Source organism: Pseudopodoces humilis, chromosome 17 (assembly GCF_049639895.1).
Source record: "Pseudopodoces humilis isolate 2021_Gansu_Grassland_sample_001 chromosome 17, ASM4963989v1, whole genome shotgun sequence".
NCBI classification, from domain to species: domain Eukaryota; kingdom Metazoa; phylum Chordata; class Aves; order Passeriformes; family Paridae; genus Pseudopodoces; species Pseudopodoces humilis.
This window is the reverse complement of record NC_142216.1, coordinates 10,824,665-11,109,588: the sequence shown is the minus strand read 5'-3', so window position 1 is coordinate 11,109,588 and position 284,924 is coordinate 10,824,665. Positions and strand designations below refer to the sequence as shown.

At 42.1% G+C, this 284,924-nt stretch overlaps 10 protein-coding genes and 3 long non-coding RNA genes across 21 annotated transcripts; 7 read left to right on the top strand and 6 right to left on the bottom strand.

Moving 5' to 3' along the window:
- The first annotated feature begins 14,094 nt into the window (after positions 1-14,094).
- On the top strand, positions 14,095-55,933 carry ATP10B (ATPase phospholipid transporting 10B (putative)). The gene is made up of 21 exons (XM_014253012.2): positions 14,095-14,941; positions 24,089-24,293; positions 26,960-27,045; positions 29,670-29,776; positions 32,294-32,425; positions 33,191-33,318; positions 34,431-34,683; positions 35,630-35,865; positions 39,187-39,366; positions 39,913-40,498; positions 40,993-41,099; positions 41,784-41,910; positions 43,416-43,600; positions 46,798-47,110; positions 48,219-48,295; positions 48,840-48,965; positions 50,041-50,241; positions 50,828-50,908; positions 51,016-51,120; positions 51,573-51,760; positions 54,773-55,933. The coding sequence occupies exons 1-21, from the start codon at positions 14,442-14,444 to the stop codon at positions 55,269-55,271; spliced, it is 4,422 nt and encodes a 1,473-aa protein (XP_014108487.2). The 5' UTR covers positions 14,095-14,441; the 3' UTR covers positions 55,272-55,933.
- A 31,835-nt stretch (positions 55,934-87,768) lies between these two features.
- LOC148182960 (uncharacterized) lies at positions 87,769-100,106 on the top strand. The gene is made up of 3 exons (XR_015774013.1): positions 87,769-87,850; positions 99,695-99,824; positions 99,937-100,106. It is a non-coding gene; the product is annotated as an uncharacterized LOC148182960 (long non-coding RNA).
- PTTG1 (PTTG1 regulator of sister chromatid separation, securin) lies at positions 95,790-100,127 on the bottom strand. Its single transcript, XM_014253064.2, has 6 exons — positions 99,989-100,127; positions 99,113-99,214; positions 98,648-98,826; positions 97,792-97,870; positions 96,897-97,046; positions 95,790-95,944 (listed from the first exon to the last, which is right to left on the bottom strand). Exons 2-6 carry the CDS (start codon positions 99,192-99,194, stop codon positions 95,865-95,867), a joined length of 570 nt encoding a protein of 189 aa, XP_014108539.1. The 5' UTR covers positions 99,195-99,214; positions 99,989-100,127; the 3' UTR covers positions 95,790-95,864.
- Positions 100,128-100,199: 72 nt separating this feature from the next.
- Positions 100,200-110,988, top strand: SLU7 (spliceosome associated SLU7). 3 transcript variants are annotated; one of them, XM_014253268.2, is made up of 16 exons: positions 100,200-100,315; positions 100,807-100,999; positions 101,628-101,781; positions 102,042-102,122; positions 102,678-102,842; positions 102,986-103,051; positions 104,413-104,460; positions 104,924-105,055; positions 105,329-105,426; positions 106,793-106,860; positions 107,050-107,189; positions 107,957-108,118; positions 108,545-108,649; positions 108,837-108,911; positions 109,143-109,247; positions 110,216-110,988. In XM_014253268.2, the coding sequence occupies exons 2-16, from the start codon at positions 100,836-100,838 to the stop codon at positions 110,393-110,395; spliced, it is 1,743 nt and encodes a 580-aa protein (XP_014108743.2). In that variant the 5' UTR covers positions 100,200-100,315; positions 100,807-100,835; the 3' UTR covers positions 110,396-110,988. The 3 variants fall into 3 exon arrangements, with proteins under 3 accessions (XP_014108743.2, XP_005523536.2, XP_014108744.2); XM_005523479.3 differs by lacking the exon at positions 100,200-100,315 and adding an exon at positions 100,322-100,599; XM_014253269.2 differs by lacking the exons at positions 100,200-100,315; positions 104,413-104,460 and adding an exon at positions 100,322-100,599.
- Positions 110,989-120,869: 9,881 nt separating this feature from the next.
- Positions 120,870-140,387, top strand: SHROOM1 (shroom family member 1). 2 transcript variants are annotated; one of them, XM_088063705.1, is made up of 7 exons: positions 120,870-121,000; positions 130,412-133,240; positions 133,970-134,040; positions 134,718-135,290; positions 135,643-135,793; positions 136,948-137,220; positions 139,489-140,387. In XM_088063705.1, exons 2-7 carry the CDS (start codon positions 130,514-130,516, stop codon positions 139,702-139,704), a joined length of 4,011 nt encoding a protein of 1,336 aa, XP_087919831.1. In that variant the 5' UTR covers positions 120,870-121,000; positions 130,412-130,513; the 3' UTR covers positions 139,705-140,387. The 2 variants fall into 2 exon arrangements, with proteins under 2 accessions (XP_087919831.1, XP_014108745.2); XM_014253270.2 differs by having other exon boundaries at positions 139,450-140,387.
- A 2,208-nt stretch (positions 140,388-142,595) lies between these two features.
- SOWAHA (sosondowah ankyrin repeat domain family member A) lies at positions 142,596-148,655 on the bottom strand. The gene has a single exon (XM_005523743.3). The coding sequence runs from the start codon at positions 148,531-148,533 to the stop codon at positions 147,160-147,162; it is 1,374 nt and encodes a 457-aa protein (XP_005523800.2). The 5' UTR covers positions 148,534-148,655; the 3' UTR covers positions 142,596-147,159.
- Positions 148,656-158,637: 9,982 nt separating this feature from the next.
- SEPTIN8 (septin 8) lies at positions 158,638-196,739 on the top strand. Of its 2 annotated transcripts, none has more exons than XM_088063445.1 (10): positions 158,638-158,748; positions 175,397-175,511; positions 178,302-178,497; positions 179,159-179,345; positions 184,401-184,562; positions 186,020-186,116; positions 186,449-186,617; positions 186,869-187,001; positions 189,253-189,443; positions 195,676-196,739. In XM_088063445.1, the coding sequence occupies exons 1-10, from the start codon at positions 158,719-158,721 to the stop codon at positions 195,728-195,730; spliced, it is 1,335 nt and encodes a 444-aa protein (XP_087919571.1). In that variant the 5' UTR covers positions 158,638-158,718; the 3' UTR covers positions 195,731-196,739. The 2 variants fall into 2 exon arrangements, with proteins under 2 accessions (XP_087919571.1, XP_014108696.2); XM_014253221.2 differs by lacking the exon at positions 195,676-196,739 and adding an exon at positions 191,273-194,089.
- Positions 196,740-200,453: 3,714 nt separating this feature from the next.
- CCNI2 (cyclin I family member 2) lies at positions 200,454-208,627 on the bottom strand. Its single transcript, XM_088063745.1, is given in 6 exon segments — positions 200,454-200,618; positions 202,039-202,139; positions 202,970-203,200; positions 204,226-204,366; positions 205,475-205,546; positions 208,622-208,627. Coding segments are annotated over 6 exon segments (663 nt in total). The 3' UTR covers positions 200,454-200,506.
- A 1,352-nt stretch (positions 208,628-209,979) lies between these two features.
- LOC148182959 (uncharacterized) lies at positions 209,980-212,786 on the bottom strand. Its single transcript, XR_015774045.1, has 4 exons — positions 212,309-212,786; positions 212,130-212,187; positions 211,799-211,893; positions 209,980-210,703 (listed from the first exon to the last, which is right to left on the bottom strand). It is a non-coding gene; the product is annotated as an uncharacterized LOC148182959 (long non-coding RNA).
- Positions 212,787-213,495: 709 nt separating this feature from the next.
- On the top strand, positions 213,496-232,712 carry KIF3A (kinesin family member 3A). 3 transcript variants are annotated; one of them, XM_014253168.2, is made up of 19 exons: positions 213,496-213,588; positions 214,878-215,160; positions 216,723-216,867; positions 217,117-217,201; positions 217,677-217,782; positions 218,518-218,657; positions 219,326-219,523; positions 219,909-220,083; positions 221,056-221,145; positions 222,729-222,800; positions 224,662-224,670; positions 225,404-225,560; positions 226,392-226,572; positions 226,853-226,963; positions 227,721-227,846; positions 228,478-228,531; positions 228,681-228,749; positions 228,942-229,066; positions 229,589-232,712. In XM_014253168.2, the coding sequence occupies exons 1-19, from the start codon at positions 213,583-213,585 to the stop codon at positions 229,635-229,637; spliced, it is 2,181 nt and encodes a 726-aa protein (XP_014108643.1). In that variant the 5' UTR covers positions 213,496-213,582; the 3' UTR covers positions 229,638-232,712. The 3 variants fall into 3 exon arrangements, with proteins under 3 accessions (XP_014108643.1, XP_014108644.1, XP_087919594.1); XM_014253169.2 differs by lacking the exons at positions 222,729-222,800; positions 224,662-224,670; XM_088063468.1 differs by lacking the exons at positions 213,496-213,588; positions 222,729-222,800; positions 224,662-224,670 and adding an exon at positions 213,855-213,981.
- Positions 232,713-233,846: 1,134 nt separating this feature from the next.
- On the bottom strand, positions 233,847-234,559 carry LOC148182958 (uncharacterized). The gene is made up of 3 exons (XR_015774000.1): positions 234,436-234,559; positions 234,136-234,267; positions 233,847-233,976 (listed from the first exon to the last, which is right to left on the bottom strand). It is a non-coding gene; the product is annotated as an uncharacterized LOC148182958 (long non-coding RNA).
- A 14,777-nt stretch (positions 234,560-249,336) lies between these two features.
- RAD50 (RAD50 double strand break repair protein) lies at positions 249,337-268,474 on the bottom strand. Of its 3 annotated transcripts, none has more exons than XM_005523482.3 (26): positions 268,410-268,474; positions 267,340-267,519; positions 266,949-267,032; positions 266,565-266,716; positions 265,578-265,763; positions 265,228-265,432; positions 264,644-264,772; positions 264,270-264,435; positions 263,560-263,753; positions 262,810-263,016; positions 261,772-261,954; positions 261,411-261,568; positions 260,580-260,755; positions 260,243-260,480; positions 259,568-259,757; positions 258,593-258,719; positions 258,172-258,365; positions 257,753-257,863; positions 257,122-257,214; positions 256,922-257,035; positions 256,012-256,139; positions 254,991-255,215; positions 252,429-252,514; positions 251,872-252,014; positions 250,429-250,562; positions 249,337-250,110 (listed from the first exon to the last, which is right to left on the bottom strand). In XM_005523482.3, exons 2-26 carry the CDS (start codon positions 267,466-267,468, stop codon positions 249,924-249,926), a joined length of 3,939 nt encoding a protein of 1,312 aa, XP_005523539.2. In that variant the 5' UTR covers positions 267,469-267,519; positions 268,410-268,474; the 3' UTR covers positions 249,337-249,923. The 3 variants fall into 3 exon arrangements, with proteins under 3 accessions (XP_005523539.2, XP_087919843.1, XP_087919842.1); XM_088063717.1 differs by having other exon boundaries at positions 268,416-268,436; XM_088063716.1 differs by lacking the exon at positions 268,410-268,474 and adding an exon at positions 268,123-268,264.
- A 13,077-nt stretch (positions 268,475-281,551) lies between these two features.
- LOC148182957 (interleukin-5-like) lies at positions 281,552-284,526 on the top strand. The gene is made up of 4 exons (XM_088063742.1): positions 281,552-281,677; positions 281,843-281,875; positions 283,960-284,094; positions 284,428-284,526. Exons 1-4 carry the CDS (start codon positions 281,552-281,554, stop codon positions 284,524-284,526), a joined length of 393 nt encoding a protein of 130 aa, XP_087919868.1.
- Positions 284,527-284,924: the final 398 nt, after the last annotated feature.

The following is a 284,924-nucleotide window of genomic DNA, read 5'->3' as shown; positions in this document are numbered from 1 at the left end:
GGTCTTCAAGTGTCCATCACTACCATAATGTGGTGCAATAGTGGAGGTCACTTGGTTGGTTTTTCACTTGCTGATATATATGTGGTGTTATCTGCCCAGGGCAGCAACCTGGAAGTCTCTCTGTGCTTTTCCAGAACGCTGTACTTTTTACAGAAACTTATCTGCAGTATTTGAGAAGCATGCATAATTTGCCCTTCTTTCCATCCCTGCCATTAGCAGAGAGACAAAAAAAATATAAATAAAAAATAAAAAAAATTAATTCAACCTTATTTTTTTCACATAAAGCTCCTGTCCTGCTCATGGATGGCTCAGCAGGGCTATTCACAACAGCTGAGTGGTTAAACTCAGCCTACCCCAGCTGAGTCCTTCCTATTGCAACTCGGGTCTCTTGGGGTCCAGAAAAGCAAATATGTTTCCACTCTGGAACCAGACACCTTTTTTCCTCACACACTTCCTGGGTGTGGTGCCTTATACCCACTGACTGCAGTCCAGCATTTGTAGGTTCCTATTCCTCAAAGTGTGGTTCAGATGGGGCTGTCTGGATCATTTCAATAGGTTAAGCTCTGAATCCCAGCTCCCAGTGTGGGGGTGATTATCCCTTCCCCAGTGCAATAATGACAGTTTTCTGAGCTTTTGCTGAAGATTTACAGTAGTCTGTTTGCAGACATGAAGTTCAACGAGCCCCTTCTACCACAGCTCTTCTTGCTTACCTGCCCTCCATGCACAGTAAATGTTTCCATCTGTCTTTGCTCTTTGACAAAACCCTCAGGTAAGTGAAATTCCAGGAGACAGAGTGCCCATGCTGAGGAAACACTGCCTGTCTAGTTTGCCAAATTAGTCTGTAATAATTGCATTCTTAAACTGGTCCATTTTCATAGTTAATTTGGCTGGCAGAAAATGAAGAAGTTATTTTTGCAGCATATATGCACCATATGAATATAATCACTTGGAAGCATTGCAGACTCCAGAACTGAATGCTTTTTAAAAACATTTTCTAATGAGCATGAGGCAGGCTCTGCTGTTTGCAGTTGCCTGGGTAACCGAGATGAGACCTTTACCTGGCTCTTTCTTTTACCAGTGGAAGAATATACACTAATTCTGATGTTTGGACTTCACCGTATATTTTATGGAGATAGGAAAAGTCAAATAAACATCTTTAAGCCTGCCCTTCTTGCATGCATCTGAGACAACAATCAAGCATTTGATCCCTTTCATAGGAGAGCTGTGTGTGACTGGAATAGAAAGGAAGTTGGTTCCCTTCACTTCTGCATCTAATTGCAAATTCTGTCCTGTGATGACAGGCATAAGGAGGCATCGTGGGTGTGTACTCTGAGTCTGATTGGACTTTGAGAAGCAGCTCTGAAGCCCAAAGATGGGGATTGCAAAGTGTTTTCAGTCCACACAGTCAGGAGGTCTGCAGGAACCTGCTCCTTTGGGATGCTGGTCAGTGAGGCCCCAGCCTGGACTGCTGGGCTGGCTCTGCAGAGCGCTCAGAAATGTGTCAGTGCAGACAATGTCTATCTGCATTCACAGTGTTGCTTCCTGCAGGGAGCACATCTTCTTTGTGCAATTCAATAAGCCGCTTGAAATTTCTGAATTACTTGTGCCCCAGTAAGCCTGGAGACTACATTCCTCCTACTGCTACAACTAAGTTGTTAGAACTGAGGTTTAGTGGCTTTGGAACATTTTGCAAGGCTGTTTTATCCGGATGCTTGGAAAAGGGGCATCTTTGAAGGTGAAAATGGCACGGTATTGGTGCATCCTAGGTGTGGTAAATAGGAAAGGCAACCCAATCCTTAATGCTGAGATGTATTATACTGCAGATGGCTTGTACAAGTACAGAGAAGAGATGATGCAGAGGAGAGATTATCAAAAAATCCCACTTCTACCAGGAGGTGCAAAAGATGGATAAGCATTTTAAGAAACATTAATTTCAAATTTTACTTTAGCTTGTTCCCAACTTGGCATTCGTGACTGAAATAAAGGCTAGAGTATTATTAGCTATAAACATGCTGCTTTTTTCCTGTGGAATAGTCAAAATCATTATGCAGTAATTTTTCCACAATAGGCTACACTGCTATAGCTTAATGGTAAATCTCCATGTGTTGACAAGTTCACTGGCTGACGAATAGATGCAGAGGTCTTGAAGTTATTGCTGCCTTTTTCTGCTGCAGTATGTCTCATCCCCAGCAGAGATTGACAACTGTGCTGCCAGTGACAACTACTGCCACTCTGAAAGACACTCCCATTCTGGGTATTTAAACACCAGCTCTTGTCCAGCCTCATTCATAAGCAAGTTTGAACTTCTATGGCTCTGGTTGGCAAATGTGAATAGAGTGCTTTGGGGGTTTTCTCTTGCAGTCCCACTATAAATTTTTTGTTCAAATATGTTGCTTGGCTACAAGTCTTTCTTTGCATTTGAAAGCTCACATAAAAACCTAAATCAACTTTCCTGGCAGTTTTGGCTGCTAAAAGAATATATTGCTTTACAACCAGGAGTATGAAAATGAAAACGTCTTCTAATGTTTTGCTTCCTTGACACTTAGCCTGCTCAGACATTTGTGCCATCCATTAAATGAAATGTATTCATAAATGGCAGCTGGAATAATTGATGCAGAAGATCACAGAGCACAGCATTCTGTATTTATTGTTTGTTTTTCAGTGACATGGACATTGTTAGTTTTAGTGGACTTAACAGCAGTTCTTCCAAGTGAACTATGTAACATTATGACTTCTTGCTCTCCTTAGTCTACCTTTGCCAACAGAGCCATCACATGCACTCTCTAAAAAAATTAGTTCATTTCCACCAGTGACATGGTGAGCAGTGAGCAGGCAAAGCACAGAACATACCAAGATGGCCATGTCTGGTTTTCTGCTTGACTAACTGGGATTGGTCAAGGAAGAGGGCAAAAGATTTCTGCCCGGAAATGATGAGAGTTGTATTGCTGTAGTTTGAATAATTTATCCAATATGCCTGAGTGTACCTGTAGCTTTTGTTTGCTGACAGTCAAATAACAACCTATAACCCCTGAACTATTTATTTGGCACTTATTGGGGTGTGGGAAGTTAGCTTCCCCTCTAATCCTTACCCTTATTACCAGTTCTGTGGGAACAGCTCACCTGCTCGATGCAGCTTAGAAATACTGTGGTCTAAGCTCCCTTTGGAGCTTCGTGTCTCTATTGCCACACACACTCTGCTCTCTGCCAGAGGTTGCAAGGGTTGGTCTGGATCTCTCACAGTCTTCTCTCATCAGGTTGGGGTCCTAGAATCTCCCTAGAACTATTATCATCACACAGCAGAATTGGTACCCTTATGAGACCTCTGGTCTGCGTGTACTACTATAATTCTAATTTGGATAGCATGAAACATGCTTCCAGTGTATCATGTATTTTTCCTTATGAATTTCTGGGGTTTACTACTGTTCTAGCTCTAACCATTCCTTGAAAGACGAAGTGCTCAGAAACCAGCAAAAATCATTTATGCTCTGTCTAGCAAGTCAGGAGGAAAAACAGTTCAGCATCTGGGGAGGGTTTTACTTGCTCTAAGTCTACTCTGTTGCTCTCTGAAATGGTGCTTGAATATTCTGGATGAAAAGAGTAGGTAAAGTGATCTGGATGGGCTCTGAGGGCTGCTTTCTAGCCCATGTGGCTAACATGCCTGTCTCTTCTGATTAATAGCACAGTGTGGAGAATCCAGTAGTTGCAGGAAAACAAACTGAGGGCATGCACCAAGAGGACTGTAAGATGGCCTGTTAAGTGCTGAGAACATAATTTAGAGTGTGTCTTGTCAAAAAGATCTCATTCAGTTGGCACTTGTTTCCAGCTTCAGCAGCATGCCTGAAAACAGGAAGCTACTGCGAGTCAAAGCAGGGATTTAGGCAGATAGGAAGAGGGAGGAGAAAGTACCCATCTGCTGGAGCTGTCAGCAGCGCGTGAGGTTCCCCAGGGGCTGTCCACGTAAAGGAGCTCTCTGGGTGGGAGGTTTGAAGGAAAGCCAGATGGCTGCAGTTCCTTGCAAGAAGGTTGATATGCCAAATAACTTTTTACATCTCTAATGTGTGAAAAGGGATCAGGCCTTAACTTCAAAGTAACAGAGTGTTTGTCACGCTGCCTGATACTTTCCTGGATTTTTTTCTGGCTTTTTCCTTCCCCGGCAGAGTTTACTATAGCCATCCTGGAAATAGGTACCTAGTGCTTTATCTGTGAGCTGCCTAGCTAGCAGTCTTACCACTGCAAATGGTGGGGATGTGGGGCTGTTTAGATTGGCAGCAAAAGCAGAGTTCAGAGTTATGTGTATCTGGCTGAGTTCAAAATGGATAATTACATTCTGCCTACCTTAAATTCCCCCTTACAGCTTTTTGAAATCCATTGCTCAAAGTTGTTTTTATAATGTTGCTATCTGCTCTTAATTGGTAACTACCTTCCACTCTACAGGCAGCTCCATTTCAGTGACAAGTGAGGTGACCTTGCATGCATTGTAGTGTCCTCATCATCAACTGCAAATCCATGTAAAAAAATATAACTTTTTCTTGCATGCTTCATCCCAGCTGCCATCTCTCCAGTGATGTTTCTTATACTGTGCACTTGTAAAGTCGTTGCTTCTAGTTTAACTAAAAATTAATTTTTCAAAGTTCTATTATACAGTAACTTTCTGCTACTTTCACAATGTCTTTTTTACCTTTTCTTGGTTTTTGTCATTTTTTCACCATGTGCAAAACATCACTGGCCTGTATCCCCTGTATTTAAAGGGACCTGAAATTCAGTGATGAGAAAGAGATTATTCCAGATGTGGACACCCCCTGCAGAAGCTTCCACGCATCTAGCCATGAATCTGGCCATAATCTTGAGTCATAACATTTAATCAAATATAATGAAGTAGTACAAAAGTAGGTAAATCAGTATCAGCATCATCAATCTTGTAGGAGATATTATCATCCCAGCAGGTGGTCCATCCACATGGTTCATGAATTCCATTTTCCCATTTTGGGGCCATCTGAAAGCTGATCTTGAAGTGCTTATCACACAAAGCTCTGAAGTGGGTTTTGCCAGGTGTGGGTATTGAAGGCTGAAATTATACAAGTTCTCCTATATTTAACTGTAATTAAGCAGATACTTGAGCATTTGTTCATCTGGTTTGTGCTTTTTTAGGCTTGCCACCATTCAGTAAACACATAATTTTAGCTGTATTTCTCACATAAGGTATATGCTTGGAAGTGATTGAAAATGTTAAGCTGTGCAGGGTAGACTTCACATAATTCTTGTAGAAAATGTGTTTTGATGCCATTTCCATTCTGTCTCCCGCAGCCTCCTCTAAAAGGCTTTTTTTAAAAAATAAAAATACTTGTTTTAGGAGAGTATGTTCCTCACTGGGAAGGAGAAGAAAGCAGAACAAAACATGTGCAGCACATTGGAGGGTTGCAAACTTGTTCTCAGATTTTGCAAAAAACCTCACAATGAACCTCCCACTCGGAGATCTGTAGTAAAAATATGAATCTGTGATCTTGCTAATAACACCATGTTCCATGTTTCAGTAACCTGTTTATACTCTGAGGCTTTGAAAAAACAACAAAACAAACAAATACTTGAGCAGTGCAAGTTCTGAAGTCTGCTTTAGGGCAAGAGTATCAGCCACTGCAGGATATCACAGCTGCGCTTGCATTGTAGCCCTTCTTTGAGGGAAGACTGCTGGTGCTCAAACTCCCACATTGCTTATTTGCTCTCCAAGAGTGTATTTCTGCCACATGCAGTCCTGTGAACCAGATTACATGATTTAATATTTTGCAGGAGTTGTAATAAGGAGGCAAGCAGGACTGTCCAGCATGGAACATTTTCCATTTCTACCAGTAGGTGAAGCTGAGATTTATTGGAAAGAAATACTGCCTTCCTGCCATTAATAAAACTAAAGGGCTTGAGTAGTGCTGCACAGTTATTTCTCCTTGTGAATTATGAGGGCATTTGGGGAGAGTTGTTTTTCTTCACCAAGTTCCCTTTCCCTTGCAGTGAGTGATGGTTGTGTCATGCTGTCTGCAAGGCGGGCAGAGAGCAAACAGTTCGTAAATGTAACTACCTTCAGGAGAGCTCCTGGAGCACAGCAAAATGCTCTAATGGAGGAAGCAGGCAGGGTGGGCAGGCTGTAAAATAAATGCATTGCTACTTAAAGAGTTGTCTTTGCTCTGTTTATACCTCACTTCCTGCCTGATACAGACTGAGTGGAAATATTTTCAGTAGAGTTGTATCTCTGAGTCTTAGGCAGTTCTGTTCATCTTCAGTGTTCCATATCAGTCACCTTCTGCCTCTGTGCCTATCCCGGTAATCTCTGCTGTGCTGCACAGGGAAAAAGACCCTGAATCTGGGAACAACTCATAAACTTATAAAAGTCACATATCTAATCCTATTCATACCTTGCACACTGTATGAAAGGAAAGATTATTACTATTTTTAGTTTGTTTCTTAACACCATGTAGCTCAGAGAGGAAGTTTCTTTAGTTTCTATGGTTCGAGAAAGGCACCTTCTATGTTCGTCAAGAAAAAAAAAAGGAAGTTTTTAATAAATTTATGTTTAAAATCTAATCTATATATAAAAGTTTAAAAAGTATAAAAGTATATATAAGTATATCTATAAAGTATATATAAAAATATAAAAAGTATAAAAGTGTCCTTTTTTCTATTAAAATCTGTAGATATCTGTAGATATTTTTCCTCTAAGTGCAACAAGTGCACTAAAACACTCATTTCTAATAAATGGCACTGACCTACTTTAGTGCTGTTACATGTGTAATTGGGGCAAAATAATGTGTTAATCTTTCTTTAAATATGGGAGTATCCTGCAAAGCTAAAGCATGTAAACATAGGAAAAACTTAAAGGAAATAGAGCCCTGAATCTGCATTGTCTGCCTGCTGTGTCCCTTTAAATACTGTTCTGTTAAAATTATAGCTGTGAATTTTCCAGGCTCAGAGACTTGTAAAATACTCAGCTGATGTGAGTTAACCCAACATATTCTTCACAGCTCTACATTTTTAAAGGCAATAGTTTTGTGTGAAATCTTGTTGGGATGAGTGGAAAACTGAGACAGTTGTTTCTGAGCTTTTGTCCTTGCCTGTGACACTAACAGTCATTTTTCTATTTGCAAAATGGGTGGTTCATTTACATCATCAACTCTTTACAATGACTACCTGGTTAATGATTGCAAAACAGAGCACTTCAGAAGAATTGAATTTTTTCTGAATTGAATTCAAAATAATTGAATTCTTTCTTATCTTGCTCATATATCTGTTAGAGCCAGAATCATTTGATATGGCATCATTTAATATTTCAGCCCTCTGCCTGTTTTCTCACTAGCTACCAGTTCAGTTATGTCCTGGGTGATTAGCTGGGGTAGTGCAACCTCCCTGGCTTGCCCCTGCACTGAAAAAATCTCTAAAAGGCATTTCTTTTTGTAACCTTAGTGTCTGTGTTGCTATTCTTTGGGTAACCACCTATTTGCAATATATTGTGTGACAGACCTCAAGGAGAGTTGCCTCATGTAGTACCACAAATTCCAAGAACCATCATCACCTCTTGAATATGTCAGCAAAAAGTGGAACTTTCTACATAATAGTCTTGAAATTGGTTTTGTTCCTTTCAAATTTCTGTAGGAAATCACCTTGCTGTGTCTATAGAAACCTGTATTTTATGTGATTAAGTAAAATTTATTTTAGGAGAGTATTCTGCTTTATTTCTTAGTGTTGTCAAATCAAGAATTCCATCAAGCACATAGCTAATATAGGAAAAAATTGATAAAAGTACTGGCAAGTTTGGCAATGGGAAAGTATTAATGAGTGTTAACAGGGAATCAGGCTATGCAATCTCATGCCTCAGACAGGTACAAAACTACAAACATTGACAGTCCATTTTTAGGAACAGCTCATTTTTCTCTTACCAGTGGAAGCACAGCTCCTTGGTAAGGAGGTCACAATTAGCCCTTGTGAAGAACAAGGTTCCTAAAGTGTATGTATTGCCTTTCGTGCCAGTATTCCATGAAAAAGTTGCTTACAGATGTGCTAGACTGTTACGTAATGGCAAGGCTGACCAATGTGACCTGTGAGTTTTGTCCAAGGGGAACTTACTTCTGAAAATAATTTCTTTTGTAGAATTCACATGGTACACTAACAAACCATATCTTGAGGCACTGCAGTACACTGATGAATGAAAAGATGGTGTACTGGGTACAGAAGTAGATGATTTTGCCAAAAGACTTTGTCTTCTAATTGCTAAGAAAAGCAATAAAACCACTGTGAAGTAACTTTTGGTTTAGACTGGTGTTAACAGTAACTACAGATTGCTCTGGTTATCTTATAATCCATCAGTGACAGCAGTTAATGTTATTAGAAGGCCCTTGAAAATGTCACGCCTCTTATTTCAGGCAATGTAATTCCCAGCACTCTATTGTATTTATAACTTTACTATATGCTCATGTAATGAGAAGGAACACAGAGCTCAACAGCCACATCACTCAAGTTAGAGAAAATAAAAAGGAATAGAGGAGAAGAAAGAGCACAATATAAGTTGTTGAATCTGTCTCTGAATTTAGAGGGGAAAAAGTTCCACTGTTTACAACGGGTTAGCTGGGCTTATGTAAGATAATTAAGGAATGAGTAAAATTCCAGGAAGTTAGACTGACAGCTTTCCAGGCTCATAGCACTCCCTGCTCAAAGCTAAGCTGTAAAAAAATGATGGTTTCCACCATCTACTTCAGGGTTATAGCTTCCTTAAGAGCTGGAGATGACTGAGTCAAGTGCCACATGTAACAGCTGGCTGTAATCAACTTCAGTGTGAAGATATAAATTACAATCCAGTGCTTTTAAAAGCAAGAAAAGTCAGCTTGAAATCACTGTGCTAACACACAGGTAGATTGCTCTGACAAAAACAACTTTTGGCAGTGGTACAGAAGCTCTTTCACACACTCTGGGACCAGTTGTAACACTTCAGAATTTGTGAGGAAGACTTGGCTGCAAGTCTCTTCTGTCAGCAGTATAAGCAAGGAAAGGATGATGAGAACTTTCTTCTTTTGACTCAAAAACAGACTCATGACCTAATGTAATTTCAGTGGAAATTACTGTATGTAAAAGTCAGCCTGGAAGTGAAGTCATTTATACATCAGACTCAAAGACCACTTATGTTACTAATGCTTTTTGTTGTGTTTGGCTTTGAATGCCATATGGTTACGATTATAATTGAATTAATTGAGTACTTTGAAAAAGCAGTCTTTTAGTTTGTAAAAGAAATTAGCCACCCTCATACTTTAAAGGTAAGCAAAAAGAGTTTGTTATTTTTGTTCAAACAAACCTTGGTTACAAATCATCAGAGTGCCTGTATACTTCATGTTCTGCTCTTTAAATACATACTAAACCACAACCAATCAGGTGTGTGAGAGCGGGAATTTTGAACCCCCTATAAAAGGGGTGGGCCATAATAAATCTTTGTTATCTGTCTCATGATCATTGGTGGCTTGAGCTGTGAATCTGTCTCCAGCCTATGACCTAATATAATAAGGACATATTTCAGACTTGAGCAATCTTAGGCAAAATTAAAATTTCTTCATTTCCATTAGTTAAGTTGTAATTAACAACACATATTGCGATAATATTGTCTCAGATGTTGCAACCAGATGTAAGTGAAGATCAGGTTTGGAATTAGATTTATTAAATTCATTTTGGGTTCTGCCTTAACAGTTGCTGTTCTGGTATCACTTGGATTCCATTCTGCCTCTCATTTCTGGGATCAATCAACTGTTTGCTCATTGTCATGATTATTTTGCATTCAGAAAAATGACTGCACAAGTAATTTGTTGCAAAGCAACAAAAAAGTAAGCCTAGGGATTTTTCTGAAGGACAGAGGCATGTATTTGCTTTTTACCTTAAGGTTTCATATGAGATTTTCAGAAATAAAACGCTGCCAATGTTTGCACTTCACTTCCTTATCAGAGATTTTGTGATAAACTTTACTCAAAACATAGAGCTTGAATATAAATTGGGAGAGGAAGTTTGAATTTGCCAGAGATTCTGACAAGGAAGTATCTGTACCCAGCCTGAGAAGATGCTCTGTTCGGATAACAGTCTCTTAGGCCTGAAATAGTTATGGCTTGGAGCATTTGCTTCCCATCAAACCATTTTTCTTGGCTTTGCCTAACTTTATAAAATAACTACACTGCTGGATAACAAAGTGCTGCATCAGGTCTGACCTAGTTCTGCTTCCTATTTCTGGTATTTACATATCATCACTATATTCTCTAAATGCAGCCTGAGCAAACAGACTAATTTTCTTTAAATTTTTCTAGATCTCAAATTTTTAATGTGCTTTTGGGTATCTGCTTATGCTGCCTCACTGCAGTACATCTGATATTCTGCAAAGACGTAGTTTCTGACATGACAGGGTTAATTTCTCTTGCTTGAGTTATGTATTTTTCTGTGGGGATAAAATGTGACGTTTTCTAAAGTTACTTAATAATCCCTGTTTCCTTGAAAAAGGTCTGGCTTGAGTCACCTTGCAGTACAAACATAAGCTCTTTTTGTCTCCATGGAACATTGCCTGTAGGCCACTTCTTGCTGATTTCTTGCTTTAGAAAGAGCCAGAATAGTTGGACTAGTTTTAGGCAGCTGCAGTAATTTGCAGTGTGAGTGCATCAGTGTTTACCTCCTACCCCTGTCCTCTCCCACTCCCCCTGTCACTGCTGCCTGAGCTGGCTGCCTGTCAAGTAACTCATTTTCTCTGGAATAAAGTGACATTTCCTAAGGTTAATGTTATAACTCTGTGACCTGACAGATGGAGGAGCAAAAAAGATCAGAGATATGGATAAGATAAGGGGGTTAGAAACCTTTCTAGGAAAACCAGCCTTGACTTGGCATACTGTAAATTTTGGCCTTTTAGATTTTATTAACAGGGGTCTGGGGAGAAATACTCTGCAAACAAGTGAATTTTTGTATTATACTCTTTTATCGTCTTACAAAATACTTTCTGTCATATTATCCTATTTTATATATCTAGTTTATTTAAATGCAAAAATGCACAACTAGGGTTAACTAATAATCCTAGTTAACCTAGACTGGGAGGGGATGGCAGTATAGAAGGAGAGATAGAATTGAAAGGAATTTTAGTAATGTTATTAAAAGGGAATTAATGCTTCCAAGGAGCATTTTACAAGTACATATTATTATGCATTCTATTCTCAGATTCTTATATAGAAATTTGTGGTAGTCTTCAAGGCCAAGGAAACCTGTGAACAGGAAGGGGAGATCAGTTCTGTGTCCAGTTTAACCTGTGTCCATCCTCCAATAGCTGACATGGTCCTCCCAAGTCTCCAGGTGTTCTCCATGTGGTGCATGACTGCTAGGAGTGTGTTCCTGAAGTGAAGTGACTTTCATGTCATTCTTTCCAAAATGCCTGAAGATAATTGCTTTGGAGAGAACCAGAACAAGTTTATGCTGTGTACACGTTGTTTATACCTGTGCCACCAGCCCAGGTGTCACTGGACATTCCTTCAACAATGCTGCGTTATTAGGTCCTGATTAAGCTTTCCCTTGATCTTTGATTGACATGCTGCTGTGCCCAAGTGAATTGGCAGTCTTTTTAGCCTCTGCTTTTTCTTTCTATTCCATATAAATAAGTAACTATTCTCTTTGAGGCACTTTAATATTCAGATTTGGAGAACTGAAATCAGAGTCAGCACATTCTGACAAAAACATAGATGCATAAAAGGTTTTTACATATAAAGGATCTTCTGGTCAGTTTCCAGTTTATTTTCATTTTTTGCTGCTTCCTTTTGGAATTTTTCAGCATTGCTGAGTTCCCACATGAACATCTGCAACATAATTTCAGACTAAGTGCTTTATAATCATACACACTGTAAATATTAGATTGTCTTTTAGAGGCCACTTCACTTTGATTTTGAATATTAAGTGGAACAAACAAAAAAAAATTATTATTCAGACAATTGCTCTAATTTTGGTGTCCTCATTTCTGGGCTAAAATGCAACTAAATTCTTCTATTGCTGGACTTTGAAAAACATGCTCTTCTAATTAAGTAGTGTGCAGGGTCACTCAGAGAACTGGAGACAGGCATACACTGGATAACAGGTATTGGTTTCTTTTCTAATGACAAACTCAAAGGACTTCTAAATAGGCAGATGAGAGCACAAGGGAACATTTCCCCATCCTGCTGCAGAAAATGCTGCTCATGTGATTTATTTAGAAAAACAAGAGACAGCTGTTCAAAAAACCCTACCCACACATAGATATTGGGCAGGAAGCGTGTATTTACAGTTTACTAAGTAAACCTTTTCCGATTAAATGGGCTTCCAGTACAGTGGGTCTACAAGTAACCTCACTTTGCCCTACCATAATCTTGACTTGCATCCCTGATCTGTCTCTCTGTGCTCCCTTTCCCCAGGATGTGAGATGGCTTCTTGCAGTGTTACTCTGGTGGCCAGGATTGTGTCTACCCTAGAGGTTACTTTGCTCAAGCTGAGTTACTGTACTCATGCTTAATTCATGTTTAGGATGGCTTATTGCAGTCTGTTGCTCCCAGAATGTATTGGGCCCAAAATTCTTTGATACTTTTTAAATCCTTAAAGATGGAAGACTTTTCTCAGCTGTAGAGAGATGGTAAGAATTGTAGAATCCTCACGGTGCTGGTTGCTGCTGTTGTCTCTGATTGTTGGTGTCTTAAGTGCTTTTTATAGATAAAGCAGGTTCCCCAGATACAGAACGCTATCAAGATATTTTCACTTCTTCATTACCTGTAAATCAAGAAGGTCTCAAATAACACAGGTCCCCTCTAAGGCTTAATTCCATTATTCCAAAATTTTTATTTTATTTCCTAATTGAAAGCAGCAGTTGTAGTTGTAGTGGAAACTGCTGATCTGATTTTACAGTAACTCCCTCACTGACATTTCAGAATACTGTAAGTTTGGGAGAACCATTTCAAAAATTTTTTTCTACCTTTAAAAATGCCTTATTTATCTCACTTAAATCATCTCAATATCACTGAGGTTTTGTTTCATATCACAACAGTGTGTGCTGATATATACAGGTTTTCATTCCAAATTTTCAGAGCAGCTTGCCAACACACACAGCATCCTCTCCTGATAGCAGAAGGATCTGGAGGATAAATGGAACTTACTTAAGTCTGGAACAGAAAACTGGGGCTGTACAGAAAATTGAAACAATGTCTTTCAGATGTATCACAGGAAAAGCACTAATGCAGAAATTAATGATCAACTGCATTCAAGGTGAATGATAATCAGGAGATGAAAAAATGTTCTAGGACTTCCAGTAAGCAGAGAGATCAGTACAACCCAGCCTGCCTTTGTAGCTGGTGCAACACCTGCAGGAAGCTGTTTCCTCAGTACTGACTCAGAAGGAAGAAGTATTTTCACTGCAATTCTTATTGCAACATTTCGATTTCATCAGAGTTTCTTGTCCAAGTACTAACTTGGACAAGTTAGTTAAGTTAGTTAAGTGTTTGTCACTACATCATGAAGCAAATACGAGTTTTCATTTAAAATAAGCTTAAATATTTGTGTGCTTTCCTTTTTTCACCTGCCCTTAATCTCAGTCAACAGGGAAAAAAATTGCTATGGTCTACATATATGTCATTGGCTCTTCTGGAAATTATCCCTTATCTGTGCTGACATACTTACGTGTCAGAGGAAGAAGGATCAAAGGGGAAGGGGTATCTGGGTGAGAGAGGAAGGGTTAGGGTCCATTGGGGAGAAGGATCAGGCTGAGGGGCAATCCAGGTACATTGCACTTCACTTGCTTATGTCTATGTATTCAGATTCCTCTGACTACAAAATCATAGGTTTACTTAGCTTGGGGGAATGGGGGCTGGTTGTTTGTTTAATAATAATCCATGTTATGGTCATGAAAACAAACAGTAGATAGAAGAAATAAAAGAGCAATACTGTCTGTACTGAGGCTTGTAGCAATCTTTTGTTGACATCTGGGACACGGAACTCTACCCATTACCTTTGAGCTTCCTGGCAACTCCCAGGGTTATAAAGTGATTATTAAACTCCTGGAGTGACCTGTGGAAATCGATTGTAGGTTCTCAGCTTTGCCACTGCTCTGTGTTAAAGCAGAGACACTTCATGAGAGCAGAGAGTTACTGCCAGGGAAATGGTCTAAACAGGGCCTCCAGGCATCTGCTGACAGGAAGAACGAAACATTCAGGATACTTTTGGCATACGTGAGGTGCAGCCGCCCCAGCAGGCTCTAGGACCTGGCGCAGCTGAGTCAGGATGATTCCTGTCCCTGGGTAGGTGCAGGTTGGAGTGGAAGAGACAGCCCTGGGCTTCGGACATCTTAACTCTTCTCTCCACCATTTGGGAGTTCATTTGGACTATTGAACTCTTCTAAATACATTGGTTTTCAACTTGAAGCTACTTTTTGAAAGAAAAACAAGATGTCAAGGAAAATTGTTTCAGGCAACTTCTCTACAATGATATGGAAAAAACATTTTTTCAAGGAAACCTGCTGCCAAGGTGGTGCTCCAGACATGGAAATCCAAAATGAGGAGCTGGAGAAGCAAGGAAAAGTAAGGAAAAGAAAGAAGAAAAATGAAAATAAACGTGTGATCGTCTCCAATTTGCCCTTTGGAAGCAAGTGGAAGGACAATCCGAACAGATACTATGACTCCAATGAAGTTAAGACCACAAAATATACCATCTTAACTTTCTTCCCGAAAAATATCTATGAGCAGTTTCACCGCTTTGCCAATATTTATTTTGTGTTCATTGCACTGCTGAATTTTGTGCCAGTGGTGAATGCTTTCCAACCAGAGGTGTCTGTGATTCCAATTTGTGTTATAATGGCCATTACAGCCATTAAAGATGCTTGGGAGGACTTCCGGTGGTATAAATTAGACAAAGAAGTCAATCATATGGGATGCTACATTTACAGCAGGTAAGCTTTGTATAGCTTTTATTACCAAAAACATTGGCTCAAGATCTTTTATCAATGGTGAGGCTTTGTGTTTAAAAAAATTAATAAATAATTGCTGAAAAATCACAGTCATTAGGTGAAATAGGGAAAAGTTATGGCAACTATATATCACCTGGTATTTGTTCTCATACAGGGAAAGATATAGATAAATAGATATACAGATGTATAGATATATAGATTTGGATTTTTTTAAGCATTTTTGCACTGGGAAGTTAAGTTTGAGTTTCATTATATTGGTGCATCCATCATCCTCTTAGACCTGCATTGCAGTGAAAATAGGTGTTTAAAAAGCTACGAGCAGCTGAATTTCTAAGACATTTTCAAAAGGGTTTAATTTTATTGATATAAGTTAGCACAGAACAAGATTTGTCATGGGACTTGTTTGTATTCTCAGATGCCAAGAAATCACTTAAAAACCCGCCCTTTGAACTACATTTTATTTTATGCTCTACATTGTTGTCTAGCTTTCAATTATTTTTTTTTTCTTAGGCAGTATGTAAAATGAACCTGTAAAAACACAGTCTAGAAATGAAAGATAGTAATATATGCCTCGGCTTAGTCACCTCTAAATGAATTAACTACATGTGCTTGGACTCACTTCTTCAAAGGGTTTCATGACTTCTTGCTTTTAGGACATTCAGAAGATTGAAAATTATGTTTTATTGTATCAAAACTGTTCTCTCAGCAAAGCAACAAATGACTTCTCCCTGATAAAATATCACATCTGGGAGTCAGAAGTGCAAAAGTTTCCATCTCCCTGAATGTTCCTGTCATCCCTCAAATTAATCCACGGTGCTTTATATAATATGTGCTTTAATGAGCAAGATCTTGCAGAACTCCAGCTTTTATCACATAGGCTGTCATTTCTGTTTGTTTCTCCTGCATGTGTTTTCAGATTTTTATTTTTATGTCCTGCTGGTTAAACAGGAAAGCAATAAGTTTGCTTGTTCAGGAGCTAAACCTAGGTCCACATATAGATAATGATTTTTCCTAAAAAAACCCTGCACTCCTCTCCTTGCCAACTTTTTTTAAAGAGCTGGCATTTTACAAGTTTCTAAATATGGTGGATTTAAGATCTCTTCTGTGGTGAAGAATGTCAGTAATTGTAGCTCTTTGGGTTGTGTGGCAAACTGCCTCTTCTGCCTATCTTTGAAATTTCAGTCTGGTTGAATGTTCTAGCTTTTCCAGTGTTGCATTAGCCTATGAGGCAATGGATTATTTGTTAATTTTTGTTTATTTCTTAATATTTTTTAAAACCAGGACAGAATAAGAGGGGCAGTAGATGCTAATGAATAAATCTACATAGGGATCTTATTTATTTCCTCTTTACACACAGAAGCCATGTCAGTTTAGGTCTGAAAGCATTTTACCATGGGAACATGAGAAGTAGGGAATACAGTAGAACTTGTTTTGTATATGGGAAAAATGTCCACCGTGGAATGGCAACATATATTCAGATCCAGATTCAAGATTGTTATGCAGAAACATGAGACAAGCCTGCCTTAAAATTTGTTATTCCATCCCATAAAAAAGATTTCAATCTTGTCTAGGATCTTGTCTTTCACCAAAGTTTTATGGCCCAAAAAGGTGGTTTCAGGGAAAGGAAAATGAGAAGGGCTTCAGATTACAGCATTCATCCTGTCTGGAAAAATTGTGGGTAATAACCATCAGATGTGGGTAATTGCCATCAGATCTGTCACTACAGCTTATTATATTATGAATAATTTTAATCAGTCTTCTCTGGTGCTTTGGGAAGCTGATATTTCTTGTTCTTCTTGCTAGCTGCAAAGTCATGAAAGGACATGATGTCTTCTAATTTTCTTCCATAGGAATCATGAAAATAGGTAATTGTTTTACTAAAGGTGAAAGTCTTTTTGGGACACTGCAAATTTTGTTAATCTTGTGGCAGCAAAAAGTTATTTCTAATAGAACAACTAATTTCCATCCTGGATGAAATATTACTTAGATTTTAAGAGCTAATCTTGGAGTGTATGTTGTCTTTATTTCAGATTTTAATAAGGACTCTGGCACCTGTTCCAAAAGAAATATAAAGGCAAACCAAACATTTCCAGGTGCTGAATGTTCCCCAAAACTTTCTTGAAGACCAGGGGAAATGCCTGGTAACTTTGCTTTCTTTCAGCACAGAGCAAGGGAAATGAAAATTAAATAGGCTGGCCTGTAAACATATTTATTCTAATTTTCTTTTCACAGAGATCAGCTGAAATGGGAAATATAGTCTGCTAGTCAAATGAAAGAAAAGACACTTCCAGTAGTGTATTTAAAGAATATTTAATTGAAAAAAATGAGAGACAATTAAAAGGCATTAAAATGTTTTGGGAAGATGCACTAGCCTAGATGTTTTATTGAGGAGTTTATAGTTTTGGAAACAAAACCTTTGGAGTCATACTCTGTAGACTTACTTTGGAGTCATACTTTGTAGAACAAACTTCTGTTCTGTTGGAATGAATCACACACACCCAAAGAAGAGAACAAAAATTTAATTGCAGATGGTACAGACCTATGTTTAAATGCCTAATTTCTCATGGTGTTCTTTAAAATATATTTTGTCTACTTTAAAATTTTCCAAGCAAGGTGAACTTCCATTACCACAAAATGCCAAAGCATTTGCTATGATACTATACTTCATTATCCCCCTTCAATTGCATTTAAATTTCTCAAGTGACCTGATTTCATGGAACCCTAATTGGTTAGACTCCATCCATAACAGTTAATTATAACCTTCAAATGGGTGTGATTTTTATCATGTTCATTTAGTTGTACCCAGCTGTGGGTGAGGGTCCGTAGTGACACAGAGTCCCCAGGCAGGTGCAAACGAGCACTTTTTTGGAAAAACCAGGCCTTTTTAGGAAGTTAGGCCTTTATCAGTTACATAGTTTTAAATCATAACAAACATAATTCAACCAACCACCATACACCACAATGTGAGTATGTGATGGTTATAGAACTTGTTTTTCTACCTCTAATTCAGATGAGTCATTTTTCCATAGTCCTCTTCTACTTAGCCATAGTAGCAGGCCTGAGCCATGATTTTACACATGTAACAAGGCCCTTATTTTATAAGGCTTTACCTATATGCAACACCCACTATTTAGTCAAGACTGGCACAGATTTTTCGTTTCATCTATCTTGTCACTCAGTCCCTCCAAACCTACCATGGTTACTTTTCTCTAAACTCTCTTCAGTTTGTCATTAATTTACTAACAGGGGCCAGCACTGAATGTGGTACACAAACCTGAAAGTGAATGTCAATGCAATAATTGCTAAAAGCTATTTTTCCTTGAAGTTCTATGAAGTTCAAGGAACTAATTGATATGTAATTGTTATATAGCTTGGCTGTGATATTATCCCAAAGGTTATATCAAGTTCTGTAAATACTCCATAGCATCCAGACAGGTTTTTGCATCAATTTCACATTTTTGGAAGATTAAACCTGTTTTTTCCTCAGTGTTTTAGTAGACACTAAATACAAATGTAAGAGCTATGCACAGCTCAGTATGGCACAGAAGCAGCCACAAAAACATTATTTAAGCTATTCATATTTCTTAATTTTAAGAACCTAAATTCATATATCGGAGACAGTGACTCAGAGAGACCTTCTTTTTATGCCTTGAATCATCTTGTAGGCCTTTTGGAGAAGTAGGTAAGCCAACAGGCATCCTAAATGAGGTAGCCTGATTACTCTGTCCACAGAAATGGTAATTTCTGTGGCCTCTGTAATGCTTTTAGGTTCAGTGGTTTTCAGGTAATTCCTACAAGAATCAATCTCCTCTTCCTCCTCTCTAAGTCCATTGATGTCTGTGGTACAAAAAAATTTAGGCTGGCCTTCTCTCTGACTCTGACTCCGTCTGCTCAGTGTAAGGTTTTAGAACATTTTAAATTTTTTGCATCAGCACTAACTGTGGGTTAGCCCTAGAGCAGAGGTATAGAAAGAAGGAAAAAGCAAAGTGCTCGTAACTGTGTTGCATGAAATCAGAACTGCTAGCAGCTGAAAAACTGAAAGTGGCTTAATCTAAACCCACTGTTTTGAAAAAGAATTTAAATTTTTCAGTCGATTGAAGTATTGTAATTCTATGCTGCAATTTTCTCTTTGACATCAATAGCAATTTGCTTTTCTACAGGAGAGGGTACTTTATGTTTTCTATGGGAAGCTGGGCAGCAAAGGCAAAGGCTGCCCTTCTGTTTGAACCCCCTTCAAATGCTCTGTTCAGCTGGATTACTGAACAGAGGAGAGATTGTACCTCCTGTGGATGCTCCCATGTCTGGGGTAGTGCCTAGGACTGGCCAGGGATGAAGTGACCAGCAGAGGTATGGGGCATCTGGAGGAAAACAAAGAAAAGGGTAGGGGACATGCTTGAAAACAGGAATTGACTTAGTATCAGATCTCAGAGTTTAAAGGAAAATAATTTTTCTCTGGACTTGGAAATATCATATGCAAGTCATTCAACAGAAGGTGAACCTGAGAGTTTGTAAAGTAGAAAGCAGGATGACATTGGTGCTGCTGGGCTGATGTGCTGACACAAAAATCCCCTCCCGCTGTGGGATGGGATCATGGCAGGAGCCAGTGACAAACCCACAAGCACACTATGGCACCTGCCCATGCTCAGGCAGTATCTGCAGCTCAGGAACATTATCAGCTAATGGTGCTGTACTCTGACCTATGAACAGTTTTCAGAATCAGTTCCTGTCTGATCTAGTGCCTTCCTTGAGTCCTAAATCTGCTCCTTTGTTGTCAGTTTTTTTTTGTTTTGTGGCAGTAGCTCCTAATGATGAGGTGATGGACATGAAGTGATCTTTGAAAATATTTTGTGAGGGGTTTGCATATAAAAGCTGATATAATCTTTGATAGCATAAAACTCTGCAAGATTTTTATTTGCAAAAATAGATTGTCAGGGGTAAGCAGCTGTGTGATTTAACCTGTTGCCCATGTAGAACCGGACCCCAGAATACTGTTGTTTTGTGTAAAATAGGTGGTGCTTGAAGGAGGTCATTTCCAAATATAGCATTCTAGCAAATTTACATACAACAAAATATAAATATGTATGTTTCTCTATTGATGACACTGATAACTTTTTCTAGGAGCCATGACGTGGTGAAAATTTGGGGGGGTATAGTGCAAAGCAAACAATATCTTTATTTTGAACTGCAAAGGATCCCGAGATGGAGCTAGCAGTAATTCTACAGAAGATTCACTGGACTAATTGTATGATAAAATGTTTCTAGATGACAAAGATTTCTGAAGATCTCTCTCTAAGAAAATCTAGGAGACACACATGCTGTGGAGTGCACATGATAAATTACTTTTATTTAATATTTTCTGTATCGTAGAGTAATAATTTTTATTTCCCCCCATTCACCATGCATTTTGATCCAGTTTTTGCTTGAAATTTATCATTATTGAATCCAACAAAGTGAAATCAAATTGTTGACACAAAATCAATAATTTATTCAAGTTCCCCCATGATCTCCAACTGCAGCAGGACTCTTATGGCCCTTTTTTTCCCCCTAGAAATGACTTCATAAAATCTGTTTAGTTCAGGCCTTCTGTTCAGATTTGATGAGTTCAATAACAGTTCTGGCAGACGTCATTTTGATGAAAAGGCCTCTTTTCATTGGTAGTATCCTCTGATCGGCATCATCATGATATCTATTAGCAAGGGAACACTTCTTGAATGTGCTTTTGATGAATTGTCTGGCAAAAGAGGAAATGGACTGAGGAACTTTTATCTTACATCTTGTCTTCAATGTGCCACAACCTTGATACCATATGCTATAAGAATCAAGTATCCAGATTCCTGCCAATTGAAAATCACCACATTGTCTATTTCTTCAAAACAGAATATTTAAGCCCCATTCGATATCTCCTCATTCTCCTTCCATCCAAGGCTTGACTCTTTCTTTACTGACCTTGGTGTTTTCATGTTGTCTTTCTAGGTGTCATCACTCTGTCCTTTAGTCTCTCTGGAGAGAGGAACAAGGTCTGCAGGTCTCACCTGTGTGGTGAAAGGGTAAAATCTTGCCAGGCCTGCAGAAGGTGGTAGGCAGTGTCATGATGATGGATTTCAGGCCGTGCTGGGCCCCTCCATCCCCTGCCCAGGAGCGGCTGGGCTCCGGCCTGGCCTCCCGCAGGCCGCACAGGCCGCGGGGAGCAGTGCCAGCCCCTCTGATACCTCTTGAGGCCAGAAGCAAAGAGGAGAGAGTTTCCAGCCTTGTGGTTTTTAAAATGTGGTACTCACAGAGGTGGATCTAATTTCTAAATGGTGCAAAATGTTGTCAGCTCTCAGAACTAGCCAGCTGTTGGCCTGTGCTAGGCACGGAGGAAGCTCCCAATAGCTCCTCTTAGAGAAATTACTTCTGTGGGTGGTTTCTTACTTGTTTCCCTAAATGCCAATCAATGTGAAACCACCACATTACGGTTTGTATGCTTCTCACATACAGTATGTGTGTATGTTTCTCATCAGATCATCTTGGGTTTATTAAACTCCTCTGTTTATTTAGCAACTAGAGCTTGTGCTATTAACTTTAATAATTGAACAGAAAATGGGCAGTGTTCCCAGTTACAGGGATTGCTGAAAATAAACTGTTTCATCTGAAAAATCTTGTTAGACAAGTAGGAGAGTGCTGCCATGGGGTGCACCAGTTTCATCCTGATGTACTTAAATTTCTTTCATTCACTGGCAATTTCCTACAAAGTTATAGAAAAGCTTTGTACTATAGCAAAGTTTTAATCTTACGGGTCCAGATGAAGAGTTTTCTTCAGGAGCAGAAAATGTGCATTCTTTGAAAACTCATTGGGATAGAGTGACAGTTCACCTGAATGCAGGTTTGGGATTCTAGCAATCCCTGAACTGTAGTCCTTGTGCTAAGTAAGGCTTTTCCTCTGATCTGAAAGAGGTCATTTGGCTTTTCTGACTCACTGTCTCCTCTGTAATTAGTGACTGGGTAGAGCCCTGAAGCTTTATGTGTGATGTAGGTTTCATAAGGAGTTACTGAAAAAAAATTACAAATCCATTATTTCTGTGGATTATTTGGGCTAATCTGGTTTCTTTCAGCTGATGTTGAACAGAGCCAGCTGGACAAGGTCCTTCTATAGCATTTTATGAGTGGACAAAATCAGAATTATGCTCTATAAACTTCTGAATTGTGCAAGAGTTGACGTACAGAGAGGTAGGATTGCCCTGCAGAAACCACAGTAAACATTAAATGCAAACTATAAATGGCATCCAAATGTCTAGGATGGCGTCTATTTCCTCTAAACTGATCTTGGACTCTTCTTTTCATGTTTTAAACAAACAAATTAAGAAGTCCTGTTCCAAGGGTGCTTGCCATGTAAAGGATTGGTAGTTACGTAATTCATTTGTTATATTAACTTAATATCTGCTTTGTAGAGGATTAAATACTCAGCATACACTTGCTAAAATACTTTTCAAATAGAAATTTAGCTAGATTTTTTTAAAAAAATTGCATAGCAACATCTAATTAACTTACAGCAAACCTCTGTTCTTCAGTGTGGTCTTTAATGTCTTTTGTTGTGCAAAAGAAAAAGGACATGCAGGTAAGTAGAGTCAGACAAAATACAAAGAATGAAAAATTCAGGAAAGAAAAATTAATGTAAGATGAAAAAATATTGCTACAACCCCATCATTTAGTAAGTGCTTCAAGAGCATCAATAAAGGGATTCAGATAATTAGGCTGGGGGGTTCTTTTTTTTTACTAAAAAGTGTGTACCACTGGGAAATGGGCAGAATTTAACTTCTTGCATAACCTGTACAGGTAACTGTTAGTAGATGTTTTGCAGATAAGGGCATAAGCCAAGTGTGATGGTTTGCCTGGCAGCACTGTGGCTGGCTCTGCTTTGCAGAAAGTAGGTTATCAGGAAGCAGCCCTGCTGTGTTTTTAAAGACATTTGGCCTGGCTGTGAAGCAGTGCTCGGATGTGTGCTTTGAACTGTAGCAAAACACTTTATCTCTTCTATCATTGTTCCCCTTCTCATGATACAAACGCTTCAATGAAAGATAGTATTCTCTGTGCAATAGATGAGGGTGATTAAAAACTTTACCAAAAATGAGACTCTGAGTCATTACAAAAGAACTTTTATTGTCTGTCTGGTAAAGTATCATAAGCATTTTCCCTCTCAAAGAGAAAGGCATAAGATGATTCAGTTATTCATACTGAAAAAATACTTTCCTCTCAAGGAGTTAGAGGAAACAAGCCATTGTTGCACTGCATTTTCCCCATTAACTAATTTTAAATCTTATTGTGTAGTTTCTGGTCTGCTTATATGGTTAAGAGCAGTTGAAGTGTTTGTTACTGAAAATGCAATGTCAAAAAAGTCTGCTACTTGCTGAACTTAGTTCGTTGATGGAATGGTAATTTCTTTTCCTTGAACCCCATGGGCTCTTTTCCTTTTCCTTTAACCTTTTCTTTTTTTTTTTAATTTTTTGTTAATTTAGAAGCTCTTTGTTTCTCACTTTGACTTTTCCATTAAACTTGGGCACTGGTTGTATTTTTTTTTCTGCTTAATACTAAGAGATCATTTGTTAGCTCTTCTACCTTTTGAAGTTGTTTCTTTTTTCTAAACTCAAGATTTGTAACTACCCCTTAAGAGTTACAAACTGAAAAGACCTAAAGCAAGTGTGGGTGAGGTATCAATTTGCTTCTTTCAGGATCTATATGCTGATGTTGGAAAGTATCTAGGAAACAGTCAAAAACAATAATCTAAACTTCTCCAATAAGATACTCGAAAATACCTGTTAGTCTGAACTGCCTTCTATATTTTGCTGTGTAGATTATAGGACTAGTGCTAGAATAAAAGCACTATTTTGTATATATATAATTGCTATATATTTGTATATATATAATTGCTGTAAATTTTTTATTCCATGTAAAAATTTAGTTTGTAAGTGACATATGGTGAAAAGAGGTGTTGTGGAAGTGTCTGAATCATTAATTTCCAGCTTCTGTGCTGTGTCCTTTAAAAAAAGGTCAGTGTGCCCCTATCCCCTATTTTCTGTTTTTGAAGCCCCAGAACCCAGACGTCCTGCCTTTGTAATGTCACTCATCACCCATTATACACTTCTAATGCAACAGGGAGGAACATGCTTACGTGGAGAAGTGCTGGAAAGATGTCAGAGTTGGGGACTTTGTGCAGCTGCAGTGTAACGAAATCATCCCAGCAGACATCCTGCTGCTCCACTCCTCTGATCAGAATGGGATCTGCCACCTGGAAACTGCTAACCTCGATGGGGAAACCAACCTCAAACAGCGTCAGGTTGTGAAGGGGCTCAGCAGCCAGGTGAGTCTGAAAAAGCAGCCCATGGGTACATTTGTCTCTAGCTATGGACATTGTGCCACAGCAAAGCCACTGTACCAAGGGATTTATTTCTGCATGGCAATTGGAAGAAAGCTTGTGGTCCCCTGCCAAAGCACCCGTGGGTTTCCTTATGGATTCTGTGTCTCTGTTGCAGCTGACACTCTGCACTCAGTTCGTAGGCAGGTGGAGGTGTGGTAGCTCAATGGGGAGCTGCTAAGGCACCCTGGTGTGGAGGCAGGTCAGCCTGCCAAAGCTTTCCCATGGAAAAGCGTGCCCTGAGGAAGCTGTGATAAGCTTATCTCAACCCTTTCCTGGAGAAATACCCCTTAGATGGGACCATCCTCTCTTGTCATGGTGAGCTATCCCACCATGCTTTGGTGACTGTGCTGATCCTCTGTAACCCATTGATTCTCCCCCCTGGTATGACCCTGGCCTTCCCAGGAAGGACAGGACAAAAAGTCCAGCTTCTGCCCAGTTCAGCAGGGAGCTGCCATCCCTGGCACCGCTTCACAGAGCTGCTGGACAGTAAAGGTTATATCTGTGGAATTGCCACATGACACTCCTGTCTCTCTGTCTCTGAGTCAGCTTGGGATAACCTCGCAAGCTGAGCTGAAAATTACTGGGTGGAAATCACTTGCAGCCACTGGGTGGAAATCACTTGCAGCCACAGGCTGCCCCTTGCTGAGATTCCCTGGTGGCCAGGGATTGCCAGAGACCCCCAAAGGCTGTCTTTTGTGGGACCGCTCTCTCTGGGAAGGTCGTGGCTCCCTGGACCAGGTCAATGGACCTGGCCTGGCTACCACACCCTGGGCTGTAAAAATTTAAAGAATGGAATCCTGTGTAGGAGTACATTGAGCAGTTTAATAGGAACTCAAGGAAAATTAAAATTTTAAAAAAAAAAGTTATATGTTTGACATCAGTTTGTGATTTGGTTTGAATTCTTAAAATCACTCTTTCTTTTTCATAGACAGTATAGCTTCCTTTTCACACTTTAGTGCTATATTTGCATGGCTCATGTTGTATAAACCTGAAGTAAACTAGAAAATATGTGTTAAAGAGAGTTGTTACATTTTCAAGTATATTTAAAAACACAGCAGGGCAGTTTTTCAAATAACCCAGAACAAGTTTAAGGAATGGTAGCCTGTGAGGAGGAAAACTTTGTTCCATTGGAATCACTCCAGCAGACAGGAAATAAAACCTCACAAATAATTCTAGGAATTACATTAATTTATTTAGCAATCAGTACCAGTGCCACTAGGAAGATCTTTTGGGGTTATTAGTGTGTGGGACACAGCTGCCAGGGAGCAACCCAACATTAAATAAAAGCACACCATTTCCATGGCCAGTTGAGATCAGGTGCTGTACTGCAGTGTTATTTGCTTCTTGTTCAAATGGAAATCACTTTGCAAAAACAATTAAGGGCTTTCTCATATTGTGGATGTCATAACACATTAGCACAGGCCTTTTCCAGTGTCCTCCAGTGACAATTAGGGAGAGGTTTTGTTCCTGAGAAACACTGGAAATTTTAATATGTAGAGATTTAGCAGAAAAACAGTAAACTGGCGACTTAGAATTTTTTTAAATGTTGCATTTTTGTCATGTAGTTCTAATTTACATTGGATTTTCTATCTGTTTTTCCTTTCAGAGGAGAACAGGGTGCTCTACCATAACACAAAAAGCAAACTTTTGCCTCAATTGCTTGTAATGTGAGGAAGTCTTCTATTATATCAGAAAATACCAATGAAATTATGCCCCAGACTGCCTATTCATGGTGATTTTCTTCAGGCTTTGAGCTGTTATTAAGACACACTGTATGCCTAGGAATGTCTATACTTAAGAACTCCTGTCACATTAACAAAATGGAATGAAATTCTAGCCATGGTGACATCCAGTGCTCAGGAAGGTCAGAGCTGACAAAACCACCTGTATTGTGGTGTATTTACATAAACAGTGCATTGGATAAAAAACCCCAGTGTCGTATCACATGTGCAGATTTTAGTGTGCCAACTTCTTCCTTGTTCTTTGAGCTTTGCTTAGTGCTGTGATTTATGAACTGCATAAAACCCTCAGATGTAATTCTGTCTATAAAGTGACTCTTTAAACAGGGAGGAAATATATATGAGTTGGGGTTAGTTCTTCAGTTTAGGATGCAAGAAAGGTGGAGAGAGACTATTTACAAGAATATGGGGGGACAGGACAAGGTGGAATGGCTTCAAACTGACAGTGAGTAGGTTTAGATGGGATATTAGAAATAAATTCTTCCCTTTGAGGGGGGTGAAGCTCTGGCATAGGTTGTCCAGCGCCCTGTGCCAGGGCTTCACCCCCCTAAAAGGGAAGAATTTCTTCCTAATACTTAATCTAAATCTACTATCTTTGTTATATTCACTTTAAATGAAAATAGATGTTTTCATTAATTGGCATCTGTGATATCTTGTCCAATACACAGCATTTTCTTCATTTAACCAGTTGTTATTCCAAGAGGAGGAAATACGAAGTTTTGCTTCAGAATGAATGAGCTAAAATGTCTTTGTCTCTCCTTCTAGGGCAAGTGCTCCAGCCCTGGTGGTCTAAATTAAGCTTTTCTAGTGTTCAGCATTTCAAATACTCATTTGATTTGACACTCATTCTTAGTGTGTTTTCTCTTGTAGGATACTGTGTTTGAACCAGAATTTTTCCAAAACACCATCATCTGTGAAATGCCAAACAATGATCTCAATAAATTCAATGGTTATATGTAAGTACTTGTTATCCATAAATACATTTTGGGTCTGTACTTTGATATTACTCTTGGAGGAATTGGATGGAAGGAACATATTTTGAGGAAATTTATGGTTGTCACTATTAGCTATTCCCAGATTCAGAGGTCAATATAAAATGTAGACTTGGACTCTGTTTTGTGGCAAGGTAGAACCAAGACTTGGCATTGCATTTGCAGTTGTTTCATACAAACTATTTTCAGAAAGCTTCAGCTCTCTTCAAAACTTAGACATAAGCACATTTACATTTGATCTGATGCTTAGACTAAGCTAGATCTTAGATAAATCCTTCCAATTGTTTAAAGGATTCCAGCTGCATGGCTCTAGTTACTTCACATTTACAGCCATGGGGAAAATGTGTCCAAGATCTAATAAACAATACAAATTTTTTTCTTATTAGAAAGGTAGGAAAATCAAACATGCATGCAAAATGCTATTGAACCAGTGCACAAGACTAGTATAAAAAAGTAAGGGTGGTTTCTTTTTTGTCTTCCTTCATTAAGTAATTCTGGTGCAGGCATAATAGCAAATTCAGCAGATTTAACCCCATTTATGAATTATAAGGCAAATTTCTATCATGGCTCATGACTTAAAATTCTCTTACCCTCCAACACAGAGCAGCCTTTCCCAAGGCCCTCTTCAGAGTGGTCATCAGTCCATACTTATTCCCACACCACAACAGAGAACTGTCCAAAATACCTACTGCCCCAGACCAAATGCATGGCCCATTATTATGCAAATAATTTAACTGCATGAATGTGCCAGCATCCATGCCCCAGCTTTGCTAAGTTTACCAGTAGCTAAACTAGCAGTTAATGGCTCTGCAAGAAGCAGCAAGTATTGTACTGGAGGAGCTGCAGCTGGATGGCTCTCTGACAGGGTAAGCAAGATGGCTCTCTCCCATTAGCACTGACTGCGTCTAATCTGGTTTTGAGGTTGTGCCCTGTAAGAATGGTGCTTCTAATAGCAATACCATTTCTCCTCTGCTGCAGTATCTTAGAAGGGAAAAAGAGGTCAAGATTGTATTGATTGCTGGCTGTTGCTGTTGGCTTCAGGGACCGCTGGATATAATCTAAATTGAAGCAATCTCTCCAATTGGGAAAGAGCACTGAGATTATAGAAACGTAGGAGATATGTCACAAGAAAACACACACAAATACACACCCTTAGGACCCAGGACTGGCATCAAAATATTCAATTCTCAACTGAAAGTCTGTAGCAGAAATCTCTTTTGTGAATGCCTATTATCTCACTTGATGGAACATGGAATTAGCTGCCTCTCTCTCCCTTCTTCAGGGACAGAAGAAAGAATTTGCTGGGGAAAATTACTTGCTAAGAGTTAGTGGAGTCCCTGTCTTTGGTCTGCTGAAATTTAAGTTATTTTGTAAACAAAAATTACTTGGAGCAGACTACTTTTTTCTCCAAGATCCCTTTATAAATTATTGAGGGTCTATTGCCTTGCTATAAAATAGCAGGAGTACTCTCTGTTAAAAATTATAAGTAACTTAGTGAAATCCATCTGAAATGCCCAATCACAGAAAATTTTGTTCAAGGGGATGCAAGAAGACCTCTGTTAAATATGTTCCCCAAGGCTGAATTTAGATTCCAAGAAAAATTTCTGGCCAGATTTCTAGCATTATGTTTTTACAATTCCATCAGCTTTAGGTTGCTGGCACTTACACCTTTTCCCTCGTCTAGTTTACATTATGTAATCAGGTGCAGCTGCACTTAGACACAGGACTGTACTTAGCTCTGATATAACAGCTAGCCTTGCCCTTCATTTGAGAGATAAGACTATTTACTGGTAAATGAAATGCAAAATACCAAATAGAAAGTAGAAAGGGATGATTATTCTAAGAAAAAAAGTCTTTTCCCACCCTGACTTTTACATAACAAAACAAGACAAAGTATCTGAAATAGTAGCTCTTTAGCAAAGGTCTCAGGAGGAACCTACCAGTGTAAAATAAAAGCTGTGGGTAGGGGTAGGTGTGGGCCATTAATTTTCAGAGGCAAGTAACAAATTGCCTGCCTGATGGAGCACCAACTTTATGGTTTTCACCAGTTTGTTCTGCAAGCAGAAGGATTTGGTATGTGATGGGGCATCTTTAGCCAGGATAAAAATTCTTCTATCCAGGATGAGAATGAGGAAGAGCTCCTCAGCATGAGGACTGCTTGAGTGAACTGAGATTTCAGTTCAGATTTCATGTCTGACCGAGTGACAGAGGCTTTTGCAGGGTGTAGATGTATTCAGCTGAACCTCTGCTCATCTTTCTAAAATAAATTTGTCTGTAAGAAGTCGCAAAATTATTCTTGTTTCTTTCATAAGATATTGAATATGCCAGATAAGGTTCCAAGTGAAAGCCAAACTTGCTTTGTATTGGCATCGTGACACACACTGTGCAAGCAGTCTTTAAAAGAAAGACCTGGACTTCCATTTAGCTTTTTGCTGGAGTCTTCCTTGAAACTAAGGGAAATAAAAGCAAAATATGGCCTACAAAATTACTTTATTTCAACTTGAAGCAGACATGCACACAAAAATTTTCTTTAACACTCCATTTAGAACAGAAAAATTAATTGCTGTATTTGATTATATTTCTTCTAGGGAGCAGCCAAACCATGAACAGATAGGTTTCAACATTGAAAACCTCTTGCTTCGTGGATGTACAATCAGAAATACTGAGGCCGCAATAGGGATTGTTATATATGCAGGTAAGACGTACTTTTTATTTAGGTAAACTGAGATTTTCCCTGTAAATATCCTTAAAAAAAATAAGTCCAGTCTAATACTGCAACATAATTTGGCATTTTTGCTTTAAAAACTGGTAGTGCACAGAAAAAGTATATAACTTTTTCTTTTAAGGGAAGGTATTACTCATCAATCTCCAAAGCCAGCAAGTCTTGCACTGGGTCTTCGGCAAGTGACAGGATCCTTGTGCATGTCAAATATCTTGTAAAAATATCCAGACAAGTAAAAAATTGCTCAGGTGTATTTAACCCTGAGCTCTGGCTCTACTACTAATTCCATCTGTCATAAAATCTACACAGCTGCCGTAAGGGAGGTGTCATTGGCTCCTCAGTGTAGAAAATGGAGCAGCTGAAGATCTAATTAGAAAAAAAAGTCACCTGTGAATTTCATTCATCCATTCAGTCTGTGCCTGTGCTAGCACGCAGGAGGCAGTAAGGCAGCAGCAGGAGGTGACAGAAAAGGCAGCAGCAGCACAGGTTTGTGCTGACATAGACACAGTGTGTCTGTGCAACCATGAACTTCATGCAGGAGACGCATGGACAAAGAAAGATGCTATTGGTGCCCAGATGAAATGTAGCAGTGGGTCAATTTATTTGTTTCTCGGCATCTTTCACCTTCGGAGTGTTACCACTGCTTTTACACAGTGAGCGTGATTTATCATTGTCTTTGACAGCTGTGCTCTCTTCTGCATCAGATAGAGTGTATCAGCTACCCTCTTCTTTGTAGATTAAATAAAAGTCAATTCAAACACAACAATTAATCCCATTAGCTATTATTATCTTTCCAGTAGAGTTACATTAACTGTTTTATGTCTAATCAGCAGCAAAGGGTTCAGCCACCTAAGAGAAAAGAGAAGTCAAACCTTTACAAGAGTCATTTGGCTTAGATTTATCTCCACAGCTCAGAACAATTTACCTGACAACAGACAGTCTATTTCACTACTACACAACTGGATTCTAAATGTCTGTAGCTCCCATGTTTCCAAGGTAGCTTTGCCTTTGTAGATCTTCCATCGTGTGTCTGTGAACACCACGTGCAAGGGTGGTGCCCACCAGGCAGAGGAGGAGAGCCAGAGCTGAGGGTTAAATACACCTGAGGATTTTTTTACTCAGCAACCTTTTTTTTTTCAGTAGCTACTGTATAAAAATCTCAGGATCATTCCTGATATAATTGGAGTAATTTATCTTCCCTTCTCCTGTTGCAGTTCCTAATTTTCTTCTGTTTAGTTCAGATTTCCCTTGACCACCAGCACAAATCCTAATATGGATCTCTATTTATGTTGCTTAAGCTGGTAATAGCAAAGGTTGGAGTTCTAAAGTTATTCCCAAGACATGGTGGTTTTCATATGAGTAGGTCTTCAAATCAATTTTCAACTGAGTTCCTACTGTTAATGTCAGCATAAAAGTTTGGGGTTTTTTCCTAAAATTATACTGGCTTCAGTCAGTATTAGCTTCATTTCTAGCATTCTTTGACATTGATTATACTCTGGCTTTTAATCATGGTCTGTGACCTTTTCTGAGCAATCAAGATCAGTCGCATAATAAGATGGCACACTTTCCATTTTTATGACTCTATTACTCCTCAAACTTTCTTTCTAATGGAAGACTCTGTGAAGAGTACAGCCACCACTTAGTGTGATTGCTTGGTCTGTGCGTTCTCATCTGACCTGATGATAGTTATACTTTTCATGGCTACCCAAATTGTTCTACACAAAGCAATAGCACTAAAACACAAAAACCTCATTACAGAGTGACAGCCAAAGTTGTTTTCTCATTGTGATTGGGATAGGAGTAAGAATTACATGCTTTTCATATACCAAAGTACCAGAAAGAAGTTTTAGATGAGCCCATCAGCATCTAGAAGTAGAGTGACAAGGTACCATTGGGGTGGTAGGTGAGGTGCTGTGTTTCACAGCATAGGAATGTGTGAGGATCAGAGAGAACAAGCAGTTTGTTCCTCATATTTCTGATTTTCTGTTCCTTACAAGGTGATAACTTGTTACAGAAGTGTCCTTTTCCTGATGATCACCTGAAGTAGAAAGGAATGGTAGAACTGATATTTGGAAAGAAGCTCATCACAATTTCATCCTGAAATAAATTCATCAACACTTCCTTGAGGATTTTCTGGGAGGAATTAGAGGGCTTTGGTTTGTTTTAATTTCAATATAAAGCATTCCATTATGCCTGACATAAAAGAAGAGTGAGGAATAAGATTCACACAACTGTTGGAGGAACAGAAATGCAAGCAGTAGTGCCCTCCCCTTCAGTGTAGCTTGGTGGTTAAGAGATTTTAAGGGGTTTTTGGTACACTCCAAGATTTAGACTCTGATGTATTCAGTCAAATAGGAAGATGGACAAGAAAAGTTCTGAATGTCAGCATTAGTCATCCTGCTCTCATTTGGAGAGAGAATACTTTCTAAAAAAACAAACTAAAATACAAACTATTACATAGACATGATAATATTAATTTGTGTTTTGAAGGTCATGAAACAAAGGCCATGCTAAATAACAGCGGTCCTCGTTACAAGCGCAGCAGGATAGAGCAGCGGATGAATATGGATATTTTCTTATGTGTGGGACTCCTGTTTGTGATGTGCCTTGTTGGAGCTGTAGGTATGAAGCACTGACAAAAATCTTTTTTTCTGAATGGTGAATAAAATTGATGTTACAGACACGAGTGAGATCTACAGCTGAATGCTGTTGGGGTCTTACGTTCCTTGGTGTTTCCAGTGGGTGAGTTAATGCCGCAGTGGCTGGGATGGCAGGAGTGCCGCGACCTTCCCGAAGAAGCGTCCTGAGACGGACGGCTTCCAGAGGCACAGGCACGTCCCTCTCCGGGCCTGGCGAGCGGTATCCAGCTCAGCAGCAGCTTCTCCCAGGCAAAGCAGGGAAGAAAGGACTGGAGCTCTGGCTGGAGCTCTTTCTCCACAGAGAAATCAGCCTTTATTAGAGCAGGGCGCTCCGTGAAGGGAGCCAGCACAGATGCTCTCTGAACTGGGGAAAAGCCAGGATAGATAAAGGTGAGGGGCGGGGAGAAACCAGTAACCAATGGAATGCAGGCACAGGGGTGGAGAGTAAAGGGAAGAACCGATGGTGAACCAGGGATTAACATTGGGTTGCAAAGGTCTCTGGGGGAGAAATTTTGCTCTCCATAACAACAGGGTCTGTGGATCATGGATAAGTTCTCCAAGGGAGCGCAGCAAGCTCATTGTTGGCCAGTTCTTTGGCCTCCACAAGTTAAAATGGCAAATCTGAACAATTCAGATGAAGAAAACATAGCTATAAATGTTTCAGATAAGATTCATCTCTACCATGGTATATGTAAAGTATATATAATACATGTAAAGCAAGAGACAATTTTGTGTCTCATTCCTACAGGGCATGGCATTTGGACAGGAAACTTTTGGGAGCATCCACCTTATGATGTTCCAGATAGGAATGGCAATTTTGTGTCTCCAGTTCTTGCCGGTTTCTACATGTTCTTGACAATGATAATCCTGTTGCAGGTAAATGACAAGAACCTCTCTGTTACCTCCAAGGAAGAACTACTCAAAATTGAGTATAATCACTAATGAATAATCATTATCAACTAATAGCTGTGCAGTACCTTCTTAATCCTATTTAAAAATATTGCTAGGAGTGTTTCAGATTATCCAAGTGAAATAATGTTTCTTTTCTCTTTTTTTTTCTTTTTAACTCCAGATTTTCTTCTTTCTATTGAAATCCCACAAGGATATAGATAGGAAACATATGTATAATATTTTAAACTCAGAATAACTAGCAGATACAATAAAGAAGATATTTACATCCGAATGTCAACTTTTTTTTTTCTGCCTATATCCAGAATTCCAAAATAAGAAGGCCACTTAATGTCTCAGAAAAACAGTGAAACAAAAATTTCCAATTTGCCAGTGGGGAATAATAACTAGGTATGGTTCATCTGGTTTAGGAAATAAGATAAATTAGAAGTAGAGTACTTGTATATCTGAGTGTGATATAGCCTAATTGGGAAAGAATATTTTATTGTGTGAGGAGAAAAATTACATTTACTTTTCAGATTTCTTGAGATCAGCCCTGAGATTTAAGTGGACAGAATAATATGAACAAAATCTGAATAAAACTTTCAGAACTGTTCAGAGATTCCTTGGGGGATTATTCATTACTGAAACAGAATAATTGTGCATCTTAAGAATTCAGTATTATTTCAGGGCAACGAAGCTTGTAGGTGGGAAATGTTGTGTGCAAAGTAATGGTTTGTGAAACTCTCCTGCACTAAGAGTTAGTCTGGGCTAGTCCATCCTTTCAGAGTTTCAGAAAGGTAAGAGCAAGCATGATCCTATGTCCAGAAAATGTGCTTTCTAAGGACATCCTCTGGAAGACCCACCTTTGAATTTAGTACTCTAGGAATTTAGTCTTAAGCTTGCCACTACTTATCCCAGTTTCTCCACTGCTATTGTGCACAGGATTTTTCCCTGAATTATTACTCATCAGTCCTACATTATGACTCTTGGAAGAACTATTTCTTTGGAAATCATTAGTATACCTGTGCCAGGACATTGCTGGTAGAAAGCAGTGAAATTTATCTCACCCCTCACTGAGAATTTAAATTTTCTTTCAGATTTTAATCCCCATATCTCTTTATGTGTCAATTGAGTTGGTCAAACTGGGCCAAGTGTTTTTAATTCACAATGACATGGACCTGTATGATGAAGAAGCAGATTTGCCCATCCAGTGCCGTGCCCTCACTATCACTGAAGACCTCGGACAAATCCAGTATATCTTCTCAGACAAAACTGGGACACTAACAGAAAACAAAATGGTATTTCGACGCTGTACTGTTGATGGAATTGAGTTTTCCCATCAGGAAAATGGTGAGAGACACATTTTTATACTTGTTTTTTTTTTGTCTGAGCAATTAAATGTTATTAATTTAAATATTAATACCCAAACATAAAATACCTAAACATGAGCCCTCTGATTGAAAGTAGAGGGTTTTTTTTGAATAGTCATTATTTTGTGAGGGACTGCTGTTACCAAGATTCACAAAAGTGAAGACATTCTAAATTATTGAGAAGTCAGATAGGAAAGCTTTTCCAGATCCCTCTGCAGGCACCTCCAGGGTTTGCCCTGCATTCAAAGAACACACAAAGACAACATTTTCTCTTTCATTTCTAAATGAACACCAGACAACCTATTATAAGCTCACAAACTGATATTAGTTAATATTTAAACTCAGTGCATCCAAAAGTAATTATTTCAGTGAATATGTAAATGTACACTTCTGTGTGGTATGAAAAATACAGGCACTCTCTTCCTGGAGTGGATCCTGGCTGTAGTCTGGGTCTGGAGGGTCTTGGCACTTGGTGCTCTGAATTCATGATGTTGACTCAGGCCCCTTCATCATTATTTCCCTGCTCTATGTAGAGGGAAGGATCCTGTTAAGCTGGAAAGCAGCTGCCAAAAACGTGTTTGTGTTCTGTGACTGAAAACATTAGGAAATTTGTGATTTACCGTATTTCACTCTCCTTTTCAAACTGCAAAATGCAACTGAAGAGAAAAAACATTAAGAGAAGCCAATAAAAGTGACTGATCATTTTGAAAGTACATTTTTATTTTCTTACAATAATAACAGTGGCAATTGCCAGAAAATGCTATGAACAGTGAATTTTTTTCTGGTGATGGCTTTTGAAATGTTTTGGCTTTGGTTTAGTTTGTTTTAGGTTTTTTAACTGATCAATGGATTTCTCACAAACAATGAAAAAAAAACCAAAAACAAAAAACCAGAATCAGAGGTAAGATTTCATTTTTCTTTTAAAGACAGGCGACTGAAAATACAGAAAGAGTTGGATTTAGACAATGACGATTTTGCAAAATTGCAGCGTTTCACTCTTCCCCCCATGAATCCTGAGAGACCAGCCACTTACAAGCACAATACCATGAGACCTTTGAGGAGGTGCCAGAGTGACCGGGCACGTTTCAAAGGGCACACAAGGAACAGGTCAGCCGGTCGACGCGACAGCATCCAGTCTCAAGTGGCGTTCAGCAGCCCTATTGTGAGTTTCAGCAAACTGAGCTAACACCTTCTAAGTTATCCCTGCTATTGCATGTTGTGATGGAAAGCCAGTAGGTAGAGAGGAGAAATCCAAGCCTTGTTGGAGGTAAACGAGGGAGGGGGGAGACAAAGAATTGGAGTCCTTGATTGGAACATGCAGGCTGCAGTCAGCGGGGAGCAGATTCTGTTGCAATTTAGGTCTGAAACTTCCCAAATTCACACACAGCCTAATTAATTCAGACAGTTCTGCTTTTCTTGTAAGTTTGTTAACAGACATTTCAGACAAGTCTTTTGTGAATGCTAAAAGAAGGTCATACACTTTCAAAATCAGAAAAAAAAAAAGCCAATAAATGCAGAATTCTCAGAACTTTGTTTGCTGCAGTTTTTATAAGATCCTACTCACCTCATTCAATTCTGCTGTCATGTAGTAAGTACCACTCAGAACTCCTACTGTTCTTGGAATATGGGAGTTCTGTAAGTTGTTATCCTAGCATTTTCCAGCCCAAACCTCATGAGTTGCTGAGAACATCTCTGTGGATTCTTGAGAACCCATGAGTCATGACTTCTGAGGAGTAGAAGTGTTCCTTATGTGTTGCTATAGGTCATGACTATTGAAGGATGATAAAGAAATTTCTTGCCAGTATATTTTCCAATACGTTTTTTTCTGCCAGGCCTTTTCTTTTTCATCTATAAATAAACATTTTTTTAATTCACTATAAAGTAATATCTGAGGAACAAATGAGTATCCAAGTATCAAATGCCTCTTTTGTAGAAGAATACAAAACTGCTGATATGGAAATAACCAGACTTAGCTGCTCATAGGTGTCACTCTATCTGGAGAAATTGCTTTAACGCCCTATGACAATTGTGAAGATGCTGTAAAAATAGAGACATTTAGATATTGCACAGAGCTTGCCCTGTATGACCTTTAAATGAGACATAGTAGTATCCTTCTTTGCCACCTGAGCCAATTCCCTATTAATAAAATGGGAATAGTTAATTTTTTGGTATCTCTATGGTTCCTCCCCTTTGGAACTAACATCACCTCATCTGATGCATTTTTACCCTACTACAAATCTGCAGTATCCTGAGTACTCCTGGTATACAGAGTGTGTTTGTAGACCTGTGTGTATGTCAGCAGACAGATGTTTGTAAGAAAAATCCATCTCTAGACAATGGAACACAATAGAAAATTAACATTTACTCTCTCTACCTTTAGGTGTTCTTATGAATTAAGAGAGTGACGTTACATTTCCTTCTAGATTTAATTGTTCCAATAAGTAGTGCCTTGCTATTAGAAACATTTAATGAAGGTTTTCATTGTCCCATGGTCATCAGATTTTCATGCCATCAAGTAGAAGAAATGATATGAAATTAATGAGGAAACCTTAAAACTGAATGGCACTATCCATTTTATATCAGCATTTTTACTAAAAAAATGATTAACATTGAACAGGTGCCAAATTTAAGTGATTATCATCATTAGTGCTGTTTCATTCAGTTTTCTTTTTTGCTTGGTTAGGGATTTTAATATATCTTCAGGCTGAAAATTCAGGTCAGTGCAGTTTTCACTTAATGCAAAAAAGAAAATGAGAAAAATTGTTCTGATAAGTATTGATTTTTTTCATTGTTTTGTTTTTAAAACCTGTCTCTGAGGCCACAATTAGCCTGACAATTTTCAATTTTTCCAGAGGAAACTTTTGAGTTCAGAAAGTTTCTGCTGAAGTGAAATGCCCATTAGTGCATTGTCCGTCTTGACAAGAACTTGCAGCAGACATTGGGGATACAGATAAGAAAGAAATTGAGTGGGATGATGACAGATAGGAGAGGCTGAGATACATGTGTAATAATTTGGTGTTTGTGGTTCATTCTAATTGACAATGCATGAAGAAATTGTGTGACAAACTGTGCAAGCTGTTGGTGAGATTCTGATCTTTCACGTTTCAAATTTAATAGAATTTCCAATATAACTGTTTGACATAACTGTTTGGACAGTTGTGTCTGCATATATGTGTTCTTCATTGGAATTGTCCTGTTAAGCTATTTGGGATTGTTCTATGTACAAAGCATATTATTGGCATTGTCCCATTACCCACAGAACCACTGTAGTATAATATTGTGAAATGCTTTCTTAAAATCAGCAGCTTTAACTTTTCAGCCTCTGATTATTTTTAGGAGACCTGAGAAGATAACTAAAAAAAACAGGTTTATCCTTAGCATGTTTTTGTTTGTTAGAGAAAGGACTGCATCAATACTGCAAACATGTATGTCCCTGTATGTGAAGTAAAAAAGCATTAAAATGAGCCAGAAGAATCCGAGCTTTCTGCAGCAGGGAAAGTGCAAAGCCTTGTTCCAGCTTTGTATTTCAGTTGAGCTGCAAAATGAGCAGAATTTATTTGTATAGAGTAGATTTATTTGCAATGATTAGGATTATTTAAGAACTGCTTGTCACTTTAGCAAGCAGGAGATGGAATGTAACATTCAGCTCAGCACAGTAGAGCCAAAAAGGCGCTTGGGTGACTTCTGTTGCCTGTTTACAGAACTTGGGAAAACTGCCAGATTGAATGAGGTGAGGGTAATAGATGAGATGGACTAGAAAGCAGCTAAATTACTTTGGCAGTTTCTTAAGGAATGTTGGCTCATGGGAAGACGTCTTTTAAATTTGGAATTCTTTGTTAAATATGGCCCTGAATTTAATCCAAACCAGATTCTGCTAACGTGGAATTTCTATTAATTATCCCATAGCTGTACATCAAATTAAATTGTAGGGAAGTGGCATTAAATAGTTTGGCTTGCAAATTTAGGTTTTATTAGAAACAGAGTAGTAGTAAAATTACAGAAACATTTCAGGAATAAGTAAATATGTATTTATTTATTTAAAGCAAAAACTGAAGAAGAAAATTTTGAGAGCACTTCTCTGGGTGCAAAATGAAACTGCTGTGGAAACAAAAAGTGATACTGCTGTAACTAAACCATAAGCACAAAATGTTCTCTGTTGAAATAACTATCAGCTTCTACATGGAACTGGGAGATCCCAAGTATATATTCTTCTGGAATGCTCTTTAATTCAGGAGTCAGCAGTTAAGGGATACAGTATAGAATTTTCTGATTTTTAGTAGATCTCAAAAGAAATAAAATTCTGAGATCATCTTCCTTTTGAAGATGCATTTCCTTCTAATTACATCGTTATGCAGCTTTTTGAAAGATATCTTTTTTTCCATGGATGTTAAGTACAAAAGGCATTTTCTAGGTCTAAATTCAAGTTATTCCTTGAGGACATGGGTAAGTGAAAATAATCCTCACTAAGTAATTTCTCTTCCAGGAAAAGGATGTGACTCCTGACAGCAGGCTGCTGAGGCGAGTGCGAGAAGCTGCCCTTCAGACTGAAAGTTTTTCTCCTTTTATACATATGAAGACTTCCACATCCTTTACTGACTTTTTTCTTGCTCTTGCCATTTGCAATACAGTTCTGGTCTCCACAGCTACTGAGCCAAGACAAAGGGTAATATAACTTTAAATACATGAGGAAAATGGATCATGCTTCCATTTAACAACATAGAGCAGTGTCCAGTGAAAACTGAAGTAGTGAAAAATAATTTGTTTGAGAGTTGTCCTCTAGTTCCTTTACATTTTCTGTAATATCTACGGCTTCCCTGCCTGTGTGTCCCTTCCTTGGTTGTCTTCTTATGTTTGATGAATAGAAAAGGCTACCACAGAATCTGCACTTTTTTCTTTTAGATTTTGTAATATATATGCTGTAAGAAGTTTGTTGAACACACTGGGTTTTCTCTAATCTTCCAGGCAATTAACAGAACTACAAGGGCTTCATTACATGTTTACTTCAGCAAATCACCATCAAATTTGGCTACCATCTCATATATGACTTCTCTACTGAATCCTTCCACCACAGTTAAATGGCAGGAGGGGGGAAAAGGGGAAGTTGCAGTTATTATTAATGTAATTTAGATGCAGAAAAGTAGAGGTTTTGAGAAGGCTCTTGATGTTCACATTTATTTATTTTTAACCTTTGCTCTTTTCATATTTCTAGATCACAATCCCACCACCACCAAAACCTTCAGGAATCAGCCTGGAAAAGATTCATCAGATATTTCAAAGGCTAAAATTAGCAAGCCTTAGTCAATCTTTTTCATCATCTCAGTCTAGTTCACAGCTTGGTGCCAGTTTCAGTGCAAAGAACAGCGAGGAGCCTCTTGCTGTGCTGGAGAGTTGTGACAATGAAAATGACTGCTCTGACAGCAGTAGAGGCCAGGAACTCCAGGACAAGGGCAGCACAGATATTGGTACTGCTTCCTTGGATGAAGTTTTTATGTCTGCGACTAACAGTTCTCTGCCAACAGACTTTTGTTATGAGGCTGAGAGCCCAGATGAGGCAGCTCTTGTCTATGCTGCCCAGGCCTACAGCTTCATTCTTGTGTCCCGGACACCCAAACAGGTCACCGTGCAGCTGCCACAGGGCACACTCCTGACCTTTGATATCCTCTACACTTTGGGATTTGACTCAGTCAGGAAAAGGATGTCTGTAGTGGTGAGACACCCTCTAACCAAGGAGATTGTTGTCTACACAAAAGGTGCTGACTCTGTAATAATGGACCTTCTGGACAACTCTGCCAAAGGTAATTAGCCAGGGAGCTATTTCTGTTGTGTCTCCTAACAAAGAAGTTTGCAGTAGTCTTTTTTGCATGATATATTATATCTAGGTATTAGAAGTATAAAAAAAGAATGAGCTTTGCCTAGTATTATCCTTGCAGATCAGAACTGAGGTATTTATTTAACCTCAGAAGTGCTTGGAATATGGAATGGGATAATTAAAATTCACTGGTAATACTAACCCATGTGGATTATGTACTCTGCAATAATACTGCCATAAGGGCCTGGCCATTGTTTTTCAGGTTGTCAGCAAGAGTGCTATAATATTAACAAACAAAAACACAAGTAATGTTATCTTAAAGGAAACATAAATTTTTAGCAAGATTTCAGCTTCTGCACAGCCAACACTTTTGAGCTTTTAAAGAACTTGTTATTATAATGGAATCCACTTTTCTCTAGTGCCTACTCTTTTTTAATCTTAGGCCATTATATCAAAAATTATCTGAGCTGTGTTTCACAGGTGACATTAGCACAGAGAAGAGACTGAAAAGAATAAAAGAAAGAACACAGAAGCATCTGGACCACTACGCCCATGATGGACTGCGAACTCTGTGCATAGCTAAGAAGGTGGGACAGCACCAGGTTCTGTACACGTCAGTAGAGTTACTACAAAAATATAGTGGATGTAATTCTGCTTCAGACAACCAGCCAGATATAGCCCATCCTTTTCTCCCTCTATTTGCCTTGTCTGAGTATTTTTTTCCTCTTTTTCCTCAATGTGAGTAAATTATGGATTTTTAGTCAGTCTCAAAACATTTCTGTTTCTCATATAGTAACTATAGCTGACCTACCCTACAGTGCTTCCAAGCACTTTTGTCCAAGACAAAGAGTCTACAGAGCAGCCAACCTTCTTCTCTTCTGCTTGGCATCCAGCTTTCAAAAATCTTACTCTCAGCCTGAGTTAGTGTATCTTAGTGTCCTAATTTAATACAGAAGTTGTCAGTGTGTGACAAATAGATCATATTCAGGCTGTGGAGAAATGTGGATCAGCCCTCAGAAACTGTGTGCTCTCATCTAAGCAAGAGCTGTGTGAGCAAGAGTTTCTCTATGTCATACTTTTGAGACTCAGCTGTAGGTCATTTACACAAACTACTTTTTCTTGCAGTTTTCTCTTGGAAAAGTCTGTGTTATTTTAAAGATGGCACAGTACTTTACCAGTTTGGATAGGAGTTAAGTCTCTGTGATCCAGAATGTTGGCATTCCTCTCTTATTTAAATTTCAAATAAGTGCTGTTTAAATTGTGTTATGCAGGTCTTGAATGAAGATGACTTTCAAAAATGGGCCAATTTTCGTCAGGAGGCAGAAGCTGCGATTGACAACAGAGAGGAGCTCTTAATAGAGACAGCACAGCATCTGGAGACCAAACTCACCCTGCTGGGTAGCCAAAAATAAGAACTGTCATTGTGTGAAGTATCACTTGCTCTCCTGTGATAGTCTTGGCAATAAGACAGACAACAGCTTATACTAATTTATATCTAAAAGACTTCCTCTGTGGTTTGGAAATTTCCAGGCTAGGGAGATAAAATCCAATGACAGTGTCTATACAAGTTCTCATGCATTTTGGGCAGCAGCAACTTTGAAAACGTGTACTGAAACTATTGTGTGCCCCGAGCAAAGAACATGCACATCAGCTGTTGCTGTGACAAAGTAGATGATGAAGTTCCCACAATTCGATTGTGAATCCATGTCCTTATTTAAACCTATAAAATACTATAAATTAATTTTAGTTTTGATAATGAATTCTGAGGGAATTTTGGTAATTGGTTTTGGTAATCCAGTAATTTAAATATGTGGGCGTTTTGCTACAAAGTTCCTGCTGTTGTTGCATTGTTGTGCTTGCTTTGTGCACTTTGTAAAAAGATGTTTAGCATTAAAACTTACATTGATTGACATTTCTGCATCATTCATCACCATCATATCTAACAACAACATTCTGTTAAATTATGGAGCACTTCAGTGCTTTCTGATCTATTTTATTTCCAAACATTTGGTTCTTTACGACTTTGATTTTTGGAGTTGTCTCAGTCTCATTTTTCTCTGACTACAATTTGTGCCATACTGAAGAATATGAAGAATTCCTACTTCACTGAATTTCTGATATTGCAAGCAATAGCTTGCATTATTGCTTCTCATAATCTCTGCAGTGATTAAAAAAATTAGAGTAATAATGATAAATGCCATAAGCAGACCACATAAGAGGTAATGTAGATCTTGTCAGAATCTGTTACCTTTGTCAATTACTAAGGCTTCTCTATGTGCTTTCACACTTTAATTTGCAAAAAGTGTTCCCTTAGCCTAAATCAATATCTGTCTTTAATGTACCACAGTTACAGCATCTTCAAACTGACCTCTAGTGGAAGGGATAGGGAGTATTTTTACATTCATATGGTGATTTCCCAACATCATCAGGTTGAGTGTTGGCATCAGCTTCTAAGTTCGTGCATGTTCAAAAAGAAAATGTACTGTACTGTTTCTTCTGGCTTTGATGGCTGAAGCATCTGACTTGACAATAGGGACAGCATTCATTTAGACAGTCAAAGTTCATCTTTTCTGATTGCTTTGATGGGACATAATGCAGTATTTTTAAAATGCATATGGTGTGATTGCTCTGTCAGCACATTGTCATTTTGTATTATTAGGAAGAAATTAAATGCTTTGTTCTTGCAGTGAACAAAATCAAGAGACAGAACTTGATTGTTGACACATTCAGACCTTAATCCAAATGCAGATCATGTGCCTGCATGTTTATTTGTTGGACAAAACCTTGGTTCAATTCTTAATAAGTTCAGGAGCAAGACTGGAAAGCAAAGAGCTTTCTTTAAACAAGAAAATAGCAACTGAAAGTAAAAGAAAATTATTTCTCTTCTTTTCCTGTTTGCCCAGGAGCAACAGGGATTGAAGATCGCCTGCAAGATGGAGTACCTGACACTATTGTGTCTCTCCGAGAAGCTGGGATAAAAATTTGGGTGTTGACAGGAGACAAACAGGAGACAGCAGTTAACATTGCATACTCCTGTAAACTTCTGAACCAAAGGGACACTGTTTTCACCCTTAACACTGAAAATAAGGTGAGTAAAGAAGGACAAAATGCACAGAATTTTCTATCTTACCCATTCTTGTGTCCTGCAGTTTGGCATTCCTTTGCTTATGACCTCACTCAACAAAGAACACTCAAGAAATCCCAGATGGCATTAGGTCAGAAACTCCGTAGACAGCATGTAACAGGATGAATTGAAATATAAGATACTAATGTAGAGTTTCATTCAATTAGAATGCACTGATTTTTCCAAATTAAAATATTGTTTCTAAAAATAACCTGAATGGCTAGGTATTACCTGAATTAGTATCTTTAGGAAGAAATTAATATGCAATTTAAGTGCCTAATTCCTTAATAACATGGGTATCTGGGTTTCCACCTTACAATAGAAATTTCAGTTTAACCCTAAGTGGTATCTGTTAGAAGACATTTGGAAAGTGCTGTATGAGCCAGCCAAGAAAAAGTTTGAAGGTGTAGATTTAAGTAAATTCAGAACTTTCTAATTGCTTCCTGATAGGATTAGCCTTAATCAGAAATTTATTATCAAAAAAAATTCATCCAGCATATCTTTGTTTAGGCAGGGGCCAGTTATAAACATATTCGCTTTCTTGAGATTCCATGGTGGCAAACAGTTGCTGATGTGTTAAAAAATTCTTTTCATTTCCATGGACAGCAAGAAGGGCAGGCTGTAGGCAAAAGGAACATAGTCCAAATTAAAGATCATCACTTCAGGTGTGTCAGTTCCCATGAGTCACCAAAACACAGTGAGAAATCTGTGATGAAAACTATGGCTATTCCTGACAAAACATCTGAACAGAAGAGAGAAAATAGAGTCCTAACTTCCAAAGAGGGTAAATGCCATTATGGATGGTGAAAGTAAAAGGCTTTAGGCAAGCCAACATTTGCTGGATGTGGAGCAATATAAGCAAGGTACTAGGAAAATTATGCCATGATGTCAGAAAGTGGATTGGCCATCATTATGCACAGCATCACACCTTCAGGCACCCAGGTGGGACAAGTTGCCTAGTGGATGGATTATGGGGACAACAGGTCCAGGCATTATGGTTAAACCAGACCCATTTACTAAGGAAGGTCAGGCCTGACCATTTCTAAACACAAAATGCACCAAAATGCACTTTTTGCATTTTCTTGCTGGTGACCTCTTACTTCACGTAGAGACCTGGAAGCCCCTGAGGTGCCTTTGGGGCAGCTGCTGCCTTTTCCCTGCTCCTCTTTTGCACCATCACTCATGGCCCTCACTCAGCAGGAACAAGAGGCACAGTGAGTTCAGCTCTTCCAAGGGCTGGCACAAGGGCAGGCAGGGCTTCTTTGTGTGACCAGACAAGTCACCCATCTGGGTTGTCTCAGCTTTTCTCCCCAGGGAACCAGGGTTACTAATACAAACTTGCTTTTCTCAATAAAGCTCTTGTGAGGATTAAATAAATATTGTTAAAATACTGTTTTCCTTATTGCAGTCAATTGCATGGAACAGTGAGATGGCCTACTTTCTAACTGCTTTTGTCTGCAGCTTGTAGCTCTCCAAACAAGAAAAATATCCTGTGCAAATATCTCTCTTTTAATGTCATGAAAGTAGAGAAACACACAAAGATGATATGGAATCTGGCACGGAAAACATCCCAATGTGCAATTTCATTTGAAACACATATCTGCTTTAATGGGAAGCAGAATTAATACATTTAGGATGGAAATTAGAAGCTGGTTTCTGCCAGAGCAGAGATGCTACAGGTGGGACCACCCTGGCTGATGGAATTGCTGGCATGGGTATTACCCATGGCAGCCTCTGTGGCCCTGGATCCAGGGCTCAGAAGCAACCTGCATACACATGGGGACTTGTGGGAATCCCCAAGGTTCAGGGAACACTGGAGTTTCTCCACAATAACATTTAGTTGCCTCACTTTCAAAATTAAATTAAAGACAGACTTCTGAAAGAGGCTCCCAGTATCAGCAGTGAGGAGCACAAGTAATATATACAAAGATTTTGACCTGTTAATTTTGTCAAAGATAGGTCTTAAAGTGGCATCAGTGTGAAGGGCCTCCCCTTACCCCTGAACCCAGCAGATTATTCAAACACTGAGCATGAAATTTCTTCCAAGTAGATGCAGCAGATTTAGGTAGCTTGCCAGATTTGTTTCAAAAGGCAAGTCAAGGCAAACCAGGAATTTCCATTTACTGTTTTTGGTTTGCTCACAGATGATGTTTCTTTAACATTTTTTAGGGGTTTTAAGTATGCAGGCTAGATGCAGGTTTTTATTAGATGTCAGACGTAGATTTGATTCCAGAACCTCCCACTTAAGTGTAATTTAAATCTTGCAAACATCCTACACATGTACCTTATGCTATATAAAATGAAAATAACATTATAGAACTGAATCATCCCTCAATAAAGCTGACAGAAAAGGCAGAAAAAGGAGTGATTAGCTCCTCAGATATTCAGGGCCATGTCACAGAAAGAGGACTTTGAGAACTAAGAAGGAGCAAAACAACTTAGATATAATTTTAGATTTTCTCTAATAGTGATGTGCAAATTTAGGAGATCTGGATGAGAGAGGTAAGAGTTTTCCCCTTAAATCTGTTTCAGTCTAGTACCAAGTCAATTCTGGTTGTTGGTATCTAAAAGGTGACTAGATCCAACATTAAGCAGAAGGACTACGAGGCACGGTGCTGGAAAGCATGAAGTTTTATTTCTGTTCCTAATTGTGGCACACACCTGATCTGTGACTTAGAAAAGGCCAATAACTCTGAAAGTTACTGGAATTTTTTTTAAATCTGGACCTCTTGTTTCTCTTACCACAGTTTATTTTTCGTGGAAGCTAATGCAGCAATATCTTACATCATTCATATCAGAACTAGATTTTTCAATCTCCTTAAAAGAAAATATTTTCTTTTTAATTTCTGAATTGTCAAAATAAATGATGTAAAAATTATTATATTTTATTATATTATTATATTTTCTTATAAAATAATTCCTTACCTCAGTTAACTGGCTGATAAAATGTGTAGTGTTTTCACTGAGGGATTGGATAGTGTCATATCAAAATAATCTCATATTGAGATGAATCAGTGCATTTCTCAGTATATTTCCTCTAATGTTTATCTGATAGGCTTAAACCCATTGGCATGATTATACAAATGTACATTTGGCAAGGTGCTGTGCTGTAAAGAGAGAGGGAGATAACTATTTCTAGAAGCATATCTGTTTTCTCACAGGAAACTTGTGAATCTCTCTTGAATTTAACCCTGGAAGAGGTGAAGAAGAATTATGAGTATGACAAACCTCAAAGGAAATTGTTTGGCATCATCCCAACATCTTTCTCAGTCTCAGAGGCCCCCAGCCCTGAGTTTGGGCTGGTGATTGATGGACAGACACTGAACATCATCTTCCAGGGAGGGCTGGAGGAGAAGTTCCTGGAGCTGACACAGCACTGCCGCTCCGTGCTCTGCTGCCGCTCCACTCCTCTGCAGAAGAGCATGGTGGTCAAGCTCATCCGGAGGCAGCTCAAAGTGATGACCCTGTCCATAGGTACCTCCACTCTGGATCTCACAGGAGATAGGGGAAGCAGGTTCTTGCTTTAAGAGAAATGTGTGGAATGTATTGTACGGGCAGATTTTTGTGCCTCAGATAGATGCAGTGAGGAAACAGCATTGATTAATCTTTCCTAATCAAAACCCATATAAAGTCCTTCTTCAGCTTTCACTAAGCAAATCTGTCCCCCTCTAAACAAGATTAAGGCATTCCAAATACAGAATCTCCTAGCAGTCTCTTTCATGCACATCAGTACAAATGCACTTACATGTTACCTCCAAAATGTCCTTGTTTTGGGCCTAGAATCCACTCAAGATTAGTCACTATTTTATCTTTTCATAAAGACCTTTTCCTGTCAGTTTTTCCCAGCTGATGAAAACAGAATTATCTCCAGACTGATATTAAGCACTGACTCATTTACCTTTTACATCCAAATAATGTGAAATGCTTTGATTTTTCTTCCACACTTTTGGTAAGTGATGCCACTAAAATCCTTGAATAATTAATTTTGATTACTCCAAACTAAAAAAATACACCTCTGTGGACAAAACAGAAAGGGAAGAATCTATTGTATTTTTTAAATATTACTTTGCCTTACAGTTCAAACCTTAAGCTTTCAGCCTCCTGCTTCATTTACTTTACCAGCTAACCTCATTTAAAATCTCCACATTGCAAGCAGTAAGCATGGCTGTTCTACCCCTAGAAATTTGGTTATGAATGAGAGTTGAAATGAGCAAAATAAATTTTGAAATTATTATTGTCATCTGCAATCAAATTTGTCATAGATTCAGAGAATTTAGTGAAGTAGGGTGTTGCAAAACATGTTCCTGATATGGATTTGTCCAAGCAGAAACACAAAATGATGCTTGTATCAATGGTGTTGGGGTTGCTGTGTCAGCACCCAGTCAGTCACAAGGTTGGATTTTGCCCTGCTGGAGCCAGGTCTCCTGGGAAGGAGGGAGACCAAGACCAAGACCAGAGCCTTGATGTTTAGCTTGATGCCCTGCAGCTGTCCTAATGAAGATGCATGATAGTACAGAATATTTGAAATAATCAGCATAGCTTTCTTACACTGTTATTGTTCCCTCCTGTACTCCCACTCTAGGGGATGGTGCAAACGACGTAAGTATGATTCAAGCAGCTGATGTTGGAATTGGAATATCTGGCCAAGAAGGCATGCAGGTATTCTCTCAGTTTCTTTCCTCTTTTGTCAGGTAGTCCCTTGAGGCTTAATAAGTTTCATAGCAGACCTACACTCTCAAGTGTCATCTTAAAAATGAAAATTGGAATCATAAGTTAATATGCAGTTTTTAATTATGGGTCAAGCCAAAAAAAAAGAGTATTTTGAGCCAAAAATTAGCATGTGAGGACAAACCTGTGTTTGTTCATGAGACTGGAAAATTAGAAGATGTCTGCCCACTGTTAGATGAGCATCTGGTTTCTGAATCTTCTCAGCTGCTGCATTTTCAGGTTTCCAGGTTCTGTGGATTCTCTTCCACTGTCTTCTGCCCTAAATCCTTTCCCACACATCCCCCCTCCTTATTCTCCTTAAATGGAGAGTTCTGCAGAGATAGAAAGTTCCAACTGTGTTCTTGAGGGTTAGTTTGTTGGTTTGTTTTTTCTACGATACTCAATAGTAGGAAATCATTTTAGTGATGTTAAAATTTTATTACATAGTGTGTGAAAAGGATGCATTGTTAATGACCTTCTATTCCTTTTCCCAAAGGCTGTGATGGCCAGTGACTTTGCAATATCCCGATTTAAGCATCTCAAAAAGCTCCTTCTTGTCCATGGACATTGGTGCTATGCTCGCCTGGCAAAGATGGTGATTTACTTTTTCTACAAAAATGTGGTAAGATGATTAAAATTATGAAATTTTCATCCTAGCAAAGGTTAATTCCAGGTCTGAGGGGTTGTTTGGTTTTGGGTTTTGGAGGTTTATGGAGCTACAGTTTGTGTTTCTTCACTTTCCAAGTTTATGGTATGCCCCTTCCTTCTTAGCAAGGTGCTGCATAGAGCATTGAGGAAAATACAGGCATGAAATATATTGTGAAACAGCATTATTCCAGAGGGAAAAATGACTCAATTTTTTATGGTAGTACAAGAAACTTTATTAATAATACCCATGAGCCTCAAAATAAAATTTGCATAAGGAAGATCAGATTTTTAGCACTCAAATGTAGATGAGTTTGCACTAAGAATTTCCTGCCTGTGAAACCTCTGAATTTTTGTAAGGAACCACTTACAAGTAATGATGCAGTCATATCTGTCATCTTTATTAAAAGTTTAATGTATACACAAATGAGCTATGCATTTAAGTATGATATAAAGTGGAAAAAATGAAGTAATTGAGTTCTACAGAACTGGGCAAACAAGTCCATTTGACATGAAATACACTCTCAGCATGAAAGGCTTTTTACTTAGAATCCAAGGTATCTGGTTTTTGTGAAGGTTTTAATAATTTTCAATAATGATTACTTCTTATCACTGTTAAAATTTGTAGTGGAAATGAGCATTTTCCTTTTTCTGACGGGTTATTCTTTTAGAACTCAAAGGCCATTTATTTGCAGTCTGAAATAGTTCTTCAAACTAGGATGCTGCTGTTCTTTAGTCTTCCACGTAACATTAGGGAGCAGCATGCCTTTGATTCCACATAGACAACTTGATTCTAAAAGGATTCTAAAATCTGGTGCACAGGCCTATGAACAGTTGACTTAATTATTCTCTGATATGTTCTTAAAGAACTGTAATGGCTTTCAAAAACCTGTATCAGAGTGGATCACTGTGAAACAGACCCTTAATTGCTTTATGGAATGAAGTGCAGTGCCTTTAACCAAAATCCTATCTTCTTAGGAGACTGTTAATAACCAATGTCCTACATAAACATTCACAGGTGGAACTAAATGTTTGTATTTGCTTCTCCCCAGTGCTACGTCAACCTGCTCTTCTGGTACCAGTTCTTCTGTGGCTTCTCAGGTAGCACCATGGTAGATTACTGGCAGATGATTTTTTTCAACCTCTTCTTCACCTCAGTGCCCCCTCTTCTTTTTGGAGCCCTTGATAAAGATCTTTCTGCAGAAACACTCCTACGTCTGCCCGAGCTGTACAAGAATGGACAAAATTCAGAGGTATGTCATAATTGCTGAAATAACTGCTTCGTAATCCAAAGGAACACAGGTTTTTTTTTTGTTTAGGAATGAGGGAGGGAAGAGTTTAGACTTGGAACGTTTAAACAACAGGAGCCAAATCTTCTGTCTCTCCAGTAATTCATTCCGCCCCATGGGAGCTGTAACACCATAGGTCACCAGATAAGTTTAAATATGACAAATAGTCAAATTAAAATGGCACAAAATAAGTCTTTCACTAGAAGAAAGGATTTTTGAACAATTTTATAACTCTAGAAAGAGCTTGGATAAAGAGTTTGAGGAGTAAGAACCTTTGCAAAAGGATGCAACATTGGCAAAATTCAGATTTTAAGACTCTTGGTTCATTTGGTAATATTCCTAAGGTCTCTCTTTACTTAACATAGATGAAATGCCTGTTTAGAGATAAACTTTTTGTTTAATCAGATGCTCAGGAGGCGTTTGCTCATGGAAGGAGACCAGTTAGCAAAAATTAGTCTGAATGGAAGAAAAAAAGACAGCAATTATGTTTGCAGGACAGGCTAGAGACATATATCCCATCATAATGACCGTTATTTATAAACTCCTGCAGATATACAACTTGTCAACTTTTATTATTACAATGTTGGATGCCTTTTATCAAAGCCTCATTTGCTTCTTTGTCCCCTATTTGGTAAGTAACAGGCTTATTCATATTCTCACACTCCTGTCCTCCTTAGAAGTAGTAAATTCAGTTCTGAATAGTCAGGGTTCACCACAGTCTCTCTGCCTCTTTTGCAGACATACAAAGATTCTGACATAGATGTGTTTTCCTTTGGAAACCCCATCAACACCATCTCCCTCCTGACCATTCTCTTGCACCAGGCTCTAGAAATGAAAACATGGGTACGTGTCTGACCTGTCCGGTTCAGAGCACTGGTTTTTTTTGTGAATGTTGCACCTTGAGTAGGCATAGAATTCTCCTTCAGAGTAATTTACCTGAGTTCTGGGTCACAAGAAGTAAGTAACAGGTACACTAAGATTTCACAAAGCACCAGCATTTATTAGCCCCAGGTTAACTGCCTTCATGTGCACAGTGACAGAATTTGTTTCTATCATATCATATCATTTCTATCATCCTTTGGACAGAACAGTACAAAATATTTGCATACCTCAGTATATGAGGAAGTGTTACTTGGAGAACTGTATTCATTGCTGTTTTCTAAATTAATTTCTGGCTATTTCTCCTACTGCAAATTTCAGTAAAATGTACTATTAGATGCATTCTTTCCAACCTTCTTTGTCTCCTCCTGTCTTACACCCAGTCAGGGTCTCACAGGCATCACTTGTTCTTGCAGACCATGCTCCAGCTGGTGACAATGATCTGCAGTGTGGCTTTATACTTCATCTTCTCAGTGATCTACAACGCTTCCTGCCTGCTCTGCAGCCCTCCCACCAACCCTTACTGGATTATGGAAAGACAGCTGAAAGACCCCATCTTCTATTTACTGTGCCTTATTACCCCGGTCATCGCGCTCTTACCAAGGTTTGAATGTTTTCCTCTCAGTTTTCCTTTTGGGGGTTTGTAGACATGTGAGTTAAGAAACAATAATGATGTGTACAGATATGTGATGTGTCAGACACATGCTGCACAGGGATAATTGATCAGCATGGAAATCAAATGCCTGAGTTCAACCTTCCAGTTCATGAACTATTCATTTATTCAGTTATATAATCCTAGATCAGTAACTATATATCTTCTGCTTTTCCCATCAGGAAAATCTTTCTTTTTGAAATGTAAAGTGCATCAAAGTTTACCAGTACAGATCTAATTGTTCACTGTCATAACCATAATGTTGTTGAGCAGATCAAGACTATAAGCAAATCTTTGAAATATTTCTATAGAAGTTTCTATTTCTAAGTTTGAGACTTATTAAATATATTCTTGGTTTTAAGTACATTATGGTGCATTATTAAGCTGCATTAAAAAGCATTTCTGTATGGAAAAAAATTCATTGCATCCAGAATTTTAGTTTCACCTTGTATTGCGAAAAATCAGATATGTTAAAGATAATTTTGATTGAGACTGGATAATATTTGGAGAGGGATAATTATTGTGATGTTTTGCTGAAAAAAATGGTTTAAAAAATTATTCTGTTCCCATATACATATATGGGAACATTACTACTTTTGATGTTCAATACATTACTAATTCTTAAGGCAGATATGTTTTGAGTTGAGTTTCAAATATTTATTTGTTATTTGCTTGGACATTTAAAGAAATGGATTGTTTTTACTATCTTGCTAGTTTCCTTCTAATTCCCTTCTTTCCTTTCTAATTCCCATGAAGTAATGCAGCACATTGGTATTACAAAATTCAAGACAATATTTTTAGTATCAGATTTTGTCAGTGCTTTAAGGCATTAGAATCTGAGCCTTGTGTTTGACTGAAAAGAAACTTTTCAAAAATAGATGGTGTTTTTCTTCAAACTTACTATTTTCCCATTTGAGTTGAAATGCTCTTGTGATTTTATGTTATATTATGTAAGTTCAGATCAGAATGAACAACACAATTCAGTAAGGTCTCATGTCTTCTAGGCAGGGCATCCTTTTCCAGTCTGTTTTGCTCCTGCATGACTTTTGTTTTCCTATCAGCCCTCATTCACAGTGTCATTTTTGACCCTGAGCTTTTTACTGAGAGCTGCAGTCAAACATGTGGCTAGAGAACTCGTGTCTCCATCTTGGGAATTTAGCACAGTTAAAATCCTTGCTGCCTCAGCAGGTTACTGAGGTTAAGGGTTATATATTCATATCTTCAAATCTGGACAACTGCTGTTCCTTTGTATAGGTACCCTATTTTCTGCATAGTCCTTCATCTGCAGAATATCCAGGACCTATTTCTACTACAGCTGAGCTGTGCCAGCAGATCACAGCAGTGGTAAAACCACCCTTTGCTAAAAAGCACTAGATTTTAAGTTCCATTCCATGGTCCATCGCACTGTGCTGCCAGCTCCCTATCTCCTTACTTGGTGTCTTGAAGTTCTGGTTTTCTTCTAACAGGATTTTTAAAAATAATTGCTCTCCTGGGTTCTTCCCCTTAGTACTGCCTTTTGTTTGAGCTGCAGCACTCAGGGGGACGCTTGGCCTGTGCCCTGCCTGGTCCAGGCTTTCCCTGAAGCACCATCTGGCAGTGCTGCACATCCTGCATCTCAAAACTGCCTCTGCACTGTTTTGGGACACAAGTTACACAGCATTAAGTACAAAAGCCCTCAAGTCTGAGAAGAAGAGAGGGGTCTGAATTTCATGTTTAGTCATTGGCAAGAGAAGGCACTGTGTTTCTTGGAGTTTTCCCACATACGAACCTGATTATTTTCTCAGCTGTGGAAGGCAGATTTTTCTCTGCCAGGACACCTGCAGAGACCCAAGAGGTAACTGAGTCTTGCACCCTGCAGAGACCCAACAGGTAGTGGGGCCTCACACCCTGCAGGACTCTGGGAAGAGCAGGAGCAAGTGAGAGTAGTTTACAGGATGGGAGAGGGTTTCCCATCCCTTCTCTGTCCACCTGTCTGGTTTACCTGGAACTTGCATAAAAGATACAGAAAATGAGCTAAGGGGAAAGACACGGGACATTGTGATCCGCAGCAGATCTACACAGAAAGTCTTGGGCTCTCCCATGCTCTTAACTTCCTGACCAGACCTGAGATTGTGTTGGGATTGACCAGGCTGAGCACAGGCACAGCAAATAAACTTTATCCACTTCTGCTTGTGCAAGCCCGAGAAATCCATTGCCTTAAAAGCCCTTTCTGTAATGAGTATCACTTGTTAGCATTTTTAATCTTGTAATTCTTGTTTATACATACATTAAACAGCAGAATGTATGGATGGCACCTTTCTAAATGCAATTTCACAGAGTACCCATGTTTGTTTTAAAATAAATGTTGAAGCCACCTATGTAAAGGTCAAATCCTAATAAAAAGATGGTTTGAAATAGACTTTGATTTTCACACAAAGCTGATATGACATGGAGAGAGGATGCACACTGTCTCACAGCACACAGTATTTACATAAGTTCTCTATACTGTAAAGGGCAGGTAGGACACTTTAGTTCCTGCTTTCTGAAAAAAATCCAAAAGCTGACGTTTTTAACTTCCGGTTTTCTCTTATCTAATAAATTAAGACCTCTTCTTTAGCCTGTTTTAGCAGTATAAATACAACTTCCATATTTTCAAGTACTGCATCTCTTGAGATTTTTTCTATTTTTCTTTACTGTTCAGCAAATGATATTTAGTTATACACAACTCTATAACTATAAACAGTGTTTAGTTATAAATACTAAAAAATGATCATATATACATATAGTTGACTCTGTACAGGTCAAGCTAAATATATAGTAACATGCTATGTTAAGATCCAGGAGTCAACTTTCGTCTGCCAGATACAAAGTGTCTACCAGATGTCTGTAGAGCAATGGAAAATTAGTATCTGTATTTAGGATATGTGATGTAGATTATGGAATGAGCTCACTAATAAAACATCCATTCCCTTCCTTCTTCATCAGGTTCTTTATTTTTTCTCTACGAGGAACCCTCCAAACATCTCTTATTCTGAAAGCACAGCAAGTAGATAAACTTCCTAAGGGGCAACAGGATCTTGAAATCCAGAAACTAAGATCAAGAAAAGAAGCTACTTCAGGTGCACCTGTGGCATCACCTGCATCTAATGATGACCTTGACCGTAGCATCAGCCATTTATGTGTGTCACCATTTCTACATCCAGCAGCAGCCCTGTCTCATGGGGACAGAGAAAATCAGGGAGTTTCTGCCTCTGATCCTCTCAGGAGAAGCACACATGAGGAAGGTTATTACTTCTATAATAGGTGGGCAGAGGAAGAATCTGCTGCTACTGATTCTTCAGCAGGGCCTTTCACTGGCCATCATCCCCTTGTACCCAGCAGGGAAACAGCTCCTGGGCAGGATGGTGGCAAACTGACTAAAAATTATCCCAAGAACTTTAATTATGGAAGCCACCGGCGGTCATTGAGTTCAGTGACACTCTGAAGAAACATTCAGACATGGAACCCACAGCCCATGTGGAGAAGGACTGAACAGAAAAAATTAAAATGTTTATGTTTAGCCATTACTCTCACTAGAAATGGAGAGAGTGGCAACTGAAGTAGTGCAATAGCAACTCCAACATACAACTTCAGCTGAATGCATCATTGTCTGGGTTTATCATTACATGACTTTTTGATCTTTCTGGTTTGGTCACATTACACGAACATTACATGAGCATCACGCAGTTGCTGAGAATTGCACAATTACTTTCAACTAATATTTTTGTATCATATTAATAGGGAATACTTGTGAAGTTTCAAAGTTGTTATTATTATGCTATTGAGTTAATAGAAAGAAAATCCATTCTTTATTAAACCAAATCTTAAAACAATGCATCCCACTCTAGACTTTTACTATCAAAATCTTAAAAAGAGCCTAGTAACTCTCTTTATAATTATAAAAAATTATAATTCTGCATGAAAAGTTATTACCTGCAGATACTAAAGGTACTTGCAGAACAACAGCAATGGAGATACATTAGACAATGTTCCAGGTTTTAATATATGTACTTTACACATGCAACAATCGGCTCTACAGCCTGTTTTCCCTGAAGAGTAAGCTTATGATTTTTATGCAGATAGTGGTTTGACTTGATATTGTTAAGAAAAGGAGCTTATAAAGATGAAGAATACAAATACTGAACTACATGAACTGCCAAGACAACTCGGTGATAAGTGGAGTCTATTTCTTCATACCTACAAAAGTAGACAGATTTAAGAAGTCACATTCAAGGATTTATGTCCCAGAATTCTGAAGTTCACATTCAAGGATTTATGTCCCAGAATTCTGAAGTTGTCCTTGATTTTTCCTCTAGAAATTCAGTTTATTTCAATTCCCTATATTGTTATGTGGTGCTGCTGCATTCAATCAAGTGTGAATCATGCTCCTCTGCACAGTTGGTCACATCCATTAGCTGATGGATCTCAATAATGGAGATTTTGACAAGCCATATATGAAGGTCACTAATCACATTGTAGTAAGTACATGGTGTAAAATGACCAAAATATGCATAGTATGTTAACCCTTTTTGGTATCTCTAGGCAAAAGGATGAAGAAGAAAACTGTAAGATGTCACCATCATAACTATTTATTGCAATGCAATGAAAGGTGACTTTGGTATTTCTTATAGAAATATTGACTACTAAGAGCATTTCCCAAGTTTTTCTTTACAATGTGGGATGAAATCTTACCTAGTTTAAAATTCAAACTATCGGTACTTTTGTGAATCTCCCACTGGTTCCCACTGATTTAACAGGTTTTAAGCCTTTTTTATACATGCTGTGTTTAGCTATTTACTACCTATGACAACATGTGATCTTTCTAATAACCTATTTAGCAAATGCTAATTTAACTTCTGTATGTTATAATAATTACTGTAGCTAGAGTCTTCAAGTTCTTGCTTTAAAACAACTCAGGCAAAATTGAGTAGCAGATCTCCCACTAGGATTTCTGGTAGTCAGAGCAAGATCATATGTAAGAACTCCTTTTGTTAGAATATTAATTGTCAGCAGTTAAACAATTCAGTAAGAGATTTTTTTGCTTGATGAACAAAATGAAGGAAATTAGATATAGATGAGATTATTGTTAATGGAGGGTGAGATTGCTCAAATGTTTGCTCACTAGCTGGAAATTAATCTGGGGCAACAAGACTAAGATCAATCCTTTACCATTCACAGCTTTTTTTACATTAAATGGTCCATTTCCTTTGAACTTACAGAAGATGTCAGTTCTTTACACATTGTAATACAAAATGTGAAGAGTTTTATAGAAATAAGTGTGATAAGATCATGCCTTGCTGTGTTGTTAAGAGGACAAAAACAGAGATTAAGGAGTGCTTTTCCTAGTGTCACCCATGAGCAGCAAACTCATGTTTCCAGAGGCTGCTCCTCTGCATAGTAGGAATGCTTATCAGAAGAACTAGATGACAAATGTATCTGAATGTGCAAGGGGCTGGACAGGTTATGTTTAACCAAATCTGGAAGACTTCCTGAACTGAATGCTAATTGTATGCCTCTCCTGAATTGAAAACCAAGAAATAATCTCATGTTTTCTCATCAGTCTCTGCAAAACGGTTCTACTATGCATTCTGCCCTGGCTTAAGATCAGAAATAGCATAAAGGGTAGGGTCCTTTTAATAAAGGGAGGGGGAACAGGATTGATTAAGAACTCCAACAAAATAACCCTTAAAAGCTATTTAGTGATAGGTTTCCTTCTATGTCTGAGAATAAAAGAAGTGTGAGAATCTTTTTCTAAGTAGTTTCTAGGCTGTAACCAAAAATAGTTACATTGGTTATAAGAAAGAAAGAAATAATCCAATTTTGTGTGGATGCCTTAAATAATTCCGGAGCTAAACATACAAATTGATAATTCTATTGTGTGGTAGTGTTCATCCATTGTATGGTCTAATGGATGAATATGCAACAAAGACTGGAGAGTTTGCAACATAGAGGAAAACCACCCCTTCGTTCTCCTTGATCCTTGAGGAGAGAGAAAGCTGAAATAAACAGAAATGAAAGGCAGCACCATGCAAGGTTTGACCTCTGCATTCCAGCTGGCTCCAGAGCTTTCTCTTTCTCCTCTCCTGGGTGACAGTGCTGCCAGCTGTCCACTGAAGTAGATGCTGCCTCGGTTCTGGACATGTATTAACTGCTAAACAGTGTGATCTTCCTTCTGCTCCTGGCTATGCACTTACCATGAACTATCTCATGTTAAAAAAATGTCGAACAGGCACTTACTTCCCTTTGATCGTGAGGTAAATTAGCTGAGATTGTTCAGCCTTTGGGGATGTAAGATCAAGAGAAGCTTTTTTTTCCAGTGAAAACAAGCCTACAGCAAGAGAGAGTCTCCTATGGATGCTGAAAGCAGGCAGGGAGCACAGAACTAAGTCACACAGGCTTCTCACTCTGGCCTGAGAAAGCATAAGGAAAAATCCAAACAGTCCTTGGTAAAGGACAACAATCTTGGCAGGTGTTGTTTAGGCAAGGGGTGGTGTTCCACTTAACCAATGATGGTGATGTGTTGCTTTAATGACCAAGGAGAGTTTTACCTCTTGGACCTTCTTGAACCTGTCTATAAATGAAGATCAAGGATAATAAACTTTGCTCTCTTGGACAATGCAGCTAAGAGAGTCAGTATCATACTTCTCATCGTTCCTAATATAGTGAGACAGTCTCCTAAGGAATTTTTTGGAAGAAGGGAAGTGCATTTACTAAATGGGTTATTTAGACCTAACTGGATTTCCAAGGTAGGTTTATTTATTTATTTCAAGACATATTTAATAATACTGTCAAGGTCCATGTTCCATTAATTCTAATGTGAATGCTTCATAATAGAACAGGTGTCTCATTTTTAATGTATCCTCTGGTGATATTCAGTATTTCATACACTTTGACAATAAAACATTAAAATTAATGGAAATTACTGCATTCTTTTTATTCTTGTCTATGATGTTATTTTAATGATATGGCATATGGAGCAGTGCTTTGAGCTATGCAGAGCTTTACCTACATGAAAAAGAGAAGGTGGCATCTCACACAGAGGTAAGCAAGAGCCAGGTCTATTGGCTAATAGATGCAGCCCCCTGCTGCTTGCAGTGGTCAATGAAGAGCCATCCTTCATGTTCTCAAAACAGGCAAATTCTGGGTTCTTTTAGCACAAGATGCAGGAAGTGTAAATGCATAACTTTATTGATGTCAATGTGGCCAGTTGGAGATGTCTCTGACAGCTATTGCTGATTATCTGCTGCAAGTCAGCAATAACTGTGCAGTGTAAAACCCAGAACTATTCACATGCGAGAGAAGAAGGATTCCAGTTTGTTCTCTTTCCTTACGTATCTCACTTTTAATACTCTGTGAAGATGGGTTCTCTGCTGAAGCACAGTGAACTTCTCCCAAAGATGAATTGCAAATACTTTCCCACTTTGTTGGCTGATGCTGCAGTTTAATTCATTTGTTTGGTTGTAGTTTGAGGTGGTGTACAAGTACAGAGCTATTAGTTTTAGGGGTAAGGTGACTGCAGGCAGGATGTGGCATGATTAGATACTTGTAATCAGCACTGATGAGTAAAAATATAAACGTGGAGACAAGAGGCTCTTGAAGATAATGATCACAGAGGGTGAGATTTAAAGAGATGACCAAATAATACTGAAGAGCTATAAAGTAATTTTCAGATTGCCAGTGACTGCAGCTTGGTGCAATTATCAGTACATGATACAACTGCAAATGGAACTTGCTGTCTGGCTCTGTAATAAAACACCAGCTTATGCTCATTTACATAAAGAAGATTGAGAGTGAGTAGAGCCTAAATCATTATTTTTCAAAAAAGTTCTGAGGATCTGTTGTCTGAAGGCACAGAAGGCAACAGTTATTTACCCACATTTCCAGTGCAGCTACTAAAGTATGCTTCCATGTCCAGCCACACTTTCCATATTAGTGCCCAGAGAACTGGTGTGCTTACCGTGTTCTTTATCAGGAGAGCAGAGCTCTATAAGTTATCAACATAAATGACAAAAGAGTCAAGTTTTGGCTCACAGAGACTAAATTTTGACCTTCACAGAAACCATGTCATGCTGCTGCTTTCTTGTACCCATTACTGTACAACACCACAAAGCTGAGACAGAAACTTAATGGAACTGGGAGGGGAAGCAGTAAAAATATTTACAATAACTAGACAATATAATGGAAGAAGATGGTTCCTGACTTTTGTATGCTTGTAGTCCTCTCTTTTTTATTAACATTTTTCTATTTAACCTCAAACAGATTACTTAGGGAACTTCCAGACATTTATTGGCTTTACTCAAAGAAGGACAAACAGAAATCAATAGACTGCAGGCAGGTCAGTTAAGCTCATTTGAAATCAGCTGACTTCCACTGGAGTTTTATTAGCACCTATCTTGTTTCGTTAATACTTTAATTCTAAGAACTTTTGCCAGGAAGGCCACATATCTGTGTAAGTTCAGGCTGGATGGATCCTCTTTCACAATGTTTAGGCAGCTTGTGGCCAGTAATTTCATGGTCTAAGCCAAGATCTGAAGAGCAGAGGAAAGTCTTCATTCTGTTCCCATGTACATGGGATGGAATGGGAGGTGGACTCTCAGTATCAACACCAGGAGTGCACCATAATGATAAAGGAAGAACATGAACACATCCAAGACCTCCTGGATCTTTCCAAACAAATTCTTGAACTCCTTTCCACCATTGTTCAGATGTCAGAAAGGGCGTTAAGTGTCCATCTAACATGCTTTATGAGTAGAACAAGTGTGCATTCATGCATGTTCTTGGTTAAGTTCAGAGGATTGTGGAAAATGGCCACACTCTTGCAGTAACTAAAATGAACATGGCTTTTTGTTTTGAGAGGAGGTAATGCTGTAAAGACTCAAATTGGATTTCTCAAAAATTTTAAATGTATTAATACTGGGAATCTGTTCATAAGATCCTTTGCTCAGTTTCATAGTCTTCAATACCACAGTAGGGAGGAAATATAGTACACAGATATCAAAGAGCCAGAACTGTGCTTGCAGCTATTACTTCTTAGATTAAAAAAAAGCTAAAATTTAGAGCCAACAGGAGTCTAACTCTCCAATTCTCCTCAATAAGGCAGTCCAAGCACCACACCAAATAAACATCTGAAGTTCTAATACTGATTTTGAAGGCAGGTTATTTAAAAGGAATGTTCTGGCACCACATGTGCATTTTACTTGTGTTCTTTAAAATTTAAAATTATTTGCAGTTTCTTGAGAATACTTAACATAAATCATTATTTGTGATATATTTTCACAGAATCAAGCAACAGTCCAGTGTCTCAGGAGAGAAAGACAATCCATGTCACCTATTTGTCTGTGCAAGTCTTTATTAACCAAAAAAACCAAACTCAATCCCTGTGAGAAAGGGAAATCCAAGCTCCTACAGTGGAGCATGCTTGAGGAGAACATGATTACTGGAGTTTTGAAGATTTATCCACTATCTGCCATCAAAATAAAGTTATTCTTTACTTCTAGTTTGTAGAAATATATCACAATAATGGTAGGAATCTAGAACAAGCTCATGTGCTGTGATAAATGACAAAGCTTCCCTGGTGTTCAAAGCATTATCGGAACCTCTTTCATACCTCATCTCTTGTTGTAAGCATAAAATGTGCAAATGTTCCCCACTGCTGTAAATGTCAGCATGCTGGGGGAAAATGCTTTGATTTTCTATCAGCAAATAATGTTAAATTATATAGTGTTTAATCATGTTTGGTGAAAGTGATGAACTTTAAGGAAAGAGTTTCCTTCCAAGCATTCCATCTTCAGTTCTGGAAATCATTTACAAAATCCTGAAAATAACTTCCTCAGCCTGGAGGCTTTCTGATGGTTCAAGGCTGATGGTAGAGCACTGAAATGCAAACCATTTGGGCATAAACATTACTTTGATTGAGGAAATCAGGTATTTGAGCATATAATTTGCAAATAAACTTTGAAAATCAGACCTCTCTGGTTTTCTAGCACCTCCAGGCAGTGAAATTTTCTGCATTTATAGAAGAGTCTACATTATCTGGTAGGACACAGCCTAAAAACTGTTGATTTCTAAATAAAGCAGTTGTATTTAGCAGGCCAAAATGTAAGTGTTGGAAGGTAGGAATGCTCCACTGGAGTAACTGAAGGTCTGGGGTTTATACGTGTGGAGAATCTCACCTATACTCCCTACCTGCTCATTCCAAAAGGAAAGGTACAGACAGAGGCATGGAAGAAACTTGTACAGGGGTTAAAAAATATAAAATTTTAAATACCAAAGACATAGTGGAAGATAATACTGGTAGTATCTTAGCAACCAGAGAAACTTCAGGAAAACCCGTACAGGGAAATCAGCTTTAGCCCAATATAAGGCCTCTCTCTAGTTTACATTTGTTATGTGTTTCTGAAACTGGATTTTTAGTCACAGTATTTGAAAATATTTTTTATTGGAGGACTTCATCACCTTCGGTTTCTGCTGAGGGAAGATGCAATTTTATATTTCAATCAGTAATTACTGATTTAAAGAGCAATTTCATTAGCATGTGCCTGCCTTGAGGGCAGATTAGAAAAGACAGGGAGAGGAGGGGTTGGTGCTGTGCTGGATAGAAAATCATGTGGGGTCAGTGGCAAAGCCTCTGGTCTTTTTTGGCACAGAGAGGGCCTGCATGTCCTGAGGGTCAGGAAAGTTTTTTATGTGATATCTTCACTTTTTTTTTTTCTGATTACAGTGGTTTCATCACTGTAACTACAATCTAGATTTTAGGGATTTCTGTGTCACCCCAACATATAGAAAATGACAGGGGTTTTTTACAATCATCTGAAATATAGATATTTGTTTCATAGCAGTCAAGGGGCTTATGGCAAAAGCTTTATCACAATGCAGAATTAATATGAAATCAGTCTGTTTCCAAAACAATAGCTTTCCATTCAGTGCTTTTGGTATAAAAACGCCAAAATCTTGAAGGAAAAAGGAATTTGCAGAGTTAGTCAAATATTAGAATAATTGATGCACATAAATGCCAGTACATTAAAGCTTCATATTCACTTTGTTGCTCTTTGATTGCAAGAGTTTCAGCACCTATTGTGTGATATTATTTTTATCATCATTAACCTTCATGATAACGACCACAAACATCAACATTAGAAAACTATTTCACTGGAAGTATGTTCTTAAATATGTTCTCTTTGTTACATATAATAATGTTTTATTCTCATACTGGAAAGTTAAAATTACCTAAGGAAATGCAGAAAATAGTTTAAAGTGAAAACTAGTTTTGTTTGATAAAAAGCAGATATCCAAAGTCATTTGGTGGGCAAACTTCTGTTTTGCCATTTATTCAGGTCAGATTTGTTCAGTGATAAATGAAAATCTTTCTAAAGATTGACAAGAATGTAGGAAATTATCCAGAATCCCCTAAATGCTCACCTTCAAGAAATATATTGTCTGCTTAATAGTCTTTATCTTGCTCTAATCAATACTCCACCACAATCTAAAAGATTGTTTCAGCTCACAAAAGGTTATTGCAAAAAAAATGTTATTAGCTTGTGTATAGCTCTCTCTTTGTTTAGCCACTAATGGCTCAACTGTGCTAAATAATCAGACTTTTGGGAAGAGGAAAATAAATAATTTTTTCTGAATTTCTGATAAAGAAACTGTACATAAGTAGTTTTAATCATGTTTCAGTAAGACTTAAACTCTATGTATTGAAACCCTCTGTCTGTCACCAACAGTAAGGTCTTACAGGTCTTGCTATTTACTGAAAATTCATCCCTCTCCAGGGCTTTTTGTCTTGCTACCTGACTTGGAGCTGACTCAATGGCAATTTTTAATTAGTATTTTGAGGTTAAGATGTCACTTGCTTGTTCCCCAGGCTGTCCTTAGCCAGCCCCATAAGGATGGTGTTCCCTCAGCACAGAGGTCCCAGGTCAGAAAGATGCATGTGCCAGCAGCAAAATGGGTAATTGTGCTGCTAAAACAGAAACAAAATATGCCTTGGCAAATATCTTTTCCCCGAGCTATGTGTGCAACAAATGCTTTAATAGTTTCTCCCTCTGCAACAACACTCAAAATCAAAATGCATAAATACCTTAAACCCACCAAGTAAGGCTGCCTTGCAGGCTCTCATCCTCTAGCAAGGTCCCTGGGGAGCTCTCCCATAAATAAATAAATGAGCTGCTTTGGGTTTCAGCAGTCATAGGTGCCACTCAGGGATACTGACAGAGGAAAATACCTGCCAGGAAATGGTAGCTGTCTCTCCATGATTGTCCTCCCAGTCTGTAAGAAGAAATAATGATTCTTTCCTCTACATGGAACAAGTGATATGAGAATAAGCAGGCTTTGAGTTGTAGTGGCTGGAATGCTGGTAGAAGTGGGGGATGCTGAGCAGAAAATATTTGTGCCAAATATGGAGAGAATACAGATCAGATTTATCAGGAGAAATCCCTAATAATGTCTTTAACCTTACGAGAACTAAATTTCAGAGGGAAATCCAAATAGATTCACAAAGTGGAAAATTTAAACAGTACTAATGTCAATAGTTAACACCTTGAACAATAAACTGGAATTAGTCTCTTGTGCAAGTACAAACATTCATCAGCACTGTTTCATGTCCTGCCACTCTAGCAGCTGACACCCATGACATTCAAATTTCTTTAAGTTTTTCCAGACAATATTAACAAGAACATAAATAATCAGATTGCACCTGTCCATTAGACTAGTTTGACTACTTTATTGTCTTCATAGTTTTTTGAAGAGTGATAAGCAACTGCTTTTGGTTAACAGAGATTTCTGGATTAAATGCATTCTGGGAGGTGGCTGATGGCTGTCCTCTCTGGTTTGGAAACAATCAAATTAGACTGACTGCTATCAGGTGATGCTACATGAGAAAGCTTATGTGATGAGGTACCAGATGATGCCTCAATCTCTTTATTTGAACATTAAGACCAAGATTGGCTGGAGAAGCAAGTGGGAGAGACAAGCACTGTGTTAATACCCAGAGACCATTTAACAGCAGAACATGAGCTCCTCAGTATTACTGAGATGGTGTTAATATCGAAGATTAAAGTTTTCATTTTAGGTAATTCTGAATTCCACTGAGGGAAACAGGCAAGTAAGCAAGGGGTGTCATTCAAAATAGCATACTGATCCAGCACACTCTATTCCAGGGAGACTATGAAGTCTTGTTTTTCAGGTATTAAGTACTGAGCCTTCAAGATGAGAATCTCAACCCTGTCAGGCAAGGTACCAAAGATCTTTTTCTTCTGAGAATGTCTATGAAGAGCAATACCCAATAATTGAAAGTTTGAATTGTAAAATAACGAGAAATATTCCCCATTGGTTTCTATATTATACAGAGCATGTTTTATTTTACTTTTTTTTCAGCAGCAATGATTTTCTGCAGACACCTGCTGCACCTGCAAACACAAATTTTTACTTGCTTGCTTATTCTGGGAATGGTTCCAAGATTCCCAGAAAGGCAATCCTTACCAGAAAATCAAGTGGGCAACAGTGTTTCCTCTTGGCCAGAAGGTGAGTGCTTTTATTTATGTATGTATGTGAGTATATATATAATGTATACATATTAATATATGAAGAGTGGATCTAGAGATAATGGCTGGACATGGCAGGTTGCTATCCCCAAATAAATGCAGGATAAAGCCTGCTGAGCCCACAGCATGTTTTGTCTGGACTCACACTCAGCCACAACCCTCCCAGTGGATGATGAGAGTGCTTCTGGCTTCCCGAGCCTGACCTAGGACAGGAGAGTGAAGGTGAGGTAGAGACTTCAGGGGTGAACACACAGTGGCCATAAACAAGTAAAGAGGCTACCAGGTTTTGTACCTTACTCCAGATATTGACAGGTTTCTCTTTCTAAGTCACTGTTCCTTACACAGATGCAACCCAGATTTACATAAAGTTTTATGAAATGAGTTTCCATTTGCAATCCCCATACACTTGTTTTCCTTTGCCTTCTTGCTTCTTCTTCTTGGATGTTTTCCTTCTGCTTCTTATTTCTCAAGAAGAAATATAGACATGAAAAGCAAGAACGGAACAGAGCTGAGCTGATAAACAGCTGCTTTAAGCTATTATTTCCCCTGCACAGGAACACATCTTAAATCAATGCCAGTTTGGATCAAAAAAATTATGCTGGAAGAGACAGACCAAAGCCTTGAAAGCCCATCGACACTTTCTTTTCAAACTCACCATTTTGCTTCAGAGGAGTCCACTAAGAGATATTTCCAGCTCCACAGGTCCCTGCCTGGAGGAAAATTTTTAGAAACACATTTCTCACCAATTCCAGGTAAGTGATATCATCTTGTGAACAGTCTGAGTCAGTGCAGGATAATTACTATTTCAAAACAGGGAAGAAAGAAATCAGGAAATATTTGTTTTAAGGAAAAGGAAAAAAAAAGGAAAATAAAGAGAAAAATTAAAAGTACTTTTGCTCGTTTCCTCCTTTTCCCTGTCATAAAGTTCTAGTATTACCTATTATGGTTCCAGCTACTAGGAAGAAGCCAGAAAAAACTATGCTTGTTCTGGTTAAGGATACATATTTTCAACATTGACTCATCCCTCCTGGGTGCACAAGCACATAATGCACATACATATGTTTGTGTTTCACAGACTGGGTTTGTGTGGGTTTGCAAGTGCTCTGAGTGTGGAGGAGGTTGCAAAGATGCACTTCAGCTCAGCTGTTCTGCATTTCAGTGCAGACAGCAAAACAGGAATAAATGCAGTTCAGGTTTAAAGCTGTGAAATTTGTTGAATTTTCTGCATCACTTTATTTTGTTGCTCATGCAAATATATTAATTTGCTGATTTCTGTGAAAGCTACATGGAAAGACTTGCACTGGCTTTATGGACTAAATCACAACTGGCAAAAATATAATCTGAACTTGCTTGCAGTTCATAAAAAATATACTATGATTTGCAGAAAGGAAAAAGCCTCTGTCAAAATGAAAGTAGGATGTTCAGTTGAATTCACTGCATCAACACTACAAGCTCTCATTTGTTCAACAGATTGAGGTATGACTGTGTCAGCTAGCAACTTTTGAAGGGCATTCAGACTTGACCATGCTGAACTCCACAGAAAAACCTGTATACATTCATTTACAAATCAGTATTTTTTATAAATTTGTCAAAAGCATCACATTTGATATTAAAAAATTAACACAGTACAGGATGAAAGTATCAAAAAATAAATGTCATGCTGGCAGTAATGCAGTGGGAGGAGTTGAACTATTAATCATGAAATGCTGTAGCCCTGGGAAGTAAAGGTGTGCATGCACACCCAGAAGATTTATAGACATGTATATATGCATGTATCTGTGCACATTACTTTAGATAAGTTCCATGTTTTTCCAGGTACTTATATTAACAAAGAGGAAAGATTCAGTTTGTTTAGTTTTGTCCTAAGCATTTAATACTTCCTTGTATGTACAATTCCTTATTCTTCAGTAAGTCTACACTGAACCGTTCTCAGCTCACATGAAGATCAAGACTTCCAAGACTGATATTTTCTATGAGAGAACATAAGCAATTTGTTTTCTCCCAAAGTCACTGAGCAGTGTAGATTGCCCTGTGAAGAACTGAGCAGACAAAAGCCCTGCTGCCTGAAAACTAAATGTGATAAAAAGTGAAGTGACACCTCTCAACAGCAGCTGTTCCCACAGGATTCAGGATGTGCTATTATCTTTCCGTGCTCTTGGTGAGCATGAACAGCCTAGAACCAAGCAGAGGACACCACAACAAAAGACTTTTTAACACACAGTAGCAGAGGGCTCCCTTGGGATCAGCAAGAACATAACAGGATCCAGCAAAAAAAAGAGTAAAAACCATTTATTTGATGGATTTTTTCCTGACAAACTAATTAATCCCTGTGAGAATCTATGAGTTAGGCACATATGATGTGCCTTTCCAGAGTTTTTGGTTTTACCTTCCATCTGTAGTAAAAACTCTCTGCTTTTTTAAAGCTTCCCTTTTTACTTCACCACTACTTCACTAACAAATAAACCACATTTTTCTACTTCTTTCATAATTACTTTGCTCTACAGCTGCTGGAGAAAAGTGATGCTGAAGCAAAGCTGTAATCCCAGAAGAAGTTTGGACAAAGTTCCCATTTAGGAGACAGATGGAAAAAAAATTAATTAATTGTACAAATACTTCACAACTCAGGGGCTGATGAGGTGATGAGCTTCAGTTTAATGCTTTCTCCAGTGGTTATGTTATAGCACCAGCCACTTGCATTTCTTCTCATTGACAGAAGAAAGGTGGTAAGAGTTCACAGAAAATTCAGCATTGATAAAAAGATTGCTGGTGGGTGGGATACAAGGCAGAACACCCTGAAAAGTGCCTGTCTGACAGCACAGGGAGGTACGTGTGAGCCGATGCACACTAGCCATGGGGTGGGAGGGGAGATGACTGGAAAGCACAGGAAACCCAACACACCTTTCTCTCAAGGCATTGTGTGTACAACCACAACAGAAAATCAGTTTCTTTTCTAAATGGTTAAAAAAACCTTTGTGTTTATCAAATAAATGCAAATCATGTAATTTAGATGACTGGCAGCAGTAATGGGCTGTAGAATGATACTCTGCCAGTTTAAGTGGGATTGGGAATGCAATCAGAACTCAGAGCTGAAGAAAGGGCTCACAACTGAGGTTAAAGGCACAGAGACAAAACAACCTCCTGTTGAGTATCCACAGAGTAACAGTGGTGGGGGGTTAATGGTTCTTTCCAAAATAAACCTCCTATTGATATGTCCCCAATTCTGCTCCTAAAAGCAGGGCTGAAATTGTAGGCATGTAGTGACTTTGATCAATTCACAATTCCTGATAAATTTGTCTTCAGTGGTGGAGAAGGCTACTCCCTTCTACTCCACTAGCAGCCATGGTCTGAAAGGTCCTGTCTGGAAGCTGACTGAGAGGGTCTGCCAAGATGCTGACATTGCATTTCCATCCAGAGCTTTGATGCTAAGCTGGAGTTGCAGTCAGAGGCAGAGGACAGAGAGTCTCTGGTGAAATTCCCCAGAGAAAGAGTTTTTCCTTGCAGCTGTTCTTGCTCTTACGCACAATCCTCTTTGATCTATCTCTGGGCAAAGGCATACAAGCTGGTTTCATCCGCCAGTGACAATCAAGGTCATTGTTTGACATTGATGTGCAATGGTGTTCCTGTTCTTAATCAGTCCCCTGAGCATGTGAATCACACTGTGGGTGGCTTAAGCTCCTACCAGACACCAAAGGATGACGAGCTCCCATGTCTCTCCACTTTCCTGCCCATGTATGTTGAGGCCTGGGACTACTGAACTTTGGGAAGCTCTGCACCTTCCAAGAGGCTGCAACCCCTACTGCAGTTTAACACAGTGATGGAAGTGAAGGGGAATGTTCAAGGCATTGGCTCAGGTGGGAAAATGTAACAATGGGGAACAAATCGACACGGATCCCCTTATGCATCCAAAGGAGATCACATTAGTGCAGAAATCACCCACCTTTTATACCCTTACTCTCCTCCTGACATAACTGAAACCAAACTGAGGCCTGACAGGATTTAACAGAAACGAGCACCCATTGGCTGGCTCAGCTGCAGCGCTGCTCTCCATGCGCCCGATCACCCAATCAGCTTCCTGCTCACATGCTGTCCGCGCGTTCCTCCAGCCAATCACAATCTCACCTCCAGCTGTCACTCAACTGACTCCCTCCTCACTCCTGACTGCCTCTCACCCCTCAGTGACCCCCAGCTTGGAAATACATATCTTAAAAACGTTTATTTCATCTTTCCTCCTTAGTTTTTGTCCTTGGGGAATAAGAAGGAGGAATGGGAGGAAATTATGAACTAAAGGGCTTGTGTTGCTCTCAGGTTAAATAGTTTCAATTTGTTTCAATGAGCTGCCTCTGTAATCATGGGGGTTTTGGCACTGCTCAGGAGTATTGAGCATCCAGTGAGGCTGGAGCACACATGGACATCCCTCCTCCCCCTGCTTCCCCACCTCCGAGCCACAGAGAGCTGCCAAGCCCAAGTAGCCCAGCCAGCCCCAGCACTGCTGCAAATTCCCATATCTGGAGCCAGTTTTCTGCCAGAAAACACCAGCCGGGGGATCATGGGTCCCTGCCTTCAGTGCCATTCACCCATCATCAGCTTCTGCTGAAAGTCAGCCCTTCTGAATTCCCAGCTACTTGCAGACAAAATAATGAGCTCACAGGCTTTTTATTTTTCTTAAGAAATCTTTTAGTGTTGCAGATAGCTCTACTTTTCTTATTTTATTAATTTTGCTCTAAATTAAATCAAATGAAAATATTAATTAAATGAAAGCTGATAAATTAGAGACTGCTGTAAGACCCACAGAAAATTAGGTTATATAACATCTTTTTTATTTATTTAGCTTGATATCAAAGGTGTTTCTTATCATTCTTCAGGTACATTGTGCTCAGGAAAAAAATTCAATTTTCTATTCAACAAGGAGGAGCTGATTTTTCTACTGCTGATTTTCTGTCTTTTTCTCAATTCTCACTCTATTATTGAGGGAAAAAATAACAAGCTTAGCTGGAGCTGGAGGAAGCCTTCCAGCTTTGCGCATCACACCGTGCCATTCCACACACGATCCAAGTGGTCCACCTATCGGGCTCTGCTCGATAGAGCAAGCACCAAAGTCAGAAATAAAATGATGTTTTTCTTTCCATCGTTACTTGCTGATCTTAACAAATGGAGTGACAGCTGTGCCCTTTTTAGGATGAGATTTGTGCAGAAAACAAAGTCAAATAAGTAATTTCCTTGGGTGTTTTTTTTCCCCCCTCTACTGCTCCTGCTCCTGCAGTCCTGGCTGTGGTGAGATCCCAGGAAGCAGCTGGGCTGGCTGGAGCTGCAGATGGGCCCCCACTTCCCAAGTTCCAAATCTTGCTTCTGATGGTTTCTATCATGTCTTGAATTGCTTCCACTGAAAAATGGGCTTATTTTACATAAATTGTGATGGGAAGAGTGCGTAGAGACCTCTACACTCCCAAAACTGAGAGAAAGTAAGAAAGAAGGAGAAGCAGGAGGGTAGCTGGAGACAGAGGTACCTCTTGGGAAGCCCAGCAGGGCTGTAGGGTTTGGTAGGTTTGGGCCCCTTCCAGATTTACACCTGGCAGTGCCAGGCACAGGAGGATCAGGAGCATTCACCAACCTCTGGCTGACACTCACTGGAAAAGCTCAAGGCTCCTGCCACGCTGGGTTTCTGCTGGAAGAATCCAGCAAGGAAAAACAGGAACCATCAGGGAGCAGGGTTTGGGGTACAAATGAAATGTCCTCTCTCTGCTCTTCCCTGTGGCCACAGGCTGAGCAATCTCAGCCTTTTGCCCTGCTTCCCCCAGCCAAGGTGGAGACAGTGTGATGGGTGCATGAGAACTCTGTCAGTACCCTGATTTACCTGCAAAGCACAGAAGTACCAAAAAACCTCAGGAAAATCCACCTCTGCCTCTTAGACTCCACAGTCAGCAGAGTAGGTCTTCCAGAAGCCACACTGTTTCTGGGGAAAGCAGAAGAGCAGGCGAAGGCGATTTGCTACTAGCCCAGCAGTTACTGGTGATTGCAACCACCGCAAGTTTCATGTGATAGCTGTCATTTTATGGCTCCATTTTACCCAGAGAGCAGTGAGGGCAGCAGCATCTTGAGTTACATACAGAGGCACAAAGAGAAGCTGGGGACACTCATGGGCAGCCTGGTGTTTGCTGCACACACAAGCATATGTGATGCTAGCTAAGACCAAGGCATATGGCAAAACCTGCAAATCATTGGAAGCAAGGCCAGCTTGATGTATGGACACCTGTGTGCATGTACACCTGAGAGAGACTGAAGGGTGTGAGCAGGTCTCTCCCATGGCAAAGCACTGCAAATACATAACTGTTGAAATAACTAATCAAGACCTGAGACAGCAAATAGATAAGCAATTGCTGGAAGTCCCCAGGGTTCAGCTCCTGAGCTAGTGCTCTATGTGTATTAATCTCAGTTAGGCAGAAAAGTCTATACTTACTGTAATTGCAATCTTGGTATTTGATATGTGTAACAGAAAGGGACAACTCAAGTAAATGTGCGGGTGACACCACTGAGAGATAGAATGGAGTACACAGACACGAAAGTCCTTTTGTCCTTTTTGTTTCTTAATAAAAGAGAGTATGGCATCAAAGCTTCTGTATCTGTAAAGAATCCAACCTCAGTGGGTGCTGTGGTGCTGTTCCAGAAAGGGCCATGAAGGTCTTAGCAACTTGGAAACTTTGGGGCATCACTCCAGCATTAAGCTGGAGGAGATGTGGTGCCTAAATGTGAAACCAGGGGAGTGACAATAAACTAAGGGCAGGAGAGAGGGACTGGGGCACAAGGCAGGTGGCAAAACAAACCTGAATTGCTGAGGAAGGAAGAAGAAGTGGAAGGGGAGAAGCCAGTTTTTTCTCAGCCCAAGATGCAGGATACCAGGAAGATTTTCCCAGAGCATAGAAGTGAAATATTATAGTGGAGAAATACTTTCTGTATCTGTATTTACATGTGCTTTGGGTCATAAATGCAGCTAGAACTGGCACTAACATCACACTAATCAGTATTGATTTTCAGTATGACTTTCTTTTCCTGTTTCTTCTTCACACCTACTGGCCTGAAAATGGCAGTTCACCTGTTCAGATTTTATCATTAACTTTGGAAGTTATCGGGTTTGTGCTTATATAAAGGTTATGAATAAATTCAGTTCTTCTGTTTTAACAAAAAGTAGAATAAATTGTTACATTTCTTTTTCTTTTCTTTTTTTTTTTAATTACAACAAAACTGTGAACACAGGTAGGAAAATAATTGATGCAGTCTAAGAAACTGTCAGGTGTGAAAAATACTGATGGCTCAATAACCGTATTAATGCTATGAAAACTGTTAGACAGAAAATTTATGTAGCAGCACCTGCACAGTGTAAGATATATATGACAGAAATTAAGACAAGAAGATCCTGCGCAAACACCCCAGATTTTTTTCTTCTAGAATTAGTGATGATACCCAGCAGCTGGCAGAGGGGATACAGGCAGATCCAGGTCCAGGCAGACAGAGAGACTCTTCAGCATTAGTAACCCCCAGGCAGTTCCACAGGGGCTCTGGGAACATAGCTGTCAGTGGCAAAAACAGGGAACAGCTGCCTCATCCCAAAGACAAGCGAGTTCCTATAGCCACGCTCATTCTGAATCTGAGTATGAACACCTCCAAAAATGTCGGCTTTTACTTTTTATTTGTTATCAGATTCTACTTAGTATCTGCAACCAGCTGGGGGTACTTTTCAAAGATGATGTATCTGTGCTGACCGTGGTGCTCCCAGAGGAACTGGTCTCAGTGAGGACCTCTTTCCCTCTCCGTACCCCTTAAGACTGCATCCTTTAACTTGAAGAAGTATCCTGCCCTAGTCAGGTTTAAGGAAAAGGCACTTTGTCCATCCAGCTGTTGATAAGCCCAGTGAAGAGTATCTGCCATGTCAGTCTATAGATAAAGGACTGTGACAGATAAACATACTTTTCTGTAATAGCCTGAGGTTTTTTTAATCAAAAACAAAACAAAACCCCTGAAATGCATCAATTTCCCTTTAGAACTGGAAATGTACTGACATCCTACAATATTGCCTTTACCTTTTAGTGTTCCACTGACATTTCAGGAGTTAAAAATAAAAAATTAGCTTTCAAAAAGCAGAATCTTCTTCATTAGAAAAATTTGTTGAAATTGTAATGGAAGTATCAGAACAATTTCATTAGTCTTCATTAAAGAAAACTAATATTATTTCTACTCCCTCAGCATACAATCCTGTATTACAATTATTAATATTGCAGATGTTTCTTTTGTCCCAGCATTTAATGTATAAAGCTGCAAACCTTCTTAAATGAAAAACAACTTATGATCACTAGAATGACATGCAGTTCATCTTTTTTAAGTTCATTAATTTTCTGTAAATAGAGTAGAGTCACTTTGCATTGTTTGCACTAATGGAGAGCTCAGAGCAGTTTACCCTCTTGCTACTTACCATTCATTTGGATGATAATTTTTAAAAGTTTTTAAATTAAAACAGTAGAGATAGTTAGCGGAAAGATACAGCCTTTCAGAATGTTTCAAGCATGATAAATTATCCCAGCAAAAAAAGATGTTTCTCATTTAAGAAATGTGCCAGAGCTGGATGCACCTCCAAGAATTGCATTTCAATGTATTTTTCAATCCCCCACCTTGTTTTATACAGCTTGCCCATACCCATTTGGGAGCATAATTGAACCAGCCTCTTGCCTGTGTCCCCCCCACCAGAGGCTCATCCAGCTTGTCCCAGGATACCTGGCAGCACTGGGGTGGTGGCTTCACCCTGCTGTGATGAGTGACCCATCATGGCTTGGGGAGCCAGGCAAATGCCACCAGTGCAGTGATGGGGACACCTCTGGGTGAAATAACACCTCTGGCTCAACTGATCACCCTTGGCATCTCTCAGGGCAGGATTCAGGGCAGGAGTTGGCACAAGGTACAAATTCCCACACACTTGGTATCACATTTGCAAACTCTTTTATACAGGCCCTTCTCATGAAAAATGCCTGTGTTTGTGATGAGAACATTGCAACCAAAGTATAGAGGGAAGAAGGTACCCCTGTTTCCTTGATTACCATTCTTCTGCAGTGAGACACCTCCCAAGCCTCTATTTAATAAGGGCACTCTTCACCACATGTCCCAATGCCCATAGGAGCTCCTCAATCCCACACAGTTCTGGTGGCAGCAGGGAGCTGGGATAGCAGCTGTGGGAATGTATCTCTGGGGAGCTGCTCCTCAGCTCAAGCCTTTTTTTAAATGTTTCTGGCAATAATCATTCACTGTGTTGCAATCCAGGTGCCCAACATATCAGTCAGGCACTTCTTGAAAATGAAACTTTGCTTAAAATAAAAGAAGATTAAATGAGTTCCCAGCACACATCCAGGCAGGTGAGCCTGTTCTGCCATGGCACAGCAAAGCCATGGATCCAATAGGCTGATCTACATTAGAAATACATTTTGTTTGGTTTTTGTTTGGTGCGCTGTGATAGACCATATCAGTGTGAAATGTTAACTCTTCAATCAGAATCTCCTTCTATTCCTGCAAGAATTTTGGTTGCCTGCTAGAGGGATTTGGGATGGGTAAGAAAACTTAAGCAGCTCTGGGGAATGATGTCCTCTCAAAAATCTGGTTAGAGGCTCTTAGTCAAGAAGGATGAGGAAAGGCAAAACCAGCTGAAAACAGTTGGCCATACTGGCAGCTCATCTGAGGGCGGAGGGAGTGGAGCAGTGTGAGACTCACAGCTGTCCCCTCCCTCCTGCCTGCTGCAGCTTCCTGCTCTGCTCTTTGCAGGTTAATTCTGGGACAGTAGCATATCAGGCTGGATGGCACATCAACACTCAATTGATCAGGAGGAAATCAAAGTTGATTAGAAGGATGGAGCACCTCTCCTGTGAGGAAAGGCTGGGAGAATTTGGATTTTTCAGTCTAGAAATGAGATGTCTTAGGGATGGGCCAATTGTGTCTTACCTGAAGAGAAATAGAGAGGAATTATTTAGAAGAGCTAGGAGTGACAGGACAAGGGAGAATGGTTTCAAACCAACAGTAGGTTCACACTAAATATTAGGAAGAAGTTCTTTATTCTGAGGGTGATGAGGGCCTGGCACAGGTTGCCCAAAGCTGTGGCTACCCCATCCATGGAAGTGTTAAAGGCCAGGTTGGATGTGGCTATGAAAAGCCTGGTCTAGTGGAAAGTGTCCCTGCCCATGGCAAAGATTATTCTTTCAGTTCCTTCCAACCAATCACCTTTCTGTGATTTTATGATTCTCTGAAATAGGGCAGATGTTGCCAATGGCCTCATGGTCTTAAAACCCCAACCCATGTCTGTCCTACATCCTACTTACCACCCCCACAAGAAATATCTCTACCACTGATTTAAAGATGCTTTGAGCACAGGAAAGATTTTATCCCTCTGCCTGTGGCTTAGACCCTATGGCTGGCCAGATAAAGATAAAACTCACTCATGTGTTCTGACAGTATTTTTTTCTCTGAAGTATTTTTCATAATACCCTTAAATGGAAAATGGCCCGTGGTAATTGCAACATTTTCCTAGTCACCTCAAGAAAGGATGCTGGTATGATCCAGCACAGCTACAAAACTGGATTCAGTCAAATAAAAATCAAATTTTTTCACAAGGTACTTGTGCTTCCTGCTCCTTCTTCAAATACAAGTAAAATAAATACCTTATTGTCACCATTAAAATTCAGCACATATATTGTTTAAGCCATCTATTTTGAACAAAGAGATAGCATATTTTAAAATAATGACATGGGCACTGTATTTAACAGTGAGGCCATTGCACTGTTCTTGCTGACTGTAGTAGAAGAATAAAATTATATTTGTGATAAGGAACATCACACAATTTTAATATCAGCTTTATTAAACAGGAAATAGTGAATATATCAGCTCTACACCGCTGGTAAGTAAGCTGGGGAAACTTTTGTAGGGTCAGTGGTAAAAAACAGAGTAGAAACTCATTGCTGCCTTCATGGAAAGAAGTAATATTCATTTACAAGGAAATTTAACTAAAATTATGGAAATTTATTCCATGAGAATTTTCCTTTCTTCCATGGTTGTTGCTTGGGTTTTCTTTTTGTTTTCAGATAATGAAAATGATTATTCAGAAAGGAAGATAAGATTGTACTGATGCCACTGTGCAAACAGCAATTTTCAGAGAAGTAAAACATTACCAGCAGAGAACGTGGGAATTTGATTTACAGACATGGAAATGTGACAGCAAGAGAACAGAGAAAAGCCCTGAGGGGGTGAACCCACCCGTGGCTCTGCAGTGAGCTGATGGTGCAGAGCCTCCTACTGTGTTGAGCAGCTCCTGCAGGCCCTGGCAGAGGACACCATGGTCTCTAGCAGGTGCACCATGGCAGGGTTGAAATTAACCCCGCTTTCCCCTTGGTCAAAGAAAGCTTCCTTGAGGCTACATAGCCTCTGCTAAAGAATAGTTCAAAGGGCTCTGTGTTACACCAATACTCCCTAAGTTCAGCTCAATCATCTTAGGAGACATTTAAGTCTCCTAGAACTGTCATCACCTCATGAGTTTCCATTTATAAGGGAGGCAGTTCTGCATCTGAATTCCTCATGCATTAGACAATTTAAGCAGTGAGTCAATTCACTGCAATCTCCTCCTGAGTCATTACTGGAGCAACTCCTATACAAAGGTAAAGCATTTTAAACAAATAACTCTACCTTGGCCGAGATGGGTTGCAAACCCTGGCTGGACAAAACTAGACATTCAGACAAAAGGGATTTCAATTCCAACAGGTGAGATCCATTTACATCCACTGATGCATTTTTATTTCAGCAATTCTGTGTTATTTTTCAGCCTCTTTGCATAAGTATTCAGTGAGACTCTACTTATAATGTATTTCTAATATTTAGTCATTTACTCAGATAAAAAGACCTTGATGATTTGGACAGCAGCCATAGCTTTCCAGATGAAAAAATAAATAGCTTTACCATTAAAATTATTAACTAATTTGAGCAGTTCTTCAGTAATGGCAGAACAGGAGACTCTCTCCCGTGTGTAAAGAAGCAGTTTTGGTGCTTCTGTGCATTGTGGAAAGGTAACTCTACCCACAGGAGGGCAGTGCTAGATCAACTGTTTCTATTTCTGTAATCTGCTCTCCCAGCTCAGCATCTGAAGAGCTGTCTCTTCCTCTTTTATACTGTCATTGTGTATGGAGAGTGGCAGACACAGCAGCAGCCCTCACAGCACTCCATGGTGACACGGTCTTTCACTCGGTGTCCAGCCTGAGCCAGATAAAAGCTTTCCTTATCTGCAGTGCTGCCCCAAAGATCTGCACTTGTAGGAGTGCTCAGCACTGGGCCAGGCTTCAGCCCTGGAGACAATTGGCTCAGTATTAAGCCCAGCAGCCACCTAGACTTAATTCCAACACCATTATAGACTAATACCACCACTGCCTGTACAGCAGTAGCTGAGCCAAATCCAAACTTTGCATGTGTGTGAGCTAGACACTGCACAGACTCCACTTCTCTAATATTAATGTTTTTGCCCTGTCGTTCGTACCAACATCAGCAGTGTTGACAAAAAGCAAGCAATGCATTTTGATAAATCTGAGTTGTGTTTGGCTTCCCAAGCAGCTCCGCAGGCAGCTTCACAAAAGGGACCAACACACTCCTGCAAACCAGGAGTCTTCAGGGAAGGGGGAAGGAGATGGAACAAATGTTTCTCAGGTTCAGCTCAGCAATCTGTGCAAACAGACAATTCCTGATGCAAAGGCAACCACAGAGCTATTTTGACTAAATAAGCCTGGGATCACTGAATCTTTCTTCCTGACGAGTTCTAGAAAGAAATGGGAAAAATGCCCAGTTCCAGTTGGTGAAAGTAATGGTTTTGAGAACACTCCCCTTTTTTACTTTACCCCTTGTTCCATTACACCTGTGAATTCTTTGCTAAATTTAGTGTTTTTAAAGTAAAATAATGAAAACCTTGTTTGTGTTGGGACGGACCTTAAAGATCATTCAATTCTAATCCACTTCCATGAGCAAGGACATCTCCCACTAGACCAGGTTGCTCAAGGCCCCATCCAACCTGGCCTTGAACACTTCCAGGATGGGGCACCCACAGCTTCTCTGGGCTACCTGTGCCAGGGCCTTACCACCCCCAGAGGGAGAAATCCTAACATCTAATCTAAACCTACTCTCTTTCAGATTAAAGCCATTGCCCTTTTTCTATCACTCTATGCCCTTGCCCAAAGTCCCTCTCCAACTCTCTTGAAGCCCTTTTAGGTACTGAAAGGTGATCTAAAGTCTCCCTGGAGTCTCTTCTTCAGCTTTCCCAACCTGTCTCCATACCAGAGGTTTTCCAGGCCTTGGAGCATCTTTGTGGCCTCCTCTGAACCTAGAAAGTCCATGTCCTCCTTATGACAGGGACCTCGGAGCTGGATACAATGTGCCACATGGTGTCTCACAAAAGTGGAGCAAAGGGGCAGAATTCCCCCTCATCTTCTGGCGCTGTGCTTGTGATGCAGCCCAGGACACAATCAACATTCTGGGTTCCAAGTGAACATTGCTGGGTCATGTTAAACTCATCAAACTACACTCCCAGGTCTTTCATCTCAGTTCTCAATCCATCTTTCACCCAGCCTGTGCTTATGCTTGGGATTGCTTTGACCTACATGCAGCACCTTCCACTTGGCTCTGTTGAAGTCCATGAGGTTCTCACGGGCCCACCTCTCCAGGTACCTCTGGACAGCATCCCTTCCCTCCAGCTTGTGCACAGCTCCATAGAGCCCAGAGACCTGCTGAGGGTGCCCTCAATCCCACCGTCCGTGTTCATAACAAAGCTGTTAAACAGCACCAATGTCGATACAGGTTCCTGAGGGTGCCACACCTCCTTCACAATTTCTAGTGCTAGAATTACTGGCAAAGATTCCTTCTGTTTCCCACTCCTCAGAAAGCTCAGCAGGCCCTTTAACAACCTGTCTCACTCGATGCCCACTCTCCCTCTGGGACCACTTTTCCTTTTGTTGAACGCAGGGGGCTGATTCTTTATGAAACCGGGATCCCATTCCCGGCAGCAGAGGGATCGCGGTCCCCGCCTGTGCTTTGCCGCGACGCTCCTGCCCTCTCCTGGCAAATGGAGCCTCGCACCGGCTCTGCTATTCCGGGGAAAATCCACGAAAACCCCCGGCCAGGCTCTCTCTGCCCGCTCCCCCGCACGCCGGGACACAAATTTATTTGCTGTTTTAGTCCACAGTTTGGCACTGATCCTGCCATACTCACAGCACATGGATGACAGCACAGTGAAGCCCAGTGTGTCTGCATGCTGCACATGGCACTTCCCAAAAAAAGGCAGAACAGCTTTAATCTCGAGACTGACCAAGTAGTTCTATGCATAAAACCAGTGGAAGAGAGGCAGATATGGCTGGATGATGTCTCTGTACCTCCAGCCTCTTCATGCTCGGCTGGCTTATAAAGGACCTCTCTGCCACTATGTGACCTCAACTCTCAGCATTCCTAAACTTTCACCTCCATGCCAAAAGAATGCAGGGCTGCCTCTGCCACATATCCTTTGATGTGTGGTTGCACCATGACAAGGAAATTTTACAACATAAAGCTGCTCAAACTTAGATACAGCCCTCAGCCCAAGCTCTGCATCTCCTTGATCCTCTTAATGCCTTTAATCACATTGCACGGGCTGGACTAGAGGATTCCTTAAGATCCCACACAGACTTATTTTCTTTGATCCTTCTAATTTCTTATTATATCAGAAACTTCCCGCTCCAGTACAGAATTCCAGCCCTTTTGGCAGCTTTTTCCAAGTTCCATTAGAGCTTCACAATCCTAAATAAAGTGTAGCTGGTTTGGTACAGTCAATGGACTAAAAAGTTCCATGACGTAATTTACTCTTCTTTGCAGTAGTGCAATTCCCCTTCTAGAGCCCTTTCTAAGTGGCAGATATTCTTATCTGTGCCAGTACTGCCTCGTCTGATTACAGCATAGACAAGGCAGATGCATCCAACACTGGAAGTCCATTGAACCCAAAGGAGAGTGGATGCAATGTCAGTCCTCCAAAACCCAGAACGCGAGTGCAAGAGGGTGTTAAATGTTTCACATCCTTTGCCTGTTTCTTCTGAGATGTATTGAGAGATACGTGATCAATTCAAGTTTTGTTTAAGATCAGAAGAAACACAAAAATCCTCTTTGAATACCGTGAAAACACGTCCTCGTTATAACCTACTGTGAGCCAGTTCCAAAAGTAAATATTTCACCACATGGGTCAAGAGTAATCAGAAAAAAGGTGCCAATGCTCAGTTATACAAACCTGTGGCACCTGAGGAAAGTGTCTGCCCACATCTTAGATTTCTTCCACTGCAAATCAGTAGCTTCTAACCTGTCCAGAAAAAAGGAAAACCAGACAAAAGCTCAAGAGTGATGGGGCAGTCAGTCACCTACAGAAGACAAAAATCCTGTCACTAGGAGCAAGCTTCCCTGCTGCAGAACTGGGAGCTACATAGCAAAAATCCCTTGGTGTTATGGCAGTATGTGGAGGCCCTTGAGCCTATGAGGGGAACTTCTGGGGGGATGCCCTGGAAGAATCTGCCAGAGGCTTCTAGAAAGCCTGACTGCTTAGGATGAGACAAAAGGCTTCCCCTTGGTGCTCTGCAACACCAGGTTACTCTGCCTCAGTTTCTATAGGTCACTGTCCTTCGCCTTGCCCCCGTGCTGCCCCAGTGTCCCCAGACCATTGCTCCTGACCCCATACTGAACCTCAGACACTTCAGGAAATCCCTGTCTTTTGTCACTGGATGCCTTTGGTGGGAGTTTGCAATAAAGCTGTCTGGAATACTGTAAAGGAGACCCTTCCCTTCCTTCTTCACTGACTTCCACGTGTGTGCAATTGTGGATACAGCAACTGTCTGTGCCTTCCGGAGCAGCTTCTTCAGGAGACTTAGGAGAGTAGCAGCAACACTATCCATTTTCCACACTGCTACAGCACTAATTACATAAATCCCTTTGATGCATTTGTGTCAAAACCATTGATCAAGAAACAATATTAATTAGACCTAATCCAGACTTCAGAGGCACCAGAAGGTATCAGCATGGCTTGAGGGGTTTAGGGCAGCAGACTGTATGTTTCAGCAAAGCTTCCTTAATTTTATCCTCATGATTTTGAAGGTGTAAAGGCAGAGAGGAAAGGAAGACGGAAGAAAACAAAAGTAAAATAACAGATTTTCAAATTTATCTTTTCCAAAGTGAGTTGTGTGGGAGGTTAAATACTACTGGTGCCATGCCTAGGCAAACTGAGTACCCTGTGAATGTTTGTGCCTTTGAGAAAGAACATTGAAATATCATGGAGGCACCAAATAACCCAACTACACATGCATCTAATTGTTTATCTCAGAGCAGACAAACATCAGTAAATTAATGGGCAAAGGGCTAAATGAACACCCTGAGTTATTTACTGCAGAAAAGCAAAGTCTGAGATCCCTGGCACTGCTCCCATCTTGTGACAGCACAACTGGTTGCCCTCTCCCTCCAGTCAAAAAACAGGATCTGCAAGATAGAGTGGGAGAAAGGCACTGACAGGAGGGAGGGGCTGGCACTTGGAAAGTGCTCCAGGTCTTAGGCTCTGAAGAGTTAAAACAACCAGAGGAATCTTAAACAAAAAAAAAAACCAAAACAAATAAAAAAGGAAAAAAGGGGGGGGGGGGAAAAGAAAATAAAGGAAAGGAAAGCAGCAGCCCTTACAACAAAAATACATTTCCAAAATTAATAAGATTTTGATAACCCTCCCTTTAAAAATTGAATATTTAAATTTTAAAATGTACAAAGACTAGAATCTTCATAAATATCTGATTAAGAAACTTCTGATGCTGTTTTAGATTTTCCATTGAAATACAGTGCATGGAGGTTGCCATAGCTACAAGCAAATTTTTAAATAACTTATTTTCATCAGAGCAGCTGCAGTATCCTACAGAAGTGAGGAAGCTGGAAAAAGTCTGACCAAATTCAGGCTCCTAATCAAATGACTCTAAGATTTTCATAAATGCAGTTTAGGAACTATTAATATGGATTCTGGTTTTTAGAGAAAGTACTGCTCTTTGTTATTTGACAGCATCCCAGGAAATGCTGTCAGCAGTGCTGGAGATCTCAGTCAGGAACAGAGCTTTGTTTTCATGCTGGAAAACATAAAAATTTTCACTGCTAAGCCCCAGCCTGGTACAAGTCCCCAGGCACCAAGGGATGTGCCACAGCCTCAGCTTGCTCTGAAGGGCTTCATGAATGAACTGCTTGGCTGGCAGCAGTGAGCCTAAAAATGCCCCAAAAGCCACAAATTTCTGTACCCAGGAAAAGCTCTTCCTTGCCTGAGTTTGTACAGGAAAATACAGAAAGGAGGAAATGTGAAAAACAAGTGAAGCTGTAAAACACTGGCAGGAGGCTTTTGAGGAGAGGCTGTGATTTAGATGGCTTTGCCTCCAATGGTGTTCAGCACTTGCTGGTTATCAGGAGGCTGCTTCTTCTTCTGTAGGATCTCTCCCTGGCTTGAATAGGCAGAGCAATGCTCTGTGCAATAGTGTGAGCAGAAAATAGGTATTTCTGCATTTTGGGCATTTGGGCAGCTGTTCAGGGAGGCCTAATTTAAGGACAACACCGAGAGCCTCCGTTCAACTAACTATGGCAGAAGTCCTACAAAACTTCAAATAAAATCATTCTGTACCCTCAGGCAAGTGTGTCCCAATCCATAAAACAAAAATAAATAAAGAATAAAATTTCTCAGAGGAATACCAAGAGATTTAATTCCACAAAAACAGTAATTGAATTGCTACCTAAGGGAGCTGGAAATGCTTGGCTGGTTTTGGGTGTTTTTTCTAAACAACAAATTAATGATCATTATTAATAACACTATTATGAATCTGAAAAAAACATCTCAGTGATTACTGGTTTTATGCACATTGCTTCATTTACCTACAACTTGCTTCTAAGAGGTACCTCCATAGCACAGTGGAAGTGCTTCCCCATGCTAGGGTGGTGATGTTTGAAGGCTTGTGTTGCTCTGCCATCACCTGCACAGCAGAGTTCACAGGCAAGCAACAGGTATTAATCCATATAGACAAATCTTCTGGACAAAGTAATTTTATTTCAAATGTGATTTAAAATTCCCTTCACATCTTGAAATGAAACAGCTTCTTTTCACAATGACTGTCTGCTTGCTTACTCAAAAATTCTTCTGGGGTAAATAAAAGACAAAGGAAAACAAAAGGGAATAAAGTCATAAAAGAACTTTAAATAAAAGTTAGAAAAATGAAAGTTAAAAAAGCTGTCTTGGCAGATTATTCTAACAAATTACATTTTTTGACTAATTCCAAGTACTCAAGGAAGTGTTCAAGGTTAGGTTGGATGGGGCTTGGAGCATCACGGTCTTGTGGAAAGTGGCCCTACCCATGGCAGGTGGCTGGAAATGGATGATTTTTCAGTTTCCTTCCAAACCAAACTATTCTGAGATCCTGTGATTCATAGGTACTGAGGCAGTTTAAGTACTATGTTTAGCACAGAATAATTTTTTTTTTAAAAAAAAGGTGGAAAAGTTCTTCATTTTAGAAATTAGATACTTCGTGGCAGGCAGAAACATCTCAGTCACTCAGTGAGACCCTGGCACAAGACTGTTCAGCTGGCTTTGCCCAACATCCCCCTCCATGTTGGCAGCAAGAGATCAGATAGAAAAAAAAGAATGACTACCAGAAAGACAACCTAGAAAATATCTTTTATAATGTAAATTATGAAAAATTCTCTTTGCCAGTGTGAAAATAGGCTAGCACAGCAGAGTGAGGAAGGGATGCCAATGAACAGAGAATTCTGTACTGGCATGCATGTATCCTGACAAAGGGTCAGACCTCCATGTGTATCTTTAGGCATTAACTTTCCTGATGTAGAGGGGTTTTTTTCAAGGAAAGAAACAGAAGATAAAAAAACCACAACCTGCTGTATGGTTGGGCTGCCAGGGAAACAGATTGTGAGTCATTGCAAAGCAACCTTAGTCAGCATATTGTGACTCATAGCTTTTCAGCTCTGCTGTTCCTTCCCCAGGACAGATGAGAGGCTTGTCAAAGCTGCAGAGGAACACTCATGCTCACAGTGAAGTGCTATTTCTCTCAACTGTGCAGACATCAGGATTACTGAATCCAACATAAACTCATCATTTTCCTGGAAGGAAAAAGAGATGCTAGCCAAAAAGAATAGCCACAGTCTGCACAGAGCTACCTTGTCCTGGAGTACCAAAGAGCAGGCAGTGCAGAGCCATCTCCAGAAGAGTGTGCAATGCACTGCCACTGTTTGGAGATGCCTGAAATGATCTACTGAGAACACCTCCCTGCAGCCTGCACTGAGCCCCTCCTCAGCATTCACTAGGCAAGGCACACACAGGTTAAGGAAGAAATGCAGAGGAGAGGATAATGGGTGGGAGGCAGCAAAAGGGAGCAGTGGTCAATGCCACAAGACACTGTCTCCCCTGACCTGCACAGTGAAACACAACAGTATCTACAGATCAGGTACTGCTGCAGCTCCAAACAGAAGCCAAACACTTTGGGAGCACATCACTAACCTCAGGAAAGGAAATCTATGTTTATATAAGTGGGCTGGTTGGCTGGGGCAAATGAATAAGCTTTATGGCCACAGACAAAGCAAAGGAAGCAGTAAGTGCACAGCAGTGGTACAAAGCGGGCAAGGTACAGTGGATTATCTCTTGGACAATTTAGCGTTCAGCCCCAGGGAGGTCCAGGTTTTCCATGGTCTAAAGGAGCTCACCACAGCTGTCCATAAAAGAACTGTGCCACTGACCAGTGTTTGGGTCATCCATCATCCAATCAACAATACCTCAGGGATTTATATGTAACCTTGATAACAATGAGAGGAAAGAACCAAGCCAATCAAACAGTGAGCAGCAACACGGAGTGTATGAGTTCAGAAGAGATGCAATCACTACACAGCTATTTACCATGAGAGCCAGGCCTTTGCAATGAGCCCTCTGTGCTGAAATTATTCACATCAGTTATGCTTCCTCTCCTGTTTGCTGCTATCACCATCCAGAAGAGGTGGCGAATGATCAAGTGCTTCTTTGATCTCTGTGTATGTGAAGACAGAAATATCCAAGCTGAAGAACTAAGCCCCATGGGTCTGACAGCAGATTCAATTACAACCCATGGAATTCAGTTCTCAAAGCTGAGAATAAATGACATTCATTTCCAGGCTGTCCCAACACATGGCAGTATCTCATATTCCTGCTGGCTCTCTCCAGTGCCTGGCCTTCTTCCAGGGCTATAAAACAAGAGTGAAAACTTCACTGCAGCCAAATCAGCTGTACCCAGACTGTAGGTCAGAAGCAGAATAATGGCTCCAGGACACATATTTTGAAAAACGAGCTATTTTATATATTCCTTTGACACCAAAAGTGGCCACACACACAGGCACAATGTGCCCTAACATGTTGCAAAATTCCTAGTAACAGAAAAAAAAAAAGTACAGCCAAGGAATACAACAGTAAAATATTTTGCACTTTTCTGGAAGCCTTTGAGAATTTCAAAGAGGTGAGTTATAAATTTCCTTCTTTCTTTTCTTTGTTTTTTTTAAAACACAACAACACAGATACAGAGGTAAAATCTTCCAGAGTCACTCAGCAATCTTGTTAACAAAATAATTCCAACCAGAATCTCAGAAGAAGGAAATCTGATACTGGTGCAGCCCTGCAGAGTCATCAGTCTGTGTGGCAAAAAGGCAAGTAGAAGCCTTCAGTATTACAGCTGCATGGTTGTGTACGGACACAACTTTGTCAAATGGGACAACCTCACCCCAGGGTGACAATCTCACCCAAAGGCAGGCGTTCTGGACCACAGAAAAACACTGCTCAAACATACTGGAGGTCAAAGATGACATCTCTGACAAGGAAACATCTCATCACTTCTGACAAACCTAAGTCACAAGTTTCATTAAACTACATACCCCAAAAGGGAAATTTTGGAGGAAAATGGGTTGGATAAGATGTTGGATGACCTGTAAATTAGATGTTAGATGAATGTAGGACTAGATATATAAACAGTGTTGAGTAAGTTATGAAAAAAAAATCAGATTTATTTAGAACACTTTAAAGATACTTCTTATTCCAGTGAGATGATATCTCAGAAAAAAAATCTCTTTAGTTTCAATGAAAAGAACGTTTGGTCTGAAATAAAATATTTGGATGTCAAGGGGATTTCAGATTAAATCTTTCAGCTTTAAAAACTAACTTTAAGGAAATTTACTTAACAGAATAGTTCAAACAGAATTATTTTGGTTTAGTATTGATATTATTAAGTTATTTTATCAGTGAACAATCCTTGCTAGCACCCCATGGCACTTTTCTAGTACATCAGCCTCACGTGCAGCCCCAGCAGTGTTGGCAGAAAAGGCAGCAGTGTGCCCATGTCTTTACAGCTCTAGATGTCTTCTCAGGCTGCTGAACCAGTCAACCAAAACAACAGAAATTAAAAATACACTTCTTCAACTGTTTATCTTCCTGGGAGGAAAACCTCTGAACAAACATATTTGCTAAGTAACTGCCATGTGGTACCTACAGCGCAGCTCAGTCCTACACATCTGTCACTTGACTCTGTGAGACAGGAAAGAAAAATCAAATTTAAAAAAGTAACAGCTTGCTAAGGCCCTCAAATAGGACAAAACTGCATCTACAACTTTAAAATAAGGTACTGTAACAATAAATTTTGCTTGTCTGATATTTCTGATTTGTTACTGGAATAGTGCTTGCTAAGATCACTCCTGACTTAATTAAGCAAGACCTTCACTAGCAGTGTGGCCCTTCTGTGGCAATCCCCTCTTCCAATCCCAGGCAGGAAAAATATCTAATGATTATCCATAAAACATTATATCTTAAAGCAGAGAAAAGGTCAGGAAGAAAAAGGGGTGGAAGTGTCTGTCCTTTAGGATAGTCTCCCCATCCTATGAAAAGTGCATGACATTTCTATACAGGTGGAGCTGGCACTCCCTGGGCACCCCAGCTGGGGACAGACAGCTTTGGCACTCATCATTGCACAATCAGGCACATAATGACAAGGGAAAGTATGGAATGCCCCTCCATGAAACAGAGTAAAAAAGCTGCAGTAGCTCTAAGCTACCCAGGCCAGAAGAGCAGCTGAGCATTGGGGTGCTCCCCAGCCCAGCTCTCACAGGAACCTGAACTCCCCTGTCCCCCTGCCTGGGTGAGGTCCTGCAGAGCTCCCTCTTCCTCGGGAGATGGGCTTGGAGAGCAGACAGCCCCAAGGCAGGGAGGCAGGTGAACATGCTCTAAGATTGCTCCACTCCCTCTCAGAACTCTGGGAGGGCTCTGTCCCACAGGTATCCCTAAGGAGGATAGAACAACCCAGCCCTCAAGCAGCACACCTGATGTTTTAGTGACATCCCTAAGGAAAGGTACAGAAGGGCACATCCTCATAATTCTGCAGCCATTTTCCAGGTAAGTTTGCTTTACAGGTACTTTAACTAAGTAGGACAAAAGGTCACATTCTCTCATTCAATTTGCCTGTGGAGTTAAATATCACTGCAGTGCATTAATTATCTCTCACCTTAAAAAACATGATGCCAGTTTCAGCCATGTTGTGCTTTGACCCTTTATGAACTTTATATGTGACATTCTCTATCCTTTTACTGTCCTTCTGGGAATATTTCCTTCCATCTGGGAATGCATTTACTCAAGGATTGAATTCATGCATTTGCAAACAAGACAGCCCATAAACTTATATTGTTCTGCCTTTGCAAGAGCAGTGAGGAGGCAAGTCTTTTCAATGGACCATAAATCTAGTTCTTGGAAAAACATTATTTTGTTCTATTCCAGCAAGGTCCCTTAGTACCTCATAGCTCGGAGAGCTTATTACACCAGAATTAACAATTCCTACAGGACAGATGCTCAATAGACAATCATGTTATAAAGTTTTACTGCTGCACCGAAAGGCAAACCTTTATAGAGTGAATGAATAATGTTAACTGCCTGAAGACTATTCTTCCATAAGTTTTCTTTTTAATTAAATATGTTTTAACAGGAAGAGAACATAAAGATAGTAAAGCCATCAAGTTACTACAATATGTAAATTGTCTTAATTTCAGTTCAGTCAAAACTGCATTTTTCAGTAAGCAAAGTAATCAGAAAAATTAAAGAGTGCCTGTCGATAATCATGCTAGTGAAGGGAGGGGAGTTGCCTTATTCTGCCAGCTCCAGTAACCCTTCCCTGCACCAACCCAAGAGGGAATTTGTTGGAAATTCCACCATAGAAGAGGTGAGAGAAACCCTCCATCCCTTTTTCCCATGCTTCAGAGCAAAATTTGGATGCTTAGATAAGCTAGAAGCACATACAAGAAATAAAAATAAACCATTTCAAAAAAGTATTCATGTGAAAGAAAAACAGGGATAGTCAAACTCCTCTGATGCAATGAAGCATTGTAGTTTCTAAATCAGTAGCATTTGACGAAGAAAAAAAAATACATACATTAACTCACATCCCCTCCCTGCTTAAATAGTTGTTATTTAAGTGGGTTAAGATACAGACTTGAAAGAAAAAGATTAATATAGAAAAATCATAATTCAAGGAAAATATTAATGCACATAATGATACCACCACCTCTTACTTCTGAATTCCATTGGATTTGGAATAAAGTCACAACAGCATTAGAAGGACAAGAGAAAGAAATCCTGCATGCTGAAGAGAAGCACTAGAAAATATGCAGATTCCCTGACACAATATTTAAAAGTAATTGTAAATTTCTCATCACTTTAGCATAAATATAACTCATAATTAATTCAAAGACTTGATATTGATTATGTTGCATTTACAGAATGTAAATTCATCAAAGCTGACAGAAACATCCTGGTTCAAAACTAGAGGAATTGAGGAAGAAGTTGGCATTTTGATTCAATCTTTAATGTGCAGATTACCTTTCACATATACTGGAGCTGAGGCAGAAGACACATTTCACAAATCAGCTTGCATTTTTTTGGCTCTTACTCAGAGTGGAATCCCCAAAAATTAATTTTATTTTATCTTTTTCCCACTCTTCAGCTTTTTGACTTCCATTTTCCTTTTTCCTCTTCAATCATCATGGGTTTGCATTCCTTGTTTTCTATTTTACATCACTCCACTTTGTTCTCTACAATGGAAAGGCAGACAGACTAACAGACAGCAGGGACAGAGACACTGCCAGCCCAAGGTAACCTCCTCAGACTCCTACACTCTGGAGGATCTGATTCTCTCTCAAAAACATCATAATTTTATGAAGGGAAGGGAATCAAAACTCATTTGCATGTGGGTTCATTCCATCTCTTCAGCTCACATGTTTATAGCTCTGGAAAGTCCCTTTCTGATTCCCTGGCTGATAAAGAGCCAGGAAGGTAACACAGGAGATGTGAAAATTGTTTTGCTGACCTTGCAAGTGGAGCTATGCCAAAGCGCTCCATTCACCTTGCTTGGAGGGCTCAGCTGGGAGATTTGGGTGCTGTTTATCCTTTAGATTTCAAGGCTCAGACCATGCATGCAGAGTTAAAGACTCAAGTCACAGAAACCCCCATTTTGCACAGGAGGAAGCTCGGGTCAGGCACTTGATACTGCAGCTTCCTGTCTGTACACTATGCAGTCTCATCTGGGGAAATCCTGAAAACATTACCAGATGTCTGATAAGCTCTTTAGCTTTCAAGTACATAGTGATTCAGTTTCGGTCAAAACCTCATTTGAATACAGTTTTAAAGTCTAAATAAAAAGTGAGACCCTAAAGGAGAAGGCATTAGACTTGCAGCTGAACATCTGTGGCATCCAAAACAATGTGGCTAATGTTTGATACTAGCATAAACAAATCTACTTCTCCATATCTGCATTAAGATGGTCAGAGTGTGTTCAGCTTATTAAAAAGGAGTGGAATTAGATGTCTCATTAACACATTTATCCACAAACCCAGCAGAAGCAGCAGCACAGATTGCTTATTCCATTCCATTGTTCACCATTGACATGAGGCAGATTGTTTCTGAGAGAAGGGTTTCTTAAAACTCTGGTGTCCACTTCTCCCATGGGCTTTTCTGGGAAAGCTGGCAAGTGACCAGACTTCTTTTGTTCCATGCAGACTCCTATTTACCAGGGATGGGACAGATTTTTCCATACCCCATTCACAAACTCAGAACAGGTTGATACCATTTAATCCTGTGGATTTAGCCCTGGAAGAGTAAAACTCCACCACCTCCAACATTTTTCAGTTCAGATGGGTACTTTGTGAGGATTCACCCACAGGAAATCACACTTTCTCCACTGGTTGTCTTCATCCCAATCTTTTCTAGGATGCATTGCAGGAGGTTCTCCTTCACACACAACTTTTGAAGGCAAAGAAATGCATTCCATCTATGAGTCTGGAAGCAACTAAGAACATTTTCCCATGTATTGCTTGTCTGCAAGCAGAGAGAGCACACCCCCAGCACAAAAAAAACTGTATCAAACACTTCCCATGACGGCTCTGATGTTTCCTGCTGCACTCGCCCCAAGGGCTACCACAAAAGCATGCACATGTATGTATCAGCTACCTTGGAGAAGAGGAAAATTTGAAAGATATTTATTGTTAATAACCACATTCCTCTGAGTAACCCTAAGGATTTTCCATTCTCAGGGCAGAAATATGTAGCATCTTTTGTTTCATCCCAAGATCTGGTTTACAGATCTTCAACTAGGCTAAATACACAAGTTACAATTCACTAGAGCAGAGGTTTCAGACACAAAACCACTCATTTTAATACCCACATCAAAATAAGTATAAATATATATAAATATATATTATATATATAAATATATACATAAAAATATATATAACAACAAAGACAAATCACAAAAGCATGTGAAACTGAGATTTTGCTTTTCAGCAGCATGAGAGATCTGATGGGCTAAAAAATACCATTGTCTGAGCTCTCAGATGCTGCCCTGGGTCACGTTTGAGCACAGAGAAGCCAAGACTCTGGTAGGACTTATCAACAAGGATGCTTAAATGTGTTTGAATGAGTCATTGCACACAGAGAGGAACAGTGAAATCTCAGGCTGAGATTCAGCTGTGTTTGCAGTGCTCACTTGTACAACTTTCAAAATGTCTCACTCTAGTCTCGGATTTAAAAACCTCTTTGTAGAAGATGCTGAACTAAATTAATATATTCCCTGCTGAGCAGTACATCCTTGCTGGTTCTTTAAGTAAAGATAATTCAAGTTTCCTGTGTCCCATAAGGTAGGTGTCATTGTCTGCATGTGTCACAGCTGGATAACCTCAAGCAGAAAGCAGCTGAACAGAATCCATCTCCCTTGGTGAGAGCAGCACTTTCCTCAGTCCTCAGCACATCTTCCAAGCAAAAGCAGTAGTGTGGAGTAAAACCAAAACATTTACAGAGGCCTTTAGAGAGCAAGGATGACAGGACAGGCAGTGAAGCAAATGCAGGGGAAAGGAAAAGAAAGTTTGTACATAGTAGAATAGACTGGCAGTATATTGTGCGCTGCTCCTGACAGCTGACATCAGTCAGGACATTTTTTATTATCTTAGCATCTGATCTGGAAAGTTTTGACTAACTGAATTCTTTTTTGACAGGAACTCTAAGTCTCAGCCTGAGTGTCTGGAATCTCTTGAGGCAATGTTATGTTAAGCCAAGCAAGATAACACTACAGCCCTGAGTACAGCACTCTCAGAAACACGTGAATGGTGATACAGTGCATTTTAAGGGCACTAAATCACACCTCAGGTACAAGACCACCTGATAATTCCAGCTTCTCTGCTCTATTTACTGCTGTTCACTGTATTCCTTATCAATAGAAGAAGCTGACTTCCTTCTTTCAATGAGGGAGAAGGTCCTCCCAGAAGGGAGGTAGTTAAACTCCCAAGGTAGTTAAAATCTTTACAGAAGCATAAAACATGCAGGCATCAGAGATAAATTATGTCCTCTATATAAAGTACCTTCGACAAAAATACAGCCCTCAGAAAGCAGAGTAGACAGTCATTTCATGCATGATTTCATAAATCTTTCATCCCTGCTTAGAGTAGTTCTTTGTGACAGGCAGTGAGGTATGAGTTATGAATTCCAACAAGAGCTAGAGCTAAGTCCCACTGAAAACTACAGCAAAATCCACATTACTTTTGAAATAACAGGAATTTCTTCTTCAATACTCTTAAAAGCAAACTTTCACCTGGTTTCCCATGAAAGGTTAGTTCTGTGGATCTTTTACTGCGATTCAGAGCCTTATACACAAACATATATTATTCACTTTTGTGCATCTAGTTGTCTGGTTTCCTTAAGCTGAATTGACTTACAAATTTGATGAGCCCTCCCTCTGATTTCTCTCTCTTTGCTTTAATACCCATTGAAGAGAGCTTAGGCTGACAGAGAAACTGAGGAAATACTTTATAACATGCACCTTTCACAGAGCAATTTGCACATTTACAAAGGCTATGGTCATACCACAAGCCAGTGGGATTTGATTAGCCATTTCACCACCCCCTGTGACAGGCATATAAATTAGGACACCATGCTCCTACCTCTTACGCAAGCATCGACAAGCTGTCAGGCATGCTCTGGGTAGCAGAGAGGAGAGGGGATGGTGGAACTAGCTCTTCTGTGTACTCCTGATGACCTGTGCAGCCTTCAGAAGCCAAAGCTCTGCTCATGGACACGGCTCACAAAAGAGGGAGGAACATGCCAAGACAGGAGAGCTGCAGCACCCTCCATGACATGTTTGTCTAAACTGGGAAATGTTCCCAGTAGGAAATGCCTGAAGAGATTCATACAGAGGCATTAACCTTCCCCCTAGAGCCTGTTTGTATACATGAGTGCATGTACATGCTCATATTTCTTATCCTAAAAGAAGATTTTTACTCCACAGCTGCATAGAAGGCTGGGGTGTTGCCAGAAAAGCCCAAAGCTCCTGCAGTTTGCTCTGTGTCCCTCATGACAGCCAGATTGCTTGTCCCAGTGCCTTAAAACCCTGCCAGAGTTTTTCTACTCAGGTTTGTCATTCTCTTATTTTCCTGTGACTGGCTTTAACATCTGTGAAAACAAGAGTCTGAGAGCCAGTACAACAGAGTCAAACCCCACACAAACCACAGTGCACCGAGAGATTTACTCCCACAGCTGCATCCTGGCCCCCATCTCCTTTCACGCTTCCTTCCTTGGGACAAGTCCTCTGCTTGCCTGCACCCTGCCCTTGAGACAAGCAGAGCTCCCTGAGATGAATGCAGCATTTCAACAGGTAAAAATATTCCACTGCTGCCTTCTCAGCTAACTCAAGTGAAAAGAAAGTGATGCAAAGTAGCACCAGGCAGCACAGTACAATTTTTCTAACACGCTTTATAAATGGCTTCGCTTTGCAGTCAAAAGTTAGAAAACAGGAAGGTTTCAAATGAGTTACTAAGTGAGTCACCCCTGAGCAAGAGGGACAGCAAGCACCAACCCCTTCTACCGCAGACACCCAGCCACAAACATGGAGCCAGGCACCCAGAAACAGAGAGAGCGAGCCTGAGAGCAGAAAGCATCAGCAGGGCAGGAACAGAGAGGAAACGAGACTCCTCTTCTCCAATCACAGCCCAAAGGAGGGAAGATTTTATTCATCCAGAGGACTGTCTGCTAGCCAGTCCTCCTCCTCCTTGCAGCCCTAACCACCAAGCCACCAACTGATCCCCTCCCATCCCTACCCAGGCACACCAAGGCCACCTGTGCAGTTCCACCCAGGAGCAGTTGAATATGATATGATAATCATATGATATGATACACATCAGGGACATACTCAATATATGCCCTTAAACAATTCAGCTCTGAAGGAAAAGTACTGACCCAGAACAGTTTTCAGTGTGTTTGTATACACTCCAAGCTCTTCCCCTCTCCCCATCCCCCCCACACATCATAATCTCAATTTTGTCCCTGAACTAACAGGAAGGGGAACCACTTCTACTGGAGCCTACAGTACTGCACTTAAAGTGTCTCTGTGATAGAGGGTCTTACAAGATGCTTTTACCCACTGGTTACATATTTGGGCTGAAATGCTGGAAGAAAGCCCAGTCTGAGCTACTGAAGAACATCTGAACTCCTCCAAAGGCTCCACCTTCCATATAGTTAATGGAAATAATCTGGCTAGTACAAAAAAAAAAAAAAATCAAACCAAATTACCAAGAACTCTAGGAACCTCCCTCCAATTTCATTAACTGGGAGAGATTACCTCCCCTCTTATAGGTAACAAAATACCCACTCCAATAAGCTGTGTGCACACTCCTTTGTCATCCTGGCATTCTTCATATTCTGACAGCAAGGAGACATTTATGGCCATTTTACAACTTTTTCTCCTCTAACTTTGTAGCTCATTTGAGCACAACAGGCCCACCATGCTTTAACCTTTTCCCAGACTGCAGTTAGCAGTAAATTTATCAAAAACACATTTTTTGCATGCTTTGCAAAGTTATATGCAAAAATAACTGGGATCTGACACATTTAGATCCCAACTAAATATATACTCTCTATATAACCTGTATATAAACCTCATTACAGACATGCTGGAGGAGTCAGTGCCCAGGTCTCTCAGAACACAGTATCGCTCTAAGGATACTTAGAAGGGCATTATTGCATTTCTACTACAGTATTTTGCTAACACCAGTAAAACTGTAGTGAAACTCAGTTATGGGACTCATGGCTTTGCTAACCAGAGAGAGGCCAATTGCCTCCACACTTATCACTTCTGTTCATTTTAAACAACAGAAGATAAAAAGTGCTTGGCTGGTTGGACTGTTCCCTGTAGTCACAGGGTAAAGGCACTCTGAATTCTTTAGTGCCCACTCTTATCCTCCATTTCCCACTAATGAGGTGATGAAGCCATCACAGCCTCCTACACTGTGTATGAGATACCAAAGGTAAGCACCAGCACAGGCACCAATTTCAGGCTCCACGAGGAGCTCTAACAAGGCTGTTGCTATGGGGACACCCACAGCCAGAACACTGCACACAGGATGGATTATTAAAGCAGTTGAGGTAATTGATTTTTTTTAAGTCACCTACCTGAAACAAAACAAAACTCCCAATGCTCCTGCATCAGCACTTCATGGGCTGACACCAAGGAGGCTTGCAGCTCTGAGGCCACAAGTTTACATTTTCCAAAGAGAAGACAGTGAGTGCCTTGTGACTGGGAACTCTTAGAGTCACCAAGAGCAAGAAGTTCCATCCACAGCTGGAGTCTCATCACACCTTTGTCCTAGAAGGTCTCAGGAATGTGCATTTCCCTTTAATCTCAGTCAGAGGAGTTGAAAGGTAAATGAGATGAGGAAAATAAAAGCTGGTCAGATAACCACCTCCTCAAAGCTCTGTTTTACTACCTACATCTTGGGCTCACTGAGAAAGGACAAATACAATAGTCTATAGGTTAAACTAGCCTTTATTGAAATATAGAGCTATATGAAATTCAACCTCAAAAGAAAATTCAGAACACACATTAAACATCATAATTTGGAGCTGGCATGTGAATGATCTCATCCAGGGTAGCAAGGAAGTCAGCAGTTGATTGTAGCAAGTCTGGAAGTTAGAAATAAATCAAATCAGTTTCTCAGACTCAGAACGCACACTAACATAAGCTAGCTCCCAGCAGCTCAGCATAACCCTCTTGAATAAGCAAGGGAAATATTGCTTCATTGTATAAGCCAATGCCACCTAACTGATCAGTTTGCAATGCATCACAAAAGATTGCTCAGATACTTTTCACTGGGTAGAGTTAATTTTCTTCACAGTTGCTGGTAGGGGCTGTGTTTTGGATTTGTGCTGGAAGCAGTGTTGATAGTTCAGGGATGGTTTAGTTGTGTGAGCACTGCTCAGCAATAGAGTCAAGGCCTTTTCTGCTCCTCACCCCATCAGCAAAGAGGAGGCTGGGAGTGCTCAAACATCTGGAAGGGAGCACAGCCAGAAGAGCTGATCCCAAGGGGCCCAGGGGATATCCCAGACCATATGGTGTCATGCTCAGCAGATAAAGCTGGGGGAAGAAGAAAGGAGGGACATTTGGAGTTAACGTCTTCCCAAGCCACCATTGCACGTGATGGAGCCCTGCTGTTGTAAGGATGCTGAACACACCTACCTGCTGATGGGAACTAAATTAATTCATTGTCTTACTTTTCTTAAATGCATTGCTTTTGCTTTAGTTATCAAAACTGCTTTCATCCCAAAGCATGGGTTTTTTCATATTTTCTCTTCTGATTTCTTCCCCATCCCACAGCAGGGGAGCAAGTAAGCAGTTATGTGATGCTTGGTTGCAGCTGGGTTAAGTCTAAGTCAGCAACACCACTCAGACAATTGCCTGAACTGGCAGTGTTTGCCAGGTACATTGAGCTTAACTGCACAGAAGCTGTTTGATACTGGTGCACTGCTCTGGCAATTTAGACAGCAACAGCAATTCACTGCTGTAGCCAACTGGCTTTTTGCTCTAATCACTGATAAGCATTGTGTGTACTGAAAATCATGCAGAGTTTCCACTTACTGGATTCCCATGAAATCTCTTCAATTTTCACAGGTGAAGGAACCATGTTCACACATTTGTCATATGTCCTTTCAAATACCATGAGGGGAACACCACACAGGTTGATATTGCTTAGTTTGTGTTCTTCAGGAAGGTCAAAACTCTCAAAGTCTGTTTAAGAAAGACTGTAAGTGTGCAGTAGCCTAGGAAGCTGCAAACTCTTCTAGACTAAATGAAATGATCTTAAACAACACAGTCTCCTCTTACAGGGTATTTATTTGCAGTTACACATTTTAGTTGTCCATGAAATCCCATACACCAATCCTAGATTGCCTAATAGAACTGATAATGTAAAGCAGTTAGTAACTTCAGCAAGCAAAGCATGTATGTTTCATCAACACCACAGTCTTTGGCACAGTAGTTTTCACACACATCCACATGAAGAGGAAAGCTTTAAGGACACACTTTGAAGGACTGAGATAGAATATCTAAAATGGGCTGGCCTAAGAACAGCTTTAGAAGTTTCATCTTCAACTATTATATCCTACAGCAGTAGGAATCTCTTCAGTTACAAATCATCTTGGCACATGCTCTTCTGTATTCCTTTGAATATTTGTCAACTGGTCACTATTTAATGAATTAAGAAGCTAATACATGGTTATTTGGAACTTGTTTCCTGTCACCACAACAAGAGACTCAGAAAAACATCTGAGGCACAGCCATTACTGTTAGAAATACCATGTCATTCCTGTTTAAGTATTTCAGAAGCAGCAAGCACCTTTATGTTTCAAAAAAGACTCAGGAGAAATGCAATGCTGGCTTGCGTGCCACAGTAGCTTGGACAAATTCTTAGAACAGTGCCACCACACATGAAAGCCTTATTGTTAATTTTAATAATTATATCAATAGTTCTTACCTTGAGGATCCAAAGGAAACATATTTTCTATTTCTGGCCAATCTTCTTCAGCCACTGTACGACAGCTTTCTAATCCAGTCTTTTTGTTAGTCATAAAAAGAGGAAGTAACATTAATTGAGCTGCTGGAATATTTGTAGTAGCTTTCTTGTGCTGTTCAGGTCTACAGACAAGCATACCTGTCATACCCTTAGTCAGGTCTAAGTTCTAATGCCTTCAACACACAAATGAGATGAAGATGGGCAAGTGTTTCAGCTGAGTTTATGTAGTGCAGTACAGTATGTGGTGGCAAGAGATGACTGCACTAGAACAGGTAACTCTTGCTAGATATGGATATGACATTAACTCAGACTATTTTCTCTAGAACCAGCTATATAGGTGCCCTGCTTTTAAGTAGGATAGAGTCATTTTTCTTCCTAGCAAGTCTTATGAACCCACGTTTTGGATACATAATGAAAACATCATTGATACACACAGCTCTTTCAGCTATGGCCGAGCAGTATTTACACAGTCCAAGCCTTCTCTGCTTCTCACCACCCCACCAGCGAGGAGGCTGGGGGTGCACAGCCAGGACAGCTGATCCCAGCTGCCCAGAGGGACATACGTGACATCTCAGCACAGAAAATTAGTGGGAAAGCAGGGCTACCACTGCTCGGACTAGCAAGGCATTAGTCAACTGGTGGCAAGGAATTGGTTTTGTTTTGCTTTCTCACATTCACCCTTCCACTTCTCTCTCCCATCCCACCAAGGAGGGAGTAAGGGAGCACCTGTGTGGGGCTTAATTATGTCACAGTTAAGCACAACAGCAGGTAAATGATGGATTTCCCCTCCTCCCCAGCATAAGTGTGTTGTACTTACTTTGTTCACAGTGCAAGGCTGATTTTTCTGTTTTATCCTATCCATCTTGCTCATGACCCGTTCAGTTTTATTTACATTTCCAAGAGCCTTTCTGACAGAATGAGATGTGACTGGAGAAGTACTGATAGCTTTTTTAGGAAGTGGAGTGTTAACTTGTGTTCTTTCAGCTAAGACTTTTGCTGGAATGAGGGAAGAAAAAAAGGAAACCTCAACCCTAAAGCTTGGATAATTGCACATACTGGAAAAGTAGCTGTCATGGAAATAACCATCTATAACTCATAAGCCACACTTACAACAAAAGCACAGGGCTATTTTCAATTTTATACTAACTGATGAGCTTGGAAGAATTGGTTGGGTAAGTGGATTTATGAATAGAAAACTATTACCATTAAAAGCAGTGAATAACAAAATGTGATTTATGCCCTTCACTGGATCCCTTACTGGCTCAGGGCAGCAAATACGCACAAGATCCTGAAGAGAGCTTCAGCTGACTCTTAGGAGCACCAAGTTCACCATTCTCCTGATCAACAAAGATCAGAGTTGCCATCTTCAGATTGACGAGACTACCTTGTAGAGTCCATAGAGGAAAAAGGGAAAACACTTTTTGTCATTTATCACATCACAACACACTTTTAAAGGAAGCTCCATTAAAAACAGAGCTATCACATAGTGGTCTCTCAAAGGGAGCAAACCCCTACTTCCCACCATTATGCAGGAGCTCAGCTAAAGACCCTCAAGTTTGAAGGCATTATTAGTGCTCCTGCATTGTGCTCAGCACTGCCATGACACAACAACAGCTTATTAAAGAGCTCTGCAGGAAAACTCAGAATCACAGCTAGTGAGGCTAGAAAAGACCTCTAAATAATCGAGTCAGACTTAAACACTCCCATGCCAACCACACCATAGCACTGAGTGCCACATTCAATTTTTCCTTAAACACCTCCAGGAACAGTGACTCCACCACGTCCCTAGACAACCCGTTCTAATATCTAACCACCCCTTCTGTCAGAAACTCTTCCTAATGGCCAACTTAAATTCCCACCCCAGCACAGCTTGATGCCATTTCTTTGTATCCTGATGCTTGTTGCCTGAGAGAAAACGCCGAGCTCCGCCTGGCTGCAACCTCCTTTCACTGGAGCGAGCGATCAGGCCTCCCCTAAACCTCCTCTTCTCCAGGGTAAGCGAGCCCCCAAACCCACCCACCAGCAATTCCCCATCACACCTGCGTTCCAAACCCCTTCCCAGCTTTACTGCCTTCCTCTAGGAGAAACCCCTTTTCTTTTATACAGCTTGAAGCACAAAGCAAGATTCGCAGACCCTGCCCCCGAACCCTCAGCTCACCTCAGAGACCAGTAACCCAGGAAAGGCTGGAGCGGCTGAGCCCAAAGCTCTGTCAAACACAGCAGAGCCCCCCCAGAGCCAACGGCGCCACCTTTTAAACCGCCCCGGAGACGCCCATAGGTTGCTTCGACTGACGCGCGGCAGCCGATTGGGTGAAAGCTCCCCCCGCGCGGCAGCCGATTGGCTGACAGCTCCCGTCGCGCGCCGCCGCACGCGGGCTCCGGGCCGGGCTGGGCACGGGGAGGCGGCTCCGCCCAGGGAAGGTGGCTCCGCCCCGGAAGTTAGCGTGGCCGCGGGGCATTGTGGGGCGGCGCTGCGGCCTCTCAGGTAAGCAGGGCTGGGGGAACGGGGCAGGATTCGGGACCGCAATCGGGACAGCAGTCGGGACCGCAGTCGGGACAGCAATCGGGACCGCAGTCGGGACAGCAGTCGGGACAGCAGTCGGGACCGCAGTCGGGATTCGGCATCCGAGAGGGCGGGTGCTTTAGGCTCTGCGTCATTGCTGGCGTCCCCCGGCCGGAGCTGCGCCCGGGCCTGGCGCCCCTTCCCCACGCTCGTAATCTCGTGTCTCTTCCGGGGTACGCGCAGACAGGTCTTACGTTGACAATAAGGTAATTTTGGGTTTTCGGCAGTGGAGCTTATTTTCTAGGACACAGGTATATTATATTATGCATATATATATGTATAATTATGTATTTTATATATATGTATAATGCATAGTAGGGAGTTAGTTCATTTCACCGAATGACATAAAATCACGTGGAAGAGCTGTAATGTTAGAGCGTATTGATCTGTAAGGCATTTATTTTATCTTCCAGGTTTTTTTCTGCTAAGGAAAAAAGCCGGAATGGCCTCAGGTGCGGTATCGAACGCTCCTCCTGCAGGAGGGGCAAATGATGTGAGCCTGGAGGAACCAAAGAAGATGACAAGGGAAGATTGGAGGAAAAAAAAAGAATTAGAAGAACAGAGAAAACTAGGAAATGCACCTGCTGAAGTGGATGAAGAAGGAAAGTACGTGTTACTAAAGCTGTGGTTATTCTAAAGCTGTTGAGGAAAAATGTCTCTTCCTGTTGTGGTTATAGAGCAATCGTGAGGGAAACGCATGATTTTAGTGTGAGTTAGTGTAGAAGTAAATAGTTGAATTTTGTCTTTTAATATTCCGGTCATCAGATATTTTCTAAAAACGTGTTGGTTCAATGTTTATCTTCTGTTGGCTACTGACAGTTCTGCTAAAAAGTCCAATCCATGAAACTAATAACATGTGGTATTTTAAAAGTGAGAAAAACACAGTACAGAGGTCTTTTACTGTGTACCTCATCTGTTGCCTCTTTCTCTTGCTTTTACTGGGCTTGTTGCTTCTGAGAAGAGAAATGTTGCTACTTTTTTTGTTCAGTAACTTTACAACAGAATAAGGCATTTGATTTGGAGTGAGGAGTTTAGGTGAATTAGGTGACAACAAAAATCTCAAAGTCTGTTTATCAAACTGAGAATTTATTTTGAAGTGCATTGTACCAACTTCATTATTTATTATCGCTCCTAAAGCTATCACTTGAAATTTAATGTGAAGGTTGTTTGTTAGACTAAGTTGCTTTGGGTTTTCCCCCTGTGCCATGTATTCATTGCACAACATCTTTTACAGAGATATCAACCCTCATATTCCTCAGTACATCTCTTCAGTACCATGGTACATAGATCCTTCTAAAAGACCTACACTAAAGCATCAGAGACCTCAGCCAGAGAAACAGAAACAGTATAACTCCTCTGGAGATTGGTACAAACGAGGAGTTCAGGAGGTATGCAGAATGTTTTTCTCATGAAACAAGAATTTGGGTTGATTACATGAGGATATTTCTGGTTATATGGTTTTGAAGGGGGCAGGATTTTTTATTCAGTAGGCAAATCTCAGTGTCTGGTGACAGTCAAAACACGTGTTTGGCCTTTGGGAAGGGCAAGCATACTTGAGTGATGTTGAAAATATGAACTTGTTATTTGGAGCACTTCTGTGGATGTGCCAAAGTGTCCCCAAAATGCTGCCCATTGTGTTTCCTCTCAGCACGCTGTGGCCACAAGGTACCGCAAAGGAGCCTGTGAGAACTGCGGAGCACTGACACACAAAAAGAAAGACTGCATGGAGGTAAATTTCACTTTTGTCCATGTTTTAATGACTTTGAATGCCATGGGCATTTTAATCTTTGTGAAAAATAGCTGGCTATAGATGAAATACTGGGTTTGGAAAACCTATTTTGAAAAATGTTACAAGTAGTGAGAAATGGCCTAGAAACTTCTAAAGGAATTATGTAGGAAAAGGGGGAAAGTGTTACAGTTCAGTGTGTCATCCATCAATTCTGTTTGTAATAAGATGTGACATAATAGGTGAAAATGTTATTTTCTTGTTAATTACATTAGCTCAAGTACTGTTGTGTCTGTCTTTCTGCTTCATCTCAGGTAGAAGCTGCCCCCAGAAACTGTTTTAATTGCTTTCTTAATTGTAGAAAATACAAACAAGAATATATGGAGTATGAAGTCAGTTGTACTACTAAATGCAGAACTACTTGAATTTATTTACAATCCACAGGCTTACAGTGCTGAATTTAACTTGCTTTAGAGGAGCTCAAGTGATAATACTTTTAAAGTGATATGCAAGTGAGCAATCTAATGGACTGATCTAACTATCATTTTTTCCTTTCAGAGACCCAGGAAAGTTGGAGCAAAATACACAGGCATGAATATTGCCCCAGATGAACACGTGCAGCCTCAGCTGATGTTCGATTATGATGGGAAGCGAGACCGGTGGAATGGTTATAACCCAGAGGAGCACATGAAAATTGTTGAGGAATATTCCAAGGTTGATTTGGTATGTGGTGTTGTGATTTACTGGGGAGAGAGTGTTAGTGTTTGGTGTGGCTGGGCTGGGAGGAGGGTCACTTGTAATGTGCTCTGTTGATATTAGATCTGGTGCTAAAAAGAAATACTTAAACAAATGCACATACTGCACAGGCCAAGCGTACACTGAAAGCCCAGAAGCTTCAGGAGGAGTTGGCATCAGGGAAGCTGGAGCAAGTGGTAAGTAAACTTATTTAATCTGGTTTTGCTTAGGCTGAATAAATATAAAACAGATTATTTCTGCTTTCTAACTGTTTTACTCTCTATACAGGGTCTGCTATTGGGTTTTATTACCTTCAGTAATTTAAAGGTTTTCCTAGCACCAGCATGTTATGTGTCTCACTCAAAAACTTGAAGCATCTTCTTTCAAATGAGAATTGCTTTGTGTTCCCCTTATGGGCAGAAATTCTGTGTGATTGTTATTGTTGCTGAAATTAATGACATGGAGTTTTAGGCCAGAAGAGCTTGTTTTCCATGTAGTAATTTTTTCATATACTGAAATGCTTTTCTCATATTTAAATATTGATACAGTCTGACTAGTGAGGTGATGACTGTGCGTTGATTTAGTAATGTTTAAAATTAATTGGAATAGGAAGGTGTTTTCTTAAGAAGAAGCAAATTGATTTAAGATAAAGCCACTGTGCAGTGACTTACAAAATGGGGAGAACATAGAGACTGCTGCTGGTCAGAAGTAAGTTTTTTAAAGCCTCTTTGCAAAGGCTGTGCTGTCTCGTCATGGGCTGTCACTAGATGGCACAGTGAGCTCGAGCTGCCATCCAGCCCAAACTACAGAGCTTTGACCCTCCCCAATAGAAGAGATTCATCCTCTTTTCATGCCTGTTTATGAAGCAACCACCGTTGGCTTCTGTATACTTTCTGCTTATAAAATGGAACTGTAAGAAGAAAAGTGTGTTTGAAAGCTAAGAGCTGTCTCTGAGGGAGGGGACTTAGACTGATTTGCATAGTCACTGCTGGCCAGTTGCTGGTCTGTGTTCCAGGGCTCACCGCTGTTCCCGTCTTTACTGCTGCAAGTATTTTTCTGTTAAAGACTAAGCAGGTTGAAAAAATAAAATCTGTCTGTGTTTGTCAAACTTAAATTCTGCTTTTTGTTTCATGCTTAGTATTCCTGTAAATCCTGATGAAATTCTTGAATACATGTCTCCTTAATTATTTTTTAAGCTTTCAGAGTTGAAACTTGGTTATATTTACATGGTATTAAATGTTGTAGTCTAAATCCTCAGTGTTCAAAGGCATAACAAGCTCTAAATAACAGCAAGAGTTTTAGAATTTGCTGTTCTTGCAAACAACTGGAAATTTTGTTGGGCATACAGTGAAAAGTTCTCCAACATTGTCTGTCACAAAGACAGCTAAGAGCATTTCCCTGGAGTGTTGTGTAGCAGTATTTCTGCATTTGGGGCCACTGGTAAATTGTATTTTGTATCCAGCATGAAGCTCTGCTTTGATTGTCCTTTGCATCCCTGTCATCTTGCCTTTTTCCACTACCTTGTCTTCTCTGCTGATGTGCTCTTTGTTTGCTGCAGAACTCCCCAAGACACCCGTGGGGAGAAGAGGAGTCAAATTCACAGACAGTAAGATGATTATCCACTGCATCACACCATGGGCAAAGAAAGACAGTGTAGCAAGGGTAGCACAAGGATTTGAGTGTTGTGTTCATGCCTACCTCTTATTTTGGGCAGAGGTTGCTGGATTTCATAAAGAGACTTTTTGTTTTAATTCCTATGTGTTCTCAAACCTTAGAGATGTAAACACATAGCTAGATTTTACTTGTGGTATATTTTGACCAAAATAACTGTTCTTAATATCATCATAGTTATGTTTTGATAACTATTTCCATAGAAGGAAGTGAAAATTATTTAGCTGCTGAAATGTTCAATGTTAGATTAGCCTGAGAGCACACTTAAGCCCAGGTAAACTGTGCCACGTTGTAACTACAGGGATTGCAGAATTTTAAGGAAACTACTAAAATCAGATTCTTGTATATGTCTCCAGAGTGAAGGACCCTGTAGTTAGAAATTTTCCATTTTTCCTCAGGAAAGAGATCATAACAGTGAAGATGAAGATGAAGACAAATACGCAGATGACATTGATATGCCTGGGCAGAACTTCGACTCTAAAAGACGCATCACAGTCCGAAATTTACGTATTCGGGAAGATATTGCTAAAGTGAGTAAAGAATTCTGTACAGATGTTCCTCTGTATTCTTGGGAGTTAATTTCAGCAAATTACATGTTCAGTTATCAATGATTTTGTTTATGGGTCATGGGGTTTGGAAGTTAAGGTCTATTCTCAGTTCTGTTCCATGTTATGACTTCATCAAGGTCATCCTTTTGCATAGATAGAACTTTTTAAAACATCTAAACTGGACAATGCAGGAGTAACCTCTGTTCTTTTAAAATCGTAAACATTAAGTATCTTTTATGTTTCTTTTTTCCCTAGTACTTGAGGAATCTAGATCCAAACTCTGCTTACTATGATCCCAAAACAAGAGCAATGAGGGAGAACCCTTATGCCAACACAGGCAAAAATCCAGATGAGTAAGTTAAAATGAGGTCATGCTTGTATATTCAACAAAATTCTTAAAAATTATATTAATAGGTTTATTTTTTTTACCTGTATGTTCTTTAGCCAATGAATCTCTAGTCAGTTACATATACACATATAAGTAAACCTGAAAAAAACTGTTTTATTTAGGAACACATTTTGATTTAGTATATAAAAGTAGTATTTTTGTAATACTGACCCTTAATCTTCAGGGATATGTGGACCACAGTTTAGTGTAATTATCTGTACAAGGGCTAGGACACTGCTGCATCTAGAGGTGATGCCTGTAAGCAGTAATAGTATTTATGTAAAGTATTTCAGTAACCATATCATAAGCTTTATCCCTTGTGTCTTGGTTCTGGAGATGGTGTTGTGTGTATGTGGTACATAAGAAAATATTTGAATTAGGAGTAAGATCTCCTCCTGTATTAATGGATTCTGCATAGAAAAGGTGTGAAAGTTTTGGCATTGTCTAGATAGTTTAATTAAAGCTGCCATAGATTGGTTTTGGCTGCACAGTTAGCTGTCTCCCTTAAACCCCAAGTCAGACACTTGACCTGTGTTGTCACAGAGCAGATAGGCTGTGAGTAAAACATGTATTCAGAGTACAGCAATGGGATTCGCTTGCTGCCTAAAATAGAATGGCAGTACCTGAATGATAGCAAATAATGGTCTTTCCACCTCTCCTTGCCCCCAGTTAGGCTAATGCCAGTCAATTCTTTTTTTAGATGGAGATGCTTTTGCTTCTCTCTCAAGTCATAATTTGACCTTTGTTGAATCTAAGTTTCTGACATAGCTTTGCAGACAGTAAATTTTTCAGAGTGGCTTTGGGAAGATGAAAGAGTAGGGAATTGGATTGCTAGCATTATTTGATCATCAGTGTGTGTTTGATGTACTGACTGTGCATCTCTTCAAGGGCTGTGCACAAGTGTCTCAGCTTTACTAAGAGCAGTAAAGCTGTCCCAAGCTTTAACTCTGCCAAATAAGCTGTGTCTGGATTGAAGAGTCAGAAATTCAGAGAATCACTGTGCTGGAATATCACAGACTGTTTATGCCTATTTGTTGTGTAACTAGGTCCAAGTTTAACTTTCAGTGCTTGGCATCTCAGGCAGGACTTCAGGTCTATGTCATGTGTCCCTGTGAACACAGACATCATGGTTTTTGAGTGCCTGCCTAATGCTTTCATGGCTTTACAAGGAGCACAGGTTTTTGTTTCGTATATCAAGTTGAATGCACCTTCATCTCCCTCTGTTCTTAACTCTTAGTGCACAAGAGAATTTTTACTTGCCTGTTGCACTTCTGTTTGTATTTAAGAGGAAATCATATTACAAATGCTGACAATTGTGTTCTTTTCTGCAGAGTTGGTTATGCAGGTGACAACTTTGTTCGCTACACAGGTGATACCATTTCAATGGCACAGACTCAGTGTAAGTGGGGTTTGGGGTTTTTTGAAGGAAATGGACTTAAAATGCTTAATGATGTTGCTTTCTTGCAAAAGAAATAATTTTTTATAGATTGAGGCCTTCTATCAAATTGCTTCAGAATTAAAAAAATGTAATTTGAATGTGTATGTCACTTTTAGAGTAAGTATTGAGTGAAAACTTTTATGTACACAGTGTTTGCCTGGGAGGCTTATGACAAAGGCTCTGAAGTTCATCTTCAAGCAGACCCTACAAAATTAGAGCTCCTTTACAAATCTTTCAAAGTGAAAAAAGAAGATTTCAAGGCACAGCAGAAAGAAAGCATCCTAGAGAAGGTAATAGGCATTTGGGTTTATTTAATAGGAATTCTGTTGAATTTGAAGTGTGGGTCTTGGGGAACAAGTAAGATTACTAATTCTATGTGAGAGGGCATCAGCTGTCCTCAGCAGCTTAGACTTAAAATATTTCTGTATTTATACACACTATCTTATCAATTGATGAATTTTATTATTTAGTATAGGGACCTTTGAAGGTCTGCTGGTGTTTGTGTTGTTGGGAGCTTTTCCCTTAACTGTCAGAATTTCTCCACTGAAGAAATCTGAATTTCTTTCTGAATCAAATTTTGGGTACAGTCTTCTAGATAAATACTTATTTTTTATTTTGCATCTTGTTTCTTGGACAAATGAAAATGAACTAAATAATCTATTTAGATTCTAGCTATGTCAAGTTTGGAGGGGGACAGGAAGTATTGCTCTGGTTGTACCCAAGCTGTTTGTCTTGGTCTCTAAAGTTTTTCTGCTTTGAATGAGGAATATCACTGTTCTCCAAACATAAAACAAAACAAAAACAAACAAAAAACCACAACAAAAAACGACACACACACCAAAACCACCACAAAACTAAACACCAAAAGATAACACAGTGGCCGTAAGAGATGATGTATTTCTGTGTTAACTCTTCAGTAAAGATTAAACTGTCTCTGTCCACTTTTGTGCCTTCTTAACAAGGTACCAAAGGTGCTGTTTTTGAAATGTTTGCGTAACTATATAAAAGTTGGGCTTTTTTCCGAAGCTATTAAATGTCATTTCTATTTGCATTTTAGTATGGAGGACAAGAACATTTAGATGCCCCCCCAGCTGAGCTGCTGTTAGCTCAAACAGAAGATTATGTGGAGTATTCTAGGCATGGAACGGTCATCAAAGGACAGGAGAAAGCTATTGCTTGTTCTAAGTATGAAGAGGATGTGAAGATCAACAATCATACAGTAAGTCCTAGGTTGTGTTAAAATTTTCAAAAATTAAATGCCATCACATTGGAGCTATTTAGGATGCAGTACAATATAATTAATACAGAAAATACATTTCTCCTGTTTCATGTGACACTTTCCCTTTTCTGCTAAGGAGAAACTTCAGATAGTCACAGTTGTGATGTGAATTTGAAGAGGTGCCATGGCAATCTTAAACTAAAGGGGAAGTTATTCTGTTCGCCTTCCACTTGGAATATAAGTCTACCATGTCCTGTTGTGGTTCTCTTTTTTGATAGTGTACCTGTAAGGCTCATGTAAAATAGCAAAAGAATTTCTCTTAGCTTCCTTTTGGACTGTTTGAATAATTTACTTACCAGTTTATCAGCTCAGGAGTAAATTTTAGCCTGCCTTTTACAGGAGTAACTGTGGTGTGTTCTCTTGCAGTGCATTTGGGGTTCATACTGGAAAGAAGGCAAGTGGGGTTACAAGTGCTGTCACTCCTTTGTCAAGTACTCCTACTGTACAGGAGAAGCTGGGAAAGAAATTGCTGTGAGTATTCTCTTATCTGTTCATGTGGAAAGAGCTAAAAAGCATTCATATTCCTTAGTTAAGGTTTAAACAGGTTTGCTTTTTGGGCGAGGTCGACTTTTTAGCGATTTGTGGGATTTTTTTCTTTGTCCTTCCCATTTCAGATGTGGTCAGTAATAGGGTATCCTTGCTCTTGTCTGTTGTATAGAATACAGAGGCAAGTTTAATGGAAGAGCAGCCCGAGGAGGAAGAACACATGACAAAACCCAAAACACTGATGGAGGTAGGATGTTTCCCTTTCTCAGTAAGACAGATACTTTTCAACATCTTAGCTACAAAATTCTGTAGAGTCATAATAAGTCTGGAAATTACTAGACTGCATTATTAGTACATTAATATCTCCATTGAAAACTAAGCTCTCAAATAGCATTAATAGAAGTTAGGATTTAGTGGTTTGGGCATTATTAATGTTGGCAAGTTGAATCTTAACAGTAACTTGTTTCCCGCCTTGCAGATCCACCAAGAAAAACTGAAAGAGAAGAAAAAGAAGAAGCACAAGAAGAGCTCAAATTCTGACAGTGAGGGTGAAGAGAAAAAGAAGCAAGAAAAACTAAAAAAGGTACACTATAATCTTCAGTGGCTTTGTGGAAAAAGGAACATGACATATTTTACAGCGTTGGTTTTATGGAGCCTATAATGTAGTTCTTGGTGATACCATGGAGTAATTTGATGCTAATTTTGACCTAAATCAAATTTTAAATGCTATTAAATGTTCTAAAGTCCATTCCCTATTCCTCAGGCAAATCTTCAATAAATATTTAATTTAGAAAGACTTAATTTAGATGACTTAGAACATTTCATGTCTAAGCATGTATTACACTTTATGGTGGGTTTAGGCAAAACCAGCACACACCTGTACGTCTATAAAAGACATTGCAGAACACAGTGATTTGTGTATTGAAGAGAGATGGAGAGATCAAAGGCAGTGTCAGATCTTAACTTAGCACTTTGTATCCCAGGCTTGGCCCAGCCTCACGGCTGATGTAATAAATCCATGCCCCGAGCCATCCACTGCTGAGCAGTGGTGTGTTCCCGTGGGCACAGCAGCCTGCCTTGGGCTACTCTGAGAGGAAGCCTATTAAAACCATGTTTAATTAAAGCAGGGTACAAATGCAAACTTCTTTCCCAGTAGGAACAGTACTAGTTGGAGGAATGAGATAGCACAAAGCATTTAAAAATTAAAACCTCAAACATAATAACAAAAAATAACAATTCATTTGTACTTGTTAGATCACAATTATATTTTATGTAAATCCTGTGAGTTTCTTACTTGGTTTTGACATTTGGAAAGAGATTATAGTGTCTTGTTTACTAAATAGCATTTTACCATCATTTTATGTTAAATACTAAAAAACTGAGCATTAAGTGAAATAGGCTGTGGGTGGGCTAGACTGGTGTGCATTGGTTATCCCACCCTTGGCTTGCTCCTTGTCCATCATACAGAAATTTAAGACAAACCTTCATTGTTGGGGGTTTTTTGTTTAACTTTCATTGTAGAATTTTTGTTTCCCTCTGCTCTCATTTCAGGCTCTAAATGCTGAAGAGGCTCGACTTCTCCACATCAAAGAAATCACGCAGTTAGATGAGAGGAAGAGACCATACAACAGCCAGTATGAAGCCAGGGAGCCAACAGAAGAGGAGATGGAGGCCTACAGAATGAAACGGCAGAGACCTGATGACCCCATGGCCTCTTTTCTTGGGCAGTAGTCACAGGAGGATACTCATGTATTATTCCAATGCATGAGGCTTTTCCCACAGTTGTTTACAACTCTCTAGACACTTGATTCCTTTGCACATGTCTACAATGGCAGAAATGGTAGAAACCTTTCTGTGCTCTGAAGAAACTCGTGAAAGCTTCTTTGAGCAGACATGAGCAGTCTAGTACTTACTGGAGTTTTGTAAATGTGTGTGTGTATACAAATACAGGCACATATATGCACACACATATATATAGCATATGTACAGATAAAATACGTACACCTACTCTGTAAATTCTTGAAGGAGAGAGATCTGACTGAAATCCTAGGTTTATTTGGCCAGCTAATAAATATATATATTTGGCCAACTATGCATAAAGTTGTGATACAGTAAAACTGACTAGTCAGAAGAAATGGTCAGCAGGTGTCAATATAGAACAAAACTTATTGACAGACATTGACACAACTACTACTAGAGCTTCTTGTAAAGCCTGTCTCATGGCTTTTAAAGAATACAAAGTTTCTTGACCACTTTGCTGTAAGTACTTTGGAAATGTAAAAATTTATTGTTTTGTTCTGATTAAATCAATATAAAGATCTTAAGTGCTGTCTAGCCTTTTAAATTAAATGGTTAGGAGAAGCTGACTGTAGAGTTTTTAAATTCCAATTGTTTCTTAAGATGTATTTCCACAGAATTTTCAACTGTAAAGATCTGAGTTCTTGAGTTTCCTTTTGATAACAGTATCCTGTTACAGGGTGTGATACCAAGTGTCACACTGTAATCCCGTGTGAGAACATGAAGTAGCATATGCTTTGGTTTGGCAATATTAGTTCTTAAGCTGGGAGTTTTCCCTTTCTAACTAATTAAAAGTTGAAGAACTGGGTAATAAACTGTACAGCATGACTTTAGAGTTGGAAGGCTTGGACATTACTTCTGTTGAGGTTTAAACTATCTTTCCAAGGAAAAACTGCTCTTTTCCACAAATAATTACATACAGAAAACATACCTGTAAGTGCTCTGTGTGTGATTTCACAGGCACTTTGAGGACTGAATGTTTTGATTTGGCACATGTAGCTAATGATGGCAATTCTGCACTGCTCTGCAATGTAGTTCTGTATTAATATCATATGTGATATTCTCATTGGTGATCAAAATTTTTAGTAAAAAAATTTGAGTCAAAATTTTACTGTGTGTCAGATCCTCTGCCAGACAGTAAAAGCAAACTTTCTGAATTAGCTGATTTGAACTATGAGGTGCTCTTCTCAGGGCTGTAGCACCTGAGGTTGTGCCAGCACACCCTGCAACTGCTGTTGGCTTGGTCAGTGCCAAGTTCAGTTTGAGGGAAGAGAAGAAGGGTCCCTTGAGCTATTTGTATACCTTCCTCAAAGCTGCAGTTTAGTCTAAAAAAAATGTTAAGTCTGAAAAACTTAATTCTTTATAAAGGAGGTAATTCAGAAATAATACAGGAAACACAAAGGAAAATTCAAGACTAATTTTGTAAGCTGTGGAGTGACTGCAGGGAAACTTAAATACATCAAGTCTCTACTGAATTTATGTGAAGTGATTGTTCAGGGATTAAAATTCAGTCTTAAATTTAGAATACTTAGATTTCACCAATGAGTCAAACTCAAGCACTTGGGCAGTAGTTGATCCTTGCCAGATCTTTAGTCTGAACTGTAAAGGAAGAGAGCTCCTTTAAGGGGTTGTCAGGTTATTTATTTTAACCTTGAGAGGACAGTGTGTTATACTGAGATTTGTTCTTAAATAGCTGCAACATTTATCTGATGATTTTTAAAAAAAACTCCTTCATACATTTCCAGCTAGAATACTTCAGTCAGATGGATAAACATTTCTCAGAATAAATAGTAGGAAATGTGAAGCAATGCTGATACACTCAGAACCTTTCAGGAATAAACAGGCTTACCTGGTTTTCATCATGAATATGAAATGGCACTTCTCCTTTGGGAGTTCATTCTTGGTGCAGCATTTCATGCATGTGTCATGGCCTGCTGGTGGTGTGGGAGCCATGACATTCCCAGAGAAGCATCCTTAGAAGGACACTGGGGCACACAGGCACTCCCTGCCCTGCCGAGAGTGATCTCAGCTCTGAGCCCTGAGAAGGGCTGCTCAGTGATTGCAGCTCTTCAGGGAACATCTGGGCAACACAGAAGGAGGGATGGGAGCCTTGTGTTCCACAAGAAACCTTTATTCTCAGTCCAGGGATGAGGAGAGCTCCAGCTGCCACAAAGGGGTCAGGGATGAAAGACTCTGGATAGTCAGAGGGAAATGGGTTTATACAGGAGCATTGGGACTAGTCAGCTGAGGGTTCAGGGGCAGCACTGAGCAACTCCAGCACTGCTAGGAGGCCTCAGCAGGAGTTAACCTCCTAAAAATAGTGTCTCACTTTTAGGAGTGTTCTGCAGCCCTTGCCAAGTTACTGGCTGTTGGTTACACTTCCTCCCATGTACAGTTTAGTCATTCTTAAATGGTTTTGGATACTTTGGGGGGGGGGTGTAATTTAGGGGGGAATTAGCACAAAAACAAAATTCTGTACTTCCAAGGTTTTTGTAGATAACCTGAAAAAGTGATTTCTGATATGATTTAGAGCAATTCTTGCTTGACTGATTCATTTGTCAAACTGAAGATGTGTGTGATGGGACAATGCCAAAAAGCAGTTCCAGGCAGATCTTGGCTTGCAAGGTTCACATCTCTCATGCTTCTACTGGTGCAAAATTTTAATTTTCCAGTTCCAATCTTATGAGAATTCCCTACAAACCCTTGACTGAAATAAGTTGGTTAACTGGAGATTCTTATCTTGCTCTGTAAGCAGTGTCTGTTCCCTGGAAAGCTCAGTTAATACTTCTGCCATGTGGTGTTTCTCAGCAAGGGCTGAACAGCCCCACGGATCCAACGGATGCAGAACCAGAGCCAAGCTTAGAAGCACATGGATGTGAGCAGCTCTGGGATGTCTCAGTCCCTCCCTGCACTTCCTTTGGCACCAGCTGCTCTCTTTTCCAACCCCCAGCAGATCCCAAACACCAGCACAGAGGAGACCCCTCAATCCCATGCATGTCCATGGTAAGCAGCATGGTCTGTGGAATTTGATGCTATTTCAGAGGTATCTCAGGGCAGTTTTGGGAGGCTCAGTAGAACCTCTTCTAACACACCAATTGAATTTCAGTTTATTTGTGGTACTCTCTGGTCTCTTAGGCTTGAGAGTGACCATAACCTGAAGTGACCCTGCCAATGGCCACAGAGCTCGCCTGGGGCACAGTTATCTAACATGGGAAATCTGCTCCTGTCAATAGAGCAGGGAACTGGAAATAATCAACTTGCTCCCTTTTGCCCTTAACTTACTGCATGAAAGTGGGTACACAGCTATGAATCTCCAAATACATCCATTGAGGAGCTTTCCTCAGCTCTTTGAGAAGTGTTGAGTTCAAAGCACCTTTATATATATAAATATATATATATATTGCAAGTAATTTTGCCTAAATGCTATAAAACAGAATGGTAAAACAAAAGGAAATTGCACATATTAAATAAAAAAATAAATCTTTTCCAGGTTTGTAAGTCAATTGCCATCATTAGATGAGACTAATAGAATTTCACATGGTGTATCTAGGAAAATTGCTTCTTTTAATGTATCTGAAATCAAATTTGAAAAGCAGAGATCAGATGTAGTATCTTGTATATCCCCTCACAGGACTTTAAGAACTGACACCTTGTGTACTTCCTGTTTTCTGTTAATAACTTCTTGCAACTTTACTGCATGAAAAGCATCTTGAGATTTGGTCCTGAGTTTTTTTCTATAGTGAAAACTCCTGCAGAAGTTTGAAAATTTCCATTGTGCATGGCTTGCAGGATAAGGTTATTATTAGGAGGAATGTTTCATAGAAAAGAAAATATGTACTTCCTAAAATATTAAGTGTAAAACGGCTTTGATATCATTCTGTCATCCCAATGCCTTCTGAAGTTCAGGGAAATTCCAGAATTTAAATGATTAACTGGCATTTCCAGACTCCTGGCCAAACTAGCACCAGATCTGAATGTTCTGTTATTAATGAGACAGGTTTGCTTGGAGCCCTCTGAGACCCTTTTTAGTGTTTGATTACTAGAATAATATTGCTCTTCCTTGTGAAAATATGTGCTCAAGTTGCACTGGGAGACAGCCTGATTTTTTTTTTGTTCAAAAGCTACACTGATAGAATCACAGGATGGTTTGGGTTGGAAGGGACCTTAAAGATACCTAACTTCACCCAGCCTGCCCTGAGCAGGGACACCTTCCACTAGACCAGCTTGCTCCCAGCTTTGTCCAGCCTTGAACACTTCTGGGAAGGAGGAGTCCATAACCAGAGTCCACATTGCAGAGACATATATCAGATCCTGCTGGGTCTACACATTTAAAAGCTCCACTGCAGAAAACAAAAGTGCGTGAGAAAGAAATACCTGTCGTCAGTCATAATTCTAAATTAGTCTGTCCTCAAAACCCAGACCTTCATGTTCTGTATCTCTGTTGCCCCCCGGTAATTTTTGCCTTAAGTCCTCCTTCTCTGCTGGGACCATGGCAGAGCTGCCCTGCTCTGCATCTGGAACTTAATTGTGTAATGCTCCTTTTTCTTTGACATCTAAGGACCACATGATTCATTTAGCCTCCTGTAACAGAGCCCCCATTGTGCTGGAGTGTTTGAGGGAAAGCAAAGAGTCAGCTGCTGGCTTCCTCTGTAGCTGGAGTGACAGCCTGCCAGGATCCCCCCTTGGAAATGATTTTTCTAAGTGCAGAGGAGAGCAGCATATACATAATGACAAAAGCAGACAGCAGCTGGCATTGCTGCACTTCAGCTGGACCCTTGCCTCAGGGGAACCGTGATGTCCCTCTCTTCTTTACTTCTCCGGCATTTTACAGTGTTTAAAGGAATGAACAAATTACCCTTCATATGGGAGCTGTTCATTTGCACTTTGTGCTGTTCTTTTAATACCTGTCTGCAAGTGTTACATTAACAAACACATTTGTTAATGTAGTGACAAGCTGTGTTTAAATTCTGGTTTTATAAATATCTGGAAAAATGAGTGTCCAGCTTCGCATGAATAACACATTCCCTGAGCAAAATGCCCTGATTCTTTTTTGAAGGCTCTCTCTTTTAAAGAAAAGAGTTTTGCCATTAATTTGTGTGGAATCATTATCAGACCCAATGCAGATTTCTGGTAAATCTCTGATGGTAGAGTGCTGGATACACATCTGTGTTCCAGGTACATGCCTCTGCAATGAGCTCAGGGGATCCCAGGTTGGAGGGACGGGCCCTGATGCTTTTTATCTTTCATGCCCACACTCCATCTCATATTGAAGAAAGCTCAGTAGCATTCTCCTCTCTCTTCTCTCTCCTTTCTCCTCACATTGACTCAAAATTCACCCAATTCCTCTGTTAGCTCAATTCCTCTTTCAGCTCAATAAACCATCAGGAAACTAAATAAAACCCCAATCAGCTTCTGCCAGATCAGCAAACTGAACCAGCTCAGCAGAGTTCAAATACTAGGGCTGCAACAAGGCTGGTGTGGTGCACAGGGGAGAGATGGGGTGAAGGCAATTTCTCCCCTTCCAGCAGCAACTCAGACTCATTTCAATTTAAATGGCTTGAGCAGATTCTGCTCTGAGGCCCAGGGATCACTGGTGATCTATAAGCCATATGAAATTAAGTTCAGCTGCTTTGAGAAAAAAATATTAAGCAGTGAAATTAATTAAAAACACTTATGCAGACTGGTACAGCCCCTTGAATCAGAAAGTGAAAAGCTCCCAGTGGTGTGAAGTTCTCTGAAGATTTTCCTATGGGTTCAAAGATCCCAGATACTGCTAGTGTAGTACTTAAATGTGCTCACAACATGGTTTCAGATGGAAAAACAAAATTTGGTTGGCTAAATATTTGTTTACTTTTTAAATGAAGTTTCCAGATATTAATTGATTGTTCCCACCTAAAGATCTACCCTTATATATTTTACCAGGGACAAATCATGTAACCTTACTCAGCCAAAACTCCTAGTGAAGATTTACATGACTAAAAGAAGCCATGTCAATTTAAGGTAGTTTTTTGCAAGTGTGCTTTCCCCAGCACATAGTTGCTTCTTTCTTCTCCATGCTGCAGCCAAAATCCTGTTCCTTGCAACTGCTTATAGTGCTGAGAATTGGAAAACCAGCCTTGGAAGAAGCATGAGGAGAGGAAACTCCCTTAAGTTGCTTTGGCTGCACAACATTTTGTATTAAACCAGGAACTGAAGGAACATGGGGACCTGTCTTTGATCCATGGAACATCAGCATGATTTAGTACAATAGTAGTGACTTTGTTAACCTTTATTCTATAAAATATTTCAAATTAACTAGATAACAGCCAGTGTAAAAAAAAGTTGGCTATGTATTGTTATAAGGTCATGCAGAAAGATTAACTCTTGTAGGAATGATTGGATTCTAGTGAAAAAATAATAAATATGTGTCAGTAATGACACTGCCTTAGTCCTCAATGCTGTATCTGTGAAGAGTGGGGCTGATGAGATCTCTCAGGGATATTATTTTGTCCATTAGGCTGCTGTTACTTGGATAGCTTTGATGGCTAAACCCCAGGATTTTTATTTTTTCCTGATACCAGTGCTGCCACTGACCTAGTTCTGCAGTGAGTAACTGCACAGCCATCTGTATCCCAGCTGATGCCCAGGAATGAAAATAACCCTGGAAGGTAACAGCCCTCTGGCTGAAGGGAGTGTTTATGGGCAGCATTTGAACCCCTTTGGACTGCAGTTTCCAATACCTGGTAAAAAAGGATGGGAAGGCAGAAGTGCTGGGAACAGCCAGGGGTTTGGCCAGCCCTGCCCACAGCTCCTCACTGGAATTTACTTTATCCTGCTTGATGGGGTTCATCCAGTAATGGTTTGGTGTATTTGGGGCTCTTTGAGAGAAGAGTCAGTCACAGCCATGAGAATTTTTTTTAATGTTGAGTTTCTCTGCTGTCCCTGCTGCCTGTACAGGTTTCTGTGGTGTTGGCACTGTCCACTGGCAGTGGAGGGGCAGTGGCAGAATGTGGGGTGCCAGTGAACAGGAAGGCATCACCCCTGCCTGCGTTGATCATTGATGTCTGCAGGTTTTATCCAGAATTGTAAGTTCCTGCTTTGGGGAGCTGCACGTGAGTGCAGGACACATCCCAGCACAGTGCAGATTAGGCAGCAAACCTGTAAAGTAGAATTAAGATGCTTTAAAGTAGCATTAAGATGCAAACTTTGCCCTATAATCCCAATTATTGCCTTTCTATTCTCAAGCAGTTTTGTGCAGTGACCGTGGCAGTGCTCAAAAATGAAAGTCATACCGATGGCAACCCTGATATGGTTACCAGGGGTGTCATGAGATTTTATGCATCTCTGAAAGCACCAGCTGTAAAAATTCAAGGCTTTCCTGAAAGTCTTAGCTTTCAGCTAAGAAATCCACCATGTATATCAATATTTCTGGGTGTGAAAAAAAGTTTGAAAACATGTCAATGTACTCTAAAAGTTTAGGTACCAAAGGACAAGTAAAAAGAATATTAGTTCTGATGCTTTTATAAAATCCCTTGTTTATTTCAACTCTTGGCAGAAATAATAAGCTCTGTTTATTATTGTTACCATAAATTTGTCAGTTGCAAACCTAAGCAACTTTGTGATTTGTAAATATCCTGAGAATACTTTGGTTACTTCCTAGTGGTGATGAATGGATGGTGGAGCATTCGTGGCTGGTACAGGGGTGAGGTTTTTGCCTTGGTTCTGTCATGTTCTCTGACACTAATGTGTTGTAATGTTTTTAATTACCAAGAGCAGCTGTAAATTCTCTCTTTGGGGGTGTCCCCATCACATCTCAATCACTCGTTATTACTCATTAAACATCTTATCCTGTGATTGAATCCCAGATAGAGCAAAGGGCAGTTATTCAGCCCAGATCTACAGTATTTCATGTGAAGGCAATGGGAAGGTTTAATTACTAATTCTTGTGACACATGGATTTACTGTGACAGCTGGGGCCCTAAAGGAGCTCCCACCTGCTCTGTGTTAGCTCAGTGCTCCACGTGTGAGTGTGACTGCAGAGCCCTCCTGGAATCCAGCCTTGGAACAATTTGCCACTGTGAGATATACACTAGAGCTGCAGACCATATGAAACATTTAATAAATTCTTTACAATGCAACTCATAAGTGAGGAGGAGCATTTGGAACATGTGATTTTTAGCTGGGAATATTTTATGACTGATGAATGCTATTATCACACTCACAGTGCTGTGTATTAGTGCAAGTTACTGGTGAAATTTCCACTGGTGTAGAGCTCAGGTTTGGTGACACTGTGGTGACAGGGCTGTTTCCCTAAAGTTTTACCATTTTGTAGAGTTTCAGGTGATCTGCTGACACTCTGCACCACAGAGGCTTTCGGCACCCTCAGGTTATGTGGGGATTGTGTTTGTTTTCAAGACTCCCACAGTTTTTAATGGGTTTATCCTGACAAGAGTGTGCTAAGAAGAGTGTTGTTCATCCCCAATTAGCATATAAGAGACCCTTGGTTTAAGGACCTTTGAACTTGGATGTCTGCATAGCTGTCTCACAGAGACAGAAGTCAGGCACTGTGCTGGCTCTGGAGGAGTCTGGACACTCAGTTCTGATGTGCTGGAATGTCTTTAAAAATCTCCTTATATATATAAGGGCCAAACCTTACAAAGATCTGTGACAAATCCCAGAGCCAAACCAAACTCTCCACAGTGAATAGCTCTGCTACAGGGTTCAGCTGCTCAAATCCTGGAAGAAGCAGGAGCCGGTGAATTAACTCTCAGAAGTGCAGGGTGGGAATGATGGCTTTGACTTACTCTATTTTCTCATGTGCTGCACTGGAACCCTGATTACTCCTGTAGGACTGAGGCCAGGCTTGTCTGCAGTTCAGTCATTCTCTGAAAGACCTGAACAAATGTTTCACTGGGAAAAGGAATGTACAAAAGTTTCTGTGCAGAGGAGGCACCACTGGAGTTGCCAGCTCTGCCCTCAAATTAGAGCTCTGCTCATCACTTGGCAGGAGAATTGCTCAGGTTTGCCTTTTTCCCACCATGCAGGATTTTATTCCTTCCCATTTCTTGGACTGCTGGAAATGTCCCCTTAACTCCTATTGCAAAACACAATCAGATACCAAGTCACTGCTGTGAAAATAGGATTAAATGCAATGACTAAACACTGAGTTAGTTACTGAGTAACTTCTCAGGAACCTTTCTTCATACTTGGGGAATTACTGAACACATGTGCTGGTAAAAAAAAATTGAGCTGTGGGATGGTCTATTTGTATACAGGACTTTGAAGAGGAACCTGGGTGGTTGCTCACAGAAACAGAGTGGATTAAATGATTAATTAGTGAATAGTATTCCAGAAGCTCTTCATGCCTGGGAGAAGTGGATTGAGACTACCAAGGAAGTTATTCCTGTCCTCTCCAGCTGCTCTGCAGTAAACCCAGTTCCAAGCTCTCTCTGATGGCATTGCACAGCCTTGCTGGAGAGCAGGGAGAGGCCAGGCACAACCCAAAGGCTCAGTCTGTGCCCCACTGGAGACCACTTCTGTCCCTCCAAACATGTAAAAACAGCACAGCGACAGGTGAGCAGAGTATTTTTGTAGGAAATGTGGGAAGAGTGCCCAGTTTTCCCTTGAGAGACATTACATAACAAATCATAGAGCTGTGGCCTGCATGGCATTATCCACTTTAGTTTGAGGGAAAAATAGTGGCACAGAATCAGCTTATTTTTTAAGCCCATCTGGAACCTAGTGGGAATTCATTTCACTGAATAAGGCCATTATAAATTATATCAGGCTTCATCACATGTATTTGGAGGCAGAAATAACTTATTGCAGAGGTTTGAATTGATTCAGAGTCACACAATGTAGATGAAAGCCTCAATTTGTGCGCCTTCTGTACTTTTTTATGAACAAAGTATTTAGAAATAATTTAAAAGCCCCACAAAACAAAAACTGTAGCAAATACAACACAGCTTCAGAGTTGCCTTGAGCTGCATTAACTTTTACTGTACAACCCTTTTTCTCTCCCCCTAAGAAAACGTCTTTTAAGAAAATCAAATCTTACTCCTTTGTTGGATTAAATCTAACAATTTTCAGTTGGATTTAATTATTTTTTGTCTAGCAGTGGTTCTCATCTGCCCCAGAGCAAGGGCTCTTGGCCTGTGCACAGTGACCCCAGGCTGGGGACAGCACGGGATGCTCCTGGAGAGGGGACATCCTGGGGGGATGCTCAGGAGTGCTCTGGGTTGAAGGGCAGAGAGGCCTCACCTGGTCTCTCCTCTGTGGCCTTGACAACAAATTCATGGAATTTTTCAGTCTTGCCCACGTGGGAGTCGTGGCCACCAGCCAAGAGCTCAGGCAGAAACAGCCCTGTTGTTAATGATTGACTGGTGAGATAATGAAATAGCCCAGCCCACTGTTTGCTTGCTTTCCTTCTCGGCTGCCACTGTACCTCTGCTGTGCACCAGAGTGCCACAAACCCAGGGCAGTGTCCAGCCTGTGACAGTCACCTGGCTGCTGTGATGCCTGTGGAGCTGCCCACTGGCCCTGGGACATCCTGGTCACCAGGTGAGAGATGGGAATTGCCTCTGATACTTGGGAGTGCACTGAGAACTCTTCAGGCTGTGATCTGCAGAAATTCACTGACTATGAGATCTTTTTTGGGGGCACAGCTGGAATGTGGAAGCAGAGAATTGGCTTCCATTTTATAAAGAGAATATTGGAGATAGAAAATTTGCACTGTCTGTATTCATTGTGAACATGCCTTCAGATTGCTCAAGCTAACAGGTAACCTGGTGTATGCAAGGTGTCCTTGCCCGTGGTACAGAGGGTGGAACTGGATGAGCTTTAAGGTACCTTCTAACCCAAATAATTTTGTAGTTCTGATTCTAACAAAACCAAACAACATCTCAGAGTGTGTATGTTTATTTTAGATGCCTGTACCTGGTACATATTGTCTTCAGCAGGTGCTGTGCTGTCTATTTATGTATTTGCTTTATGCAAGAAAAGAATGAAAATAACATTCTGGTTACTTTGTTGTTTGTATTGTGTTTGCTGTAAGTCTGGAGAACATGATTCTGCTGATCCATGGTCTAAGTAACTGCTCCTTAGGCTGTGGATAAGTGCAAATGTTTGGGGAGGGATTCAGAGAGATCCCAGGTGCAGCCCTTTGAGGACCACAGTGCGTGCTGGATGAGCTCACTCGTCTCTTCTGATAAAAAGATTTTCCTTTATCTCAGCAGTGTCCCTTGAGCAGCTGGGGGTCACCACACATGTCCTTGGCCCTCACAGGGTTTGATGCAGAGTTTGTGTGATATATGGGTTTGGATGCCAGGTGCCTGTAGCACTGTGGCACATGTCCCAGTGTGTGGGTGCTTCTGGAACCATCCATTTACAGGTTTGGGAGGTGCACAGTGTGTCATCCCAACTCAGCAGTGCAGGGCAGGCAGAGACAATGGTCCACTGGGCAGGGGTGACTTAAATATCTTGCAAGAGCCCATCCAGGGCCAGGCACGAGCTGATGGATGGTGGTGAGAGAAGAAAGCATAATGTTGGACAAGCAGGTGTCCAGGTGTTGTGTTTTCTATTCTTTCTCTCCACCAAGGGCTGACTCAGCTCTCAGGTGTCTTGTAGAGCATCTGCTGCCAAAGTCCATGTGCTGCCATCTGAGGCACCCTTCTGTAACAGCCAGGAAACAGCCTGGAAATAGAGGAAGGGGTGGGTTGGAAAATATTAAAACCACATTTTGAAATGTTTAACTTGGGGCTGGAAGCTGTCTTAGGCACACACACAAGACAGTCTGATATACCATCTTCATGATAGCAGCAGGCCACCTGAACTTCAGGGCTTGTCCTTGGGATCTCTGACTGTGAAAGATGGCATTTTCATAGGGAAATGTGTGAATGTCACCAAATCATTGAGGACAGAATTGAATTTGTAACATAAAAATTATCTTTAAATGCTAAAATTATCAGTATGTTGTAGCATGTGAGGGACCAATCGCACTCCTGCTGCAGACATGGATGGTCTCGTGTCACCTGGGTCTAACAAAATCACAGGAGCTCTGCTCTATCCTTGATAATGTGGGGGTTTCTAGAATAAATAAAATCTAGGTCTGTGTTAAATGGGTTGGGTAAAGGGTCTGTCAGGTAGACATTTTTACACAGAAAATACCTACTTTGGTACAAAATGTACTTAATGATTCTCCAGCACAGGCAATGTTTGAGGCTAATGGTGAAATGCAGTTTAAAGAGAACTGATTTGGGACCTCAGAGGGGAATTTCTGTAGAATGGGTTAAATACAGAAAGGTGGATCTGCAAAAACTCACCTTTCTGTTTGGATGGGGACTAGTTGGTATGAAGTGCTACAGACAGGGAATCACTTGATCCCTTGTTTGTATGTTCCCAGTTTACCATCTCACTGAAACTGCCACTGCTCTCTGAATTACTCACCTGTGATCAGAATACCTGTCCTGGAATCACCTGCTTAGGGAAAGTCTCTCACAAAAGGTCTGAGTGCTGCCTTTTCCCAGAATTGAATTAATTTATGCTTCCCCCAGCATTTTTCCTCTGGCATCTCCTGCCAGTCTTGCAGCATGTCTGGAGGAAGGCTGAAAGAGGCTGGGTTTAGTTTAGATATTGATAAGAAATTCTTCCCTGTGAGGGTGGTCAGATCCTGGCACAGGTTGCCCAGAGATGTGTCTGTCCCATCCTTGGAAGGGTCCAAGGCCAGGCTGGACAGGGCTTGGAGCAGCCTGGGATAGTGGAAGGTGTCCCTGGCCATGGCAGGGGGTGGAACAAGGTGATCTTTAAGGACCCTTCCAATCCAAACCATTCTGTGAAAAAGTGAATGCTCTTTGCAGACCAAGGGTTTGACTTCTGTCCCTAATTCCAAGCAACCAGCACCCCACCACTAAACCTGCTCCAATGTAACTATTGGATATTTCTAGATTATTTTTAACTATTAATCCAAATTTTCATTTTTTGTTGTGGAAACCAGAGATATGTTTAGTGAGATTAAGCATAAACAATTATGAATTCTGTCCAAACAAAAGCTATGGGAAAATACTGGAAGGCAATATTTGCCAAAGGAACAGAGCAGTCTAATATATTATTTCTTGTGTATATTTGTTGGTTTCCTCTTGATCCAGTGGAATGTTCTGTAGTAACTGAATATTGCATTACTGTCAGCCCCAGCCCAAAGGTAGGCACAATTTTGTTTAACACCTGGATGAATTAGACTGAAAACAGGCATCCTCTGGAAAGGAGTAGTTTCTGTCTCCTATATCGAAATAAGAAATTAAATATAAATATAAATTATATAAATTAATTTATATGGCTTCATAATCCTTGATTTATATACAAGAAAATGGAAGTGCTAATATTGTTTGCCAATTATATTTTAGACTGCTGCTATGAAAGACTGGAAAAGTTACATGATTTACTGAGAGTAGTAAAGTATTAAAAAATTGTAGTTAGGAGGAGTGCTAAGAGGGCAAGAGGCCTGGGTTCTGCTCCTGCTGTGGGACTCAAATGATTTCATGGTAAGGCAGAGTCCTACTGGTGTGGCAGTATATAAGTGAAGTTTGTAAGACACATTCTGAGGTACAGGGAGGTTGTTTTGTTAGTTGAAGCTCCATTTCCACATCTGTGCTTGCTTTCTCTCTGTTTCTCTCATATTTCCAGTCTCCTCCTCACTTGTGTTCAGTGTTGGGAAGTTTTCCAGGTACCACGAGCTGATTCCTGTGCTCTCCTCTCCTCAGGAATATTCTAGGTGATCCAGCTTGACCATGTTACCCTCTGCTCTGGGAAGGTCTGGTAGGATTCTCTAGCCCATATTTTACCTATCAGTTTTCCCTAGATGGAAATAACTTTGGGAATGTAGTGAAGACAGTGTATTTCTGTATCTTCATGAAGTTCATAGCCCATAGTCTAAAGCTTGAAAAGTTCAACAAAAAGCTTATTAGTACATTTAGGGACCAGAGAATGAATTTTTTGATCCACATGAAGACATAATTTAAATTATATAAACATACATTTATATACATAAATAATATATATAAAATCCCACTTCATTAAGGTGAACCGGACACTGCTCCTTCCCCAGTCAGTGCCTCTGGATCCATCCTTGCCTGAAATTGGAACAGGAATGTTTGTCCTCATTGCAGGTTTGTCTGTGGAAACCATAACTACAGCATGTAGAAATTGGAATCTGCAGTGTTGTTCTGGCAAGGACTCTTGGACTGCAATTACAGAGCCATCCATAAAGCTTTGGAGAATAGTTTTATATTAGAATAAAGCATATATAAATGCCAGACAACTCCAGTTCTTCAAAGATAAGATGACTTCATGACATTTCCCAGCCAGCCAACCCTCACTAGTAACTTTGAGTGAGCATCAGCTCTCCAAGAGCTCTGATAAAGCTGAAACAGGAAAATTCTGATCCAGTCAGTGCTGGGAGTACATTAGGTTTGGGATGTGTGGCATCTGGTGATGCTGCCTGTTATAAGCACTTGGGTTTTTCTAATTACAGACAATTAATAATGAACACGTTTTTAAAACTGTGCTTGCACAGATTGTTAACCAACTACCAGCTCATAGGATTCTGGATAAAACCATGTCAGCAGAAGGAAATGTTGAACTGGATTTTCCCTGTATAAAGGCCAGTTTCTTCTCTTGGGAGCTTGACTTTCTGCCTAAGCTGTGGGAAGCTCAGTGCAGCCAGGAGTAGGTCAGGGAGACTATGAGAATTTTATTTTTCACTGATGTTTCTTGGACAGCCTTGCTGGGAAGCAGTCAACATGGTAGAAATGAGAAAATATCTTTATTTTATATATTAATTAAATTATATTCTATTATTTAGTTAATAATATATATATTAATTCTAAAGACATGCTAAAAATCAACAGTGTAATTAGATATTTTTTCTTTTTTGGTTTTTAGTAGTCTAGAGTCTGTAAATTTTTCATGCTCTTGTGGTGTTTTTGTAGTCTGTAAAAGCAGTATGGGGCTAAGTTTACAACATCAAATGAACTTGATTATATTTAAAAAATAAATAAGGAATATATGATGACATTAAAAGGGATAAAATAGAAATGATTGGGAAGAAATACATACGTTTGAGATGAAACTGTGATTTCTGGCCAAATCATTTTCTGAGAAGCATTTACAGAGGTAGAATTAAAAATAAATGTTTGGTGTTTAATGGAATAGAGACTAATGCTGATGGAAAACAAGAGAAATTTCTGAGGGTGAATAAGGAAAGTCAGGGAATTCAAGGACAATGGAGAGGTACATAGTGTGTGACTGCTGTAATAAAAAGGTCAGACTCTGTTGGGTGCTCAGAAAAGGTCTCTCTTGGGGCTGTGAAGAATTGCCAAACCTGATCTTCCTCATTAAATCCCTGGCCAGAGATTGGGCCATAGCTCTCACCTCCAAAAGCAGTTTATTTGGGCCACAGCTTTTCATCACCCAGCAGGCATGTTAGGAAAATGCCAGATGTTTCTGTCCATCAGTGAGATGTCATCCCTATGGGAAGTGATGCCAGGAAGGTGTAGGATGGACCCATTCTGGTACTGAGGCTCCAGAAAAGCTCCTGTGCTGGTCACCAGGGATCTCTTCCTTCTCTAGAGCCTGGCATAGCAGGGTGAGGAATTTTAGGAAGCTTTGTCTATGCCCCTATGCAAAGAAAGGGGATACTGAGATGCATTTTTATAATTATTACTTTCATCCTTCTCTAAGTTTCTTACAACACTTTGATAGTTCCAGAAAGCCTCAGGTGTGTGTCCATGGGTTTTACTGGAAATGTTTGCATTCCTCAGACTATGGTGAAATTTATTTCTGTGCACACAAGGCATAAACCTCCTCTAAATCCCACTTAGGCTCTGTTTTGGGACTGTGTGACACTTTGACTTCCCTGGCTCCTAGACTCAGGGTGAGTGTTCCACTGGGCCTGGAAGCCACATGTGGGGTTTTGTCCTTGGGTGTTGATGTACAATATCCTTGGTGACTTGCACAATAGTTCCAGAAATTGCACTAAATGAGAAAAATGGGGGTTAGAGTCTTCAGAAACCTTAGCAAAAAACATACAGATTAGCAGAAAGTGTGTTTTTATCAGTCAACCAAAGGCAATATAATCTGCTATGTTTGCCTTCCTGTTTGAAACCTAAAGTTGAAAGTCCAAGGGGATAAAGTTGTTGATTATAGGCTAGAAACAAATAATAACAAAGGGAAAGTGTCTATTAAAAAGAAGAGGCAGAGAATGAGAGAAATAGTGACTTTCAGAGATGCTGGGCACAAAGGCAATGCCAGCCACACTTTCCTGGATAGTAGTATCCTTCCATTTCTCTCACCCTTTCAACAGTCATGCCAAAGTGATGGAATTCGAGGACTTTGGACATTTGTCTGGATATTTCAGAGTCTGGTCAGATGAGCAGCTCTTATTTCCAGACATATCTCAGAGGTAGAGTCACTGAGAATGCATCCATGTTGTGCAGGGGCATGGCTTTCCATCCAGGAAAACCTGGATGCAGAACTGGGAACCTGTGCTAGATCACCAGCCAAGGACCTGCTGAAGGTTTCTGGGATGCCAGAGGTTGCACCTGACTTCCCCAGGATTCTGGCCTCTCTAGGCTGCCCTGGAAAAGCCAGGAGGATCACCTGCTAAAGCAAGAGTCTCTCAGGTGATCTTTGGGTAGCAATGAGATCTCACAGCCTGGGAAACAGATGGGTCAGGTGCTGCAGACTGTGCAACAGATTGGAATCTGAAGAATTTCAGCTAATATTTACATCCAGTTTGATAAGGAACAGGTCATCCACAAATGTGGACATGACATAATATTGGTAGGTTGGTCAAAGTGTTTGCTTTGTGTTTTGCACACTTGTTCTCCTCTGGAGAACACTTGTGTACTGTAGTTTGATCCAGATTAATAGCTGTGGGTTTCCCCTGTATTTTCATGGAGCCATTTGTATAAAAAGGGCAATTACACAAAAAGAGAGGTTTGAACTCTGCTTGTGTTTATTAAGGAAAATCCTCATTCTTGCTTCTGTGATGGAAAGATTGTGTTGGTCACTTCAAGGGGACTCCACAGGAACATAAATTATTGCAGACTGTTATGTGCCAGGGGCTGTTTTTCCTGGATTGCTGAGGGTAAATCAGAGACTTGATAGAGAGAATACCTGTGTTTCTGATGGGTGATGATTTGTTTGGGCAAGCATTGTATATAAGTGCAGGTGATTTACAGATCAATTATGGCACCTAGCAAACTCTAAATGAGGTCAAACAAGACCAAGCTGCAATTCTAAGAAATCTTGCCTTTATAAGACAGGTGAGTTGTTCACTGACTGTGCTCTGGAGTCACTTGGTTTTCTCTGTACAGAGTTATCTTGCCAGATATGAGGCTTTGGACATACTGAGTTGTTTGCAAAGAATTCAAGGCTGTGCAATGCAAATCACCTTTCCCTAGAACAGAACAGGTTGATGTGGATAGAAGTTAAGTTAGCCTCTGTTTTTAACAGTGAAAAACAACAAGCAAACAACTTTGGAATTTAGTAGGTTGATAGTGGCTTTATTTCTTCCTTGGGCATGGAATGAATATAATTCCTTGTATTCCTACACTTTTAATACAATTCCCTTCATTTTTCAGTGGTTTTAGTTCTGATATACTTTAATTCAACATTTTTCTTCTTGCTTTCAGTGCTTTACAATGAAAGTATTGCAAGCCAGTCTGGAATGGCAGAATTGCCAGAATGCATTTGAGACGCAGAGACAGCACAGTCCATGAGGGAGCTCTACCTCCTCCCCACTGAGAACAATAATGTCATTGTTCATGTCACTTGAGTTTTAAGGACATTAATGATTTTTGCTTACGTGGGAAAGAGAGGGCAGTTTCCACATAGTTCTTTGAACACATAAACAATTCTTCTGTCTGGGTTTAGGAAATACCCTCTTCAAAAGAAGTAAGACAAGTTTTCCCTAAGGTGTGTTTCATTATCAGTCAGAAGTTCTCACCTCAGTCTTCTCAGATACTGAAATTGTATTTCCTGTTACTTCTAGTATCATCATAAATACCTGAATCAAAATTTTTTCTCTGTACTGCCAACTTCATTGTAAATCCCAATGAGGAGCTTGAAACAATGGGGGAAAGAGATCTTGGGAATGACTGGTATAGGAAACCAGGAGAGTACTTCCATTGATAGACATGAACTAAATCACAACAGTTATTTGGATTCTACACATTACTGTGAAAAGTTAGAACCAAATTCTCATTGTAAATCAGGGTAGCTCCATTAACTTCCATGGAAATGTGAGAGCATATCCCAGACGAAGCCTTGGCTCGGTCTTTTTACAGCACCATCAGTAAGAGCTGCTTGGAGAGGTTCCACTGGGAGAAAAATTTAATTAAAACAAGGGAGATAAGGATGACAGAGCAATCTGTCTTCTGGATCTCTTGTGGAATGTGGCTCCTGTGGGGTTTGATCCTGTGCACCCACAGCACCTCCAGGTACCAGGTACTCCCAGCTCAGTGAGACCCAGAGGTCCCCACTGCCATGGACCAGACTTGCAGGGCACTGCTTGCCTAGGAAATGTAACTGCAGTGTAATACACAAATACACAGTGATACCCTCCCAGTCTGCAGTTAGTGTCATTGCAATCATTCAACTGCTTTTTTCCCTCAGTGGTTTCAGAAAATCCAAGGTTTTCCTTTCACCAAGTATCTAAGGTTTTTATTTCTTTAAATACTTCAAGGCAATGATGAAAAAGATGGGGAATGGCATCACCAGCCACTGATTCCTATTTCCTTTGTGATCCTGTTATTCACAGATAGACAATTAAATTTCTCAGCTGTGTTTTAAATCACCTGTAAAGAGGGAGAGAACTCCAGAAATCCTTGAGTTGGTTTCTTACTGAAATGTTAAAAAAACAAACACACAAAAAAAACCCTGAAAAAATATCAGGCAAATTACCACTTTGTGGTGTTAGGCTGTCTTCATTTCCCAGAAAGTAGTTAAATTATTTTGTGTGCCCCACCAGCCCAAGTTTCATTTATAGATTAATTTGTGTATTTTGGTTCCTATCCATCTCTTCCCTTCGCTCAAAATGAATGATACCAGGATTGTCTTTGAAACAAGGCAATTTTTATATATTAAAGAGAAACATCACCCTGAAACCTCTCTTTCTGACAGTTTTTTGAGGTCCCACCACAGAAATATGATATTGGGAATGGCAGATTAGCATCTGGTGAGTTCAACCTTTGTTTGAATAAATCAGACGTGTAATATTGTGGAGGGATCTGGACACAGTTTGTCTGCTTAGAAAGCCTTTTACTGGAGCAGCTTGTTGATGAAGCTTTTCAAGATCATTTGTTTGCTTTCTTTTAATAACTTATCAGTTTCTAGAGCTGGTTTAAACGAGAATTACTAAACAGGGTTGCTGGTTAGCATCACTCTGTTTTCAGGTTCAGTCTTTTATTTGAGGTTATTATGCCTAGGAGCACGTCAGGGGGTTTGAAGCTGGCAGAGGTGGCTGAGAGGATGATGCTGTTGCTATGAGAATCTCCTGCTTGTCTTTTCTTGGCCCATTGGGTTGCTGCTTGTGGAGATACATTTATTAAACTAAAACTATGGGCATCATGCACAGCAATCAGAGAGGAACTGTCTGTGCTGCTGGTAAACACAGTCTGTTTTCCAGACTGCAAAACCTGTGTATTTGTTGTACATGAACTCTGTGCTGGTGCTTTTTCCTAGTCCATTTGAGGGTTTGCAGGAGAGTTTTGACCTGCAGCCATAAATATTTGGCCATCTTTTAAAATCTTTTAAAATCTTTTAAAATCTGTGACTTGGGACTGACAGCAGAATGTCTCATCAAGATGCTTTGTCAGTCTCAAGCCTCCTTTTATAGTACTCTGGGAAAGGTTTTCCAAGATGTGGCATGAGAATCCTCCTACTGAGTCCTATTCACACATTTCTTTTTCTTTTTAGGATCCTCGAGTTATTATTGGAATGTAACTGTAGAGAAAAATGTTCATTTCTAGCAACTCGGTTCTGGACTTTTAATCAAACTTGGATTTCTGGAAATACTACATGACTTCAGCTGGGAATGAGATAGAAAGATGGGCTCACAGGCAAGGTGGCAGAACTGGGAAGCTGGTAGAGCCTGTGACCTCTTCTGAAAATGATCCTCTTTTGTCAGGCAAGTCAATCAGCAGCATGGACCATCTCTTGCACCTCCCTGGAAGGGCAGACTCTGCTTACAGCTCTTTCTCAGGAGGATCAAATGTTCCAGAGTACCCCACACCATCGTGCTATGGTGAATACTTCTGTGTGCCTCCAGAGCAGGTCCCATACATGGACACAGAATACATAACAGGAATTTATAATCTCAGAGCTGCACACTCTGACCTCAGATCCACCCAGCCATACAAGGCACCAGACCTGAGTACCCACAGCAGCTCTCATAGCACCGGTCTCACAGATCACTGTGGAATTACTCTTACCCAAAGGACTTCAAATCATGAATCTCCATCCCTGGCAGCACCTCCACTGTTCCCTCCCAGGCAACTGGACAGCTATAACATCACTGACAGACACTTGGAGAAGTCAAGAGATAAAAGAGGCTCTGAAGGGCACACTGAGTGTAGTATGCAGCCAGCTCCTGGTGTGCAGGACAGCCAGCCAGCAGAGAGGGACGTACCATGGAGCCAATATTGGGATGCAGCTATAGAGCAAGATGTAGAGCTGGATAGGGAAAAGACTCTGGAAAACAAGGGCCTTTCTTCTGATTTTACAAATGAAGTGTCAAAAGTTCAGGCACTAAAGATAGAGGAAAATGGAGAGTGGAGCCCATCACAGCAACCTACAAAGAGAAGCAATCCACACATTTTCAGCAGACCTTCTTCATTCATTTTTCAAGAATATTTAAAGACAGACTCTGTGGTGAATGTCTCCAAAATACTTTCTGCTTATAATTCAGGTCATGCTAATAAAATTCCCAAAGAGTTGAACTCCAAATCCTATCAGCAAACACATTCCAACCCCAATGCTGTTAATGATACACAAGAAGTCAAACAGTGTCCCAGGGCTGTGCGTAAGCCAAGTGCCAGAGAAGCAGCACTGCCAAGCACTGTGCCAGGGCCCAGCCAGAGGAAAAAGTCTTTGCCCTGTGCTCAGGGCCCACTCCATGCTGAGTGGCATTCAGACATGGATCAGGATGTGTTTGAGGACAGTTCAGAATTAAAATATATGGAGAATGCTCTTCTAAATAAAAATGCTCCTAGGAAGCTGAACAGTTATGCAGACAAAAATCAGTGCTATGATTCTGAAAGAAAAATTATGAGCAATATTAGGGAACCAGTCCCAAACCAGCAAAACAAAGTGCAGAGATCACCACTGTCCTGCAGCTGCAATGTTATGGAAGTGGAGCAGCCTCAGTGTGAGGAGTTGGATAAGGGAAGGAAGCAGTGTTGTGATGGCACAAGACAAATGGCTTTTTCCAGACCAATAGAAAATTCCTCATCTCGGTCATTATGTGAAGTCCAGAAAGAAAACCAGGGTAACAACAGCAGTCCTGACCTCAGCACATGTCTGGGACAAGAGGAACCTCCTGTTCAGAAACACCAGCCTGTATTTCAAACACAGCTCTCAAGAAAGCTTCAGGAGGACCATGCTCATGAACAAATAACCAGGCAGGCAACTCCCATGCTTTACTATCTTTCTGCAGGAAAAAGCACCCATGTCCAGCACTCCAACAAGGACTCAAGGAGCTCACCAAAGGAAATTCCATCAAGCAGCTGTGCTGCCTCAGCACAGTGTCTGGAGATACGAAGTGAAGGCCATCAACTTCACAGGAGCAGCCACCACCATCAGTGCAGTGCTTCTGATCTCCTGCTCCAGGACAAAGATCTCATTTTTAGGAGTCCTGCCTCATTCACAGAAGAGAATTTCCAGAATGACTATATAGAGAGACTTAAAGTGGCTCAGAAAAAGGTTCTCAAAGAAACCTCCTTTAAAAGAAAAGACTTACAGATGAGTTTGCCTGTCAGACTGAGACAGAAATCCTCTAAAAGGCCATCAGTTGAACACCTTCGGTCTTTCTCATTATCTAGTGCAAGTGAGGATGCCAAACCTGTTCCTTGCTCCCCTTCTCATCTAGAATCTTTGGAAAGTTTCAACGGAAACAAAGAAATAAGGAAGCCACAAAAAGGTCAAGCAGGGGGAAGGAAAAGGGTAACCCAAGAGCAAAAGAAACTGTGCTACTCTGAGCCTGAGAAACTCAATCACCTAATGGATAAGGAAGTATCATGGAGTCAAGTTAGGGATGAAATCACTGCACAAGATGCAGTGGCATCCAGGAGAAGGGATCTGGAGAACAGAGGAAGGGCATTTTCCAGTTCAAGTGTCTCCAGGACAGAGCTGAAACAAATACAGAACAGTGCACTAATCAAATACATGGAACAAAAGCTCAGTCAAAGATCAGGTGGCTCACAACATCTCCCACTGCGTCAGCCACCTCTTCAGAAGAGGCTGCCAAATCCTAAAGGGCCTCCTGGCCAGATTTCCAACTTAAATGGAAGCAGGAAAATGCAAAATTATGAGATTTTCTGCCAACTTGTCTCTGAACAAAAATCACCAGATGTTTTTCCTCCTTTTCCTTTTGCTCCCCCACCCAATATGACCAGCAGGTGCAATCCCAACAAAGGGGATGGGAGCTGCACCAGCAAGTGTCCATCAGCTGAAAGTCTCCAACAGGCAGGTGGTTCTGCACCTGGGAGAGCTCCTGAGAGACCAAAATGCACTCCTTCTTCCACACAGGTAAGAAACCAGTACCTAAAGGGGGCATAAAGAAAGTCAAGAGTGACTCTGACACTGGGAAGATGCATTTGCAGAGACAATGTGCTGTATGCAGGATGAGGCTGTTTGTGTTCCAGCAGTCATTATTGTTAATGACAGCAACTTCATTAGAGCCCTATGCCAAAAAAGGTCGTTATAGGTCATTATAAATGACCAGTGTTTTTTGGCTTCTGAATTTGAAAGACAGTAGCTGTCAATATTGTTGATGAGAATAAAGAAGATGAAGGGCCAAAAAATAAATAATTTAGCATACCACCTACTGAAGAGACTGACAAACTTCCACCAATGCTGAATTTCTGAATTGTTATGGGAGTAGAGGTATCTTCTGTTCTTTTGGTTTTCTAGGGTTAAAAAAAACCAAAGGATGCTACCTAGGAAGAGTGTAATATCAATTTAATTAATAAAAAAGAGGTAAAAAAAAAACAAACCCAAAGATTTAAAAAGAAAAAAACAAAAACCAAAACAAAACCAAAACCTTTCCACCTAGAAAAAACAACAACAACAACCAAACAAAAAATCACCCAACAACCCAACAAAACAAACCACAAACAAAAAAGCACAAATGTCGGTGAACCTACTTGGAGATCTATCATAAGCTTCCCTTGCTGGGGATAACAAAAATGGGAGTAAAATTAAGCAGCTGCTTTGCCTGAAATGCTGGTTACCCCAGTGTGCTGTTTTCCCTTCCAGGACACGAGCAGATGCTCCAGAGGTGCAGCAGCCCCGTTCCAGCGCTGTGGGAGCTGCCCCGGCACCTCCAGGTGAGGCTGTGGAAGCTGTGCCCGGGTATGGATGGACATCCTCCGTTGTCCATACGGGAATATTCACCCGCTTCTGTCTGGGTCAGTCTTTAAACTCGTTTGCAGCTCCTGAAGTGCCAGGTGCCCCTGAGCGGCTGTGCCTGCCCTGCCGAGCTCTCTCAGATCTCTGGAGCACAGCTCCCTCATCCGAGCTTTGGAGAAAACAGCATCTCCAACAGCTCCGATATGCCCAGTCCTGGAGAATATGTGTGATCAGGACCAGTGCAATAGGGGATTTTTATGTGTTTTTAGAGGAAAAAACCCAATGCTATTTACACATCACTAGGAAGTTTGTGTTTTAACTCTCCATATTTGCTTTGCTAGTTTGAGTAGCATCAAGGGAGATAAACATCTGAACTCTGTCTCAGCAAGGCAGTGATGCTGACTCTTTGGTAGTGAAAGAATTTCCACTCAATCAAAAATATCCCAGTGGTTTCTGGAGACTTCAGTGGCTTATGGGAAAAAAAATATTAGTTTTTCTTAAATTTCCTAGTTTTGCAGGTTAGCACAAAAGTAACTGAAAATTCCAGACAGAACCAGAACATCAGAAACTTTCGATCATAGCTCTTAAACAGTCTGCAAAAATATCTGTTATATAGAGACTGTCTCAAATAAAAGAACTGTCTTCTTCCTTACAGTTTCTGTGATCCTGAGAAGGATGGACCCAAGAATCATGAACACAGTGACATAACTGTGTGTGTGCATGGTCAGGATAAAAAGGAGCAGACTCCTGAAACCTCTGTTCCTGACCCAAGAAGTAGAAGCAAGGAGAGCACTGGAGAGGAGGAGGAATGCAGAACTCAGTCTCTGAATGGGAATGCTGCACTCGAGCTCCCAGAGCAGCAGCAGCCTGCAGCTTCTCCAGAACAGGGAATGCATCTCCACACAGCATCGGCTCAGCCTCACCAAGGAGACAAAAATCCAGGTTTCCTTGCCCAGGAAACAACCAGGCACAGCAACCACGATGATGTTCCCCTGGAGAGAGAGACACACCTGCCCAAAAGGAGGCTGCAGTCTTCTCAGGACCAGCGATACCAAGAGCTTGCTTTGGAGATCATTGCCAAAGACAGTTCTCTGGTGAACATTCTCATACCTCATCCTCTTAGAAAAACTGGTTTGGATCTGATGGAAGGTTTATTTCCTGTTAACATTTCCATGCTGGATAAATCACATAGGAAAAAGGGAAAAGTACAGCACGTGCAGAAAAATAAGTAAGTAGACAAAACCAATTATCTAGCACTTTGGTCTATTTTAATGTAAAGATACTATATATAGTAGTAGTAAGATGAACTTGAGCACATTGTTTTGTTTTTGTTTTGTTAGAAAAATATATAGCTTTCTGATTTACATACCAAGAAATGTCTGAGGCTAAGGGTATATTATGGAAGAAAAGTGGTTGAGCGGTTCTTTATTAAAGGGACTGTGACAGACCTAGGCTGTAAATCTTTTGCTATAGAGCTATAGATCTCCTGTGGTAAGAGAGTGATCCTGAAGTCAAGACAGATAAAACCATGAATTCAGTGTTTGTGAAGAAAACTGTGCATTTATTTTCTGTTCCAATAGCAGGAAAAGCCATGGAGATGTACCAGAAGAATGTCCAAAATCTGAACATGAAACCAAGAAAAGGAACAAAGATCCTGCCTCTATGGGAAACCAAGTCCTGAAGAGCAATAGAGACAGCACAAACAAGCTAGATGACATCACATCTAAGAAAGTATGTAGATGACCATCACAGGAACCACTGTTTCTCCATCATGACAAAGAAATTCTTATTAATGTCATTATTACTATGGATATTTTTATCCCAATAACATTTCACAGGTAACTTTGAATCAATTTTTGCCAGTAGGTGAAGTCCTGGCAAATTGGCATATTGATCATAAATGGTAGTATTTAAATTCAACCTGATTTGACTCAGATCTCTCATCTATCATTAAAGGTTTTCTTGCACAGCCAGCTCCTGTGCAGCAGCAGCAGCAAACTCCCAATTTAACACTCAAATCTAATCTCAAAATCTGTAAAATAAATTAGAACTGGCAGCCTAAATAAGAAATATTCTTTACTCTGAGAACTGTCAGCAGCTTCTGCACATTCCAGTGTCCAATTAATTCCATACAGGCAGAGAATGGGGGATATAGCTGGACAGTGATAGAAATATGGAGCTTGGAAGGGTGACTGGCGATTGTGTAACTCTGTAGAGTTAGGTGGGTTTTTTCCCCTGGCCATGCTCCATCTCAGGTAATGACAATCTGCCTTCCTGAAGCTCCTCCTGCTGTGCACATTACCTGCTGTCTTACTGCTGCTCCTGATTATGGTGGCATTGTCCAGCTTCCAAAGAAGCTGACAGTGTGCTCCCACTCAAGTCTTGAGGCCTTTTCCCATATAATTTCCTTATGAAACAGCCTCCTCTGATTACTCCTCTACCCAGAAACCATGGCCTGCTTGATTTGCCCATGGAATTGACTTTTTCTGTGCATATGATAAGTAAAATTCCAACCAGTTCTTCCAAAGCTTGGTACAGAGCTGGGACTTCATGCTCATGTCTTAGAACAACAACTGTGTAATCATGTTGTAATCTTTATTGCAGTTCCCTTCTGACTGATTGAAAGGTCTCTGAGACAGAGAATATATCACCAGCTAAAGTGAATACCAGAAATTTGCTTTTCAGAATTTGAGAATTAAGTACAGCTTAGAAAATATTGCTGCTTTTTCCCCCCTTTTCTCTTTCCTGTAGCTTAAAATTATTTTGGAAGTCAAAAATTTGGCAAGACAATGTGAAGAAAATCCATTCTCTAGAACTGATATGGATTCTCTTTGGCAATAATAGTTTCTCTGATTTTTTTTTTTTTTTATTTTTTATTTTTGCAGCTGGAACTCATGGCCACTCTCCAATCCAGGCTGCAGGCACTGTGGGAGGAACAGGAGCTGGTTCTCTTGGAAGTCAGGGAATGTGCCAAGCGGGGTGAGAAGCTGGAGATCATGGTACGGGACCTCTGCAAGCCAAATGAATTTGGCCGCTACATGATGTTCATTGGGGACCTGGAGAAGGTGGTGAGTCTCTTGCTGTGCTTGTCCAGCCGCCTCACCCGAGTCCAGGATGCCATGAGCAGGATGGATGGCAACACAGAGGCTGAGGAGAAGGTGAGTGACAACAAAGATGTTGAATTTGTTTGGTTCACTTCTTTCCAGGTGCAGCTATGCTCAGCTCATTTGTCTGACAGCTTGTTTAGCTTATTAGATGTAAAATATCCCAACCAGCCATTGCTCAGGCAGTGTTTATGTCCCAGGATGGGCCGTGTCCCCATGGCTGAGAGAGAAGGGCTGAAGCAGAGCAGGTTTCTGCTGAGAGTCAGGGTACAGTGCTGGAGCACAGGAGTCAGAGTGAGCCTGCAGCTGGGTGCTGGGGGGCCAACAGCAAAACCTTGAGAGGCTCCAAGCCAGAGAGCCTTTGGGCTGCTCCCTGGGGAGCAGCTCCAAACCTGTGCTTCACAGGACTTTTTGTGGGTTTATTTCTCCACTGGTAATTTCATTGCATTAATTACTGCCTTTGAAACCGTATTTCACTAAATGGGTTTGTCCTAGCAAGCAGGAAGGTGTGGTCATAACTTGAGATAAAACTCACTGTGGTTTAACTCAACTAGCCAACTTTGATGGAGAATGAGGAATTGTCTCATGTCACCAGGAAATAATTTCAACTCTTGAAAAGTCTCCTTTTTGCTGAAGAAGAAAAGCCAAATTTATCCCAGGAATTATGCTTCCCTGCTGTTCTTATTGTTCTTAGACATGTTTTTATCAACACAATACCTGGTGCTATCTCTCTTTTGGAAACAGGAAAATCATAGATTTAGAATAACTGGGATTTTCTGGAGCTGTGTTGCTGCTGACCTGTATCTCTGGAGGTTCATCATAGTTCACACCCAGAATAGCACTAAAAGCATCCTTCCCTGCAGTGTGATTACCAGTAATTTGCTGCTGGTTTGCAAATGGAGAGCCAGGATTCACCTCTTCCAAAATGTCAGTTGTGTTAACCTGAATAATTTTAAACAGTATTTCATACTTACTTTCACTTCATGGTAGGCAGGGAGGGTGTTGTTTCTCTAGTATTACATTTATACTCTTCATAGGAAACACATGTAAATAATTTATTCAAATATTTGAATAAAATGCCTAATAAAGACTTGGCTAAGTGCCAACATTTTTAACAACCATCTCCCACTAACTGCATTTTCCCTCATGTCAGCAAAACCAGCAGTCTCAGTCTTTGACTCCATTTTTAGGGTGTCAGCAGTGACCATTGCTCTGTGCTGTATTTATGGACACTGTTCTGAAACAGGACATTTTCCAGCAGTGTAACCCCTATGAAAATTATTACAGCTGAATGAGAATAAGCTAAAGGTGAAAGGTATAAAAAGGTAGAACAAGCAAGTCCCAACTCTTTAAAGGAAGCCTTTGATGAACAGTTACTGTCTACATCACAGTTATTTTATCACACTGATGCGTTTTCGTGGTCTTAAAAAATTGAGAGCCAGACACAGTAAAGGGATGAAGGGTTTTTACCTTGGTGTTTAATAAGGCTCTTTATGGTGCACCGCTTCACTAAGGTGGAATGCGCCAAAATGCACACACGTAATAGATCGTGTACACAATTTATAGACCTTACAAATTAGCCTATCTAGCAAAGATGCCCCAATGACAGGCTTGGATAAATAGTGTGATGTCCCCCCATCCTGAAGGAATTTCCCCCTGGATGGGCTAAATCTTAGTTTACAGGATATATTCTTGGTTTCTTAAGAAAGCACAGGGTTTTCCAGCCTCCAAGTGTGAGGTCTCTAGGATGTCTGGTCTCTTGGCCTAGCAGAATACTAGGACTATGCTAAATTATCAGACTTAAGGAATTACAGGTATGCATGCTAAAAGTACTGAGGATATATAAAAGGTATATAAAAGAAAAGGAAAAAAAAAACATCTTGGCATCAACACAGACCTTTTAATAGAAGCCATTCTATCTTTTTAATATGTTAGTGGCACTCTGACCACATGCAACATACAAAATACAAAGATACATGCCCTAAAGAGATTCTAATTGAATGAAAATTGTTACAGCATATTTTAAAATAACCAGAATGTTAAGTATATTGATTCTCTTCATGAGGGCAGCACAGGAGAAGTGAGCCTTCATGGCATTTACTGTGTCTTTACATTTCAAGCCACAAGAATGAGTTATTCAATTGAAAAAAGCCTCAGGTGGAACACAAAGCCCACAAAAGGAAATAATTAAATTAAATCAACTATGGCTTCCAAATGAAGAAATAGAGTCTGCCAGGAATGATGGGTTCTCATGGTGTTCTGCTTTGTTTTTTGTTCCATTAGCAATCGCTGATTGAACGGCACAAGCTCTTGTCTCAACAGTGGGAAGATGCAAAGGACCTGAAGGAGAATATGGATCGGAGAGAACGTGTGGTCTCTGGAATCCTTGCCAAATACCTGACAGAGCAGCAGCTCCAGGACTATCAACACTTTGTTCAAGTCAAGACCTCCTTGCTGATTGAACAGAAGGACCTCGAAGAGCAGATTAAATTTTTCCAAGAACAATTAGAAAATCTGGAGCAAAGCATCCCCATCTAACACCCATCACCAGGCAGACATTTTTATATGTTATATGTGTTGTTTCCCTGGAAATCCACAGGTCCTCTCATCACAGGGCTCAGTTTGGTGGATTCTTCTAATCCTGTTTGTGCCACAGCACTGGCAAGTGTTTAGATGCTCTGGGATGCTCTAGGCACACTCTAGACACGCCCTCCACTTGGACAAGCCATATGACAGCATCTCACAGTGTGTAGCAAACTGCCTTGTGGACATGACTGATAGGATTCATTGCTCCTATTAACTGAATGTGCACTTCCCCTTCTTGTCTGTCCATCTGTTTCCAGATTGACATCATCTCAATAAAAGAACCACACAAATATTTACCTCTTGTGGGTGGGTTGAGTGTTTGAAATTAAAAATTTTGTGGGTGTTCAGATGTGAACTGGTGATTGCACAAAGCCATAGGAAATGTTATGAACCATTTCAGTGAAACTCCTGCACTTGTCTCTTTCTGTTTATATGTGTGGCACAGTAAAAATACACTGTAATGAAAGAAAATAATTACTTCCTTTCTTTTCTTCCTTTCTTACCCTTTCATGGTCACCATTCATGCGTCTTTCCTGGCCTCTGAAAGTACAAACTGAAGCCAAGAAATAGTTTAAGCACATGCTTTTGAATCCTATTGCCTTTTGCTGAAAGTTTGGTATTTAGAGTACTACTTACATCCCCATACCATCATGTAGCAGCTTTTTCCCCTCTTCAGCTCATGCAGCGTAGAAGGCAAGATGGCCAGAAATGCAGAGCATCTTCATTTTACAGCACTGTGATCCCACACTGCTCCACACAATTTTTTTTGACCCTTTACCATCAGAAGACAAATTTAAGATTTGAACTCTCAATAGCAGTAACTGGTGGTCTTCTTGGGGGAGCAGATCCACAGGGATTATGGAACTAAAATCTTGTGCAGTGCTTGTATATAATTACTGCTCATACCATTACTTCCAGCCTTCCATTTGTGACTTTGGCAGCAGTGGCACCGAGTTACCTCTGACCAGAGCCCTGGGAAAGTATCAGCGCCCCCGTGCTGAACACTTCTTGTGTAAACGGAGTCAGGTTGTGTGAGTTGGAATGAATGCAAGGAATGAAGAAAGTGCCTGGTACCTGACCCTCTGGGAGAGCAGGCAGGAAATCCCCCCTACCACCCAGCCTTGAGAGTCTCCTATTGCTGCCTTGCCAGTCTGATTCTTCCACAGGTAAAACATAACCTGAGCCCAGCTCCATGGAGAATTGTAATCGGAGCCTTGTGGGGAGCTGTCTCTATGAATTAATGACAGCTGCATCCAGGAGAGTGCAGAACAGCAGTGCTGAGAAGGAAGAGGTGAAAGAAGCAAAACACAAGCACCCAGATCTCCCTGTGGGTGCTGGAGGGGGGAAGCTGGTGGGATTCCAGGAACGATCTCTGCATCTCGCTTGGCCACCCACACACCAGTGGCGTGGGGGGAGACTCTGCAATAGCTTCTGTTGTGTTAGGCAGAAGCAGGGGCGCCTGATTTTTGGATAAAAAGATGGCTTGTATTGCTGGAGGCACAGCATGAGCCTGTGGTGCAGGTGCGGGAGCAGTCAGCAGTGCATCCTGCCCGTCTGACAGCAGTGTCCTGGCAGCAACTGAGAGATTTTTGACACAGTAGCTCCTTCAGAATCTCATTTAACATCCACTGAAATGTGTGGGAGTCACTGCTGGACCAGGAGCTCCCGTTTCAGCCTTTTAGGGACTAAATTGAAGGATTTAAGTTATTTTGTTTTAAACACCAGCCTCATTTTCTTCACTGGGGTGTTATGCTGGGGGACTTTTGCATGTGGAACTAATTAAGGAACAGAGCCGCAGTTAATGCAAATGTACTCTGAAAAAAGATATTATTTGGTGCCTGTGCGAACTGTATTTAATAAATAGGATGTTCTCTCTGCTTTGAGAATTCATGGCAACTATCTGGATATTTTTTTTTAAAATAAACTCAGAGCAGCATTGCAAAACTAATCTTCTGTGCCTGGAGGGAGCCCCCATAGACATTAAAGAATAATCAGCCTGTAGGAATCATGCAACCTCTGGGGTTCACAAAAGACTCTCAAGAAGCAGCATTTGAATTTCACTGCTAAATGAAGAGAGGCATTAAAGGTTATCAGAGACTCTAAAATACCACATAAGCCTTGAAGCTGAGTCATCTCATAGATAAATCCACAGAGAGAGAATATGGGCAGCACTGATAGTCTTGATTTAGAGAATAAGAGACATTTCTAAAAATATGAATAAAGACCCAGAAGTCTTTCTAATGGGCTCAGCCCATGGTGGAAAAGCAAGAACATCCCAAACTACCTCAAAAGGGAACCACTTGTGAAACACTGTCTCCAGAGAGCCCTGCTCTGTGACAGCTCCTGATGGAATGGCTGGTGCCTCCAAGACCCCTTTCTGGGTTTCAGCTGTTCCCTGCTCAGCACGGGGTCAGTGTCACCTGATGTCACAGTGGCTGCTTGGAGAGGTCTGGTCTGGAGCTGATCCCAGCCTAGAGCGAAGCTGTAGTTCCTTGTTGCAAAGGGTAAAACTACTATGGGAGAGTGGTGGAAGAAAATACAGCACAAAAGTCATGGTAAGAAAGTCTGTCTGTACCACTGCAGTTTGTTATTGTGACCATATTGGTGAATCTTATTGGTATGACCATCTGCCTCATGCAGGAGCCTGTGGGTGAGGACACCAGAGAAGATCTGGCCCCTCAAAACCATGACCTCACATCAAGGGCTTATGCATTTGGGTATCGGGTTCTATTCAGTGGAAATGAACATTATTTGGTTTGTGTCAGGTGTGACTGGTGCTTGCTGTGCTTCTCAGCTGGTGTCTCTAAGCTTGTCTGGAGGGTCTCAAGGTGATGGGGATGATTTTCCTTGTGGGAAATGGTTTGGGTTTGGCTAAGAACTCATGCTTTCAGGTGAAGGAAAGCAGTAATGCTCTACCTGGGACAAACACAGAGGAGAAGTTCTACTGAAAAAGGGAAAGCTGAACACTGCCAGCATAATTTTTATTGTGCACATCTCTTTTTTTCTTCACAGAAAGGGAAGATGTACTAAAGCTATGCTAATATTAACAATATAGATCTATTTTGCTTGCTTCTGGGTTACACAGTATAATGGCTCCATGTGCTTAATGACTTATAAATTACTGAAATAAACCTTGAAACTAGAATAGAAATATTCTTCATTAGGATGCAGAGATCTGTGTTGTCCTGCTCTGACCCTGTTCTTCCCCTGCAGCAAACAAACACCATGCTGTGTGCCCATGCTACGTCCTGGCCAAGTCCCTGTTAACAACCTCTTAATTTGGGGAGTCCCACAACAGTACAAACAAGTAGAAAAGGCAAAAACTGCCATGTTGCCATTTTATTCAGATTAATATGCAAATCAGGAGGCAAATACATCCAAGGAATGTAGGTCATGGTGGAAACATGAAGAGAGGGAGCAATGGGGAATTAGAGGACTGTCTAGAAATGCTTCCTCTACCTCCAGCTGGTGGCTGCAGCTCCCACTGGTCTTTTGGAATTACTTTGACTCTTCCACTGGATCATGGGTTTGTGATGAAGCTGAAATCTCATTAAGACTCTTCTGCAGTGCAGGAACGGCATTTCCTGGGTTTTCATAGTGCACGTTTCTGTGCAGCACTCACAAAGGAATGGACAGCCAAATATCTCTGTGAGCCTGACCACAACCATGCTGCCTCACACTGCTCAAACAACCACATCCGGGAGGACAAAGTCTATCCCTCCGTGCAGAATCGCGGTTTAAGGTTTGTTTGCAGAGCTCTTCAAAGCAGATTTTTGAGCTGATACTCCTCAGAACAAAATGTGCCAAGGAACAGACAAACTAAGTTATCCTTAGCAGGCAGACTTAGCCAGGGTCAGGCAAACAGCAGCTTTCCTGATCCCTAGTGCTGCTGAACTAAAATCTGAGCTAGTTTTATTTGTGTAGGTGCTCCACTGAATGCACATTCACAGAGAGGGGGAATTACACTGCTCATGCTGCCTACGGGCCTGAAAACATTATCTTGATTTCAATTTGCATATCAGTACTGACTGTGTGCTTTAAAGAAGTGACCAAGGTGATTATCTACATTTTATAGCAGGAAAACTGAGACATGCTGAGAGGGCAGGCTAGTAACCAAGGCAAAATACCACCAAGCTGCTGAGTCCTGCTCCTGTGCCTGATCTGTGCCCTCCACCTCCATCCCCACCACCAAGCCCTCTCCAGGGGACAGGAGCAGAGCCGGGGAGGGGGGTTCAGAGAGGGGTTTTGTTTGTTTGTTTTTTGGAGGTTTTTTGTTTGGTTGGTTTTTTACCTTTCCTTCTATTATCTTTGATGGCAACTCCCAGCTCTGGGCTGGGCCAGGGATTCAAATGCTGCATGGCCAGCCCATGGCACAGCCCCTGCATCAGACCAGTGTGCTGAGGTAACCCAGTCCTCCTCTCAGCTGTTCCTGTGAAAACATCCTGGCTAAACTTCACATTTGTCATTTGTTCAGGTAAAAATCCTACTGCATTCAGCCAGATTTGGACTTGAAAATGAGAATTAGGGAGAACCAGTCAAGCCAAGGGACTCATAAAACAGTCCTGCTTCAGCCTTTTGCAGGAAAACACTCTCATGATCGATCACTCATCACCCTACAATGCCACTTCTTACAGTTTAAAGGGTTACATTGGAATCCAAAACCCAGCCAGGCTGATGGACTGGTTTTACTTCAAACTAAAGGCACTACATATACCTGTATGATTACAGCAGTGTGTTCTCAATACCTCTCACTATTGGTCTGCACCTGAAGTTGTACCACACTCCGTGTACTCATTCCAGCCTGCCTAAATACTATCTTTTCCTTCGGTGGCTCAACAAGGAGGAATGAGCTGAGTCACTGCACAAACTCGTTGGCAGAGCCTGGCCCGGCCTACCCCACCCACACCCAGCTTTGCGAGCTCCCCACCTTTGTGACACCACCCTCCTGCCCAGCCTCCAGCACTCCCTGGGGAATGCTACAGGAGGGCTCTTGCTGCTGGGCATTTTTCTATCACACCAGCTAATCACTTCAATGCCTCTGAGGAAGGAGTAGTGCACAATTTTCTTGATGATACATGTTGCAATGAAGTCTTATCTCAGCTGTGACTTCTATGACAGAATAATAGAGAGGCAATGAAACCTTCTCCCTACTTTCTGACGGGTGAAATCACAACCATGCTCTCCAGATTAGTCAGGTGAGGTTTTTAAATACAAAACACTCCATCCTTGAACCCTGCCTCTGGCTCATGTAGGCTTGACTCTGAATGAGCACTTAAGTTCAGCAATGTTGTTTGAACAAATATCAGGCCTATACCCATAATTATTGAACAAACTTCTCAATAAAGCCAAGCAGTTTGCAAGAGTGTTTGCAATGCCTACAGAAACAGAACACTTTCACCAGGCAGTGTTAGTGCCTCAGAGGTAACATGAATGCACACACATACTTCTGTGGTTTCAGTGAAAAAAAAAAATTAAAAATTAATAATTTTAAAAAATTCTATGTCTGCACACTTGGAAAGACATTTTTATACAGAGCTCTGTTTTTCCCAGAACTCTGCAAGCTGACAGAGTGCAGCACAAATCAAGGTTTCAAAGGACCACGCTGGTCAATGGTAACACCAACAGCTAGAGAGCAAATTGGATTTTATTTTTTTTAAACACTACTCCAGATATAGAAGTCATGAGATGCTTGATCATTAACCTGTGCTTAACAACTTAATTAGTTCAATCCAGAAGCAGACCGGTGCAGAATAATCCAGTCTCTACTTAGAACAGGTGCATCAGACCTAGCTTCAACCTCTAATCACATTCCCAACAAATGTCACCAAGTCAGGAACTTCAGGGAACATGTTTTGTAGTAAAGAGGGCAGTGCCTCCATCTTCAGTCCTACAGCATTCCTTGTGAGTGTTTGGGACAAGCCAATTAGAACCAATTACAAGTCCTAGGTTTAATGCAAGGCAGAAAAAATCAAAACATTCCTGAAGTCACTGACTTGGAAGGAAAGGCAAAGCATGCAAACTAGTGTTTCAGTGCAGAAACCCAAACAGAGCCAGTGCAGCATTGTGCTCACCTTCAGCACCTCTCAGTGACACAGGTTTCTAATCACAGTTTTAAAGAAAACATGCTGGTTTAGCAGACTTGCCCCCAAAGTTGGACAGTTTCTGTTCAGAGCTCTGCTTCTTTGCATTAACTTTTAACCATGCAGTAATTAAAAAAATAATAATCTTACTGCAAACCTAACACATAGTTAGCATGCTTTCTGAGCTATGTGTATTTCTATATATAAAACAGTTTTGTTTATCATATAAAAGAAGAAGACTTCATTTTAGGTCAATGATTCATGCTGCTGAGATAAACACTGCTTCAACAGGTCATGCAGACGTTCTATCATGAAGCACCTAACGTTACATAGAGCCCAATGTTTATAAATATTTATTGTAAATAGGTCAAAATGGGCCAAGTTTTAAACAAAAAAGAATCAGACATACAAGCCTAACTTTGTTTCTAGGTGGCTACTCAGAAACTCTGACAGATCCAATTCCCAGTTTTGCAGTTCAGTTTTTCACTATCAACAAGATTTTTTGTTCAGATTAAGCTGATTGAACTACAGTCAAGTTTAAATGTTCACAGTATCATCAAGACTTGTGGTAAGTACAACCTGGTTAAAAAGTCTTCCAGCAAGAGAGAAAAACACTAGCCAAGCTTTCAAACTGAGGTAGACAAGTCATAGTGACTTGAGTGCTGAAGGTCAGGGCTGTCTTTTTAAGTAATTCATCTAATAAAATGCATCAGGCAACAATTGACATTGTTAAGTTAGTATTTCTGATGTGAAATACTGAGTGAAAAACTGTCGAAGTGAGAGACTTTGTTTTGAAAAAGTATACTATTTTTATAAATAAAAATATCCTTCTTCTGCTACCAAAATAATCAGAAACATCATAGAAAATTATGTATCTTTCCTCTGATAATTTAATCCTGTTAGATAACAAGCCTTGTTAAAGTAGCCAGCTACCACCTTGCTGTTCACAGTGTAAAATATGCAATCCTTCACCTTGCTTCTGCTCTCCAGCTGAAGGACACAGATCAAGAAGACTGTACCTCAGGCATTTTCACCTGTCCATACACACATAAATTGTTTTTCAACCATTAAGTATAAAGTTTGTGGTCTTCACCAATCATCAGCACAATAGTACATACAGCATGGATAGCATTCCCTGGCAGCTCCCTTTTCATAGGCACCTGGGGCTGGGTTTCATGCTGTGGACTTTGGATGTAGACCCTATCACTGATTCAGTTAAACATCCAAAAAGACAGACACAGAGCGAAAAAATCCAAATTGCTTCTGCAAGAGAAAGCTGAGACACCAGCCATGCTATTAAACCACTTTGATCACAGTAAGGCAGAGGCTAGTGGCCAAAGAACAGCTCAGAAACGGGTCTGCGTTTCACGATAATCTCTTCCTCCTCCTCCACTGCTTCAGAGAGTGAGGAATACGAAGGGAAGCCCCCTCTGGTCTTTGGCTTCCTCCTCGGGCCCGTAGTGGCAGTCAGAAGCTTGTTTAAAGTTGAGGGCTTCCTTAAACCTTTAGTGAGATCGTAGAAAGCCATGTCATCGGATATGACTCCCAGGAAAGTGCTAGTGGAGCTCAAGATTGAAGCCGCAAGCTTTGTGGACTTCTTGATGGGCATGGAGTGCTCTGTGTTTTGGGAAAGGCTGGGGTCCCCCAGCAAGCGCCTGATTGTAAGGGACGTCCCTTCCTTTAAGTACTGGTGCGGCTTCTTCCCACTGTAGTCCCTCAGGTCAATCTTGGCATGGTAGCTATAGACGAGCATAGTGATTATCTTCTCCTGGCCGTGTATAGCAGCCAGGTGCAGCGCCGTGTAGCCACCATGCGACCTGGCATCCACATTAACACGGGACCCGCCCTTCTCGGCCGCTCGGATGATGTTGGTCACCATGTCGCAGTTGCCGCTCTTGGCGGCCCAGTGCAGGGCGGTGAAGCCGGAGATGAAGTCCCTGCGAGCCGCCAGGCTGGCGTCGCCCAGGAGGAGCCCGTGGAGCTGCTGTGTCCACTGCCCGTCGGCCGCCAGCACCAGCCACTGGTGCTCCGCCTGCTCCAGGGGCACCACCGTCTCCTCGCTGGCCCGGTGGTTCTTGGGCCCCCTCCGCACGCCAGGCGAATGGGACCCGGCCTCTTCGTCCAGCGGCGGGGGGGACAGCGGGCTGGGCGCCTCCTCGGGCGGTCCCGGGGCGGCGCGGGGCAGCACGTAGCGCAAGGGCAGCATGCAGGGCTTGGACGGCGGCTCCCGCCGGGCCCCCCCAGCGCCGCCGGGCAGGGGCACCCCCCCGCAGCCGCCCTGGAACAGGCCCCGCAGCTCGGCCACCGCCCGCGGCCCCGGCAACTCCTCGGGGGGCGTCCCGGCGGGGTCCCGGTCGGGGACGGGAACCGGGTCGGGGACGGGAACCGGATCGGGGACGGGAACCGGGACAGGGGCGCCGGCATCGCCCCCCGCCGACGGGGCAGCGCGCCGCTGATGCTTCAGCACCACGAACTTGACGCCGTCGATCTCCTTCACCGTGGCCACGGCGTTCACGGCCGCCTTGAACCGCTCTCGCCGCTCCGCCCGCCCCTCCGCCTCCCCGGCACCGGCATCGGCACCGGCCCCGCCGGCCTCCAGCAGCGGCCTGAAGGCGCTCACCAGCTCGGTGTTGCGCACCCGCCCGCCGCGCTCCCTCAGGAAGCCCATCACTGCCTCCGCGCTGATGTCGAGCTCCGCCATCCCGCCGCCACAGGTGGTGGTGGTGGAGCAGCCGCCGCAGACGCCGCTTCCGCGCGGCGTAGGCTGTCGGGAGCCCGCGGGGGTGGCTATGGCTCGGGGGCGGGAGCACCTGCTGCGGTCAGCCCGGCCCCCGCGGCCGCTCCCACGGAGGTGCTCGAGCCGCCCCGCCCCGCACAGGGGAGCGCAGCGGCCCCGCCGCCGGTCCCGCCCCGCCCGCGGGGCGGCGCTGCCGGGAGGGCCCGGCACGGGCGGCGGGAGCGGGGGGCGGCGGCTCGCACCGAGCCAGCCCCGACACAAGAGTCGGTGAGAGCACGGCCGTATCGGAGACTCCTCGGGCACGACCGAACGCTTCATCTATCTACTCGTCTTCCAGCTTCCTAAAACGATTGTTTGTTTGTTTGTTTGTTTTGGGGGGAGCGGGTAGGGTTTGGTTGGTTGGTTTGGTTTTTGTTTTATTTGGTTAGCAAATAAGTGGAACAGCACTGGGTAGAAATCACTCTGCAGAGTTTGGTCTCCATTCCTGGAAAAGCCTCAGGTATTCTGTGGAACCTGTGATCCTGCTGATGCCTCAAAATTAGTCAGAAGATTGGTGGATGGGTCAGTCTTTTGAAATATACTCACTTCTATGTGATACTATATATTATCATATGTATAATCATATAGTATTATCTGTGTCTTCTACCTATATTGTATCTACAATGTGGATGTATGGGTCTATTTAAACAATTAAATATTTACAGTATGGCTGCATCTGTTCTTGTCCACCAGGAGAAGAGAGAGCTTCTCTTTTTATACAGAAGCTGTCTCTGCTGTCTTATCAATTACTTGTGCTTAAGCATTTAACATTTCTGTTCTCTGCTCTACAGGAGAAAATAAATCCCAGAAAAATGCTTTTCTCTAGGCAAAGTATGAGGACTGAGGACCTCTTGGAGGGATGTTCAGCCTGCAAACTTGTTTTCTCCTCCTCTGAATGTTGCAGTTAAGATCACTAAATTGATACCTGAACAATTTGTCTAGGAGAAGAGCAAGAGAACAGAATGAACAGTCAGTGTGGTATGAAGCCAGATAAAAGTAACTGTATGAGGATGAAAAAAGCAAATAAATTTGGCGTTGTTTTCAATCTGAGAACTTAATAAAATGGAATATCCTTTTATGACCAAGTGACCTGCCAAGTAGGGAAGTCTGTGGATGTAGTCTACCTGGACTTCAGCAAAGCCTTCAATACTATCTCCCACAGCATTCTCCTGGAGATGCTGGCAGCCCATGGCTTGGAGCTCACTTTTCTCTAAAGGGTTAAAAACTGCCTGGATGGCTGAACCTGGAGAGTGGTGGTGAATGATGACACATTCAGTTGGTGACTGGTCACTAGTGGGGTTCCCCAGGGCTCAGTATTGAGCCCAGTCCTGTTTAATATCTTTATTAATCATCTGGATGAGGGGCTGGAGAGCACCCTTAGTAAGTTGGCAGATGACACAAGTTGGGTGGGAGTGTTGATCTGCTAGAGAGTAAGAAGGCTCTGCAGAGGGATCTGGACAGGCTAGATCAATGGGCTGAGGCAAACAGTGTGAGGGTCAACAAAGTGAAATTATAGATCCTACACTTCAGACACAGCAACCCTCTGCAGAGCTACAGGCTAGGGGAAGAAAAGCATTCCAGTGGAAAAGAACCTGGAGGTTAACAGTGGCTGAGCATGAGCCCAGGTGGGTGAGAAGGCCAATGGTAGCCTGGTCTGTATCAGCAATAGTGTGGCCAGCAGGACCAGGGCAGGTCTGGTACTTGGCACTAGTGAGGCCACACCTCGAGTGCTGTGTCCAGTTCAGGGGCCCTCAATTCAGGAAGGACATTGATGTGCTGGAGGTCTTTAGTCTGGGGAGACCTCATCACTCTACAAGTACCTGAAAGGAGGCTGTACAAAGGTGGGGTTTGGCCTTTTCTCCAAGGCAACCAGTGACAGGACAAGTGCAACTTAAGCTACACCAGGGGAGGTTCTGGTTGGGCATCAGAAGGAATTTCTTTAAAGATTTCAAACCCTGGAATGGTCTTCCCAGGGAGGTGGTGGGGTCTCCATCCTCAAAGTGTTCAAGGAATGACTGGACATAGCACTTAGTGCTATGCTTTAGTAGACAAGGTGGTGTTTAGTCAAAGGCTGGACTTGATGATCTTGGAGGTCTTTTCCAACTTTAATGATTCTATGATCAGTCTGTGTCAAAGTCTCAATTTTTAAGGCAATGTGAGATGTGTCCTTGCTGATGCTGACTTTCCTTCTGCCTCTTACTTACCTTTACTGAGGGCAGAAGAGCCTTTTCCTACAAATTGCGTTTGGCATTTTTTCCCTTCTCTCTCCATCTTTATGCAAATGTCTATAAAACTATTTCATCTTTTGCTAATGAGCTGGCACTGAACCAGTTCCTCAAAATAATTTTGCCGCTCTAATGCTCTTTCACATAATAATAATGTGTAATCTTCTTGTATTAGTTCTGTGTTTCCATGTGAATAGCACACCTCCTATTAATGCCTTTTCACATGGCCTGAACAGCAATTTTGCCCTTGCTGAAGCAGCCACTTCAGCAGTGTTCTGCAGTGCTCTATAGCTCATGGCATTGCCTGCCTTATGTAGAGAGCTAAAAATGACCCTGCATCCAAATACTAATTGCTGTGCCTTGCTTTCACTGTTCAGATCCTTACTAGAATCCCTTGCAGGTGTAAGAAAATCTCAGCAGTCTGTGATTTTTGCATTGCAAACTTTCAGATATACCCTAGGATTATAGTTGATATCTGCAGATGAGAGCGAGGAGGAGGGAAATGATTCAGAAGAACAAGCTCTTATAAAAAGCATTTTCTTATGTTACAAATGCTAAGGGTGATGTTGCTCCAGTTGCTTGAATTGGTTCAAGCGTGGGGCAGGGAGCAGGGGGCATCGCAAGATCACTGCACTCTGTCCCTGTCTCCACAGCATCACACTCCTGCAGCCCTGTATCCTTGGAGACCCACAAGGGTGCTGTCACATCCCACCTGTCTTATCTCCAGCTCAGCACCATTCCTGCAGAGGGATCTCCCTGCACCAGGCTCCCAGGACACCTCACTGCTCTGCACTCATACAGCCAAGCCTCTCTGAGCACTTGTATTGGGTCAAGGTCCAAAAAGAAGGGAGTTACTGAGACTGTTCCCCTCTGCAGATCCTGGCATTCCCCACTGCAGCAGAGCAGAAGGACACATTGACAGGAGGTCACAGAAGAGAAGACAGGATGTTTAAATATGCATCTCATGCCATGCAAAGTCTGAACTCATTGCTGTGGTTTAACTGCCGTGACACAATGACTTCTTTGCCCAGGTAATGCCTTCAGCCACCTGTCCCACACAGTCTCTTCATGGACAACCCATGACACATGGTTGTGGCTCATTTTCACAATCATTCAGTGGGTGTCAATGATGTAACACATTAATCTCCTATGCTAGGTATAATAAAGAAGAAAACAACACTTCTGGCTAATCATCCGTACCAGTTCCAGACCACACACACCCTGTTTGCCAACCTTTCCCTTTAGCTGTTGATGCCTTTTGGTTACCCACCATTTAGGATTAGTACCAAGTATCAGGGGACCAGCTCTCAATGAGCTCCTCTTAGTCTGCTGACTGCTGGTCACACTGATCAGATTATGGAGCAGAAATTAAATGCTTTGAATGAATTTTATTAATATAGATAATAAAACCCTATTTTTTATGGAACATTATGGGTGTTATATTCATCAGTAATCCAAAATTTCCAGCCTTAAAAAAGCATGAGAAGCGTCACCAAAAACCTACAAAGCAAGTATTTCTTGTTGGGCTATTTACAGAATACTGTGGGCTGCTTCGTAGGAGATCTCAAGCTAACTGTCTTGATATTTTTCATTTACTGGCTGCGACAAAAACAACATACAGAAGCCCATGATTAGATTAATTTACTACTACTTTTTTAAACACAGATATTGCAGTTTGTTATTTCTGCATCATAAGCTGTAGAAAGCTGGCCTCTATTTATAACCATGTGACTGATGAGTGTTAGTTACCTTTCCTATGAAGAAGTTTCCTAAACTCAAATTATCATTATTACAGTGAAGTGAACTGCATAGTGAACCTGGGAGCTTTTCCCACCCCCTCAGAGGAGGGAGGTGAAGGTTATATGACTGTAATTATCCACAAAACCACATAAAACCAAGAAATAAAGTGGGAGATCAAGCACAATATCTAGTCAAAGCAAAGAAGTTTCTACTGCCCAAAAGTGAAGGAAATGGTACCCTAGGTCTTGCTCTTTCCTGCATGATATTCTCAGAGCCACAGGGAAGATGAGATTCCAGGCTGGAAGCAAAAGAGGGGAAAAAGGGAATGGTGAAGGATAGTCCCAGTCAGACAGGATGCTGCTGCTTTGCAGAAAGGCAAAGCTTAGCTGCTAATGACTACAGCTGGGACTTTTATCTCAAGGAAAACTTGTTTTCCTCCAAAATTAAATCAGGGTTCCCAGAATAAATAGGATGACAAAGCCCATGATTTCCCACTTTTCTTGTTGATATTTTCATGTTAAACAAAGACCACACATAGTGAGGGAAAATAGCTCTTTGTTCCATGGAGAAATGCAGTAAACTTCCATAGATAAACAATTGAGCAAAAGTCTGTGAAGGGGTGGCAAGGGGAAGGGGGAGGATGGGAAGGGGAGATTATTTACAGATAAAGGCATTTTCTCATAAATGAGAAGGATTCAGCTCTAATTCAAGGACCTCAGTAACCAGTTCAAAAGATGAAGTTTCTTAACAGCAGCCATTCAAACATAGATTTCTGTGTATCTCAGAGTCTGTATTTATTAAATACTGCTTGCTCACACAGATGAAGCAAGGATTCATCCCAAGCATCCTCTGTTTTTCAGATGGTGCCTGTGAACTTGATGGGATTTTAGTAAGGTAATGCAAACCTGGTGTGAGGTTCAGTGTGGTAATAGAATCATCAACTCATAGAATGATTTGGGTTGGAAGCGACCTTAAAGCTCACAACCTCCCTGCATAGGTAGGGACACCTTGCACTAGACAAGCCCCATCCAGCCTGGCCCTGAGCACTTCCAGGGATGGGCCTTCTCTGGACAGCCTGTGCCAGGGCCTCATCACCCTCACAGGAAGGAGTTCTCTTCTAATAGCTAATCTAAATCTATCCTCTACTGCACTTTAGCATTAGGCAGCAGGGAAATTTGGGGGTCTGTTTCTGTATGGAAATGGACCTGCAGCTCCTATTGACTTCCAGCTTAGAAAGACAGCACTTCTGTAAAAATGCCTTATGACCTCCATATATTGTCAGTATAACCAATGAAAGTTTAGTAAAGTGTTTTGTGGTGTTGATGCTAAAAGAGTAGCTATAAACTATTTGATATCTAGTAATCCCCAGGACACACAGTGAGAAATGTATAGTTATCCAAAAACTGCTTTTTCTGGCCTGTGTTGCAAACCCTGAAGGAGATCTGTTTATCTGCACCACCTGGATTTAAAAATCAAGGATTTTATTCAGCCCTGAAAGTAGGAGCGCTCCTCAAAAGGTCTTGGTCTTGCTTCTGTACTCATGTGGTAGGTGGAATGATCTCTTGCTTTCTGTGTCTGCCTACAAAGTGAAAGGGGCTGTGTGATAGCATCTCTTTCTCTCCACTTTAATTGCCTATACATGTGCTCACAATTAGAAGAAGTAAAGCAGCTCCTGCTGATCTCCCCAACCATCAGAACTGTGCTGCTGCAACTCCACCATTCATGCAGAAAGGGGCATTTCCTCTGCTCTCCCCAGGAAAAAGAAATTCCAGGGACGCATTTGTGCCTCTCCTCTGGCTGAGGTCTTCACCTGTGAAAAACCCACAGCTCATCTTAAATTTACTGTGGTTTTTGCAGGTTCAAATATTCCATAAAATTTAAAATCCTTGCAGGAGCATCCAGCACTATAATATAAATTTAATTATGGAGCTATTAGGAATAATTTGCATAGCAATTAACAGTTAAGTCACCAAGTCACTTCTCTTGAAGCAGCTTTTCTTCAGCAGGGTTTCTCTTTATTTGGCATTAGAAATAGTGTGCTTTTTGAAATAACAAGGTGATTAAAAGTAAATGTGAGATTTTCTGCAGTGCTCTGCTGTTACAGAGATCTGCCCCACACTGGTGGAAGTGCTGCTGGACAAAGGACTCCAGCTCCAGGAGGTCTGAGCAGCACAGCTCAGAGCCAGGAGGCAGCAGTGTTGGCTCTTGATCTGTTGCAATGTCTCATAATGTCTCTTCCTTTGTGCTGTGAATCTTTGCATCTGACCAGCAGCTCACAGAAAACAGCAACTGTTTGGGAATTAAATTAATGAGAAGGAGATGTCTTTACAAACAAATGGTGGGCCTGGTGATAGATAAGGCCAGATACAGAGAGGTGAAAGAAGCAATGGGGGGAATCATAAATTCCATAGGAATTCCACTAACTGACAAACTGTTACTTGCTCAAAACTGTGATACATCTCTGGATATAAAGAAAAAGAACAGAGACACAAGGAAAAATAAAAATCAGGGGTGTATACATTAGAAGGGGGTATTAGGTATTTCAGGAAGTCTGTACCTCTCAAGTACCTCAGCCAATGGGAAAGAGAGAGGGGAATGTGCCCGGGAAATTCGGATAAAAAGGAGGTTGCATGCTCAAAAAATGTTGAGAGACCCTAGGGGAAATGCCCCATGGCCTGAATAGAGTTACAGGGCTCCTCTGTCTCCTTTTTAGACATAAACTTCTGGTATTTGTAGATTAGTTTTCTTGACAAGACTCCACTTTTGTGAGCCTTATCTTGTTACATTGTGCACTTTATTGTAACAGAACAGGGCTCCTAATGAAACAAAGTCAATTTCTTCTCCAAAAGTACCTGTCATTAATGCATTTAGGCATGTGTTAAGAGTTTCATATTATCTTAAATAAGGACTCGCAAAGCTGATGGAAAAGTAAAAAATAAAAAAAAAAAGGGGGGGGGGAACTTTCAGGTCTTTTTATCTGTTTATTTTTGCTTCTTTGTGATATACGAAAGCAGCCTGGAAAGTTAACTATGCTTGTGTATTAACTGTTTGACTTGCATCTGTACACCAGAAACACCAGATTTGAGCTTCCACATTTTTGCTGAGGGAGCCAGAGAGAACTGGAGAACCTTTGGGAATCAGTCAAAGAAACAAGGTGATAAAATGAATGTCTGGTCTGCAGGAACACTTCACTAGCTAGGGGTAAATGAATAAAAGGTTCAGCAAGTTTATAATATTGCTCAGGCTTGGGTAGCCTGCAGGACAGCTTTGATGTCCCTGGCAGCATTAAGAGCTGTGGCTGTGACAGCAAAAAGCTTGGGGGTGGTTTTGGTAATTTTTGGTGAAAATAAATTAACAGATGGTGTTCAGCAATGACCTTTTTAGAGAAGTACATTTTCAAAAACCTGTCTTTATCCACAACTAATACATGGATTAGCAGAATTAATTTTGTTGTAGGCAGTCTGCTTAGGAAAAACAGATAGATCTGCGCTAGATCTATCTCAGAAAACGCCTTGAAATTGCTTAAAGGGTAACCTTCTTCCTGATCCTTCTCTGATCCTTCTAACCCTTGCCCTCCCCCTTCAATTACCTACATCTAAATTTGTATCCTGTATGACTTCTCTTGTGCATAAGCACAGTACCCTTCCAGCATGAACGGTGTTTCCCAGAGCTCCTGCAGCACTGTGTAGGTGGAACACAAGGAGGCTTGGGAAGAATCAAAGACGTGGAGATGTAAAATACGGACACTTGCTGTAATCCAACAATTCAGTGACTATGGCTGGTGTGTGCACTGAGAGAGAAGCAGATGTAAGGATGGGCTTTGAGCAGCTCAGCTGAGCAGATGCTGCCTGAGAGAAAAGGAGAGAGGGCTCTGTGAGTGCCCAAAGCTGCTGGGAGATTTCTATTGGGCCCTCAAAACTTGCATGGTAACTGCTCCATTTTTGTGCACACAATGCTTTTCTTTGACTCCTGTATGTAATGGTGAGAGGGACCAAGATGATTTTTATTTATGCCTCAACATGTTACATTTTATAGGGGCCGTACCTATGCTGGCAGCCGTGTCCCAGGTGAGACATCTAACAGCCAGTCAGGCCAGCAGAAAGCCTCCAGGATTGGACTGTGAGTGATCCCCCTCACTTGCCGGTGGGGAAAATAAAATGCCTGGATGCCCCTGAAGAATGCATGAGAAATTAAGCTGTTGGAGGAACCTTAGCACATAAAAGCAGCTCACTGTGACACAACAGGAGCCATTTTTGCTTTGGGTTTCTTGGAGGGATCATGGGCTCGCTTGGAGGGTCCTGGCCCTGCTCCTCCCTCCTCCTGCCCTCCTCCACTCCCCCTGTGCTCCTGCTTTCCCTTCCCGTACCTGCTTCGCCCTGCTTCACCGTTTCCATGAACCATCTCACCACCGGGACGACCTCGTGCTCCGCTGCCTGCCCAATGAAGCTGGAATTCTGGAATTTCACTGCAGCCAGACGCTTCCCGGGCACAGCCGCCTCAGCCGCGGGCCTGCCCCCAGCCGAGCCCGCAGGCCGCAGCCGCGGCCCGCAGCGTGAGGCCGCCCCTCGCTGCCCCCGACCGCCGCCACCGCTGTTTGCTGCGCTGCCCGCACCAACCTGCCGGACGGGCTTGTAGCGACCAGCCTGTCGCCGCTGCCTGCGCTCAGCCGCGGTGCCCCGGCCCTGGGAGCCTGCAGCCGCCCCAGGACAGCCGACGGAAGGAACACGCAGCCTGCTCCTGTTTGAAAATCGCGCACAGGCCGTCACGGCAGCTGCGGACACAGATCCCGGCTTTCGAGCACGCACGTTCCACCTGCTGAGTTGATGCTGACAGTCGACCGAGGTTCTTGTGGTCACGCTGTTCCTGTCTTCTGTTTCCTTCTTTTTCCTTCTCTACTCCTTTTCGTATCCCCCTTTAGTAAAAACACTTGCCCTTTTTTATCAATAAACAGTTCTCAGATATAATACTGCTGCGTTCACGCTTTATTTTCGTCCAAGAAAGCTATCAAAAGAATCTCCCCGAGTCCCCCTTTTATAGTGGAACGGGACAAGTGGTAGGAGGAATTCTTTTCTTGGGGCGGGGTTCAAAATGATTCTCATGAGTCCCTTCGTCGCAAAGAGCATTCTAGGCAGAAGTATTTCGTCTCTTTGACCGAACTCAGGTCTCCAAATCTGGAGTGGATTATTCCAAGAGAGAGGGTGAAGAGGGAAGTTAAGGACATAGTAGGGACAGAGGGGAAAGCCTGAGACAAAACCAGGGCAATGGAGAGATTAGCGGTGTAGGTCTGTTCTAGTGATGCAGCAGCACGATGGAGAGCACACATGGCTCTGGTGCGCTGTTCCCGGGTAGCTGCACTGCAGCAGAGGGCACCAGAAAGCAACAGAAGCCGCTCTATGCTAACAGCTCGTGAAATACCAATGTCTGCGTTAGAGACCGGCGGTGGCCTTGGGTCTGTGCCTTAGGTGGGAAGAAACGATGAAGAAAGACCTCACAGCACTTCTGTTGCATACCTGAAATTAGCATAAACACGGGCAGCGTTAATGGCCGTGAGCTCTCGTGTCCCGGCTCAAACCCACGCTGTGGCTGCCGCTTTGGTGTGGCTCCCGCGTGTTGCAGAGGCACCTCCGTGCAGAGGCACCGCTGCCCTGTGATGTCCTTGCCAGCACGCTGAACCATGGAGACCTTGCCGAGATGGCGAGATAGGTCTGTGTCACCCCCTGCAGAGGCTCCCGGCCCTTCCGCAGCCACATTGTCCCGTTCTGAGGGCGCTCACAGCCCCCTTCTCCTGCCAGGGCACCCGTGCCATGTGCTCGCCCGCAGACCGGCACCTGACCGCCGGCAGGGTTCGTGGGTGCCCGCCAGGGCAGCCCGCCCGCTGTCCCCTGCTCCCACTCCCCTCCGCGGCCGGGAGTTCCACCCCGAGGGCGGAGAGACCTCCCCGCCGGCCGAGGGAAGCTTGACCCCGGGCCTGCCCCTCCCCGGCGGTGCCCGTCCCCTCGGCTCCGCGGGTCCGGCGGCGGGCGGCGCCTGCGGCGGGCGGAGGGAGTTTCCAGGAAGTGGCCATATTGGATCCATTCAGCCGCAGCCACTCGCGGTGGGCAGCGACAGCAGCGCTCCTGCTGCCGGAGCCGCCCCAGCCCCGGCCATGGCCGCCACCGATCTGGAGCGCTTCTCGGTGAGCACCGCCCCGCTCTCGTACGCGCCTCTCCTCGACCGCACAACTTGGGTTTTCTTTGTCGCTCGGATGCGGGGGACTAACCCGGCGGGTGGTCGGTCCGGGACAGCGCGGGGGACGCAGCCGCTGCCGCCGCGGCGGCACGGCGGGGGGAGCTGGGGAGGGAGCGGGGCGATGCCGGTGCCCGCGGCGGCTCCGGGAAAGTCCTTGCGGGAAGGTCCTTCGTCCGCGCCGTGGGCGAGGGAACAGCGTCTGAAGGGTTCAGAGGCCTCGCAGCCTCCTCTGCTGCTGGAACCGGCACCGCCACGTTCGGGGACTCCTGCCGGGGTGTCCAGGATGCTTATAAAGGGTATCCGGGATCCGTGGGTCTGCAGGCATACATCACCCCGCAAAGACGAGCGACAAGAAACGGGGTCAGAGCTTCCTAAACCCCAATTGTGTACATACCACCGGTATCCAAACACTCCTCAGTAGTAACTTAGAGGTGTGTATATAATACAGCGAGAGACACGCTGATTCAAACACGGGTAAAGCAAACCCTTGAGGCTGGCTGCTGTCTGAGCCCCTGTATGAGGAATGCTGTACAGTAAATATGGAGCGTGACCTGTGCACTGCTGCCTCTCTGCAGTTCACATGTTGTATAACTGCTATCGGAAGTCAATCTGCCTAAAATCTGTCGGCTCAAAACTACTCTTTGTCTACAGCTTGAATTTTTTGCTGTTGTTGGAAGGCTGTTCTCGGTAAATAGCTTAGTGTTGTGTCTTGCGCGCTCTCAGAGCTAAAAACATTTTTACCGCATTAAATAGCATATCTCTACAAAGTCAAAATAGTCTGGTGTGATATTACTAAATAAATGAGAACAGCAGTGGTGGTTGTCTGAATTATAGGCATGCGGTGTGAGCACAAACAAGTCCCTGCTACTGTTTTCTCTGTAAGCTACTTTTTGCCAAGGATCTCAAGCCCTGCTTCATTTCTTTGAATCCTGGCCCAAAACTTTCCAGCTCAGGAATGACTTTTCAAGATTAACTTAAAACTTGCATAAAGGAAAATTGAATTTGGGCTCTTATTTAAGAAAGCTAATGTTTCTAGGCTCTGGGAGTAGTAGATTAAGGTAAAGACAGTGGCAGAGAATGAAAACAGCAAGACTCTCTCACAGCAATTCTTTCTGCATTTGAATCATATAAAAATACTTCTGATGTTACTTTGGTGTGCCTGCTGTTGCCTGTGCAGGTTTTCATAGGTGTTACAGGGACCTAAAATATTGCCTAGTTCTGGAGAAAATTTAATTAATTAGCTTTTTTTTGGTGTGGGTACTTGAATGCTTGGCATACTTTACTTACATCAATACTCTGTCACTTTGATTTTAAAAAAAGAAAGGGGGGGGAAAAAACCTCCTGAAGGTGCTTGGCTCTCATTTGGGCACCAAAGGGAAATGGCTGGGCTCCAGCATGGCTTGAGTGCCCAGCTCCATTAGGAAGAAATCTGCTTGCTTTGTGTAGGGAGCAGGGATGGGTTTATAGGGATCTGCAGGCACAGTAGGTCTAGTGATCTAATGATCTCAGTTTGCCTTTTGCTTGGAACCATGGATCTGGCAGAGGTGGGTGGGAGAGCAACGTCTTGTTTCCATTTGATGTGGGGCAGATGTCTGTTCCAGCTGCTGTTTCCTTTACCCCAGCTTGCATCTCAGCTGTTGTTCCTCCAGCAGTATCATGGAAACCTCATGATTCAGGTGTTCTGAGTTGTTCTTTCTGCAAGGCTTACAGGTTTCTTGTTGCCATTTTTTATCACCATACCTCAGGTTCCTGAGCATGAAGTCCGCATGGGAGTAGCTTGTCACTGCCAAACAAAGGTGATGATAAAGTCACTCACTTTTACCAGCTGTTTGTATTTGCAGTAGGAAGTAATGCTGTAAAGGCCTCTGAAGTAGGGTTTTGATACACAATAGGTCATGTTTGGTGAAGCTATTTATAAGTGTCCAGCTGACACTGATATCCTGGAATGTAATGACCCTTAGGTTTGGATAATGTGTTTCGAAAACTCCCCAGATGCACGCTTCCCCTGTGCAGTCCTCCAGAGTGCCTCTGTCTCTAGCACAATAAAGTTCTCTTCAAGTGCTGCTGTTGGAAATGATCAACAAAAACAAAGGAAGCTTGCCCATGGAAAGCTGTCTCTGAGGCAGCAGGATCACACCAGTGGTGCTCAACACCACCTTTGTTTTTGTGGCTGTAGTGTTGTGAGAGGGATTTGCTTTAACCCCTGAAGACTGAAGTTTTCTGCTCATCTGCTCTGGTAACCGCAGCTATGTTCAGGGCTTGGGCTGCAGGCATCGCTTCTGGAGATCCAGAGCTGCTCACCACCAGGGTGGAAGGAAAACTGATAAAGTTTGGTTAATTTATGAAATATTTTATTTTTTAATTAATTTAACTTTTAATAATTAATTTGCATTTAATGTAAATTGTAATTAATTTTATTTTTAAATTGTAATTTCAATTTAAAATTGTAATAAAATATCATTGAAGCTCGGAACTTCTCCATTGCTTGGGCTGGCCAGTGCTGAGTTAGCACATGTGACTGAGCTGGAGCAGACACTAGAAATATTAGTAAGGATGTTGAGTGGGAAGCCACCATGTGCAAGTGGAAGCCAGAAGGTGCTTGAAATGCAAAAGGGAAATGCAGAAGCTCTGAAGGAGCTTGGAAAAGCTGGAAGGAAGAAAAGTGATAGAAAACCAGCTGGAGATACATAGGAAAATAAATGGGATGAGAAGTGAGACTGAGATTGTAAGACTTCTGCTTTCCCAAATATGTTGCTTTCTTCTCTCTTTTTAAATAAAACCTATTGGCCTCACAAATTGCTGTTGCTTAACTATCTGCACTAACCCACAGCCTGACATGGAGGTGCAAAGGCAGTGGGCTCCAAACTGAGCAGTTCTGTGAGATGCAGCAAGTGCTCTCAGTCTCAAGGTTGGGCTCAGATAAGAGTTTAACATGAAAAGCTAACTTTTGGCTGATTGCTCTGTGTGGTACCATGACTGACTGCACAGACAGGGATGTGTGAACATTGATGCCCAGGGCAGAGAGCACTGGATGCATGTACATGGCAGCATATGAGCTGTGGGGATGGCTGGCTGTATGCAATCCTGAGATTTCTCTTCATGTAAGTGATTGACAGCTAGGCTGGCAGCTTTACAATAAATTAATGTCCCTTAGAAGATCTTGCAGAAAAAACACCACTTTATACAGAGGAAAGTTGAAGAATAACTTATTTGCTGGAAGTAGATGATGGGATTTGCTTTGTCTCATCAAGTTGCTTGACTTGGGGAGGATATGGCAAGTTTGTCAGCTGTGTGTGTGAGCACTACCTGTTTACATATCACTGCCTTCCTATCACCTGCTCCCAGCTCTGTGGGAGGAAAGGAACCTTTTGGATGGTGCCTGTTCCTCCCACAACTGCCTACATTGTGATAAACTTCATGTGTTGCTGCTGCTTTCTTTAAGCTCAGGGTTCAGTTAATAGCTGTACAAACCTAAACCCACTCTTCCCTGTAAGGGGCCAGTGTGATACTTTAGTCTGTGAAAGATGGGATTGAAGAGTGAGCTGAGAACAGCTCTGTTTCATGACCAGAAGTCTTATCACTGCAGGTCCTAAGCACAGGCTTACATCTTCTAAATGAACTCTCAAGGAAAACCTTTCCATGGCTCAATTCCAGTGGAAAAGGGGGTTGATTTGAATTCAGACATTCCCTCTCCTCTCTTTTTCACCCAAGCAGCTGGCACCATTTGGAAGTTCCAGGACTGAATCTCCTTGTCTGTTTCTGCTATTCAGTTATTTTACTTTTTGCCTGGAAAAATTCAAGTGGTCCCCCATGCAGTGTGGAGCACAAGTGACAGATTTTTCTCCAAGCTGGTAGCAGGCACCAGAAAGCCAATCCAGGAGGAGCAGCCCTTTCCCTCCCTGCACTGGCCAGCTCTTCTGCCTGTAGCATATGCTTTTTTGGGAAGGAATGATGCAGAACATAGCCTTCCACTGGAGAGGACAAATTGGTGGTTGCTTCTCTGAGCCCTGCATTCCTTCCCCTGGAATTTCGCCTGTCCTCACACAGGAAACCAGCTCTGACTGTCTCAACCACAGAATCAATTAACTCAACCACAACCCATGGCAGTTAAACACTTATTTTCAGTGAATGCACAAATGTTGCCCAGAATAAGATTTCTTTTGGTTTTTTGTTTCTTTTGTTGTTTTTTTTCTCTTCACCCCGCTGTGGTGCTGTCACTACTGGTGAATCCGTGTCTCTTCCTCCTGCAGCAGAGATGCAACATGTTGTTCTGCGTGGGAGCTCCAGAGCTGCTCTGAACCACTCATAACTGCAGTGAGCATTAATGCAGTGGGTGGAAGGACGCGAGCTGGTGGAGGCTGAGGCTGTGTGTGCCCTCAGCATTGGCAAAACAAATGAGAGCATGAAGAATAACTCCCTTTCAGGAGGCCAGCACGGTGTCAGGGCTTGTTGTCTGTGCTGTGGTGGCAGCTGTCAGACAGTCCCCAGTGTTGCTGGAAGGCCAGAAGCTCCCTAAATATTATCTTCTGTGGCAGAATACCAGTGCTGTCTCCAGCTGCGGGGAGAGGCACAGCCCTGTCTCTGAGTGTCCCCACTGTCCCCAGTCCTGTTGTCTCAAGGCACCACTGTGCAAGCCAAGGGCCCCATCACTGTGCTGTTTTTCTGTCTGCAGGAGCAACAGTCACATCTCCTTTCCTTCCCGTGCTCCTTTGACTTGGAGCTTGGGAGGGGGAGAAACAGGCAGGATGCTGAATTGGCACTGGGATTGTGCAATTAAGATAAGGAATTTGAGAGGCAGTAGGATTGAGGGGACATGCAGGGCATAGGCACACTGCACACTTCATCCCACTTGTGTAGGGTAAGGGCATGTTTATGAGATTAGTTTTGATTATTCAGAATATTTTGAACACACTTCAGGGTGTGGATGGGAGAAGCTGCCCCTGTCTGTTTCAGACACTCTGTTTGTGTGGCCTTTGGAAATAACATTATAGTGTCCTGTATTTGTTTTGTTGAGGTGGGCCTTGTGTCTATGCAGAATCTGCTTGTTTCTCCTCTTCCCCACATCCTCCTAGCTGCAGTGAGCTCTGGGTTTATATCTGAAGCTTTGCATTTGTATTCATGTATCATAAAAGTGTCAGACAGCTAAGAGAGCCCACCTCTTCTCCTGGAGCAGCCTAAGTGAGAAAAAAATTCCTGAAAGTGCTGTTTTCCTCAGCCCCAGCCATATGCTTTCCTTCCAGAGCCTCTTGTCTGGCATGAGCAGCCATGCTCACCTTCAGCTTGTGACGCAGGGATGCAGAAGGTAAACCCAGACAGGTAATCAGCATCCTCCAAATGGGGTGATGGGAGGCTTTCAGAGAAGAGTGGTGTCAGTGAGAACCACAGGATTCTTGGATACAGCCCTAGTTGCTGCTCTCGGCTTGTGGCTGACCAGGTCAAGGCTGTGAAGGCACCACTTTTAGATGTTCAGATTCCTTTGTGAAACCAAAAAGTGTCTGTCTCCCACACACATGAAATTCCAGAGATGTCAGACAGCTCAAGCAAGGTTCCCATGGAGTGCCCTGTCTAAGGGCTCTTGCCCTCTCTGGCTGCATGGCCTCAAAACCAGACTGTCACAGGGAGCTGTGGAGCCAGAGAGCCTGAGCTGGGTTTCCATCAAAGGGTTGGGGTTCTCCCATCCTCACCTCACCATTGCATCAGATGCTGTGATGAGTCTGCATTTTGTGTGCAGGGAAACCTGTGGGAGTCCATCAAGTCCTCCACAGGCAACCAGCGCTTCAGCTGGCTCTGGCTGTAACAGAGGCAGGACCCAGCCCTCAGCTTCTACTCAGCTGAGTTCGTGTCTGCCTGCAAAGGACTGTACAGGCATGCCTGCAGCTGTGGCTGCTGTGGAGCATGTTCCCAGAACTTGTGGTGATGCTGGAAAATGGAACCTTCCCGTGTCTGCCAGGATCTCCCAGGCAATCCTCAGGTCTGTTGCTGAGAGAGGAGACCATCCCCGCTGTGTTGCGCAGTGTATGCATTCCTGGGGCTCCCAGAGTGTGGGGCAGCTGGGGCCAGAAGGGCATTGCCAGGTCTCTAGTCCAGATTCTGCTTACAGCAGCCTTCCATCCTGAGCCACACTGATCTGGCTTTCAGCTCTGCCACAGGAAAATGCTGCTTATGCTGCCTAAGGAAGGCTGGCAGCTGGCCTCCCAGCAACATTCCCCTTCCCTTTCTCTGCAACAAAGGTGCTTCCAGCTCATATTCCTAAATATAGATCTATTCTGTATTTTCATACAGAACAAATAGTCCTTTCGGCTAATCTTTTTGCTGCGTGTGTATTTCAAATAGAGGTTTTCTTTTCCTTTTTTCCATTGCCTTGATTCTTCAGATTAAAGGTATTCTATGCTAATACACTTGGAGGCTTTCTGGAGGCATGTGTTAATAGAATATATAGCAGTCAGCTTATTAGTATGATGACTCTGGTTTAGCCCTCAGAGGATCTGAGTTACTGTGGTATATTGTGGGATATTCTCTGTCTAGTATCTTCCAGGCATTATTCCAAGAAGATGTGCAGTAGCTGGAAGATCTGTTTGTGGAGGTGCTGTGGGGTGGTTGCATAAAATGGGAAAAAGCATACAGTGGTGACCAAAAGCTCTCGGGTTCCCATTATATCTCTGTTCCCTTTTCTAAAAACATACTGGATAATAGCATATATTGTAATTGGGCAATAAATTCTGGAAAGGTATGTGGGAATTAGCCATGTATATTTTAAGTGGTAACTAAAATAAATAATCTTGGTGACTGCTGTCCAGCATGGCTTGTTTGGTGTGATGGGGATCCAGATCTTTTTTCCCCTTTTCAACACTTCTTTTAAACTGCTCCAAACCTTTTTCATTCCAGTCCTTAAGGGTAGGCACTCAGTTTATCTCCTGGCTTTGTCCCATAGCCACTTGTGTTTGCCAAGTGTCTCCTCTTCCTCATGGAAGGATGCTGGGAAACCAAAGAGATTCCTCAGCTCAGAGCCAGCTGAGTGTAAACTGGGAATGCAGCGCTGCCTTGGGTGAACTTGGGGAAAGTCTGCGCTAGATAAGGTGCTAAGATTAGGCTCTTGACAGGGTAAATTGGGAAGTCCATTAAATGAAAAGCCTCAGCAGCTTCTGAATAAATTATTTTAAAAAGAAACTGACTAGGGCAGTGTTGGGTGGCAGTGTTTGTCTGTATTTCAGGATATTTTTTTTCCAGTCTGTTTAATAGGTTTTATTTGTGTTTTGGACTTTGCTTGGTTTTGAATAGCTTATGGGGGATGGAATTCTCAGGCTGCTGAGAAGCTGAACTTTCTCATCCTTTAAGGTCATTTTGGAGGAAATGTCTTTCATTTTTGGTTCCACAGCTTTCTCTCTTTTAACCAACTTTCCTTATCCTCAAAGGCAGCTTTCACGTTTGCAAAACACTGTATACATAATGCCTGGTAAATCCTGCTTTGCTCCATTGTAAACTCTCATCCAGGACTTGTGATAGAGACAAAATGCCCATCTAATCCTCTCTTGATTAAGAAAGACCTCACAATTAATTAATTAGCCTTTATAATTGTTATGGGGAAATCACTAAATAACAGTTTAAGAAAAATAAGCATGTGGAAATTTTGCTTGTGGTATAAAAAAGAGAGGAATTTAAACCATAAACAGTCTGTTTGTTTGCAGAAAATTAAAACTGATGTTGCATTCACAGGTTGTGAATGCATCATCTTGGATGTGTGGATAAGAAGATGAGGAGCTTTACTCTCCCTTGAGACTTGGCTTTGAGCATCAGGAAAAACTGATGTTTTAAACCTGTATCGTTTGATTCTGTAGATGTGTGTAGGATTTTTACTTTGTGTTCAGTGGTTTGTGTTTTTTTGAAGGAAGAAAGGCTGCTGGGCTGAGGTGAAGCTGAAGGCAATGACCTCAGTTCAGCTGTGTGCTCACAAGCGTTGCAGGGAGCAGGCTGGTGCAGAAGGGGAACACGTGGAGTGTGCAGGTCCCTGCTCCTGGCTGGCTGCTGGGAGTGCCTGGCATCCGGCTAGTTGCTGGGATACAGCACAAGGTGTGTCGCAGGAATTCTGATGCGTTTTGGCACCAGTACCTTGGATACAGGAAAGCAATTAAGGAGTTTGCCTAAGGAGTTCCTCCCTTCAAAGGAGCTTGGCTTTCTCACTTAAATCCCTGCCCACTTTCTTATCAGAGGAGGCTGCAGTGTGTGTTCAGCAGTGGGTTTCACTGGTGTGTAGCAGAGCCTTTGCTTCCCCAAGACTGCCCTGGAGCATATGGGACACTGTGAAACGTTGGCGCTGGACCAGCAATTTATTGAAATACTTGTTTTCTGTAGGTGCTGAGCATTGCACTTCACAGTGCACCCACTGGTCACTTGCTGGTCTTAAAGTTCATGGATAGCTCTTAAAAATGTGTCCAAAAGTTAAAGGCTAGAACCACAGCTCTTGAGCCTTCTTGCTTCTGTAATATAAAGTGGCTCTGATTTTTACTTCGCATGTCTTGGTGGTGGCTCCATATGTGGTTTCTTCAGTGACGTTTTTGCCTGCCTGGAATGCAACTGGGAGCCAGGAGGGATATGAATAAAGGTTTGAGTGTCTGGGAAAAATTCTTGGCATTCTTAGAAGAGTGGTTGAACAAGGGGGGTGGGGGTGGGGGGGGTGGGCGGGGAATCACTGGGATTCCCCCATCACTGGGAATTGTGTTGGTTTAGTGTGAGGTTTTTGGGGAGACTCCACTGTATTGTTGCCTTTTACAGCACTGTAGGGTTGCTACAACAGGGAAAAACAACAGTTGTCCTCCCTGCACAGGCATAGAAGGCTCATTGTCTCAGGTGCATCCTGGTTTACTGACCATGTACTACCTCCAGAGAGTGGGCAGGAGGAGGAGGCAGCAGAGAAGATGAAGCTTTTCATCTTCTATTATTGGTATGGTAAGACAAGTGGTAAATCAGCAGAAACTTCACATCTGTGAGCTTGTTTTTTCTTCCTTTCTTCTTTTCCCAGCCTGTTATTCAGTGCTTCATGATGGGGATCTGATATTATAAGCCCATGCTTAAGATTAACTGAAAACATTCAGAACTTTGTGTGTGCTTGCACTTTGCAAATCTCCTTGAGATTAGGTGCCATTTAGATGTGACAATTTTAGCCTAAGAGGTGCTGAGAGCTCCACTGGCCAGCCCCAGCTGAGTGTGCTTCATTTTGTCTCCAGTGCCAAAGGCACCCACAAGGTCATGCCTACTCCACGTCTGTTGAACCCTCTGTTAAGACTTAATATGCTTAGAATTCTCTCACTCTCAAATCTGGTCTCATTACCACTCTTGGACCATCTCCTTCTGCTTAATAGGCTGCAAAGTACAGTCTCATTCACTGATGCTGTTATAATAGTCTTTAGGGTGTGAGTACAAGGCAGGTAATATTTTCATGTGTGTTAGTGACTGTTTTGAATGCTGCTCACACCACAGAGGTGTTTTTTCTACATGAGGTGTGGTGTTGCTGTTAACTGCCCCTCAGCTCTGAGCTAGACAAAAGAGATTATTTTCTTCAAGGAAACATGAATCTGTACTCACTGTTGTTGCTTTGCAAATGTCAAGTGGCATTTATTGAGCCAGCATTCAGAGATGGAGAGATTCTCCTGAGAGAGGTAATTTGTCAAATTTTTCTGCATTGATCCAGAAGCTGGGCCAAGCCCCAAGGAGTGCCTAATGAACAAAGAAGCTGAATTTGGCTTCTGCCACTGTTTGCCCAAAGGTCTCTAGGCAAGTACTCAACTGCTCCATGACTCAGTGTACTTGTGAAATTATGTTACGTGCCTTTGTAAGGAATCTTGCAGCGGTGGGCATTTAGGGGAAGTTGTGGGGTTGGGCTAGGGACCTACATGTGCTGGACCCTGAAGCAGCCCCTCTCTGTTTTGTGATTTGTGGAATTGCTGCCCGAAGCGCCCAGCCTGAGAGGGGCCAGGCAGTGCCTACAGCTGGCACTGCAGGTGCTGCGGTACCAGCGCACAAGCCTGTACCTGGGATCAGCTTGCTCTGCTTGGATTGGATAAGCTGCCAAATATCACTCAGTCCTTTCTCTGCTCACTTGCAAAATGAGACTCCTTGCATCAGGATGGAATGATTTCCTGAGTTCGTGTCTTTCCATGCAGGATACAAGGGAATAGCATCCTACAAACTCCACTGGTGTGTGTATTAATCTCTGTGTTGCACACACTGTTGTGGATTGTGGATAGAGCATCAGGAGGGTGAAGTCATTGTTTTGTGCCCAGCAGCAGTCCCCAGCTGTGCCAGGTGCCGGGCCAGCCCCTTGGAGCAGCATCCATCCTGCCACAAAAGCTCTGCAGCAGCATCGTGGCCATGTGGGGCAGGATTTGGACAGCCTTCCCTGCTCTTCCTCCTGCTGCTCTCTGAGTCACTCTGGTCAGGAATCTGCAATCTGCTAGCACTTCTTTTTCTTTTTGTTTTGATTTGACTGTAAATCAGAGGGGAGAGGATGTGTGTGTGCTCTGCACTTTGCTGTGTGCCTGGCGCTCCATGTCCATGTGTTCCCTGCAGGGCAAAGCAATGCTCCCCTGGGAATAGCCAGTGCCACAGACCTGCTGCAAGGCATCAGTGTGACAGATTATGCCTGAACCCAGGCTGCAAAGCACTGGAGGATTTGTCATGATACAAGGTAAAGGTGACATCCAGGATTGAGGAATTTAGAAACAAAAGTGTGCCTCAGTAGTGGGAATTGAAGTGCTGTGGAAAAGTGCCATGCAGATGTGTTGTGTTGTTGCCTCTTTGTGTTTTCTAAGTGTGTGTGTGTGCGAAATGTAAATGGGAAAACTCTGGAAAGAGAAGGACCTGAAATACAGCTGCCTAGTGAGCTCTTGAAAGACACAAGCTTCTCCCTGTGTGGGGCTGGCATGTGGAGAGCTGCAGCCTGGCCACCAATCTCAGGCTGGTGGTGCAGAGGTACCAGAGGGAGCATTTGGGAACAGCAGACACCTTTGGGTTGAAGGTCACTGCTCAATTGTAAGCCCTATTCATGTAGCACAAAGGAGAGAAAACTTAATTTCCTCCCTTCTTTCCCTATAGGACTTGGCTTGTAAAAATGTCAGCTGTTCATCTTTCTCATGTATGTTTTGTTGGGCTGTAGAAATGGGAAACGGCAGCTCAGATACAGAAAAGTTCTGTGCTGTCCCTCGGGGTATACATCCAGGAGTCATCACTGTTTATCAGCTAAGCCATGTGATATTTTGTTTTCCCTCTTGGTTTTATTCACCAATTGCTTGTATGCTGATGAAGCAGGGCCCAGGGTTTACCTTACAAGTCTCATCATGCAAGGTTCTTAAAAATAAGTATCACCATTTATGATTGTGGCATTCAATTACACTTCTGTTTACCCATATGCTTTCACCTGCATCATTCAGGAAAAGAAGCCTGAGGGTTGGAAACACGAGCATATGTCACTAAGGAGAATTTTGTGGTGGGATTAATTAAAATATGATGCTTCTAGAGATTTTTTTTTTTTTTAACCAACTGATATCAGAATTATCTTCTCTATACAAGGTCCAGTCTATTTATAGTGCTCCTGGTGAAAGCAAAGGAATCAGGGGCAGCACATCTAAAAGGAGTAAGCTGCTCCACCCTGTACCAGGAGCCACAGCTAGGAATACTGTGTAGCTGAGGGGCAGCTAGCTGAACATGGAGCTGGTCCCACTGCTGACATTCCCCTGCATTGTGCAGGCAGTGGTAAAACCACTTTTCCTGGAACAAGCTGCTGAAAAATGTAATGACATAGAGTGAAACTGATGCTAATTTGGAGGTAAGGCTTGAAGAGAAACTGATCAGGTTTTTATTTTTTGAAGAATCATAGGCACACCATTTGAAGCTGTAGCTGATGCACTTCTCACAGGTTTCTTTAACACTGTCTATGCAGAGGAGCCTAATTAGTATGTGATGCTGTGTGGACCCTCTTATGGGGATCTGGATTTGGTTTCTCTGTGTTTCTCTGCTGCCTTTTCTTGTTTGACTTGCAGTAAAGGGCCAAATAACATATCATCTGCAGGGGTGTAGTCTGTGGCCATCTGCCCACAGCAATACTGCTCCATCTTTCTGCCACAGGGCACAGCCTTGGCGACCCTGCTGGGGATGAGCTTAGAAGCCAATGTGGATTTGAAGCCTAGTTCTTGGTTCCCTGGTCAGCTCTGTGCTGATGTGGCCACAAGAATGGGCTGGCGTGCCATTGTGCATCCCAAACACATCCTCAGCAGCCAGCAGGGTGTGTCCAGGAGCTGAGGTGCATGGTGCATTGCTGCAAATTTGAAGCACTAGGGTTGGAGGTTTTGTTTCAGTTCTTGTTGTGCTCAGCTAAATGTGTCCATCTGTGCCACCAAGGACATGTCTGTCTTTCTGCTACATGTGAAAAAAAAGGTTCTGTCATGTTGCTGTCAAATTAGAGCTAAAGATTGATGTCCCTCTGGGATGGCTGTTGTTCCCGGGGCCATGCTTCCAGATGCCATTTCTGTGTCTGTTGCCTGGACAGAACATTTGTGAAAATATTTAAAGGACTTTGGATTTGAAAATACATAAATTCTGCTCTGACCTTATGGTGAATCTTTCATTTCCCACAAAATTTCAGATTCAAAATATGATTTATCCCCTTGGCTCTCTGCTTCAAGCCTGAAAATCAGCTGAAATCATAGAAATCTTTGAAGAGCTTCAAAGACTGCAAGTAAAACCCTGGTAACTGCCCCATCATAGGATGTTATTAATGTCACAAGAAGAGGTGTTCAGGGCTGCAGTGGCTATTTGAGGTGAGAGTTCCTACCTGGAGCTATTGCAGACTCTTAATTATCATGTTGTGTAATGATGAAATGGGCTTCAAGAAGGGCTGGCTGCCTTGTGGTTATTTGCAGCCCCAGGACGGGGTCCTGCCTGGTAAGAAGCAGTAGAATTGTCTCTACAGGCTGTGAGATAGAAGTGACCTGGTTGACAGTGAGTACTGTGAAGGGTAGGAGTGTTGCAAGGACCAGTGCAACTGGAAAGGGCAGGGCTGTGCTCCTGCTTGGCTCTTGCAGTGACTGCTCCCATCTGGCTCCGCAGTATGACCTGCCCAGTTCCTATCCTCCAAGGCAGTCTCATTGCTGGCACAAAGTATGGGGAAAGTTCTACTGAAATCCTTAGGTTTTGTTTAAAACAAACAAAAACACAAACACCCACCACCACCCCCCCCCACCTTGCTGCATTACTGCTGCCCTCATTTATTGCAGCATTTGTGTTCTGGATTGATTATTCATGCTGAGTTTGGCAGGCTGGCTGCTTCTGCTGGAAGGGGTTCTATTTGGAGTGTGACCTTGTGTTCACTAGCAGGTGAACTGTTTCAAGCTGTCCTTGAGCTACCCTGGCACGTGGGAGCTGGCTGAAAAGGCTGGTCATTTGGTGTTGCTCATCAGCATGTGGGCAAGTTCCTCTCCAACACAGGTCCATACACCAGACTCCACAAGTGAGCAGTACTGGCTGTATTCACAAGACTGTCAGGTTTCCAAGCACAATGGATTGGAGGGAAAGAATAAAACAGTGAAAACTTTTCCCCCTCTTTCTTCATTCTCCTAGTCTTATTACTTCCCAGGAACTGTTGCCATTGTTTATCCTAACACAGCAAAATCCTTTTGGAGCTGAATTATAGCTGAACACACTGCAAGCACAGCAAATGATTTTTGGCTTCAGTCTCAGCAGTGCCTTGAACTTGAACCAGGTTATTTCTGCTGCTTACAGAAACTGCATTTCAAGGTCACTGGCAAAAATTATTCCGCTGAAGTTTGGCTGGTTGGTTTAGCTGCTTTGAGAGACAGCGAGCAGCTCTGAGTAGGTGTATTCCTGTCCTGTAGTGAACAGTGACTGAGTGCCAAAAAAAACAAGAGAAAAAGCCCTGTGTGGATGCATTTGTGTTTCCTGCAGCCAAGATATGACTGAGTTCTCAATACAGCCTTGCCTGGCTGGAGCCCATTTAAATGCAGCTTTGCTGAACTGGAGCCTATTTTAAAATCTCCAGCAGTGGTGCTGCCTGTTGCCTGGAAACCTCCTCCCAGCCTCAGGCACTTTCAGCCTAATCATAGCCATCGGCAGCCTTTATTTATTTCCCATCCAAAATGTCATTCCAGGCTTCTGGTTTGTGGTTTTGTTTGCTTGTTTTTGTTTATTATTTAAAATGAAAAGACATAAAGTGTAAAAGTCAAACTCGGTGATTTTCTGTGGGAACAGCTTGCTCGGCTGTCACCGCATTGCAGTGGTGGGAACTGGCATTTTAAGCTCTGTAAAGTGGTGGCTCAGAGGGACACGGAGAAGATGAGAAGTGGGGGCTGAGAGATTGGGCTGAGAGCCTGAGGAAGCCCCCTGAGCTCAACTGGTGCCTGCAATGGCTTCCTGCACCTTGTGACTGTCGCTAAAGGACACAAAATAATTCACACTACTACCTTCAGTGTTAGAACAAAAACCCGTGACTTTATTTCTTGACTCCAGTATTTATAGATTCTTGACAATGACCAGGGACCAGGGATTGGATAATTAAGTTACCACTTTCCCAAGCACACTGGTCATGCGAAACGTCCATCAAAAGACGTTTCTTAGAAGGAATGCATAAACATCTATGTTTATAGTTACTTTCCTGAGAAAGTAGCTACAACTATGAAAACAAGATCAGAAGGCTTCATTTTCAGGGTGACAGTGACAGCCTCTTCCTCAAGGGGAAAACCAGACCTAATAACTGAGTCTTTTCCCAGCACACACATGTCCCACGTTCCCCTTCCCAGTGTGGTTGTACCACCCCATGTGAGATCCACAGCTCAGCATCTGGCTGACTGGAACAGCACAGATTCACTTTTAAAACACCTTGTATCCTGAGGTCTGAGTTGTAGCATCTCCCTGTGCTGACAGATGAATGGAAGAAAATTAAACCTGGAGATCTCCCTGTCCTGGGGGCTGTTTTTATTTTTAATTCACCTAAACTCTGGCCATCTCAACACAATAATTGCTGACATCAGTTACACATGGAAACTTTAAATGATTGCTCTTTCTATTAAGTTAGTGAGTGTGATTGATCCTGATTGGACAGAATAGGATGGATCACAGGAGCCCAGCTATGATTCAGTTGTGGTTTTGTCCAGGGAGTCCCTTGGCAGAGCATTGGGCTAAAATCATCTGAAAGTGGGTAAAAAATGCTAAGCAGAACAGCCAGAAGGTTTTTTTGTTATTGTTTGTGGAAGTTATTTCAGCTGTTCACAAGTTGTTCTTGTGATTTAAATGGTTTATTTTACAAGGCTGAGAATATTTGTTCTACCAAAGGCAGAGCTAAAGGAGACTTTCACTCAAGATGCAGTTGAACAAAGGTTTGTGTTTTGTTTAGCAATCTTATTGCAGACACAGAGCAATACGCAATTGCACAGAGCAATTATTGCATCATTTATTTTCCTCTTGACTTCATTTAAGCTTGACAGGCACCTCAGGCTCTTCTCAGGGATGCTCTTGTCTCTCAGTCTTAATGCTGGGACATTAAGTTCCAATTGTCAGGAGCAGACAGAAGAACCAAAACCAAACCAAAGGCAGACTTTTTTTCCATTCCCATCTTCTCTGTGTGCTGGTGATTAGGAAAAGCAATCAATTACCAAATTGTGATGGTGAATGAATCGTGATTTATTCTCTGAAGTTTTATCTCCTTGCTTTTCCATGGGTGGGGAATAGTGCCTGAGGGGCACCAGGGATGGTGGTCTGGTCCCTGGGTTCAGACATCGTTGCTTAGTGGTGCAGAGAGGTGTGCATCTGTTGAAATTCCAAACTTTCCTGGTTTTAGCCACAAGAAAGAGAAATTATCCTTCTGTCAGCTCCTGTTTGCTGGACTTCATAGCTGCTTTCTGTATGGCACAGGTCACAGAGCTGCTGTCTCCTTGGATTTTGTTGTCTTAGTTCCTAAGCAAAGCCTCTACAGGTGATTAGCTTTTCTGGGGGAGGGAGGAAACAGAAGGGAGAGCAAAGTGCGCACGGGGGAGGCAGGAACAGGAACAGCAGAGGAATGGTGGAAAACTGTACAGTCACAGATGGCAAAGCAAGAGGGTTCCTTGTCCTGCCTGTGCCACCGGCACCCCTAGAGCCTGAGTGAGAAAACCTCTCTGCTTGTTGCAATAGCAAAGAGGGAAAGACAAGTACTCAGGGAAAAATGCAGAGTCTGTCAAGCTGAATTCACTGCTGGAGGGTTTAAGAAAATAAAATACAAAAGAAGTCTAAGAGAAATGAATGCTGAAACACCGTGATGGGTTTCCCCTTCCTAATCTCTCCCAGCTGGATGTAGTTGAAGCTCACAGTAGTGTTTTCTTTACTTTGGAGCCTGGTAGCTTAGTTCTCCCAATTCCCCATGAAGATCAATATTTCACACCCTCTTTCCTGTTGTTGGTGGCTGTTGGGGGGTTTGTGCTGTGGTGTGCCAAAATACAAGCTCTTGAGGGCACCGTTGGGCTTTGCAGTGCCCAGGAGGGTGAGTGATCTTGGTCTCATTAGTCTGATTTGCCATCTCAGTGCAGTTTACTAATCTGGCTTCTTCTCCCTGCCAGAATGAAGAGAAGAGGAACCTTTCCCTGGGGGGCCATGTGGGCTTCGACAGCCTCCCCGATCAGCTGGTCAGCAAGTCTGTCACACAAGGCTTCAGCTTCAACATCCTCTGTGTGGGTGAGCACATCCTCTGCAAACAGGCATGGGGGGAGGTTGGGACCAGGATTTCTTGAATGTCCTGCTATGCCACAAGCCCTGGCAGTGATTTAAACAAGTCAGAAATGCCGAATTCTTAAAAAACACATTGAGTGAAACCAGGAAAATTTCTGTAATCAGTGGGGTATTGCTCATCATCTCTGCTCCAATAGCTTTACAGTAGTAGTGGGTCTAATGCTGGCCAAATGCCCATGCACCCACTAGAATTATTTACTCATTTTCTGTTGCAAGATAGGATTAGGAGGAGAGCAAAGCAGACTCAAACTTTAACGGGTGTAAAGAAAACTTGATTAAGGGAATTTAAAAAAAAAAAAATAAGAAATCAGAATAAACCTTCAGAACAATTCTCGTCCCCCCACACCCTCTTTTCTTTCCCACTGACAATGTAAAGAGACAAAACCTGGGACTTTCAGTCAGTTTACCACCTCTAAAATAAGTCTTTCTTCAGTTCTCTTAAAGAGAGGAGTCTCTCTTGCCATGCCATGGAGACCTCTCCACAAGAAAGAGTTGTCTAGTGGCTTCAATGTCACAGCGACTCAGCTGCCTGGGAAAGGAAAACCTGTTCACAATGTGAAAGTTCCTCCCATGAGTTAGAGCTTTCCCATAGCTGTTTTCCTGGGCCATGTCAACTTTATGGGGTACTATTTTAAGGATGAGCTGTTCTAGCATGAAAGCAAAAGTTCTCTCCATCCATCTCTGGAAAACAGAGGTTTTCTTTTTCTTTCTTCTTCTGTTCCTGGGCAAGGTTTCTCATCTCTCTCTCATTTCTGTCTGTTCGAAGTTCTCACTGGATCACAGACACTTCAATGTCATGTCACTTCAGCATTGGTGCCTCCGTTCATGGCTGTGGTTAGAACGCTACATACTCCCAATGCATTCTATGAGTTACGGGGAAAAGAGTCCGATGTATCAATTATAACTTCACCATAGCCTCACAAGAAAATTTCAGACCAAGACTAAGGCATCTCCTCATTCTCCTCCCATCTGGGATTTATCTCCTTCTTCACTGACCTTCATGTCCCATGTTGTACTCTCTATGTGTCTTCACTCTTCCTTTTTTTCTCACTTGAGAGAAGATTGATGTTTTCAAGTTTCATCTGTGCAGTGAAAGAATTAATATCTCCCCCGGGCACGCTGATGTCCAAGTGATCTCTGCCGGACGGCGGCTGGAGCTGTTTACGGTGACCGCGCTGTTGGGAGGCAGCTGGGACCTCAGCAGCCAGCCTAGGACTCAGCAGCAGCACACCACCAGCTGATGGCTTCCCTTCCCTCCCCCTGCCCGGTGGTTTGTGGTGAAACTCAGCAGCGGCAGAATTCCAGCCGAGCTGCAGCCGGCCTGGCTGTGCTGGGGGAGTGGGGGAACCCGGCCCGGCCGGGGCTGCAGCAGAGGCCGGGCCCGGCCCTGCCAGGCCCACGGGTCACGCTGTGGAGCGGGGCCGGCCCGGCCAGCGCCCGGTTACCTGTTCAAAAGCCAGAAACAAGAGCGGTTCCTGGGGTTGGTTCGGGTTTAAATGTGTTTTCCACAGATGTTTTAAGTTCTTTTAAGTGGTTTAACAGGTTGTCTATATTCAAACCAGCCAATTGATTTGTTCTGTCAGGTCCAAAGGAAGCTGCCAAGGTCATTACAGGGAACCCCTTCCGTAACCGATGGATTTTCTCTTTTAGTAAAAACCAAGCTATGTTAAACCACAACAGAAGGATCAATGGAACTGTGTATATAGTAAGATAAGTATTTCCATATGCAAACTGGGGTGGCTGGCATAAGCAGCTTTTGCTGGATATGATGTCTAGGTAGATACAGTCAGATACACCATGGGCTGGTTTACATCTGAGTTACTTTAACTCTCACTGCACAGATGAAACTTCCAAAACATTGATCCTTTCTTAAGTGAGAGAAAAGGACAGAGTGAAGACACATAGAAAACAACATGGAGACATCAAGGTCAGTAAAGAAGGAGTCAAGTCCCAGATGGAAGGAGAATGAAGAGATGCCTTAGTATTGGGCTGAATGTTCTTTTGGTAAGGCCATGGAGATGAACTGTGATACACTAGAATATCCCCTTTAATAAAAAGTGTGGGGGGATGAAGTGTTCAAACTGTAGACAGGAGCAGAGGCATTCATAATGAAGCAAAGCAGATGTTGAAGTAGCTGTGATCCCATGAGAAGCTTGAACAGAGAGAGAGGTATGAGAGTGAAGACCCTCTGCCCCTGGGGAGAGAAGAAGACCTCTATTCCCAGAGATGATCTCAGAGGTAGATGAAGAGAACCTTTCCTTTGGCCCATGGACTCAGCCCCTTCTAGGCCAATCTGGAAAATACCAATCTTGTTTTGTTATTAGGAACAGCAATTCAAAGCCTTTTGGCTCACAAACACCTTGTCAGCCAAATATTCTGGGATAGAGGTTTTTGTGATGCATCCCAGGTATCCTTCAATAGCTACTAAAATTGTCCACTCCACAGCTTCTCTAGTGCAAAATCCTAAGCAAGGTCGGGGTCATAGAAAGCAAAATAGTGTGGTTTGCTGTGCTGATGTGTTTTGTGTGATACTGGGAGACAAGACCCAAGTGCTCTATGTTGTTTGCATTAAGCATGGGAGGCCTTCAAGCAAGTTTGCATCAAGCATGGGGACCTGTCTGTCCACAACCAATTTGTGGTGTCCTTCCACAGTGTAATTTGGTTCCCTAATTAATGTGCTTTGAAGTACCTGTGGCAAATTCATGCTGCAGTGAGCTGATGGTTTGTCCTCCCTAGGTGAGACGGGCATTGGGAAATCCACGCTGATGAACACCCTCTTCAACACCACATTTGAGACAGAGGAAGCCAGTCACTATGAGAGCGTGGTTCGCTTGCAACCACGCACCTATGACCTGCAGGAGAGCAATGTCCATCTGAAGCTGACCATTGTGGATGCGGTTGGATTTGGGGATCAGATAAATAAAGACGAAAGGCAGGTCTTGTGCCATCTGCTTGGCATTTCTGGGCTTCCCTCATGCTTAGACATCAACTGCCTGCTGTTCCTTTTGCAGTGCTGCAGAAATGTCTGTGTCTCTGTTAAAGGAGTCACTGCCTGTAGTGGTGCTGGTTCTGGGGAAAAAGGGTAGAGGGAAATGGGTGAACAGCCAAAAAGAGAGGTCACAGGAGGTCTTTCCAGAAGAGATTGCTATCTTACAGGAGCATGAGTTGTTAACCAGCTCTCCTCAGAGCAGGGTCAGGAATTATCTGTTCTGAACTTGCCTCATTTAACTATACAGACATCTTGTTCAAGCCTCAGGTAAAGGCTTTCTGGGATTTCAAGGTGTCTCCTTGGTCATGTTACGTTGCTACACTAAGGTGCATGAGCCCTGAAATCTGGGAGAAGTTTAATATGGTGAAGTAATCATCTTTCTGTGCTCCACTGTCCTTAGACTTTGCAGTGCAGCCTCAAGAATCTCCACAACCTTTGGTTTATAAGGTCTGTGTGTAAAAGCTAAATTGTAAAGCTAAAGTGTTTGAGTCTTAGAACTTGTTTATAAGTGATACCATGGAATCATGTCTAGGAGAATTCCTTCAGCCTTTAGACTGTTAAGATTTGTGCTCCAGTAGCTGGTTTGCTAATGGGATGGTTTTAGTTACAGGCCGATCGTAGAGTACATTGATACGCAGTTTGAAAACTATCTGCAAGAGGAGCTGAAAATCCGCCGGTCTCTCTTCAACTACCATGACACAAGGATTCATGTCTGCCTCTACTTCATCACCCCCACTGGGCACTCGCTCAAGTCCTTGGACCTGGTGACAATGAAGAAGCTGGATAGCAAGGTAGGGGGTTGGAGACTATGGCCCCTCTTTCTGGAATGCCTCTGTAGGTACTGATTGTCATGTGGAAGGTTTTGTTCCTTCTATGCAAGTGCTGGACTCCTTCTTGTATAGCAGCTGAGTAGTTCTTAGGACTCTGGTAAAACTTTGTCTAGTTTGGTGGTTGCTGAGGTCCTGTGCTTGTTTTCTCACGTATTTTCCTGAAGAATGTCAGGAAAAGCCCGTTTTCCAGTTGGTTGTGTAAATCCCAGTGTCCCTCTACTGTAAGAATCTCACCCAGATTAGCTGATACTTATCAATGTCATCAGCTGCAGCTCTGTTGGGTTTTCAGGTCAGGATGCTTTACAGCTTTAGCAGTTAAATTGTGGAGTCCCCTTTGCTGTTGTGACCTGTCAGCAGGGACAGAGGGTTTGAGAGCCACCAAAACTGTAGTTGTCCTAAGGTGGTAGTCAGTGCTGAGGAGTAGCATTGGCTGTGTGTGCTGGTGCACAGGGAGTGTGTGAGCTGTCACTGCTGGCAGTGCCAAGTGATTTGGATAGAAGATCACAGTAACTACTTAAAGTATAGATATGATGAGGAATTTTGAAGGTCGTAGGAATCCTAAAAGTGGGTCAAGAGAGGGTCTACAGGGGTGGTTTCTTTGTGCATTTTCTTTGTGTTTCTACAGGGGGTTAATTAGAGAACCCCCCGTAGGGGGCAGGGTGTTACCTAACCAATTACTTGCTTATATTCCTGCAGCTGGGAGCAAGTTTCTGACATAGTTTTGGGTGTTCCAGCTGGTTTCCAAGGAGCTGCAGGAGGCTTCAAAGGTCTCTTCTCTGGCCATTGTTCACGTGCAGCTCTGTTGGATTTTTCCTGGTGGGTTGAGTTCCCCTCATGCAGTCCCTGCTGCTTGCCCTCACCACCTAGGGCTCATGGCCTGCTTTTCCTTGGCCCCAGTCCAGAGCAAGCACTGGCTTCTCATTGGAGTAGGCTGTTTGTAGCTTTAGTGGCTGTTACACTGACTTCATCAGGAATCCAAAAACTTTCCCTTAATAAACTTTTGTCTCTTGGTACTGTGCCAGCATTACATATTCCCAGAAATATTTTTGGAGGAAAGCTTTTGCACTATTCCCCTTGGTGCTGGTGGTCCCACAAAGCATTTCTCTCCTTTCCTTTTCATTCCCTACTTTTCACATCTCCCTGTGGTTGCCTTTAATGTGGTCCTTTGGTGGTACCAAAATAAATTCTGTGCACAGATGAAAACTTTGTGCACAGGCAAACTTTTTATATTTCCAAACTTCCACTTTAATAGCCCTCTCTGGAGTAATTTTATGCCTTGTTTGCATTCCCCTTCTTGCCACAGCATGAGAACATTCTGGATTTTATGCTGTGGTGGCCTCACACAAGTGGGCACATGGAAATGAATAAGCAACTGGAGGCCATTGATATTTTCTGGGCATCAGGGATTTATGTTGCATTTCTGCACCAGTATAATCCCAGCACCCATCAGAGTGATTTCCAGGCACTCCCTGAAGGTTTGTGCATGGCAGTGCTGTGCCCCTTTCCCACTACAAATGAGCCATTTGTGCTGGGGATTGGTGTGTGGGCAGAGTGAGGCAGGGTGTCAGCAAAGCCCAGGCAGTTCTGCCCTCTCCAGATGGGAGCAGAGGTGATATGCACTGGCTGATGTCTGCTGCTGTGTGCTGAACCTGCTGCTCTTCTTGGACAGCTGTGTGTGGCCTTTGTTTTACAGTTCTCTGGTTGAAGAATGGAGCCTGTGGAGATGGAAGGTACACAAGAGGCAATGCTTTGCTCTGTGCTGGCTCAGCCTCTGGGACTGGTTTAACAGGGAGTTTGTAGGACTGTGGCTCAGTTCTACCTTTGCTTTAGCCCACAAGTGGCATGATGTGTGATCCTAGGCAGGCTTTTGATTGTCTGTGACAATTTCAATAACCAGTCTTGCTTTTAGTGTAAAATTTGTGAGATTCCCTCTGCGTAAAGCTGTTTTGTAAACAAAATCTTCCATTGTACTGTAAGACAATATCTGTTTGGCTGAGCTCATGGCCAGCTGTTATCTGGGGTATTTAGTTACAGCCAGAGAGCAGAAGTGTCTTCAGAAGTGGCTGTAGGTAGAATTTGGCTGGCTGGCTGCTAGTGGGAAGCACATAGGGCCTGACAGCTGTAGACTTTCCGCTGGGTTTAACCTGGGAAAAGAATTAGATAAATAATAGTGCATTTGTATCAGATGAGAAGATGATTTATTGAATTAAAACCAAGCCCTGTCATAGGAAATTGTGGCGCAGTGTGTGCATCCATAAGGGTCCAGAGGCTCGCTGCTTGTCCCTGGATGGTTTTCAGTCAGCATGTGCTGTTTGAGCTGTGGCTAACTGCCTGGCCTCCGAGAGATGATACATCCTAGGCAGGTGGGGATGCTTCAGGCAGCCTGTGCCTCAGCTCTTTGGCTTCCAAAGTAGGATTTGCCTGTTGGCTTCATTGCAACTTGCATTCAGAAACAGTTTGGAGATGGGGAAAAATTCAGCTGTATTTCACAGGACAGAGGTTTGCAGTCTTATTGCATCAACAAAATTATTTTCTACCAAATGACAAGTTCTTGTAAGTTTTATTTTTGGAGATGAGAGGGAACACTGGTCAGAAAGACTTGAGAAGGAGGTGCATTTTTGTCTGTGTGCATGGGAGTTCCCTGTCCTGTCTGAAGCACAGACTTCTTCTGGTCATAATTCCAGCTCCAGCAAAGCTCTCCAGCACATGGACTGTCAGGAAAGGGGACACTGCACCCTGTCACATTCAGTAGGGTGACATGCCAGTAGTCAACTGCATGATTTTATTACTAGATCTTTAAATAGAGACAGCTAATTTGTTCTTCCACCATTAGATACAAGAATGTTGCTCTAGGGTTTTGCCTTCAACCCAAGATTATTTGTGTAAAAAGAGTGGACAGAGAACTCTCATGTAATTCTGGCATTCCTTCCTTTTATTGGGGTTTTAAGACCTGTTCAGGAGGTGACTTTTCTTCTCTAGCTAGATATATATCAGTTTGTCACTAATCTCAGTGCCACAGACTTGGCCTTTGCATGGAGGTGGATGTGTGGAAGGTGCTTTGGGGAGGTAGAATTACATATGCAGTCCAGTAGCATCTCATGTCTTATTGGTTTATTGTTTCCAAACAGTTCCATCCTTTCTCTGTATTGTGAAGGAACTAAACCCATTCTAGACTTAGGCCTACACTCAAATGCCACATCCATGCCTCCCCAGTATTGATGTGGCTATTGATTATTGGAAACACAACTTGTAAAACCCCTTTGTGTTGTGAACTGTGTGTCAGCAGATGTTCACTGAGTTGCTTTTCAAAGTACAGGAAATCTGGTTGAGGGCACTCAAACCAGCCTTGGTCTGCGCTTTCTGTGAATAGTGCTGAGACCGTGGTGGTGACCACAGAGCCTGTCTCCTCTGCTGCTAGAAAGCCACACCAGGCTCCAGGCTCTGCACCTCCTGCATTGCTGTAAGCAGGGCTGAACTGGTGCCCCTTGGAAAAAGAAGGGGAAATTGCTTGGGCTGATTTAAAAGGGTTGTGAGCCCCTGAGCTGACCCTTTTTCTCTGGGAGATGGTGAATCCAAGCCTCCTCAGCTTATAGCAGGTCAGGGAGACACTCAGCTGTGGTCATGGCTCTTTTACCTTTGAGCAGTTGACCTGCTGAGCAGTGGAATGAGCAGCAGGCCTTTTTCTGCAGGAGGCTGTGGTCCTTGGTAAAAGAGTCTTGGTCAGTGGCTGAGAAAAAGAGGAATTTATTCTCTCAGATACATTTGCAATGAGCAAATTTAGGCTTTTTTCATTTGGACTAAGTAAATGCTCTTATGTGTAGTGAATGCTAAACCACTAAACACAGATAGGGGAAGGGGGAGTGGTGGTGCGAGAGGAAGCCAAGAAGTGTGGGAAAAACACTGAGCTACAAAGAACTTGTGCTGGGAAAGCAAAGCCATTTATTTTAATGGGCACCCACTGGAGACAAACTGGTTGCTATGAATTTCAGCTCTGTAGGACAAAAAGCGTTGGCTGTTGGGAAATGTTAGATGGCAAATCAGACTTTCCCCTTATTTGTCTAAATTCTTGTGTTTCACTGCTATGAATTTGGCTGCTTTTCAGACAGACGAGTTCTGCTGTTTGTTTAAGCAGTGATTTGCAGTATCACACTTGGCTTTTCTGGGCACAGCAGCATTATCTAGCACAGGTTCCTGTGATAGATCAAACCCCACTGTAGCTCTCTTAAGCATGAGGCCATAATGAACCCCATCATTCCTGATGGATGTGGGATGTGGCCCTTGTTTACTTTTGATCTTGGTGGGTACTGGACAGGGAGACCTCCCCACTGTGCAGCTTGGGGGTGGCTTTGAAGCCCAGGTGGATGGAGTTGTTTGGGGTATAGTGACTGCTGGCTGATGTGAAACCAAAGTTGAGCAAGAACAGCATGAAAATAAATCTGTCTGCTGTATGGCACCATGCACCTTTCTCCATATAATCCATATGGCACACCCAAGTTGTGATTCTCACCAAGAAGCTCATGGGGTACTTGGAGAGGATCATCAGCTGCTGTGAGAGCATCTGAGGAATCTTTGCTCTTTGAGCATGGGAAGGCTTCACATCAGCTCAATGCATGTTTCATCTTTATGCTTGTCTTATAAAACATCCTATTAGCACAGCCAGAGTGGATGGGTGACAGCTCAGATGTGACAGCTACACTGTGCCTGCCTCCCTCACGTGTGTAAGAAAACACACAGGCGAGAGCAGGGGCTTTGCTTTGCTCCCTGTGTACTTAATGCAGGGTATGTGGTTTATCTGAAGTCTTGCCAAGTCTAGTCAAGTGAGTCCTGGAAAACTCTTCCCTCTAGTGTTCAGCTGAGCTGGGCTGCAGCTCCTGTGTAAACAGAGCTCCAAGGTGATTTTAGGAGATGTAAAACAGCCAGTGGGGCAGGATCTGGGTCACCCCCAGATCGATACAGCTGCTCACCCAGCTGCTGCTCACCTGGGTGTTTGTCCTTCCTTCCTCCCTTCTGCTCTAGGTGAACATCATCCCAATTATTGCCAAAGCAGACACCATCTCCAAGAGCGAGCTGCACAAGTTCAAGATCAAGATCATGAGTGAGCTGGTCAGCAATGGAGTGCAGATCTATCAGTTCCCCACGGATGACGAGGCGGTGGCTGAGATCAACTCTGTGATGAATGTGGGTAATGCTGCCAGTTCCATCACTGCTGAAAGTTGTGACAAATTAAATTGCTGCACAAAAACTCATTTGAAGGGCAAGTTTCATTGGAAATGTCCAGACACTGAATCTATTGGAAAGTCAAGCTGTGGGTCTCACAGATACCAAAGGCTATTGCATACAGAATTAATTAAAATGTGGCTCATGTTTAATCTGGAGGCTCTCTGGAAAAACTTAGCTCTAGAATTTGTTTTATGAATTTTTGAAAAATGCTTTCCTCAGAATTAATTCTGTCTTCTGTTCTTAGGCTACTTTGCAATTGAGGAAGAAGAAACTTTGAATAAAATGTGACAGTTAAGATTTACATTAGTCTTGTGACTTAAGGAGGCTGACCATAGAAAACTCAGTTTAAAGTAAAGAAGAAAAATTTTTAATCTCTATTTTCTCTCTTTTGAAATTCAGAGATTTAATTCAGACCTGACTGAAGCATATGAAAAAACACTTTCAAGCTTCCTGTCTTCCAAATTAGAGTGCAGCTATGGCAGTAGAAACAACTGAAATGTTTCCATGTTAATTTTATAAATCAGAAGTAGCTTTTTAATAAAAATTAATGTTTTCCTGCATAACTTTATGATTAAATCCTTTGTCCTTTTTTTGCCCTTCCCCCACCTTTTCTTTTTTTTAATTCAGTCACCAGTTGGTTTCTGGGTGGACTAGATACATGTTTTCACTGTAATAGTTCTTTTTTGCTGAAATAATGAAATTTTTGGAGGATTTGCTCTTACTTAAATAATTGCAAGCTGTGTGTATTGGGGAGAGAAACGGGAGTCATGCTTGCTTGGCTTTTTTATTTTTCCCTTCCTTCCTCAAATGAAAATATATTTGGCCACTTCTCTACGAGTTCCACGCTTCTGGATCCATTTCTTTTTAAAAATGAAGGAATTTGTTAGCCTCACTCTACTGAAGCACCCACTCCGTGGCTCCTTCCTTGCAATCCCAAGGAGCGTGTCCTGTTTCCTCCCTATGCCTGATGCTTTGCAGACTTGGAGAGCAGTGAGTACACGTTGTATCCTGCACATGTCCCTTGCAGTGCTTACACACTCACTGCTGTGCCAAGGCCTTTTTGTGGATGTCCCTACCTGTGCTTTTGGCAAGGCGGGGAGTGCCCTGCTCCTGGTGCGTGCAGCCTGACAGATAGAGGGATAGAGCAGAGCAGTAATGACCATGGTGTTCCTACAATGTTCTCCAGCTGGTGCAGCTCAGGCAGCATTGCTGGTAAGCTGTGATGTGGCCAGACACCACTCTCTGTAGTAATATCCCAGTTTGTAGTAGAGATTGCTCCAAGTATCAGAAATTGGTAGGTTCAAAGAAAACTCGTGGAAGCAGCTCCTGTGCCTGGGTGAGGAGGAGCTAAGGGTCAGGCTGATCTCTGAGGGGTTACCCCATGCACTGAGTCCCTGCCCTTGGCTCTGTTTCAGGCTCATCTGCCCTTCGCTGTGGTCGGCAGCACAGAGGAGGTGAAAGTTGGGAACAAGCTGGTGCGAGCTCGGCAGTACCCGTGGGGAGTGGTGCAAGGTGAGGGGCTGCAAGCCCACCCCAAATGTCCCTGTGTGTGCTCAGGCAAACCTTGACACCCCCCCAGCTCTGCATGAAGGTTCCCTGTGATAAGCAGTGCAGGCATGTCCCTTGCACCTTTTATGGATTGGCTAGTCTTTCCTTTGAATTGCCATTCCTACCAACAGGTAGAAAGGTCAACAGAAAACCCTGCATCCACATCCAGGGGTTGTGTTGTGCCCTGAGCAGAGCAGCAGGCTCCTCAGGATGCGAGTATCTGGAGTCAACCATATGTGCCCTTGTGTTCCCCCACCACACTGTAGTTTGCTGACTTGTCCCTTCACTTCTGTCAGTGGAGAATGAAAGTCACTGTGACTTTGTGAAGCTGCGGGAAATGCTGATTCGGGTCAACATGGAGGATCTGCGGGAGCAGACCCACACCCGCCACTACGAGCTCTACCGGAGGTGCAAACTGGAGGAGATGGGTTTCAAGGACACAGATCCAGACAACCAGCCCTTCAGGTGAGTGGCCTTCACATCCAACATCAATTTAGAGTGAGAGTTTTGCACTGACTGCCTCAAAAAGTGGGAGGTTTGTAGATGAAATCCACAGTGCCGGGCTGGAAAGTACCAGCACTGGGTTTAAACTTTGCAGCTGATTTGGATGTTCCTTTCCTGCCTTTTTTTCTAAACAACACAGACAGGCATGCATTTCCTCATCCCTAAGTCATCAGTGTTCAGAGAGTCTGGATTTCATTTGCTTTCTTTCCCAGCCTCCAAGAAACGTACGAGACCAAAAGGAAAGAGTTCTTGGGTGAGCTCCAGAGGAAAGAGGAAGAAATGAGACAAATGTTTGTTAACAAAGTCAAGGAGACAGAGGCAGAGCTGAAGGAGAAGGAGAGAGAGGTGGGTGTGCCAAAAATTTGCAAGGAACCCAAACTACAGCCAGCAGGGAATCTGTGTCTGAGCAATGCATGAATCCTGGAAAGCACATTCCAGCAAACCTCACCAGCCAAAGCACAAACACATCACTGGTTTAGGTGCCTCAGAAATTACTCTTCCTTGTCCCGTGTTTAGAGGTTTAGATTTGCTAATTTTTTTTTTTCCTGGCCAGTGCACCAAATAATGTGGATTTCAGCGCTGGCCAAAATCACTGGTGCACTTACTCATTTCTTGCTGTGAGATATGGATTAGGAGAAGGGCAAAACAGGCTCAAAACTTAAAAGGTGTAAAGAAACTTTATTAATAGAACTAAAAGAATAAGAAGAATCAGAATAAAACCTTCAGAACACTTTTCTTCCCCCTGCCTAACTTCTTTACCAACTGACAATGTAGAGCTAAAACTTGGGATGTTAAATCGGCTACCAACTGTGCAATAGTCTTTCATCAGTTCTTGTAGGGAGAGGATTTTTCTCTTGCCATGCTATGGAGACTTCTCCACAGGAAACAGTTCTCTCTTGGCTTTTCATTTCCACAAATAGCAGCTGCCCAGGAAAAGATCTGCAATCATGAAATTCCTCCCATTTTCACAGCCCTCCTAGAGGTGTGTCTGTGGGCTATTATTTTAAGGATGAGTCGTGTATTATTTTAAGGATGAGTTGTTCACAGGCAAAGGTTTTCTTCATGTGTCCCTGTGATCATCTTCATCTCTGGGAATAGAGGTTTTCTTTTCTCCTGGGGCAAAGGGTCTTCATCACTCTCATCTCTCTCTCTTTGTTCAAACTTCTCATGGGATCACAGCTACTTCAACATCTGCTTGGCTTCATCAATGGATGCCTCTGCTCACATCTAGTTTGAACACTTCATCCCCCAGTACTCTCTCATGAATTAAAGGAGATATTTCGGTATACCATTGTCCATCTCCATGGCCCTACCAAAAGAACTTTCAGCACCATTGGGGCATCTCCTCATTTTCCTTCCATCTGAAGCTTGACTCTTTCTTTACTGACCATGGTGTCTTCATGTTGGTTTTCTGTGTGTCATCACTCTTTTTCTCTCCCTGGAGAGAGGATTAAGGTCTGCAGGTCTCATCTGTGTAGTGAAAGGTTTAATATCTCACCCTGGCCTGGAGATGGTCGTGGGCAGTGGCCAAACAGTCATGGTGTTGGATTTCTGGCCGTGCTGGGCCCCTGCCTTGGCCCAGCAGCCCACTGAGAGGGAGGTGGGGGGCTTGGCCAGGGCCCAGCAGACCCTGGCTCTGCACGGGCCAAGGGCAAGGGAGGTTTAGTGTGGGCAAGATGTCAGCAGCTGTGGCCGGGACCAGCCTGGGGCCGGGGCCCCCCATCTTCCTGTCCCCAGCCACTGGGGTCCAGCCCAGCCCCTCCCCAGGCCACAGGGGAGCCGTGCCAGCCCCACCAGAGCTCTGCTACCTTTTGAGGCCAGAAGAAAAGAGAGATTTCCCAGGCTTGCTGTTTCTAAAATGTGGATCTCACAGAGGCAGACCTTACTTCTGAATGGCTCAATAAGTTGTCAGCTCTCAGAACTAGCCAGCTATTGGATTTTTCTAGGCACAGAGGAAGCTCCCAGCAGATTCTCTCAGAGAAATCACTTCCATGGGTGGTTTTTTACTTCTTCCCCAAATGTCAGTCAATGTGAAACCAGCACACTGTGCCACATGGAAATATGGCTGCTGTCTGGGGAGTGAAAGCCAGTGGCAGGAAGGTTAGGTGAGCATCCTTGTCATAGAGACTTCCCACTTGTGGTTCACTGGACAGCAGAGTAAAGGGGGCAGCTGGGCTGGGATCCCCAAAGTGAGTCTGGCAGAGTCCCCAGTGTAAGGCCTCAGGAAGTAGCTGTGACTGGGGAGGAATTAAATGGACCATCCTCAGAACTAGCGAGGAACAAAAGTTCCTAATAGTTCCTACTAGTCCAAAAAACTCCTGTAGTGTCCCCAGCCCCTGTGCTGGGATGCAGGCTGAGCCAAAATCCCCTGTGCTCATCTCCATGGCTCACGCTGCCTCTGGTTTGCTGTGTGGTGTCAGGCAGAGCTAAATTTATTGTGTCTTCCCTGCTTTTGGTGGGCACTTTTGGGTGCTGTATTCTACCATCAGATTGGTCCCTGTGGTGGGGATTTGTGTGGGGGTGTGAGAGGGCTCCTGGGGCAGGGTTAGCACAGCCAAAATGAGCTGAATGCAATGCTGAGTCTGTCTCCTACCAGCTGCATGAGAAGTTTGAGCACTTAAAAAGGATACATCAGGAAGAGAAAAGGAAGGTGGAGGAGAAAAGGAGGGAGCTGGAGGAAGAGATGAATGCCTTCAACAGGCGGAAAGTCGCAGTGGAAACCTTGCAGTCCCAATCCTTGCAGGCTACGTCACAGCAGCCACTGAAGAAGGACAAAGACAAGAAAAAGTAAGTGTCTGAACTGAAGTCTTCCTCCTCTGCCACTGGAAAGCTGGGAGTCTGCTCAGATGCTTTAGTATTTGGTCAGTTGTTTAATCATCATACAGAAAAGGGGATTTTGGAATCCTAACTCCCATCCTTCTGGTTCTTTGCTTAGCAGAGAGGTGGAGCTCCTTCTGTGCCCAAGCACTGCCCAGAGAAGCCTGGGTAGCTGCAGGGGGGAGGGATTTGCAATTTGGGGCCATTCTCTGAAGGCTGATGGTCCCATGGGGTTCACTCTTGCCTCTTTGACAGCCAGTGCAGGCTGTGAAATGGGGCTCCAAGGCACAGTTCTGATTACAAGAAAATTCTTTTCCCCTAAAGGCAGAGTTCTTACCTTAGCTTGCTGCACATTAATTAACATTGCTGAAGCTAGCAGGAGCAAGGGTATGTAAATATTGCTGATCCAGCCACCTGATTGTGTAATGATAGACCAGGAATGGGACAAACACGTTTAAAAAGAAAAGATGTTGCGGGGGTTATCCTGCTTCCAATCAAGCCAGTCTCTAAGGAACACTGTCTGGGGAACAAAATAAGGAACACTGTCATGGAAACTGGTAATTCTGCTATTGCAGCATATTTTGTTACTTCCCCTGGCATGAAGGAGCTCAAGAGTCAGAACTGCATTCTATTGAACCCAGAGCAGGCTGGTGGTAAGGCTTTCTGAGCCTCTTAATGATGGCAAGAAAAAAAGACCATGAAGAATAGCAACGCCCAATTTTGTGCTTGACAGCACAGCATTCAGCTTCTCACTGCTGATGAGAACTTGAGGTCTGTTGTTTCCCTGCTGTGAACTGCAGCACCAGAGGAGCTCATTCTGTGTACTGAGATCCTAGCAATTTGTTTCTTCCTGTGGAAGATAACGGGGTAGATTATTTGAGTATTTCATTGGAATGTAAATGTCTTGGTGCTCTCTTCTGCAGATTGGTTGACATGCTCTGGGCATGGCCTACCTCACACATAGTGTCTAAATGGTTTGTAAAATACTTTGCTGAAAATAGGGTTTAATCTGAATTAGGAGCTGAATCCTAGGGTTTTCTTGGACCCAGGACTGCTTTGGGGAAGGTGTGCACAATGGTAACTTGTGCAGGTGATGCCAGCAGCAGGGATGGACTGTGAACATGATCCAAGAAATGCTGCAGCTTCCCCTCTGCTCCTTCTGGGAGGTTTTCCTGTACTTTGCTGGGTTTAGCCCACCTGCAGATATGAGTCTGGACTGTTCCTCTTCTGGGTAGCAATAGAAACAAGTCATGATCAGGAGCAGGACTGGGAGGCAGCTTGGTGGTGTGCAAAGGTCTGAGGGGCACCCACAGCCTGTGCTCTGCACACTGGGGGACCCCACGTGGTGCTGGGGCAGGGGGGCTCTAGCTCTGGAGCACAGCTAGAGAGGGTGCACCATCACCACAACAGTTTTGGATTGGAGGTTTTTTTGTTGCTTTTTCTTTTCTCTCTTTACAAACCTATGAACTAGCTCAAAATAGGGGGTTTGGGATTTCTGCTCAAGTAAAATTTTTAGGAGAGCTAGTGGAACACTTTATCATCTCCTGGTTCAAAGCAGTGTACTTAGTAGCTTTAGTAAGTAAAAAACTGTGATGGAAGAATTGCAGAAGTTGGGGGAAAGAGAAGTGTTTGTGGTGCTGAGCAGGTTGTCCCAGGCTGCTCTCACCTGAAGCCTTCAGCTGCCCTAGCAATGTTTTTCCTCCTCCTCCTTTTTTTGTTTTAACATACTTCACTACACTTCACTTTTGTTTGATTTTCATAACTTTAATTCATGCTTTTTTATGTTTTGTTTCTTTCAGTTAATCACACAGAGACTTTCAGGCCAGGAGTGGACTTGGTGCTTTCATGTGTTAAGTTGCTTGAGTTTCCCACCCTGAGTGACCCTTCTCATAACATTGTGTGTGAGTGGACCAAAGTGAAAGAGAAAATGAGCATCTTCGGTGGTTGCAGTGTTCCGACCTGGTGTTTTCTTTTCAGAATTATCAGGAGGTTTGCAGGAAGTAACCTTACATGTACATTTTGTTAAACAAAGCCAACTAATCCCTCAAGTAAGATGTTTAAACCCAGTGATTAAGCAGCCATGTATGAAGTGACCAAAACTGAAGTCATCTTACTCACCAGCTAAATAATTGTTTTCTATTTTTTTTTTTTTAATTGGCCAAGGTGACTGCTGGAGGCTCATTGACCTACCCTGTACATGCACAGTGAGAGGAGTGGTCTGAAGAATGCTGAAATGTTTGTTTTTCTAACAAAATTCTCAAGTTTTTAGAATGGATAGAAAAACACAACATTTAGGCTTTCTGTAGGAATCTTAGTCAGAGTAACCCTCATTCCAGTAATCCTGTATTAATTCCTGAATTACTCTAAATACTATCTACATCATTTATAATATATATATATAAGGAGAGAGAGAGGTTAATAAAGTTAATGGGACAATGTTTTGAATTTTCTTTACTGCTAAAGTAGAACATTTATAGAGAGGTTTTTCATAAGAGTTTGTTGTATAAAGTAGAACTACAGGATTTGTGTAACATTTCAGTTGTCACTTACCAAGGTATTTACTGTTGTGAACTATTTAAGCCAACATCTTTACTTTAATGTGTGCCTAATATGTGCCTAATAAGGAGAATTCCCCTGCTCTTGAGCTGTGCACTTATTTATACTGACAGGCTCTTTTCCTCTTAGAAGGTGCTTCTTTTGACAACTCCTTATGCCTAGAAATAACAGCCTTGTTTTCCTGGGCAACTGAGCTTAGAGGAATAATTAAGATCACTGCTAATTTTTTCCACTCAAACCATTTTGTGAATTGGCAGGGCAATAACTGAACAGAGAGTTACTAGCTATGTTGTCATGGGAAAATGGTTGGACCCAATTCCATCCATCCATCAGATCCTAGGCTAAATGAAAAGAAATATTTTATATTAACCCTCACATAGTGTCTTTATAGTTTATAAAAACACTGGCTGGCTAAGTGTTAGTTGTGAGTGTGTACGTTTTTGTTTAGTTAATAATGTTACAGGATTTTTTCCGATATGTTTTTGTTAAAGACTTGTCTTTAAGCTGTCAGCAAATTCCTGATGTGCTGTGCAGAAGGAGATGCAAGGTCTGGGTCTGAGCTGTCACAGGGCTATTGCAGGGCAGCATTTTGCTGAGAATTCTGAGGTTCTTTAACTCTCATATTCCATTAAAGCAGCGCTTTTTTTTCTCATTTCTAAATACATGCTCAGGTGTTACACTGTTTTCCAATGGACATTGGCCTTTTATGTGGATATACTGACAGTGTAGCTTGACTGCTTGTACAAAAGAACCTTGCAAAGATCGCACTGGTACCTTTTAGAACAGACTTTTGTTGAAAGAATAAAATTTCTGCACTTGTTGGGAGTCTGCTGAAAGCTGGACATATGATTTTTAAGGCTGTGCCTCCAGGTTAGATGTATTTTAAAGAGTAACTATCAAATGTTAGGGGGGTTATTGTGGTTTTCTTAAACACGTTCAAGGAACCCAACCTTCTGTTATATGCAAGAATACAATTCCACCTCACCTCTGACTACAGACCAATCATTTAGCAAATTATTTTTTATTAATCTTTTGCTAATGAGAGAAACTGTGGTGTACTAATTGCCTGAGCAAGCAATGCTCTTTGGTTCATTGTTTTGCTTCCCAAGGCCAGTGCTGGGATAAAACAGTAACTGGTGGTACTGGTGTGCACCCAGCTGCCTCACCAGTGTGTTCTCAATCAATAGTTCTCTCCTGATCTCATGCTGCAGCCAGCAAGATCTATGCAAATGATTTCTCTCTGCCCTGGCTCATCAGAGATCAATTATTTTTTTCCTAGAATAACAGGTAGTTAAGAAATATTTTTATAACGAAGAGTAAAAATCTTCAAATCCATGGGCATTGTGGAGAAATTTACAGCATTTTCTGAAGAAGACATTCAGAATGTATGTAACAATATTTTCACGATTATGATGATTATTATATTACTTTGACTTTATGTTGTGAGGGACATCCCTTGTCCTTGTAGTTGCTTGTTCAACATCACAATCTTCCCAAGGGGACTCAGTCATATTTTTTTCCTGACTACTTCTTTTTTTCTTTTGGCTGAGACAAGATTTAAGTATTGTGGTAGGGTAGTTCTGTATCTTATTTTTATTTAACAAATTACAAATACGTTGTGATGCTAATCTCACCCAGTCCGAAGACTTAAAATCTTGTAGGGTAGAAAAAGTGAAAGAAATACCCTTCAGAAATGATTAAAACCATCCAGTTACACATCTTTCAGCTGTTTAATACATTTATCTATAAAAAATTGGTATTAATGGGAAAAACTATCCATTTTTTTTTTATCATTTAAACATTTACCGTCCTGTATGTTGTCTGCTTTCTAAATTAAATTGTGTTTTGTGGGTCTCTGGTGGGGGGTCTGGCTGAGGTGGCTGCCCCAGGGGTGTAGATGGGGGTGGTTTGGAGCTGTGGAGGCACCTTGGGGACCAGCCCTCTGGGGAGAACATCCCTTTGCTTTGTCAATCCCAGCGTGTTGGGGTTTGTGGTTTGTTTTGTTTTGGTTTTTTTTTACTTTCTTTCCACTCACTTTGTACTTTTTTTCTTTTATTAAATCTCACATGTATTTTGAATTTTTGTGGTGTCATTTATTTAGTGATGCATTTTCTGTGCAATCTTGTTTTCTGTATTATCTGTCACAAAAATAGTGTGTCGTGATTGCCATCTTACCAGTCACAGGCTATCTTATGACTATTGGGAACATTCACGAATATAATTAGCTAATTAATTAACAACCAGCCAATCAGAGAGTATGCTGAAATGTACTTCCTATGTAATCTGGGGAGAAATTCTTAGATATTAATCCAAAAGCCATCTGTGTTTGGGCAGAAGGAGCTTTGAAGCTTGTTGGTACATCCCCTTTGTGAGATCTGGTGACTGAGCAGGGGGATGTACCTGCAGCTTTGCTGATTTTATGGTGCCCAAAGAGGTGATTTAAGGGTAGGGTGAAAAGGGAGCAGAGGTGGAGAGGGTTCCTGGTGCTGCACCCATTGTCTGGAAGAGGACATTATACACTTAGGTCAAGGCCAGCAAAAGAGCACAGCTTTAGTTTGGTGCTCTGCTTTCAGAGAGTTGCTGAAGCTTTACCCAAAGTTTGTTCTCAGTGTTTGTTCTCTGGGCCATTGCTATGTGCCAAGTTATATTCACTCCACTTTGGGTCCTTCTGGGGTTTATTTGGTATTGGACTGAAATCAGTGCTGCACTTCAGACACAGCCAATGTGGAGTTTGGCTGATGCACAGTGTTTGCTGTAGCAGTGCTTCTGGTGGGGGGTTTTTCTGCAGCCCCAGCTTGAAGAATAAAACCAGGCTGGTGATCCTGGCTGCCTCTCAGAGCTTTTTAGAAACATGCAGCTGGAAACTTTTTAGGCAAAAACTTTAGCAGGCAATTACCAGTTGATACCAAGTGGTTGGTATTAAATGTTTACATCCTTTGCCATCCCACTACATTTTCAAGCCAAATCTGGGAGACCAGAGAGGAACACATGCATTCAGGAACCAAATGTGGTGGAGTAGCTGGTCCTTTAAAGACAGGCCACCTGGTGATTCAGATGATGTGCGTTGGCAAGTGTCTTTCCAGAGGAGCAGTGTTAAGAGAATTCATTAATATTTGTGCAGAGCTCCTAGAGATGCTTTGAGGAGAAGGAGAAATGCATAGGTTTGTTAAAGAAGCTCAGCAGTGAGGTGGGTGCTGCCCATGCTTTGCAATTCCAGAGTTCAAGCCTGGTGGCTGAGGCCGTGGGACATGGTGGTACTTCCCTTCAGGAGACATCTTGATGAACCCAACTTTGTCCTTGGCTGTTCCATTGGGAGAACTGTGCAGCTGTGAGGGATGGAATGAAGCAAGGACTGTGCAAAGCCACTGCTCCAGCTGTGTGTGCTGGTTGGCAGCTGCTCTTGCAGGTGTCCATCACCTGGGATTTCTCATATTCCATCAGCAGTCTTTTCCCATTAAAATTTTAAATCAATCCTCTGATTACCAGTTCCAAACAAGATGTTGGCATCTGTGAGAGCTTCTCCAAGTTGCAATGGGTTAAACTCAAATGTTTGTACAATAGATCGGTGCTTTGACCTTTCATGCTGTCTTTACTTAATGTAAATAACTGAAACTTAAACACTGATTCTCTTTTGTTCTTTCTATAGCTTTTTTAGTCTTACCAGTGCATACTCCATAACAACAGGAAGATATGTTAATTAGAAGATTTATTAAGGCAAAAACATCTCATGCAGAAGAAATTAATCGGTGCTTACACCTTTAAGCTTGCAATATATCGCACAGAAGAGAAAATGTAGCAAGGACTAAAATTCACCGTGTCTTTTGATGGGGAAAAGTTTGCTTAATCAGGTTTCTTGGTAAAGTTGAAATCCAAGATACTTGCCAAAAGGTAAACTACTAATTCAGGCTGCTGCATGGCTGGCACTAAATCCAGAATGCTTATTTTGGGGCTCTTACCCCAAGGGAGTTAACACTGACTGACTCCAGAGACATGAGGGACAAAGCTGGGGTAATGTGAGGAGCTTTCAGCTTTGCTGCTCGAGCTGCTGTGGTAACAGAGTCCTGCAGGTCCTCTCCTCAGTCTGGTTTTGGAGTGTAGCTGAGGAACCTGATGTCCCTAACCTAGCATCCCTAGTTTGATATCCCTAATCTTTCAGCTAGATTCTCACCTTTCATAACAATAAGTCTTGCGTGCAGCTTGCTTTTGTATACTTACAAGTTTTATAACCAAAATGCCCCAACCTTCATCTCTTTAGTTTATTTGAGGGCTGCCCATGATGTCTCACACCGTAACTGCTTCCCCAGAGCTCCCTGCCCACCTCCCACCTGCTGCTTCAGGGCCAGGTCCAGCCTGGCCAGTCCAGGCTCTGCTTGTCCTGCTGGGATGTGATGGGTGAGAAGGGAACCATTTTAAAGCACAACTGTTACTTATTAATGGAGGGGAAATGGTTTAAAGCTGGAGACTCAGTGTTCCTGGTGTTTGTAACAGACTGATTTCCTCTTACACAAATACCTTTTTTAAAAAAAGGAAAGGGGGAAAACAAAGTGTGATGTCTGTGCCCCAGTAACTTCACACAGGAACAGGGAGAGGCCTCTGCTTATCTTTGTTTTAAAAGTTTATCTTTGTTTTAAACAACGTTGTAAATGAATCTCAGGAATTACCTGTACCAAAGCTGGGTTTAATAAAAACAAAACTGACTTGTTTAACAAACATTTGTTAAAACCATGGTTTGTACACCAGAAACAATGTCCTCTGTCCAAATTCACAACCCTCTGTGATCCCTCAGTTTCTCCTTATTAATCCCGTTGCCCTGTGGTTAAACTGTGATGTCCCCTGCACATCCCTGTGCCTTGGCAGCTGCTGTCCCCAGTCTCCCTCCCTTCTTGCCTACTGCCCTGAGGCTGGCAGGGTAAAAGTGGCCAAAAGCCAGTTTTTGGCAGGAGGTTTGAAAGAAGTCTCACCCTGTGCAGCTACCCCGCGCTGGGTGGTGTGACTGCAGTGGGACAAAGGCTGAGAATACAGAGAGTATGTGACAGGAGCCCTCTGAGCCTCCCACAGAAGACATTGTGTCCCTGTAACCCCCCAAGAGATAGAGAGGCTGGTGTAGAGGTACTGACTGCCCCAGGCACTGAGTGCCTGTCCCTAGGGTGTCTGAGAAGTGACAGTCTCTAAGCCCTCTGGATGCCCTTAGCCTAAATGAGAACTGAGAAATAGATTGCAGCTGCATCAGGTATGTGGCCTGAAAAGGACTAAACTGGACACATGGAGAAGCTGTGGAGACTCCTGCCACTTGCAGCATTAGGGATGAAACCCCAGGACAAACATGTTCACCCCATGTTCTTCATCCCTGCCTGTCCCTGCTGCCAGAGTGGGCAGGGATGAGGCACCACTTGTGTCAGGGGAAGTGGGACCAGGTGGGAAGCACCAGGGTCTGGCACAGATGTATCTTGGGGGCCATGAATTCAGAGCTGGAAGTCTGCTTAGGAGAGTTCTGTCTGTCTTGATGTCTGTGGTGCTCTGCACAGAATGCAGGAAAGCTGAAACTGTGTGTGACCATCAGGCTGAGCTATGATACAGCCTTCGCTGCTGCTTTGATGACTGTTTTAAACTTGTTTGTGTTCTCTTTCGAGGCCAGCCACTCTAATTCCTTTAGCAAAGCTTTCATCCGGCTTGGAGTTTTTGTCAAGTTAGATTCCCAGCAGGATAGGTAAATTTGGAATAGAAGCTTTTTGTTCTTTTTCCAAATTGCTCTGAAGATTTGATTAAGTTCTGTTTGTCATGACCATAGTTAGGTCACCAGGGGAGTTCCAGTTGCACATCTTGCTGAGGAGGAATGGGTGGGGGCTCTGAGACCTGGCAGAAGTTCATGCATCTCTCCATCTCACTGCACTTTTCTGCCTTCCTAAAGAATTGAACTGTAAGTACTGCTCAAATTTAACACACTAAAGTCAATTAGCGGGAGAAAAAAACCCAACAACTGTATAGATGCAACCCCACAAATGAGGTATAACTATTGCATTACTCTTCCCTTTGCAGTTTTCTTGTCTCTCAGTCATTTCTTTAACTTTGTTTGTTTATTTGTGCAACTGTGTAAATGAACTCTTCTCCTAGGTCATCACATACCCTCCACAACTGGTGACACTGAGTCGGGTTTATTGTCAGAAACACCCCAGTGAGTGCTGGCTTGGAATGGGGCAGCTTCCTCCTCATCTGTAATGGTTCCTGGGCAACTGCATGAGCTGACATGGTTCTTTTAGCTGGGGATTATGAATGGGGGACATTGTGGTGGATGGGAGGATATTAAATGCTTTCTGTTTCTACAGGGGGTTTAAACCAGCCACAGAAAACAGTTCTGTGGATGTTTACCATGAGGGATTTCAGGTGTAATTGCAGCTTTGTTTACAAGGTGGTGGTAGCTTCAGGCATCTGGAAATCTGGCCTGAATTGAGGCAACAACAAGAGAAGTCTGGCTTTGAGAGGTATGCCTCACCTGGGCTGAGATCGCCCAAGGGAAGGGACCTTAACAGGTCAGAGCTCTTTTAAAATACTCTATAAGCATTATCTGTAGTTTTCCTGGGAGTGAATATTCCCCAAAACAATCCTCACAGAGCTAGCCATAACCACGTAAAACCTGTGCCACCACTCACTGAATCTGGCACATTTTCACCAGTAACTGGTGTGTAGTGAATGGGATCTGAAGTGGTGAGTTGAGCTGTGCTATTTTTAAAATCCTCCTGCCCCCTGAGACTTCAGTCCACCAGCCACGGTCCAGAGAAAGGAGTTTCTATACAGCAAGGACTAGGGATAAAACGAGGCTCTTTTCTGGTGGGACAGAGTCCCAGCTTTAATCAGAAGATGTCCAGGGCAGGAAAAGAGGAAGAATCATGTCCTGTGTTGGCTTTTGAACCGAGGGAGAAGGGGTTAGTGAGAACAGGTTACAAGCAATAGGAAAAAACTACAAGGGAGGAACTAGGGGGGGAAGGAACTAAGACGCTATAGATCTGGGGAGAGCCCCAGAAATATACCATGTATCTTAACACAATGCAACAGTGCTGCAGTTGGAATAAACTCGTGTTGTATACACAGTCCAAACAGGCAGGCACACAGGTGAGATGTCATCCCCTCTAAAACTCACTGGGAAAAATAATTGTTCCTGTCACTGCTGTGCGTGGGGAGTGTTCATCTCGTCACTCATTACTTATCCAGGCAGGGAGGGGAAAGGTGATAAAGCTTCCAGCCCTGTTCTGTGAGGAAAAAAAGAAAATTTGTGTTATTCTCACTATCCAAAAAGTTCCTTTTGTAACAAGAATGGTCCTGTGCAAACACAGCTCCTTCCTGTACCTGGCAGCTCATTCTTTGGGGTAGGAAGCTCCATCCTGGGTGATAGCAGGAATGCTAAAGGTAAGTGACATTTTTAACCTGTTAAAGCCAAGACAGAAGTATTTGTTCCTTCATGGTAACTACAATGCTGGAAGAGATGTGTGGGAGGGAGCTGTGCTGCCAGAGAGAAGCAGCTGTGTTTCCTGGGAGTGCAGGCAGGCTCCAGGTGAACTGTTCCCATCCCAGTGTGGCATCTTGCACCCTGACCGGGAACATGGAGCCCTGAAGGGCCTTCCAGCACTGCCTTTATCTTTTAGAATTAACCCCTGTTAATGCATACTTTTGAATGTTGATTTTAGAGATATGCAGAGATTTTGAAAAGCAAGTTTGTTCATGGGTTTCAACATGTCATCCAGCTATAGGCAATAACTACATACATAGGCTCAAAGCTGTGGGGGGAAAAATGAGGTTACAATTGTTGTGGTGTAAAGTTACAGCATGTTAATTACTGTATGTAGAACTCTGCTGCTGGCATTTCCACAGGTAAATGCAGCTCGTGACAATGCTTGAGATAGGGCAAAGGGATGGGAGGGAAGCAGAGTCCATCACACAGCCCAGTTTTCTGCAGGGATTGGTGTGGGCATCACCTTTCAGCTGGGCTATTCCAGGGCCACAGAGAACAGGCAGACCAAGCTTATGTTTTATTTAGTGGAAAACGTGCTTCCATTCAAAAGCCAGGCAGTCAACTCACAGCCTGTGAGAAAAAAGGAAGGTACTGCTCAGAAGGAGGGAAGAGTCCTACCATTAAATGAAAACCTTCCCTGTGGTAGCATAAATAAATACCATGTCCCAAGCACGCCTGACCTCTGAGTATGTGGGGGCCTCACAAACCTCATGTGGTCTAAACCAGGCTCCTGAGTCCTGCTCCTGCAGCATTCCAGGCAGAGCCCTCCCTCAGCACAACATCCACAGCTTCAGGTAGCTTTGACCTGGCTCATGGGAATTCTGTGGCTTTCATTGCTGGTTCAAGTCATGTCTGTTCACACAGGTTATTTGTACTAAGTCTCCATTACTGGATGTTACTGGAACACTTGGGCACTTCCTTTGTGGTTTAAAGAGCAGCATGACTTTCTCCCTGCACAGAACTCACTGTGTTCTCAGAGCTCACTCGGGCAAATGTAACACTTGAAAAAGTGTGAACAGCTGCTCAGCACATCAGTCCTGCATGGTTCACATTCAGGAATTCCTCTCCTACAAGATAAGACAATGAGGAAGGGGAGAAGGCCAGAAACTTTCTTCTTGCACTGATGAGCTCTGCTATTCCACAGCATGCGGGTCTCCTTCCTCCTGTCCCAACTCTGTCTCCAAGTTTTTTATCCCATGTCATTACATGAGACACCTGCTCAGTATTTAGCCTGTGCCTGTCCATATGAAACCCGCTCCTGTTCTGTGACAGGATGGCAGGTGTGGTGCTGTTACCCATCCCATACAGGCTGGATAATACCCTCAAGCTAGGGTAGCAATCACCTAAAAATGCCTTTTTGTTTAAAACAAAACCTGCACTAATTTTAATGTGTAAAGCTGGTTTTTAAAAGTGCAAGAGTGGTTTAATCTGACCTTTGTGAAACCACTTTGCTGTGAAGATTAAGCAATTTTTAAGAAATGTGGTTATAGTGGTGGAGAGGAATTATTAAAGGCATTTTATATTGGCTAGTCTGGTAAGACAGAATAAATTTTAAAAACCCTGACCAGCACTGGTTGGTGAGAGTCCAAGACAATGGTGATTGTAGACAAGAAGTGATTTCCCACATTTAATAGGAACTGTGATTGAGTCTGTAATGGTTTAACCAGGACAAAGCACAGATCCCAGACCCCTGGATTACAAGGTAAGGCCTTAAGGGAAACTGGAGGTTTGATTCAAGTTTCTCACTGCTAAATCAAAACCTTGGTTCCTTCTGAGATCTCCTGCAGAGGCAGCAGTGGGGGCTGTTCATTCCTCAACAGCAGCTCCTGTTCAGGCTCCCATGGGCTGAGCCAGATTGACTCTAATGAGAGAACAATGGTGTGAGTTGGATGCAAGGCTCAATCTGTCAAACTTCATCATGGCTATTTTAAAAATAAATTCAAGCATTTGGTTCTCCACGACGTTTGTAGCTACTTGCCAACTGGATCCCTGGGTTGAAGGACTGTGACTGAGTCCCTCCTCTCCCCAGTTTTCTGTCTTTACATAATCTTAAAACTGAGGGGTAGCACATACTGCTTAGTAAGGACATAAAAAATAAGACTGATAACAGCTGTCTTATCCTCTGAGAAGCACAGTGACACTTGCCCTGTTGTTTTGGCTGTTGTGTTTGCTGGGACCTGCTGGTTCTGCAGGTACTGCTTCCAAGGCAATTATTCTCCACTAGTCCTTTATGGTTGGCTGTAAGGGAGGACAGGCAGCTCTGTTGTGGGCATGAGCCTCCTGTGTTCATCCTCCCAGCACTCACTTCCCCACCCTCACTGTGCAGGTGTCTGAATCACAGTACTCTTGAGTCTCAATGGTTTGATCAGGAATTTGGGCTTTATTTGGTGTGAAAGGTGCTGAAATAGGCTGGCTTACAGCAACCCTCTACCTCCCCTGATGGGAACTCTTCCTTTCAGAAGGGTGATGGCAGGGTAGCCTTGTCTTGGGATGGCCCTGCACAGCTTGGCTATGGGAGAGAAAATAAAAACAGTATTGGGTGGCTGCAAGCACATTAACTCTTGATCCACAAGCTCTTTGCAGTGGATGAATTTGGTGCTGTTCACCTGTAAAGAAAGATGCAGATTTAAGTTCTTCTTCTTTTGCAAATAAATTACTCCCTTGTCTGGCCACTGCTCCTGTTAGTTTGGAATTGGGGGTTGGGGTGCAGGGACAGGCTGCATGCCTCAGTAGATAGATAGCAGCAATATGCTGTTGATCCTGATTGAAAACAGCTCCTGATAACTACTCCTGTAACTACTACTACTCCTCCTACTACACAGAACATGGGCAAGTGCTTCCTCTTGGCAGGAAACAACAGACAGCAGGAGGCCAGGTTATTCAGACAATTTCAAGACCTTAAAATTGGTGGATGGCAAGCTAACAGCCTGGGTCTTTAGCCTTCTAAGTGTGCTCTCTTAAAAGGCATGTGTTTTATAAAACTGGGGAAAAGCTTAAAAAAAAAGAAAGAAAAAACAGAGCTTGTCTGGAATCATTAGAAGTCAAACTGTTTATATTCTTAGAGCAATGTGACTGTACTTTAAAGTTTTCTCAGTGTTCAGTGTGAGGCTGAGGAAACTGGGCAGATCTGTAGGTGCTCTCAGACTCTCCCATCATGAGAGAATGTCTCCTGGCTCAGGATGCAGGGTGCTGTCTTTGGCCAAGAATTTAGAACCCTCCCTTCCCTGCCACAGGAATGTCCCTCTCCCCAGTCCCACCCCAGAACTGCACTTTGTTCCCTTTTGTTAGCACCAGCAAGGTCAGCAGCAAAGGCAGGACAAAGACACAGGTCTCAGGAGCTGCTGAAGTGCAATACTGGCTGTAAATACACATGGCTTTATTAATTTATCATGTCCTGCCTTCAGGATTTGTGACCAAAGGCCATTTTGCTTCCTACCTGTGCTTTTTTTAGCAGATCAGTAATAACAGGAAACCAACCAGGAGTCTGCCTCTCCAGTTCCAAAGTGATGATCACCAAAACCAACGTGGAGCCCTTAAACTGCACGAGTTGGTGGCAGGCCATACAGTGCTGCAGCTGCTTGGTCAAGAGTGCAACGTGGAGGGAAGGATTCCTCTAAGGCAGTCTGGGTGGGAGATGGGGCCAGCTGGACATCACCATGGCATGGAACTGCAGAGAAGATAAAGTGTACATATATATATACACACACATATATATATGAAAAGAAAAGCAGAGGTCAGTGAAGTTTATATGTATGTTTTCATGTCATCACCCAGAGGTACAGATGAATTTCATCTCATATCAGGAAATTTCAAGGCTTCCCCCACCTTTTTTTTTTGTGTTTGTACTTGCCAATCATTGAACTGTTTTTTTGAGCTGATAATGAATGTATGAGGTCTGTGTTTCCTAACAATTTCTGAGATTTCTACATTATCCAGATTGCTGTCCAGGTGATTCAATTCAGAGCAGCTCCAAATCCAGTAAAACCAGTAATACTGCACTCGGAATTCACCAAGGAAACAAGCACCTATGAAAGGCAGTTTTCACAATCATCAGCCTAGAATGGCTTAATATTTGCACATAACCTTAAAAGAGGGATCCAGGATGTGTTTGTATCACATGAATTTTGCCTTACTAGCACATGATCGTTTCTTGAAGACGAAGTTTAATTGTTTCTATTAAATGTTTAGTTACTGCAATGTGAACTAAGTGCCATATCAGGGTAGTCTCATTGCATAAATGAATAATTAGTGGGATGAAAAGGAAAAGGGTTTAAGGAAAAATCTGTGTGTGAAATGTAGCAAAACTCTGACAGCTTTCTATGTACAGTATTAATAGAAGGGAAATAGTTAGAAATATTTTTGCAGCTTGTATTTAAAAAAAAATAAAGAAGGCATATAGTTGTGCATTATGAGAATCTTTTTATGTCCATTCAGTTGTCCTTTAAAGATGAGAGTAAATTTTTTGAGCAAAATAGAAGGTTTTAAATAGTAGAAGATTTTTTTAAAAAATTTAAAATATAATTACTGTATTATTCTTTAAAAGGCTTGAATAGACGTAGGAATAGGTAGTTTGCCAAGCATCATGGGAAGGATGTGTGGGTGTGGGTGTGTGTGTGCATCTGTGTTTTTTAGTCTTATTTGATAAAGAGTTGTTTCTTTAATGAAAAAAACATTTCAAAACATAGTGCTTACAATGTTTAAGAAATCCATTGGTGTTGCTGTGTAAAGATCCCACTGAAGCTTATCCAGTGTAACTCTTTCCATTCTTAACATGTCAGCTGGAGAGTGTTTACATCTGCTCTGCATCTCTAGCATCTGCACTGATGGTATTACCTGTAAAAAAATTTTTAAAAATGAAAAAAAAATAAAGAAGCAAACATCCTATACAGTGCTGTGTGCGCTTCTCTCTATTGTGAAGGGATCTGACAAGTTTAAACAAGTTTACATTAAGCAGAACGTTCATCCAGGAGATCTCATTCCTAGGTACCTCCCATCCTGAATGAAGAGTAGTCCCTGCTCACCCCAGGGCAGCTGCTGCAAACCCAGCCCACAGCAAGAATGATGCTGTGAGCCTCCCCAGTGTGGCATCAGTGATGCACCTTCCTTGCTACCACTAGTTTTGCTCAAAGGAGTCTTCCTGTCAGCCTGTCTTACAAGGCCTGCTGTGGTTGTCTTGTTTCCTGTGGTAATTGACACAGCTTCTCCTTTGTAGATGCGAGGCAAAGAACAATAACCTCAGTGTAACACCACCTAAGAAAGGCTGTGAAGAACATTTCACTACCACAGTGTCTGTTTGAAGAGATGTGTATGTCTGATTCCAGCTCCTGGTTTTCTTCTTTTGCAAAGCAGAAGGAAGAAAAGAGGAGGAATGCAATCTGAAATGCTTTTAGCTAATGCTTGCAAATGCCTGCAGAAGTCTGTCACTGCATTTTTGCTGTGAGAGATACCCTGTGTAATTTCTCACTGGCTGCTGACTTTACTTTCTCATTTTGAGGTACAAACCTGAGTCAGTTCCTCACTAAGTTCAAAAACCAGTTTTGGCTCCAAGCAAACTTACCTATTTGAAGCTTCCTCTGAAGAATCTCTGCTCTGTCACAGCTGCTGTGTCCTCCAGGAGCTACAGCATGGGAATTACAGCCCTCCAATGTGCATCTTGACTGTCTCCTCAGACTCAGCTCTACTGTGAGCCATGCATTCTGAAAAGAGGAGGGAGGTTTGGAGGCAGGACAGAAACACATCCATGACATAAAAAAAAACAAGTCCTTCATGCCTAAAGGTCACAATTCTTCAGAGCAACATGAAACAGGACTGAAAATGCTACTCTCACCTCTTTAGGTCTACTTAGGGTAAATAAATTAACACTTTTTCATATATCCAAGTTGTTGAAAGACCTGGAAACATGAGCAACTTTTTTAGTGTATTTAAAATGAAACATGCAGACCTCATCTTCATTGTTTTTTGCTGCAAGGACAAGGCAGGAAATGGCAATGCACTGCAGATATTTTAACTGGGCCTGAAGGGAGAAGAAGAAAACACTGAGTAAAGAAGAGTCTTGGGGGAAATAATTGTCAATCTATGATACATACACAAGTTTCAAACCTTCATTTAAGTTACAGTTGCTTCTGAATTAGTTTAGCTACCTGTCCTGGTTTAGGGCAAATTTGGGAGAGAACCTCCAAATGGGGTCGCCCCAGAAAGCAAATCCAAGCAACTCCTCCCCCCAGCTGTTTCGGGAAAAGAGATTTCCTTGGAAAGAAGTGGAAAAAACTGTTTATTTAACAGAAATTTAATAACATTAAACAATAAAACCTCTCACTGTTTGATGAAATGGCAAATCCGGGAAGAAAAGTCTTTTTCATGTGGTGTAGCTCGGCCTGCTCAGGTTCTCATCAGTCCCCCTGGCGCTGGAAGGTGCCCAGGCCCAGGCCCCGGTGGGCCACAGGCGTGAGCTCCCGGGGTTTGGCTGGGTGTTCAGTCCAGAGCAGCTTTGAACAGATCCAAGGAAAAAAGAAAAAAAAAGGTCCAGGGAACTCCTCTGCCTCAGCTAAAACTAACTAAAACCAAAGAGAAGCTCTGTCCAGCTGTCTGTGCTGCAGACACCACAGTCCAGGAGTGAGATGCGTGGGAGTGATGTTTTTCCTCAACACAAACTGCGGCTTCTTCTTCTCCCCCTTCGCTCTCAGAGCCAGTCCTAACGGTGCAGAACTTAATATGTAACATAAACCAGGTGACTGGGGGTACAAACATCATAAAGTCACCCCCAGAACACTACTGAAGCTGGAAATAAAACAAGGAAATTCAAAGTGAAGCAGAATAAATCCTCATATAGGTGCCATTTTTATTCATGTCTCTCACAATTTTTAGACTATGCAATGCCACAGTATATATATTGCAATGTTGCTCCTCATTTTCAGATATTGGTTCAGGTTAGCCTTCAGGAAGAATTTCTTCACAGAAGGGGGTTATTAAACATTGGAACAGGCTGCTCAGGGAGGTGGGTGAGTCACCATCCCTGGGGGTGTTCAAGAAACAACTAGATGTGGCACTTAGTACTGTGGTTTCATTGTAGGGGTGGTGATCAGTCAAATGTTGGACTTGATGATCTGAGAGGCCTTTTCCAACCTTAATGATTCTGTGATTCTATATGCCAGTATCAACCGAAATAGAACTGGGAGCTGCAAGGCTCAGCTCTACTCCCACCTTTGGTGTAGCTTCAGTGGCAGAAAAGGTCAGCCCCATAATTTAATTAAAAATAGTAGTCTAAAAACCAGAATATTAAAAATGATAATGTGAATAATTTGTTTAGCAGAGAAAACCAGATGAGTTCTTTGTACTTACCACAGCAGTTGGACTAAGTTTACACAAACAATTCTAATGAGGTCAGTGGAACCTCATCAAACACTCAAGTTCATATATGTGTGTGTCTGTGTGTGTATATACATATATATATATATATATACACACATATACATATATATATATATATATATATATATTTGCTTAATGGCCTCCCCCAGCAATGACCCTGACTGCTCCCTAAATCTGCTGCCAAACATCATCCCTGCTTTGTGTATAAATTGATTACATGTTCCTTATATTTACATTCCCAGTCAGTAATCTAGCCAGGGAAAAGCTGACAGATCTTTACTGATACCAACAGCCTGTTGAAGATGCTGGTGGCTAAAGCAAATGTTTTTGGGTAAAACTGGAACTGGGAGCTGATTTCTGCAATCCAGACAACTGCTTTTTTGTAACCTGACGCAGAGAGATTTCTGTGCCTTGAGGGGAAGTAAAAATTAAAAGATAAGTACAGTTAGTGCTTTGATGATTTTGTCAACATATTTCCAAAGGAAGACTCAAATCTTTTTATGTGCTCTAATTAGCATTTAAGATGGCTGGAGGCTTGAAATTAAGGAAGTTGTCGGCTGTGTCCACAGAGGGAGGGCAAGGGCACGTTTTGGAGCAGTTTAAAGCGCTCACTCCTGTTGCCCCACCCATCTTGCTCTGGCTATGCTAACACAGGCTTGGTACTCCGTTGTACTGGAGAACTAAGTGGGGAACAGCCAGGCCCCCCAAACTAATCTCTTACAAACAAGGTCCTGAGTGTGCTCGTTATTCCCACCCTGGGAAAGCTAAAGCTTCGATGTAGCACGTGTTCCACTCAGCCAGCCTCAACAGAGAAACTAGGCAGGAATAGGTTTTGATTTACTCTGCAAGAGTTTTAATAGCCCTTGGATTTGCTGCATGTTGGGACCAGAGCCAGGTCTGTGACTCCCCAAAGGTACATGGCAAAATGTACTGAGTTTTTTCTTTCTTATATCTTATTTGAAGCTGCATTCAGATGAAAGGGAGAACCGTGGCTGTCATGAGAATAGCACCCAGGAGCCATGGAACTCACCTGAACATTAGGAGTAGGGGAAGTAAAAAGGCCAAGCAGCTATGCAGAGCAGACAAGGCTAAACACCAGCTTGTTTACTCATCACATTATCTTTCACTATTTTGCTTAATTTGGTAGTAAAAATACTTGGAAAAAACTAGCATTTCTAGACTATTGCAAGAAAGAGACAAGGCTGATAAGGCACTTGTGCATTCTTCCATGGTTCTGATGCACTTACAGAACCAGCCAAGCAAAACTGTTTGTATTGTACACAGAGGCCATGAAGTCTTGTAGCTTCCTAAGGTAGTTTGGAATGGGGCTGGGTTTCTGTTAGGCCTCACTGAATTCCCTCTTCTCTCACCTTAACAGATGGAATTCACAGATAGTGCTGAACACAATTAATATGCCAAATTTATGGTTTTACCATTGATTGGCTGATCTTATCTGCTCTACCACATTATCCCAAACTATTTCACATTTCCCAAAACTACTTTATTTTTCTGACTGAGCCACAAGAAACTGCAAACCCCCTGTTTTATACAAGGTCTTAACAAAATGTAAAACAAATACAACAAATACATACTCTCCTCCCCCTCCTTTCCTTAAGCCTAGTCCATGAGGGATGACTTTTGCATTCAGGTGAATCAGATGGCATGGCCAGCACTGCATCTTTGCTGGGTCCTTTAGGGAATTCCAAAGAGGGGAGGATACCTTCATGGTGAGATTTTGGAATACTGGCACTTTTCAAATCCTGGCCTCTCTGGCTAAGGCATTTTCCATTTAAAAAAAAAAAAAAAAAAAAAAAAAAGGCAAGTTGTGAGCTCTCTATATGTCCAGGACAGTTCATGGCAGCTGTTTGAGACAGTTTCCTGATGGGAGCTACTGACAAAAACAAACAAACAAAATTATAAAACAACATTCCAGCTCCTTCGTACTAAGTACGATTTCCTCTTTTTGTGCCTTTCCTGCACTGAGAACTGAGGAACAGCCACAGGACTTGTTTGTCTGCAGATGGAGCAATCCCGATATACATTTTCCCTGGAAGTTCCTGATGAAAAAACACGTCAGACAGCTGAACAACACAGTCCAGCTTCTTCCCTCCTGGGCTGCGTAATGGCTTGAGAAACCTTGGGTCGAGCAGTCCAGATTATTCCATTTACCCTGTTTCACACATTTGGCTCTCCATTTGTAGAGATATTACACTGCAAGCTGTTATCACCTGATTTCAAGTTTCTGGCAAATATAGGCTTATGGTTTCCATACAAAGGCTCAGAGATGACTGTTCCTAGGAAGTTTATGAATTCCCAATTAAAAGTTTTCCTCAGAGCAGTTTAATCTTTGGCAATACCACTTTGGAAATCCCACTCTCCAAACCAAGGGGAGTATTTACAGGAAATAAACATTGCTGAATATCAGTACCAAGTGAATGAGAACATCCAGCCTGAAACTATTTCAAGGCTTATGTTTTGGTGTCTCTTAACAACAGAAAAGAGCTGTTACTAGATATAAAATCCCTACTTTCCAAAGAGTGGTGAATGTGGGCTTCCTCACCATTTTTTTCTGGAAGTTCACACCATTATCTCTAAAGTTCCATTAAAAAACCCAAAGTGACGTGAATCCTCTGGAACCTGTTCTACATTTCAAAAGCTGGAGCTCTGTGAGGTTTCCCTGAAAGCAGGAACCATGCGTAATTTTAAATTCAGCTGCCACTGGATGTCAGAGCATCCAAAGCCAAACCATTTCAGCAGAGGGAGAGCTGGCAATGATTTATCTGACTGGTTTGATGCACTGAGAAGTTTACTCTTGTGTAGCTGGGGGGGGGTGGGGGGGTGGGGGGTGGAGGGGAATAGTAATTAAAATCTCGCCCTCTGGCTAGTTTTGACTGTCCTTGATGTGATACATAGCATGAATAAATTCGTGCTAAAGTTATAATCTTGTCTGACAAGAATCCTAGCATATTTCCAGGAAATTTCCCTGACGAGATTATAGTGATACGCAGCAAGACCAACATGAATATTTGTCTGCAAGGGGCATTTCCAAGAAACCTCCATCCAATAACATTGTAACGATATGCACTCATAAATATTTGTCTGCAAGAAGTGTATTTCCAAGAAACCCGATGAAATTACAACGTCTACATCCAAAACAGCATGAATATTTGTCTGCAAGAAGTGTATTCCAAAGGACCCCCGAAAAGCCTGAAAACATACAAAAAGCACCTTGGGACAGTCGCAGTTTGTGAAGCATTGTAGACAAGTGCTGTAGAAAGCCTCCTCCCTGTCTCACCCGGTGCTGTTCGCCCGGCACAGCGCCCAACTGATTTTTGCTTATGGTTTCTTTTTACGATTGTATTTTGATTATAGAATAAATTTCTTCTTTTTATTAATCAAATTGGCTAGTCATTTATAACACTTGAGAAGGACACCAAGCATCTCCCGCACCGATAGCGCTCAGAAAGTCCCTGTAGCGCTGCAGAGCTCCTGGGGGTGGATGGCTCTGGTCCTGACCCCCCTGGCTGGAGGAATTTTGGTGCCCAATCTTTGGGACACGGCTCGGCTGGAACACCCATCTCGTCTCTCGGATGCCGCGTGGGACCTGCCAGGTGAGCGCTGTCTCAGCCCGTGTGGGTCTGTCGTACCTATAAAGATCACTGTGCCAGGCAAAGCGCTCCCAGGATCGGGATGAAATTCTGCCACAGTGATAAATACTGTAACCTTCAGCACAGCCCCCAAATCCGCTTGCCCACCGATTGTTGCCTTGACAGATGTGCTGTCTCTTCTCTTCGACTTGGCCCTGTCCAAAACATACATTTGCTGGATCCACACAATCCTAGCACCTGAAAGGACCTATTTTCCTTCCAATCACAGGAAGTATCTTTTCTCTATGTGTTTCATGGAGCATATGCACTCTTGTCCCCTCCCAGAGCTGGACCTCTCTGCCATCTGTGCTCTCACCCCACTTTTTCTTCCACCCAGGATCTCTCCATGTCTCAAAGCCGCTCTCACCTTTCCCCTCAGACCCTGGACCCCTTTGTTTTCCTCCTGTGGCATTTTCTCTAGGAAGGTGGTTCCAATATTTTATGTTGAACCTTTTCTCATTCCTCAGCTTTTCCTGCCTACACATGACTCTCTGTTCTCTCACCAGCCCCTTGTGTTATACATTTTCTGGTACTAAATTATTAGTCTGTGAACCTGTTGTGAAAAACGAGGTTCACATATTTTTAATATAAAATTTAAAAGGTTTAATAGAGAGATAATTAGGAGATAGAAATAAATAAAATGTACAAAATATGGCCGGGTGCCTCAGCATTCAGCCGAGGGCACACCTTACTAACAGAGGATTGTCCCTTAAAAACAGAACTCTATTACATAAATTCTCATACATAATTCAAACATTCCTCTTAAGTTTTAGAAGTTTCTGTGTTTAGTCCCAACTTGCCCCCTCCCCAATAGATCAATCTTAGCGCTGCTGAGTTTCACACTCCCTGATAACAGAGGTGCAGTGAATTCCTCCTATGGAGTTCTGGTCACTGCTGTCTTCATCTGGATAAGGTAATCTAAGAATGCAGGGAGGTTTCTGACTATCTTTTTTAGCCTCTGGGTTATATAAACAAAAGTAGTTTTTACTTTAATACCATACCATAGCTTAATATATATATGTATTATACCACTATTTCTAAGTTTCATCAATAACAGAAATAGAAGGAATTATATTAATACAACAAAGTTTTCTAACCTTATACATATAACATTCATTTTAATATTTGCAAAAAGCCAATAGTATAATATGTATCTATAACACTGTGCATGCAGCACAGCTCAGAGTAACACCGTGGCAGTGTGCAAAGAGACTTTGCTGAATGGCTGTTCTTCAAGCCTCCTGACTCACCTGATGATGCACACCTGGGGCTGAGGGAATGGCCCGGTCCTGTCATTACTGTGCTCCCGGCCCTGTGATACACCGGTCAGTTTGGTGGGGGTGGTCTGCAAGGTACAGATCAGCTCTGTCCACATTCCTGCTCCTGCTTACATCCCTCTGGCAAAAATACAGCACAACTGGGCTACAGCCCTTTGTTTTTGTCTGTGCTTGGTGCTGGGGATTCCTGGCCTTGCCTGGAGATCCCAGACCCCAGTGATCCACAGCAAAGGTAATGAGGGGAAGACTGGGACTGGAACAATGCCTTGTGAGCTGCCAACAAGATTTGGGTGTGCAGAAATACCTGGGGGGAAGTGAGACCAGCGTGATTCAGGGCATCAGGTACTATTCATGGACCTCTCCTGTTGAGTAAAATTGTAAAATTATTTTGTAAATTTCTATTTCTCTTAAGGACATAGATTTTGAAAGGACAAAGTCAGATTGTTGGAATAATTTAATCTAATTTCTGTAAATAAGTGACACCTGGACAGTGTGATGTTGAAATGCTGCGAGTAGGAGAGGAGCAGGTGAGGCTGTGGAGGATCCCAGCAGTATGCCATGAAACTTTACACTAAATGACAAATAACTTTGAAATGTGCCTCATTAGTGTGGGACTAACTGACTTATGTGCCCCCTGGACTATATTGCTTGTTTAAGTTACTCTGCAGTCCCTCTATTTTATCAGCAATTCAAAACGTTAAAGCCAGGAAAAGGAGATGGATTTTCTTCCTTGTGTGGAGAACAGGTTGGGGCTTGCAGCCCTCTCAAGAGACCCAGAGCTGCCTCAGACCTCCTGGAGCCCTTCCAGAGCAGTGGAGTCTTGTCAGAGTCTCTGGAGCCCTGGCAAACCCACTGCAGATCCCTCAGAGCTCTGTCAAACCCACTGCAGATCCCTCAGAGCTCTGTCAAACCCACTGCAGATCCCTCAGAGCTCTGTCAAACCCACTGCAGATCCCTCAGAGCCCTGTTAAACCCACTGCAGATCCCTCAGAGCCCTGTTAAACCCACTGCAGATCCCTCAGAGCCCTGTCAAACCCACTGCAGATCCCTCAGAGCTCTGTCAAACCCACTGCAGATCCCTCAGAGCTCTGTCAAACCCACTGCAGATCCCTCAGAGCTCTGTCAAACCCACTGCAGATCCCTCAGAGCTCTGTCAAACCCACTGCAGATCCCTCAGAGCCCTCTCAGACCCACTGCAGATCCCTCAGAGCTCTGTCAAACCCACTGCAGATCCCTCAGAGCCCTATTAAACCCACTGCAGATCCCTCAGAGCCCTATTAAACCAACTGCAGATCCCTCAGAGCCCTATTAAACCCACTGCAGATCCCTCAGAGCCCTATTAAACCAACTGCAGATCCCTCAGAGCCCTGTTAAACCCACTGCAGATCCCTCAGAGCCCTGTCAAACCCACTGCAGATCCCTCAGAGCCCTATTAAACCCACTGCAGATCCCTCAGAGCTCTCTCGCCCTGCCTGGAGCCCTGTGAACCCCTCAGACCCCCTGAGGGCTGTGTCCGGGACGCCCCGCCCGTCCCGCCGTTCCCGTGGTGACGCGGAGCCCCGCCCGCCGCCGCCTCCCCGCCGCCGCCATTGGCTGGGCTCTCTTCGGCCCCGCCTTCCCCCGCCCGCCATTGACTGCGCGGCGGCCGCAGTGCGCGGGGGTTGGCCGTGGGGTGGGGTGGGCGCAGGCGCAGAGCTGTTATTGTTCCTCGGTGCCACCGCCTGGCCCGGGCTGCTGTCGCCGCCATCGCTAGCGCCATGCCGGTGAGACTCGGGGGGGACGCGGGGTGGGGCCGCCGGGGCCATCCGGTCGCTGCACACCTCTGCCCGCCGCGCCCGAGGTTCGCAGACCCTGTCGCTCCCGTTCCCATGTGCGCGCAGGAGCTGCAGGGCGAGCGGTGCCTGTCAGGCCGAACGGGGCGGGGGTGAGGAGGGGCTGCGGGCGGCCCGAGGCCCCGCAGGAGCGGGGGATGGAGGTCCGGCCGCCCCGGAGGGTCTCGTCCTATATCTCGAGTGCTTCGTGGAGACACCCGAATCCTGCTGCTGATTTTGGCTGGCGCCTTGTGTGCCGTCCCTTCCCCACCCAGGTGGGGTTGAGCCGCTATTTGCGTTCAGCAGGTTGGCAAAAGCCAGTGCTGAGGCCTGAGAGGAATCGGGGTAGGTGGCAGCTGGAGCGAGAAGCGCTTGGAAATGGGGTTTGTTTCGGAATGACATCCAGTATAGCTGCTCTAGGAGTAGTTAAACGCTTAGCTGCAGCACCTCTAGCCCAGGGGAGTGTCTCAGGCTTAACTATATTCATTAGCCGTGCTTCGAGATTTGTTTTGGTAACTACATGAAAGAGAATGAATGTGAAGTTTTATAATACAACATTCAGGTTTTCTAAAGAATTAAACTTAAGCATGTACACTGAGGGATGTAATTAAAATGAATTCCCTTCAGCCAGCACTCACTGGTATCTGGTTGTGTGTTCTGTGAGTTTTGAGAGTGTCTAGTCAGTGTTACTGAAAAAGAATGTCATAACTGTACCGAATTCCAGCAAACTTGCTGCAGACTGCAAGGTGAAATTGTTTCTTGAAAAAATTCTTAGATTATGTTGAATGTGAAATGCTCAAGGTTTACTCATTCAGTTTCTATGTTGGCAAACAGAAACAGATCCCATTGCCTAAATGAGTGTGTTACTCTGTCAGCTTTAATTATAAGCCAGTCCTGGTTTTAAGTCCCAAAGTTCACAGTCCTGTGGAGATGTAGCTGCCCAGGCTGATTGAACAGTGTTTGTGCTTAAACACACAGTAGTTGTATAGTGGGAGACAGCAGGGCTAGATTGGATATTAGGAAGAATTTCTTCCCTGTGAGGGTGGTGAGACCGTGGCATAGGCTGGCCAGAGCAGCTGTAGTTGTCTGGTTCCTGGAAGTGTTTAAGGCCAAGCTGTAGTAACCTGGTCTAGTGGAAGGTGTTTCTGCCTATGGCAGGGGGTGGAATTTGCTTTTTGCACTCCAAAACTTTCTGTGCTTGTATATTACAGCTTGTGTATTTTTTTAAAAAATAATTATAGATTAACAAGCCTGAGAAGCTGGACAAGCCGGAAAGCTGCGACAATGTCAAGGTGGTTGTTCGCTGCCGGCCTCTCAACGACCGTGAGAAAGCTACGGGCTACAAAATGTCAGTGAATGTGGATGAGATGAGGGGAACTATAACTGTTCATAAAACAGACTCATCCAATGAGCCTCCTAAGACGTTCACATTTGACACAGTGTTTGGACCGGAGAGCAAACAGCTGGATGTCTATAATTTAACAGCAAGACCTATTATAGATTCTGTCTTAGAGGGATACAATGGTAAGTCCCTTGTAAGGGAAGGATCCCATCCTGTCTCCTATTCTTTGCTTTGTTATAGTTCCTGCTGATCTTGTTTTAGCGAGTTTCACCTTCTGAGGGCTGTAGCCCCAGATAATTTCTGTTGTAGCCTCTAACTGAAAATAGCCTGAAGGTACTTGCTGTTCTGAGTGCTGTGATTGTATTCACTACTGTCATTAACAGTGGGAGATGAAGAAGACTCCACTGAGGTCAGTTAGCTGCATGTTTTTATCCTTTATCTTCGTTTTGCAAGAGATATGCGCTTATGTTGTTATGAGAATTCTCAGCGGCTCCTCGCAGTACAATTTCAGTACCCAGAAGCTGCCACACCAGGCTGTCACTAGGTATGCATACCAGACTTCTGCACAGAGCTGCTGCATTTTTTCCTCTGAACTTTACTATTTTCAACTGAGATGACTACTTAAACACATCTGCCCTTCCCCACAGATAGTCTGTTGCTTCTTGTAGCTGGGAAGAGCATGGCCATGACTTGTGTGTGTGTGTTATGCATGGAAATGTAGTATATAAAGGAAAGCTGATTACTGCTTTCCATAACAATATGCCACAAACAACAACAATTTACAAAATTTTTGTTTGTAAAATGTCTGGTAATTTCTTGTGCTAACAGACACTGGTTTCAGCTGATTAAAATTAATGGTTTGAAAATTAATGATTTAAGGCTGTGCCTGGGGAGATTTAGGCTGTACACTAGGAAGCATTTCTTTACTGAGACACTGGAACAGGCTTTCTAGAGAGGTGATTGATGCCCCAAGTTGGAATTTTAAGAGGCATTTGGACAGTGCTCTTAACAACATTCTTTAATTTTCAGTCACCACTGAATTGCTTGGGCAGTTGGATTAGATGATCATTGTAGGTCCCTTCCAGCTGAAATATTCTATTCAGTTTTTCCAGTATGTAATGTCAGTGGCTTGATAACAAAAACTTGAGTTTTCAGCAATGCTAGGCTAAATATAAGAACTGGGGTATTTTTGGAGTTCCAGAGTCTGGAATTTAAGTAATGTTTCTAGATGCCTTCCTGTACAGGCTGATTCTTTAGTCCAAATTGTAGGTGTATCTGCAGGTTTAGAGCTGGGGTTTTGCTGTGGCTCTGCTGTTGAAGCCTCACACCATTTCTGCTGTGGTCTAATAATTAGGAGTAGTTGGGTTTGCTGTTGGTGTATACTCATGTGTTCCTAATTGGCCATGTTATTAACTGGGTTTGCCTGAACTGTTTGTAAGTGGAACTGGAGTGTACTAGCAGTCCATGCTTTAGTTACTCTGCACTTTTAAAACCAGCTGACTTTTTATTAGACATTTTGCAGGCTGGAGTAAGTAGCAGATATGTCCTGTTTGCTCTGTTTGCCCAGCATTTCTGTTGCTCCAGCCTTGTACTTCAGTAGCTACTGGAGTGGGTGGAAAATTTTAACTCCATAAAAATAGAGGTGTTTGGTGCTATCAGGCTAAGAAGGGATGAAGTAAAACTGCAGTTAGAGTTTAGAGAATACTCACCTTCTTAGAGTTTGTTCTTTTATCTTATCCTTCAGGTACTATTTTTGCATATGGGCAGACTGGAACAGGCAAAACTTTCACCATGGAAGGGGTCCGAGCAGTTCCTGAGCTCAGAGGCATCATTCCAAATTCCTTTGCCCATATATTTGGTCACATTGCCAAGGCAGAGGGGGATACAAGGTAAATGCCTTCCCTTGACAGCTATTTTTTTTTTTTTTTTAATGTGAGTCCATGTATAGGAGGAGCCTGACCTTGACAGTGACAGCAGAAATGGTATTTCTCCCAAGATGAAAGGCTCCCACTTAGGCAGTTCTTGAGGGGCAGCAGGACTGTATTGGTATTTCACTGTTTTCTTTGCAATCTGTGACTGTGTTTGTGGGACTTCAGCAAATGTTTTGCTAAGTGAACTACCCAGCTGTTCATCTGCAGGTTTTTAGTTCGTGTCTCTTATCTGGAAATTTACAATGAGGAAGTGCGGGACCTACTGGGAAAGGACCAAACACAGAGGTTAGAGGTGAGCCTCCTCTTCTGAATGTGGTGTTTGGTTTGAATCAGAGCAATATTCTGTTTTAAAGATCAGAGAAGCACTTGAGGGGAAGTGGGAAGTTTGGCTCCTCAGCAGTCCTCTTTCCTTTGCAATGCAATAGCTGGATGTCACTGCTGGCTTCTTTGAATCTCTTCCACTTGGTCAGTTGCACAAACTGGCTGTTCCACCTGAAGCAGTTTTGTACCTGCAGTTCTACCCCAAAGGCCCCTCAGCAGTCCTGGGAATTGGAGACTGGGATTTACAATCATGTATTTTCCTGAAAGGAAAACAGTAGCATATTGTCATTCATGGGTTTTTATTCCTTATCTGCTCAGATTCCAAGTGGAATGTTTTATGTGCAAGCCAGAAAATGGATGAGCAAACCACTATACTGTTACAGTATCACTAGAATTGCTGCTGGGGATCTCCTAGGGATGCTCAGTTTGAACTATTTCTCTCTTAGGTGAAAGAGAGACCTGATGTGGGAGTTTATATCAAAGACCTTTCAGCTTATGTTGTAAACAATGCAGATGATATGGACAGAATCATGACCCTGGGCCACAAGAACCGTACGTAGCCTTGCTGTGGGCAGGATTATAGCTCAGAGTTGAGGTCTGGTTGCCAGACCAGAGTAGGAGATCCTAGTCCTGTTGCTGGGAACAGTGTTTGGCTGAACAGAACAAAAAGGATATCTCCTCCCAAGCCCCTTTTGTGCAGGGGCAGGTAAAGAAGGCTGTGTTCCCACATCAGCAAGTGCCAGTGGGGAATCAGCAAAGGGAGGATGCAGTGCTGTCAGAATTGCTTGTGTGTCTCTTGGTCTTTTTTCCGCTTCAGTTCTGATCAGGATGAACATCCAGCCCTGTGCTGCAAGTGGGAGGTAGTTTGTGTTCTGGAGGACTTCTTAGTTAAGCTCAGATTATTTAATGACTTAAAGTTCTGACTCCTGTTGCCCTTGGCATGGATTGCTGTGTTCTTATTTCCCAAAATGCAACTGTTTTCAGGGATCTGCTGTGAACACCTTAAGCTACTGATCCTTAAACAGACAAGGACAGTTGCTGGCCTTGGGAATTTGTGGTTGGCTTAGAGCTATAGCAGGCTGCAGGACCTTCTACTAGTCCAGGCTGGAAGTGTACTGCAACTTCAGTGCCCAAGAATAGACTTTGCTGCTGAGTCTGAGCATCTTCTGCCATCTTCTGGAATATAGGGTTGGGTAAAGAGGTGGGGATGAGTCTCCTCTGAGAGGAAGAGTTAGAGGAAGATGTGTTTATTTCTGAGGACATCACTGCTTTTTTCTCTACTAAAAGGTTCTGTTGGTGCCACAAACATGAACGAGCACAGCTCTCGCTCTCACGCCATCTTCACCATCACCATTGAGTGCAGTGAGAAGGGGGTCGATGGGAACATGCATGTGCGCATGGGCAAGCTGCACCTCGTTGACCTTGCTGTAAGTAGTACCAGCCAGGTCTTTGGCAAGACATGTGGTTTGGGTTGTTGAGGTTTTTCCAGAGGGTTGTGACCATGTTGTTCATCACTTGCAGGTTTCTTCCCTGAGTGTCACATTTTGAACCAATGTAGTTGTGCTGGTAAAACATGGCTTTAGCTCAAGATTTACATTGAGGTACCTTTCCTTGGAGAAAATGCAGAAAAAGTGATACTGAAGATATTCAACTTATTTAAATGCATTTTAACTTATTTACATGATGTGTGTGTAGGATGCTCTATGAAACTCTTTAAAATAATTGCAGTGTTGCTGTTTGCTCTTGTTCTGTTGATAGCAAGGGCTGTAGCTGGTAGTTGGCAGCTCCAGCTGGGGTGCCTTTTAACTGCTGATTTGACTTCCCATAATGTTTTTGTTCATGGGGATGAAAATCTCCATTTTCCCAGCTGCATTGCTTTAAGCAACCCAGAAGTTGCTGGCACCAAAAGCTTCTGTTTAAGCTCTGTTTGGTTTGTCTCTTTAACAATGTCTGAGACACTCAGCCAGGTTCTCTAATAATGGATGAAGTGGTTAGTGACATGGCTGCTAGCAAGAATTCACATGTAGCTGATTCTGTCTGGAGGGAGATGTGTTAGAGGATCTGTTTTAACTCTTGCTTCATGTTCCCTTTGCAGGGTTCTGAAAGACAGACAAAAACTGGAGCCACAGGGCAGAGACTGAAGGAAGCCACTAAGATCAACCTCTCTCTCTCCACACTGGGCAATGTTATCTCTGCACTGGTGGATGGCAAGAGCACCCACGTGCCCTACCGTAACTCGAAACTCACACGGCTGCTTCAGGACTCCCTGGGGGGCAACTCCAAAACCATGATGGTAAGCTAAGGGACGCCCTTTCCAGTGCCTGCTATTGGGCTGCATTTTTGCAGGGATAGCACAGTGACTTGAACAGCCTGGCGTTTACCTCACTAATCCTAAGCTGTTTGCAGCTTAGAGAACCTTCTGTGTGCAGCTCTTTCTATCTCTTTGTCTCTCTATAAATGAGGTTCTAAACACAGCACACATACATACTGCATATGTACACGTGTACATAAGTTTGTGAGATCAAACAGAACTTGTGCCTGGGTAGTTAAAAGTGGCTTCAGTGTACAAGCAGCAGGAAAGCTTGAGAAAGAGTAGCAGTATGAGACTGTCAGAGCTGGGGTTGGGTTCCTGCAGTGCTTTGTGATTAGCTCTGACATTGTCCTCCAATGTGTCACAGTGTGCAAACATCGGACCAGCAGACTACAACTATGATGAGACCATCAGCACTCTCAGGTATGCAAACAGAGCCAAGAACATAAAGAACAAGGCCAGGATTAATGAGGATCCCAAGGATGCTATGCTCCGCCAGTTCCAGAAAGAAATTGAAGAGCTTAAGAGAAAACTGGAAGAAGGTGAGAATCTCCTTCCCCCTTCTGTTCCTCTCTGCACAATGCTTGTTCTGTTTGAATGGGAACATTCTTTTCTACTTGAATATGTATCACATAAGATTGGCCGCTGGTGCAGATCAGTGTTCTGGTTTTGTTTGCCCTGCTGGATGGCAGAAGAGGTGTCTAAGGCTGCTCATGGGGGCCCGGCTTTCCCACTAGGTGGCACTTGACACTAGGGTGAATGGTGGCCTCTGGGCTGAGATCAGTGTGCCCGGGTTTCCCTAGCAAGCACGGAGGCTCTGGACTCAACTGACATGGTATAAGGAATTAAACTGAACTGTAACAACAGGTCATTTCTCTGATTGGGGAGGAGGAATGTGTTTATTAGGAGGAAAATCAAACCAAATTTGTGGAACTGGAACTGTAAAGCAACAAGAAGCTTTAAGCCATGTAACATTCTAGCCTTGTGTCTCTTATTAGTCTGTCAACATGGAGTGACCCTGCTAGAGGGATGCTTGCTTAACAGTGACCAGATGTCACAACATATCTCTCCAGAGATACAGCACAAAAGAGCTGTAGCAGTAACTCCAGCATGACTTGCTGTTTGTTGTCTGCCCTATTCAGGAGAAGCAGGAAATGGTCAGTAATGCTTTTTTTTAATTGCATCAGAGATAGAAGTGTGAGATGAAAGAGAAGGTGTGGTAGAATCCTGCTAAGAAAACTTTGTAGCTTCAGCTGTGCAAATATACTCTATTTTGCATAAAAAGCAGCCTTAATGCATATACACTGACATCACAGCATTCAGTTGCTTATCTTGATTGTCCTTAAGTTTCCTGAGCCATGGCAGGCTGTCTGCTCGTTCAACAGTTAAGGACTTCTGCAAGTACTCATAAGCTGATGTCACCTACTTCCGTTTGGACAAATGCTGCTGTCAGAGTAACAAGCTTATATGAGGTGAAGGAGCACTTTTGATAGCAGCACACCCTTCTCTTCTAGGGGAAGAGATCTCTGGTTCTGAAACCAGTGATTCTGAAGAGGAGGATGAAGATGGGGAGATTGGAGAAGAGAAGCGGAAGAAACGGCGGGGTAAGGCAGTAGAGATTCCTGTCAGTGCCACCAGTCTCCTCTTACCCCCAAGCTGGTGTAGGGAGTATAGTCAGAGCCAGGCAGGAACAAGAGGAACAAGAGGAACTGCCCTATGCCGCTGCAATTATCATGCCTCTTCTAGAAACAAAGCCCTTTGGTGCTGTCTCTTTAGATGGACAGCTCCAAACCTATGTAGTACCTGCTTCCACTTGGGTAGCTGTGCTTGTCATGACATCATCCTTTGTGATGGCTCCCTGGGTGCCGCAAAGTGGCTGCGTATGGCTTGTGACTGGTGGTGTGGAACTTCCCCTGCTCACAGAGGTGGGAGGAAGAAAACACCAAAGATCATTTGTAGGCAAGTGTGGTTTTTATAGCCATGGGTATGATTGGAGGGGAATTCTGGCTGTGGTTTAGGCAAAGGATTCATCTGTCTTATGGATCTTCATGACTTTTCTGGTGTCCTATTTTATATTGATAAATGGAAAACTTGACTTTTGGGTGTCTTTGTGCTAGTTGAAAAGCTTAATGGGAGCTGCACATACTTTTTTTGGGAGCAGTCTGAAAATACCATGGTGAAGTTGCCTTTGTCCCACATCAGTGTTAAACTGCTGTGTATCATCTAAACTCCAGGGAACGTTGCTGAACCTGGAACTGCAGGTCAGTGTGTACTATGGGATGCTGTGGCTTCTTGGGAGCTTGCTGTTCTCCTAGAACCCTGCTGGTAATTCCTCGTGGATAGCAGAGAAATCAAGCCCTACATCCCAACTTCCAGCTTCTCTAGTAAACTTATTTTGACATTCAAACTGCCTTCCTGTCCTGAAGCACCCACATCTGTTAAAAAGAATTCCTGTTAAAGCATTCCTGTTTTTAGGTGTACTCTCTTCATTTTGGTGTCTGTCCAAGTAGTCATAAATTATTTTTGCTGTGCCTTTGGTGATAGTTGTAACAAGTTCATTTTTCACCTTTTGGTTATTTCTAGAAGTGGAAAGTTTGACCACTGTCTCCAAATGTCCTGCCCAAATCTCCTCCCAAGGGGAAACCACCCTCAAAGTGCTGCTTGGAAGGAATAGAGGGTGAATAACTGACTAATTCAACTCCCAAACAAGCTACTCTAGTTAAGTTCCCTAAGGGAGCTGCTTCACAGGAGTACACACTGACTGTTGCGTAAGCTGTTCCTGCCTTCCAGACTGAGAAGCGCACATTGCCATGTGCATAAGACTGAAAAGGATTTGTGGTCACTCCTCTGCTATGGCAGAGATCCACAGCCTTCTCCACTATGATCTGGTGTTTTCTGGTGTTGTCGCTTGAAATGGAAGCTGCTTTGGCATCTGATTTTAAGCTGTAGTCTGGTTAAGATGGGTTTTAACTGAAATGTCTTTCTGAGCATGCAGTTTGTGCTGGGAAATGGTGGCTTTGCATGCTGAGTCTGGGAGGGATCCTAGCAAGTGCTTCCTAATGGGAACTTGTGCTTTTTTGAACTAGGGTTGCAGGCTCTTCTGGGTTTCTTTCGTTTAGAACTAACTTCCCATCTGCATGTTTCTTCCTCTCTGGGTTTTTCTGTGGGACGCATTCCTGTTTTCCAGGCAGTAGCAGCAGCAGTAGTTCAGACTCCACATGCTCTGTCATAGAGAAACCTCTGGATAAGTCCTTCACTAGTGAGTGGGAGCTCTTAAGTCCTTTAAGCTTTGGCCTTTCCATAATCTGCACACTCCATTTTGCAATGTTGCACTCTTCCCTGCTTTGTCTGTTGGAAAGATAAACCTCAAGCTGTAACTCTGCTAAAGCATGCCTTTCCTTTGCTGCTTCCATGTTTGAAACAGTTATTCAGTATTCACATTGTTAGCCAGATATGTGAGAGAATAGGAAACAATGTACTAGGCTGCTTGAGCAAGATTTAAAAGTAATTGAGAAGTAATAGGTTAAAAAAATCGAGTTTACAGCTTGTGTTAAATGCACCTTTTAAAATACAGGGTCAAAAACTGAGCTAACTTTTTAATGGGAGTTGCTGCAATATGAGTTCATAAAATGACAGCTAGATATGTATTCTATATTATAGAATATATCTATATTCTGCCTTCTCAAAATTAGTTTTGGAGAACAGTCAAACAGCATGAGGCTTATACTAGCAAAGAAAATGTGGCAATGCTTTGTTGATTTGCTTTATTTTTGCAGATACTTTAAAAAATGTTCTTGGTGGTTGTGGTTTAAGTGCCCCATGATACAAAATTCTTGATCTATGTGGGACTTAGTTCAGAGGAACAAGAGTTCCAGATTTTGATACAGTATGAGGAAAGTCTGGGCAATTTCTGGTCAGAGAGGTCACCGTGCCTGTAAAAATCCTACAGTCAGTGAGGACTGAGGAAACAAATCGCATCTTGGGACTCAGCTTGTGAGGACTTCACCTGGTGTTGTTTTTATCCTGTACAGAAGCACTCCACTATTCTCCCTGTGTGGAGAGACCCTGGAAAGTTGCTGTGTAGTTTACTCACTTTTACATTAGTGATGTTAGTGGAAAGCCTCAGCTCAGAGAAGGGTGGTAGCAGGGTTAGAAGGAGCACAGCCCAGGGGAGACCTTTGGTGGGTCATATGACTGTAGCCTGGGAATTTGATTGCTCCAATCCTGCTTCTTGAAAGCATGCTTGGAACCTGAGTGTTTTATTTGGATGAGGACAGTTAATAGCAAACTGCTGATGTGTCAGCAGGTGGATGAGTCCATCTCCTGCAGGTGTGGAGACAGTTCTGTTGGAGAAGTTGTGCTGGGCTTTTGGCAATTGGGATAAGTGTAGCTTTTTGTGGTTTGGGATATTAACTGTCCTCTAGTGTGACCCTTCTGCATGTGGTGTCTTTCATTATCCCTTTCCTGTCCTGCCTTTTTTGTTGCACTTGCTTGAATAACCAAAAGTGGCTCTATACCTCTATGGAAGCACCAGTTACTGCAAATTAACCTACTAATCCCCTGTGTAATTAAATGGAGAAATCTTGTGTTGAGACTTCCTGTGTGCAACCATCTTGTATCTTGCAAAGAATTAGTTTGGAAATCTTGGCTAAAACTTAGAACATGTATTCTGGATGCTAATATTTTACAGGTAATATTGGCTCTGTTGAGTGTGGGGAACATTAAGTTTGTTAATTGAAGGAGAAATCCACCCTCTTTTCTTACATCATGATCCTTGCAGCTGGCTCCTAATGTTGTGGTTAGATCCAGCATTGCATTGAATGGGCAGAAGAATGCAAAAGTGAACTGAAGATTATCCTGGATTTGCAAAGCACTCTGAAGTACAGACACATTCTCTGCTTTAGCATAACATGATGCATTAGTGTTTGCTCTAATAGAGGGGTTTTTAGTTATGATTATCTCATGTTCTTCTACCCTAGAAACATGAATATAAAAATTTGATGTTTGTTTTGGTGCTGATGATCTTTGTCCAAAATTATCAAAGCAATAACATTTTCTCTCCTCTTTTTATGTGTTTGCTGCCTCTCTGCGATTTGCTTTCTACTTCCTCTTAATGCAAGATCAAGCAGGTTGGTGTAATTGATTTTCACCTCCTTACAATTGCAAAGCTTGTGAAAGGATCTTACAACTTGCTTCACTTTACCTTTTTCTCCTAAACTAAAGAATACTCCTAAAGAATATATAAGTCAGAGCTAACCATGGTACTTTTGAATCTGTGGGTAGTCACTGTTACATAGACCAAATATCATCAAGAAGTTTCTTTAGTTGCCTGGTTTTCATAGGGCTGTTCTGAATTTCTCTGTTTTCTTAGTAGTGTGTTCCTAAAAATATCTGCATGCTCGCTTTGGAACAGGTAAGCCTGTAAGGAGGGCAGTGAATGAGGGGAACGGTAGAGATGCTAGTTTGAAATTTGAGTATGTAACTCTCAGTGACGGAGCTCTTGTAGCTGTAGGTCAAGGCAATCTTGTGTTTTCCTTCCTCTGGCCTGATCTGCATTGCTAGAACATCAGAGTTTCCAGGTTCGGCTTCTCTTCAAGCAGTGTTCCTTCTTCAGGTGTTCTTTCTATGTTTTATATTCTATATTAGGTTCCAGTGATAGTTACACAGCTCTGTAGGAGCTGCTGACAACTGGCCAATGTTAAAATGGGATTTGAAGGACCGAGTTTTGCCCATTTTGAAGCTTATACCTAATAAAATTTTTGTTAAATGCAAGTATTGGATCTGAATTTGGAAAAAATGTTGTGATATGGAGGTTGTTTTACTTTTCAGTGAACTAATTTGTTTTCCCCCTGTCTTTCAAAGGTAAAAAGAAAGTTTCCCCTGATAAGATGGTAGAGATGCAAGCAAAGATTGAAGAGGAGAGAAAAGCTCTTGAAACTAAGCTTGATATGGAAGAAGAAGAAAGAAATAAAGCCAGAGCTGAACTGGAGAAGAGAGAAAAGGACTTACTCAAAGCTCAGTGAGTACAATGCTTTGAGCAGTTTGTGTGGTCATGTGGGTTGTTCCTTGCTTAATCATACAAATATCTGGAGATTCATGGTAAGATGCCTGTCAAACTTTGTAAAAAATGGACATCATCCCTTGCTATTGTCAAAGTAAAAGAGGAGCTTATTCTGCTTTGAGAGCTTAGAGTATATGGGAAAGACTAATCTTTATCCTTTTGCCACTTCTTTTCTTAACTTTACTTAGTTGTGCAACATAGCCTAGAAATATAAATTAATTTCCCAAGACTTGTGAGAAGCAGCAGCACTGTTCTGTAACAGACCAGGTTTCCTGAAGCACAGTCACAAGCATGTCATTTTGTGTGTAGAGATGCTCTATTCTGAAGCCAAAAAGCTGCCAAGATCACACTACCCTATGCAAATAGACTGCTCCAGAAGTAGCCAGCATTCCTGGTTTGCACTTCAGCTGCTCTGCCTTGATCTCTGTTCACTCTCCTCTATTTCAGCAGTTGCCTCTGGGCATTGCTGTGCTGGCAGGGCCCTTTTGGGCAAAGGGTGCCTTGAGTAGCCTGGTGATGTCACTGGTGCTTGCAGCCCCTCACAGAGGTGACTTTCAGTGGGAGGCACTTTTCTGCTGACCTGGTTTTACTTTCTCTGAGAGAAAGTGGTGGGAGCTGGAGCTTGGGGAGCTCGCTACTTTCACTTGCACTGCCTCACTCCCACTTAAACCCTCAGCAGCAAGACAAGTTTTTCCAGCTTTGTGAGTGCTGTCTGGGCTAAACCAAGCTGGACCTGATGCCTGCTGAGTACAGTAGGATAGGAAGTCTCACACGTACCTATCTATCTAGGCAAGAGCACCAGTCTCTGTTGGAGAAACTGTCTGCATTGGAGAAAAAGGTGATTGTGGGAGGAGTGGACTTGCTGGCAAAAGCAGAAGAGCAAGAGAAGCTTCTAGAAGAATCAAACATGGAACTGGAAGAACGAAGGAAGAGAGCGGAGCAGCTTCGCAAGGAGCTCGAGGAGAAGGAGGTGGGGTTATCTGCTGTGGCTGTCTGCAAACAGCAGTGGCAGGATGTACCAGGTTTTGTTACCCAGGTGTGGCTCTGCTCTGGAAGCATTGCAGAAGCCACCCCTCCACAGATCACTCATTGGCTGTGCAACCCCTGCAGGTCTGAGCCAGCCTGGCTCGTCCAGGGCTCTGTGCTCTTGTCAAATGCTTTCTTTGTTCAAGTAGTTTTTCCTCTTGTTCATACTGTTGCAGAGTTTCTGTGATTGTTAATGTGTGCATGTCTGTGCTAAATGTCCACAGCAAGAACGCTTGGACATTGAGGAGAAGTACACCAACCTCCAGGAGGAAGCACAGGGAAAAACCAAAAAACTGAAGAAAGTTTGGACCATGCTTATGGCTGCAAAGTCAGAGGTTAGTATCTAAAATCCTCAGCCAGTGATCTGGGGAGGCACTAGAGCTGGGAAGGGTAAGCCATCAGCTTTTTAATGCTGGAAAATATGCCATATGTTTAGAAAGGTCTTTCTGTGCTGCCCATTTGGCTCACATAATTCAAAAATACTCAGTCTGGAGTTTAGAACAGCATGTTGTAGAGTTTTTCTCCAGGCCAGGCTGAGAAGGGTTATGTGTGAGACCGAGATATCGAGAGCTTCAAGGAAAACCACTGGTTATTTCTGAAGTAAAATGCAAGTTGCTCACTGGCAGCCCTATGTCCTGCTTTGCTGCAGCCCAAAGGCTTCTCTACTCTGAACTGCCTGTCCTTTATGACTGGTGCCCTTATTACCTCATCCTCAGTCACTGGATCAATGTGTCCTTTGGCTGATAGCTGGAGTTCCTGTTTCATAAAAAATGCATTTGGTCTTGGGGATCAGAGATTTTCCTTGCCAGAGATACAACTTGTCTCATTATCTTCATCTAGTCTTAGGTGAAGCAACTTGGATTGGCAGAAGGCCAGTTTTGGTATTATGAAACTGAGAACTTGATGCTGTTTTCAGCCATCTCTGAGCTGAAATGTTTCAGAGGGCTTATTGTTCAGAGATATTCTGGTACTAATAACTAGAGTTTGCTTTTGTTTTCCAAAAACTCATACAGACAAAAGACTGTTCTCTTTAGGCTGCTACCATGTCTTAAGATAAGACTGATGCCTCTCAAATGTCTGGTTTGTTTTTAGATGGCAGATCTACAACAAGAGCATCAGAGAGAGATTGAAGGGTTGCTGGAAAACATTCGGCAGCTGAGCAGGGAGCTTCGCCTTCAGATTCTCATCATAGACAACTTCATTCCTCAGGACTACCAGGTGAAGGCAAAGCACCTGAGCCTGGGGCAGGGGTTGTGCTGTGCTAGTCTCAGTTCTCTTGCAGCATATTTTCCTAAAAACTTATAAAAATAAGAAAACTACATTCACCACATAGTTAACTGGTATATTCACTGTGTGCCCATGCAGTGGGTCTGTTCAAAATCATCTTTTTTTCCACTACCTTGAAGTTGTCCTTGCTAATGTCTGATATTAACAAAAAGACTGGATTTTTAAATCTTTGACAGTTTTTGTGACTTTAGTATACAGAAACTTCACAATGAGCTTAAATGTAATGCACACTATTTAATGGGAAAAGTAAGGGAAATTATTTTCATAGTTTTCATTTTTTCCATATTATTGTTTACTTACTGCTGTCCTGATGGTGTTGGCATAATGGAACCCCATGCTTTAGAGGGCTCTCCAGTACATACAATTTGGGAGTGATATTTTTCTCTTCTGTAGTCTTCAGAGTATAAAGGGGTTTTCTTTTGCACAGGATATGGCTGTCCTGATAGGAACAGCTTGGAAGGGATCAAGCAGCTTGTCCAGACCTTAGGATTTATGTTCTGGAAAGTGCACCTGGAGGTTAGAGCATGCAAGTCTAACACTCACTGTCCTGACTCCTTTGTAGGAAATGATTGAGAACTACGTTCACTGGAATGAAGACATAGGAGAGTGGCAGCTGGTAAGAATGGCTGCCTGGCTTGTGTACAAGCTAATGTTAGTAAGAGTTTCTGAGGGGTTATAATGAGCCCAGAAAGAAACTGGTGAAGCTGTAGTCAGTTTTACTGTGCACAACAGACTTTACTAACAAACCTTTTTTTATGCTTACAGAAGTGTGTTGCATATACAGGAAACAATATGAGGAAACAGACGCCTGTCCTGGATAAAAAAGAGAAAGATGTGAGTGACTATTGAATTAATGTATTGAACTGTACAGGCCCCTGATACTGCCACTCTGTTTAGAGCCAAACTGTCCAATTTTCTTTTGTTTTGAAGAAATGAGTCTTTGTAATGTGTCATGAAAGCGCTATTGATGAGCATATAAAATTATTCTGATGATTTTGTCTTACAAGTTTTCTGGTGTTTTTCTAGCCCTTTGAAGTGGACCTTTCCCATGTTTACTTAGCTTACACTGAAGAAAGCTTGAGGCAATCTCTGATGAAGCTGGAGAGGCCGAGGACTTCAAAAGGAAGATCCAGGCCCAAGACTGGTAGAAGGTGAAGAACTCTGGGCTATTTATATGCAATGAGGGATTTACCCAAGGGAAGGCTTAACTTTGTGTATGTAAACTTACTACAAGTCTTCAAACACTTGCTTAATGTGAAGGCAAAGGACAAAATTTTTGCATGGTGTAGTTCAGTGTTGCCAGGTATGACAGAACTAAGTTTAGATCTCTTTACTAGGCTAAATCTTGTCCAGAAAGACTTGTCTGGGGATTTTCTGATGTTCTTTTGCTGCACTGTCCTCTTCCAGCTCCTTGCTTTATTTTGCTGGATTCAGTGGTCTAGTTTAACACAGTCTGGCACGTTGCCAGTGCAAACACTGGTACCGATAGAGAGAGCTGTTGGGGGAGATTTCAGCATATGCTTTCTTGTGCTTTTTGTTTGGTTGGTTTTGCATATGGAGAAGTCATGTCATGTAGTTTTGATGTGGTATGTGGCTGGTCCCTGTCTTTCCTAGACAGCATAATGATGTGTGTGTGGTGTTGTTTTTCCCTTTTCTTTCTGCTCTCCAAACAGAAAACGTTCAGCCAAGCCAGGAGCTGTTATTGATTCCCTGCTGCAGTAGTGTGACCTGGTCAGAATTCCTGTAAAAATCAGTGAGTGTATAAGGTTTGGCCAGAATATGGAATTCAAGAGATGGCACACTTGGACATGGCTATAATTTTTTATTTAAAAATGTATTTTTCTTAGTTGCCTGTATATTGTATGTTATATTAACATAATATTAAACTGATATATATGATTGATGGATGTGAAATTTTGTGTATTAAATGTGTTATGAAGGGAAACTTGTTGGTAATCCTTGTTGAAATGTATAGAAAATAGGGTTCTAGATGTTTAAGTGCTTATGTGTTAGTTCAAAGTTAATGAAATCCTGAAATTAGGGCTGGTAAATCTGACTTATGCCCTGCTTTGCACATAACTGGCAGCTTTCACTGTTGTTCTCTGTTGCACTGATCTGTGTTTGAATGTAGTTGCTGCAAACCTTTAAGAGCATCAAATCTTTTTATTTAATATTCCTCACTGTGGCTGTTAACCCAATCGTGTTGTGTGTTGAATACACAGTCCTTTACCCCTTTTGCTGTCTTGCTGTACAGAGAAAATAGAAAAAAGGTAGGAGAAACCTGAACCACAAAAGTCTTGAGATTTCTGAAAAGGGACCATGCTCTTTTTAAGTGCAGCGGAAATCAAGGGTATCTAATGGTTCTTTTATCTTTATCAGTTTGTTTGTGATCTGGTGCCACTGTGGAGAATGAGACCTTGGATATTAAGGCAAAAGAGCTTTTTTCCTTCTTTTAAGGCTATGTTACTTTGGAGGTTTTTTATGCTCCAGAGCTGGAATTTTTACATGGGTAGTTTTGTAATCTGAGCAGCTGAGATGATTTAACAAGCATGCTCTAACACCAGGACTTGGTGTTAGCCATGGGGCTGTGAGCACTATGATTCTGTTTCCTCATCCCCAGCTACAAGGCACTGGGCCACTGCCCTACACTGAGGATGAATTTGACTCTCCTTTAGTAAAACAAAATGAATTGCCCAATTTTCCCAGAACAATATTCCCTGACATGGCTGTGCTGTCTGTGTTCCTGTATGTACTGTGTGCATCTCTGGCTATGCTCTGGTGAGAGGAAAACGTTTTTGGTCTCTGATAATTAATAACCATTTATTTGGCTGCTCTTTTTATTTGATATTTATGCTGCTAATAGACACATATCACTTTAATACGTTCCCTTTGTGTCACAGAGAAAATCTCCTTCAGACTGCATGTCTTTCATAACTCTTGACATCAGCTGTGGGTATCTCAGCAGCAGCTGTGCCAGGGTGAAGAGATGAGCTGTGATCTCATCTCAGTGTTACCGGGAGAATTAAAAGCTGTGATTACTGACAGAAATTGAGTCCTTCAGTGTGACAGAAAACAAGACAGCTCTTCAGGTGTCCTGAGTACTTGCTAGTAGACACATCTGCTTTTACCAGAATGTGACTGTGAAGCACTTAAAGAAATTAAATGACCTTTCTTCCTGTTACAGTGGTTAATCTGGAGGTACCTTGGGGTCTATAATAGGTCTGTGACAGGATCTGTAGTAGTTAAAACTGGTCTTTGAAGATGTATTTTGCTCTGAAGGATATGTTCAGTGCTATTCTAAACAAGTTGTAAGCTTTTTCCTGGTGTTTTTAATAGGTTGTTTTTTTCAGGATTGTGACCGGGAAGAACCTGCTGCCCTCTCTACTGGGGGGAGTGTCACCTAAATTCATACAATATACAAATACAAACACTGGTATTTGTTTTTTCTAGCCTAGCATTTACAGGTAAATTTGCAGGTACTTTTTTGATTGAAGCAGTAGTTGGTTATGCCTGTGAAGAGCTGGCCTTATTTTAAATATGTTTGAATGGAGTTGGATTATCTCTTATTACATAGTTCTTATCAAAAAATCCAGACTGAAGATGGCTTAAATGCTGCTTAAAGTCTTTCATTTCTCAGTCCAAGCACATAGATGCAGAGCTGTGGCCTGTACGAGTTCTCAAAACCAGGAATGACTTCTGGTTCCTTTTTGTGTTACATCTTGTGCTAACATTTGTTGAATGATCCAGTTTAATGGGATTTAAACCAGAACCGTGCTTTCAAAAAGACCATTGAAAATCCTTTTACCTGACAGGTATCAGTCACTTCAAGATACTGCTGAGAGCTATGGCACTCTGTTTAAAATACTTCAGCATTTAAAATACTTAATGTGTAAAGGCATATAATTTACAATTAACAGTCCTGCTGCTGAAAACCTTAGTACTCTGCATGTTTAGTGAGCCTTGAAGCAGGGGAAAACAGTAAGTAATTGCTTGCACACCTTTAATTGACAGATTGGAGAAAACAGTTATCTCCTGTGCAAAGGCTTGGAGGACAAATTATTTGCTCTATAAGAGGACTTTAAATAACTTGGAGCACTGTCATGGCCATGTGCCCTATCATTTTGGCTCACCTGTTAAGTGGTGTGTTTTGTTGAAGTTCTGGGAAGTTTTTTGTAAAACCAGGGAGTTTGGCTTGTAGATTTACCACATGGGCCCTCTCTACAGCTCTGCCCATCTGTGAATGTCTAATGGACCCATAATGTGTTTTAATAGGGAAAGGATGTGATTTATGTCGACTTTTAAGAGCTTAATACAGCCTTTCTTGTTGCAGGTCAGTATGTGCTCTATAGTATTTATCAAAACTCATATTACATAACATACTCTGTGTGTGCTCATCTTTGCATCTTGCTAACAGAAGATTCTCCTTATTCCAGATCACTGACCTTAACAATGAGATTTTTGCTTAATGTTGTTTAAATGAATTATTTCATATTTAACTTGTTCCTTTAAGAGGAGGGGAAATGGTCCTTAGTGCCTTTCACTGATTACACTGTCTGCACATGTCCAGCTTTTACCTTTCTCTACAGTTCTGCTTAGCCAGGCTTGTATAGAAGGAAAAACTGCTAGTTTTTTTTACAGTTTTTTCATAATTTGTGTTTATTGGTTTTTCACTCTGTTTATTTCTGACTATTTCTTCTTTTATTAATGTTAATTCATTATATGATGTATTGATATGTATATATCAATATTGTGTCCCTGGAGCATACCATGAAATAAAATTCTTGATTCTTAATTCCACCCTGTGTGCATGTTTTCCAGATAACATATACATTATACATAGCATATAATTTTAACTCAGTTATGTCAGGAGCTGGTTGAGGAAGAATGGGCGAGATGCCTCTTTAGCTCTGAGCAGCACAGCATTCTGGAGGAGTTTGTGCAGGGAGTTTGGGGTATGTTGGGGTACTGCTGCCAAGCCCCAGGGCAGTGGGCAGCAAGACCTTGCAGAAGAGGTGGACAGGGCAGAAGAAGAGGATTCTTTGCAAGACTGCAGAGAAAACCAGTGGGATGAGGCTGCAGCTCTAGAGATGTGCCTGAGGAGGAGCTGCTTGAGCCCCTGTTTAAACCCATCCTTTGCTGGGGTGGTCCTGGGCTGAGCCTTGGCACTGCAAGTGCAGCTTCTGGGCCCCCTGCGTGGTCAGTGTTGCGCATGCTCTGCCTCTTCTGATGTGTGCATTGCAGAGAGGGGCAGCAGATGGGGAAAAGGCTTTGCACACTGTCCTGGCTTTGTATCCTGTGTTACTCAAGCCAGCCACACCTTGTATTAGGGCAGATGGTGTGAATTTACCTGCAATAGTTGGAAATGTTCAGCTCTGTTTCCTTTGCTGCTTGAGCCGTGTTGGTTGGCAGTGCCCGTGGTCCCTTAGCCTGTAGGTACCAGTTTTTCTGTGATCTGCAGCTCACCAGAGTCCTGTGACTCAGCTGATGCATGAACCAAGCCCTGCACAGTCCTGGTCTCTTCACTTCTGGGTCACAAAGGGCTGTGCCAAATAAATAGATATGTTATAATACAGGCTGTAAGTAAAGTAATGAGAGAGCTTGTTTAGCTCTAGACCTGGCTTCTCCCTTTGCAGCTCGAGCATGCACTTTGGAGTTCCCAGCTTTCAGGAGCATGCCTGATTTGTGGCCTGGCTTCTCCCCTGTGCCTTCTCTTGGGCTTTCCCTTCTGCTTAGAAATGTTTTCCTCATGTCAGCATGAGCTGAATTCCATAGCAGGACAGATTGGCAATTCCTAGCCACACCACCCTTGTTCCCATAAACTTGGAACTCCCTTAACTATTGCCTCATGTAACATCCTATGCAGTGCCAGCACATTTAGTCTAAAAATGTATTTATTTAAAGAATTATTATAAATAATATTTGAAAAATAGGGTCATGGTTTAAAAACAAAAGAGGTGTCCTTTGACTTCTGACTCTTGTACTCTTCTTGGAGGACTTGGTGTAATTCCTTGAGGAAATTCTTCAGTGAGGTGGTGCTGTTTGCTGCTGCAGGACATGGTTTCTGGAATGGGAAAAGGGGGCTATTAAAAAGCTTGCTGGGGCAGGATTGGGTTCTGCAGCTTGGGTTGGGCTGCTAACACTGGTGGGAGAGTAAAACACAAGTGGTGACCAAGAGAGAAGCTTGAGGGCTGTGGGCAGTGCAGGGAGAGCTGTGCCTCACCTTGTGCCCTGCTCTGCTCCCCCAGACTAGGCTGAGCAAGTTGTGGTAAATGCCCTCGAGGTACCTGTGGCAGCTCTGGCCCTCCCGAGCAATTGTGGCAGCTTTGCATAAGATCTCCATATTGTTATCTCTCTGGGAAAAGACACATGGCTTTTTAAAAAACACTTTTGTATAGTCATGGCTTATTAGCAGCAGATTAAAACACTACAAATAATATATTTCTATTCTAAAGGATAGGTGAAAATCGTGATTTGAGGTGCCAAAGCCTTCCTGAAGCTTCCCAACTCCATCTGTGCATACCTGGCTCTGCTCCCACCCCTTTCCTGGTGAGGAGGAATCAACCCCTGGAAGAGGCTGTGGCAGTGTGGCACAACAGCAAGCACCTCTGTGCTGGAGCATCATGCTCCTGCTGCAGATATGCGTGTGGGACCCTCTGAAGCTGCTCCCTGTGGCTTCCCTGGGAGTGAAGCTGGGTGGAGCAGGCAGAGATGCTACAGGAATTACAAAAGCACCTGGGAAGAGTTTGCTTTCATTAGAAGCTTTGAGAAGTCCTGTAGCAGAGACACATGGAAGACGAGGAGTTAATAAATGCTGGTAGCAATTAAAAAACTATTTGACTTTTTTCCCTGGAGGATGTTCCCAGTGCTGCCTGCTCTGTCTCAGCTTGCACCTGAGCAGTATCTTCTAACAAGTGACTGGTCCATTCCTGTGAGCATGGGCAGCTGTGAGTGTGGGGCTGTGCAGCATCTCAGGCATCTCTTCTCACTAGCAGGCTGCTCCCTGTGGCAGAAGGGGTGTGAGGATCCCGTGAGGATGCTGAGCCCCAGCCCCTCAGGGAAGGCCACTCTACCCCTCAGATGCCGCCAGGTGTGGCACAAAGCGAGGGCATGGGCTTTCTGTGAAAACAGGAACTCAGGGGCTGGGGAGCTTGGCTTAGGCAGCAGTTTTCAGAGCAGAAAGAGGCCTTATCTGCTATTAAATCTTATGCTAGCTGCAGAGCCTTCCCCCAGATAAGGGGCTAAAGAGGGATACTGTGTCTACCCAGCGCTCAAGATGCTGTGCAATAGGTGTGTGTGGGTGTCTGAGCTGGTGACAGCATGCCAAGGCAAAGGGAGATGTTCCTCTCTGAAATGCTAAAACCTGTTTGCTGCCCAAGCACAGGTGCCCATCCCTGCCCATCCTCTGGCCTCTCCCTGTCTCCAGGGTGGCCAGAAGCCACCAATGGTGCCTTGGCTGGAGGCGGAGATGTGTGTGGGAAGGTGAGGGCAACCTGTGCAGGGCACCAGGAGTGGTGAAAACTAGCTGGGCAGCCCAATGCTTGTGCTGGGAGCTCACAGTGGGTTCCCGCTCTTCCACACCACACCAGGACAGGCAGGATCCCGGGCTTCCTACCTGCCTCCCACTGCCCTGTGCTCTCCTCTGACCCCAGCATCCTCCTCAGGTCTATATGGTTGGGTTCTTACCTTATAATCTGCAAAAATATTTCTCACATTCATCTTGTTACAGGAAACCTTTACAAAGATACAAAGGAGAGGACCAATCAGGCTCCAGACAACATGGATCCATCCTGACGTGCACACACAGACACACATCTGTCCACCTGCCAGGCCCCAGGAGCAGTGTGAGCCCTTTTCTCATCACCTTCTTCTGGCTCAGCATCGGTCCCTCCAAGCCTGGCGAAACAGTCTGTCCTTCCCATCAGTGTGTAAAGCACCAACCACCCCTACCTCCATCTGCTGGAGCTGGTCCAGCAGCTTGATGCTTTCCTTCAGCATGTTGGTCCGTAGAGTGTGTGTCCATGGAGTGACCACATCACTCAGGCAGGCTGACAGCACCAGGAAAGGGAGCAGGACCTGGACCAGAATACTCATGGCCTGCTTTGGCTGGATCCCTTCAACTCAGTCTCTGGATTGTTCGGTGATCTGTAGCTGTGTGCACGTTTCTGGAGGAAGCACCTCAATTTATTACTGTAAAATTGCTGAAGCAGAAGGAAAAACTTATTTTTCCCTTATAGGCACTTTCCAAAGTTACTCCCGATTAGGAGAGCAGCAGGTCTTTTTTGTGCAAGTCAAAATTTTCTTCTGATCTTGCATTATGAAATTTCCACTGTAAGATGACAATGGCAGGATTCATGTCACATACAGTATATAAGCTACCTGGTTTGAGGATTCTCAATTTCTCCTTATCTTGAGGCTTTCTCTACACTGTGAATTGCAAGTAGTTAAACTGGGTAGCACACTGCTCTGGCACACTCCAATAGAAACACTTTTAATTTTCCTCTGAGTATCCTGCAAGTTCTTCTATCGTGTTTCATTTTAACATCTCCAGATCATGTAAAGCATCCTTCATCTGCACATTGATTTCCATCCCTGAGTTCCTTAACCTAGGGAGGAACAGAAGGTATGGCAGAGCCATGTGGGAACAAACCTGGGCAGGAACAGGGCACCAGCCTGGGGGGTTCTTGGAGAGCTGGGGGCCCTCCTGACCAAACAGGATCCCCAGAGCTGTGTGGAGTCCTGCAGGCTTTGTGCAGGGAGATGGTGGAAAACTGGGGGGATGTGGTCCTATTCCAGCACTTCAGGGAGTTGGAGACTGCCGTGTCCATCCTGCCCTGCTTGGGGAACAGCAGCCTGAGCTTTCAGACAATGGGTTCTGCCAGCCCCACCAACCAGTACTGCCACAGGAAACAGCACTTAGAAATGCTGAGCTGGGAAACTTTGGAGTTTTGTAATAACTAATAGGGATTTTTCAAACTCAAACAGCAACTTGCCACCAGATAACAACTTGTGAGCACTCGATGAATCTGGGAGTAGCCAGACTGATAGTAATTTTGTTTGTCTGGTTCCGAGATGGCCTGGATGAAGTTATGTGAAGTCATTGACACAGAAAGACCTTTGTGAGGGATTTGCCAGTGGAGAGCTGTGCTGTTTCCTGCCTCTGCATGCTCTGGCTGTGTGACTGCCTCCATGGCCCCCAGGGATGGTGGGTCCTCACTGGCATGCCCAGAGTTGTCCCACTGCTCTGGGGTGAGTGGTGCTGGTAGTAGGATCCCTGCCTAAAAGTGATTCTGGAGAAGGTGATAGAGGAAGTAGCCCCATCCTGCAGACAGGGATTCCCCAGTGATCATGGTGGGAAGCTCTAGAACTGGAATCAGTGAAGAGAACATGCTCAAATCACAGAAAAAGTTAACCTTTGCTCCACTCAGGCTGAATCATGGTAGAAAACTGCATCACTGTGTGATGAGAAAGTTACCAGTTGTGTTAGGTTTGCATGGCAAGGTTTTAATAGTGGAGAGCTGTTACAAGACTGGGTTCTGTGAGAAGCTGCTGGAGGATTTCTCAATGCCTGATGGAACCAACTCCAGTTGCTCCAAGAGGGACCTGCTGCTGGTCAAGGCCCAGCCCATTTGCAACAATGGAGAAAAACCTTGCACAACTGCAGCTGGAAGAGGAAGGAGAGAAAATCAGGAGTGAAGTTAAGCTTGCGAGGAGGGGATGGGTGAGGTTAAGGTGTTGTAAAATTTAGTTTTTATTTCTCATTATCCTACTCTGATTTGATTAACAATAAATTGAATGATTAAATAATTAAACAAATTTTCCCCCAAGCTGAATCTGTTTTGCCTATGACAGTAATTGCTGATTGTTTTTTCCTTGTCCTTACTCTGACACACAAGCCTTTTGTTATGTTTTCTCCCCACTGCCCAGCTGAGGGTGACAGGGGTGCTGTGGTGGGACCCTGACATCCAGCCAGGGTCAATAACCCAACACAACAGCAAATGAAAAGATTCCCATGTCCTTTTCCAAGGGTGGGATGGAGTTGATGGCAGTGATCACTCGCTGATGGGACAGCTACAGCCTCAGTGGGGTCCCTCCTGTTTCTGGAGCCCTGGCTGTGCCTTCATCCCAGCCACCATCCAGGGATGAACCTGCCCTGTTTCCCTACCAAAGAAAGGTGCTTGATTCAGAAATGTGTCCTCAGTTTTTCTCTTCTTGGAGCTCCTTGGACTCTGTGATTTGGAGCATCTCCCACCCCACAAGAATCCTGGTCAGGCTCTCAAGCACCAATATCCCTATGGCCACTGAGGCTGGGCTCTGCCAAAAGTCACAGCCACTGGCTCAGCTCTCCCCTCTTTGTCCTGAACCAGAAAGATTCCAGGACAGACACTGAGTTCCTTGAGGGTTTGCCCAGCTGTCCCATTGTGCCTGTGGTGACTGGCAGCTGATGGCAGCAGGGATCATGGAATCACAGAATCACAGAACCACAAAATAGCTTAGAAGGGGCCCACAAGGGTCATCAAGTCCAGCTCCTGGCCCTGTACAGCACCATCCCAAAGGGTCACACCATGTGCCTGAGGGTATTGCCTATGTTCTGTTTTCATGCATTGCTGCTGCTGCCATGCCTGCTGCTAATAGTGCTGGGGTTTATCCAGAGCAAATCCCAAGGCTGCAGCTGAGCCCCTGTTGCATGCATTTAGAGCATGTGTAACAATTTCCAGCAGTTATTTTGTGGATTTGTTCCCTACATGTGTGCTGCTGGCACTAAGCAGCTTCTGATCCATAAGCCAGCCCCATCCCTTCCCTCTCACATCAGACAAGCCTTCCCCTGCCTACAGCTGCACTTTGGCTCCCCCTCCAGCCCTCACTGCCCCCAGAGCACAGCCTGCACCCTAAAACCCCCCTGCACCCTAAAACCCCCCTCCACCATGGCCCCATGCACAAGGCCCTCTTCCCAAGCAAAGGCTCTCATCCTTCCTCCTCCAGCCTGTCCTTTCACCAATTCCCGAAGCCACAAGCCAGGCGGGTTCTTTGGTGTCTTTTCCTTTCTTGAGGCCTTGCTCTCAGTATCAGAGTGGGTACATTTACTGCACATTGCCCCAAAAATGCCAGCATTCCTGACCAAGGAGGCAGCTCCCCTGATGCTCCTCATTAACTGCTGAAGGTAAGAGGGAATCGACAGCATAAACTATGGACACCAAGAGCTCTTAACTCAGTTATTTATTGCTTAAGCCCAGGGACACTTCAATAAAATCAGTGCATCGTTGTTATGAACAAAATAACAAAATGAAGACATTCAAATACATGGTAATTTGCATATATTAACTCTCATAGTACAAATATTTTAAATAGAGAGAACAATAAATTACATATCAGCACATGTTCATTCGTTGTTGTGCAAAGGCAATCAGACAGTAAGAGTTCCTTAAAATGAGGTAGCAGTATTTTAAACATGATTGTATTCCACAGAACTACCATGTAATTTCAAAATAAACCTTGAATACTGGCTTTTCCTTTTTGTTTTGGGCCTCAAGCAAAGAAAAGCTTCCAACAGCCAGGACTTTTTGGTCTTGAATCTTTAGATTACACACTATAAAAATAAGTTATTTAAATAACATATAGTAATAAATAAACTTTAGAAGTATGATGCCAGTGAGCACCCATTAGATTCAAAGTTACCCTACAGACTCTCCTGGCTTCAATATGAATAACTTAAAAGCCACCTACAATAGAAGAAACACATTGAAGTTGCAGTAACAGTTCCAGCCCCTCTGACCCATTTTCCCTTCTAGCTTTTGCTCTCAAATTCTGCACTTCCCCAGCTCTGCTCCCAGAAATCAGCCTCCCCATCAGCTACTGTAGTAACCCATCAGTGAAAAATTCATCATTTCAGCCTAGATTTTGATCTCTTTAGGAAGAGGATTGTGAAGAAACCTCCCATCACTAAGGGAAACAGGAAGCAGATAATCTGGTTTTGGTTTTGGTAGGTGCTGCAGGAGCAGATGAATGAGTTAAGAGCTCAGGCTCCTCAGCAGCTGTCCGGGATGCTCTGCTCCTCCTGGCTCAGCAAACCCTCCCTCATCCCTCCTGCTGGGGCGGGGGGGCTCTCACATCCCAGCTGGATGAGCCGCAGGGAAGAGTTAAGGGCAGCCTTAAACAAATGAGACCTCTCCTGCTGAGGCTGAGTAACATCTAATGAACGGCTCCTGGACAGAAAATCTGGGAGGTATCCAGTGCCTGCTGAGCAGTGGACATTCCCAATTGGAGCCAAGGACCCCGGTGTGCTCTCTGGGACGTGTCCTCTGGCTGTGAGAATTGGTTGGGTTTAGGAAGGCTGGAGCAGGGCTAAGGAAGTGCACGAAACAAGGAGCAAAAAGAGAAAAACAGAACAAAACAAAACCACTTTGCAAAACTTGTTTTAGAGCTACCAGCAGTGAGATCCTGGGGCTCCAGGCTGGCAGAGGTGCCCTTCTCACTGTGCAGCCAAGGAGCCCCTGTGCCTGTACATCCCCTGGGTGAAGTTCCCCAGCGCTGGCAAAAAGTGGCGCAGGTAGATCTCATTTTCATCTCTCAGGAAGCATTTCTGGGGAAGGAAGAGTAAATACATTAGAGCACATGGCAGCATGATTTAGCAGCTGGGATGGTGGGTAGCTAGGCTCCCAGCCCAGACAGATGCTTTGTTTGCCTCTGTTGCCTCATAAATAATTCAGCAAATAACTCAGAGTGGTGAGGATGCTGGCCCAGGAGCTCAGGAATTGTCCTTTGCTCAGAACCAAACCTCTGGCCCTTGTGCCCAGTGGTGCTGACTCCCATGACCACTGGTCTGGGCTGGCTGGGGCTGGCGGGAGCTGCCATCCTCTTCCCCCAGAGGCAGATTAACCTGAAGCTCAGGCAAGTTTGCAATGCCCAGGCTCTGGCCCCATTCAAGAGAACAAATTCTGATCAGCTGTGCGGTACCCTCAATGTGGGGGCACAAGCACTGTCGGGCCAGAGCTGTGGAGCACAGCACAAGCAAGGAGGTGAACCTCTTTACCTTCTTGCCATGCAGGCGCTTCAGGTTGGTGATGAGCGGCTCGTAGGTTTCCTTGCAGCTGGTGACTCTGGTGAGTGCCATGTCTGCCTGGCACAGCAGCTCCTGGTCCGGCAGCTGCGGAACACGGAGCACAGTCGTTAGAACCATGTAGCCAAATTCACTTGAAGCTGATTATTCAGGGCTGGCAGGAGGTTCCACAGTGACTTCCTGACCTGCTTTCACCTTACAGCAGTGACCTGGGCTGTGCCCCATGGCTGGGGCTGGGGAGAGCTGGGTTGGAGATGTGGGTTGGAGGCAGGTGCCAGCCAGTATCGAGCCGTACCAAGCTGGCTCACCCCAGCGACTGGCACTGAGCAGCCCCTCAGTGATTAACAAAGCTACCTCAGCTACAGGTGCTGTGCCCCTTGGGAAGGAGGGCCCTGGCTATGTCTGGATTTCTGATAAATTAATTTTCTGCCTACCTCTACATAGGTGTTTACCTTTCGATCCGTGAAGGCAACCTGCGCCACTCGGGTGTCATTGCAGGGGATCTGGAGAGGCAACACAAGGGAGAGTCATGGTTATGAGACTGTCATTGTAAAGCCATCATTGTGAGACCATCCCCAAGGAGTCATCTGCTGTGCCCTCTCCATGTCTGCATCCCTCTCCAGCAGGCCATGGTGTGGATGCACCCTTGGTGCTGCCAGCACTGAAATCCATCTTTCAGCAAATTGTTTCCAAACAGGCTCCTGGACCCAGGACCTGGCTTTGCACAGCACTTCTTTGGGAAGGCACAGGAGAATCCCTGTGTGCTCAGTGGGACTAGAGCAGGGACCCCCTGGCAGCTCACACTGCCCAGACCACAATGTCCATGTCCCCGAGCTGCCTCTGTCACCCTGACACAGAAGATTTTCTTGTTCTCGGCACTTTTTTCTGCAAAGTACCTAATGTCAGGTGGAAAATTTCATCTGACCAGATCCCAGGGGCTGCTTGTAGCACCAAGTCAAGGGCTAGACACAAAACCTAGGCTGAAACAGGCCAAGGTGCCCCAGGCAGTAGGTGAGGTGAAGTGGATTGATCCAGCTGTAAGGGCTCCTGCCACCAAGGCGGGCACCAGTCCCTGTGGTGGAAGTGCCAGTACCTGGCCTTGGACACTGTAGAACATCATCATCATCATCATCATCATCATCATCGAGGTCAGAAAGCAAAGCAAAGCCAAGAGGTGTAGCAGCATTTACCTGCACTCCTGAATTGAGCTGTTGGATAAGGAGGATGACCTCCTTCAGTGTTTGCTGGGGAGATGGAGTCACAGCTCTGGAAGAGATGAGCTGGATCAAGGAGAGTAGAGTGAAAGCTGTCTTCAGTGAGGGAAGCATTCTGCCACCGCTGTCTGAGCACGTCCTGTGCTGTCTGGGCTGGATGGTCAGGGTCTCTCTGCCTCTCTGCTTGAGATGGCACCATTTTTATAGTGTGAAGAAGGACCTGTGTCTCCATTGCAACTGCCAAATATAGGTGTCTTCCTGTGCAGCACAGAGGATGCAGTGGGAAGTGAGACACCCAAAGAAGGGCATTACGTAACAGTGGCAAAGAATTCTCTATACGTTGAATAACCTTATCTATTATTCTATATATACATGCAGATTTTAATCACCTAACTGATAGATGAGGAGATACTGGGATGAGATGAGAATATTTTTCAATGTTCAAGGATCTATTTACTATTGAGCATGTTTGTAATGTGCTGCATGTGGAAAGCCATGGACATGTGCAGGACGGAATCAAGCGTGTTGCAAGGCTTGAGTAAAGTCAAGGCATGATTTTATGTGCAGAGAAATATCCATAGGTGCTTTCCTGGTCTCCACAATGGAAAACACAAACTGTTATGCAGAAGGATCATCTCTAGAATGTGCATGGCTGGATGCCTGCCAGGCTCCTGCCTGGGGTGTTGGTGTCTCATGGGGGATGCCACGGCACCAGCAGGTACCTGGACCTCTCCTCCTGTAAGGCTCCTTTTCCCAGGGGTTCTTGGGCCGTGCTGAACCACAGTGCCCTGTGCTGCAGCTCAGCCACCACTAGCAGAAGGGGAGATCATGGGCATCAGCAGCACTTCAGGGAAGGGCCTGTCACAGGGATGCTGTTGGAGAGGAAGAGCTGAAGTGTGTGCCAGAAAAAATTCATGGCCTTTGGCCATAATAGCAGTAGTCCCAGCAAGCTCAAGTTGTTGAAGATCTGAGGGAAAAGAAAATCTCAAAACTTTTATCAAGATGTTAAACATACACAGAAACAAAAAAGTGCTCTTGTTTGTAAAGGAAGAAGTAGCTGAGGTTGTTTTCTGGCATGTAGGTATTTGGTTTCAACCAGGACTTACTCAGCTCTGTAGTACAAATTCCGTTGTGGGAGGATGGCTCCTGTAGTGCCCAGCTTGGGGTCCCACACCATCTCATGGTGTTCCACGCTGTTCCATGCCATGCCACATTGTCCCTCTCATGGCATCCAAGGGGACATCAGAAAACCAACAGTAGTTCAGGGATTCAAACCACCATATTCTTGTGCAGGAAAATAGACAAAAACCCATAGTTGCTTTCCACTATGGCTGGTCTTGTCAGCAGAAATTGTGTGGGGAAAACAGCTGACTTGACAAAATGGTTCATTTCTTCTCCAAATTCTTAAATTACTTTTGCTGCTTCCTCCTGCATGCAGAGGTGAAGAGCACCTTGTGGCTCTGCTGTCACTAGCTCCCCATGGCCCTGCAATGCTGCAGCCCCAGCTGGGGCAAACCTTGTCCAGGGAAGCCCAGCTTCAGTTGATACCTGCTTAGAGGCTTATAAATACTGCAACTTGTTAAATGAATTTAGAAAATATAAAAACATTTAAGTTAAATGGTTTTAGGGATTTTTTTTTCAAATTTTCAGTGAAGTTGAGGTATCACAGAGCCTGAGGGAGCTTGAGGAAGCCTGAACTTAATATTTCAAACAAGTCCCTTCCCACTTCACTGCACTCCTTCTCAATGGAATGACCATTGACTTAAGGTTGCAGTGGCAAGACTGGACTGCAGGACTCTCCATTTGTTCCTGTATTAGCCTGAAAAAAAGATGGAGACAGTTCCCAGTCATTGAATTCCCTGTGAATTTGAGAGGCTGGGTCAGAGCCAGGTGGGAGCCAAGAGCACTCCCATCACTGTAGGTGGAGGGGCTGGTGTATAGCCAGGGCTACACAGTGCAGAGTGTGTTATGTCCCCCTGTCAGAGTGTGTTATGTCCCCCTGTCCCAAAGCCGGTGTCCCTGGCTCCCTTGAGCCAAGCTGCTGGACCAGGACACACCACGACACCAGGAAAGATTCTGTGGTGCAGCCACTGTGCCCTGGTGCAGTGTCCCAGTGGAATCACAAGGTTATTGGGGGCTGTGGTGAATGTTCCCATGGTTTTTGATTACTGCACTCTGCAAACCATGCATGGGGGAGTGTATGCCACCTCCCCCAAAAGGCAGATAAAATCATTCCCAAAACTATCGATATCACAATACAAACCTGCTGATGGGAAAAGCTGACATACCAGTTTGGGTTGTGGGGGCAGAAAATGATACCTGGAAAGTGGAGCCCAGTTCTGAGAAACAGCACTGAGGGGGCCCTCTGTGAGAGGGGATTAGAGCTACTAGGAGCATGGGACCTACAGGGAATCAAAACAGCTCCTTCCAAGAGTCTTGGTCAGTCAAGCTGTCTTTCCCAAAGGGAGTGGGGTACTGGGACACCACAACCATGAGCCCAGTGCTGCTGATCAGAGTGGACACAGAACCCCAGATATGTGAGCATAACCTGAATTGTTTCTCCTCATCATAGAAGAGCTGGTTTTGCTTTTGCTGTTTTTTGCCATGCATGTCCAGCTGTGGCCAGAGGAAGAATACAGGTGTCCCAGAGATCTGTGCCCACCCTGCCTTGCCACCCCATGCTCTTCATGTTTGATTTAAGCCACCAAAGTCGGTCCCAGCCAATTCAGAGAAATGATCCAAGTGGTAATTTTAGGTACATCATGCTCCTCTCACCCCCATATGGAGGAGACCCCAGGGGGTGATGGTGCACATTGGGGCAGTGTTGCTTGGGCCTTTCCACAGCTGCATCTCTGATGACGACACCAGAAAACAGAAGTCATCTGAAGAGACCCTCAGTACAACCAAACCCAGAATTTTTGCTTTGTTCTGTACCCAAAGCCATAGCTTTTTTCTTTGTTTTGTATATTTTTTTTTTCCAGCAGCAAAGCCAAGGTTGGATACCACAGTCACAATATACAAAGGAAGCACAGAGGGCTTGGCTGAAGTCATGGCCATGACTGCCATGGGATGGAAATCAGTGGAAAGAAATGGGTATGAACAATGGCTCTCAGATTTACAGGGGCTACAGCTCCCTGTCACAGTCCCCTTCTCTACCCTGGCTCTGTAGGAAATGGGGGAATGCCAGCCCATAGTTTTAGCTGGGCTGGATTTGTGCCTACCCCAGTTAAACAGGCAGTACTTCACCTTGGTACTGAGCCATCCCAGGGGCAGCTGGCCAGCAGGAGGAGTGGACATGTTCCCACCCAGCTGCTTTGGCCATCCCTGGCTCAGGTGGCTGGCAAGGAGGGCACCCACTTCTCCCAGGTGCATTTCCTTTCCCCACAAGTCTCCTCATACTCAGCTCCTGCTCCCTAGCAATTTGAGCAAAGGGAGGCAAATGAGTCACCTTCCCACCTTGTCTTTAGCAGCCAAATTCATCCCTGAGGCAGGTGGAGGGACAGGATGGGATCATGGCATTAAGAAACAATGTCAGAACTCAGGAGGTCCAGCAGATGCTTTAATTGTGGTGATATAAATAACTTCAGTTTGTCCTTGATGGCTTAGTTTTGGATGACCCTACTAACCATTTTCTCACTTTCAACACTATTCCAGCATTGCCTTCTATGAAATCCTCATGGAGAAGCCATCACACGTCTTCCAGGCCATTCTCTTATGTGTGCTGTTCCATACTTAGCAGAGCAATTAAACAAAACATTTTATGAGCTGAAGAAGCCCAAATGTGGGTCACAGCATAATGTATAGCATCACCACATGTAGTATCTCTTGAATCAGTGGTTGAGTTTATTGGCTTTACACTGAGTTCTCCCTTCTGCAGGGCTGGCTGTGCTGGAACCTTCTTGCTTCCTTCAGCCGCTGCAGCTGGAGGGAAGGGTGCACTACAGGTCCAGCAATTCACTTTACCTGTGTAGATCAAATTACACAAATAGGATGGAGCCAAATGAAGGAGAATTTGCAAATTGCATGGCATTCCCCAAAGGTGTAATCTTGCAGTAGGCAGAGAGTAAATGCTGGCTCCTGGTAGATTGCCCAGGGGGGCAGCAAACCCCGTCATACTGAAATAGATGAGATGATACTTGGTGTGACATTTAAATGCAAAGTTGCAGGGAGACAGCATGATTAAGCTTTTGAAAGTATCATCTGTATTTATTGCTTTGGTTTGTGGTGTTTATTTGTAGATAATCTCATCTGCTTGTGTTTTTTAATGTAATTTCTAGGGCACGTAAAAGCTCTTTGCCTAAAATGTGGCACGTAGGTGGAAGCTGCATGGAGAGGTTGCACCTAGGAGCAATGAGTTAAATAAATCAGTTTTTTACTTCAGGCAGGTGATAAAGGAGTTTTTGTTAAAAAAAATAATTTAAAAATTCATCTTCTCTGAAGTTTGCAAACCCAAAGTACTTCAGGGCAGGTGTTATGCAGCAGTCTGTAAACAGGCAGCAGAGTTGTACTGCAGAGGTAACACTGAAGGAAGCATCAGAAAATCGAAGTATTGGTTTTCTATCGCTAATGTAAATTCCACTTAGTAAGCAAGGCACCAACTACATTCACTAGGAAGAAAACCTAGAGGTCTCCAAGACGCTCCTGTCTAAACATTTTGTTTCTAAGTGCAGATAAAGCAAAAATAATCATGGTACTAAAGAAATGGATGCTGTGGCACAGAGGTGGAAGGAAAATCTGTCACCTGAGTGGCACATGCCAAAGCCCTCCATCTCCTGCAGATCCCTGGCTTCAAAAGCATTTGCCAGGGCTGAGGCTGCAGCCAGACTGAATTACTTGGAAGGGATTTGCACCCAACAAACCCTTCCAGGCCAACAGGCACAGTAGGTGTTTGGTGCTCTCGGACAAGTGGCTTTGTAATTACTATACCAGGCAACTGCCTGAATCTCAGCTCAGTTCCCTATGGCAATTCCACTGACATGATATTTTTGTTATTTTGCAGCTGTTATTTTTGGCTCTTAACGGTGAATCTGAGTGTGTGCATGTTCCTCTGAGGTGTGTGCATGGATTGCTGTCTGGAGGTTGGGTGCTGTGGTCTCCCTGCTGGAAATCCACCCCCACTCCCACCAAAATGGGAAGTGGACAGAAACTTTCTTCACCACTTTGCCACCTGCCCAGTGAGTTACAGCAATACATCTGTGTCTTGTTTGCCATAAAACATCTCTGCTTGATTCTGCACTTTGTGTATTATCATGTAGGGGCAAGAATCCCTCTCCTGGGATGTTCTGCTTCTGTGCCACCTTCCCGTCCAGCCCTCCCACAATGGGTGGTGGCATCCCCGTGTGCCAGGGCAGACAGCCATGGCAGAGCAGGGATCCCCTTGACGTGGTCCTGTCTGCTGCTGCTTCCTGTGGGCACAGGAGAGGCACCAGAACTGCCACGACCAGAGCAGTCAGGGCATTTCTGCCCTCACTCTCCCAAGGTGCCCATCAACAGCAGAGTATCATGAAAGTGTTTGAAGTTTCTCTTACACTGAATTCACATAAAAACGTTTTTTTTTATTTTCTAGTCCACATGAAAACTATGGGGCTGGCAGAGTCTCTTTTTCATGCTGTTGGCTGTCAAGGAGCCTGTGGATTATTCAAATCATTCAGTGAATTTTTTTACATCATTTTAACTGAGAGAAGTTGGTTTCCCACTACATTTCCCGTGCTTTCCCTAACTTCTGGAAAAATGTTTAATGTCAAAGTACATGTGAGGATAAACTTAGAAAAGGCAGATTAGGCAAAAATGCACCTGAAGTACTTCATATAGGAACTGTGAGCCATGGCCTTAACTTGGGAAAAATAGAATTTACAAAGGCTGGGGAGTCTCTTCTGGTGATAGTGCTGAGCTGTGGTGTACATGTCATGCTAAAATAAACAGGTTGTACAGACAAATTTGAAAAGACAAAGCACTTTTTTTCTGTTGATTGTATCTTTCAGAAAATTTCCCTTCAGGAAGTAGTACTAGAGTCAGTGAAGCCTCTTATTTAAAACTGCAAACATAATGCAGGTTAGCAGCATTTTCCTATTCCTACTCTCCCCCCATCCCTCCCCAGTTGTGTTCATTGCTTTTTTGGGCACTTGCTGAAAACGTAATTGCTAGGAAGTCCCATTCATTTTCTTATCTTTGAGTGGTTTCCCGATGACTGGGGTCACCCTGACACTGGTGGCTTGGTGTCAGGAAATTTAGGTGGAAATAATCCTTAGCTGAAGATGCTGGTTTCTGCCCTTATGCTTTAAGGCACCTACTGCCATTCACCCTGGCCAAGGCTGAGGCCTAAGAGCCTTTGCCACTGAGAAGAACCAGAGCTGGGATATTCTGGGCTCCGTCCTTTTCTGTGCAGATATCCAGACTCCTCAGCAGGCAGTGTTAGAGGTGTGTGATGTAATGTGAGGGGCTCAGCTGCACCATCTTCAGGGCCAAAGGCCCTGGTCCATCAGCCAGCCCCAGGCCCTGTCTACACAAGCCAGCTCTGCTTACACCCCTCCCTTATCAACTTCTCCTTACCCCTGCAAAATAAAGGGAGTCCTGTACTCTGGAAGACAGCGAAGACAGCATGCAACGTTTTTAGGCTCATTTAAGCATTTGTCAAAGAGAAACATCCTGTAACTTTCTGTCATGTGGTGGTTTAAAGAATCTTCCTCTGAAATTGTGCTTTGGTCATGTTTGCTGAGAAGGGTCAGCCCATCACTGCTGATTGCAATGATTTAAATAATTGCAAGTCCAGCTTCTGCTTGTGGACTCCTACCAAGAATTCAAGGTATCCCTTGACTTGCTTACAAAGAAACAGGGCCCTAGAAATTCCTTCCCTCAGGGCTTGTATGGCTACAGAAGCAGCAAGGCATGGTTTGTGCAACCTCAGGACTCTTGCTGATCAGGCCACCCTTCTGGCTTTCCACTGTCACTCCCACTGAGAAGCAGGGTTCCTGGGGCTGCCAAGCTGCAGGGCTGTTGTCACACCAAAGAAAAGAACTTCAGGAAGAACTCAGAGCAGGACAGGCCAAGCTCACCATCCACACTAAATCTCTGTGCCACTTAGGTTCCATTTTCCCATTTGCAGACACTGCCTTGAACAATCAGAACATAACACACTGAGCAGAGAACTCATTCATCTGGTAAGAGATGGGCCTTTGCTTTATTATGAAGTAAAATTGACTTGGGGAAGATTCTGTCTTTGAACAGCCAGTTAGGTTACCTGGTAGAGAAAGCTGTAAAAGTTCTCTTTGAAGCTTGTCAATTTTGGGTAGATTAGGTGGTAGCAATGGGTACCTTCAATCAAAGTAGTCCCCATCAGTGCTGACCTTGCCAGAGATGGAGAGCAAGCCATATTCCCCAGGCAGAGCTGCAGCTATTCCAGAGAATCTGCAACTTGTGCAACTTTTCCCACAGCCCATGCACAAAGAATATCACAACTTTATTTTCACTTTTCAAGCATAAAATACATCAAAATGTAACTGTGTGGTATTCATTTAAATTATTTCAAATTATGGTGATTCCTAAGCCCAGGTACAGAAATATATAGAAAGGTAAGAAGTTTAAAAGTGTCACAGTTTTAGACTGGCTAAAATTTTTAGAAATCTTCAACAGAATATGATATGAAGGAACTACATTTTCAGACACCTACCCTGAGCTCTATCAAGTCAGGCAGTGTATAATGTATCAAGCTAGGTTATCTATAGTATGTAATTACTTGGCATTCTAATGAACATAGGAGCCTAGAGAGCTGACACTGCATTTCATGATCTCAGAGCACTGGTCAATGTTCTTCTTTATCCTGTAGAATGTTTCCACATACTCAGAACGGCCCAGAAGTTCAACAAAATCTTCATCGTGAGTTATCACCAGAAGCTGAAAGTTGCGTTGGTGTAAGCGGCTCTTTATTATCCTACAATTTTACAGATAATTTAACAGATATTACTGACTGTGCATTTACCTAAATCCCATGCTAGCATCAGAGAATTTGCAAATAAACAGCACAAAGATATTTCATTATTGATAATGAATGACATGAACCATTGAGTAATCTGATTACTGACTCCTTTTTACCCACATTAAAAAAACCCTCAAATTATGTAAGAAATACCTTTTTTTTTCCAAGATAGAGAGGGAATCTAAAATGTGCCAGCTTAAAGTATAATTCACTACTGCCAAATGGGTATTGAAAAATACCCATTGTTAAGCACCACAAGGAGAGCTCACTTACTCCACCAGGGCATGTGCCAGGGACTCGATGTTTTCTCGGTCAAGGTTGGTTGTGGGCTCGTCCAGAGCCAGAATGCCACAGTTGAGACAGAATGTTTCTGCTAGAGCAAGACGAATGATTAGAGAAGCAAGCACCTGAGGGAAAGGAAAAAACACAAAAAAATATCAAGCTTCAAACTGTTTAAAGAGGATCCGCACATAACAACCTGTTTTTAATGCCATTACAAATCATGATGGACGTTTACAGAACAATGTGTTGACAGTTCACAAAATGACAGTAACTAATTACTGAAAAACTACATTGAAACTTCTACTTTGAATTCAAAGATTGACTCTACAAAGATGCACTCAAAATTCAGGAGACAGTGGAAGTAAGGACTCTAATCTGAGGTAAAGATGCTGTGACACTGCCATTCACATTACTGCTACACTCTACTTGAGCCCACCCCACTGCAGCAGGTGGAAATTCGTCTGCATATTACTACATGTTTGAGGTACTGAACTCCTGACTTCTTACTCAAATGGAAGACAGTAGGATTTACCACCTTCTATGTTAGTTTTTCATCAACATGCATAATCGCATCTACAAGATCCTCTGAACTACTAAAAATTATAGAACACACAATGGAAACTGCTGTCAAAAATATTTTCCAATTATCATGACTGCTGGCATCACATTTCGTGATTAAAGAAGAATTCTCAGAATTTCAGCTAAGGAACTTGTTCAAGTTTCACTCTCATTTACATAGGACTCCAACGCAACATCCTTAACTACTCTAGGAGAGGACACATTTAATAGAACAGACAGGTGGAAACAACCCTCAGCATGTGTGAGTGTGAGTAAATGTGATGAACCTCTGCCCACAGGTATTGTCACAGCTGGTGTGTCATCAGGCCACTTGGCCAGTGTGTGTTGCTGAAGCTGAATGGGCAGACCACATTGCTGCAGGCTGACAGCACAGGAGGAAATGCAAAGTATGGCTAGGTGTGATACTGGTGACATGAACTGAAAGGTTATAGTCAGCAGCAGGTAAAAGCAGCATTAACTTGGAGGAAGAGAGGTCCAATCAACTTAGAAGTAGATGCAGTGGCAAAAAGACCAAGGGCTCAGAAAGAAAAAAAAAAGGGAAGCAAACCAATAGAGCTGCAGTTGAGGTAACCTCAGTGATAACTAGGAAGAGACAAAATGGGAGGGAGGACCTGAACTTGAGGATAGAGGGAAGTCAAACCCTTCACTCCTGCAAGGCATAAACCTAGTGCCCAAAGCAGGGTTCAGATGTTGAGTCCTATATCGTGTAACATGCAGACAGAGCGAAGAGAAGTTGTACACAATAATAAATTAGAGTTGGAGCTGCCTGTTCTTTGGTCACTTGAGTCCTCTGCATTCACTTGAGTCAGTTTTCAGAATCCCTGTTATTGTGCACTGAAGATAAAGAGCCGTTACCTTTTGCCCAGCACTACATCTTCCTCGCATATCCAGTGCTGTATCTCCCTTCACCATTACTACCCTGTAATTGTAATTTCGTCTTTTGTCAGTGGCTGAGACATTTTCATCTGCATCAGAGCGAATTTCTATATATTCAATATCTGAAAATGGGAAGGAGATAGTTCAAACATTATCAAAATTCTTGAAAAATATCATAGGATTAGTGGGAGCTGAGACGTATAATATGTAGTAACAATAAAAATTCCGTTCAGAACTCCCGCTGATAGATCCATCTTGGAAATTGACTTTTCCAAATTGGAAGGAATGAACTCATGCACAGTCCTGTGTCAAAGAAACCTAACCTTTGGACAGGTTTGGACACAGAAAAGTGAAAATTAACTCTACTTGCAAGTTACTATATAATGTGCAATTAAAAAATTATAGTGCTGAAGAACAGATCAAGCCTTTAGAATGGAACAAGATATTTCCCATCTTTCGAACAAACACTCTTCCATATGCAGTGCTCAATATCAAATGGATACATATGGGTAGAATTTAAAAAAATTATTACATACCTTGTCCTCTGTAAATGCTTCGCCACAGGTCCCGAATTATTTTATTAATTTCTTCCATTTTCATGCTATGAAATGTCATTATTGCTCTAAAAAACAGCAAAAAATGTAAACTGTTAGAGATGCAACCATGGACTGCTATGGACTATTAGGGACTTTAAGGCAGGTGGCAGCTCCCTTTCCATTCCCTTAATACTTTTACTAAAAATATAGAAAATACTAGTTTATTTTGGACAGAGAAGTACCTAGAGAGTAACAACACGCCACTACATAAATAATTCTATGCTCACAAACAGCTCAGTTTTAAGAAGTAGGAAAGCAATGACAACAAATATATTTGCAGTCACTCAATGGAGAATGACTTTACCTGAGTTTTTAAAAGATTCATGATTTATGTGTGAGCTTTATTTTCAGCCTGACACCAAGTAGATAAATCTGATGTTAAGCTTTCCAGAACAAGAGTGTTACTTTTTGGCACAGTCTGCCAACAGGGCAAACAACAGCAGGAAAGGAGAACCTGAAGTCTCCTCAGAGCACAGAATTCTTATTGAGAATATAATTTGTAGTTACCCAAACAGGCATTATCACAAGATCTATTTTGCTGTTCAGCAGCAACAGTAACACATGATATCACTAATAATTTTTAATTCCATTTCTCTGGTTAACATAGTAGCATGACTTTAGTTCATTAAAAGATAGAATCTTACAAAACATTCAGAGAAGGACATTCCTAACTTGGCTTTTTACAGAAAAGCTACTCTATAATGAAAAAAATGCCCACTTTATGACAATGTCTTCTTTCAAAAAATGTGGTGGAAATAAAATATCCTTCTGAATGGACTTCTACATATGCTTTTTCTACCTTTGCTCTTCCACCTGTTCTGGGGAACACTGAGGTATCAACCCTAATAGGTTTTATTAAGCAAAAATGAAGTGTTTTCAACTATTTACTTAACCCTAAGAATGCATTCCTCATCACTATTTATCATAAATCTCTAAACAGAGTCAATAAAGATCATCTGATAGCATGGAACACCCAAAATGTTAGTTTTCCCAGCTGCAGATACAGCTTTGGCCATTAGAGTTAACATTTTGTCTCGCTGATTTTTCAGACGATTACTGCTAAGTGACGCTTATCTATTTTTCTTGAAATTACAAGACTGTTTTCCTGTTTAGCCTTAAATAGAAACAATAGATGATTTGATACCATACAAAAAAATTCTAAAAAGGAAGTTCTTGGAGTGCATTTCCATTACAACTGAAAGGGAAGACTTATACACACTCTGAACAACTTAGACCTTCACACAATAAATTTTGGATTAGCTTACATTCTAATATTATGTTTATTTAATGTTATTATCAAAACACCTTAGAACTGGGTTCCTCTAAAACGTCCTTTCAACTTGGAAAGTTCTCATTTATTTTGTTTCTCTTCTTGACCATTATGCTGTATCCTCAACCACATAATTACTCTTCTGTGCTCCTTTTTCTAGCACTAGGAAACCCTTCTAAACAGAAGCCCAAAAGTCCATACTTTATTCAAGACATGGGTGTATTGAGAATTGGCCAAAATGTTTCTTCCTCTTTTTTTATTCTTAATATTTATCTTTCTGCCACTGAGCACCAGTTTTTTATTTCCTGAAATGTATCCACTGATTCCAAAATCCTCTCCCACTGTCCATCCAGTTGTTCACTGCTATTCCATCATTATAACCAAACAAACAGGGTTTTTAGGGAACCACATGTTTTATTTTGTATATGGTTATCAATTTTGAGATGCATTTTTTGCCCAGTCAGTGCAAGACTAGCAAACAAGCTTCCAGAGGAAACAGAAACAAGAACAAACTTGCAACACTCTCCATCAAATGCCAGACCTGCTTCTTAAGATCTTACTTTCTTTAATAAAAGCACAAAACCACCCACACTAGAAAAGGGAAAAAAAACCCCTTTATATTTTAATATTCTTTAGAAGACAATTATTTACCTGAGAAAATGCCATGGCAAACCTGGCATATCTTAATAATGTTCAGATATTACCAGAAGATAGTAAAAATATATTGCTATATAAATGGAAGCAGAAGGGCTCAGGTTAAAAATAAAGGATTTAAACATCAATTTCAACTGTCCTTATCTCTCTCCTATTGCTACACTGCAAATTTAAGTCCTAACATGTACAACCAAAACTCCAAGTAAGTCTTTCAGAGAATTGGGAATATAAATATCAGATTTATCTATGACTGTATTAAATTCCAATTATTACCATCAATGCTTTTAATATATGTACATTAGAGACATTAACTTACAAATTTCCTACATCACACCAATCAATCCTTTGCAATTTCCAGTACAGTTTCATTAATTTACTTAGGAAGTTATACCTTGTTATGCTTTCTTAATATTTAAATGCCAGAATTTATAAAGAGAAATTATATATCTCAAGGAATAATTTCAATTTACTCTAAGTTAACATGGAAGCCTGAAACTGAAAGCTGCTTTTAAATCAAGGTTATCAACACTAATAAAGATGCAAATATTTAAGAATCACCCTTATTTGACAATACTTACTTATCAAGAGCCTTGTAATAAAGGTCCAGATCTTTGTTCACCAGCTCTGTTGTTCTCATGACAATCATCATGTCCCTGTATTTTTCTTCTGCATCTTTGAATTGTGGCTCTCTGAGCTCCTTTCTAAAGCGAACAATCTCCTCTTCAAACCCACGCTGGCGGCCAAGTGCAACGTGATGGTTCCTTTTCAGAGATTCTATTTTCTCTTCCAAATGTTTTTGTTCACTGTGAAACCATAATTGATACACAAGTATTTTGGATTTATTTGTTCTAGTGTTTCAGTTTTTTAATCAGGATTCTAATTTTGAGTTTATGTTAGACAACAGCTCATTGTATCGTATCTATAAAGTCCACCACAGTTAAAATTATAGTACTAATGCCACTGTAATGACAACATTATTGAAATAAAAATAGTTTTAAGCTTGTTAAGAACATATTCTAATCATTATTCTGAGTGGGAGAAGAAAGTTGTCAAGTTCAAATGATAAAGTGCTATATATAGAAACAAAAAAAATTAATTTTATAGATGGATGCTGAGCAAAATAAGATTTATTATTGCACAAGCTCTAGCATACTAAATAAATATCACACATTCAAGAACCAGCAAAGGGGTAATTACTTTTCAAAAGTTATCTAAGCAATTATTACTAAACTACTGAAGTAAACATAAAATTTGCTGCTGGGAACTAAGTGAGCAGACTGAAAATAATAACTAAATACTCTCATTCAGAAGCACGAATGAATTAAATGTGGATTTCTCAGTAAACATCATGAAGAGGACTGGACTGGAACAGGTATGAGCAGATATCTCTATTTCTAGCCTGAAGCACTGTATAATTTCACTGAGTCATTTTCACTGTTGTCAAAGGGATATGAAACAAACACAGGTGTGAAGGAGGAAGTGGTCTGCATGAATGGGGGGAAAAGAGGACCAGGACATACTAAAACACAGTGACTACAACATTCAGATGTTTAATGAATTCTTGTGCAAAGCACACCATTCTGTTTTGAAGGTGCTTACTTTTTCATCTGGGGAACTTTCATTTCTCCCATCTGCTTCATAAGTTGTTTTATATTGTCTTCAACTTCTTTTAGCTCTTCATTCCGCTTCCTCAAAGTGAGATTATCCTCCAACCACCTTTCCTGTATCTAGCTCCAAAGAAATAAATTGTATAATGTTTCAGGATGTTGGTTATTAATTACAATGTATCAGTTCTGCTCAACTCTGAAACATGCTGCAAGCATAAAATAATTGACAACAACAAAAATTATCACAGTGAGAACTTACCTTGTCCTAGAAATAGAATAAAATGGAAATCAGCAGTATTATTTCATCCTTTAATCTGCAATAACACTTAGCAGTGTTTACTGTCACAAGTGAACACTAGAGTGATTATTTTTGAGAATATTAATCCATGTTTCAACCAGGACAATTAGTTTTAACTAAGGATGAGATTAAACCAAGCCCCCTAATCACAGTTCTACAAGAGTAGGCAGTAACTGAAGGGGTAGAATGGGGAAAAACGTATTTCCTATAAGGAATATAAACAATATTTGAAACATATACACAGGAATTTAAAGTACATGATAAATCTGGAGTAGCAAGCAACTTTTGGTACCTGCAGTTTGTACTTTAGTTATAAAGGCAGGTATCCTCCACATAAAGATACTCCTGAAAATGCTGACTACCATCCCACCAGACTTAACTCTTACAAATGCCTTAAGATGATAGAGATAAATGGGTTTTAAATTTGCACATACAAATCTCAAGACTATTTTCAGCCTAATGCATGTATAGCAGCTATCCTGACTCACAACTGATCAAATAGATCAAGAGAAAGCTAATTTAACACCATTACAGACATAGGCAGACAAACCAAAACTAGGACTTGTTTCAACTATGTCAAGTATACTTTAAACAATACATCCACCTTTTGAGTGTCAATATCTTGTCGGGTCATTTCCATCTCTTTACTTATCTTTTCCTTCTGTTTCTCACAGGCAGCCAAACGAGAATTTACTTCATCAAGTTCAGACTCCTTTTGCTAAAGAAATATTAAGAAAATGGTATATGATTTAAAACCAAAAGTACTTTTGATGCTAACTTTTTATTGACTGGTTTTTATATTACCTTTTTATATTCTTCTTTCCCTTGTTGAATATAGTTTTCAATTTCTTTCATGTACTTGTTTATATCTTTAATTTTCTCATTTATGCCATTCATCTGCAGAGAAAAGATTTCAAATGAAATACGGTCTTATGTCCAAGAACAGATATGCTCTGTGTCAGATACTGGATAACACTACTGCCAAAATACAAGTCCTTATTGTAACTCCCTTTAGCTTCCTAATAAAGTCTTCAGCTTCTAAAATCCCAGTACTTCTTATAAGCATGAAAATGTTTCCCAAAATGAATGAGGGCCACTTAACTTGGGAAGAACCAGTGTGTCTCTTGGCAAGAATGGGTGATGGTCATCCTTGCTGCTCCTCTTGGGTCTATTAGGAAGGGCCTTTAAATGCCATCAACCACTAAATATCATCAAATGTCCCAAGAAGTCTTTTTTAAGACTGCCAAAAGTTAATTACAATTGAGTTCACGTCCTGACTGACACGTTCCTTTTCTTCCCTAAACAATTTATCAATCTAAAGCACCTCCTGGAGTCACTGATGTTTTCTAAAAGGAAACTCAGTACCACAGCTTCCATCCATGCCTGAAAAACAGTATCTAATCCTATTTCACAGCTATGCTGAGAGAAAACAAACCTTCTCTTGTGTTTCTTTATTACTTGCAGTCCTTTTATTCACTAGTTCCTCCTTCTCCTGCTGCAATTTCTCTAACGTTGAATGCAAAGGAAGTACCTGTTCTTTTGCTTCCTGAAAAGTAGTTGGAAAAAGTAGCTTTTATTTTTTCATTCTGGTAAAGATCAATAATTTTTGAAGCAGTAAAAAAGTAATGTGGTTACTCATTTCTCTATTGTGTGTATTAAAAAAAGAAAATGTGAAAATACATATTTAAAAAGTTCTGGAAATTCCCAAAGATACACAACAGCAGCACAGGACAAACATTTAAAAGTCCATCCCATAATCTAGTACTAGAGACAATATAAAGTATGACAAGATTATTATTTTTTATTTCAAGGCCAGCAAAGCTAAGCATTAGACAATTAAAGAGAAATTCTCACCTTGATCTCTCTGCATAAGGACTGAACCTCAGTGGTTAACTCCACAGTCTGCTCCTCCAGCTGCCGGCGCCGCTGCATGCGGCTGACAATCTGCAGCTTCTCTGCTTTGAGTTCATTAACTGCACTCTTCAACTGCTGAATCTGGCTTTGCTGGTCCTGCTTGAGTTTTTGATTTAACTCAATTTTACCAGTAACTGCAGATGAAAACAGAGTCAATCTGTTATTAAAACCATTATTGTAATCCTTGGAGATGAAAATTTATCTCTAAATTAAGCTGGTATGACTCCAAAAACCAGCAACAATGAACTAGGAGAATTCAGTTATTTGAGAACATAAAATAAGTAAACTAAAACTTTAATGGCAAGAATTTTGGAACGTTACTTTTAGTATAAAAATTAAATAACAGGTTTGTAGGACCTACCTGTATCCCACAAGTGTTTCTTCTCTTGTTTTTCTTGGCTTACTTGTAGCACAGTTCTACTTAAATCGACACCTAGCAGCTTAGCCTCCTGCTGAGCAATTTTTCGTTCAACATCCCTAATATCAGTCTGAAAGTATGAGGAAAAGTACCATTACTACTGTGATTAAAAATGTATTTTTTCACCTTTGTCACGTAGGAACAAGACCAGGGCTTGAGGAACAAGAGCTTCAAATTTACCTTCTCTTGTAGAGCAATGTCACATCATTAGCAGTAGGGTTATGTCAGCTGCTAGGAACTGGAATTCCTAATTGTGGGTGCAATCAGTCAATAAGGATGCACAGGCCTTTAACATCCCCAGCCCACTCCAGGACAGTTCCATGTGCAATCTGTCCCTGCAACACTGGAATTGTTGGAGCCTCAGGAGCTGCTGACATCTCCACCTTGTGAAATGCTCTCAGTCCTTTGCCTGGCCCCAGGTTCCCTAATTGCTCCTCTGAAGGTTCTCAGTCAAGCGAAGACATTATGTTGGTAATAAAGGCATGAAGACTGCCCAAAACAGTCTCCTACGCCAGAATAATTAAAAGTGCAGGATTCCTCTTTCCCTTTACCATATATTCAGATGGCACAGAACCAGGAAACACACGTGAGATGCTGGGAATACGATGACCTATCATTACTATGAGGACCAAAACCACTTTGGTGTACCTGTGGTTGTGCTCAGTTCTAGATTACACCTTTTTTCAGTTCATATAGCACAGAATTGAATCAGAACTCAAGGGACTCTGTGGTCCTCAAAAAAAAACCAAAAAACTTTTGTAAATTGAAATTTTATTAGTACAAGATGACCTATGTTATACTGTCTTTGGAAGTATTTTAAAATAAGGACCTCAAAGTTTTGTCATATTACTGAGTAACCACATATTTAAATGCAAGTGAATATCATTCTATATATTAAAAAAAGTTACCAAAGCATACCTGATACCTTTCCATCAGACTTATATCCTGTAAACATGCTTTGGCACCTTCTTCCTCAGACAAAGCTGTCTGGAGGAGTGATTCCTGTTCTTCTATCTCACCCTTCAGGCCTGTTAAATCTCTGTTTGCATTCTGGATCTTGCTCCTCAGGTCTGGAATTTCCTTATCTTGGAGTTCAATTACAGTTTGCCTTAAATAAAAGATAAATGCCTAAAATTTCCTTGGTCAGAAACAGCAGCATAAATTGAAGATGTTCAAGATCACAAAATCTGTGATATATTTAGTAGGGGAAGACTAAATTTAGCTAAAATAGTATCACCTTAACCTTGCTCACATTTAAATAAGCTTATGTTACAGATCCAGCTAAGAGAATATATCCCTCATTTTAGGTGAGATTACACAAACAAGCAAACAAAATCTCTTTTGGTTTTTAACTTCATTACAGGAAGTTAAGGAGAAGGTACAAAGCATTAAACAAGAGTGCCCTCTTGTGAAGGAAAGCTCTACGCTCACTCTCAAATTATCTCAAAATATTTATCCCGACAACGACATTTTGAAATTAATTAACCAGCCCTAGAATGAAGCTTCCTTGATGTCTTCATGGTTTTTTATAATCAAACCCCACACATTTGAAAGAAAACAGCCTGTAACCAGATGGTTTCCTAAGTACTTTACCGCAGTGGTTTAAGACTCATCATTTCATCACGTTTTTTCTCTTTTCTTTTAAGCTCAGACTCTGTTGACTTCAGTTTGTCTGGGGCAAGGCGCAGTTTAGACTGCAGATCACTAATGACATCTTGCAGCTCAGCTTCTGTCTGAAAAGCTCTTTGGCAAACTGGACAACAAGACTGGTTCTCCTCTGTCAGTTGTGTAATGAACTGTGAATAAATTGCAGTGGCTCCAGCAAGCACAGCTGGGTGAAAAATAAACAGAAGACTTATGTTGAATAAACAGTGCATAATCAGCTAAATTAGTATTTCAGGGAAAAAAGTAAAGCTATATATGACTTTACCTCGCTGTTTGGAATTTTTTTCAATTTCATCTTGAAGTTTGTTCAGGTCACTGTCAAAATCTTGACTTCCACAAACATCAAAAAGTTTTGCTTCATGAAAGGACAACTGGGCTTCTTTTTTTTTTAGCTCATTACTGGCGTAAGTTTTATCATATTCTACTGATGCCAGTCGCTTGCTGAAATATTAATGCAGAAACATTTTTATTACCCAAAGATTTAGACTGTTTAAGCAAAACCAAAAACCATGGAAAGCTAATCTGAAATTGGAATTACATTGGAAACTATTCACCTGTTCTTCACTGATTCTCAGGAAATTTATAGTGTGAACTTTTTATTCATCCAAGTACAGTGTGTTTACTTTTAAATCCCTTTTGTTTTCTAGATGATTACTGATGAGAAACTTCCTACTCTAACTAATTGTTTTACATAATCAAATGAAACCAGGAACAGGTAACCACACATGAATTGGGGATATAGTCACTAACCACTCTTGTAAGAAAATCAGAAGACCAGCAATTTCCAGCCCCAGGCACATTCATTCAGCTAGAATTAGTACAAACAACTAAGGATGTTCCAGATCACTATTTTGCTACTTGCTTTTAGTACTGCCTTTGACACACTACAAATACTGTGATTTTATTAACTAGCACAAACTGTATTAACTCTGTATCACAGGAACTCTGCAGGATGTTTTCTCTGATTTTGCAGACACCTAAATAAACACTAATGAATTAAAGTAAGAAATATTTTGAATATATTAAACTCTCCAACATTTAAATTTGTAATTACATAAAAACTTGTGGAGAAATAATTGTTTAAATTAATACCTACTTCAGATTAGCAAGAGCATCCCTTGTCTGATTAATCTTTTTATTTTTACCATGAAGCCAGTCCTCAAGTTGTTTTTTATTGGGAAAGTATCCCAGCAATGATGTTAGTTCGTCCGAATGTCTTGACTTTACTTTTCTAATCTGATCTTCTTTCTCTGCCTAGGGAAATAAAGCATTTCAAATGAAATTTTCCTATCTTCAGGTTTATAATTATCAATGCATTTATTAAGCTAATAGCTTCTATGAAGTCAGACAGAAGCTCTACATCTGATTATTGATAAACACCTGAAAAATACACAAATATTGGAGGGACTGTATCAGTTTCATGTCCCTCTCTTATGAGATATTGATAAAAACATTACTTTGTCTTTCCTCAGCATCTCCATTTGGGTAATTGTTGTGGTGTGTAGATTCAACTGCTCCATCTCTTGATCCAACTTCCTAAGAGCTTTGTCCAGGTTTATTTTCTCACTTTGCAGAGTCTGTACTTCCTGTTCCAGTGTTTCTACATTACTGCTCCTCTCAGCCTTCTCCAGCTCATATTCCTATACAAAAAATAAAATCCCAGAAGACACTAATAATTACAAAAATCAATAAAGTTCTAGCTAAAGGAAACAGATGAAACCTCTTCAGCTGCCTGGCAGCAGCATCAGTTGCTGTTACAGGAATGATACAAGATTTGTAAATAATACATGCAAAAGGACAAAGGCTGTGACATTGGTGTGGGGCAAGGAAAGCCCCAAGCAGATACTGGATGCTGTCCTGGAATGCAGTACTGCCCCATAATGGTCATGCTTTTAGCAGAAGCTCACTCATACTTAGTTTGATTTTCTGTATTTTAGTATCTACTGTATATTAAATTTTGGTATTACCCTAGTGAGGAGGCTATAAAAACATTGTCAAGCAGAATTCATATACTGCTAACAAACATAAAGTATTTTGCTACAAAGGCATAAGCAGCTGTTCAGCTGGAACATAAAACACTTGTAACTTTACTTCATCAGATCAAACACTTATAATCAACTAGTCCAGGCAAGTTATCTCCAATAATGTAGGTAGCGTGGAACTTTCAATTCAAAGTTTCTTGCCCAATAATTTGAGAGTAACAAATCTCCTAATTGCCAGCTGTGCTATTACCCTGTTTACAACTCACCTAGCAGAAGCAGCACATTCTATGTGTGGCCTGTACAAAAACAAGGTAGTGAACAGACCCTGCCCTAAAGGGATGCACTATCTGAACAGACAAAGCATACAGGGTATCAAAAGGGCAGAAACACATCTGAAAGAGTAAACATCAAGGGGGTGGGGTGGTTTATGGGTTTTGGTATATTTTTGTAATGATAAAGTCACAAGTTTTTATTTCAAGCTTCTATAATTTTTTCAATTACACACAAACTTACCATCTTGCCAATCTCCTCATCCAACTCACTAATCCTGTCTGAAAACCCCTCCAACTGCTGCAATTCACATTTTACATTCTTCAGCTCTGCTTGCTTCTTATTTTGGATGTCTGATTTCAGGTCAATGGTTCTTTCTAATCCAGTTTTCTTGTCTCTTATTTCATCTACCTGTTTTTGCTTCATTGCTTCTTTCTGTGCAAATTCTCTCTGAAAGAAGATCAACAATAATACAGTCATTATTTTTTCACAGGAAAATATTTTAAAATACTTTTTCACACTAGTGTGCCAATATTCATCACAGTAAGACATTGAAATACTGAGAAAACTACAACTTGTCCAAAATTATCTGCTGAAATGTTTTTAATTCAAAAATACAAATGCATTATACCAGTAACATTTTGTGACAGCAACTCCATTTTGAACATGACTTCAACAAACAGCTGTTTATTTTTAAACCAGCCACCCACAGTAATTCTTCCTCAGGTTTCTGAGCTTATCAGTGATCCACCTGCATGAGGACTGCTAGAAGAATCTGACAAACTGCCTGTTCAATAGCCTTGATGACCACTCCTAATTCCAAAACTCATTTCCATGGAAAGATGCAGATGACACACAAGCAAGAATTCTAGAAAAAAATCAGCTTCAGTTACCCCCCACCAACGCTTTCTCCCAGCACCATAAAGACCCGTATGGACCAATAAAACACCAATGGACCATAAAACTTACTCTACTTATCAACAAAATTCTTACCATCATACGATTTGCAGCTTCTGTATCTCTCTCCTGTCTGTCCTTCACCAACCCACGAAATCTGGCAATGTTCCTTTCAGTGAAAGGTGCTCGCTCAAACCCCTCTAATTCCAGCTGTGCTGCCAGAGACTGAATTAAGGAATCCCTCATCACAATGTGCTCTTGGTGACGATCTGCCTGCAGTTGAAGACGACCTCCACAAAAAGAAAAAGTGACATAAATGTTCAAAAACTGAGGCAGAAGACATGCTTAGGATTCAAAACCAGTTAAAAGCCTTTGAAATCTTGAAGTATTTTTCAACAACACAAAAAGCTATGGAATAAAAACAAGCTGTAGGTAGAGATTGCTATTTCAGGTAACTAATTTTTTATTAATTAAATAAATCAGTAATGCAAAAGCAAGCCCCTAAAATCACTAAAAATATTATTCTGATAAAAAAACAAAGCCTGAACATATTTTATACAAACATATATTCTGTGACTCAACTACTATAGCTTTGCTTAAATTCCTACAATCCATCAAGGACTGTGTATCCAAAAAGGAAACACCAATACTTGCAAGACTCTCACACCCCACTGTGCAGCTGAACCTAAATTAATACACATTTTAGAAATTTTGTCCAATTCAGATCACTTCAATTATCAGTAGGCCCATTTCAGATCTTGATAACATTAGAAAACATACAAGACTATAAATGAAGTCTAAAATACCTTGTTCAATAAGCAGCTCTGATTTCTCACTGTTAAATCTCTGGCATTCTTTAGTGGCTCTATCTAAATCACGCTTACAGTCCAACAACCTCTTCTCCTTCTCCTTCACTATTCTCTGGTGGTTCTGGTGTCTATCCCTTAGTTGCTCATCTGTTCCTTGAAAAACCTGTGCACCACATACAAATTTGTAAGTCAGTTACAGATGTTTTAAAAATGTATAGTTTTAACCACAACAGAATTAAAGGAATTAAGACCCCACATGCACAATTTCTGTAAGACATACAGGAGGAAAATCTGCAGCAAACAAAAGTGGAAAAGTGTTTTTCTTAGATTGATAAAATAAAATAATCAAAGCTTTTTGTCATAAAGGCAACCTTTTCCATCTTCTGTTGCAAATCTTGATTATCTTTTTCCATCTGCCGCTTCCTGCTCTCAAGGGCCTTCACATCATTGTCCAACCTCATTACTTTTGTGAGATTCTGTTCAACTACTGCCAGAGAGCTCTGCAAAAGTATGTGATAAGTAAAACATCTCATCAGTTCATGAACCCCATAATCAATTATTTTAAGTGAAAAACCTCCAGTTTCACTAAATATGTTTTTAAAATAGGGAACATTAAGTTCTAATTAATGCTTAAAATGCATTAACTAATGCTTAAAATGCTTTTAGATGCTTAAAAATGGTTTTCAATAGCTCAGAATGGTTTTAGTTATCAGCTAAATTTCAGAGAGATTTTAAATTGACAAAAACCCAAACTATATTAATTCTGCTCTTAACCCTTCAATGACTGTTTACAGATTAGAGCAGCGTCTGCCAGGTGAGTTGAGGTATGCTTGATTCTGCTGCAGGGCAAATGATTAGATACAAAAGTGCAAGATTTTAAAAAAGAAATTCATCCAACTTTAACTTCTTTTACTGTTTTGCATTAAAATATTAACATAATCCTCATGGAAATTACCTTTAGAGGCTCAAGCTGATTCTCAATTGATATTACATTCTCCTTAGAAGCAGCCAGTTGAGCCTCTCTGTTGCTGAGATGATCCTGGATTTCCTGTGCTTTCTCTTTATTCTGTTTTAGATATTTCAGTTCTGTCTGACACTCTTTTACTTTCAAGCTTTGTTTCAGTCGTACCTGACGCAGAGCTTCGAGTGCTTTGATATACCTTCAACAAAAGAAAAACTTCAGCTCCTTTGGCAATACAGCAATACTGATGTATGAAATACTGTCTTAGACATTTTTATTAACATTTCTGTTATGAGAAGACATTTTTTACTTAGTTTTTATTTAATTACAATAAAGGGAAAAACCTTGTTGCTGAAAAGATCTCATCAAATTTTTGCTTCAGGGCCTTCCCTTCACTTAACGGCCAGTTGGATTCTTCTTGGTGACAGAAAATGACATTGTTAAGCACAGACTTGGAAACACCAAGGGCACTGATCATCTCCCGATCTATTTCAGCACACTTGGAACTCAGACTGACTTTCTCACCATGCCTATGGAGATAAAGAAAATCCCCAAAGAAGTTACTGGCAAGTTCTTCAAAAAGCAAACTGCATTTTCACAGTATAACCTCATTTTAACATATCCATTCCAAAATTTAACAATTAACAATTTTTAAGTACAAAATTACCATTCTTAACAAAGGGATTTAACACTGCCAATTTTTGAAGTCAGGCTGTTTCACATATTAGAATCTGAGGAACCACCAGAGGGGGCAGGAGAGCTCGAGTTAAAGGAATATACTTAGGCAGTGGAGACGGGAGTTAACACGGGCCAAAACTTATCTGAAACTGAAAATGGTACTAAAGGAAGTAAAGCCTACACACTCCACACAATGATACTTTCAAACTGTATCCTAAAATCACGGAATCATGGAATGATTTAGGTTGAAAATGCTCATCTCATTCCCTCTGCCATGAGCAAGGATGCTACTCACAGAACCAGGTTGCTCCAATCACCATCCACTCTGGATGGAAGCCTTGAACACTTCCAGAAATGGGGAAGCCACAGCTTCTCTGGACAAACTGTGCCAGTGCCTCACCACCCTTATTACTAATAAAATTTTCAAATATATGCAACCTAACAGATACATGCATTTCTTAACACAATGGCTATCAGATGTGGGATTTTTCAATAATGTAACAGATAAAGTAATGCAACTACATACCTTTATAATCTAAAAGCACTAGTAGCTAGGAATACATTATGTAATTTTCTCTTATCTGATGCATAAAAACATACCAAATTAAAACCTATCTTCATGCCAAAGTAAGAAGAAACACTTGACAACTTACTTTGTTCTAGTAATGACAGATTCCAGTGTTTTAAATTCTGGAGCCTTGCCTTTCTGGGTACAGACCATGGAGCGCTGGACAGCTACAAGCTCCCCATTGACATCTCGAAACTGTAACCTTATCTGAGCTCTAACGTCAGTTTCATTTGCAACCTTTGGTAGAAGCAAAAAAAAAAAAACAGAGTGAGGGAAATTCTTCTCAAGGTCCAATGGAATATGTGCCTCTCCAGCTGTGGGATATGTTCTAATCATCCCCCAGCCCTCTGCTTTTCCTCATTTCAGATAAAGGCTGTCTACAACTTGAGTATCCCTGTTTTATTCACAGCCTGAGTGCAGTGGAGTATTTTATCTAGAAGTAAACACACATCTAGTCACTATACCTTACCTTTGGATCATGAACAAATGTTTTTCCTTTGGTGCCTGGAGGAAAATCACCAGTGGATATGTACTTAAGACATTCAATGATAGTCTAAGAAAACAGAAGTATATAAAGACAAATTTAGAGTAACCAAGATGGAGTACAGGCAAATCCACAGTAACAGCCCAAACATTTACAAATGAGTAAGGTATGTAAAGAGAGAGAAATAACATTTTAATTTTTGAGTACCATGAAAACATAGTAATTTTTTCTAATAACACTAAACAACACAATATTTCTAGCAAACAACATGATTTTTCCAATATTAATACCTTTCTGTAGAAATTATTATTCACATGTTCTTCCAGGCCTTCCAGACCTCTTTACAGCTCAAATCCAAACATAAAGTGAGCCTTACCGTTTTTCCTGCACCATTTGGTCCCACCAAAATAGTTAATGGATTAAAGAAAGTGATAATTTGTTTGTCTTTATCTTCTACCCCAAAACTCCTCACTCCGAGGATACTCATTTTTTCAATCCTTGACATTTTTGCTGAACAACTTCTGTTCCAAAGTCAGAGGTGTAAACACAGTAAATCCTGTAAAACAGAGCTTTGTGAAAAATACAGTAGGCAGAAATCACAATAGATTACTGAAAGCTGACTAAACACCTATACAAGCACAACATATGATGAATACATTTTAAAAAACAGCTTAGGTTCTTGTTACTGCTCAAGGTACAAAACATATGAAGGCAAAACCTTGTTTCAAACTGAGAAATGAAGCAACTCCAAGCTAAGTGCCACAGTATGTATCATGAAATCAAACACAATGGCCCCAAATAACCCTTTATTCCACTTCACAAACACTGCACGTGCCTTCAGAACGCCCCAAACACAAGAGAAGCCCGAATATTTTTTCCCTTTGTTAACCCACTGTTGTATGGCAACACCCGACACTGTGCAAGCTTTGCCAGCGCCCGTTTCTCACAGGTTCCTCCAGCACCACCTTGTCCTAATCCCTGGTGTGAAGAAGACTCGAGCCCTCCCACGCCATGAGGCAGGCACAGACCACTGTGCTGTGCATGGCTGGGAGCTGGCCCGGGCACTGAAGGGGTCTGGGGGAGGCAACTCCGACCCCAAGGCCCCTCACCGACCCACTAAAAACACTCCTGTGTGGTGTGTGTGTGTGTGGTTGCGTACTCCGGGGGTGTTCCACGGGGCCCACGGCTCGGGCTCGGCCCTCCCACGGCTCCTGCGGGGGTGCCCGGCGGGGCTCGACCCGGGAAAGGGCATTTCCGACCGGGGAAGAGGCGCCAGCGGGGCTTTCCCGCCCGAAGCTCCGCAGGGCGCCGGGGGCGGGCGTTTTCTGAGGAGATGCCCTGGGGCGGCCCCTCCCCTACCCGCCGCCCGAGAGTACCCGAGCTGAGCCCGCCGCGGTACCACGCCCCCGGCCCGGCAGCCCCCTTATCCCTCATGCCTACGGTCACCTCCACCTGCCGCCGCTGCCAGCCCGCTCCTGCCGAGCCGTGCCCCGGCAGCCCCCGCGGCCGCTCCGCCCCGACAGCTCCCGCTCCGCCCCGGCCATGGCGGGCCCGCTCCGCCCCGACAGCTCCCGCTCCGCCCCGGCCATGGCGAGCCCGCTTCACCCCGACGGCTCCCGCTCCGCCCCGGCCATGGCGAGCCCGCTTCGCCTCGCCAGCCCCCGCTCCGCCCCGGCCACGGCGGCTTCGTCCGGGCCGCCTCGGGTCGGGGGCAGGCAAGGGTGCTCTTGAGGCGCCTGTAGCGCGTGCGGTGTCGTCTAAGGGCTCAGAAAGGAGCGACGGAGTTTTGAGGCGGTATTGTGGTTTAAACCCAGCTGAAAATCACAAAATCACAGAACCAGCTGAGCTGGAAGAGTGGGTCATCGAGTCCAGCTCCTGTGCACACCATTCCTGAGTCATACCATCTGCCCGAGAGCCTCGTCCAAACGCCTCTTCAGCACTGTCGGTGCTGTGACCACTTCCCTGGGGAGCCAGTTCAGTGCCCAACCACCCTCTCTCTGGGTGAAGAGCCTTTTCCTGATATCCAGCCTAAACCTCTCCTGACAGAACTTCAGGCCATTCCCTCAAGTCCCATCACTGGTCACCACAGAGAAAAGATTGGTATCTGCCGCTGTACCCTGCTGCAAGATCTCCCCTCAGTCTCATCTAGGCTGAACAGACCAAGTACCCTCAGCTGCTCCTCATACGGCTTCTTTTCCAGACCCTTCCCCATCCCCATTGTCCTCCCTTGGACACTCTCTAATAGCTTTAATGTCTGTTTTACACTGTTGTGATGAGGCACAACACAGCCACTGGCTGCCCCCCTCCAACTGCGGTGGAATGAGGAGAAGACTCAACTCTAAAACTTACAGGTTGAGGTAATAGCAGTTTAATAGAAAACATAGTAAAATACAATAATAATAATGGTAAATAATAATTATGAAAACAAATAGGAAAAAAAACCAAATAACTGATGCCCAATAAAATTACTCACTGCCTGCTGACCAATGTCAGACCCTTTCTAGGTAACTCTCCCAGTTTATCTACTGGACATAATGTTCCATGGTGTGGAATATCCCTTTGGGCAGTTTGGGTCACCTGTCCTGGTTGTGGTCCTTCACTGTTTCTTTTCTGTACCTCCTAACTGGCAGACCATAAGACACCAAAAATAAATCCTTGACTTAGGATACAACAACCAAAACATCAGTATACTATCAGCATTATTCTCATTCTGAATCCAAAACACAACATTGTACCAAATACTGAGAAGAAATTAACTCCACCTCAGCTGAAACCAAGACAGGCAGCTTTAGGGACTGCAGGAAAGTTCCAGATGATCGGGGGTAGGAAAGGGGATCACTCCCCTTGGGTGGTTAAGTTCATTTCTCTCTAGGGCCAACAGAGCTCCTTGCCCCCTTGTACCAATCTTCTACAACTTCCTCCTCTTTGCTCCCTATCCCCTATTCATTATCCAGTTAGAAGAAAGTCCAAGCCAGAGGACTGTCCCTTCCTCCTGCTTCTCTGGAGCTTTGTTATCCTACACCTGAGGACCAAGAGTCCCTCCAGAACTGAACATAGGGTCAGGCTGCACGTGCCATGCACACCCTTACCTTGACCCATCAGCCCCTGGACAGCTGGGAGCCATTTCAGGTTCACTGTATGAGTCAACAGCATTGGGAATCTAATTTATCTACACTTTCAGCCAACTCCAAAATTGATTAATAACTTGCCAGCATATTTTAGTGCTTACGGTATTTTCTCCACAAGGGAAACAACACAAGTCGTTCTTGTGTCAGATCAAGTTCATGGTTAGGTAACAGACAAACTTTGGAAAACAGCCCTTTGTGCTCAATCTCTTAATCTGAATTAAAATGGTTAATAGAGATGATAGGTGAAGTCTGGACCTTATAAGAAGTTGGTAGACAGCAGATCATTTTGTGGCCAACAATTCAGGCTTTCACTACAGTTGTACTCCAGTCATAATCCTGCATTTTATGAGTGCAAAACAGATTCACAAAACATAAGCTATGGCCACTTCAGATTTTGAGACAAGAAATTAGTGTCCATATTGGCTGAACAGCTTGTAAAAATATTGCAAAAATTCACACCCATCTTTGAGAAGCCAGTACAACTCCTCTGGAGAGGGGACACCAGTTTATACTCCATTTGTGTGTCACCTCATGGCCTGAAGCTGCTTCGGTATGACTCAGTTGTTCAGCAGCACAATGCTTGCTCTATGGCAACACTTTTTTTGATTGCTTTTAGATGATCATACTCTGATTCTGTAGCCAGTCTCACCTCTGGAATATTCTGCAAAAGTTGATGATTAGGAGACAGTTTTTGGCACTGTTTCTGGTAGAGTTTTCTGTTTTCACACACACTATTTTCCCACCAATATTAAATCTATTCTCTAAATAGTGTGTGTGTTTATGCTGCTGTGGGATGGTTTAGTGGGAATTATTTCTTCACGTGTGATTGTTCTCCTTTGACCAGCACACTTAAAAGCTTCTCAAGAGTCTGTAAGTCTATGAATATGAGTGTGAACATGAAAAGCTGAGGAGCAGGAGGGGCAACCTCTTTCCTGCAACATTTATTATCATGTCATCCCTTCTAGAAATCTGTCAATCTGTTTGGAACTTAGGTAGAAGAACAAAAGCAGTAACACACTTTTATCTTTCCAGTTTAAACTACTGTAAGAGCACTCAAATGCTGATTTCTGTGGAGGAATGGAAGTATATCTTATACTATCTATATTATTTCTACATGCTCTTCTAAGACCCTGGCATTTTCATCTGTGGACCTCTTGTGTTTCTTTGGCTGTGGCATGACAACAGAATGTTTCATAAGTTTAATGTTAAAAGCTTTATGAGGAGCTTTTTCAGTTAGGATCAAAAGATCCTTTCAAGAAGGCTTTTTAAACTTATAGTTATGCTTTTCTTGCAGAATTTTAGGACAATAATTTAAAAACAGTGTTTAAAAACTTAGTTAAGCAGTATTTTCAATAAAACTTAAACAGATCTACTATTAAATTATGTTTTGAGAAACTGATAATTCCATGTGCACAAGGTTTGTCTGGGCCTCTCAAGCTCTCAGGTAGCTATGGAAAACCAGATGACTCTTCTCACATCGTTGAATGATTTGTCCAATTTTTCTGGAAAATTGTAACCTTTTAATGAGTGAGTGTTACCCTCTCATAAGCCCTTGCCAGTCATCTGAAAGTAGGTTTCAGTCATTTTTAAGCACTTTGGTTTTTTCAGTAGATAGAGTTTTTCCACTTGCCTTAAGGGACAGGGTTTCCACCTGACGCCAGGACAGCTAATTCCGGCCATTAGCACCTGCCATGTTTTCACTGCTGGGCTGTCAGTGCAATCCATGCCTTTTCCATCTCTGTGTTCTATGCTGAATTTCCACAAACAATGAGGGTGAGGGAAGAAGGGCAAAGAATACAAACTGGTTAAGTAGCATTAGGGTCTGTGTATGTTTAAAAAGTTACTGTATTTTTCACTCAGCCTCAAACTGCAGTTCATCTTAGAAAATCCCACTGAACAAAGGATGGCATATTACTGAGTGGGATGTAAAAACTACATAGCTTTTCTGATCTCCATCTCTCTGATTATGTGATGCAAAAGAAAGAATAGAACCACATAAAGATCTGTGTTACAGAAGGAATGCTCCTATTTCCTGTGATGAGTTTTTGATATCATGTAAGAAAATGACATCTCTTATCCACAAAGGTATTTTCCCCTTACTTGATGTCAGAAGGAAGGAAACCCCCAACCAGTCCCCTGCGAGGCATCCCACAGTGCCTATGATAACGCACACTATGGTCTTGTGCCTTTTCCTATATGAGAAAACTTTCCCTTTCATCTAATATTCAAGGTATATATAGGCAGAGTATGGTGTATAAATCAAACACAGCTTTCCTTGAACCCAAAATGTCGTTGCTCTATATCTTTTTGGTGACTTGCTGCTTACCTGGCTCAATGGGAGGTGCTGTAGAAGAATTTCAAGAAAACCTCAAGGCTCTAGTGGCTCTAGCAAACAAAGAGGTGGGTCATTATCACTTTTTCTTAATTTCCTACAGTTCTTTTGATGGAAATAGAAAATGAAGTCTGGGTTAGTTTCAGCTCTACATTGTATGTCCTGTGTTTTGTTTGTTAAAGTTGAGATGCTCGAGGCACTGCATGTCAAGCTTTCCTCAGAAGCTGGTGCTGTAATTGTTTCCCCAAAGGAAGTTCAGAAATAGAAAACCTGATGAAAATGATATGTAGTTCAAGATGTTTAACAATGTGGCAGTCACTTAGAGGAGAAATATCTTCTAACAGTATATTCTTGTTAAATTTTTTAGATCTTTCTTCCAGTACCCAAGGGGAAATTTCAGGTAAGACTTTCAAACTTCTTTATTTTGCTGTTGTTGATTATTTGAAAAATGATGATGCTTTGTAGCAGATCTTGAGCGGAAGAGAGTTAAGCTACAAAAAAGACCAAATCCCACTAAAAGGGAATACATATGCTATTTTTTTCATGAGCAGTTCTGTAAAATTCAGTGAAGCTGTGGAAATAAATAACCAGTTCTGTGACCATGGTCTCCAAGGCTTGGTTGTACTCCTGCTGAAGGCAATCTCAGGAGCTCTTGCAGAGAGATTACTTCTGAGGCTGTTCTCAGCATTACTGCCTGATGTGCAGAGCCTGAACATCACCTGCTGTCATTTAGAACCAAAGGTGGGTGAATAGGGTTAGTACTTGAAGCACTAAAATGTTCTTACCTCTTGGGAAACAAACAAGTTGAGTGTTATAGAGCACCATAAAGTTTGTGTCTGAAGGAAGAAATTTGTTGGCACAAGAAGTTATTGCCCACAGCCCTGTTGATCAGTGGTTTCAGTTTGTGGTCTGCAGATTTCTCGAGTTCTGTGAACTGAAAAAAGGTTCATGAAAAATAATTGCAAACAGCTAGCCTGTTGTTTAGAGGAAAAAATGTTTAGAGCTCTCAGCTTTAAAGATGGCTAAGATATAGATAGAGGGGTAAAGTGCTTCTGTCCTGTGTGGACAGATTTTTTATCAAATCCCAGAAAACACAGGAAAGTACCTCTTTCTGTATTTATACAGAATTTCTGATTCTGCTATGCATGCAAATAGTTATTGAATTCACTGAAAGATAAAAGTTAACTCATTTGGCAGAATATCATTTTGCTGTTATTTGATTTTTTTTTAGTGCAGTCATGTTCCCTGTCAACTTGAACGAACCATAGAAGGACTGAAAGTTTCCTTTAAGAATAATTCAGCAGGAACCCATATTTCTCTGATGGAGAAAAATATGGATCACATTACATCAACTTTAAAGAAAACACATACAGTAAGTTTCTCATGAATTATTTATAGTCATAGAATCATGGAATGGTTTGGGTTGGAAGAGGCCTTAAAGCTCATCTAGTTCCAACTCTCCTGGCTGGATTAGGGACACCCAAGGTAAAAATACGAAATTATGTGAGTGTACCACTCACTTGTTTTCAAACCATGAGATTAATCATCTCAGCATCCTGGCCAACTAAAGTCAACAGCAAAGTTTTGATGCCATCTCTGCACACCCTTAGTTCCACAGTGTTGAATATTATGGCTGTTGCTCAGCAGTGGTTTTACAGGAACTACCTGAATTCATAGAGTCTGGATGGAAGTTATAGTTTCCTAAAAGATGCATCACCTGTAGACAAATCCCGGGACTTGTCATTAGCCAGGACACTAGTCAGAAAAGGCCGTAAGTCACATCTCAGTAAGCAAAGTCAGCCAGGAAGAAGTATTCCCAATACTCAAATGTCTTTTCCCTGTTCATTCATGCAGATCTGTCTTTCCTTCTGATTAAACATCCCCTTGAACAACCACCAACACTCTCTCAGCAATATGCTCTCCTTATTTCCTCCATAATTTTGATTATTAACTTTTGCTAATTTTTGCTATTATCATTATTGTAGAAACCAGAGAACACCATATCCTGTCTGATAAGATACCTGCCTCGACAGAGAGCCCTGAACCACTTCACAAGATACTTCCAGAACATGCATGAGAACTGCTGGGAGTCCTGATGACAGGTGTTGGATCTCCAAATACTTGGAGACAACTCTTACCCAACACTAGAGCTGATTCTGATGGAAGACAGAGCACCACAAAGAGACACCACAAAGAATTAACATGAATGTTTAATATATGAATTATTAACCTATTTATTTAATTTATAGAGCTTTTATATTTTTACCCTAATGTTCAATGTAACCATGAATAAAATAACTTAAAATATTACATTATTATTAATAATAATAATAATAATAATAATAATAATAATAATAATAATATTTCAATATAATATTATATTGTGGAAGTTGTGCACTGTAATAACTAGAGTATGAGTCAAGGCTATATGAGTGAAATAAAAAAATATACAGATTAAGAGTCAGATCCATTAATGTGCTCTTCTGCAGGTACTTACAAAATTGTCAAATATTTACCATCTGAAGGCAGGAATCAAAAGGAGAGAAGGCTGTCTTTTAAATATATGCATAATTAAGTTTGAGAACAATAAGTTTCCCTGTAATTCTACAACATAATTGCAGTGCAGTATACATGCATGATACATGTTCTTTATTTAATTAATATATTTAGTGTGTGAGCAGATCTTATTTATTTTAATATTACTCCAAATATATTTTCAACCGTGGTATCTTCAAATTTTGTAGTAGGGTCAGGAATTACTCAGTGACAAGCCAAAGCAAAACCCTGAGCAAGTCTCTGGGTTATTGCCATAGAAATATTGTGATAATTATCAAACAGATACAGTGGTGGTAGCAAAGTTTGTCTAATTTAGACTGGATTGGTTTGTTTGGTTTTTCTTCTCAAGACTACCTAGAGCTGTATTTTTTATGAAGTGAAGAATGTGATTATAAGTCACTTTTCCTATATAAAAATACAACATTTTTCTAGAACCTGAAGTGTCAGAGGAAAACGACACTTTTGCTAGTGTATGGAAGCATTCCCTGAATTCCAAATGAAATGCAGTTGATTCACTTAGCTGACTTTTGGGGCATGAAGCAGTTCGAACACCTACCCATCTAGACGTTGTGTAACATTTAAATGAAAAATACTTGGCATAGATGTATTTTTGTGAAGTTGTAGCCTATCTCTACTGAAATAAACAATAGGACTAAGTAATCGAGCATAGTTATGTCCAAGTAACCGCCCAGTTTGTAATGATTGTAGCAGATAGACAAGATTTTACACGAAATGGAAGGTGAACATCAAAGAGATTCCCATCTTGGTGTCTGAGAAAAGCTAGGATGAATACAGACATTGGTATTAGCAGTGTAACAGTGGCTAATTCAGTCAGTGTTGAAACTCATAATTCTCCAGAGCAAATAAAGAGAGCAGTAAAGAGGAAACCTGGAGAACGCTGTCCCACAAGACCCTGCCTACACCATTAGTCATTGCTGGAGATTTATGAAGAGCAGACAAGAGCAAAATGATGAACTTTGAATGAGCAAACATGAGAAGGCACCTCTCTAAACAAGGCCCTTCTGACACAGCTCCCAAGGAATCAAAAATGCATCCAGAGAAACACAGGAATCTGGGAACCCTGTGTCACACAGAGGATGTAATTTAAGTACTTCAAAATCAGCTCTTACAAGTAACTGTAAATGATGTATAGCTGCTAAAACTGAGGCAAGGCTGGAAAACATCATTTTTTCCTACTGTTTTATGTTTTCCAGCTTTCTGCATAAAGCTGAAAAGTAGAAGCATTTTACCACAAAGTTTGCAAAAGCTCTATAATCTTAATCAAAACAAAACCCTTTCAACCAGCCATAGCTGTGTGATTGTAATATTAACACAGGTCATGCTAAAGCACAGAGAAGTACTACTAAGTGCTTAAATGATCAGACTGGAGTTTAATTAATGAATTAAGCAGAAGACATCTCTGATTACAATTATGCAACTTTGCATAAGCTCAGTTCATACTTTAAGTGTATTCTTTCACTGTTCCCTCTTATTACCTTGCAGTAGGTCCATCCACACAGCAAAATCTCTTTTCTTTCCATTTTGTTCTTCTGGAAGTGTTTACTTCCTGCATTAGCACGGGTTAACAGAGTTTGAAGCACATGTAGTTCTTGTTTCATACTCGGTGCTCTTCAGGAATATCAGTGTCAGGATTATAAAACCATTTAGAATCCTTGAGAGCACTCTAAAGTAGCCTGAGTGGCAGAAATGGATTTTTAGCTTGCTGCCAACATGGTGTATTATCCATTTCCTATGCTGTTAACCTACTGAAAAGTCATTTCAAAGGAGAAAAGAAAGGTGGTCTTTCAAACCAGAGCCATCTAGTCACATGAAAAAGGTTTTTAAGAGCCCTGGCAGGGAAAGGCTGCACACACAAGAGCAGAGAAAGTTGCAAGATTGGCTATACAAACTTTAAAATTCACATGCAATATACACAGTGCTGTTTACCCTGTGAGTGAAGAGGAAAAGCCTTTTAATACCTTCATTTTCAGGATGTATGAGCAAAAAACACACCCAAACTAGGCAGTCTGCTCTTGGGAAGATCTTGTTGACTGCAGAGGGCACCTGGCACAGAGGCATGATCCTGCTGCAGGGTGTGATGCTGGGGGAACTGAAACCCAGTGCGTCGCTGTCACCATAAAAATCAGAAAACAAAGAAACAAAACATATAAGGACAAATATGCTGAGTGGTTTAGGCTGAAAAAATCATAATTACAGGTTTCTGAACAACTACAAGTTTCATTTTCTGGTGAGAGAAGACAAAGGATTTTAGAAAACAGAAGAGATGCTAAAGCTGCTGGAAGGAAGTCCTGAGATCTGAAGCAATAAGCATCCCACCATTGTTCTTCTGCTTTGGCACATCAGGGAGATATATGACAATTGATTAGGGTTTTTCTTTAAATATTTCACTATTCTGGCTGCCATTCCACTGGCATTTCCCATGGTGCTTAAAAGCTTTCTAATACAGTCTGGGACAGCCAGCAGTTGTGCCTTTGCTCCAGCCCCGGGCAGAGAGTGAGCAGCAGATGACATCCACATTTTGTCTGAGTCTTGACGAACAGTTCCCTCCCTTGTCTTTTCTCTTCTGTCTTTATTTTTTGCTATAGGAACCTATATTTTGCTTTAGCTCAATCAACTGGTCTTAGAATAGGATCTGACAGGTCCCCACTGACAGCAGTGTCCAGTGCTAAAAGGGAGCTGTGAAAAAACTGGCCAGATATTGCACCTAGTGTTTCCAGAAAGCAGTCACTCCCACAGACTGTCACAGAACTGTAAATAAAATCCCTCCCAACAGCATATTTCCCAGGAAAAGGTTTTATTTAATGTAATTTAGATCAAAACCAGTCTTCACTAAATTTCACAATTTCCCTGGCTTCTAACTGGCCTTTGAAGAATCAGTTTTAGGAGATGCTCCAGGAGCAGCACTATGGAGCAACACTACTTAGAGATGCAGAACTAAGTCCAGGCATTTATCTTTGCTGTCCATTGTAGGAAGCAAAAATTGCTACACTGCTAGAGCATAATTTAAGTACTGTGCATGTGTACCTTGCTGTATCAGCCACCCTCACAAAGGGCATGTACTGCTGGAAGGCAGCAAAAAGCTAAAGAATCATTCATTAAATATGGTGTATATAACTCCCTCCTAGTGACGTGCTTTTTGCACTCACCTGGGTTCTCTCCATTACTGTCTGTTACAAGTGAGAGTATCACTAAAGGTTAACACAGTTTCTACAACCTCAGGAGACTGGATGAGTTTGAGGATCAGATAATTTGTCAGGACAAGGGAAAACTCCATTTCAAATGGTTTGCTTTAAGCTAAGTTCCCAGCACAAAATATTGAAACATAACCATGTGAGAAATCATTCCAGAACATCTCTGCAGGAGTTGTTCCCTTGTTTCCAGAAATTTCCATTTTCTTGAGCCTGGCAGGCTAAGGAGGCACAAGATGACTGCACCATAGCTGTGCTGCGTTTTGTACTCACACCAGTAAAGAAACCTTATCTAAACATTGTAACTTCACATGCATCTACATGAAAGAGCAAAACCAGCTCCTACAAAGAATTGCAGCTCAGTTCTTACAAGGCATTCACTTAGTCCATAAATCTTAGGAAGGCACATACCTGCAGGAATCATCACCAGTTCTTGTCTCAAAGAAGCCCTTGCCTGGGATGATCCCAGCTGGCACCAGCAGCACCTTGCACAGCCTTTAAGATAACTTTGTTTGCACACTCAGTATCATCTGATTATTTTCTTAAATAATATTCCTAAACCAGCTCCAGTGTGAACACTCCTCATACCCTGACTCCCACCAAAATGCCTTTTTCATTAGTATTAAAAGTCATGAATTAACTGACTAATTAGATTATTTATTCACTTCACTTTCACCCTCCTGATCATTCCAAATTGAAATAGACACACTTTGGACAAATCCAGCAGTGTGGATTTCCAATTGCTGTCTGTTACTCTAGTCTCCAGAGTTTCTTCTGAAATATTTTCTGTGCTTATTCTTATTCCTACTCTTACCGATTCTATTAGTGTTTGTGGTGCCTTCACTCTACTCATACTCCCAGATCAGAAAAATTCCAGAACTGTAGAGATTACAGTATTGAGGACCTGTTGCTTACATTACCCTATTTTTTTCTTACATCCTTCTTCAACTTTGTAACCCTGAATTCATGTTAAAAACAAAACCCCAAACCATCTGTACAATAATGGACAATAATGGGAGATGGGACTATGATTTGTGTAAGGGTGCTGAGACAGCTTAGAGAGAACAAAAGGCACTTGAGTAGTCTGTTACTCAAGGGAAAAAGTGAAGGAAAAGAGAAAAAGGGAAAATCCCTGCATTGAAAAGTACAGTGATTTTGGAATATGTCACAAGAAGAGAGAGTGGTAAAACAGCAAGCAGTGAAGGACCAATCTTGTTCCTTTGGAGCTGGGAATAGCTGAAAGACCAGCTCATGCTACTGTAATATTTAACAAAAATACCCATGAATTCTTCAGAACTGGGAATTATCTCCTGCAGACTAAGTTTATCAGGGGGAAAAGAGCAGTCGTACAGGTCATACAAAGTTCTGAAACAGTGCTGGGATTCTGCAGAAGTGCCTGCAAACACCAAATGCAGGAGAGGAAAGAAGAGAAAAATCCCAAGACAAAATCTGTTGGCAGTTGTGCCGGCCAGGAATGGAATTGGAGACAGATGTGCACTAAGCAGCCCTGGTGTGGGGAAGTGGGGGACACAGCAGTGTCCAGCACCCCCATGGGCAATCCTTTGCAGTGGGGACAGAAAACATCATGCTGCAGTGGATGAGCCAACTGTCAGCCAAGGAAAAGGTGAAAAAAGTGGGGTTTTCCAACAAACTTTGAGTTAAAACTGAGTTGCCCACAGAGGTCTCTAATGGCGGGGTGGAACATCAGCCTGGCTGGCAGGTGAAGCTCAGGTACCAGCCAAAGGGGAGAGGAGGCTTTGCCTACAAACCAGTATGAGTTTGAAGAAGACCAAAGGAATCAAGCTGTGGAACACCAAAAACACAGTGAGCCAAGAGTGGGTATTACTCATTTCAGTTTTATGGCTTACGAATTCAGCCCCAGAGCAACTGGTAGTGCCAGGCAGATTCTTTGCCTTTGCATCTGCCAGAGATGCACTTATGCAAAGTCCACAGATTCAGGGAGTTGTTTGAATTGGAAGGAGCCTGAAAGACCATCTAGTTCCAAACCCTGTGCCATGAACAGGGACACCTTCCACTAGACCAGGTTGCTCAGACCCCCACCCAAGCTTTGTCTTGCACTTTCAGGGATGAGGCTTTTCCAGATAATCTGTGCCAGTGTTTTACCTCCTTGTTGTAAAAAGTTTCTTCTTTATTACTTGCTACATTCCTACAAGGATAGGATTCTCAGAGCTGTGTGGTGAGAAAGTTCTACAGATGAGCATGAAGTGTGGAAAAAACACTAATCTTGTTAGAGGTGACAAAAGGATACAGCAAAGCAGTCAGCAGCCAGCTTGCAGGTTAGCTTGAGCTAAGCCACATAACCACTACTGACTTTTGACTTCCCCTATTCAAGGTATTTAAATATTGAGATGCTTACTCTGAAATGCTGTGGCATCAGACCCCATAAGCTTCTGCCTGGCAAACGCAGGACTGCACTTTCATCCACCATGGCTGCTGCCTTCAATTCTGTAAACTAACATCATAATTTTTAAAAAGAAGTAAAATTGGAGCTTTTCCAGCTTTCAAGAAAGTGGGAAGCACAAGTCATTGGTTGATTTGGCCAAGTAACACACCACAATACCTTCAATTAATGAAGACCTTAGAGTGGACCCTTGCAAACCTGGTGGGCTTTCCCCTTCTCAGTTCCTGTCCAGAGAACAGGGCAGTAAGAGGACCACTGTCCTGATACAAAATCAACTCTGGGGCACCAACTGTGCCCATGAGGTCTGTGCTGATGTGCTCAAGACACCCTGCATCCCTCCTTCCCACCCAAAAAGGGCCACTTTGCTGTGCACATCACCAGGGCCACCTTGATGCTCCAGGGCAGTGGCTTCTCCTGCTGTAAATTAATTAACTCTTACAGAATACCTGCATTTTGTCAAATTTTTCCACCAATATTGCAGAAGTGCTGTAATTTTCCTTTCTAGGCAATGGGCTACATATTTTCCATGGGGTTGTGTTGGGGTTTTTTTCTTATACCAGTCTTTTTCCTATTGTCTAGCAGATGGTCACACTCTGTGAACAAAGAAGCTCTGATTTCTAGAGGAATGCTGTGAAGATGTCATCTGCTTGGTCATGCTTTGGGTCATTCTATGCATTACTAATTTTCAAGTTGAAAAGTCACTCCTCATATATTTGCTACCTACTTTCCATGGAAAAGCTGATTGGGTAAGCAGGCTGTCCTGAGGTTAAACACCAAATTTACTGGAACCTATCTCTTCCAGAAAGTGTCAATGAATGGATTTTTTTTTTTTTTAACCAAGTTTTAAAATTCAACCTAAACAGTTATTTCCTTGTAGAGACCATAAAATGGTACAGGACTGGTCCACAACCACTTACAGGTTCTCTGAGCACATCAGCAGGATGAAGACCCATATCTATCTTCTCTTGCTGGCTGCAGGCATCTCTGCTGCTCCCCAGATGAGCAGCATGGCTGAATTACTGACACTACTACAGCAAATGTGGGAGGTGATGACAAAAGACATTCAGGTAAATTAAATTTCCATTTTTCTAAATGTAATATACTGAATCCTCTTGTTTTTTAATATTTAACTTTTCTTGAAAGTAAAACAATCTATGTTTTTATCTACTATATTTTTATCAGTGTTAATGAAGAAGATATTTGAAAGGCTGAATTAATGTGTTATTTTTCAGAATCTGAGGATTGAAACTCCCAACAATATAGATGTAAGTAAAAGTTTTTTTAAATGAAAGTAAATTTTTTGGTTAATTTCTTCACTAGAAATTAAGGTAGCTCTTAAATTTTCTCCTAAAATACTCTATTTGTATTTAAGAGCAAGCAATTACTTTAAGTGTAGCTATTATAAGATATAAAATTAATTATATGATCTAAAATGTCATTTGATATAAAACATTATTAAAACAAAATAAAGTCAAAAAAAAGATGCTGTAATATAAAAGGACAGCAACTATACTTGTTCTATGTTTTTGTAAATCTCCTGCAGAACACACACACATGGAATGGTTTTCTGAATTAGTTTTTTGAATGAGATACAGCTAAAAAGGAAAGAACAGATTCATTCACACTTCCTGCTTGTATGTCTGAAAAATCCTTCTGTTTAGTCTACTTCATTTAGTCTACTTCTAGAAATGGCTTTTTGTATCCTTACCATCATTTAGGGAATTAAATAGTTGTATTACTCATCTTCTCTGAAGGATGAAGTTAATGCCCCTGAACAGTACCTTGTGACTGGGTGTCCATAAACAGGGTCTAACTCAAAGATGAAACTCCTCTTTATGCGATTCCCATCTTCTTTTGCATCTCCAATAAATTTCTCCTATTCCCTCTAAGGATTTCTTTTCCAGATAACTTTAAATTACTCCCTCATCATGCAGACATTAATAAGGTTTTTCTCTTTGCTGTGCATCTACTAGAACCTTGGTTTCCACAGACCACAGTCCAACACAGAGCTCTTCTGCTAATTGTGTACACAGGTAGCTATTTGTTATCTGACTCACTGATTTATTGAAGGAGCAGAATAATTCCCATTTTTGCCCTAAACTAGCTACAGAAGGGTTGAGGTTTCCATCCCATTCCAACCCAATCCAGCCCATTCCTTGCAAATGAGGTATAAAGTTCCCAGCTCTGTCACTTCTCTCTGGATCGTGTCTGGAGGAGGTCTCTTCCTAGGCTGGGGCTTTAGCTCTGAATTTCTGATCCAGAATCAGCAGCGCCCAGTGGTGGCAGCTCACTCATACCTTTTCCTGATGAGGTCCCTGGTGGTGCCACCACAACCCATTGTGCCAGTGCCCAGCTCTCCTTTGAGGGGAAGAGCTGCTTCCCTCTCACCTGTTCTTTGGGTCCAGATGTGACAGAGACTTCCTCGGTGACTCTGCGTTTGCTGTTAGTGACAGAAGCATGCGGATTCCCAAGCAAGGCTGAGGGAAAAAATTATCTTATTCATCGTGCAGCATCTGGGAATGACTAATAGGAGATATATGTTGGTCAAGAACATCATGGGTGCAATGCTGACCTTCAGCAGTCTCCTACATTTCCTCCAATCTTCAGTAATAAGGTTTTTCTTCAGTTTTCATCACTTTCTTCCTGCATAACATCTAAATCTGTTCTTGCTGCTGATGGTCGTATCCTCTCCTTCTTTGTGAGTTTAACTGATCTCTTTCAAAATGATCCCACGTCATGTGACCATCATCCATCACTCTTTGCTTGGCTTCCATCCCACATCCCTTCTCCTCCTTCTGGTAGCCTTGTCCAGACCACAAGGTCTCAGAGACCAAAGCCAGTGACTGCTCTGTGGCAGAGGACCAGAGTGGCTACCCTTGTGATGGGACAAGGGCCAGGAGGTGAGAGGGTGACCGCTGTCCCATCTCTCCTGGCACGCAGGTGTCAGATGTCACGTGGCTTAATGTTTGGAGTAGCCTCAAGTTCATTTGTTTTCTTTCTCTTGTGTTGGAGAGACAGCAGTAGATGTGAGAAATCAAAGCAGTCTTCACATGGCTTCAGAAGAGGCAGGGCTGAGTCTTTAGACAATGACATATTTCATCTGGACATTGCAAGACACACAAGCAGATACTGTCCTTTGCCAGGTTTCTGTCTGCAGAGTAAATAAATGTCCACAGCAGATAAGCAAACTCGCCTAAGTTGTTTGCAAACTCAAGCCCAAAAGTCAATAAGAATGTATTTGTGCTCAGGCAGCTGGGCAAAACTCACAATGTTTTTTAATAAATTAATGTAGCTTATTCATTGTGGTTTTGAATACTTGTATCTCATTTTTCTATTTCTTCCATCTTAGGATGTGAATTGTATCAGCTCAATCTTCAAAGGAATGGAACAGCTGAAAAATAATCCAGCTATGAAAAAATTCAGTGCTTTTTTCCAGAATTTTGAAAGACTGAAGCAATGGCTCATGCCAAACCTGGCAGAAGAGGTAGGAATTTATTTGTTGTCTGCCAGAGATCATTCAGCAGACATGTAACAAAATAAGATCTATAATTCACAAATGTGTCTTTACATCTACAAGAGAGTAATTTATGTACTAGCTTCTTTTTAGTACATAGAAGACTAAATCCTAGCACTATTTCATGTTTATAACCTTCCCTTGTTCTGATATGCAGACTGATCCACCTCTAAAATAAGGATTTATACGTATGATAAGCAAATAAAAGAAAAATTTTATCACTTATAAAATGATTTTGAGATTAAAAAGCTCTAAATAATGATTAAATATTAAGCAATTTCATTTTCTTGATTCATTTTTCAGGGGCTATGTGATACAGAAAGAAGGAGCACAACAATATTTATAAAAAGGCTGATGACATTCATCCGGAAAATATTAAAAGACACAAGAGTGAAGAGTTAGAAATTTCTAAAATTGCTGTAAATTTATATGGGCAGTAAAATCTTTCCTTGTTTAAGGGGTGTTCCTCCTTTGTGTTAAAATTTGTCAGGGCACACCTTCGGTTTTAGTGGTACTGCACTGCTTCATGTTTGGCATCTCAAAGTATCTGGTGGCAAAATGGCATTTCTATTTTGAGATGAAAATTTAAATGCTTGATAAACCAAATTGTGCAGGGGATTACAGAAAGACCTGACTAGGCATAAAATCTCTGTTTCTGATGAAGAGTTAATTTCTGAGTCACAGGGAGACTGAAGAGGGGTGGGTATGAGCAGAAGCAGCTGGCTCACAGCACACCCCCAATCCAACCATCACCTGGCCCAAGGAGCCTTGCTGTGCCATCAGTACCGAGTGTCAGATGA

Bases quoted from the DNA above. Each gene is read 5' to 3' on its own strand.
- SEPTIN8 (XM_088063445.1), top strand. From the start codon at position 158,719: ATGGCCGCCACCGATCTGGAGCGCTTCTCG. The intron at 158,749-175,396 runs GTGAGCACCGCC...TCTCCCTGCCAG, and splicing joins CCGATCTGGAGCGCTTCTCG to AATGAAGAGAAGAGGAACCT. The intron at 186,117-186,448 runs GTGAGGGGCTGC...CACTTCTGTCAG, and splicing joins CCCGTGGGGAGTGGTGCAAG to TGGAGAATGAAAGTCACTGT.
- SLU7 (XM_014253268.2), top strand. From the start codon at position 100,836: ATGGCCTCAGGTGCGGTATCGAACGCTCCTCCTGCAGGAGGGGCAAAT. The intron at 101,000-101,627 runs GTACGTGTTACT...CATCTTTTACAG, and splicing joins GAAGTGGATGAAGAAGGAAA to AGATATCAACCCTCATATTC. The intron at 104,461-104,923 runs GTAAGATGATTA...ATTTTTCCTCAG, and splicing joins AGGAGTCAAATTCACAGACA to GAAAGAGATCATAACAGTGA.
- LOC148182957 (XM_088063742.1), top strand. From the start codon at position 281,552: ATGAAGACCCATATCTATCTTCTCTTGCTGGCTGCAGGCATCTCTGCT. The intron at 281,876-283,959 runs GTAAGTAAAAGT...CTTCCATCTTAG, and splicing joins AAACTCCCAACAATATAGAT to GATGTGAATTGTATCAGCTC. The intron at 284,095-284,427 runs GTAGGAATTTAT...TTCATTTTTCAG, and splicing joins TGCCAAACCTGGCAGAAGAG to GGGCTATGTGATACAGAAAG.
- SHROOM1 (XM_014253270.2), top strand. From the start codon at position 130,514: ATGACTTCAGCTGGGAATGAGATAGAAAGATGGGCTCACAGGCAAGGT. The intron at 133,241-133,969 runs GTAAGAAACCAG...TTTCCCTTCCAG, and splicing joins GCACTCCTTCTTCCACACAG to GACACGAGCAGATGCTCCAG. The intron at 135,291-135,642 runs GTAAGTAGACAA...CTGTTCCAATAG, and splicing joins CAGCACGTGCAGAAAAATAA to CAGGAAAAGCCATGGAGATG.
- KIF3A (XM_014253168.2), top strand. The intron at 216,868-217,116 runs GTAAATGCCTTC...GTTCATCTGCAG, and splicing joins AAGGCAGAGGGGGATACAAG to GTTTTTAGTTCGTGTCTCTT. The intron at 218,658-219,325 runs GTAAGTAGTACC...TTCCCTTTGCAG, and splicing joins TGCACCTCGTTGACCTTGCT to GGTTCTGAAAGACAGACAAA.
- SOWAHA (XM_005523743.3), bottom strand. From the start codon at position 148,533: ATGGCGGAGCTCGACATCAGCGCGGAGGCAGTGATGGGCTTCCTGAGG.
- ATP10B (XM_014253012.2), top strand. From the start codon at position 14,442: ATGTCAAGGAAAATTGTTTCAGGCAACTTCTCTACAATGATATGGAAA. The intron at 39,367-39,912 runs GTAATATAACTT...TCATATTTCTAG, and splicing joins CTACTGAGCCAAGACAAAGG to ATCACAATCCCACCACCACC. The intron at 43,601-46,797 runs GTGAGTAAAGAA...GTTTTCTCACAG, and splicing joins CCCTTAACACTGAAAATAAG to GAAACTTGTGAATCTCTCTT.
- RAD50 (XM_005523482.3), bottom strand. From the start codon at position 267,468: ATGTCAAGGATTGAAAAAATGAGTATCCTCGGAGTGAGGAGTTTTGGG. The intron at 264,773-265,227 runs GTAATTTCCATG...ATACTTTTGCAG, and splicing joins ATCAGCTTGAGCCTCTAAAG to AGCTCTCTGGCAGTAGTTGA. The intron at 258,720-259,567 runs GTATGCTTTGGT...TCATACTTTCAG, and splicing joins GTCTGATGGAAAGGTATCAG to ACTGATATTAGGGATGTTGA.
- PTTG1 (XM_014253064.2), bottom strand. From the start codon at position 99,194: ATGGCAACTCTGATCTTTGTTGATCAGGAGAATGGTGAACTTGGTGCT. The intron at 98,827-99,112 runs GTGCGTATTTGC...CCCTCATTCCAG, and splicing joins GAAGCTCTCTTCAGGATCTT to CAAAAGTCTTAGCTGAAAGA. The intron at 97,871-98,647 runs GTAAGTACAACA...ACTAACAAAAAG, and splicing joins AGCCTTGCACTGTGAACAAA to ACTGGATTAGAAAGCTGTCG.